At 40.4% G+C, this 288,358-nt stretch overlaps 1 protein-coding gene across 9 annotated transcripts; it reads right to left on the bottom strand.

Annotated features, from left to right (window-relative positions):
- Positions 1-60,248: 60,248 nt before the first annotated feature.
- Positions 60,249-266,707, bottom strand: COBL (cordon-bleu WH2 repeat protein). 9 transcript variants are annotated; one of them, XM_037379292.1, is made up of 17 exons: positions 266,584-266,707; positions 227,863-228,107; positions 177,476-177,682; positions 169,050-169,260; positions 168,079-168,307; positions 165,958-166,002; positions 163,476-163,570; positions 160,070-160,150; positions 136,322-136,516; positions 112,197-112,335; positions 109,102-109,272; positions 85,766-86,078; positions 73,326-73,429; positions 70,070-72,087; positions 69,359-69,478; positions 66,974-67,225; positions 60,249-61,569 (listed from the first exon to the last, which is right to left on the bottom strand). In XM_037379292.1, exons 3-17 carry the CDS (start codon positions 177,673-177,675, stop codon positions 61,552-61,554), a joined length of 4,191 nt encoding a protein of 1,396 aa, XP_037235189.1. In that variant the 5' UTR covers positions 177,676-177,682; positions 227,863-228,107; positions 266,584-266,707; the 3' UTR covers positions 60,249-61,551. The 9 variants fall into 9 exon arrangements, with proteins under 9 accessions (XP_037235189.1, XP_037235187.1, XP_037235186.1 ...); XM_037379290.1 differs by lacking the exons at positions 227,863-228,107; positions 266,584-266,707 and adding exons at positions 220,114-220,212; positions 220,433-221,840 and having other exon boundaries at positions 73,326-73,426; XM_037379289.1 differs by lacking the exons at positions 227,863-228,107; positions 266,584-266,707 and adding exons at positions 220,114-220,212; positions 220,433-221,839.
- Between the last annotated feature and the right edge of the window lie 21,651 nt (positions 266,708-288,358).

Below are 288,358 nucleotides of genomic sequence, written 5' to 3'. Positions count from 1 at the left end.
AGGATGAAAACTCAGATGGAAAGAAAAGCTGGAAAAGTAAGAGAGCTATAGGATCTTAAGCTAGCACATGATTTTTACTTGTCTTTTAAACATTCTGGAGATGTTACCTTGAAATGGCTGCAATTCTGAGCAGTACTGAAATAAAATATAACTACAGGAAAACAAAATTTAGCTTAGGACATCTTGAGATGTTCACAAATCCAGGATCTTCCAGAAACCAATACCATGTGGGAAAAGACAGCAAGCTTAAATTTTAAAAATAAAGGATATCTAGATTGAAGTAAGAAGACTTGTGTCTCATAGTTTTATTTGTGGATTTAGTATGTGTTTTGGAACATTTCTTCCTGAGAAGACAACCAATTTGTTACTTAATTTTGTATGATGGAAATGGGTGTGAAGAAAGTGAGACTAACCGTGTCAAACAGCGTTTTATTTAAAAAAGACCATTCTTATTCCTTCATCTTCCCTCATATCTTTAAATTAAGTCTACCTTCATTGCTGTGTAAAATTCCTGTTTCAGAGTTACTGTTCAAGTCATGTATCTTTTCTCTCTCTCCCCTCAAATAAAAGTCCTTGAAATATTTCATTACCTGCAAGAAGTCAGCTCTTTGGTATATCACATCATGATTTTAGAGACACTTATAAAATGAAAAGATTTTAAAATCAAGCTGAAATGGGAACTCTGGTATAAACTTTACTATACTAACACTTGACCATAGTAGAGGATTCTGCCAATTGAAGTGGTGAATAAACTCCTGTTAATATAAGTGGAAATGAAATCAGATGCATAACTGAGCAAACTAAAGGAGATTGAATGGATTCTACTCAAATAAGCAAATAAATTCAAAATCTTTGCACTTTTAGACCTATCTAGTCATCTGCTCTAAGAATCCTCATGTTCAAACCACATTCATGCGGGTTTTTTTCTATACTTGCAGAGCAAAGAGAACTTGAAAACAAAAATAAAGAACCCAATCCTGGATTTGTTATAGAATAGTTTAAGAAAGTGGCAGCTAGGTATATAATTTATATTGAAGAAATGAAATACATAGCCAGATCAGTCTATCAGATTGCTTCTGAAGGTTTAACATCAGATCTGATGGAGCAAAGGTCACCATACCAGTTTAGCCAGCGTATAGATACCTATGTCAAGGTGAACAAAGTCCTAGAACCTCACATCACCTTCTTAAAAGGCGTGTGTGACAGTTAGAAATAAAAATAAAAGAGGATGAAGGGAGCAAATGTGTAGTTAAATAAAACAAACCTCAACAGGGAACTGAGGCCTACTAAATAAATATATTAATTCAGTCATACATTTTTCCTATGAGTCTGATGTTTCTTCATGCAGTAGTGTGAATTTTTAAGTAGTGTGAATTGATTCTCTGAAGGTCCCATTGAAATCAATCATGTAAAATCCACTGAAGGAAAATAGTTTTCCTTCCTTGTGCCCATTAGCTTCAGGAACCATCAGGTACAGGTACAACCGCCAAAAACCTAAAGCAACATCTCATAGTTCAGGTATCACACAACCTTTGCCAATTCAAACATGCTGAATTGGGATTAATATGGCTTCTGTTTTGTGTAACATATCCAGGACCAGGTAGCTGAAGCAAGAGACTTTGGGGAGTGGAAGAAACACAACATTGGTGCCCTAACTGTAAATACACTGCTGCTGCTCCACTGAGCAATCCCTGCGCCTGGAATAGCTCTGAAAGGTAAGAGGTGTTACGGCCACTTGCCAAGGGAGAGTCTGATGTGAGGAGGGGTGACAGGATCCAGAATCTGCATATGCTGTCCCATTTTCCTATAAATGTTCATAATCAGTTTGTGGTGATGGATGATCTGTTCCACTGTTAAACGCTATCAGGCCCTAAATCCTGAATTAATATGTTCACATGTTCAATATTAATATATTCCTTCACTGACACCAGGGCGTTCAGAGCACGAGACGTTTATTCCAGACAGATAGCAGTGAGATATTTTCAATTATTTCTAACAAGCAGACTTGACATCATGACATAGATTGTATAATTTAGAAGAAACCATGAGTAGCAAGCCGTGGCGTCTGCTCTGCATTTGTTAAAAAGAAATCCTAGGTGCTTGTAAGGCAGAACCCTGGAAGCTTTGCTAATTATAAAAACCTGGACACACTACTAGCATGGCCTTTAAATGTTAAATATTACTCATATCCCTAAGATCCTGAGAAGCCTGAACGGCACCCTGTCAGTATTGCGGTGTCATGTGCTGTGACATAACAGCTAACCCAAATAAAGCAACTCATTTGGTGATAAAGCATCCCTGACTGAGAGCCCAGGGTCTTCCTCAGGTCGCCACATGTAACATCTCGCCAAGTGTCAGTCAATATGGGATTACCATTTACCAGCCTGCAACAAACCCAAGGTACTGCAGCAGCTTGAAATGCCTCCACAAGACAACAGACACATGTTCTAGGTCAGGATTTCTGGGTTCTGTTGTGGTAATGGTGGAAGAGAAATAATGTGGCATTGGAAGTAAACAGTGTGGTCATTCATGGATCAGCATCCACTCCTGAACACAGCGAGCATGTGTCCTTTGTCCGTAACAACACAACCCTTCTGAATTGCTAATGAAAAAAGATTGTCTTTGGAGTTTTGCCACAAAACACATGTTCGGTGCTGGTTTTCAAAATGCCTTCTTTTCCTCACCTGTGATGCTTTTCCATGACTGCAGTCGTGAGGAATATCAGCACACGATGAGCCCAAAGGAAGCAAACAAAGAATGATTGGTGTACATCTCTAGGACCTGCAGTGTATCCATCTTCCCACTGAATTCAGTATGTATAAGGACACTCTCTCATACTAAATATGCATCAACTAGATGCATTTTTGTAGGTAAATGTGGTAAGTATTTATCATGGGCTTTGATTTTCTTCTACCTGGAAGGAAAATGCCTTCAGCCTTTCTGGACAGAGTATCTGGAATTGCCAATTCCATGGCAGAATTTGGTCTTGTTAGAAAGTTGATCTAGTCTGGTGTTTTCAGAGTTCCTGAAGAGAACAGTGCTGCAGGTCTGGTGGAACATAGCACCTGAACAACTGGGCCTTTGAACATTGCAGCGTTGGTACTGAGTCAGAGCAAGGCCCACCAGCCCCGTGTCTACCCGTGAAGATGGCCAGTATGTAGGTGTTTATGGGAGAGCGTAGCAGCAGGGTAAACACAAAGTGGTGTTTCTTTCGGTAGTTCCCTTTTCTCCAGGTTTTGTGCTTCAGGCTTTCCCTGCATCAGAATTATTTTCTTTTAATTTAGTGTATTTGCAAATCACTTTTTGAACCCATGGAAGTTTCTGGTCTTCATGAAATTCTGGCATTAAACTGGGGAACTACTTATTATGAGTTGCATAACATAGTATTTCTGTCTATTTTAAACCTGTTGCCTGCTGTGCTTTTTTTATATCCTCTGGTTACTATATCAGAAAAGAAATCAGGCACCATCCCCTGTCCACCCGTTGTTTGCCCTGTTAGTCATCTGTTTGAAAGAAGGTGGCCTTCGTGGGGTGGATCCCGAGATGTTAGCTCTGCGGTGTACCTCCCTTGTTCAGGCCTTTCCTGCACTGCTTGAAACATTTTGCACGGGGCTACCCATGGTGAGAGAAGCATCTTACCTCTGCTTTTTCCTCACAGATCCTTCTTCATTTCACATGCTGGTAGAAGAGTGTCTTTCTAACTAGACAGAGCCAGAGCAGGTATCAGGGGAAAAGAGAAGAGGACATGAGGGAAGAAAAGAGCAAATTTCAGAATGTATGCCAGAGACAGGAAAATCTTAGCACAGACTCCCTCTTAGGGGCTTTCTGTGTGCCAAAGGGAAGATGGAGGAAATGCAGCAGCTCCTTTTCCCTAACTCAGACCCACAGCAGTGGAAGGAGGCATTGCCAATGCATCACAGTTTATCAGCTCCCAGCATGGACTGTCTCTGCTGATGGGTACCTAAACAGGGAGTCTGGAATAGGTATCCAAGGAAAACACTGTCAGGTCTCTGCCTTGCAGGGAATTATAGGAAGCCCACCCCAGGGATGCAAATGGGGACAGGAGTATCCACATGGATTGCCTTGAGGTCTGCACTGTGCAAGGACCTGTGAATTAAAGAAGGATGTGGGTTAAGCCATATCTCTGAATGAGTTTGCTCTCTTTGTGGAAGTTACCATCACTCAGCAGAAAGGGGCCTTTCACTGCAGGGCCTGCTAGGTCTACGCTAACCTGCTTCCATGCCAAAGCAAACATTATTCCCGCAGGCCCCACTGTGGTACGTGAGGAGTACAGTTTCAAACCTCCCTTGCTCCAACCACTTTGGGCACCAAACGCGAGACTTCAGGCCAACTTCTCAGCTGGTTCAGGCTGGCTCAGCTCCTTCAAAATCAGTGGAGCTCCACTGCTGCCATCTAATTGGGGTTTTGGCCCAATATGCAGCCTTCAGCTCTTTAAGAAGGCAAGCTGTGGATGTGTTTACCCATTACAGATGCCCCTTTTTTCCTCCTTCTGTTCTCCCCCCACTTCCTTCTCCCTGCTGCAGCCATCTCCCCCTTGTCCCCTCAGCTACTAGAGCTCACATAGAGGCCATTGTTAGTTACACTTTACAGGGGGTGGAAAGCACTAAATCATGGGTTAGGAAAATAAAGCTCTTACCATGCAGCGGTCAGAGGCAAGCAATACTTCACCACCGAAACACAGCATGTGCAACGGCGCATTTTAACTGGATTCCAGGGCACAGAAATATTTGCAGCTCTCGATCCTAAATTATACCCACATCCAATATCTCGGATTTTCATATTATTCAAACATAAAACTGTCGTCATGTACATTTGGGGCTTAAGTTATGTAGAGATGATATTTTATTGCATAGGATTTGTTTGCATCTCTGTGGAAACCTGGCAGCTGCCCTGCTGCTGAGGTCCAAAGGGGCAGTGACAATTTAGGAAAAAGCTGAGAAACAATCCAAGTAAACAAGCTACATATGCTTTGTTATCTAATTGCTTTTTTAATATTGGAGGGAAAAAATCATGGAAGGAAGGATGTTTAAATAAAAACTGACCTTGAGTAATTTGAACGATACAACAAGCAGCAGCATAGGATATTTTCACAGGAATTGACCTTCACCCTGGTTAGGTTCCTGTTTGGGGTAGAGCTAATTTACGTATGGAATTGCATAAGCTACCTGTAAGTGGTAGCACGTCAGGCTGGGGGAAAACAACTATTTGTCACTTTTGGTGAACAGGGAAAGGGCTGCAAAAGCTTAGGACTTCGCCATGCCAGCTGCAGAGGTGTGTGCACCTGGATGTGCAGTCACAATGTCTCCTTAGACCACTTGGGTTGGAAGGAGCAGTGCTGGGGGGAAGGTCAGGTGAGAGGTGGTGGGGACAGGCCCTTTCTGACCTCTCCATGTGGCACAACAGCAACCAGAAGAAGGTGTGAGCTCAAGCACCTCTCCCTTAGCATAAAGGACAGGTAGAGAATGAACTGTGTCCCCAAAATGTGGCCCACCTCACCTCCATGAGCAGCACAGCTGTTCTTCTGCATATGGCAGAACTCAATCAGTGAAGATATTCTCAAGCCATCCAGGGGGCAAGCTTGCTGTTTGCACCTGGGAGCTGTGTGCCAGACCATGTGGCTTTCGTTTCTGTATTTTATCTGAGCTGGCATATCATGCCCAGTGTGAAATTTGATGGGAAATGACCCTGCATGAAGGATCTTGTGGGTTTTTTTTGTTGTGGTATGTGTGTATGTCAGTCTCTGGGAGGGGAGGAAGAATTAAATCATGCCTTAAAATAAATAAATAAATAAAATCCAGGAATTTAATGGTGACTGAACTTTGATAAAGTAAAAAAAAAGCAAATCAGACAAATAATGTATAAACACCTCTCAACAACATTTCCTCCAAAGCAATAGAAAATTTTGTTAGCTGATGTTAATTTGCATGCTTCTGTGGGAGAAGTGAAAAAGGCATGCTGAAAGTGATATTTTTGAGATGCCACTAATAAAAATGCAGCATAAAAGTAGCACCTTAATTCTGTGTTCCTGCTGGAGAACACACTTTTTTGGCTCAGGTTTTCCCTGTCTCTGCATTCTGTGCACACAGCTATCACCAAATCCACACTCCAAATTTCTGAGGTTAGCATAGCTAGCCTTTATCAAGACCAGTTCGTTTCCCAGACTGCACTTCATACAAACAAGTTGTGCTAGCAGAGATCCAGTTTCTTTTTCTTGCCCTCACTTTTAGTTTTGGGTGGACCCTACCACCGATGAGCAACTGTCTTGCTGGCATCCTCATGGGTCATGAAGGGACAGGATACCCAACTGGCCAGATGCTACAACCTGCCTGGAAACTCTGTATTGTGCTGTATTGTGCTGAACAAGGCACCCATTAGTCTTCACTGGAAAAGGCTGTGTGAAATGGAAGTCCACCCCAGCTGACTATTCTCCTATCTCCCCTCTTGTCCATTTGGGAGAAGCCGTTTAGACAGGGCACTGCCTGCCAGCAATTGTCCATGTCTTGCATGGTGCTTATCTCAGTCAGTTCCTATTTTTGCACATGTTGTGTCTGGAAAGGGATAGGCAGGAATGCATGCCCTGGGCAGCTACGGTAAAGCACAGGGGAGGTAGCTGGTAGTAATGGATGCCCCCAAAATGCAGGCAGAGTATTTTGAGCATGTGGTTACCAAGCCTGCTTCATATGCTCTGTGTAACTCATTCTTTCTGAGGGTGACTGCAGGCGTTTGTCCTGTTATCAGCTGCCCATACTTCTGTGTTCAGCCATAGCCTCCTCAGATGCCACCTTTCTGAAGAACTTCTCTTCCTCTTCCCACTAACTTCCCACCCTGCCAAGCATTGCTGCTTAGCGTGTACTTGCTCCCCACAATTTCTGTTTTGAGAGTGGAAGGCTCCATGCTCAACCCCCCCATCTCCCATGCTGAAGTTGGGGTTTTGAGGGGACAGGAGATTACCCGAGCCTTCCTCTGTCTCTGCTGCACGCTGCACGACCAGCACTGGGCACAGCAGGTTCACTTGCCTCCTGCTACTAACCTATACCTTCTCCTGGTGGAAAACCCTATTCTCATTGCAGAACAAGAGCGTTTCCATGCCTGCTGCTCTGCGCTTGCCTTTGCTGCTCCCCAGAGTGAGTGTAACTGTGGGGGAGGGAGGCACAGAAAAAGCACTCCCTTCCACACAGAGGATTTGCAGGCACTTTGTGCTTTTGTTATATAAAATTTTAAGAGTGGATTTGCAAATATTCAGCACTGATGCCACATTTACAAAGGTGGAAAGGCTCTGAAAGAAGAGCCCTGGGCCAAACATATGTCAGGGTAAGAGAGGAAGTGAGAAGGAATGTGTGTAAATCTATCAAGCATCCTGTGTTATCTTCCATTGATATTTGTATGTAGAGCACATATATTTGTGAAGTGTAAAAGCCCAGTAAAGGAACAGCCTCAGAAGGATGTCTCTAAACACATATTTACTTTTTTAAAGAGAGTACATAGCTATAAAACTTTCCAGCCAAATTTTTATTATTGTTTTGTTAGACTGCCTGTGCATTTCTTTGCAGAACGAGGTAATAAAGCTAAGAAAACTGATGACACTGGTGCTTGGACAGCTATCAGAGGAAAAGAATAAAGTATTAGTGTAGGGAGAGAACTGAAACATTTCCAGAACTCCATTAACAGAATGAGAAGTGGTTTCAGAGATGAGCTTCTATATTAGGAAAGCTTTACTTATTTCCTCTGAGATTCTGCCAGTCCCACGGGAGAAAGAAAAGGCAGTGGTGGCGGTAGGAAAAGAAGAGCAGCAAAGAGGCAGGAATTGAGAGGATGATGTGGAGAAAAATACTTTGCTACTGTTTATGCAGGATAAAAAGGGGATCCTGTCTGAGCATGAGAAGAGCTCTCTTTAAGTAGCACTTGCCACATGGTTCTTCTGTGGCCACCTAGAATTGGGACCAGATGGGAGATAACAGTTTTTGTCCCTCGAGTGAGCAGTGCAGTCTGAGCACAGAGGGATTACACCACCCACCTACACACACCCCCACCACGGTGCAGGCATGGCAGCAGGGATGTGAAGCTGCAAAGAAAGCACGCACACCCCGCCCCGAGACGGAGGCAGGATAGCAAAGCTATAAGAAGTTAGTGGAGAAGTGTCCTTTGAATGACTGAGCCGTAGCAGCAGGAACCGCTAGAAGCTAAAGTGACAGCAGCAATTAAAGACAAGAACAGCCAACATCTATCGATAAGATGTGCTCTTACAAGTGAGATGTGTTTACAATAGCTGAAAGATTAGAAGAAAATTTCTACTCCTCCCCACTTACTCACTGTGTTTGACAGGTCTCTTGATATTTTACATTTCAGTGTATTTACTCTTCAGTTAGTCAGTTCTCCTTGTTCATGCAAGTCTTATTCATGACAGTGTTTAAAGGAAAACAAAATTTAGACACAGGCAAAGATGATTGTATCCCCCCCCAAATGGATGGAGTTGCAGGTGGTCTTATTTCTAGTTCACTCTTTGAAGAAAAAAAATGCAAGAACCGTGGGGTGAGAGGTGGAAACTATTTATAACATAAACAGAAAAAGAAATCATAATTTTCTGTGCAATCAAAGCCCAACACCACAATTAATACCTGTGCCACATTGTCCTCTGTAAGGTCTTTCCAGTCCCATTCACTGCTTTCCTCTGCCTCGGTTACTCATGCTCACCAATGCGTTCATCAGACGCGGATAAATTTATGGCAGCCTGGTTTGCTGGGATTTTATGCCTCATTTACATGGATATAAACCACCAGACAAGCTACAATGGTAGCTTTGCAATCAACACATCAGTGCATGGGGCAGGGGCAGGAAAGATGTGAGATGTGATCTAAATACAGTATGAAGTGTAGCAGATCAGCATACAAAAAGCCTTCCCCTTACACTGCAAAACAGCACATGCTCTTGCAAACCCAGAACAGAGAATCTCTCTGTGGTCACCATGAGGGACTGGACATCCAATGGGGACCTCCTACAGTGACTGGAACAGCAGAACCCAAGAATGAAACTGTTGTTGCCTGAAACCTATGAGGTCCCAGGCTTCTGATGAAGCATCTCCCACCGAGTCCTTACAATACCTCAGCTGAATCTTTGTAACGGCCCTGCTTTTCAGCTACATGTTTCTACCTTCCAATAATAAGAGTATTAATTAATGAGCTCTCCCGCCTGCCTAGGAAAGAGAACAAAGACAAATGAGGGAGGATGCTGTGAAGGAATGCAAATACAATAATAAAAGATTCAGTGCAAGGAAGGTGGTATTTAATCTGTGGATTTAAGTCTGTCCTTGTTAAAGACAATGAGGAGAAATGTATTGCTACAGATGTGTAAAGGAGCCCATCAGAGTAAAGGCAGAACTACACATCAGGCAGAGGGGAAAAAGGGAAATTCTGACTGAGTTTTTGCTTGAATGGCTGCTTGAACACAGTGCACATTTTTCAGTCCTGGTTCAGTACAGATGGACTGAATTTGACATCTTCTGGAAAGAATCTGCGTATCTTCCTCAATTATTCAACTCCTGGATGACCATGAAGTTCTGGTCTGATGTGGCCTTGTGTTGCTCATCACTATATATCCTCATAATTTCTGAAATTATTTACAGATGTCAACAACCCTAATGTCTTCCAGCCATCACTGAGTTGCCCCAGAATGAGAGGCTTCATTCTCCACCCAAATCCGGAGCTGGACAGCGTGACTTTAAACATGAGGGATGGAAGAGTCCCAGCTTTCCCAGGCTCATTCCCAGTTCAGTGGCAGATGACCCAAAAAAGCTAAACAGGGGAAATAGAAAACAATTTTCTTCCTTGTATGATGACTAGTTCTTAGACCCTGCAGATATTTGTGCTGTGTCGTGGTTAAATCGTCAAACAACCTCAGTAGTCAGTCATCTAGATTCTGTAGCAATTTTTAGGAACTTCCCACTAAAGGGCTTTAGGTGGAAGGGCATTACCTCAAAAGCCTCATCCGTTTGTATCTGCTGGAGAACTCTCCCTAACCTCCTCTATTAAATCTTCTTTAAAAGAACAGGCTTTGTTCCTTCTTCTCATTATAGGAGTTAGAAGGGGGAGCAAACTGCAGGCTTTTTCGTACATTGCATAGGAAAGAGCAGGTTGAGGATATTTTGGTTCTAGGCAGACATAATTGTAAAGGCTTTATTTCAACAGCTATTTATTTTTATTCCCAGCTCACAATTAGCGGAAGCCTTCATGTACAAAACCAATGGTCCAGCAGAGACACTAGCCATAGCTAGGAGTATTTCCCGCCCTACGTTTCTAAAAGGCAGTTTGAATCTACCTGAGCAGAAAAGAAAACGCTCATAATAGGAGATTCGAGATTGTATTAAGACTCTGAGCATAGAACCTTACCAGTCCCTCTAGACAACTAAGGGGAAGTCTTTTTTCTTTATTCCTGATAACACATGCTTATATCAGACAATCTCCTTCCACTGGATCATATAATTTTGACAGTAGGAGAATAAAGGGTAAATGCAAGGCAGTGGAAGGATAATTCAGGCAAAACCAAAGTGGTGAGTTTTTCAGTCCTTTGTTTATCATTACACAGCTGAATGCTACCTACACCTAAAAGAAACTTTAGTATTCAGCTCAAAAGGCAAGTCCCTATGCTTCTTGTATCCTTGTGCTTTTTAATGCTGCTGACCCTATTTTAATGGAAGTGCATAAATAACTTTTCTTCGCTTTCAGTGGAAGCAACACCAACCCCCCTGTAATTTACAGAATTATATCTAGGCTTCCTCATGTTCAAGTACAATTTCTGAGCAGATAGTTGACCTCATTTCCCTAGGCAGTTTTCTGACAGATAGGGAGCAATGTACCTGTACGTTCCTCAGGCTTCTTTTCATTAGTGTGTCTTGCAGTTTAATATTACATGGTCCAGTGGGTTCACTGGGAATGAAAGTGCAACCAACATATAGGAGAGCTCTGTCATATCACGTAGGCCAGGTTGTAATGAATCATACATTTACAACCTAGTAAAACCCTCACACTATCTATTTTAAAGCTTAGGTTTGAGGCATCTATGCTTCGCATTGTCCTTTAGGAGGAGTAAAAATTGATTGCTTTTTTTATTAGCCTTGCAAAGCTGCTCTGACACCAGGTTTCTGGACCGGGATGGGCTGAGCAGTGCTAGGCACGGCTGGGAGGCAGCAATACAGAAATAACTTCAAAGTCTATTTTCCTTCCATCTTGGGACCATTTCACAGAGGTCTTCAGAATAATACTGTAGTAACCTACACTGGCAGTTATCAGCTCTAATGGGTGGTGGATTTCAGGACTGTGCATATTGTCAGGCCACAGCCAAACTTCGTGGTGCCCCAGACAGACAGTGCATGTAAAATGAGCTAAATCATTACCATGAGTAGTTATCTCATTGCTGTCCAGCTTTCTTTAGGAAAACAGTTAGGTGTGACTTTTGGTCAAGGTGCAATACATGGCATCTGTTGCAACACATGCAAAAGTGCACGTGAAGTTTCATGAAAGGACTAACAAGACAAAATATCCCGCTGATTTACAATGGAAGCATTTTTACACTGCTTTGCACACAGATGAACAGAGAAGTGGGGAGAAGAGGTGGAATGATGGGGAGGCGAGCCAAAAGAAAAGTGGATCAGCTTGTGAACTGTGATCTGAAAGACTCCAATTTATTTCAGGAACATAAAATGGTCACGAGTAGACTTCTCTGGTTGCTAAAACCACAAGGCAATGTATTAAATATACTTAGGGTTTCTTCAGTATAATTTCTCAATTGTTTTTCATAGAATCATTTAGGTTTGAAAAGACCTTTAAGATCATCAAGCCCAACCGTTAACCCAGGACTCCCAGGTCTGTCACTAAACCACGTCCCTACGCACCGCATCTACGCTTTTTTTAAAACCTCCAGCAGGGATGGTGATTCCACCTCCCTGGGCAGCCTGTTCCAATGCTTGACCATTCTTTCAGTGAAGAAATTTTTCCTGATTATCAAATCTAAACCTCTCCTGGCGCAACTTGAGGCTGTTTCCTCTTGTCCTGTTGCTTGTTACCTGGGAGAAGAGACCTACCCCCACCTTGCTACAACCTCCTTTCAGGTAGTTGTAGAGAGCAACAAGATTCCCCCTCCCTCCCACGAGCCTCCTCCTCTCCAGGTTTTTCTTGAAGGTTGTTTTGAATTTCAGGAAATAAACCATTTTTCAAAACATGGATGGCCAAATACACAGGGAAAATGAGTAAGTTTTGAAATAATTCACTTAAGAAGGAGTATTTAAATTTTTTCTTTCTCAGTACATTACTTACAACAGGCATACAGTTCATGGAGATGATGTGATTAGGAGTACCAAATCATCTCCATTGAATTCAACTGAAATAGACATCCTGCTGGCTGTATTCCTGTGCTTAGACATTTACAGGGTTGGGCTGTTGCCTAGGGAATTGGCCTCATTAGGAAACTATATCATATATAACTGTGACTATGAAGTAATTTATACAAACCATGACTGGCTATTTTCTACATTGCAGAACAAAAAAGAATCATACTTGTGCCAATTCTTACTTAACTTTGGTGTTAGAACATTGGCTGGGCACCAGAGAAAGAATGTGTCACATCACTTACAACAGTATCAATGATAAGGAATTGTTAAACATTCCATATTTCACGGAGGAAAGCACTTCATTCTTGAAATACTAGGATTATATGAGAGTGTCTTAGATAACACATGATTCTCTTCATTTTATTCAGTGAAAGTGCCTCTAAGCAGATCAGGACATCTAAATAAAAGCATTACTTACACCAACAGAAGATGTGTATATATATATATGTGTGTGTATATATATGTGTATATATGCTTTTATATATACACACACACACTTATATCAATCATTTTTTTTTAATTTAACATTAATTTAAAATGCCTAGAGACATTTTCATTTCTTGAAAACAAACAAAAAAGAAACCTCAAAGCAAAAACCTTCATCTGAGTCCAAGACTGGAAATTGTACAACAATCCAATTTCTATCCAAGTCAGAACCTGGATGGTCTTTGTTTCTGCAGAGATTTTATACTTGCATGCAATATTTTATATAAACACATATTTTTCAAAAGAATCTATTTAAACTACTTTGAACTGAAACACTCATAAACTAAACGACATTTTTAAAAAATCAATGTAAGAACAACTTTGTTGTGTAGGCAAGCCCTTAAGAAGTGTCAAATGTGGGAAGCAGAGATTGTAGATGTATTTATCTGATAGTGCTAGCAGAGAGGTCTTCAACACTGCTATTAGTTTAGAGCAGTAACTTGTCAGCACGTCTAAGTTTTGGAAGGGGTAAGTCTCTACTCAAAGTTAGCGATTCCACCAGGCAGAAAAATCAGGCTTTATACATTTTTAAACTTGTTAAGATTCCCTTAGTCTATTATGTAGGCATAGATAAATAAGCATAACTATCACATACTTACCTTACTGCCTGGCTTTTACATCAACCAAAAACATATGTACCTGCTGCGTCAAAGAGCACAGCAGTTCCATTTAAATCTACAGTTACTGGGTGCCAGCCTCATTGCCAACTGTTGGACGGGAAAGCTGGTTAAAGAAAACAGGACTAATACATAAACATTATGTATATGCATCTATAATATAAATACCACAATACTGAGAGCAGACCTGCAAACAAACCTGGAGAGCCTGCCCTGTCAACATTATAGAATAAGATCGCTGAATGAAAGACCGCTGTATATATGCTTCGTTTTGCCAGCTGTGCCACACAGCATGGGCTTCTGGGGTTGTATAACTCATGTACAATATTCCAGGATTTTGGGAAGCAGCTCCTGTAGCCTGATATATGCACAGTGCATGGGCAGACATAAGTATTAGGGAAATGTACACATTTATATAATTGTGATTCTTCCTGTGGGCATTCAATGCTGAGCTGTCAGAGGAGTTTTTGATGCAGCAGGTGCAGAGATAAAGGACTTTCTCTTGCAGCATCTGCTCAGTGTGATTGCCAGTTGGTGGCTTTCTCTCCTCCATGCACAGTCATATTGTGGCTGATTGGGGGATGGACTTCTCCTGCCATTTACTCTCCGCTGTGTCCAAAATCCTGCAGCTTTACTCTTTTTGATATTTAGCAAGACCTGCCTTCCTGTGTATGCCTGCCATATGTGGTAGAAGTGCTTTTCCCCTCCCCAAATAGCAACTTCCAGATTAGGTTTTTCTTTCCCATATTCTTTAGTCAATCATCTTCTGCTGGAGGAAATCCAGACACGATACCAAGGCCTTTGCTTTGGGGCAAAGAGATCTTCAGTGAACAGCACTTGGAAAGCCTCTGCAGCAGGAGAAAGCTGTGATGTGGATTTTTGTGCCCTATTCATAGTTCTGCCCATAAGATCCTGAGATAATCTATCTTCCCTAAGAACGATAGGCTGTCAGTGAGAATATTTGAATTCCGCCTATTAAAAAAGTCCATGACACATGGGCTAAAGCTGTGGGGAACTTCGCAGGGAGGATAAGCTGATGAACAGTAGCTTTGTGAAGTAGAAGGGAGGCTAGAAGCAGGAAAAGATCTAAATGGAGTGGCACTAATAAAAACCAAAGATTTGTTTTAAGGGTTGAGTGGGCTATGGAGAGCTGGCCTTACAAATCACCTTACTTTGAGAGTTAGGCATGATTCACAGCATTAACATGTATTGAACTAAAAGATCCTAAATTATACAGCTGTTTATCATTAATAGGATTACACTAGTGAATTTGCATTATGATGTGACTAAAACTAATGCCACTAATAACAATGTCAGCACTTCCACCATCTCATTTCATCTTGTTTGACATGAAGAGGAGCAAGAAGACTCTGAGCCTCTGGTTAATTTCTCATACACTTCCTAACCACTTTCAAGATGCATCTCCTGCAAATGGGAACTGATTGCCCTGCTCTTCACCGCTTATTTCCATGTAACTGTCACCTGTAACAGGCCCACTTGGAAGAAAAAGAAGAAAAAAACCCAAACCCCAGAAGCACAGTACTTGGACTGCCCTCTTGCTTTTTTTCCACCCTTCCAGTCAGGCATGTTTTTAACAGGTTCTATCTTGAGAAGTACTAAATCCAGAAACCAGTATTTTATGCCATCTGGAAGCCTGATATCCTTGTTTTTCAAATGGCTTACAAAAATATATCTAATTCTAAATATTCACAAATTATGGGCTGCTAAAATCCAATTAGAGCAGAATAAAAACTAATTGAACAAGGTAAACAGCAAAGCTAATCTATCACAGTGTGACTGGGGTGGCTGGGGGAATCAACAAAAAAGAGGTGTCTGAGACCTGCTGATGGACTGGAAGAGAAAGCATTCTCTCTAAACAGAAACACAACATGAAAACATAGAATTGGTTATGTGGCATCTGGAAAGAGTAAGGAGAGTGGGGCAGGGTGTAAGACACAGGGCAGCCAGCAAGGGTGTTTTGCAGCAGCATTGGGGAGCAGGCACTAGCATCTAGCAGAGTGGGGGAGCCAGCCAAAAAGCTCAGGGTAGGAGATGGTAGCATTTTATGGCAAAACGCAGAGCAGATTTAGATAGAGGAAGAGGTGAGAGCCATGGAGACTGGAAAGAGAAGCTCAGTAGTCATACCAGAGGAAGAAAAGCAGACAGATGAAGCAAGCTTTTGCCCAACCTCCTCTCCCAAGTGCAGGGGCTGCAAGGGTGCCCTGCTGCTGCTCTGCAGACAAAGGTAGGCGAGTTCTTTGCCTTGGGTGCTAGGAAAGACTCCAGTACAAAAAACCAGCTTTTCAACCTTGGCACTGGGTTTAAAGCTTCAGTGAATATTTATCTTTAGTGTGTGTGTGTATATAATACATATATACACATACACACACTTTTTGTTCTCTTTCTTTTCAGAGTTGCAGTAAAAATAATCAACAGCATTGCCAGTATTTTTGAGCTTACTGCCTTCTCAAAGATGTGCATGGGTGGTTGCATGGCATATCCACAACAGGTATAGAAGGCAAAGGAAAGGCAAAAAAATATGCAGTAGAAATAAATTTAAAAAAAAAAATCAAATGAAGGAAGAACTCATCTTCTTTACCCTTGTAATTCTTGGGTGTAATACAAGAATTAAACTTCTGTTCCTAATAAAAATCTTTGTAATACAACTTCTGAAAAATAAGGTAAATCAAAGACTATTAATGATTACATAATGGACAAAAAAAATTCTGTCTGCAATTGTGAGGAGTTTTCAAAAACTTTGTAAGAGAAGGGAATTTTCCGCTGTCTGATGTCTTAGGGAGTCATTGTGGAAGTGTAGGAGATTTGGGTCGAGAACGTCTCTTGGTATTGTAACCAATAACAACTTGTAGTTAACCTAATCCAAAGAGAGCTGTATGCAGCTCTTTTGCAAAGTTTGAATCTGCTATACTAATTAAGTATTTTCAAAGAAATACATTAGACACACGCAGATTGAGGGAAAGGACCCTGCCTTCTATGAATGGGCTAATCTTGCTCCCTGCAAAGGAAAGGGATTTTTCCCACTGCTTCGTCTGGAAGGAGAAATCTCCACCCTTACAGCTGCAGCAGACTTTCCAAACCTGATCAAATATTATTTAAAAAAATTGAATCATTGATCCATGAATGCATCCCCAGATGTTCATATTGAATTTGCAGTATTCATCATGCTGAGCTTAATTGTCCATTCAAATCACCCTAACTGAGGAGTGCTCTGCTTAAGGGAGTCACCATATGCCAATATAAAACCTGTGTTAAGTGACTGGAGAATCAAGCCTACGCTGTTTTACTTTACATGGCTATGCATTGCTCTAATCTGAGGGAGAAATAATTGCAAACGTTTTAACCATGAAAGAATAAGGAGTAATAAAACCTTCAATCATATTTTAATACGCAGTCACACTCTACTTTCATAAATAGGAATTGGAATAATTATAAAGACATCATTTTTAATTGTCACTCATCATTCAGTTCACTCCTTAAGTAGAACACACATTTAATTAATGCCTTGGATTTTAGCGTCAATTGCCACATTAAATGTTCTCCCATATTCATTCCATCTGCTGCAAGTAAATACATTACCACTGCACAGTTATACACCTATATATATATATATATGTATATGAACCTGATCACAAAATTTTCTGCCTTCTTGTGACCTATTATACAGTGAGTGGAAAAATGTGCAAAACATAGGCACAAAAAATAAGTTTTGGCTTGAAATTAGAGATATTTTCTTATAAGCATAGGGAATTTGCCTAGCTCACAGGTATTGTTTTAGCTAAGAATGTGTTACACTTACTGAAGATGCAGAGCATGTTGAGGCTCTGAGATACCAATATAAACATCTCTGGATTACACAGCACACAGGGCATAAGACATCGTTTTGTTATTTCATCGTTTCAAGTTCTCTTTCAGCTCTTTCATAGTTTTGATAGCCAGCTTGATTTAAAGTCATCAGGTGATTTCAATGTGACCGTGTTCTTCAGTAAATTGCACCAATAATTAGTTAAATTCACTGTTAAATAGTGAGATGGGTCAGCATCTTTATGTCATTTACTATAAAACAAAGTCTTCCCAGCTATTCTTCTTGCCCTTTTCTGACCTTTTCCAACTTTTCCATGCCCTCTTTCTAGTATAAATGCTCAGTCTTTCAGCTGCAGTCTTTGTACTGCCTCAGGCATTCACAGAAATCTCTCTTCCCTGCTCCAGCTCAGTGTCCCCCAGATCACTCATCCAACTAAGGACTCTCATGTACCTTCTTAACAGCAACACCACCCTCAGAGACCTGGTCAGGTTAGCTGAGTGCCACTGCTCCTAGTCTTTGTTCAGGTCACAGTGCTCCTGAATACATCCTCTGTGTGATCTGTCTGCTTTATTCCTGTGATATACAGGAGTAATCCCATGGCAGTGGGAGCAGGCATGACTAACCAGCCTGCCTTACCTGGTGAGGAGTCCTACACAGGGCTAAGGCTAAGGCAGTCCCCAGTCTGTTACATACAGGCACCATGCGTCAACCCCAGAGGCAATGGTCATGACACTGCTGCTGGGAAATGCTTACAGCAGCTTGAACGGGGAGAAAAAAATAGTCAAAGGAGGGAGAGTACACAGGTAACCCTAATTTGGTCTGGTCCAAGAGATAGGCAAGAGGAAGAGAGAAGTATCCTGGGTGGAGGAGGATGTCTGAACATGCTGATATCACTCAACAAAACCTACTGTCTGAGGAGTGTTTCATTTCAATATGCTGACCACTGACTGCTCTTGCACTGGGGCCCTACTTCATGAAAAAGATCAGTTTTACCAACCAGTGTCTCTGTGGCAGAACTTGGAGGCCTTTTGCTTCCAATTCCAACTTTCTCACACCCCACTGAGAGCACCGTGCTGACCTCTCAGACTCTCCAGCATGGACTGGGGGGGTACCCAAGGTGTTCAGCTAACTGAGAATCTGCCTGAAGCTATCCTGCTGGACTGCTCGCAAGCGTTTTCTGGGCCATTTACTGCTGCTTTGAAGTTTTTCAAGCATCCATAGGCTTTTGGTGCTATGGTTGGTACATCCTAGGGACGCTTCTCCAGGGAGCAGGTAAATGATGGTCTTTGCCCCTGTGATTACAGGGTGTCAGGAGGGAAAGGAATGTGAGCCCAGATGGCTCCCCCAAGGTGCCAGAGGCACACTGGCAATTACCTCCCCAAACACTACACCAAATACTTGTGTTCATTGTAGTTAGCTTCTCCTCTCCTCTCAAATGTAGTTATTTCCTCTAGCAAAGAGTACAGACAAGTGAAAACCCCATACTTACCCTTGGCTGCCTGTTGAAGGGGCATCCCCAAACTGATAATTTCTATTATGACTTCCCCAGCATCTGCCCATTGGGTGGAATGACCTGAAAATCGGGAAGAACAATGCGCCCCAGGATCCCAGTCAGTGCTGGCACTCCTAATTGCTGCCCTGCACAATGGGCTGCTGTGTTACCCCTGCTAGAGACTACCCTGGGAACACTTTTGCCTTCTGAGTAGTCATCTCAGTCTTTTAAAGTCACCTTAAATAACTAAAGAGTATGACTTAAGCATTTGCTCACTCACCTGGCAATTTCCTACATTAAGACAGACTGCCCATGTTGCAAAGATAATGTCTAGTTCTTTAGCTGTAACTTACTTCATCAGTCATATAATTTTAAAATAATAGGACAGATTTGGACACTCATTTAAAAAGTGGATGGCCAAAACTTTAAAAATAAATCTCTATCAAGGTGATATTTCATAGTGATGATGAATTCAGAAGTTTTTTGTGGGGTTAAAAGAATATTATAGGCTTGACGTGGTGGTCCTATAAATGAAAATAATGTGTAGAGTAAGTACTTTATGGGAGAATGCTCAAAATGGGCATGAACTGTGGGTATAAGCAACTTACTGACTTGATGAGCTGTGTAACAAATGATTAAGTATTAACTGAATTAATTTAATAAATCTTTATAAATAACAAGTTCAGCCTTATTTGAAAACACAATTTACTTTAGAGGAGTTTTATGAGCAACTTAATAACACAGACTACAATTCAAGATGAAAAGCTATGAAAATGAATGTCTCTTAAGGAATTCTGAAAGACCATTGCTCCTGAATATTTAGTTTTGCTGTTTTGTGTTGACTGGTTCAAGTGCCAAAACCCATTCATCGACGTTCAAGACACTGTGCCTCAAACTGCTGTATATCTAATAAGCATAAACCTCTAGACTTTGGAGGCAATTTGATCACATTTCACATCCAGTCTAAGCCAGGCCTTTCAGCTAACCTGCCTCCACTGTGTTTGGCCTTTTCTGTTCAGTAGTAGTGAAAAATACCAATTTCTTTCAGATTTTCTATATCGTTCATCAAAAACCTAAGCAACCCCTCTGACCCTGAAACACAAGAACTTACAGTAGACCTCAGCTGCATAGCTGCCAGTTTTGGTAACCCAAAATGATATTTTTGTTTTGTTGTTCCTATGCAATCGGTTCTTTCAGTCACTGAATGAACCAGAGTCTTTTGTTCTTAATACATATAAACAGCAAACATAAAGCTTTTGTGGGAAATGGAACTGAAGAGCAGTAAGAAGCATCCACTGAGTATTATGCCAAACTACTGTTTGCTCTGGCAGAAAGGAGAGACGGAGCTGCTGAAGGAGGAGCCCTGATGCGTAGGGGTGTTGCTCCGTTTTAGTATGCAGTCATTGACCACATCCACCAAAAGTTCATTTTGGAACAGACTGGCAACTAATGTGTCTTCATTTAAATGTTTCTGAGTTGATAAAAACAGAACAACCCCCGCAGACAGACAGTCTGAAGTACAGGTACAGACAAAGCTGATGTTTCCCTATTTCCCTCATGTGAGTTTGGAAGAAGACTTGTTCTGATGTTCCCTTTTCCCTTTCGCACATCGCCATTGCCTTTTCCTCCCAAATTATGCTGGCATTGTGATCTGTGTGCTCATCTAACTCCTTCTTCTAGCCTGTAACAGGCTGAGCAGAAATGGCACGGGAACAAAAGATAGAGTTAGAAAGCATGAGATGCTATCCAAAAACCAGGAGTAGGGCTTTTCTCCACTGTTTCTGAGACTCATTATTCTTTCTGTCCACTACATTTATTGCCATGGTGTTTAGGAATTTCAGCCCTGGATTCCCATAATGAGCTATTTCTATGAAGTGCTGTGTAAAGGCAGAACAAAGAGATGGTCCTTCCTTTAAGATCATACCACGGACAACAGCAGATGGTGATGAGCAGACAGAGGGGGAGTACAGGAAAACAACAAGACAACTGTGAAACTAATTAGGATTGTAAAACTCTGGACAAGTCTGGTCACAATAGAAATATTAGTGGGTTTGGAGGGTGCATTATTTCAGCTTCAGAGCCAATGAAGCAGCAATCAGAATAACTCTACAGGAAATGTTTTATATGTCCTTGTTTCTGAGAAGGGAAAATCTAGTAGAAAACACCTCAGATCAGTATGGATGCAAACAAAATATGGAACCTCTGTATAAAATCAACACTTTCCTTCTTTTTGGTTGCCTTGCATTATTGCAGACAAGCCAAAATACAACTCTATTTTATTCCATACTTAAGGACAGTTAACTATAATTTTCTTGTGTTCAGATGTCCTACAAAGGACAAATTAATGCTCTGATTTTTCCTTTTTTCCTACATGGAAATTGTGCTTTTTTGTAGGGATGCAGCTCACACGTAATACCAGTTTTTGCCACTTCCAGGAGAGTACCGGCTTCTGAAACTCAGCAATGTCCCTGTGTTAATGGTGCTTAATTTAAAAAAAAAAAAAAAAAAAGAAAAAAACTCTGCTGTCTTTCAGTTTAGAAATTGCAAACTTTACTTCTCCTCCCAGCACCATTTTCTTTCTCCCTGAGACATCCACATGCTGTCATTGTCTCCGCATTAGTCACGTCTCAGAGATGGCAGAATCAGCTCAGAATTTATAAACTGCCTTTATATCTTTGGCTGCTTGTGCTTCAGATTCCTCCCCGGTTGTCCTATGCTCTGTCTTCTGCTTGTGCCATCCGTCACTCATGCTCCTCGCAGTTATCTTTGACAGATAGCTGTTCATTAGAAATATCCCTTCCTACGGCTTTCTTTGCGTTCCTGACTTGCTTGAAGTTATTAGTCTATATAAAGTAATGTGGCGCTTCTCTCTGGTTTATCTCAGTAGGCCTTGTAACCACGCTAATCGCCAAGTTATGACTGTCTGTGTATCGGGCGAAGGAATGTGTGGGTAGCATTTGTCTCCATGAGGAGGGAGTCCAAGAGCCAGCCACAAGGATATTCTTAACATTGTGTCTTAGGTTAAAATATTAGCATGTCTCCTCAGTGCACTGAAAAAAACACGCCTGAAGATTTTACCTAATATTTTAGGCTTCAACAACAACAAAAAATCCTACAACCCAATCTCCAGCCTGATTCTACAGTCCCCGAGGCAGTCACTGGCATGCCAAAGCAGCCGTGAAGTAAAAGTGTGTTTCTAACGTAAAATACCCCTGAAGTGTGTTTCCTTTCAGATGCTCCTTCCATTCAAGCTGGTGTCCCAGACATCATGAAGAGAAGTCTGGGTAACACAGGTGCAAAAACAAAAGTAAAAACCCATCCAGGGAGAGCCACCTTCCCCGCACTGCACGGGGGAGAGGGGCACAGTGACCTTCCTGCCTGTGTAGCTCATGGCTTATGGCTTTGTAGCCCTTTGCAAAGCTGGTCAGCACTAGTTAACTTTCTGTTTTATTTTATATTTTATTTATTCTTTTCATTCTAAGTACCAGTTAACTTTCTGTAGATGAAAATAAGAATCAGAAAAAAAGAAGTGGAACACCATTAAATGTGTTTTTTCAAGTAGTATACTGCGTGGGAAATAGCTCGTTATATGGATTTCAGTAAATGCTGAAATATATATATATATAAATATATATATAACACAAATACATAGAACAGATACATATAGTGAGAGTAAGAGTGTGTGTGTGTCCACTCACAGGTTAGTCAATGAGGACCTTAGCATGGGATGACCTGCCCAACAGACTAGACAGGAGTAGGTTTCTTACTTTTAGACAGCTTGGTTGACGGGCAGCTAGTACCATCTGATATGTACAAACAAAATATATAAAATGGATTATTCCAGAGGAATTCATATATTACTATACTTTCTCATATGAGGTTCTAACGTCTTTATACAGGATCAGATCTCAGATCAGCTGCACTGGTCAATATTGCACTGGGAAATCCTCACCAAAATTAGTTCTCAGAAACCACCCTGCATTTCTACCAAAAAAGATCAAAGGCAAATTAGACAATGGTTCAAAGCAGTGCCAGGGGAGGTTTACACTGGACATTACACTGATATTTCTTTGCCAAGAGGGTGGTCAAGCTCTGGAACGGGCTTCCTGGTGAGGTGGTCAGTGCCCCAAGCCTGTCAGTGTTTAAGAGGCATTTGGACAAATCCCTTAATAACATGCTTTAACTGGGTCAGCCCTGAGTTGGTCAGGCAGTTGGACTAGATGATTGTTGTGGGTCCTTTCCAACTGAAATAGTCTATTCTATTTCATTTGAGACGGTGGAACTTAGCTTGAGAGGGATTCCATTGCTCCTGCCATTTTCTCCAGCACTCTGTTTCCTGATGGTGTGAGCTGGCGTTGGGTTAACCTGTTCAGTATTTCTGAAAGTGTGCCTCCTGCTCTCGACTTGATTGCCTTCAGCAGGAGTGAACCAGACGCTTTATCATGAATTAGCATATACTGATGGCTTTTCCCCCACCTGCCTGTAGAAGTGTATTATTTTGCAGTCAAAAAAGAGCTGAACAAAAGTCACCCACAACAGAACTTATGGGAAACTGTTGGAACATCAACTTCCAATGTCTTTTAAGTTACCTTTGGAAACACCAGGAGGGGTAGTAAACACAGCACTGTGTGCAGCTGCTTTCCTTTTACATGGATATTTTTCATGTATCTTTGCAACAGCGAGCTGCAAGTTTCCAGTAAACAGTAATGAGTATTGCTGTAGATTACTTCCTGAATATTTTTGGTAAATGATTTTCTGGCCTTGAAGGACCTGAAGGGGGAATGTTTTTAGCAATGACTAAAAGGAAGTACTCTGCTCCTAATTTTTTCTTCAAGGGAGGTGGATTTTCCCTGCCCTTTTTTACAAGATACTGTTTTTATGGGCAATTACTTGCCTTAGTGCAGCATATAACACTATTGTACACAAAGCATTACTGTCTGACCTCCTCATTAATTATGTTAAGCAGTACAGCTGCTTTCCACTAACTGATGAAATAAACCATAATAGCTTGCTCGCCTGAGGACATTGGCCATCCAAGTCAAAAAAAGGCAAAAGCAAAGTCTGACCTTTAATCTAGTCTCAAGTTTAGATGTGTGCCAGGGGTTGCTGAAGATCGGACTCCCACACGTGCTGTGACACTCTGCTGACCCCAGCGCCTGCGCAGCTGCGCAGCACATTGGTAACCAGAGCTGGAGATGCAGCCCTTCTTTCTCCTTCACCAAACTGTAAGGTAAGTGCATGTGATGTAAGGAAGTAAAAATATGGTTCGAGTGTTAATGACAGCTCCCGTGAAGGTTGATAGGCTGCTCTGCTCTGAATGCTGCTTCCCAGGCACTTGAGGAATTTGAGTGGGGAGCATACATTTGTAGGTGATACCTCACAGAAGAGAGTTTCACCACAGCCTGAAATAAGCACTTTTTTGGCTAAGTAAAGCTAAAAAAGGCACCTCCACTGATGCCAGCTGGTCCTGCCCATTAGTCAGACAACTATTCTCTTCTAATCAGGGACTAGCCCAGGTACTCCTTGTTATGTCAGTAGCACCACAGATACAGAGAGCTCTTTATGTTCTTAATTCCAACTTTGGCCTCTACTACCCAATAATTTAAAAAGAGAGTTAGTATTCCACAGGGCTGTTAAGTGATTTCAAACATCTGTGGCTGTTACCCTTACTCCTCAGGTAGGCTTCAGTAAAATAAAATCCTTTTCTGTAGCAGTAAGCTCAGCACTGGACATTATAGCTACAAGGTCACATTACAAAACAGTGGGAGGATTTGCTTTCCATGTTTACATGTGGTGAATCCGAGACATGAAGGAACTGTGTTCAAAAAATTCATAGTGATTGGAACTGAGTGCCCCAAGTTCTGCTTTTTAGTGTCTAAAAATGTGTTGCTGAAGAGCATCCCTACCTCTGGTGAGGAATGGGGACAAATCTTTCTTTCCCTCATAAATTAAGAGGGAAGAAGGAAAAAAAAAAGTAATCCTTGTGGCCATCATGATTACTTGGGAGTATCTCATCACCTAGAAACAACTGCTTTGTTATTCTGGGGGCTTTACTTTATCATTGTGGTGCCAGAGGTCTTCCAGCAGAGTGAGGGAAAGACCCTCCCTGGGTCCGTTTTCCAGATGCCTCTCAGACGAAGAGGACGATTTTCCTTCTTGGCCCTCTGCCACTCTGTTAGCTGGGCTGCAGTGAGCCGTGTTTATAATTCACTTGGCTGAAGATAATCTCAACAATACGCACAGTATGAGGAGGGTACAGCTGGACTGCTGGGAAAATAAAACATTGGAGGATGAAAAAGCAGCGGAGGTGGGGGTTTGGGAGCTCCAAGCTTTCCCCCCTTCAGCCAGGGTAATCAACACAGTCATAAATTAAAAATTTATTCCAAGACAGCACATAAGTTACTCAGAAGTCATCATCATCACAAGGCTTTTGTTCACAGAGTCAGCACACAGGGGAGGGGAAAAAGTGAGTCTGTGAAGGGAATTGTTATTTTTATCAGTAGTTAGTCATTATTTGTGGTCTTTCCAGATAAGGAGGCAGAACATATTACAGTACTTATCACCAACATTATCTGCCATTAGACACAACTGAACTGGATTATTGCTTCTTTTTTGTTGTTTTGTTTACATTTTTCAGCCTCAGAGCAGTTATGTAGAACTCAGCTCCATAGTCTCCCTTTTTTGTCTTCCTAAATATGTATAAATAACTTACTAAGCAACAGCTTTTCAGAAATAAAAGAAGTTCATTTTTGACAAGTATGTGAGGCCTTTATGGCATTATATGTGACACTGATCTTGTGCAGAAAGAAAATCCTTTTAAATTTGTCTGTTCAAGTATAGTATAACATTGATACATGCTCCTCATTAATCCAGAATTGAACTTTATGATCTGAAACACTGTAGTATCCATTAATACTGTTTTTTAACGACAGAATATAAATTCTGTAAGGTACAGAATGTACTTGATGGGTTCTTGTTCTACTTTAAGACCAAGTTCAATAAATGGTGTATAAATAACATATATTGGAAGAAAAGTTACTAAGATTGTAGAAACCATCATTGCATACATTTCTGTGACATTCTGTCTTTTCTCTGGACTATACACCAGCCATGAAACCTTTCCTGCTTTTGCCTGTAAATGTCATTTGTTGCAAAAATGTACTAGCTGATTTGGGTGAGTGGTATGTCTGCAAGTAGTTACTTTGCAAGTTGCTTGCTCTGGTTATTTACTGGCTTTATCATTATATGGCATAATTGTTGCACCTGGACTAGATGACTGAAAAAGTGTAACAGATAACGTTCAAGAGCAATTAGAAAAAAAAAAGAGAGAGAGAAAAAAAAAAGAGACCAGTAAACCAACCACCTCTTACTGTTTCAGGTCAGATAAATATTTTAAAGGAACAAATACCGTGACCCTACAGACATCTCTAGTGACGAAAGCTGCTACACTACAAGCAGCTGTAGGGTTATTTATTCATAAATACCTTTATAAATCTCCTCATCATTATTCAGCCAGCTCCTGGGATATTCCCAAACAACGTTTATCACAGCTTATAATTGTAAAAATCTTTGATTGTCTGTCCTGGAACTGAGTCTGACAAGCCCCTGATCAGCTTCAAACACCAAGTGTGGTTAAGTCCCTCTCTCAAATGTCTACAGAACATGTCCTTCCTTAACAGTGAAATTCCCTCTTTCCCTCCAGTTCCCACTCAGTGTTTAATCAGGGACATAAATTCTAGCAAGGCAAGGAATAGAAATTAGACAGTTGCATATTCCTTCTAATATTCCTTCCCTTTAAGGATTGTTATGATGTATGGAAAACTTACTGCAGTCAGTTTTTGTCTTCCCTGAACTTACCATAATTTTTCTTTTCCCCTCAAAGCCTGTATGGTAGATGCACAGTATGACAAAAGTCTGAAAGTGTTACAGACTAAGTCACATGAGAAATAGCACCAATATTAAATAAAGACTTCCCTGTATTATTTTTTAAAGTGGAGCCTTTTTTGCTTTTTTAGGAAATAACATACAGAGAGTGTATGAAGGTACTTTATAGGTAAGATTTTATTGGCACTTATTTGGGGTAATTTGGAATGTATTGACTGTCTCATGAACTTACAAATTTTGATTGAAGTCACCATTTCCCAGCTCAATCTTTACTGTATTCCAGGCTGCACCATTTGGATACCACTGGAGTGAGCAGAGCACATTCAGGGCGGTTTAACCTGGCCCAGGATTTCTCTCCCTACTCCAGCCTGAAAGCTTTCCTTTCTGGAATTGTTTGAGAAACATGAAGAAACCCCCAAACTGAGTCTTCAGTGGTTTTCTGTCTTTCACGCCTATGGCATTAATTACTGATTTGGGTCCACAAAATTAACACAAACCATTTATTTGCTTGGGTGTTTTAAATAAATTACTGTACAAAAGACTAAAATGGGGTGGAAAGGCAATGGCTGGCTTTTCAGCATAAAGCGCCTGTGCCTAGGCAAGGGCCCATGAGCTAGAAATGTGCAGAAGTTGTGACAGGAACCAAATTTGACCTTTTTATTCATTCCAGGAAAATCTTATTCATCTGCAACACCAAAAAAGTTGCCCGTGCCTCTTTTGTTTCAGCAAGGCTGGGAAACAGGAATAAAGCAGCGGTAGGACAAAAGCTATTCTTGCAGATTTCCCAGCTCAGCGAAACCCGGGACCAACTGGAAAGCCCCCAAGAAAGCCTAGAGACTCTCAGCCTAACCCAGCAGCTTCTGGAGCCTTATCCACAAGGAACAGGGATGTGAGGGTCAGGCTTGGGAAGTGGCAGGAATAGCCTTTGAGGTGGTATTTCTGTACTGCTGCTTCCTGCCTGGGCTGAAGTGAGAAAGAGTAAAGTCCATGGCTTTTTTAAGCAAGGTTCTCAGAGCCCCAGTTTGGTACTCTGATGACAAGGGTCAGGAGCCAGGCAGCAGAGCTAATGAGATTGTGTGGGATATAAGTCGCTGGTAGACGTGGCATGCTGTCCCTTATATAGCAAGCACTGTTAAGTGGATAAAAGAGGGTGTCAGGGAGCGGGCGTCAGGGTGCCGGGCCTATTTCTGCAGTGCTTTTCTTGTGGCTGATGCAACCGGCTCCAGGTGCTGTCTATGCCTTGGCTTCCCCTGCTACAGAAGCATGCTGCACAGGCCTTTTGCAATCCTAGACAAATGGCTCAATACCTACTGATAGGAAAGATACTTCAGAAGCAATAAGCATTATCATTTCTATAGTGCAGCACTGAAGGGTGAAGGAGCACTCGACGCTGTTACCTATGCCAGAAGGATGCAGTAGTGTCTAAATCATGTCAGTTTGCAATTTTGGAATAAAATTCCTGGTTTTGTGCTTTATTTCTGTTTGTTGACATCCACACTACAGTGTAATGAGATTTACCCAGGATATTACTGTAATAAAGCTATTACAGTTCAGTTCTGTGGTGCTGCTGTTAATATTTAATGGACAATGAGACAGGTGTCCCATTTTATAAGGCAGCAATACATTTCCTGCCTGAATAAAGTGTGAATGCTGAAGGGCTGAATAGTTTTGCTGCTACATGGGAACGTGATTATTGCTAAGGGAAATAGGATGTCTATTGTATTCTCCAGTGTTGTCCCAGTTTAGGAAAGGACAAAGTCTCCCTAGCCGCCTGCCACTCCAGTCTGCTGTGTTCGGCTCCCGGCTTCTGTGTCTCAGAAACCATCCCATGAGACTTCAGCTGCTTAGCACAGAAGCAAAGAGTGGCTACCAGATCTAGAGCAAGAAGAAAATGGTGCTATTTACCCTTGTTCAAAAGTGCCATGCTTTAGTTTTGTTCAGTTCAGAGGAGGCTGCTGGACTGCAGGGTCAGAGCATCATCTACGTCTGACACAAGTCAGTAGAGCTCCAGTGCTGGGGTGTGATGGGTAAGTTTGCCTAATTGCACGGTACACTCAGAGCCTCCTGAAATGAAGCCAATATGAGCATCTGTGCTAGAAATCCAACCCCATGATCAGGGTCGTCTTTGTTCTGCCTCTTGCAGAATCTGAGCTTTTATTTTAGGCTTTAAGTAAAAAGCTTTTGCGCTTGTTCTAGGATGTTGCAGATGGTCTAAAAGGAAATGGATAATCTTTGAACATTTTGGAGCTGAACATCTATGACGTAGAAATGCAGAGAAACTCAATGACCCACGTTGTCCTGTGTACTCATATCTGTGTCTGCCAGAGCTATAAAACAGAAAGCCATAATAATTTATGGTGACATAATCCTATGTCACATGTGAACATAAGACTCGCAGTAGGTCCTGCTGCTTTGTGTAGTCTTACAGTATGCGTGTGTGCAGCCTGGCCAGTATGTCATGCACGGGCACTGCTACCCTGTTTCTGTCTTTCCATGTCAGACAGAGCCAATCAGCCTGACTTGTTATCCTCAGGTGCTGAGGTGTTTCAGTGAACAAGTCCCTCCTGGAAGGACCTCATTACAAGCTCTGTTTCTGAAGTCAGGAGGAGCCTAAAGAAGCTATACATCCTCCAAGCAAGCCCAGAGGTGCAAGAGGCCAGATTTTCTCTCACCAAATTGGTTCCTATCTGCCTGTTATGATACTGGTCATGATGAGTCCAAGACTCTTCACCTTCCAATGAAAAAAAAAATGAATAGCCAAACCTCAGCAAGCTCACCTGGTCCTATCTAAAATGGAGCCTGAAGAAAGAGACAAGCTAGATCTGATGGCGACTGACCTAGTCACACTCCGAGGGGCAATGTGGCTGAGCACCAAAGAGTCCTTGTATTAGGGTACAGTAATACGGTAGTGGCTCTGCCAGAATTCTCCTTATTTTGAGGAATCCTTGTGGGTGGTTGTAGCAGGAAAGGAGGGAGCCAGGTCTCAGCACCTCCAGGCGTGTCTGCTCTGCACGCCAAGGGTCTTGAGTCTGCTCACCCAGACCCCAACTGGGGCTGGTAGGGGAGATGTGTCGTGCACCAGCGGGGATAGGGAAAGGGTATGAGACTAGCAAATAAGACAGAAAAGTGGACTGAGTAAATGAAAACAAGGGTGAAATAAAATCCTCTGCAAAGTGCCAGCATGGCTGGACCCTGGGGTTTTTGCTCCATGCCTTTCCCTAAATATTATTAAATCTCACAGTTCTATCATTGCTTGAATGTATGCAGTGATTTCAGATTTTCTAGTAGGCAAATTGAGACACAGAAAGGGTGAACTCAAAGTTATTGACCATACCAAACATAAGACAAGGTGCCATACTCTTTGAGCAGCAGCGAACTGAACAATTCCTTTGCAGCAGACAGTGCTAAGGTAGTCACATCCAGGAAAAACAGGCAGATGCTCCTGTTAATTTGAATGGCTCGATTTTTCCTGATTTATACTTGATTTCCACACGTATAAATAACTTTACATATCACAAGTGATACAGCCCTTTGGTACATATAATACTAAGGTGTGGGGCTTCCCACTTAAAAATATTTTTAAATTTACTTTTGTGTTTAACAGTCATGTTTTAAATGAACTATGGATGTAAGCATTTTCACTGAAATTAAATTCTTCTTTCAGGATACTCAGTTATGCTTAATAGTTCTTATGTCATTTTGAAATGGGGATTTGGTTTATTTTCTCAGGAAGTTTTTACTGGCTGCCAATCGTACGGTCTAGGTGCGGGGGGCGGGGGGGGAGGGAGGGGGGGGGAGTACTTCATATGGTTAGGCAATGGGCCCAGGAGAAGTCAGATGACAGGGCACATGTGAAAGGGGGCACATCATTGAGCACAGCCTTTAGATTTTAGACAGGTCATAAACTGAATAATCATCCCTTCGATGATCTCTATCCAGCACATTTTGACCATTTTGTTTTTTCTAAGCAGCAAGTTACTGCCTGTGTCAGTATTTTGCAGCCTGCCCTGTCATTTTCTTTACTTTACAGGGACACAGAGTTGCCTTGTCTGTTTAACTCATCCTTAGCTCTGAGAGGTGATCTCGGAGTGTAGAGGAGCTATTAATTTATTTCACAATGGGGAGAAGGAGGGAAGCTGCTGTGTGATGTCTTCCCTAAATTCCCTGACCTCATTTCTTTTCTGGTTCCTCTCTGAACAGAGTTATCTTCCACCCAAAATGAAAATTAAAAAGAATAACCACAAACCCTCAGCTCAGAGAAGCACAGTAGTAAAGATAGGAGAATGTACTCTGAGCAGCATTGGTTTATAATTAAACCATTTGTCTTTTATGAAAGGTGTCTAGGCTATTCCGGTAGGATTTTTTTTTTTTTATATAAGCTGTATTTTATGCAGATTTCGTTTCTGTTGGAGAACCAAGTATTTAAACACAGTCAGTCCCAGCAAATCATCTTCTTTTACTACCATTTTTATCAGGTGCATTTGGGACTATGGTAGACTACGGTGTTCTTTCAGCTAGCGGTTAAGATCATCACTACATGCAAATGTTCCTCATAAACAGCCACAGGATCTGCCTCCATGAGGTGCTGAGCAGCTTCAGTCCTTACCAATACAAAATAGGAGTCTGGCCATCATCCCAGCTCTTGGGATCAAAGGCAGAAAGAGCTGATACTAAGCTGTGGGCACAATTTATTTTTCTTGCAACTGAAATATTCTTCAAGATACAAGACAGTTCTTGCCACATTCGTAGTTTGAGTCGTGTCCATTTGAAATCAGCGTTCACCACATTTTCGTTTGTCCTAAGTTCCAATGTCTTGACAATCGAAGTCACTAGACCATCCACCACATTAGAGATGATGGGACACTCCAGCAGGCATGTTACACTATCTGGCACTTTGCCTGGCTGCAGCAGGGTGCCAGTCTCCCATTCTTCTCTTAGCTGTTGTAAGTGCTAAGAGATTATCTCACACACCTTCTCAGCCAACCTGACCCCATGGGTCAGGGCCTTCGGGTGCTGTAAATCAGTGTAGCCCCATCAAATCCACCCAGAGAAGACACGGGCAGTGGTTTGAAGATAGCTCAACACAACAGTGTTTTCTGCCCTCCAAACAATTTTATTCCATCCGCCGTATCTCTTGCCATGTCTTGTATCAATTGTCTCCCTGACGTCTCAACTCACAAGTTATGAAAAATGTTTTGCCATGTTCTCTTCCCTTCTATAGCCAGTATTTCCTAATCGTCTAAGTGCCTCGCATTCTCCACAGCTGGCCTCTAAGACAGTTGCAGCCCCGGATGCAGGGCTGGGTATATCGGCTATGATCACGATTTATTTTTGGGATGCAGGAGTATGCCCACATCTCAGCAGCTGTGAATGCTGGCATGTGCTGGGGACAGGAAAGGTTTACATTGCCTGGATTCCAGGGGACTGATTTAGAGCAACTTGTTTTGAGGCAGTTGGCCAGATAAAACCCATGCCGACTCCCTCTGGAAAGCTAGCATCTAAAAACAATATGGTCTCATCTTCAGCTTTTGGGCAGTGCCCTCAAGAAAACTGGCCTTTTCTTTGGGTCCTCTTTCTGTTGCACCCCCAGTCCCCGGTGGGCAGAGGACAAGGGGCACACATTGGGATCATGTGTTTATCGGTCTTTTCCAGGTGGAGGACTCCCCTAGTAATGCCTAGTGGTGTCAGGCCCACTTCTACCAGCGCATGGAGAATCAGCCGTACAGCTCAGTAGCTTTGTGTGTTGATAGAGAGGTGATTTGTGGTTTGTTTTCCTTAAGGCCAACGTCCCCAGACCACAGTGAGACAGCAGATGATTAATTTCTGACACTTTTTGGAAACGCAACCAGCCCGTAAAGCATTTTGTCCTAACCCAAACAAGATATGATGCAATGATTAGGGGAACAATTAAAACTCCAGCCATTTTATTTAACGGCTGTAGTAATGACAGCAGCAGCAGGAGAGCTCACCCTTTCTGAGCATGCTTTTCTTAGTGACATAATACATTTCAGGCTTTAAAGCACCCTTGTGGTTGTCATAAATGAAACAATTCAATAAATTAAACATTGTTCGAAGAGAGAGATAGCTGGTGAGTGCCGGCTGATCCTTGGCTCATGTAAGAATAAAGCAGCAGCGGTCCTGAAGCTTTGCTTCATGCACAGCTCTCCGCTTGTGATCAGGCTTGCTCATGGTGTAGCGTGAGGTACCATCACCTGTTTAAGCCACCTTGCAGGAATCATCTCTGTCTCATCTGTTTCTGATTTGATGCATGACAAATGCTATCTCCCCTGCACAGCTGGTAACAGAGACATGGCCTGAGATCACAGCTCATGAAAAATCTGGGTGGGACAGCATTTATTTTAGAAATGCCCAATACAAGTAAATTGCTAAAGCAATGCCTTTTTGCATAATGCTTTAGTTAATGACTCCCATGTAACTCTGTTTTATACAGTTCACTGTGCTTATCAGGAGACTCCTTTTCTGAGGCAGGGACCATCCCTTCCCCTCACGGTTTACACAGGTTTTTCCTCAGTGATGTGAGGAGGGGAGAAGGTCACTCGCCTCGCTCCTGAGCAGGCCAGTTCCTGCACTCCAACATGCAAGGACCAGACACGAGGTGTATTGCAACCAAAATCACCCTTGTCCAGTTCTGGAGCCTATGAGCAAGAGAGTGAGAGTGCCTGAAGTCATCAGATAGAGTGGAAGGTAACACCATGTAACACTGCTGTCTACAATAGGGACTTTGGGCAAAAGGTGCACAGTCAGCTTGCTAGCAGTGGAAAAAAATTCTAGAAACCAGTGAGATCCTTTACATTTCAAAAGGCCGTTTGTGTCTTCAGCTTTTAAGCTGTGAGGGACCATGCCTCTATCTAGACTGTAAATAATTTGTGGCAAGAGCTGTTTTTATCGCTGTGCTTCAAACAACACTCAGCATATTGCTGGAACCAATTATATAAATAAATTATATAATATGTCTTTGGGTAACTTAAATACCATTCTGAGTAGTTGGTAGTTGAAAGTTGAAAGATGCCAAAGCCAAATTTGAAAATAGAAGGAGATAAGACATTAGATAATTCAGTCATATTTATTACAGTTTTTTGTTTTCTGTAGTAGGCATGTAATGTAGAAAGATATTTGTGTTTAAATATCATTGTTCTACAGAACAGATGTTTTTATATTACTTTATTGTGTTTAATAGCAATTATATGACACGTTGTAGTTATAACACAATGTTAAAAATCTTCTACAGAAACAGCATTTACTTTTGATTAAACAAGTGTGCTGGGACTTCAGTGTATCCCAGTGTAATTAAATGTTGTTATTCTGCTATTTTGGAGCAGTTAGCCGAATCGCACAATGGGCTACTTTAAGAAAATATGAAGACTATCTTTCTTTGTTTCTGAAACTTAGGGTAAACAAATTCAGTCTTAAACAGTTCAGTCCTGAATATCCCATACTGCTGAAGGTCAAAATAAACCATATTTCCCTATTGAAGCGTAGTTTCTTAATAGCGGCAAGGTGTTAGTTCTCAAAATGCGTAACACAAAGCAAGGATCACAATGAGCAAAGTCTCTCTCTCTCTCAACACGTAGCAGATAATGTTGTGCTGGTGACCCCGCTAGTATAAACAGATTTAAATCCATGGAGCTAGAGAAATGGAAGGTCAAGCTTTTTAAATCTTTCTTATTCAATGATTGTCTCCTGAGCATAAAAGAGAAGTGCTCTGTACTAGAAGGCTGCATTTACAAGGAAACAAACAAATAAAACCAGACCAACACCCCCCCCCCAAAAAAAAAAAAAACCAAACCAAACCAACAACAAAAAGCATAGAGGGTAACAGTGAGATCAATTGGTTTCAAAGGACATTATGGCAGTGGGGGAGAGTGGGGAGAAGCGAATGGGAAATTATTGTGGGTAAAGAAGGGAAAGCAATGGCTCTCTTGACAAAAGGACATCAGTGGCTGAGAAAGGCACCACTTCTTTCTTACCATTGATTTTGGAACACATGGATGAAGATGTCTCTGTATTGAAGATATCACTGAAGTCAGTCTCTGTTACATTTTAGCAGGATGCTGATTTTTGATGCACATTCTGCATGCTTTGAATCCTGATATCCTGAAGGCATTTGACTGAGTGGCGTGTAATGACCAAGATTGTGCCTGGGGAAGATGAGGAGAAATAGCAATCTCTGGGCAAAGCACTGCTTTAAGGTTATTAGGAACTGGCATGTGAACACAGCCCTCTGCATCCCACCCACGGCAAAAGGGAAGCCGTTTCTATTAAGGTTACCAGGTCAAGGTGTCCTTGGTGTGGATAACTTGATCATTAGCTTCCTAGCACAAAGTTTGAACTTTAGTATGTATGACTTAGCTGCATATCATATAGCTTCAGTGTGTCTGTGTGGCAGGGTATCCTTATCTGAATGATTAACGATAGATCATGAGTGGTTGCTAAAAAAAGGTGCAGGAAAGATCAAAACAGTACCCTAATTAAGCAGCATCCCCTTAAACAGATTTACAGCTTCAAGGTGACCCCTCAGTCCATGCTCCTCAGCCCAGCTGCAGGGTTGTTTGCCGAAGAGGGGAGAAGGGAAATTGTCATTTGCAAAAGCTGGCATGCAGAGAGCCTGAGCCCAAAAGCATAACCAGGTTCTCCAGGGAAGGGGCTGTTTGAGTTATGCCTACCTAAAGCGAGAGTTGAATTCCAGGCTGAGATCTCACAGCGTTTAAAGGGCAAGCATCATGCTCAGCTCGCATGAAGGTATAGCCTGGAGATGGAAGTAAGGAGATCATTAGCTCATAACTGAGAAAGAAGTGAAGGGCCCTGCCCTACTTCTTGGAAAGAGTGCCCTTAGGGAGCTGAGCGAGAGAGGTCTCAGGAGAGGTGAGATGGGTGCCAGATGGGGTCAGGGAAACATGAACTGCCTCCACACCTCATTCGAGGAACATAAGGTCACATTTATAGTATTTGCTGATGAAAAGCAAGATTTTACTGCACATCCCGGGCAGCCTACCCTGCGCTGTTAGAAATCGTAAAGTAATTCAGTACGCGATAAAGGTGTAACTTGATGCTCATCAAGTCTGAAATCTCAGTTTCTGCAAAAAGTCACATCCTTCTGCTTAGATGAACTGTTGGATAATAAAAGCATTTGGACTTGGCATTCCATGAAATGTGAAATCAAGGTTAAATGTCAGTTCTTCAGTCCAGACAGTTGGGGCTGGTGGAGGTGAGGCCGCTGGTCACTGCCAGGCGGTAGGGCATGCCTCACAGAGCCAACGGTTTCTTCCCTGTTTGTTGAACCAACTTAAAGGATTTTTAGCCAGATGGAAAGCTAAAAACACCTACTTGGGTAGAAACTTCTTGTCTCCCCTATTTTGTTTACTTCACTAAAAAACCTTGATTTGCACTTTAAAATAGTTGACAATGTGTAACCTTAGGAAACCACATTCCCAGTGTTCGAACATATTTTGGGGCTTTGCTAATATGATATTAAAGTGTATGAGACACACTGGCTACCATTTGGTCTGAAGGAAACAACAGATGCCAGGTAAAATAAGAATCCAGTGCTGCCAGTTGCAGGGCCTGGAGGAAATACCAGAGATGTCAATGGACTAGAGGATGGTGATAATTCTAGGCTATGTCTACACAACTTGTCAAGCACAAATAGGGAAAGTCTGGTGGACCCCCTGACCCCACACTCCGTATTTGTGCCACCGACTCTACAATATTTCTGTCAGCCTATTGGTATGAACATTGCATAAGAAACTCTGAGCTATAAAGTGTGTTTGCTTCTAGGTGAAGCAACATCAGGAGCCATGTAAGAAGGATTGCTTAGACATGATTTGTGGCCACAAGGGCAGATGGGATAGATGGTAGTTGCCAAGGCAGTAAAATTCCACCTGCCCTGTCTGCACCATAGTGACAAAAATGTCTCCACACCTTCCTTCACCCACCTGCCTCCAATTCTCCCTTAGAGTCTCATCTGAGCACAAATGTCAGAGGGTTGTTGGTGAATGTGGACTGCATTGTACACCTGGCCCACGCTAGATAGAAAATATTAGACCCTGGGTATTCAGAGAACATCTCCAGAGGATTCTGTCTGGTGAGACTTCACATGGAGAACTTGAATTTCAGAACATATTTCTCTCCTGGTCCTGGTAGGAAGCAAGTTCCAGTGATGTCCTCCACCAGCAGGAAAGCACACACAAGAATGCTGTACATGTTTTCCCCCATCTGTAAGATTTCCCAGTTGATGGCACTTTATAGATAGTTGTCTGACTGCTGAGCTTTTCCACCTCCACTGCATTTTATTTTTTGGCCTTTCCTCTATTTTTCCACTAATTATTTCTTGCAGAGGAAGGCTTTTACTACTCCTTCCTCAGGGTTTCTTCACTGTCCCTTCTGTGAATTCTTAATTTCGAAGGTTTTCTTCAAATATTTTTTGTCCCCCTCCTGTATCTAAGAGAAGTTTAAATGTCCTCAGATAAAGGTCCTTACTATTTCTCAAGAGGTGAATGAAACACAAACTCCCGAAGCCTTAAATGCAAGATACACATGAATACAAAAATTATGGACGAACTGTTTCAGATGCTGGAACAGGAAGGCTGTTCAGAACTCCTGCTTTATGGAAAAAATAGCCAGAACTGGGGTAGCTATAGCAACGTGCGTATCACCACATTTAAGGGAAATCTAGTCCTCATATGCGTAATCCAATGAAACAAACAAAGCAGATACCTAAGTAAATCTAATAAAGTTACCAAAATTAATTTTAAGATTAAGATAATAATATAAAAATGCTTTGCACAGCATGTGACAATTCCAACTCATCAGCCTCAGCTTCAGGCTTATCCCATCACCAAACTGTGTCAGAAACAAACTGTTTCTTAGAAACCAACTTCAATTGTCAATCTGATGCTTTATACACGCACGCGCACACATGTGCACCCACATTCCATAGGCACATCTTATCTGCTACTTATATGTGCGGTGCTCGTGCATGTGCACACATTCTGAAACACTTTTTAAAAGTCATGCTCCTCCTTAATCTCCATCATAATATAGGCAATTAAATCCTTGCAGGCCATGCTGGTGCAGAATCTGTGTCCTTCTGCTCAAGAAGCAAAGTCCCTCGGGCTTGCACCAGAGCCCTACCTTGGCCCGCCAGCAGCACAGGGCTTCAGGCACAGCCCTGCATTGCCTGAATCCAGGGATGAAGAGGCGGTACATACTCAGGTTGGAGCTTCCCCCTTTATGATATTAATCATCTTCCCACCAAACTCACAAACTTCCCGTCTCCCAGAGCTGGGGACACACTACCCAGCAAGCAGAGGATAAGCGGTTCCTTTTGTCTGAAAAGTTGCGAACATTTCCTAAAAGCACAAATTTACATTTTATGATTTTGGCCCTTTTTCCACACTGTTTCTCATTCTTGGAACTCCTTCCCTCTTTTATGATCCAAGCAGCCACCTATTTTCATTTAAATCATTCCTTGAAACATACTTTCTCTGCGAAGCCTCCGGCTACAGATGACTGGATATGGCAGAAACAGTGTTTGAATTCAGAACAAGGGTTTTGTTTGAGCAAATTGTTTGGGGAATAGCTACTTTTTATACTGCACCTGATATTCAACAGAGTATTAGCATGCAAACAAGGATTTATTATTCACTAGTCATTATTTCATTATTCTTCTGCTTAGAAGAGATCCAGTCATCTAATCACAGCACCAAGGGAATGGAAACATATCACGTCATTTAGGGTATCAATTACAGGCCTTAAATGAGGGTGAGCAAATAGTCATTGTGAGTGGTTTGCCAGTTTAGCTATTCTCTAGAGGCGGAAAGGATCTGTCTGCAAGCAAACAAACAAGCAAGCATTTTTGAGTAATCTGTTTGCAATCAATAGCTGAAGCAACCCTTTTCCCAACAAAACTCTCTCATGGAGAAAAACTCATATAAAAACAGTTAGGAGAAAAAATATTTAATTGTGTCATTTTAAGCTATCCCCTTCACTTGATTTGTGGACGGTGTTTTGTCTCTATGTGTTCTCTAAGTTAGCTTGCAGTGCCATATGGGAAAGGTTTCTTTTCACAGCAATTGTCAATGCTACAATATTCCCAGTAACTTTCAGCCAACAGTGAAAAGGCAGACTTTCTTGAGCTGTGATGAAAAGCAGTGGCAGAGGAGGGAAGAACGTCCAGGAAGCGTTTGGGACAGAGCCTCTGTACTCTCTGCACATGCCCTTTCCCACGCGCCTGTGCTCGCACATGCAGGCACGTGGGCGCTCCGCGGTTCCGCACGCTCCACAGCCCCGCTGAGAGCTGAGGACGTCGGGAAAGGAGGAGCAGGCTAGGGAAGTGACAGCCACAAGCCTTTATGGTCCCGTGTGGGATTCCTTGCATGGAAAACCAGCAGTGGATTTACATGCTATACACAACAAGGCAGATAATACAGCCGTGGGAGGAATGCCCAGTTGTCTGTGTGGGCACAGATTCTCATCCCTCAGTACCATAAATTCCTCCTGTGAGCTGTCAAAATCGTGTCGATTCAATCCAAGACATCATTAACCTCGATAATCGTCTTGTCCCGTTGGTCTCAAGGGTCTATTATTTTTCATCTACTTTCTCACTATCTGGAGGCCCAGAAAAAAGGCTGGATCATGCTCTGTCAAGGACTCCATGGATGGGAACAGCCGTCCTTCCCTGAGAAGGCCCCAGCTGAATAAAGTTAGCAGAACCATTTGACACTGAACAATCAGGTAAATGCTGATAAGTGCCCTGTTCTGAGACAGAAACATTACGTAAAACAAACCAAAGCCTCTTGCTTAACATTTATATTCACAGGTAAATACTACGTGGGCACTTGCTGTCCATTCATAAGGTGGCCCCGGGAGGTCACTGTGCGGAGCACAGCCATCCCTCTTTGCGTCCCCTTCTCACCGAGACTTCAGGAGCCAGCTGCTGACTTTGGCCAGGGCTACACTAGGAGAGTACCGTACTGCCCTGGCCAAAAAGCCATGAAAGGATCGTGACTATCCCACCTTTCCAAACAGTAAATATATGTGTGTTTGTGTATGAAAAATAGGGCAGGTATGAAAAATACTACGGAAAACCTGAAAATCTTGTCCTTGGTACAGCATTAAGATGCAGGCTGCCTTTAGCGTAAATGCACCTTTTCTGTTTTCTTTGCTGTCTGCATCTAAATCCATCAGCTTGTTCACTTTTTTCCCTTCAAGAAGACAAATGTTGCCGCCCGTTTTGCTTGTGCAGTATGAACGATACCTGCGCTCTGTTGAGCATCTCCTTATTAGCACATCCTGAAAAATGATAATTGGTGGTGTAAAGTCCTTGCCTAACATTTATAAACACTTCAGAAGAAGAAGCACCAGGCACTCCAATGCATTTAATTTTAGGAAAGCAGCTGGTCCAAAACAGTAGAGTCTGCATTATTAGTCTCTCTCTAGGGCAGGACTGATCATGTTTTCCCATGAAGAGAATGGGCAAATGCGGTTTAGGAGCAGCTTTGGTGTCATGCAGGAGTCTGGTTTTCACCATACCAACCATGTGGCTGCCCAGTGAAAGGAAAATGACCAAGACTGGTTTCAGCTGGCTGTGCTCTGCCCTGGTGGCAAGTTGAGCTTGAAGGAATGGTTAGAGATACTCAGAAGGGTGAAGTGTTGCATTGCAGGGGGTCCTAGGGTAGGGGGAGACAGAAAAGTAATGTGATTGCCTTTTCTTCAGAATAAGATGAAGGAGTAGTGAATTGTTAGGGGAAAAAGCCTATTAATATGAAGGACTCTGGTCTATGTATGCTGAAAGGCCAAAACCCCCTTAGAGATGCCCCACAGAGCTGAGCGGTACCAGAGTAGTCACTGGTCTATACAGATAGACCCAAGCTACAAAACCTCTGACCCAAGCACATGTTCCTCATCCCAAGGGCAGCAAGGTGGTGCCACCTGAGCCCCCCTTAATTACTGAGTATGGAGAAAGCATATGGAAAACCTCAGGATGGGGAAGCAGCACAAAATGTCTTTGTAGAGTGCCGGTAACATTGCCCTGCATCCTGCTAGGAAGCAAGCCAGGGAGCAATGCTTCAGCAAGAGGAGCTCTGAAAGCCTTGATTCAATTTGTACCCAGCTCAGCTCCACAACTGTCTCTTAGCTGCTTCAAATTACTTTCTTTTTGGCAGCCCAGAAATTAAATGTTAACTCAGAGAACTGTATTAATCTCCATTAGCAAGGAGCTGGAATCTCAGTAGCTTGAACCTAGGCTTTCTGGTGTGTCAACTGAAGCAACATGCATTTATCCAATCTATAAATCAGCTTGTCTGACAGAGCAGCCAAAAGTAGGTGCCACAACAACACAATAGTCTAAGCACAGTGTTTATCTTGAAACTGTTTTATAACTTTAAAAAGCCCAAACCAAATAAAATTATGACAAAAACTAGGAACTAACCTGAGAAGGCTAAAAATACTTAAATAATTCAAAATTTATTTATTTTAAGTTTTTTCCAACATTACAGATTACAATAGCATGCTGCAGGTTTTCAGCTGCTATTGTACTGTTTCTGTAAGGGAAACTCCCTCTTAAATAGTTCTTGTCTAAGAGAAGATTCTTCACTACAGTACACTGCACAGAAAATGCCTGCTTGCCACCTAAACCCATTTCTATTGTTGAGGCAGTAGTCAGCAGCACAGGCTCAGAGAAAAAAAAAGGACAAGAAATGCTAAAATGAGCAATTACTAAGGAACCTGGCCCCTAGCAAAAGTTGCCTTCTAATCACCGGGCAATTTATTGCTATTTATGATCTAAAGCATGGTGATTTATATCCCTTGTAATTTGTTATTCTACTAAGTGCAACAATTGATGTTTTTTATTATTCATGGACCTTTTTAAATCTTATTTCTTAGCTGACCTCAATAATAGCAGCTGGTTATAAGTTCCACAAATTAATTATTGGTTGTGTATAAAGCACCTTCCTTAAAAGAATCACGTTTTACTTACAATTGCCTCCTAATTTGCTTGAGTCTCTCCCGTTCCTGCACTCTGAGTATGGCTACTTCCTCTGTAAGGTTCCTTACTCTGTTTAAAATACATCTTCAAAAACCTTTGCTTGTTTGCCTCCTTTGCCAGCTCGGAGCCTGCGCACCCCTTTGTGTGCAGGCTGTGTGTGACCATGTGTACCACGGATACTTTCTCCACCAGCTTTCCTCTGGCAGGTTTTTACCAAAGGTCTCCAGGTTGCAGAATTGCTTTGCCCTAGCAAGGTGAGGACCAGGGTGTTGGTAAACAACAAAAATTCAGAAACTCTTCCTAATTAGGAAGTGAGCCCTTGCGCAGGGCTTCGGACCAGCCACGCTTGCACCCTCTGCCAGAGCTGTCACGATGGGGAAATATATTGTCCCTGCACAAATCCTGCCTGACAGTACGGACTGAAAATAGTGCTTTGCTGGGGCTTGCCTCCCTCCCGTGGCCCTCCGCAGAGCCTCTCCCCTCCCACCACTTTTCCCTGGCTCTCCCACTACCCCCTCGGGCCGAGGGTCCTGTCTGCTGCCCTTCATGGTACAGCTGCCAAGGACAGAGGGCTGGTGCTGCACAGATCCAGTGCCAAAGCTGCCTGTCCCTTCCCTGTCCCCTCCCTGCACCTCCCCAGGGGAGAGATGGGGGGCTTGCTCAGGGCTGGGGCACAACCCGTGACTTCCCAGTCCTGTCTCAGCCCAGCTTTGCTCCGCTCCTCCTCAGCTCACATGGGGGTTTGATTTCTCAATCAACTGTCTTGGAGGGGGTGGGTGAAAAACCTTCTTCCTACTTCATTTGGCCCCCGGGCTTGACCAAAGCCCTCTCCCACACCGCATGCCCAATCCCAGCCCGTGCTTCCAACATCCTTCTGATGCAGAAATGCCTCACCTACCCCAGAACATCTCCCTGCTCCTTGTGGACTTGAAGAAGGGGCAGTAGGGCAGAGCTGGGTTTAAAACCAAGCAGATGTGAATGCCGCAGAGCACTGTGTTTCTTGTGTGGTGACTTTTTCCATTGCTGCTTACAAACTGTGTGGTCCCACCATGAGGAGTAAGTGTGGGCAGATGCTCCATGCAAGACAACTCCACACAGCCACCATTCCTTGTCCCTGTGCACAGGCTACACACCCAGCACCAAGGCCTACCAACATGCTTTAGCACAGGAGTGCTGCAAAAAGTTCAGCCACATAGTTAACTGGTTACCAAAGATGTGAGAAGTGCCAGTGAAAGATGATGGGAACAATATTTCCGGACTCCCATTGTGCTCCCTGGTGGCTTCTCTGTTGAGAGCCAACAAAGAGAAAGGGATTCCTACCCCCATCCCCAACCCTCACCACACAGTATGCCTGCCTGCAGTTACTACTCTCTCCACCTTGCTTCAGAAACAGTGATTAAACAGCTCCGTGAGTTTGTGATGGTATGCAGTAAATCAAATATCCATTTGGACTAGACATGTCTGGTCTTCTAATTAGCTTGAAGTATTTGATACTGGCAGCTCGGGATGTCATCACAAGTTTTGTGTTATGGGTTTTTTTCTTCTTTTTCTGTTCTCAGCCCATTGCCTGGGTGTAGTGATATCACCTGAAGACCAAATTTCATTTCTGAAATGGTAGTTCTGAGTCTTCCTGATTGCACTGAAAGGATTCCAAAACTAGAAAAGAAAGAGAGAACCTCAAACACATGCTTTTAAAGTAGTAGAGGTTTAAATTAAGCTCATTAACTTGGGAGAATAACTCCCAATGTACTTTTTATTGGCTTGGGCTGATGAGATGAAGCATACCTCTCAATCTTGTTTCAGAAGCTCAAGTATTTTTCTGATGTGATTGAATCCTGCAAGAAATGCCAGTATTGATCCAGGGTCACTGGAAACCCTGTTCCAGCAATTCTGGGGAGAGTGGGATGGTAAGAGTCAGGGCACGTAAGTGAGATGAGAGGTGACCCAGCCACCAGCGCAGCCGCAAGCAGGAGCAGTGACACGGGTGGACTCGAGGACAGACCCCTGTGTCAAGCCCTGAGGTTTGTACTGAGGAGGGGCGACAGTGTGCCAAGGGTGGCTCTGCAGGGGCATGGCATGTACGTTTGCATGTGCATGTGTGTGTGTGTGTGGCAGGAGTTGGGGATTTGCAAGACAGCATGTCCCTGAGTGCTGGAGGTCACACGGGGGAAGCACTTTTCCTTGAGTATTGGGGGAAGGAAAGTGGCAAAAGCCCCTTTCATTGCAGCCAAGTGCTAGAGACTCCAGGAAAAAGGCAGGAGGTTTTATTGTGCTTCTTTAAACAAGGAGGGTTTATTGATGCATGGGACAGGCATCCCTGCTGGCTTGGCTGGCAGGGGTGGACCAGTGCAAGGTTTTACAGAAGGAGCAGACACAGGCTGCTGAGGTGGGAAGGATAGGAGGGTGGGGGACACTGTCTGAAGGTGGTAGAAGAGAGAGTCAGTGTACCCTAGACCAAACTGTGGCACAGCTGTAAGAAGTGGTGTGGTGTCTGGAGGCAGGGACAGGAGAAGAGGCAGACCAGTCACCCAGCTCTTCCTTCATAGGGTCACATCTCCTAGGATCCACCTATGCTGAAAGTTTGTGTCAGGTTGGGCAAAACCCTTTTGGGACCGTGTGATCTCCCCAGAGCGATGGCACTGACAGGGCATCCTGCAGTGCTGACCCAGGCTGGAAAGGGCACAGCAAGCCATGGCAATCCTGGCAGTGCTGCCCAGCTGGCTGGCCCTGAAAGCAGCATCTGAAAAGCCTTCAGCCACTTTATAGCTTGTTTGAACAAACACCTGACAGTCATTTGGGGTGCATCTAAGCCACTTTGGAAGTGGACACTAAGGCACCTGGGAGTAGGAGAGCAACCTGCGCTCGTCAGTGGGACTGTAGGGTAAAAGAGGTGATGTCCTTCCCAGCATAGTGATTGCAGAACTTGGGGAGACGCTGGTGGAAGACCTGTGTCAGGTCCCTGTCCTACAAGCAGCTGGGCACACCAGGCCTCCCACCTGTAGTGCTGGCATCCAGGATGTCACAGATAGTGACCAGCTGAGGGTGGCTTAGAAGATGTAAGGCCACAGAGGCTTTCAATGACGATCATGTCCAGAATGGTTTGGCTGACACCATGGCTTGGCATCACAGATACAGAGTGATCTGGTGGGGTCAAAGTGCTCATCCACTTCTGGCCCAGAATGTGCTTTCTCCCCAGACCGGGGTGTAAGCTCCTGGCCAAGGTCCTTATGGCTACAAAGGCTGACTCAGCAGGGGCTGTCTTTACTTTAGAAGAAGATTTGCCCACAGCCAGAAGTTTAAGATTTAATCTCTACTTAATACAGCAGTCACATCTGCAAATGTTCTACAGAGAAGTTTTCATCTACAAATGGACCTCAGTCCTATTAACGCAACTATGAGAAGTTTCTCTAATATTCAGTGTAAGACAGAACCTGAACAGCATGGAGCGTGACAGCACCGAGCCTTATCCCATCTAAGGGAATAGCCAGAAAGCTAAAAGAAATGCTATACCATGTCAGCAAGCCTCACCTTTTTCCAGACCTGAAAAAAAGAGAGAGAAGCAGTCCCTCTAAGAAGGAAAGTGAGCTCTGGAAACTGAGTAATATAACGTCCTTTAATGTCTCCAGCCGAGCTTCATATCACTTGGAGCAGTAAGAAAAAAAAAAAAAAGAAAAAGAAAAAAAGAATCAAACCACCTTTAATTCCCATGAGGAGGTCACAGAGTTTATCATGTCCAAGGGCTTACAGCCTGGTGCAGGGGCTACAAAAATCAGCAGGGAGCATTCCCTGAGAAAGTGATACATCTTTTTCCCTTCTGTCAGTATTTTGCTTCTTTAATCAGATAAACCCACTTATTATATTCAGTATACTTAGGAAAGAAAGAAAGATATAAGACTGTGTCTTTTATTCAACTCCTTTACTGCCTTAAAGAGAACCATAACAAAAAATCCAGTCTACCTGCCTGCCTGCTTCTCTCGTCTCATAAAAGACAGGAAAGCTGTTTATGAATTTTCTTTAAAATGTAGCTCAGAAATTCAGGTTCTTTCTTTTATTTCTTTCAGCTCAGGCTTCCAGGCATGCTTCTTGCTGTCTTGATGTGAGCACTGAGGACTTGGGGAAAGCCAACCCTGTAGCAGAAGAATCTGTGGAGCACCTTCACCACTACCAAAGCAATCACATAGGTGAACCCAAATGTGCCCAGCTCTTTGGCTATACGCACTTTGTTTATACCCAGCAGTTGAGAGAGAAGCTTTCTTAAAAATATATGACCTTGCCTCTTTAGGAAATGGTAGAGAAATCTCCCAATCCACTTCATTAGTCCTCTCAGCAGGCATGAACAAGGCTATCATAAAAATACCTTACAGGTGAAAAAAATCAAGCAAGCCTTTTAGTGGACATTTTCATGCACTTTTAGAACAGTAACAGAGGGGAAAAAACCCTGTCTTGAGCACAAGTTTCTATCACAGAGACATCAAAGCTTTTAACCCTGGACTATTGTAGTACAAGATGATCCTAAAAATTGCTCCAAAACAACAGCTTGTTAAGCAGGCAGGTACTTACCTGTAAGGCTGAGCAGACTACGGAGCCCATTACTCCACAATAGCTACCAGCTATTCTGCTGCGCAAATACACTCTTCAGCTACATGGCTGCAAGTGAGCTCAGACTCGCCATGAGGGAGAAAACACCCCTTCAGTCCTGCGGCAGCAGCTGCCTGCCATGGGTATAAGGTTTGAATTTGCAGAGGAGAGGCAGGGCCCCACCTGGGAGCTCATTGTGGTTGAAGATGAAGTCAAGGAAAGTCAATGTTTAGCCCTTTTTTTCAGCTCGCAAGTTTTACAGCATTTCTCCAACATTTCCAAAGGGTAGAAGAGATATAAGCTGCCCTTGAACACGTGATGACCAGGTTTAAACAAGGGAAGGCAGGACAGAAACAGCTTTTCAGCTGCTATTAAGGCTCTGAACCTTAGTGCTGGGAAAGTGATGATCTGTGAACGGAATAACAGTACGTGTGTCTTGCAGCAGCAGAGCAAAAAGACCCTTTCCAGCTCCATGTCCCCACGGGAAATTCTGCTTTAGGAAGCTCACAAGCTAGTGACAAACAAATAGGCAAGACCTGGCCAAAGGGAATGAAAGCTCATAAACCATCCGTACGCAGCTGGAGCAAAATGCAAGCTGTGTCACTGGCACTTTTGTCTATCATCTGATGGCAAGATTTATACTCTCAGGGGTGTCCATCTCTGAGATGAACCAGTCACGGTGGGGTTTTAACTAATCAGCCTGTGGCAAGGTAGGAGAAGGGAGGCCCCAGGCTGTGGGGAGCACCTGTGGTCATTCCCCCACTAACCCCCAGCTACTGGGACTGTGCTCTGAGGAGACAAAGTATGAGCAGGTCCTTGCTGTGCCCCTTTGACTGCCTTCTGTCAAATGACCCCTTAGGACCACAATTACTCCAGAAACTAGGCCAGATCCCAGCTGGCTCTAGGACTGCATGTGTAAAAAGGGCTTAAGGCCACCACCAGTGAATCTGCTCACTGAGGGACAGTGAGAGCATCTCTGAGGGCAACCCGAAAGGGCCTGCCACCCCTCAGGAGGCACACTGCATGGGGATGTTTTTGCCAAGCGGCTCCTTGCCCTTGTTCTGTTTGTGGCTCCTCCTTCCCTCTGTAAGATTTGCTTGAGCATCAGAAAAATGCCTCTAGGAAGCCTGAGCCATCCAGGCAGCTGGAAAGACCTGCCACCTCCAGGAGGAAGAAAGCCAGGCTCATTTGGTTGTTTTCTAGGAGGAGCCAGGGTTATCCTGGCAGCTGAGCTGGTTGCTTGCCAGGAAGAGCAGGGGAAGCTAGGGAGGGGTTTCTACGGAAAACTTTAGTCTTTTACTTAAAATGTGTGGTGGAAGACCCAGGCATGAAGTTGGGCTGGGAGTCAAGACCTGAAGACAAGAAAATACTTATTGATTCTTGAGCGGTATTCGCAGAGGGGAGAGAGGAGCTGTGGCCTCTCCCCGGTTATGGAGGGGGCACCTGGCAGTGGCAAGGCACAGAGAAGCAGCACACCGCACTGGTTTGGACATTGTCAATGTTTCTGGGGGAGCCTGGGGGAGCTGGGGACAGCAGGGTTTCAGCTAGCATGGGGCTGGGTGCATGTTCTGGAGATTTTCAAATGAGGCTTTAATAGGTCTGTCTGGCTTATCAATGCCGCTAAGAGCTCAGCGTTCAGATAAACACTGCAGAAGATGTATACTTAAATAAATGTAGAGAGGACTCACTTTTTTTCATCCATCACTTTACAGGTTTCTTTTTTAACCTCCTCAGGAGGTATGACTCCTGCTTGTGTGTGTGCGTGAGTGTCTAACATCTTCCCCATTCCATCTGGGTTGTGATTAATTTAGATATAAGGCAGTCAATATAACTCATTCTATGTATTTATTTCCATTTCTAGATATGTCATGTATGAAGGGTTGTTCAGGAACTGTTAGTTAGTCTGTCAGCCTAACTTCTTTCAGCAGCTTAATGAAGAGAGAAAAAGCAGTAGGAAAGAATATGTGGTGTTTGAATAGTCATAATTCTTCACTTTGTCTTCTACAGACATATTTTTCTTAAGCCTGCTCGTTTATCTTGAACCCATGGACTTGAAATAAACATATCATTAAAGGATTTTTGTTCCTTTTTTGCTTTCAGCAATAAAAAGATAATTGGAGGGGAAAACAACCTATTCCTCTCATGGATAATCTTCAGCATGGGCCAGTGACTGCTCTGTGGTCAGCAGTCTGTTGACCACTGCGGTCTGGCTGTGCTGGCTGTGAGGAGACATGAAATTCTGAAAATCTCTGACCTCTTCCCCAAGCAGTGATGCCATGAGCTCCATCCCAGCTGCCAAGGTCTGCTCTTGCCTGCAGCATCACAGCTGGAAATGGGGCTGCTGCCTGTGAGATGGTGGGAGCGAAGCACATCGTGCCACAGCTCAGCACTGCACCAGCAGGTGCCTACAGTATCTTGACATGGTGGAAGGGACAAGCAATCTGCCCAAAAGACCAGAAATAGCTCGAACTGGACTGCTACTGAACGACCTGACTTGGGTTAAAGTTGTCTTGCGGTTGCAGTTGGTAGTTTTCCACGACAGCCTAGTTAGCACCCCTTAAAAGTCCTCTATTTATGATCTCCTCTCTTCTTCCTGAAAGGTCCTGTAAGGGGCATCACCAAAGAGGGACAGCAGCTTTGGGTGTCACAGAAGACTTAACTAACTGGGCAAAATTTACCATGGGTATAACTAGGAGGAAAGGCAATACACTTCTCCTAGTTTACCCATTCTACATGCTTCAGTCATGCACTTCTGCAGCTATTCTGTGCCTAAGCTGTCACTGCCGAAATTGGTCCTGGTATTACCCAAGTTCTTGTGGTCCAAAGTAACATTTTTATCCATTTTTATTTTCATCCCAGACCATGTGGGTTTTGGAAACCTTTTCTGTAAACTAGCTTTGAAGTTCAGTTGTCTGGGCCTATCTGGATTTATACATGACCTTTTTTGGCTAAATGGTTATATAAAGACGGCATGAGAATATATTGTACTTTGCTTGCCAAATTTCTGTCTCCCTCTTTTTTGGATTGTGATTGAGGTCCCGCTTTTGCTCATGCTAAAGCTAATAAGAGTTGTAGCGTTTACTTGATATTCCTGTGCCCAATGCATTTATATGAGTGCTTGCTAAGTCCTTTTGGCAGTAAAGACAACTTAGCACCTTTAATCAACAAAGTGCCTCACAAACATTACCCACAACATTTTTATGAGTCAGCATACCACAATGAATATCTGCAATTTCACATCCAGGGAAGCTAGCATAGATGGGTTAAATTAATTGCCTTATTACAATAGTGATACACTAGGAAAATCTCAACTGCTGCCCAAGACTTGGGCTTCCCCAGTGCTTAACAAATGCACAGCAGTTCAGCAATTCAGATACCTCCTCACTCTCTGCCAGGTTCCTTTTGAAAGAGACGGGACAGAGGAGGCCAGCAAAGGGGATATCCTGTACAAACAAAGGACTGGAAACCAGGGTATGCAAGAACGAAGTGACTTGCTCAGGGTCACAGAGGAAGTCTATGAGGAGACAAAAATGTAACCATCTCAGGACCACCATCTGTTCCAAAGAGGGAATTGTGGCCAGAAACTGCTCAGAAACCAGGAGGTTTTAGCTCATACTGAGATCGTAAAATTTTGTTTCCCTTGGGTGATTGTTCCAGTTTTCTAAAAATTGCCACATGCATTTTGGAAGTCGGACTGCTACCCTTCCAGCAAAACAGATCAAAACCCAGGAAAAGGATGACAGAGGAGCTGGGGGCTTAGTACTGCGGGATGCTGTACCACCGACGAGGTGCACCTCACCACGGTCTGAAACCACTGATTTACAGCTCCCTCACATACCTCTGGCAAGTGTTTACCCTCTATGGGTCACCTATTTCCTCTTCAACATGAACCAGTTACATTTGTTCTGCTGATAAAGTCTTTATCTTCTTTTCTTTTTTTTGACTGCGCTGGCCACCCTGACCTTGCAAAAACAAGATGAAACGCCACACAGGGGCCTAATGATTTAAATATGAGACTACACATTTCATCTTGAAATTCAGATGATCTTATTAAAGTGTGGAGGGAAAGCAGACAGAAGTACAGCCTTTTGTGTTTGGTTGGGTACATGTATTATTTATGATGTAGAATGAATGACTGATTGCCTTGAATTTTGATATGTGAGGCAAACGAAGAAATGTTACCTCTTCATATGCAATGCTACAGGAAAGTGATTTTTTTCAAGCCTCTGATGTGGGGAAAGCTGGATTATGGCACATTTTGTATGTTTAAGCTGCAGCTGAAAGGTAAATAGGCAGAGCTGATTTAACAATGAGGACCTGCAGTCATCTGTGGGGCAAATTCCATTATATTTAACAGTACGGTACCAAAGCTATATTTGTCCAGTATTTGCTGATTAAAACTTCATGTAACGACAATGTGATTACTGGCAGAGCAGTGACCTTAACCCCTGCAACTTGGCTTCAAGGGCCACAGAGCTCTGAAGCTGAATAATAGATTCATGCCTGCAGAAGACTTCAGTCATAAAAACCAAGCCACTGCTCTGACTTTGTGATTTTCTCATAATGACCATCAGGACAGCAGGTGAATTAATCTCCTTTTCACACTGCCAAAATGACCTCTAAATTATTAAAGGCAAAGGGAGGAAAACTGTGAATTTGTATATAGTGGGAAAGGACTTGTGTCACCAACTTGCATACTCCATCAATAATGCCATAAGTAATCACACTGTCAGCAGGTATTTAAAGATCATTTCCACCCCATTCTTCAAGTTACCTTTCTTAGCACATAATGGAGAGGCCGACTCCATTTTTTAGTGCAACTAAAGGCTGTGAGACAATGTCCTTCCTTCCCCTCCCACAGGAGTCCTGACGGCAGGAGCTCGACGGTTTTCCAGCCAATGCTATGCACAGTTCGCTCATTTTCCTGTTAACAAATACTGACCTGCTGAGTGTTGTCTATCTTCCTTGTGTATTTATGTAGAGCATATAAAAAAGGACAGAGCACCCACACAGACAGACTCGCACATACGTCCTCTAGCGATATGTGTTTAAATATAACTAGCTCGCGAGGCATTTTAAGGTGAAAAGCTTCGCATAACTGCTGACTACCCTTAAAAGTTGTATTTCTCCGTTTTTTTGCTTAGCGCATACTGTCTGTAAGTGATGATGACAACTGAATAGGCTATTCTCTTACAGGATAATGGCCTTCTGCTTCTACATCGTGCTGAGGTGATACCCACGCGCGAGCAATGGAAGGATGCTCATTGCCAAAGCAGAGAGACGCTCAGTGACAGCCTTCTGCTTACCAAAGCTTTATTCTTCTTCTGTAAAACGAACTTAGGCAGACACTGTAAGAGTAACTCTTCCTATTATAGTGTATTACAAAAAATTGACTCCCATTTTATCTGCCCGGTGCCTCTAGATACCAGCAAAAGCATTGCCCGTCAATGCAAGACACGTGGACCGTTTTACCAGTCAACAAAAGTAAATTAAAGCACCCCTCCTCCTCTGCCAGATTTTGATAGCCCGATCCAGTGGAGTAACTAATACCTGAATAATCTCATTGACTTTCTGCAGCTTTTTGGCACAGTGAGGCACTGGCCACCATGAGGGCTTTTCTACAGAGAACGTGTACCACTGCGAAGGCTTGGCCGCACGCAAAATTGTAACTATGCTGGTACAGTAGAAATGGTATAATTTCCCTGGGGTAGAAACAGTTATACCAGTATAAAGATGCTTATTTATGCTGAAATTTCTGTTTCCATACAAGCAGGCAAATAAGCTGTACTGGCATAAAGCACCTTTGTGCCAGTACAACAGTGTCCCCAACTAGTGGTTATATTGGTTTATCTATTTCAGTAAAAAAAATCACACCTCTAATGGAAATAGTTGTACCAGTACAAAACCTGTGAGCCGACCAGGCCTGAGCAAAAACTTTAAAGACAGGCTCCTTTTTTTCCCCTCAATACTATAAAAAAACCCCATCTTAATAAGTAAGCTGGCTGGATATTTTTTGAGCCCTGGCTTGGACCACCTTTCAGTGCTCACTGGCAAATGTGGGTCAAGCATTCAGTAGCCAGACAGGCAGGGAGGCTTCCCAGCATGGTGACAGTGCTCACAGGGAATATTGTATTTTAATCCTTCTTGTTCTGGTTCTTCTCCCTTTTGGGCAGCAATTAATAGCCTGTGTGGAGACACCAGCATGGACAGGGGCCAAGCAAGAAGCTGTGCTGACTGGGGCTGGCTGGGCGCTGCAGTGACACGACACCCCTCCTCCTGGTCCCACCGCCCCTGGGCCGGTTTGGGTCTCCCTGTCTCACCCTGCAGCACAGCTGGGGGGGTGAGGCAGGAGAGGATGGCGCTGACAGTCGTACCCACATCCCATGGACAGACAAAGCAGCTTCAGAAATCAGGCAGCCCAAACCACACGGCAGAAGCTCTCCCCTTAAAAACAGAAAAACGCAACCCTCATGATAGTGGAGATGGGCCTCACAGCTTTGTGGCTCTGACTCATGGTTCTTCATCTCTGATAATTCTGCCTCAGACACCAAAAAACAAAATCTGCTCCTAGGGACAGGTCAGGTAGAGCTAGGGTGTATTTCTTACAAAACCAGGTTTATGCCTTCCATTTGGCAGTCTCCAGCGCTGGAGTGGTTTGCTGCTGTGGAGAGCAACGTTACCTGCTCTTGGGAGGAACCTCCCCTGGGAAGCTGACCTATTTGTTTCAATGCAACTTTGATTGTTGGTGATCATTTAGCATCCTGGCCGTGTGAGGCAAATGCGCATTTTCCCCATTTTTGGTAATGGTGGAAAACTTTCTTCCAGTTAAAGGTACATGAGGGGACCTGGTTGAAACCAGTTTTGAAATCTCATTTGCATTGCACCCTCTGTAATGTAACATGAGATCAGCATCCCAGGGAAGACAAGAAATCCTCACTTTTTGTTCCCAGTTTTGGGAACAGGCGGCACGTTACTCCCCTGGGTTGGGCTTGGTGTGGTCTGTTAGCGCCAGGAAAAAGAGTCTCGAAGTGAGGTACCGCATCTTGCCGGAGACCACACAAACCCAAGAACAGCTCTTCCAATTCAATGCAAAAAAATAGAAAAGGGGGGAGGAAAAAAAAAGTACAGGCCGTCCCCAAGCCCTTTATTTGCTTGTGCAACTACTGTGCTCAAGTTTTAACTTGTTTTAGTATCGGGATTAACATCCCCAGTCTTTCCACTGTGAAAAGAAGGACGAGTTGTGAGCCTGTGCTGATGTAAGGCTTTTTCTTGAGAACAGGACTTCTCCTGTGCTGGGTCACTTGTTGGGAATGTTATTAGCTTGAAATAGTCTCCATTGCCTCCCAAGTGCAGCATGTAACACAAGAACTACTCTTTGCAGATTGCACCCAATGATTTAGAACGTGCAAATGATTTAAAATGATCCGTGCTCCCTCCACCCGGAGCTGCCTGCACGGGCTGCCGTCCTGTGCTTATACAGAGGCTAATAGAAAGATCCTTGTTAAAGTGCCTGGGCGCTGTTGAAGCGGCAATATCAGGAGCTTTTTCCTCTGGGTCTTCCCTTGGGGATAGCGGGCAATATAGCTACAGGTGGGCAGGAAGCTGTAACGGAGATGGAGGCCATTTAATGATCATGGAACTTTCACCATGAAGAAAATCTCTTTTAAATTTAGCAGCTGGGTTCCAACTCCCTCTTGTATTATGTGTTTGTTGGAGATGTGTCTAGTTATAGATACAAGTGCTTAGGAATATTATCTAATATTTCATACCTTACACCTTTGGGAGAACAAATAAAAACACAAGGGTACATTAAAGTGTCTGGTATGAACGCCAGCTGAACAGCTGCTTTCCTTACCTCTCTGAAGCTTGAACTATACCATGAGAGGCTGAGTTTGCTTCTTACTTGATCTGTACTTACCGTATTTAGTATATAGGCCAGGAAGCTGCATGACTCGGAGAACAGGGCCAAAGTATGACACAGGAGTTCCAAGATCCAGTTTTGTCTCTGCCACTAACATCTTGGGTGACCTCAGACAAGTCACCCGACTGCTTTGCTCCCACCCTCCTCTTCTTCTGACTTTTCTAGTTTGTAAAGGTCTTTGGGGCTGGGACAGTCGCTCACATTGTGTTTGCACAGTACCAAACACAGCAGGGCTCAGGAGCTCAATTAAAGTTTGTATTTACAAATATAAGTAAATAGTAATATAAATAGAAGACATTCTGCTGGCTCAGCATACTGCTACTGCAAAGGATTAACCCATTCCAGAAGTCCAATGTCTTCTTGACCGCTTTGATGCCAGGACAAGATGAATAAAACATGCTACTCATTACTTTTAAAAAGCATTTGCATAAAATATATTGCTATATTTTACTACATTTTCCTGTTATGCAAGCCCACCTTTATGTGGTAAGATCTATTGCAAGCTAAGATTTATTGACTTATTTCAGCATGGAAATGACTATTAAGATTGACCTGTCAGCAGTTTTTAATTTAATTGCTCTTTGATCCTTCAGCCTTGAACGTATTTGCATTTTCAACTAAGCATCTCTTGGCAACACTGGTAGAATACAGCAGAAGCAGGAGCTGAGATGCAGAATCCCAAGGAAACCTGTGAGTTTCTCCATTTCTGGATGTGTCCTGGTGTTGAATCACCGCAGCTTTTCAATTCCACCTTACCCTTACAAACATGCTTTCGAGTGGCAATAATATTGCTCTTTGTTTTCAGTCCCTAACCTTTTAATCCCAGTCCGAGTACAGAAGAGGTAGAATCTGAAAGGAACAATTTCCGACCTGAAACCCAACCAAGGTATGTCGGTATCCGTCCATGTTCTGTGCTCCCTGTCCATGTGAGTGCACAGGCTTCATCCACAGGGTAGGGAGATGAAACCTGTGGCCACTCTGCATGGAAATGTGTCTTAGCTTGCTCCTTAATGTAAAGAAAAGGTCTATGAGGATGGATGATTTCCACAGCGTTTATACAGAAAACACACTGCATCCTCCTCTGTGGAGAAAATAAGCACTAATATGTAACAGTGCAAAACTGACTATTTGGAAAATAGGTAGGACAATCGGGACTGTGAGAAAGAGGAAGGGGAATGGCCCTCTCCTGGAATGGAAGACCTGCTCTCATTCCCAGTTTGAACCTGGAAAAATTCTCTCTAATGACAGATGCATAGAATAAACCCAGCAAGCTTTAACTTGTGTAACTGGGCTTAGAAAACCACTTTGTATGAACACTGGCCCCAGCAGCAGTAAAGCAGTAATTTTACGTAACACAGAATTATTTCTAAATTATTCATCGACCTATAAATATGTAACTCTTTGCACTTCAGCAGCACTGGCTATCTGCAAATCACCTCTGACAGTTCCTTCCATAAGCTGGAAAGTCTGGAACACAAGCAGCGAGGCTCAGGAATAAGGGGGCAGGCAATGCGCAGGCAGCCAAACCATTGCTCTGCGCTCGGCGTTGGCTGGTGAGGGAACACGCCTGGTACACCCACCACCACGGCTGACTGAAGGACCCAGGGCTGGATTTCATCAGCAAAGGGTCTACAGCGGGGACAGCTGAATCTGGGCTTGAGCACATTAACTGACCATGTAGCTGTATCAGCAGAGATACTTGCAATGTCAGGATCTCTTCGATGACTTACAAAATGCAGATGTATCGGTAGTTTTGGCAGACCTACTGCTTACCAGGGTGCCTCCCGTACATCGTTTGTGCTGTGGAAGGGAGGGCTGCAGTTCCTAGGTTTTGTCAGAGGGCAAACACACTCATTGCCTGCTCCCTTTACCATTACCTCTGGTTTAAGAAAGAGATGAAACTGCATGGGGTACTGGTTACTGGGATCCTGGTACTGTAGTTGTGCAAAGGCTGAATCATGAAATCTCTCTCCACCTCAACTGCCATCCACCTGCGGAGCTTTGCTCATTGCCGTAGTGGAAGCATTTGGTTTGCCAACCCGAGTACTGGCTAAATCAAACCACATTTTGGTTTATCAGAAGTAAAAAAAAAAAAAAATAATAATAATAAAAAAGACACCACCAATCAGTGGTGCCACCCAAACCAGAACCCTCAAGTTGTGACCCACTTCCCCGTGCCAAGCACGACAAGGGACAGATCCCAGTGCTTCTGACAGAAACTCCTCTGTTGAATGCATCAAATGAGACAAAGGAAACCCACGCATGTTGGCACTGTGTTTGCTTTGTTCCTATTGCAGTAAACACAGGTTACAATGTAGAAGACAATGATGTTCCACAGTCTTGTTTTTTCAATAAGGTTTCCTTTTTCAACTCCTGCATTGCAAACTGGACAGTGGTGTTTGTGTATGAATAATGTCCTCTTTCAGTCTGATGTGCAACTGGAACACCACTATGCTTTGTTCAGGGGGAAACCTTTAGGGCTTCAAGCACAATAATGACCTCAGAAAAGAGACATGGCACGTCCATGTTTTTATCAGTCTATAGACAAAGAAGTAAAGAAGAAAAAAAGCAAAAGGAAAAGAAATTGGCTGAAGACAACATTATCTGGAGCCGTATTTGACATTGCTTTCAGCAGTAGCTGCGTATATTTGTCATGACTGCATCAAAACTTACTCTCTGACTTTCTGGAAGTTCCTATTTTGCAGAACAAGAAAGACTAGTGCTAAAAATGGGAAAGGATCCTGTGGTAAAGATGCTTTTTAAACTATTCCCAACTTCCTGAAACGATGAAGGAGACAGTGTGCGTGTGCTTCTCGACACATGGAGTGAGGGATGGGAGAGAACAGCCAATGGAAGTCAGCTTGTCCTTAAACTCCTTAAGTGTGAATAATACAATATTCATGTTAAGTAGTTCTGTTTTCTCTCTCTTTTTAAAGAGTCTTCAATATTGCAACAAATCAGAAAACTGTTTAAACAAGAACAAAAAAAATCCTCAAATTAGTGGACTAATATGGCAAACTGACTTTTTTATCTGGTGCAGCATCATGTAGCCTGTTAGTACTTAACCAAATTACATTTGCTTAACGAACACTTAATAATATTTAGTAACAATACCAAAAAAAACCCAACCCAAAACCCAAACCTTTTTGCTCTTAGAAAGGTTCATCCATCTTAGCATACTTTGATGAACAACCCTGGGAATTCAACTACATGGAAACTTTCTCCCGCCAAGTGAAGAGATCAGCAATGCATCAAACTCCACACCCTACTCAGCAAAAAAAAAGCAAAGCCCATTGGAACAATGCTGCACCAAATCCAGGTGAACATTACTGAAAAAATGAGGAAATGCTGTGTTTCATTTTATCTTCAAAAAAGGAACCCTGTCATTGTAAAGTTAATTTTCTGTGAGCGGGGAAATGCAACCATTATGGCAGCTATAGCTGTGGCAGGGGCAAAGCGTATTTTATTGTGTGTGCTCAACAGCAACAAATGGCGTAAGAATAGGAATAGTCTCATAAATCCTAACAGAACTCTCAGAGGCGAAGCATGTTGGTACACATAATGCACATGTAACTCAACAGAGGATTAGAGATGAATAGAGAAACAGTATACAAATAAATACCCTAAATATGTAAAAGTTGCTAATGAACTGTGCTAGAAGACAACCATTTTCCTTATTGCACCAACAAAGGACCAATTAATGAACATTTCAATCAGCCAAACTGACTCAAATCAAGATTTGTGCAGATCTTTGCATTCAAATTAAACCACATGCTTAACGCTAAGCTGCACCGAACAACAGAACTGCTTCTTTCTTTTCTGGAGAGGTCAGAGGGAAAAAATGGCACAGTATCTCAGGGTGGCATTTTCCATTGCTTCATAAACGCACCTCTTGTTCTCCTTTTTCCTACACACTGATGAAGTGCTAATTTTTGGCTACGGTAAATGTAGCATAAATTGTGCAACTCTCTTGTACAAGCTGGGGAAGCTGAATACTGATACGTTCAAAATCCTGTAGGTTAATTTGTACGTCAAAAGGTCTTTTGGTCCAACACTCTGCACAACCAATGTTAGCAGGCTGTCTGTACAAGAAATAACCTATAATGAAGTCACATAAGTCACATAGCTCACGCAGACAGCCAGTATTATTTAAAGTCAAATATCTAATCAGAGCGATTTAATGCTGGCTTTATAGTTGAGTAATGCTCTGAACTCAGTTAAAAGAAAAATTTAATAAAAATACGTTAAAAAGGGGAGGGGAGACCTACAAATTTTGAGACACGAGACTAGATTTCTCAAAGCCCTGAACATTGATTTATACTTGTACAAGGAATAAAGATACCAAATCCAAATTCTCCATTCAATTTCCCTGGTGATACCATTTTTCACCTCATTGAAGTGTCTTACTCAAAAAGACAATATAAAGGACCAGATGAATCAGGCATGTATCAGACTCTTTCCTCTGGATGAGTGAGCTAAGAGTGCACGGGGGAAATCTATGCCGAGAGATGCACTGAGGAGAACGGGAGCTCACTGCCCTTTCTTCAGTCCTTCGAGAAAGAAACCAGCCTGCGGACGGTAAGCTACAGGAGCCATGGAAGGATGTCAGGGACTGACCCAAATGGCATATATACCTCTAGACACAGGCTGTGTCTGCACTAGCAAACAGTGTGGGCCAGTAACAGCAGCTGTATAGGTGAAAATACTTGGTGCTGAGGACACAGTGGTTTTACCAGACACATTTCAGGGTTTTTCTTTTATGATGAGCTCCAGCCTGGTTCCAGGGACTGAATGCCAATTTGTGCTGGAGCGTGTCTCCTGAATCCATTTCATCCAACAGGAACACAGTTTCCAAGCCCTGAAGCAGGATAAACGAAGGGATGAGGGGATGAAGAGCTTCAAAAGTGCTTGCCTGATACGAACTAAAACACTGGCACGTGATTACTTCCCAAATGAAGACCTCTAAAAGCAGTAATAGGAAGTTATTATACAGAAGGGTCAGACCTGTAACTAGACTTCATTATAGATGGGTTTACAGTAAGATTTCCATTCACTTAGTGTTAAATTAAGCTGCTGCTAGGAATTCAACAGCACCTGGATGACAGGGTAAGAGCATACACAGCTCCCATCAACAGCAGAAGGGAATGAACACCCAGTCTAGCTTCTGAGTGTAGGCAGCTGAACAACCCCCCCACTTTTAGCGTGAGCTGTGACTGAGCCAGCAGAATTTTTCACCATTTTTTTTGGTCATGGTAAAGGTTACATCTCACCTTGCAGCTGTTCTTATAGTTTTTTTACCCATAGGAATTCAATATTCGGAAGTCTATCCATGAATAACTCTCTTATAAACTTCAGTTCTATGCAGTGCCAGCACTCAGCACCACAAGATTTTCCTTGCAAAGCCTGGAGGATCTTATTTTCTCAAAATCCAGCTTTGGATCCCTTAAGTAAGTACCCATACAACTTCTCACACTACAGTGTGTTAGTAAGGAGGTGCTACAGACCCAGGGCCTTTAGGCAACACTAAAACCAAAGAAGAGACCTGCACTGAATTTTGTCTTATAGCACCTAACAAAGGAAGCTGTATTTGCTGCCGATGGAACTATCTACAGCATCCAAGCTCACGAGTGACCTAATCCTTTCCTGCGACAGCATTTTTAGCATGTTAAAATTTCTGATGTAAAGCATATTGAGAAGACATTGAAGGCAAATAAAAGGCTAACCAGTCAACAGAAGTGATCTTATTTATCCTAGGGTGTGACACAGCACCTTAATTCTGAACATATTACCCTCTCTAATGAGGAAATGGATCATTATCAGCACCGCATTACAAAGATGTACATAACTGACATCTTGATTCTAGTTGGTGATTTCTACTGTGTTCCTAGCTTACTAGTTGTGAGCCCTTTCCTGGGTTGAGACATTTTATATTAGACCTGAGATATCAAACACAGGATACTGGTTTGCTTAAGTCCATCTCTAGTTCTAATTTCTTTTTGTAAATGGAAAATATTTGGCAAAAAGAGTCTTTCAAGCCATGTCAGGTTTTGATTTTGTTTTTATTCGTGGCACTAACAGACATCAATATTTTACAATATATAATATATAGTAATATTAGATGCAGATGGCTAAATATTCTCATGCTTTCAACATTACATAGCTATACATTTTAAAGTTCAGCTCCAAAAAAAAAAAAGAATCTGCCACCACTCTGGTCTGTGATTATAAAAATGTAAATATACAAACTTCCGCTTCATCAGTTTCATTACAATATAGGAAATGTGAAAAAGCATTTTCATTTGTCCTTTTTAAGTTAATCAATTTAACAAAAATTTTCAACATATGTACAACAACAACAACTACCAAAGTAGTTAACATTTGAAAAAGATGTTGCTATAAATACTTGTGAGACAACATACAACAGCCACACGAACTGGAAACAAAGGGCCAACTTACTCATGACGTCAAGAAGAGACGACAAAAGTCCTGGTTACTGATACAAACCAGCTTCACTTCATTTTGCAGTGCAGGAATGAATCCTAAATCTTGGATCTCTATGCAGTACTCTGAATCTTATTTATAACCTTCACAGTCTGTTGCAAACAGAGATCCCTTAAGGTGTCTTAATGTTTTTAAAGTGCCATGAATGTTACTAGGATTCAGTGTATCTCTGTATTAGCATTCTATACATCATATCCCGTAAGTAACTTTTCAATAGACACTGTCTCACATTCACTATTGATTGCCTGCTTTCTCAGAGCTCCAACAGAGATAAAAAGTTCACCTAATTTTAAAAACCAACAACTGCAGCATATGACAAATTAGGTCCTTCATAATGTACCGTTAAGTTTTTCTTGTGATTGTTTTTTATAGATCTTTATTCTGATTTTCACTCTAATTGCTTACAGCCTTTTTCCAAATCAAGTAAGAAGCAGGTAAATAGTCTGAAATAGTTACGTATTTTTAACAACTTGAAATGAGTATTACTTTTCGGAGAGCTAGCAAAGTCTTAATTTTGCCCATAAACACAATTAAGTATTAACACAGGATTGCACAGTGTTTATATTATATTAACCTGCCAACAAGAATAGTATATTGGCAACCTTAAATATTCAGAGGCAAAACACAGTTCCTTGGCACAGAAACTTTACAGCAGAGCAACATATTTTCCCCTTAGAACCATTATGCAGGAACACACAGAAAATTAACTACAACTTATTTTGGCTTGTAGACAAGAGAATAAACTAAACTTCTTGATTTTTTTTTGCCACTTCAGACCTTGAATGATGGTTATGGGTGCACACGGGTTTAGGTTTTCCAATTACCTGTTCTTTATACATGATTCAAACGAGCAGAGGGACCTATAACAAAGAAAAGCACTTGATCATTCAAGATATTTTTAAACCTCCAACTGTTGACATTGTTAATCAAACATTCTCCTGTGGGGCTGTTTTCAGGCTTGGTCTCTTCATCAGCTCCGTGAGACTACTTAAAGCTTATCTGCTTTTTTCTAGCTGAATCAGTTGGTCTAATGAAAGGTGTTATCCTTCCCTAAAAACTGACACCTCATACATCCTTAGGTGTTACAGCTGTCACTACATGATTACTGGAACATAGGTGACATATTTTTCTGTGAACTTCCTTCATTTTGTGAAATGAACAGAAACCCAGGCTGCGAGTACGCAATGTCTGACAGTCAAAATCTGTTCAGTATTGGTTAGCTGTCACTGGTCATAAAAATCAATTGATGGGTAGGTACTTTGCTTCCTGACCGAATGAAGGAAACTCCCAAAGACTGCAGTTCAGGAAAACAAACAAAAACTTACCTTCTCTCTTAGTCCTCAGGTCGCCTAAGCATATGCTTAATTTTAAGTAAGTATGCTAGGCTGCTCTTCCAAAATGAAAGTTACTGAGCTTTGATTCTATCAGAGAGATATACATTAAGGTCACCACAAAAGCTAAACAGGAATAATGTATTTGGTCAAGTATAAATCTGCCATTTCGGCCTTAGTATCTCTGGCAGAAGCTTTATTCTTGAGGAGAAAAATAGGTCACAGTATAAATTATTAGCAAGGTGAAGAGTTCAAATTAAATTTTATCATTCAATTCAAATAGAGTAATAGCATGCAAACAACTGCCTCCCACTGTGCATGGGAACTAGAATCACTTTGCAGACTCATTTGACTACCTGTATATCAAGCTCAGCCAAGCTTTTAGTGGGGCCTCCTGCCCCATTTCCAGCATACCAAAGCCAACATCAGCTGTGGCTTTGAGTCTGTAATCTCTGTCACTGCAACTACAGCAACTGTATTTCTTCATTCACAATTATGTATCTTTGATTAGGTGAGAAGGTGAGGTGTCTACTGCTTGACATAGAGGTATGTAACTAGGCCACGCTTCCTAGAAGATACTCAACGTGCCATAATGCAAATCGATGCATCACTTGTTGGCAACCAACTTCAAATTATGCCAGTGTATACCAAGGATTCATTGTTATGGGTGCAGTAACTTCCTTACCTGGCTCCTTTGATTGCCAACAGAATGATACACTGCACGTATCAAGAGTTCATGTGACTAAGTGCTGATGCCGAACATTGGCATGAACACTTGTGGATACTGTGACGGAGCCAAATTAATTTTTTAAATTGCAGTGAGCAAACAGAAAAGGCTGCTTAGATGCAGCTCCAATCTCTATTAGAAAATATGTGAAACCTGTAGAATCCGTCTTGCATGTACCATTAAAAAGTGGTCTACAACAATCATTTTAACATTAGCAAAATCCTGTTCTTCAGATACACAGCTTGCCTTCCCCACCCTGTGCAGGCACATGCCCCCGCAATATTTTTAGCAAATCCTTGGGTACAACTCTATCTAAAATGAGTAGATGGTACATAAGCAAAGGCAACTTTTATAGCTTCTGTTTGTTGGGTAAGATTTTTAATCCTGCATGGGCTTGTGCTGCAACTATACCTACAGCTAGACATCTAACGTATTATTTGCATGCGTAGTTAATAGTTTTCTCCACAGATAATCATGGTAAATCCCAAGGCAAGTTACACAGACACAAAAATACACATGCAATGATACATAGAATTTCAGAAATCTAGCTGGCTTATTTTTCATTTTCTGAGACAGAGAGTTAAAAATTAAGACATAAAGATCTGAAGTATGTGAAATTGTGACAAAATCACTTGGTACAATTTAAGGAAAACACTAGTCCACTTTTAACACCAGAAGCTCAAATGGCACAGCTCTATGACCTGAGTTTTCATCACCAGAATTAGCCAAAATTCAGTCTCAGATCAGCTGTTTCTTTCCTAGATCAACTGATCAACTGCACAGCTGGGAAGCAGGCTCCTTGCTAGTGAGATATGTTCATTTCTCAAGACAATTAAACACCAAAGGCACTAGGTCAGCCACCCTGCTTGGTGGTTTTAGTTGATGCCATCTCCCTGACTTGCTGTTATGCTTTGGATGTGTTAAAACACCTGCCAGGCTCCTTGACAGACCATTTTGAAAACTGGAGAGAAAGGTCACTTCCCGCATATTGTTAGGTCTTTTCCAGTTTGGTAAGTTCAGCCCAGTAAGCTCCAGTAACATGTCTCCATCTCCGTTCCCTTTGGGTAGGACCAGTAGGGTAACCACTTTCTTGCAGGTCCCTGAACTGCACTGCACTGGAGATGACCCATTTTATGGAGCAGGCCCAGCTGGGCTTGGCACCCACAAGAATTTTCCTTTGGGAGTCTGTGGACAGCAACAGAGTGCAATAAAACAGAAGCCATTTCTTCAAAACACAGTGTGATTTATTTGCCAAAACAGGCACAGTACTCCAAGAAATGGATTAAGTAACAGCCAGGAGAGCTATGCGCATACTGTTTTACCTGCACTTGGCATCTCCCTCAAGCACCTGTTTTTGCTCTGGTTTGTTTTGGCTGACCCCATTACAGCCTGTGTCGTGCAGACCCTGGCTCTCAGCAAGACAAGGTCAGCCTGCAGCAGCTTCTCTCCTTCCTTCATGCACAGTGCATCTTTTAACCTTAAAGTTCATCACTTTCACAAACAGCTGTGTAATCAGGGGTGGAGTGGAGGAGTTGCCTTTTCACAGCTATTACTAGAGCTCAAATGTTTGTTGGGATGCTCCTTATCTAGGCAATGAGTTGCTTTTTACATTTAATGACCCCGACAGCTCCATTTGACTTACTTCCATTGCAAATAACTCCTCTTAAATAAGACACAGTCATACATAAGCAAGCCATACAGATTCTCCCCAGTTCCCCACAATATTAGCTAAATAAATGACTTCCCCATCAGAAGCCCTTGTCCCAGAAAACTTGAAGACAATGGAAGAGAAGCAGATGCAATCACCGAACTGAACTACCTACTCTGCTGTCTAGTTGCTGCCACCAGAATCTTCGAGAAAGCAAGGCCAAACATGGCTCTGTGCTCATGTATCCAAATCATAACATCATAGATCTTTGACAGAGGAGGCAAAATAAAGAAAAAAGTTTGCCTCAGCCCTGGCACAAAACCACTGCCAGTCACTGTCTTCAAAACCCCTCAGTGTTCTTTGGAGACATGTTCTTCAGCTCTAAAGGAAGAAAACCCTGATATGCAGCCATCATGTATTCTCTCTCCTCTATGGGTTCAACTTTTGCTGTCATAAGTTGTCCAATGGCAGGGAAGGCATCAGAATTCTGTTCTTAATTTAATGCAGCAAGCTAGAAGAGGTATTAATATGCACTAGATAGAAAATCTGAGAGATCTGACAACATTTTAACTTCTATCAGTTATCAAGGGCATGAGATCTCAGATGTCAAAGTGATACAATGTCTTTGGCATATACAAGACTTAGCTTATATATCCAGTATCTGAAAGAACAGCACAGTAGTGAGAAAAATCATGCTGTCTTGGACAAAACACTACTGCCTTTATTTCCATGAAAGACCTATATAATAAGGGACGTACTCCTCCGTCATTTCAAAGTCAAACCTACCAAAAACTACTGTCTTGAAAATGGAAGAAGACAGGCACAGTATATCCAGTTTACTTTCACTGCCTGCAATTGCTATCCAACTGTTTTGAAACAAATACCCAAGGATATGATAAAGAACTGTTTTAATGAGTAGAGCTATGGGTCCCCTCAGAGACTTTTGCAAGAGGAATGTATTTGGAAGAACAAGGAATTTGGAAACATCTAGAAAACAACTGCAGTAATTATTCTTGAATGCCCAAATCCTGTTTATTCTGTAAATTGGCAAAGTGGGGGAAGGCCTGATCTGGAGTATTATTTCTTCATAATCTGTAGTCTTAGAATCATAGAATATCTCGAGTTGTAGGGGACCTGTAAGAATCATTGAGTCCAACTCTCTGCTCCTTGCAGGATGATCTAAAACTAAACCATATGACTATGAGTGTTGTCTGGATGCTTGCTGAACTCCAACAAGCTTGGTGCCACGACCACTTGCTTGGGGAGCCTGCTCCTGTGACCAACCACCCTCTCAGTGAACAACTTTTTCCTGATCTCCGATCTGAACTTCCCTGATGCAGCTTCATTTCATTTTCTTGTCTCCTATCACTGGTCAGCAGAGTAAAGAGATCAGCATCTCCCCCTCCACTGCCCTCCTTCAGGAAGTTGTAGACTGTGATGAGATCACCCCTTAGCCTTCTCTAAGCTGAACAAACCAAGTGACTTCAGCCACTCCCCATAACAGTACGTGTAGTATAGATGTAATTTTTAACATGACAAGTAACTGCAAATCCAGATTTCTGTTTGCATGCTAATGTAAAGTTCCCTGAAACACTGATTCGTTTGAATCTGTGCGATTCTGTGGAATTTCTGGTTTACCAGAAACAAGATTTTTTTGGCTACTTTTTAACATTAAAATTTGATTGCATTTTTAAATTATTTTAAAGAGGAGAAGTAAAAAAGGTTAAAACTTTTTACACATTTATGGTTGGCATCAGCTAAGTCATGTGTTGGGAAAACTGCATCTGCTTTTGTACACACCCTGCAGTCCTCAGATCAAAGCCGATTCTTGGATACTGCAGCTCAGTATTGGGATGATTCCACAAAGGCCAATTGATTTGCTTCCCTTTACCAAGAAAATGCAGTGTAACTTGAGGTTAGGAAGACATTCGATCAAAGAGGTAAGTGAATTTACTCCAAAAATCACACCTGGGGAACTGAGCATTTAACCATATGGGAGCTGACTGACAGCAGCAGTGAAACATCCATCATCCAATAAATGAAGCTCAGGTACACATTAAAACAACACCACAATTTTACCGAGAGTTCTCGGCATGTGCGACCAAGGTGTAAGTGTTGGGAATCAAAGTCTAGGACACGGTACTGAAAGTAGGAGAGAACACTTAGTTCTAATTTGCTTCAGGGTCTCATAACTGATCTTTCTTAGATTCACCTTGTCTAAAGGACACTCAGTATTATCTCAGATTCACAAGAATGAAAATGGCATGAAAATGCTTTCTGAAATGATGTTCACACTCTTGATGTTGTCTTTAAAAAGTATTGACTATTCATACAGTTGCATCTATGCACAGGCATGTTTTAGTCTTAACAGTATGTTTTAGTAGCTGTTCAAAGGTTTGAAATACACTCCTGATCTTTGATTCAGTCAGAGAGAACAGTGCATGTACCTTCCTCTGATGGAAGAAAGAAATGTGTGGCTAGAACAGTTTATAAATGGCTCTCGAAGCACAGCAAGCATAGGTTGCTTCATCCACAATAAAATATAAAAGTACATTTACCTTTCTTAACTTTGCTGCTCCAGCACCAGAGCGAATGGCTTCCATTAGGGCTTGCCTGGCCTCCCCGGGGTTACCTGTAGCTGTGGCAGAGGATTTAGGAGCTGCAGCTGCCAGCTGAGTGGGAGGTGGTGGTGGTGGCAGGGCAGGGGCTGGTGGAATACAAAGCTGCTCTTCCTGAGGGTCTTCTGCCTTCTGCAAGGACAGTTCTGCGTTCCTAAGACTCTGCAGCTCTTTGGAGGCCAGTGAAGAGATCTGCTCATGATGCAGTTGAAAGGAGATGATTAACATTAAGCATGACTGAACTGTAATTATATGATATTTGACGCACTTTCAGTACCCCAATTTCACTTTGCTTGAATGATGTAAACCACATAGAACTTTTGTTTGCTCATAGGGTTGAACATCTGTTACTACTCAATCACATCACTCAGTTGGGCTGATTACCAGCATCAAGGGTTTGGCATTGACTCTGTCTCAGAAACTCAATCTTTATTTACTGTGAGCTCCAGCATCCTGTAAGTCTTCTTGGCGTGTAAGGTAAAAGAGAAAGCTGGACTTGGTATTCATTTGGAAACAACCACATGGGTTTGGGAATCGGGAAGATTTTAAAGCTGCAATAGCCACCCAAGAATCTCATTACTTTTTGCAGTCTGGCTGCACAGAAATAATCTCAGATGACAGGGAGGTTCTTCTAGAACTGAGCTCTCAGACATGGCTTCATTGAAAAAAATGCTGTCAAACCTGAAGTTTCCAGCCATACTAAAAAACCATAAAGTAAAATAGGACCAGAGAGAACTAAGTGAAAGCACTGAGAACAAAAGAATTTGATTACTCTTCCAAGCGTGTTTCTGTGGAATTTCTGAAACTAAAATTTCTTCCCGAATTGCCAGCTTGGAAAATCATCCTACTTTAAATGAATGCAGGGGGAGGAGGCAATCTTTCAGACTAAGCCAGCTTTTCTGTCAACTGTCTCAACAAATATTTTTGCTGTTAACAACATCACTGGTAGTAATCATGATAAATTGTTAGTAATTACAACGATTTGGTGATTATTAGGCAATTCAATATCATGTGCCAAATGTGAGGTTTTCAAGCAGATGCATTAGCATTCCTTTCTCAGAGAAACTGAGGCACAAAACTTCTCTAGTGAAAAATGGAAGGATTCATCTCCATCAAATAATCTACATTCAGGGAGCTCCTATATTCTATTTCTTCATTGCACACACAAACACGACATATGGGAATGACATGTCAGATAAAATTTGAACACTTGAGATAACATGAAAGGTACAGCCCTTTCATCACAGGGTATCTGTATCTTGCCCTGTACACATACAAACATAATGCTTTAACTAGCACAGGTGATGTGGTGTGATAAAGAAGTGTTCGGTTTCCAGGCAACTTCCTTTAAAATGATGGCAAAAGCTTCTCTGCTGGAGCAGAGTATTCCAAAAAGTCTCTGTGATAATACACCACCACTTCACTGTCAGAGCCTCTTCCACACAAATTCACATTAATTCCAAATAAACGCAGAATGCAGTTAAGCATGTCAAGAAGGCTGCTGCCTAGTATGTCCCGCTCTCAGGCTCAGAGGAAGTGGTACCCTACCTGCAGCAAGGGCAGTAAGATATTTGATTTGAGAAACAAAGTAATTCCCTAACACAAGCAAGAGATTCTTTCTATCTATTGCCAGCTATCTTGATGTGTGCTAATGGACTGAGTCATTGCATGAGGGAAATCAAAACCTCCTTGCCGAATACACATCCTTGGCTGACACAGTGAACTGAGTGAAAATTAAGGCTAGAACAATGCAGGTTTTGGCTACTAGGAGTAAGAGATGCTGTAATAATTAGGTAAATCTTTCAGACAGAAGGAATCATCCTGCTGTGGTGAAAGTTGATGTTCCATCAACATCAATTACTTGCATACAACTTGCATGCACCAGCTCATGTTAACAGATGAACAGCATGCATGAAGAAGCCCTAGAGTTTCTTTTCGGATAACTGGGATTGGATGCATATAGCAGGTAATGCAAATACATCAATCTAACTGCAAACTTCTAAAGTGCAAAACCCCCCACCTAAATGTGAAAACTATGAATATTGGATGTCTTTTATGTATACTCCCTGTAATTAATTTGGATTTCTACCTGCTTCTTTCTCAGTTAAAAGCACACCATTTGAAAGTTAAATTTTATAGCAGATGATAGGACCAGACCCGCTATGCTATCTGTGTAAGTCAGATCTGGTCTTGTGTCATGTTAGCTCCCCATCAACTTTTCTCTTTGCAGCACAAAGTTTAGTTTGTGACATTTCTGGGTTCATTCAAAACACCCAGCAGTAACAGACTGCATTTGAAAGATCACTTACCATCTTTATTTCTTACCTTTTTCAGCTTTGAGATGCCACTGTGGCCTCTAATCGCTGCTAGTAGAGCTGCGCGCTCATTCTCCGGCTCAGTATATGAGGGTTTCCTGTGATTGCCATTTAGTGCACTGTCTGAAACCTAGAATACAAAAAGAATAAACCTCACACTGTTATTAGGCATTTACTTAAAGGTAGTTTGGAAACACTATTAAAAATATTTTTGGCGCTTGTACCAGAATGCAAGCTATGGAGACTAGTCAGTCTGTCTTCTTTTGGCCTTTTATAACCCTTACTGAACGGTGAGGATATGCGTACTTCCAGATGCAGTCTCATATCTCCCGAGCATGAAGTCAGTGGCAAACTAGTATCACCTAGTAATGTTTTTTTCTTTCATTGCAGGTGTTTTCTCTACGCTGTGTGTTCCTGTTCTGACATAACACATTGCCATGCAGGTTTGGCTCTTAGGCTAGCCTCAGTTACGTTTCATTTATGCTGTATCTCTGAACCCTCTGCCTCCTCTAGCTAGTGGAGCAGCAATGGCATTGCGTAATATAAGGGACGTGCAGAATAAGCAGTGGCTTGGTCTGTATTTTGCCAATATAAATTTTTCAAATGCCTTGTGTACTCGAGCTCATCAGCAACTCTACCAGTTATAAAACCTCTGGTGTCTGACGGGGTGAATACAGGGCTCTGCAGTCTGAACAGGCTAAAAAAAAAGTCTCCACTTTACCTTTCTCAGTTTTTCTTTCCCCCCTCCTGTCTGAATGGCTTCCATTAGGGCACTGTGCAGTGACGTGTCTTTTGGAATTGGTTTTTGGATGACAGGTTTGAACTTCTTCTTTGGTCCGAAGATATTGGTCTGAACATTAATGTCCAGTTCACCGCTAGCATTAATATCCGAATCATCAGGTTTCTCCTCCTGTTCTGACTCGGCGTTTGCTGCTGCACCGTTCAGCTCAGGTGAAGCTTTACGTGAACTGACTTGTACACTGTTAGCAGGAGGCCATTTAGTGACTCGCAAAGGCGAGCTGAAAGAGGATGGGACTCCTTGGAGATCAGGAGACTTGAGAGATGAGGCTGCATAAGTATTTGTCAGAGTCTCACATTTCTGGTCAAACAAAAGATGTGTCTTTTTCTCTGCTATACTTTGCTTGCTGTTTAAACCATGATCATCTTCTGCACTGTTGTTATCCTTTGAAGAGGATTTAGTAAGTGGGCCACTGGCATTCTTTTTATACCAACTCAGAGGAGTTGCCTGATTTGGTGCCCTGATGTTAACTACTTTGTTTTCCATGCCAGAATTATCAGCAGGTGTAAACCTGTGGGATGCTTTTTGACTGCAAGTAAAAATACTTGAAAGTGTTTCTCCTGATTCTGCTGATTCTGTTCCCACGGGGCTGTATTTAGCCACAATAATACACCTTTTTGGTGAAACTTCTCCTTCAGTTTTAACCTCTCCTGCCCCTTGCTTATTTTCGTCTTTCTCATGATATTCCACAGGGTCAGATTTAAAAGTAGTTATGTTGATGTGTCTTGCAATAGCAGAGGCAACATACTGACTTGAAGTTCTCCTATGTGGCTTTACAAATGGAAGCTCCAGCCTGTCCTTATTAATGGTTGTGGTCACTAATGGTGTTACCTGAGACTGTGTAACTGGAAGAGGTGGTTTGGTCCTTTCATTCTCAGACTGTCTTTCAGCTACCTGGGTATTAACAGTTTGTGGTGCTACAGGTTTTGGAGCTGCAAGACAGACAGGTTTGTGTTCGTGTTTCATAGTAAAGGGCTTAGAGTTTGCGGTGACTGCTGACTTTTTAGGAAGATGCTCAGCCAAGTCATCACTTTGCTTTTCCATAGAACTTGACCTCCAGAATGCCTTCACTTTCCCAAGATGAATTTCCTCACTTTCGTCAGTAGAGGTACCCGGTATGTGCTTACAGGCACTGGCATTTGCGCCTATAAGGTTGCCCAGTTCATCTATCTTAATGGCACCAGCGGAAAGCGAAACTCCTCTATCAAAATGTTTTACTTCAGGTTTGGGAGGGACAACTTTAAAGGTTGTCAAACCCATTTTAGGTTCGTAGTTTGTTCCTGAATTCTGGGCACGATGATACCATGTGGGTGTTGATGTGACTTCTTCTACTTCAACTTTTTTTGCTGGTGGCCATTTGATTTCTAATTCTGATCTACTTTTTTTCAGAACTCTTTCCCTATTACTACATTCATTAAATGAATTTATCTTCTCTTTTGCTGTACTGATTTCAGCGGTGGCCTTGGAGTGAGACGGAGTCAGCTTAGATTTACAGTCCTCAGACTTCCCACCATGTTTGTTGGGGGGGTCCAGTCTTAAGTTCTTTTCACTTCTTTTTTCGAAGGAGGATGTGAGAGATTCAAATATATCTCTCCTCTGTTCCACAGGCAAGTGACTGAATTCACTTTCTGATGGTTGCTGATGTATTAGGTCCTTGGATATGCATACAGCTCCCTCATCTGTGTGTCCCTTATCAAAGGAACCTGCATTGTTGTTTTTATTGGTAAAGTTTCCTGTATTAACAGCTGAGATATTTTGTGAAACCCTTGTCTCTGTCTCTTGATTTCCAGCGGAGTTAGAGGTGCTAACTTCTGGAGCATCATCTATGACTGTTACTGGAATAGAAACAGTAAGATCTTGGGCAGCCTCAACTTTTCTTCTATGTGGGCTCAACACTTCATTGATATGCTTGGAGTCAGAGACACTTATACCATCCACTGCTGCAAAATACACATACAACATTATATGTAGGCAGTATTTAGGCAATATGACTTTAAATTACACAAGAAGCCAGTACAAGCTTAAGCGGATCAGGTATTTTAGTTACACTGAAAGCAACAGGAATATATTTATGCCTGTATTACAAAAAAGGAGAGATCTGGGTCTTTTTTATTGTCTCGTTGCTGATTAGGATCAGCCATATATTCCTGCAGTCCTCCTGCTTCAGCCAGTGGGAAACATACAAATGCAGCTGAAAGCAGAATTTAATCTATTGTTCAGACCTTATCTTTGACTAACTTCTCTCAGTGATAAACATTTCACCACATGACTCCAAAGGAGAAACATTTCTGAGAAACAGCGAGCAACTCCAAATTATGTTTCCCAGACCTGGTTAGTAATAACAGCCCAGCTGAAGGATTTCCTTGAGCAAGCAAACAAAGAAACAGTACTTGCATTTTTTCTCCATTCTTCTCACCCTTCATTACCAGTCACTCCAGAAGCCTCATTGTGCAAGAAGCTTAACTCTCCTCTCAAATTTGCTGGTATAAATCAAGGGTTACAACACAGAAGCTAAGAAACTGCAGTGTTAGAGAGCTCACAGGCATTAAATCAGAATCAAGTCCACTGCAGAAATACTGAAATAAAGATGGGAAGTTTAAGTTTTCAACATCATTTGGTGACAAACCATTAATAGAGGAATACTTCTATTCACAGTAGGAAAAAGAGGAGCACAATATGACATTTTATCTCTTCCCACTGTTTCTTTTCATGTTTTTCAATTCTTAACTTTAAAATATGCATGCTAATGCAGAGGAGGCACTGGATACAAAAATGTCCCCCCATTCTCCACGTTGTCACAATAAAATACAAAACAGAGACATTGTTCCTTAAACACAGAGCTACATTCACAACTGATTTAGCTTCACTGAAGTCAATGAAATTATACCAAATTTGGCCCATAAAATGTGTCCATAAACTGCTGTTCATCTCTTTTTGGTAGCAGACATGGAAATACAATGACAATCTCATAAGCAGCTTGAAAAACATTCAGTGTGAGTCTATGAAGAGTGGCTGCCCCAGAAGTAAATAGAGAGCAGACACTGGGTAGACCACATTCTGCCTCAGACCTGTGAGTTGTTCCCAGCAACCTTAGTGAAAAATATGCAGATGTCTCTTCGACTGCATCTACTGGCTCTGCCTCTCTTTTTTGTACTTGAGAGGAAACGTATTTACTTACCTTCTAAATCTTCATCCAAGCCAGTCAAAGTCTGCTGGAGTTTTGCAGAAATTAATATATCCTCATTTTCATGCTTAGTCAAAGCCATTTCTTCATCTCTCCTGCTAAATGAGAGAGGAGAAAAAGGTTAGGTTTCCCCTTTTTTTGCTTTGCACCACTGCTCTGAAATACACTATCATTTCAGCACCTTTGGTTCCACTGGCGTTCTGAAACTCACTTCCCGAAGCATGAAAAATACGCAGCCTTAGCGACACACACACCACCATACTGACACATCCACGTCTAGGAAGGATCTCAGTAGTGCCTGAGCATATTCAGTGTGCTGGCAATCAAAAGACTAGGATTAATAAAGCCTGTCGCAAAGAAACAGTCTGGCTTCACTGTGAAGTACACATTTCAACCGCGCTGCAGAAAGGCAGCATATGCCAAGGTAAAGGTTTTGCATATCCATACAATTTTAAAGCAGACCACTAGCCATCCTGTGCACACACTGTGCAGATATATCTGCATCTTAATTAAATATAAATTACATGGTAATGAAAAATAAATAAAGCTAAGTACTGTTAGACAACCACTCTGCATCTTGAGGGGAGGAGGAAAGAGAAACTAATCCCTTCAGAGCTGTTTCTAATGAAACATATCAAGGGGCCTGATTTTGCCAGAAAATAACTACATGGGTTTTGATGAAGTTGTACAATATCTGTAACAAGTCTGAAATCAGAATGAGTGCCAAGTGTTGTCTTGGCTTATTAAAAGAAAAAAGAAAACGCAGATGAAACTAAGAAAAATCCTAACAAAAAATAACTAAAATTAAAAAATTATGTATGGCAACCTGTTACACAACAGACCTTCTGTTTCTTAGGAAGAAAAATTTTGACCACCAGAGCTTTTCTATCTAAATCACTGAGACTGGGACTTCACATTGGACAATTCATGTTTTCCAGCTACCCATCCCTTGCCTGAATTTAAATATTGTTATCTGTGACTCTCTAAGTTTTGCCCTTGCCTATTGAAAAAAATCCCAACTTTCCCTTGTAGCCACACTTAAACTAACTCTGGTCAGGCAAAGCAGATTTTTTTTTTTGGTAGTTTACCAAACACTACCTGAAAAATGCCATTTTTCTGCTGCCCTTTAAGATAATAATCTGCATAAAATAAATAACATCTAATTATGAGCTTCCTTTTTGCTATTTTATTGTTTAATTTTTCCCTTGCTCATACCAGGAGCAACTGAACACACATGTTGAAGCATCAGGTATTTTATTTTATTTTATTTTACTTTATTATTTATTTATGTAGCATTCACCTCTCCTTTCTTTATGTCTTTTGTAGTAGCCTTGGAGCCCGATTCTTCCACTTGCACCTAAACTCCCTTGCACTTACAAAGCTGAGTCTGTGCACGTGGGATCAATGAAAACAGCAAAAGACACCCCCAAGGAAGCCTTCCAGAACTTTTTTCACATATACACATTCCTTGTGTATCTGAACAGACAAGACAGGCTGCATTCAAGATGGCAAGGCTTATATATGTGCCTAAGTGGTTTCCTAAACTGGAATCTAAGACAGGAATCTGTATTGTTCTTTTAAATACCGAGGAAGAGCACAGTGCTCTGTGACTGCAATACAATTTTTTCCAACATTTGCCACTGACCTGAGCTTTGACAGCCTCTGAACATCCCCAGAAGCCAATGTGAACTGATGATGCTCAGGCTCAGCACCTACACTGCAAGACACACCAGTGAGATTACTCATCTGAGCAATCTGACAAAAAGATTTAAACCTACTGCAGCATTTGTATTGGGAGAAAAGACTGGCAAACAAAACTCTCAACCTGAAGGTGGCAGAAAGAATGAACCGACTGAATTTCATACTGGTTTTGCAGTGGAAAGTTTTATAAAATTAATAAAAAATACAGGCTTTCCTCTGAGTGCATTTTAGAACAATTTATTTGCAAACTCAGAAAGCATTTTCAATGGGAGAATCAAACTGTGCACCAGCTAAGCAACAGGTCTATCCAACACAGAAGACAAATATTGCTTTCTTCTTTACAAAGCTGGTATTGCAGGATAGGTGTACACTGCTGGAAGCAAATCACTGACACATGTTGAGATTCTTTCTCTAAGCTACTGTGAAGAAGTTGTTTCCAAAATATTGGAAGAAAAATGTGTAAACCCATATCTATCAGACAATGAGACCTAATTCTATGAAGGTCGTGCCAGCTCACTACCTTTTTGGTACCTGATCATATCTTAATGTCTATTGCCTGACTGTTCTACATTACAGCCAAAATCTGTATTACTAAGGTTTTCTTCTGTTTTCTCCTGCTGGGTTTTCTCCAGGAAATAACAGGAACTATCGTCTTGAGAATTTTATGGGCAATTTATCTGGGAAAACATATTTGGGACTGGAACAAGGATTTCTGGGCTCCAAATACACAGCGTAGGTTCACTGCACTGACCAGCCCTTTTCTGACGTCAATCTATCCAAACTTTTCAATGACTCCTTACAGCAAAATTACCTTCTCCTTGATGGGCACAATAGTCAGCAGAGGACTCTTTCATTATCCTCTGTGCACTTATGCAGTGACTATACATCATTTGCCTCCCAATCTCTGTTTCAATCTCCTTATCTAGACAACGAGGATAATGAATATTCAATTCACAGAATTTTTCTGAAGGAAAGAGAACAATGCAGTGAAAATGAAAGGATTCCTATTTGCTCTTACAGAGGGAGCTTCAGAAGAAACAGCCTTTTTCTTTTGCATTTCCAAATTCCTAAAAGAGCTATTGTTCAATTCATCTCCAAACTCACCTATAAAGCAAGCCAGAAGGTATAGATTAATCACAAGGTTTTTAAAAAAATTCTTAGTATCAGGAATATAAAATGTGATATGTGTTTTGTAAGGCGATGGTCTGGTAGTTTCCAGTAGCTCACATGATTTATAAATATGCCTAAGATGACTCTTTCTCACAACAGTATTTGGGAAAGGAAAACAAAAGGGCCTTCTGATTTCTTTTGCATAGCCTTCCTCCCTTCTAACCCTATACACTTTTCTTTTGTTGACAGCTCTGTTTTGGCCAGAATCCAAGAAAAATATGACATATTCCAATACCATGTTTTACATTCTGGATAAACATTACCAGTGGTATTTTCTCACACACGCTTTTTTTGACTTAAGAGAAGAACTTGATAACCTTTATGCTGCCTTTCTGGTGAAATGTGAGGCACTAAAAATACAGCACTGGTGAGCATTTAGCCCAAGCTCAAAATGGAAAACGTGCATGGTTCCTGGAAGCCTGCACACCTATTACTTATGTAGATTAGCAGAGATTTGTGCAAGAGCACAGAATGGAGCAAAGAGACTGCTAAACTACAGCCTTTAGTGTTCCACTGAGCTCAGGATACCACACATAATTACTCCTCAGAAGTCATTTGCGCAGTTGGAGACAAAATGAAACTTAGAGCAGCATTTCATCAAATTAATGTCATGGGAGATGGACATTTATGAGAAAGTTTACATTCTAAGAAAGAGAGAAAATTCTCTGATAAACCTAGCAGGAAATGCTGCATAAAAAAGAAACCCAAACCAGTGTTAAGGCAATGGATTTGCCGTTTTGTTATAGTTTGAGCAACTTCACCTGGGGGTCTGCACATGATAAAACTTAGCCGAGTCTCTGAGCACTTCCCAGGACTTCTGGTGAGCCTCATGTATGGCACCAGAGGTAGAGACCACAAATCCCACTTTTAACTGCTTAAATACAACACAGACCTATGTAAACTGCAAAGAAGGGACTGAGGAAGACAATTGGTTGTCTAAACTTGGGCACCTGGTGCCATTTGAAATACTGTAGGATATTTAAAACATCTGTTTGGGGCTGGTAGACATAATATGGAAGATGGGGAGACCCCTATCCTGCCAGAGTGGCAGCAGGCAAGAAGAAATGGGAGCAGACATCTCTCAGGTTAACTGAATGCCACCCGAAAGTCTCACTCATTTTGCACTACACTTGCTATATCCAAAGACTTAAGAACACGGCTCCTGTGAATTTCTTACTAGCTGGGGAAGGAAGACAAAGCCATTGCAAATAACAGAGTCAAATCCAGACAGGCACACTGTGCAGCAGCACACACAGGGACGGAGTGACTGCTAAGACACAGTTCAATGGACACAGAGAACATTCAGCTTCTCACACGTGTCTTAGGCAGCTAGCAGGGACTGACTGACACGGAAAGCTGATATGCTTACAACAGGCTGAGCTTTGGAGCACCTGGGCTCCTTTCCCAGCTCTGATAGTCTTCTCAGTCTGATACTGGGAAATGACATTAACCCGTCTGTATGTATCCAAATTTGTCCTCTTCACAATGAAGCCACAATATTCTCTTACACAAATGCTGGGAAGAGAAATGCTTCTACCCTGGGTACATATCAAGGCGGGTGTTAAAGAAGAGATTGATGCTGAACGATTTCAAGTTGTAGAAAGTATGGGTGAAGCTTTATAAATACAACTTTCTATTCAACCAAGCTAGAAAAATGGCATTAAGTAAACTCAAGGTGTTTATATATTTGTTTTTGTGACTGATGCAGCAAAGTACTCTTCAGAAGTGGAGGTAACTGTTTTCTAGATAAAACAATAGTTTACACAATCTTAAGGATCGCTTTTCTATTATTTGCATTTCTTAGGCTAGATGACTTTTTTCTATTTTCTGTTTCCTTCCAGTGAAGGAATATAACAGCAGCAGAAGAGCAGATAGTGTAAGTGGTGGACCTCCTGGTCACCTAAGCTATGACCTGAACAGTGGTATCTTCCATTTCCTCCACCTCTTGTGATCTTGAGCATAAAGTTTTAATGTTTGAATGACCAAAGCCTGTTAAAATGCAAAATCTGTAGACCGAGCAACCAACTTAGGACTGGTTAGATAGCAAAGTTATCACCTGACTTTGACGCAAGACTTCTGAAAGTGGCAGGCAACTCTGAAAAGGAAAAAGCACATCGCCATGTTCTGCCGAATGCCAGATAACCTTGCTTTTTATGTTCTTCAATGAGTGATAAAAAAACCCCTGCACATACTTTTTGAGAGCAAGGTACAGGTATAATTTCCATTCTAAGTTTTTTAGTTTTGTTCTGTTTCTGTTCCTGTGAGATTGCATCAAACTTACAAAGGTCTTTAGCCTGCACTTATATCTGTGCTGAGTAACAATCATCAGAGATTGAATTAAACTATTTTCCAATCCTAGAATACGCAGGTCCAGTAGTGCCTTCAGATATAATACTACCCAATTAAAAACAAGAACTTGTAAATACAGATGAGGAGGAAAATAAAGTAATTTTTCCGCAGCAGCTGGGTTTATCATACTTTTAAAGTCCTCCTCCATGGTTACTGGTCAAAAATCTAAACAGAAAGGAAATGAAAATGCTTTTGCTTGGTATAATTTTGTGTTTTAATGCTAGAAATCTCTAAGCTTGTTACATACCAGGGTGATTTAAGCTTCCAGAGTCCCTTGACATATGTTGGTTCCAGGGTCCTGCTGCATAAGCAGCAGCTTGTAGTTGCTATACAGCTGGAAGCATGCCCCTGCTCCCTCCTCCTTGCACAGGCCTCTGGCAACAGCTTCTTAACGGGAAAGTCCGCAGGCAGACAGCATTGCCAGAAATAGTCAGGAAAAGTGGACTAGCATGACTTAAATCTTAATACAGCCACATCACCTGTGCAAGTTAGAAGATGGCACATAAGGTTAAATAACTTCTCTTGGTTTACACAGAAAAATAAGAAACAGAGCAAGGATCAGAGCCTTTCTCTCCCAGAAGCCAGCACTACACCTTTAGCAACCCAGACTGCTTCCTAACATGTAAAATACTCTACAGCTCCAAAGGACACATAATTTTACCAGTGGATGACTTTAACAGAGAGACTAATCTGGAATCTTGCTCTATAACAACTGTGAATATCTATTACTTAACCATAGTATCATTAGTATCTTCCCTCCTTGAAGATCTGCCAGCAAAAAAAGTGCATGCAAGTATCCAAATTTAAAGAGTTTTCTGGAACAAGGGGAAAGGGAAAGCCAGAGATAAGGAAGGAAATTAGCAAAACTATGTAAGAAGCAGAGGCTTGCAAATCTGTCAGACATCTGGGTCTTAATTAAGTAATTTTTCATCCCTGAAGTTCTCCCTGTCACTTTAACCCTTTCTTTACCTTCCTCCCCTTAAAACTACATTTCTGTTTTCAAAACAGTAAAACACATGCCTACACAGCTAAAATAAAACCTATCCTACAGAGAAATAACAGAATAACACTTTCCCATATTTCTCAGAGATAGTTACAAGTGACATGTAATTACATAGAACATGTTTGTCCACAGAGATATATATATAATACATACATACGCTGCTATTTTTCATTACAGTTTTCCTCTTTCCTTCCTGCCTGCCTTCTGCCACTCACTATGACATTTTTTATTTCCTCCGACCAGCTTCAATGCTGAATTCTCTCCAGCTAGTGACTTCTCCTTCCTAAGTGAAAAACAAAATCTTGTAACATTTGAATTGGCATACACTGAAAATTAAGCAGAACAAGTTCACCCACCCCCTATCCTTTCAAGCTTTTGTTTTAAGCCAACTCATCAAAACCCTAACGGTTTTGTAGCAAACAGCAAGTATTTCTCAGGCTGATAATGAAGAGGACTCTTCTGCTTCCAATAGCTTCAACTACCCCAACCAGAGCCAAAGGTAACAAATTCTTCCGAGAGAAAGGGAGGAAATGGGATTATCCCTGTCCAGACCCACAGCTTGAACTGATCTGAGAAAGGTTCCCCCACCCCCACCCTATCTCTTCCACTAGCTGTACGTGAAAAAATATTCCTCTCTCATGGCTACTGAAACAGAAACTCTAGGAAGAAGAAAATCCGTTTCAGACCTTTGGAAGGTATTTTATCTTTCTGTCTCAGACAAGTCTGCATTTATTTAGCTTTATAACTGCCAAGTTCCCTTTACATTTAAAATACTTCTATTTTCAAAATATTTTAATACATTTAAAAACTTTTCAGAATTAAAAAGAAGTTTTGTGTTTTAGTCTTTTTCCTGGTCTGAGAGAGGCTGGTGGAACCACTCACTCTTAAGACTCTTTCTAAAACCCTGATTTCAATTGCTTATAGCTTTGAGAAGTTACACATCTTTGGTAGGTAGCAGTCCAAATGCAACAATTTATATCATGCCCATAACTATTATTTTATTTCAGTCAAAATTGTTAAATGTGTTCCAAGAACAGAGTTCGGATGAGAAGGAGAGCTGCATTTTGATACATGAAATACTATTTAATGCTTAGTCCTCTGAAAAAAAGGGGTCCTGTGTGGTCTAACTGGTCACTAGTCTGCCCTGACTCTGCGCATCAGCTCTCCTTCTCTAAAATAGGATAATGTCACCTTTTCATCTCACGTGAGTACTGTACAGAGAAATGAATTTAAGGCTGCATGGCACACGGATACTAGTGTGATGAGCAAGATAAAAAGAGCAAAAGGAAATTAAATAGTCCTGTCTCCAGAAAAGAATTTGAACTGAGAGTGAACGGTGGTATACCTGCTTTATTAACTGAGCTCTGCAAGTTAGAAAGAAAGTAACACAAAACAGACTATAATCACTTTAACTAGAGACCTTAACATAGTGCACAAAAGGGGGGGGGGGGGGGGGATTAAGGTTAAAGGGGGCAATCTAAGGTTACACAGACAGCCTTAATATTAATGTTACCTAACTTTGAGCGCATGACCTAGCATCCCTCATAATATTATTTTAACATAATTTTTAATGTGTAATTATTTATAAAGCTCCAGACAGTAGGTGTGCATGATGCTTTATAGGCATATAAAATTGTCTGATCCTTGCCCCTAGGAGCTTGCGTGATGACACCACACAAGGGATGGGAAAGAAGGGGGTATGGGAGGACAGAGTTGCAACACAGTGAGATCATGAGATGTACTTACTGCTACCTAAGCAACATTTCAGCTTCTCTGTGGTTTTCTTGTTACTCATTTAACACTATATATTAAAATTTGGTGAACAGATACATAACACAAAGAAATCAACTGTAAGGAAGGATATGAAGAAAGAGAACTATGTAGTACAATGTTGAGAGTCAGCAGTTAATATTAAAACATTCACAGCCAAACATTGCATGTAGTCAATTATTTATATGGGGTTAGCCCCTGGCGCCTCCAGCTGAGGTCTGGATTCTGCTCCACCAGGCACTGTACAAACGTATCGTGAGATACAAAGCTGCGTTATGTTTTCTACCATAAAAAAACGTCAGTGGCTGAAGGGGTATCAGAGGTGGAGAGACATAGTTGGTTTAACAGGTTAGAGGCAGAGCCACGGGTAGAACTAGGCTGTTTTGACATTTGATTTTATATTCTACATGCTAATTAACATGTGTATTTGGATTAAGATTGCTTGAACAAAAATCTCAAAACAAAACCAAACCATGGAGGAAAGATCACAGCTTGGAAACCCTGGATTCCAGGGACCTTCTTTTAAAAATTTCTGTTTGTGTGCTCTGGAAACTGCATTAGATTTAAGTTCTGCATGGTTGTCATTACCGTGTGTGCAAAGCCCACGGTACATCCATTTCTGACCCAGCTGTATTATTATGCCGCTATGTACAGACAAACCTATTGCATGTCAAGACCGTATCCTTGAATGCTCACAACTTTCTTTGACTTCAGCAGCAGATGAGGTGCAGACCCTGCTGGGATATTCAATGCTATCAGGCGTTTCAGCTACACATAGACCACCCAGGTCACCCAGTAAACAATTCCAGAAAGTCTAAGGAAAATTAACTTAAACTAAACATACAATTATCCAAAGTAAGCAACATGGCAAAATACCCTTGATCTCTTGGAGCACAAGCTAAGCCTCTGGACCAAACCTAAGAACTGTGGACTTGATTCTGCTCTTCACTGCAGTTCTTCACAGTGCACGTGCAAAATATCACTTCAGACTTTATAGCCCTTCATGCTCCAAATGTAATTTGCTTCCACTTTTTTTCACAGCCCACAGAGTACAAAATGATTTTAGTATACAGCATTATGAATTCCTAGGAATTATTTATTTCACTGGGTGAAAAGCTCAAGTTTTAGTCAGCTTTACAATTTAACATGGCAGGCTAAATATTTCCATTATTCTTATTAACCTTTTTTTCCCAAGCCTTGTCCAAATTAGTCACTAAATAAAATCTCTGGCTTCAGTGGAGCTCAGACTCAAGGAAGACTCCAATTCACTGCTGCTAACCACTGCTACTTTACAGTAGTGACATGTTTTCCCAATTTCTTTGTTTTGATCTTCCTTTTAGAATTGAGTTCAATCTTGGTACACAGACTAGAATAAGACAGAGAGGAATTAATAACATCCATGTGAAATTTTCTTTTAAGTTTTGTAGCTTATGAAACATACTTCAAACTCTGTATAGCTTGGTATCAATTATTCACATGAACTGTATTTTGACATGTCTGGGGATTTAGGAGGCTGGTTTGGTCCTCAAAGTAGCCCGTTCATCACAAGACCTGCAGGGCTCCCAACAGACTTTCAGTGGGATGGCAGCTGTTCTGACAGTGGAAGCAGAAACTGATGGTGCTCTCCAAATCTGGCTGTACTTAAAATTGTACTCATAACTGATTTACATCCTGCTAAAACAAGAATTTCATTCAAATAGGTTTAAAAAAACTCCTTATTTTTTTCCTTCCCTCTGCACTTAGGAAGTGGCTTTTGAAAACTTAGCAAGTTGACCTCAGAAGGATTTAGATGAGCACAATTTTCAAAGCCGGTTTGTTTATAAACGAAAGTTAGGAGTGGAACTGGATTTACCTTCAAATTCTACTGGCATATTTAGAGCATGGAAGTTTAAAAGATAATTACTATCAGCACTGCTGCTGTGGCAGTCTAAGCGGCTGCTGACATAAGATTAAAATAAATAATAAACATTAATTTTCTGCTGGACCCTAAAGTTGATGTGAAGTGACTTTGCTGTCCCGGAGCCTAAAAAATAAATAGAATTTATGCAAAATACTGAAGTCCCCAAACAACAATTGTCTCCTATTTCAGTCTAAAGGTACTCTTTCTAAATTAGGGACATATTAGATAGATACAGAATATTTAGTATGCCAAAATCACAGAAAAGATTAAGTTGGAAGCCTAGCCCAACCTCCTGCTCCAAGCAGCGCTAATTTCAAAGCCAGCCCAGGCTGCCCAAGGCTTTGCCTGGCTGAGTTCTGAGAACCTCCAGGCATGGAGATTCCTTGACCTCTCTGGGAAACCTCTTCCATTGCTTAACCACTCCCATTTCTAGGAATTTCCTCCTCATAGGCAATTTTTATTTCCTTTAAAAGCAGCTGGTGACGGCTGCCTCTTGTCCTTTCACTACGTATCCCTAAAAAGCCTCAATAGTCCTTCTTTTGTTCAGGGAAAGACTGCGGTCAGTCCCTCTTGATGTGCATCACTTTTGCAAGGTCAACAATCCAGCTGCCTCCTCTCCCCCTTGCACTTCATGTACTCCAGTGCCCCAGCCCTCTTAGTGGCTCTCCTCTGGACCCTCTCCAGTTTGCCAATCTCTCTCTTGAATTGGGGACCCAAGACTGGACATGGTACTACCGCACTAGCCTCCCAGCAGCTGAGCAGGGGGGAACGGTCACCTGCCTGACCGTGCTGGGCAGTACATCACGCTGTCCTTCCAGCTTCAACTCCTTTGGCTCAGGAAGACCCCTGAGCAGCAGTGCTGCCAGCCAGCTTGTGAAATGTCCTGTTGTTTCTTCTATGTGCACGCTTTCCAACTACTGAAAACTTTGTGTGTTTGTGTGGCAAAGGTAAATCTCAGTGTAACACACAGAATATGTATCTTTGGCTGAAGTGACCGAAGGAGAGAATACTGACTTCCAAGCGGGAGTGTGCTACAATGACCTGTGGTCAATCTTCCATTTGATTGAAAGAGCAGAAAAGGTCCAAAGTATTTTTCATTGATTAGTATTGTTCTTACAGGGCTTTACTTTTATGTCTTTGCTCAACATCAGGGTAAATTTTCCCCTGGCCGCACACCCCCCCACCCCCCACTAATGTGCATGTGTGCTTTCCTCACCAGGTTAGATCCTGCATTTTGAGGAAAGTAGGGATTGCTTAGTTATCTTACAAGGCCCAATCTAAGTCCATTTAAATTAATGGGTTGCTTTTCTGGATCAGGTCTGGAATGTTAATTGCAGTTCCTACACTAGCCTATCTAATTCTCCAAACAGACACTGCATCAGGACCTAAGAAACTGTTAAAGGACAAACCACAAGAAAAATGTATTGTTGAGCAAGTACCTAAGTGAGGCTTGACCTTGTCCCCATTGATATTGATGGATAAAGAAAAACCCTGAGATCATTCCATTAGATTAAAATATTAACGCTGGCCTAATTTATCACCCAATGCATGATCCAAGATGGAGTTCTCCCTCAGAAATGTGTGGAAGGAAATAACTAGGTCATGATACATGCTCTTATGAAGGGGCTACAGATTAGCAGCTGAATGGAGAGAGACCAGAAAGCACAGACTTTGTGTCAACTGAGAATTCAGAGGAATTTCTGGCCCCTGTCCCATGACTCTGCAGCATCACACAGAGCGGATCCCTGTCAGTATTACCAGGCCACCCTCCTTGCTGGAGGCACAGTTTCCTATTTGGCCAGTTTGTATTTGCAAAGTCCTATAAATTTTGGGTTCCCTTTGCAGCCCTGCCACCAACTATGTGAGTTTTGGCAAACAAACAGTGTCAGAGTCACTTGTGCTTGAAGGCAGTTTCTAGTTAAATTCCAGGTTCTCATATTTTCTTGCAAAAACTGCAGGAAAATGTTTGTTTATGCAAAAAAAGAAAAAAAAAAAAGAAGGAAATATGCTGAAAAAGACCCCCAAGGTATAACGCCAGTGGAGGTTAGCATTAGGTGAACATATGTATGCATGCACACACCCACAAACCAGTCCCTGAAGTTCATTGAATACAATCCTTTTCCACCTGGCTTTTGGTGGCTTGAATTTTTCCATTTCATAATTTTTCCATTTTACAACTTGTATGTAATTTTTCTAGATCAATGTAACATTGTAAGCACTTCATATGCTATCAGAACTAGAAAATAAACCAAACTGTAACAAAATTATTTCAGACTTCTTGGAGAAATCAACTGTGGCAGGCAGAGGTCTTTTGCAAGAAATGTAACTACAAGTTCAAACAAAAAAGTGACCTTTGCCTGTTGCTACAAGTATGTCACTGGAGGGGATTTGGCAGTGAGCTTTTCACTGGGAGGAGTCACTTGGCATTGGTACTGGTTTATGAAAGAGCACAAGAAAGCAGAAGTTGGTTTTCTTAAATGATTCCCTACAAGGAGGACATGCAAGATATTTTCCAAGAGCTGGCTGCAAATAAATTTTTACCTCTGTGGAGCACTGTTGGATTCCACACTATTGCAGTAGACATTCTTTGCAGAGTACATCTCTGTGCCATACATTGCATCTGTCTCAGCTGAGTCCATGTAGCCATTGATAAGCTTGATGTCTCTTGGCTTCATACTGTCATTTTGTGAATCCAAAGACACAATGTCAGATGGGGAGCTCACAACACCCGAGTCTTCTGTCGTATCTTCAGATGCAAAACAGCTGCTTTCTGATGCTGTTTCTTCCACCTCTGACAGCTCCAGAACCGTGTCATCCACTACATAAACATTATCATGTGCAGGCAGCAGGCTCTCTAAATGAAATATAGCAAGGAAAGTTAGCTGAAAGTCATCAGTATATAAATCAAACACAGAGAGCTATTCCTTTGTAACTGGAAAAAAACACATGAAATGCATTAAAAATAGCAGGATGGAGCTCGATATTTGTATATAGGATAAAGATGATTTGAAAAAGGACAAAAATTTTGTCCTCTGCTTTTAGAAAGGCGGTTTGCTATGCCTGTCCTGGGGAGTTTGGGTTTTGTGACTTTCATAGCAAATTACTTCTGTGTTACTTCTATGAAGAAACAACTTTCCAGGGACAGTTTCTTGGGGACTTTGACCAAAGTTTAAATGATGAGTTGCAAGACATTACTCCTGTTACTGCTTCTGACAACATAATCTCACTATCCCTTTTCCATGCTGCCAAACAGATCATGACATTTCCAGTAAGAATTCTACGCACAAGTAAAAATGGGCAGCATTTCTCCGTCAGGACACTGTACTGGTACACTAGGTTTAATGCTGGCCCACTAGATGTCACTTTATTTTACTACCTTTCAATTTCCTGTGTTAAGTGCGAGAATAACAAACGTCTCTTTTTCAAAGCATCATATCAAATCCACTCGGAAGTGCAGAGAAAAGTAGACACTACCATGATTAAAGCAGAACCTTTTCCAATATTTAGCCATTTATAAAGGAGATCAAGAGATATGCCCTGTGCATGTTTAACCCCGTTAGACTTGCAAATTTTCAGAGAAGATCAGACACAGTACAATTTTTTGTACTCTTTTAATTTGATTCCTATAAACTACTTGGGGGTTTGTTTGTTTGGGGTTCTTTTGGGGGTGAAAAATACAATTTTGTTCTTTCCCTTAAGAAACGTACAACTCTAGACTCCATCCTGCAATTATGCCATTACTGGGGAACTCCCAACAAGGTCAATAATTTCAGTAACTGAAATTATTGGGTGACTAAAGACAGAATCAAGCCTAATCACACTTCTTTTGATCAAAGGAATGAATAAAGACTAATCTAAATGTTTTATTTGGAATTGTAAGTGTGCCGCATTCTCTTCGTCAACCTCAGTAAGCAAAAGGAAGATTAAGTAATAGTTTATGGTCTGATCCTGCAGACACTTGCAGTGGATGTTAATTATACGAGAAGTCCCAGGTCTACAAGCATGACTAAGATTAAGCATACACTTTTCTTTTTTTTTTAGGGTCAGAATCTACAACTTTTTGAAGCATACATAAAGCTACAGCTCAATAAAAATGATCAACAAAGAGAAATGCTACTGTATTATGTTGTATACATGGAAGTATTTTCTTTACAGTCAGAGAACCGAAAACAACTTTGTCAAAAAGTATCATAATTTTGTATGGGTGTAGCTTAGCAGTGAAGCTTTGAGTAAAGCTAAAATAAAAATCAACCCAACATTCTCCTTGACTGAGGTTACAAGATGCCATTAAGTACTGAAATTGATTTCTGACAGCAGAAGCAATAAAATTCAGAGGGTTACAAATCATGATTAAAGTTCTAAGTGCTGTCAAGCATCTATATTTATGATGGAAGATGATCCAAAGACTCCATTGCAACTTTGGAAGTAATATTACTTGATTTCTTTGACCTTATTTTCTACAACATTAGCTCTAGGTTCCAGATTTAATCCAAGAGATCATTCTGTCTAGAAATGGCAATTACAGGAACTAAGTATGTGTCACTGAATGCATTAGACTATGCTCATGACAGAAACTACATTTAGGAAAACACCAACATCAATGAGAAATATGAGTAATTTGATGTTAAACAGCAAATAATAAAGCCCCACAAAAACAGACCATAAACAAACAGGTAAATGTATATGGCCTGCCTGGCTTTCAAACTAACAAAAACCCCAGTAACCACCCACTACTAAAGCATCAGTGAAAGTTACAGTATGTAAAAAAACAGAACAATGTCGGATGGCAAAGAAATCAACTTAAAGAGTGGAAGTTTAAGAGTGGAAGCACACGGGAAGATTTTGAAGTAATGCACAATGCAGTATACTTTGATGCAAAGAGACCTCTATATAACACAGGCCACATCTGTTGTCACCAGGATGCCATAAATGACCTCCACCCTATAGCTGGCACAGCAATTTATAACAAAGTACCCACTTCCAGTTCCTGACATGAGGATGGCAGGCTTTTCCTCCCTAGCCGTCTCTCTCATTTCCTCATCCTCTTCTTGCCTGCCTGCAACTGTTTCCTGCATCTTTCTGCTCAGGGATTTATACCCTTTTTACACACAGCTTTACCTATCTACTGTAGTAACAACACCTGAGTCTCTCCCTGATGTGATTCAGCAAGCTACTTTATGGGAGGATCTCCATCCCCCAGCCCATTCTTCCCACATACTGACAACAAAACAACACCCAGTTCTCTTATTATCAGGGTCCACGTGTGAATTGATCCATTACATCTGCATCTCAGAAGCTGAATCATCCAGTCCAGCCTAAGAACCTCCTCATTCAACAGCAGTTTTGTCCTGAAGCATGGTACTACAGAAGATGGTAGTACTAGCTTTCTATTCAATGACTAAATTCCCTTTGCTCAAGCAAAACCAAAATGTCACCCTTTCTTCAAGCCTATCAAGGCCTTTGTCAAAGCACTTCTCTAATCTTTTATCTTCACTGAGAAGATCCATTAATTTTAAACACAGTTAACACACACGGCACTGAACAAAGTTGCTGGCTGAAGCAAACCATTTTGATTGCCACTACTACTTGTCTGAACATGAAAGCACACACATAAAACATGACTGCTACGGTTCTGTGTCATGTTAACAACCTTGTTTCAGCTAAAGGCAGCACTAAACCACCCCTGTTTTAAAGCTGAACCATCCTCGGATGGATGAAGTAAGTAAGAATCTATTCTTCCTTCTACACGCTTGATTAAGTCCCCACTGGTGCAAACTGAAGATGGATGGGCATTACTGGGTAATGATAGGTGACATAAAAGAAGCCTACCTCAACTTTACTGAGTGGTCTTAACTCCAGGAGTCAGAAAATACCTTTTAAAATGTCCTAGTTGACACAAAGAACTGAGTAATGCACAAGAGTAGATGTGATACTGCCCTGTGATTTTTGCATGTTTTTTCTCAGGGGGAATGCACACGCAGAAAACTGCTACACACCAAGCACAGTGTGCTCACAATGATGGCAGCTACTGAGGTTATTTGTTGGTTGAATAAAGAAAAATCTCAACATCTGTTTCTCTCTTCTCTGTCATGACACTAAGACAACTTCAGTATGGGCTCTGATCTTCAAGGCCTCACGCAGACGTACACAGGTTAAGCCAGAACGTTCAGCAATTACTTCAAGATTCGACATACAAATAACAATTGCCAGAGATAATGTATTACTGAAGCACTTCTGTACCTCAGAAGACTGTCTGTGCTTCCAAACACGTAACAACGCCAAGATGTTTTTTTCAGTAACATGTGACCCCGTTCACTGGCTTCAGGTGGGGTGTGATATTGGAAAGGGTGTAGAACTTGGCCCGTGGTCTCCGAGTCATACTGAAATCTCTGTGGGACATCTCACCCACAAGTGAGATTGGAAACTGTCCCTCAGTGCCCTGCACTGCTGGTTACCCGTGTCCTGCTCCAGGCTGCAGACCGTGCAAAGCCCAAAGGAGTGCCATACCGAGGACCTCCCCTGCTTCACAGCAGCAGTGCTGTCGCTGCACAATTAGGTCAACCACAAGTTACAAAGGCTCTCTTTCGGGGGTGGGGGACGGGGAGCAGGGGGGTGGACTGGACTGGGATGTCTGTTTGCAAGAATGTTGCCCCTGATCATCAAGAGGGAAAGAGGAGAGTAGCTCATCAGTAAAGAATGTGAGCTTCTTGTTTAACACAAAAGAGATCTTGTCACTTTAATCTCAATAGGCTGTAAGTAATTAGGAAAACACTGAACTCTGAGTTTGGAGGAGCCATATCTGCACTTGTGCAGTTTGATATCACATATATGTATACATTACTCATACAGAATGCCAATGATGAAGAGAGATAAACCTCACCTGGTTTAAATGCTAATCAGCACTTTCAGAAATGAAGATTTAATTCAGTAGGTGAAGACTACCATGGGTAAAATACTCACTTTGATTACTACTATGAAAATAACCACCACTGACTTTGAATGAGATTAGAATCATACCTAAGAGTTCAAAAGATATCCTACCAAGACTTAGAAAGTCCATCACCGACGCCCAAGCCATGATTCTCTCCCAGTCCGATGGTCATTGGGCGTTAAGTCTTCTCAGACTGTAATTGTTTGCTAAGTGCTGTGACCTTCTGCTTTTACAGCACTGCTGGTGGTTTACTGTCACATTCAATAATGACAGAAGCAGTATATACAAAAGCATTTTTAAAGAGGTGACAGTTGATTTAACCTCTACGTGGTGAATAATCTGAACTTTGTAATGGTTTCAGAGATGCTGAGTTCCTCTGATTCTTGTGAGTTCTTGCTAAGAGGTTGGTAATTATTTTCCAATTTCTTTCATTACTTGTTCCACTGCCAGAAAACTTTCTTTTCATGGACTGCAATTGCCTTGCTGTAGTTCAAATGGTCTATTACAATGCAGTTGTAAAAAATATTACAAGCTTCATGATGTTAAAAAATATTCATTATTATGATCCCCGAATTACAACATAATTATTTCACTGACAGTACTTAAAATGTCTAGCAAGAGAAAGAAACTGTGCTCTAATTATTTGTACTGGCAGTAAAAAGTGAGACCATCACAAAAGACCAGAATTTAAGAAGTGTACATTTTTTTATACGCTTGGAAGAAGGCTGGTGGAAAAAAATGGGAAAAGAAAACATTTCTTATGGCAATGACTAACACAGATAAGGAAAACGAACAACACAGGATTAGGTTAAGAGTTTTCACACAGGTATGATGTGTTCTGGTTACATTTTACTCATTTTGCTCATTGATAAAAAACTTGTATATAGAAATAGGTGTTAAAAAACATTCAGTGAGCAGTTAAAGCACAAGACAGAATGGGCAGACTTCTATTTATAACATTTTAATCCAATATGCTTCTTAGCATACATGCACACTTTCTTTTTAATTAAAAGAAACAAGAGACAATAAATGACCACTGTTATACATTAACAATAACATGGGGGGAGTGGGGTAATGGATTGAGCTCCAAGGATTCTCTCCCAACTCCTGTTACAGCGTTGCAGAAACTAAGGTGAGGCCAGGAAATGCTGAGGTGAGGAATCATGCTGTGCAGCTCCAGCCCTCCTCCAAAATGAGGATGTAGAGCAGCTTAATGTTGGCTCAGCTCATTTAGGTCATAGAATCACAGAATAATTTAATTTGGAAAGAACCTCTGGAGGTCACCTAGTTCAACGTCCTCCTCAAAGCAAGACTAACTTCCAGCTTATATGAGGTTGCTCAGGTCCTTGAGCAGCTGAGTTTTGAAAATCTGCAAGCATGGAGACTCCACAGCCACTCTGGGAAATCATCAATCATTCCCTGGGCAATGTTTAATGCAATGCTTCTCCCCATAAAGAACATTTTTTTATGCTAAATTGAAAATTTTCTAGCTATAACTTGTCACTGTTGCAGTCTTATCCTTTTGCAGTGTATCTCAGAGAAGAGTCTGGCTCGCTCTTCCTTTTCCTTCAGAGGCAAGACAGCATTCAAATTCTCCTTACCCTTCCCTTCTGCAGGCTGAACAAACCCTCTTGTCTCAGCACCTTCACATGCATCTTCGATGCCTTCTGCCAGACTCTGCTGCCCCTGCTCTGTTTTTTCAGTGTCTTGTTCCACAGAACTCAAAACTGAACCCAGTTTTGGACAATGGAAACAGATGTGGCTTCATGGCAGCCAAGTAAAGAGGACTAATCACTTCCTTTGATCTGCTGGTTATGTTCTTGCTAGTGCGTCCTAGTCTGTGGTTAGTGCTTCATCACCATTAGGGCATGCTGCTGACTCATGCAGTCCTGCATGTGACTGCCACTTCTCACCTAAAGAGCTGCTCTCAGTCTTTCCTAGTCTTATGCCCAATGCTCATGTTTTCCAACAAGTTCTTTAATTGCAGTCATTCTTATTGCACAAAACCTGCAAACAGAAGTAAATCCACTCCTTTACATGCCAGCCAATAACAAAAATTACAAGACATCTCACTAGACATATCATCAGAAAGGTACGTATTATTAGAAGTACCCTGTGATCCTTCAGCATTTCCACATTTGATCCCAATCTAATCACAGTTAATTTAAGTTAACCTAGATCGACCTCTCCTACGATTGAAAAATAAATACAATGTGGACTCATTTAACCTGCCTCACAAATTTGAGGTAGTTAAGCTCTTCCCTTGAGGTTAAACCTGTCTGCTGTTAGTTGGTATCGCAACACGAAAGTATTGTAACTTTTACAAAAGCTTTTTTGGCAAAGGCAGTACAAGATAGGATCAAGCCAGGGAGTGAGAACTGAAGAGTAAATATTCCAGTCCCTCCATTGTATTTTCCATGTACAAGCAACTGTGAAGGTCTGTGCACTAATGTTTGATCTTCCTTTCAAACCTATGCTGAAAGTTACTGTGAAGTCTCTCTCTCTAAACAGCACTAGATCAGACTGCTGGCTCTTCAAAGACTCATCAGAGGAAACTACCACTTCAAGTAAACGTTTGCCACCCTCTCCCATTTCAGACCTTATTTTTACCACCTGCCAAAAAAGCAAAGAAAAATTTCTGAACTAATGCCACACAGATTTTCAGACAGGGAAGATTAACATATTGGACTTTATTATCCCCATTTCTTTCCCACAATCCTTTCTTCAATGACTGAAAAAGCCTCTCTGACCTCTTCAAAGTCCATTTGACCTAGAATGCTGCTGCTATTGCTAAACTGCTTTTCATCCTCTCCTCTCTGGCACTCTCTTGAACCTACTGGTTCCCTGCTTTTACAGAAGCCTTGTTTGGATGCTCTGACAACTCTACACCATAGTCAGTAACCTGCCTTCCTTATTCGAAAGGATCAGATGTCACAAAAGTGACATGAAAAGCAAAACGCTCTTTGACAGGAAAAGGCTCATGTGTCAAAGTAGATCTTCCCTTGATTAACTGGAGAACATTGCCACTTGGCTTAGAGAAGGATAGATTTTAAAAATGAGTCAGTAGAGTGAGATGTTAATTTCCTTTCATACATAATGATGTCTGATGGGGAGACTTTGACAACAGTTCCTGGTGCTCACTATCTGGGGTTAACAGCAAGTTAGAACAACTCACAAGGTGCTTTCCTGGCTCTAGTTGGTCCTTTACTTAGGTGTGAGGAGAGGGGCAGTGTGCCTAATCTGTGCAGTTCAAAAAGACTATGAACAAGCAGACAATGTAGGTTAAAGGAGCAGGATATCACGGAAATATATTTAAAAGCATATAATAAGATAGCTTCAGACTTGCACTTCGTAAATCACCATGTGTAACACTGGTAACACGTTGTTATCAGTAACGGGGCTCCTTGGAGGCCTTTGTGGGCAAGGAAAATCTACAGCTAAAACCAGAGATTGCCCAATATAATGAGCTTGGTGAAGAAGAAATAAACCACTCTCCACATTTTGCTGGGAATTATTAGACTTAAGTGATAGATTTTGGCAATCCGCATCCTCTACAGAGGTGGTCAGCTTCCATTCAAGTCCACTGCCAAATTTAAACAAATGGACTGTGAAGGTGATTTTCATGAGCCACCTTAGAGAACACACTCTATAAAATTGCCTGAAAAGCAAATGCAGGGTAACAATTAAACGCAGAAATTATTAGTGCACCTATGCAATAAAACAGTGTTTTATTAGGTGATTTTTAAGTCCACAGAAAAAATGCCATTTGCTCAACTCTTCTTTTTAAACCTCACCATCCTCCCTGCATGCACTCTGTTCTATCAATTCATTCTCTTCCTCAGTTTGCCTGTTAATGACTCCATAAAATCTCTACTACAGTTTTGTATTTCTAACATAATCCAGAGGAGAAAAGCATAAAACACTTTCACATTGTAATTACACTTTCCTTCCCCAGAGACTAGCTGCCAGCAAGCTCAGCAAAGAGACAAAAAATCCAACCCTAAACCAAACACACATACACACAACTTGTGGGATTCAAGAGCTCTTTTCATAGTACAGCAACCCCATTCCACTCACAGTTGTGTACTTATTTCTGATTAGAAGTGATTTAAAAGTTAGGAAGTGTGGAAGAGAATCGGGTCAATCTGTAATAAGCTACTTATTACTGAAACCATTAGGTATTACACACATAAAAATAAAACATTCTGAACAGTCGCTTTCTGTTTGTGGGGACAAAGTACACTTGCCTTGGGCATATAAGTACTTCTAAGAACTGCTGCACAAATAAGAAACAATAGTTTTAGTATCTCCCTAACAATGCAGACCTGCTAGGCAGTAATGGCAACAAGTACTGGGTTTGCTTAATACCAAAAACTAAGAGTGAGCTCCAAGCTGGAGTGTGGTTAACAAAATGGGACTTCATCACTCTTGCAGATTTTTTTCTTACCCACCCTCACAGCACCTCAGTCCATTCAGATCTGTGATGTCACCCTTCAGCTCCCCCACCAGTGCATCCATCATTTTTCCTTACATCACCTTCTATCTTTGTATAGGACAGTATCTATAGTACCATCTGAAGTCAGACAGAGCCCTGAGAAAATGAAACGTTTCATGCACAACCACCTGTCTAACTTACAATTAGGACAGCACAAAATAACTCCATTTAATTGGCCAAAACATGCTTCAGCCAAACCACCAATAACGTAAAGACCTTCACAGAAGATTTTCAACAGCTAGCTCCAAATTTAGGTACGAAAACATTTACATACACCTCTGTGCTCTGAAGACACAAAGCTCTACTCTGACCTCTTTTGATGTACATTAACTGACTCCTCTTGGACCTCCTGATCAATGGAATACCTGCTTCCCTCCCCAAAGTTCAAACAACAGGCTTTTCAATATACTTTGGTTGGTGGTTTACTTTGGCAATTACATATCCAGAAATATTTTAACTTCAAAGACCATGTTGCTTTTCTGAGTTTAGTTAATACACATCTTACTGCACATTCACACTTGATTACTCTGCTATCGTATTTCTCATAGCTGTAAGATGTCCAGTGACATCAACAAATGTATGTACCTGGAGAAACGCTTCTTGGAGTACCTGAACACTTCTCATCACTAAGACATTTTGCCTTCTGAAACTGCCCAGTGAAGAAAGAATTATTCTTGCAGAGAACAAAACTGAGAACCAGAGCATTTTAAGATCTCCCTAAAGATCTTGTGCGATACCCTACACAGGGGCATCATATCATTTCCAAAGGACATTTTCTGGGCGCTCAGAAGACCAGACTCTCACGCTGGGATGAGGGCAAATCGAGGGCAGTGAGGCCAGGACAGTGTATGCCAAGCATGCTCACCACCTAAAACACTGCCAGGCACCCTGGGGCTACACTAGCTGCAAAGAGTCACAGACGCGCTGCAGAACCCATAAAGGCAATTGGTTCTATGGAAGGATGGCAAGAGACAGACTTCCAGTAACACAGACATAGCCAAGAAAACACTGCATGGGGCAAGAATCAAATGCAGGGTATCATGAAAGCCACTTCAGGCTCCAGCAATGAGGTTATCTTTTTCAGCAGTGCACACTGAAGATCTCCCTGGGAGCCTACTAACAAGCGGAATATTGGATAGGTAGAGAACAAAGCGCTCACAGAACAGCTCTGCTGTTATGCCACCACTCCTCTGACAGCAGATGGACTAGATCAGATTATCTCAGACATAAGCAGAGATGGAATACTTAAGTCAGAGCTGAATTTGGCCCACTCTTTCATAGTCCTCTTGTGAAGTCAATTATCTCATCAATTGTGCTTTGCCCTGGGGCTCTTTCCCTATAAACCTGAAAAAATGCAAACATGCAACAGTGGTAACTGGATGTTACGCACTGTATGATTTCTGGATAGTAAAATGTTAATGGCAGTGTCATCTCTGGTAGCATGGTGAACAGCAGCCTGCAAGAAATGGGTCATCATTCAGACACCCACTTGGAATAAATTCTCCCCTTTCGTATTTTGCACTGATCCTGCTTCCACTTCAGCAGTTGGGTTTTGCCACTGACTTCAATGTGAGCAGGACAGAAACACTCACTGATTAAAATGCAAAGCTGCAGATATCTCCTGCATGGGATGAATCCCCACAGGGAAAAATCGTCTGCATTTTTATTCATGCAAAGCATTTTAAAGCTTTCATTTACACAGTTCATTCAGTAATAATGTGCATGCTGTATAATGGGGTACCTGATCAAGCATGCTCAAGTGCTTTGCTGGAGCAGGGCCATTTCTAGAATTTGAAGGTTCACTACGATCATACCCTCAAAACAGACAAGCTAGTTAGAAGAATTTTTCACCTGAGTTAATGGTCTTAATTAGGATCAGCATAAAAGGTAATTTTTCCTACGGGAAATTTGGAAATGTCTTTGAGTTTCTTTTTTTTTCAGCTTCAGTTCCTGCAGAAATTGGGTTAAGAAGGTCACACTGTTGTAGGATTATAGGTCTGTCTATGAAATCCTCCAGTAACTTTTAAACTGTCTGCCAACTCCTGAATTAGTCAGGAAGGATAACAGTCTGAAGTTCAGTTCCAAAAGTTTCATAAAGAGGTAGAAGGACAGAGCAAGGAGACTTTCTTCATGTATGTGCTGACCTAAAAGCTCATTCTCTATTATCTACCAGGGATGTCTGAGGGAAGGATGCTGTGAACAATACAAAGCTTCAACCCAAAGTGCGCTGGGGTTTAGATACCAGAGAATTGAATCATTAACTCAGAAGTCCAAAAGAAATGCTTAATAAATTAGTTGATGGGGTCTGGGGAAGGAGAAGATGAAAACAAAGAAGAAGAAAAAAAGGAAAAATTCCCAAATCCTAACATCCATTTTGGTTCCGAAAAGCAAGAAGTTGAAACTTCTGGGATTTTTTACTCCATCTATTATTTCCCTTTTATCCATTATTATCCCTTTATTATCCTCTTTCTTTCCCCTACTTATCCCTAACTAAAAAGAAAAGAAAAAGAAAAAAAGCACCTCCTCTTTTAAGCTATGAAGAACCAGATAATTTTTTTTCCTAAAAACACTACACAAGGATCGTGTTCAGCATTTTTTTAGCAGGTGTGACTGGCCACTGTTCCACTTTATACAGTACTATCTGTACAGTAATGCTCAAACATTATCTTCATTCTTCTGATTGCTCATTTCAGGACAAGATTATAAAACTCTCCTCTCACCTTAGAGTGGCCCCTATCAGATCAGCACAGAATCAAGCTGGTGGTATGTTTGTTATTCCTCTTCACATTACGCATGTAAATTTAAAGACTTTGATCTTCATTGTTTTCAGTCTGCTAATTGTCTCACAGACACTAACTCAACTCCACGAAAAAAATGCAAGTAGGTTCCCTGTGCAAGGATTTTTTGTGTAAAAAAGTGCCATTGATACATTGCTGAAGTCTCGTATTATGAACAGTGGCATATACTTCATGTACTCGAAAATTGAGGAAAAGCCTTTTTACTTCAATCTGTGTTCTTGCAAGAGCAGGCTGAAGCCAAATGATTTTATTTGAGGAACATCTGAATCCCATTGATTAGCCTGAATGAATAGAGAACAGGAAAACTGCCAGGTACAGAGGAAGTTGGGCATGTCCACAAGGGAGTGGAGCAAACAAGCAAATTACAGTATATGCATGCCTTTTTTTTTCTTTTTTTTTTTAATTTTTTCTTTTTTTTTTTCTTTTTTTTTTTTTTACCAAATGTTTTCATTTGGAAAACTTGGACACTTCAACCTCTAAGTTTCTTTTACTGACTGGTTGGTTAATCACCAAATCGTTCTCATTTTCTGAAGGCAAACAGAGAAGATTTTTAAAAGTAAAAAAATGTATTTTAAAATCATAGTAGTTAATAAACTATTTGCATACGTTGTGTTTAATTAAAATACTATTTCTTCTGAAAAAAAAATGTCTTTCCTCTTTTGGGGCAGAAAGTGGGATAAGTTTTACCTGGTAAAAAAGCATCATATCACTCCTGAGCATTGAGTTAATGTGTCTGAGAAACTGGTAGCACTCAAAAACGGTTTCAGAATAAAACCTAATTCCAATGCATTCATGCAACAGTCCCCAAAGTACTACTTTATCTGCTTCCAGCAACGCCAAGAAGTGATACAGGCTGGCTCTTGTACAGCCCTCTACAGTCCACCTTGAGGCTTTCTGTAGAGCAAGTCAAATACAAGAATCTGTTCAGCTTCTAAAATGCTGTCTCTTACCAGTAAATGTTAAATAAAGTTTTTATTTTGAACTTAAAGCCAATTAGTTTTTCTTACAGTCTCTGTAATTCTAATTTTTATAATTTAAGAAGTGTAACAATTCTTGACTTTCAAGTCTTGACTGTTACACCTAGACACACCTTATAAATAGACCTGTTGCATGTTTTCACTTGAGAAAAAAATGTTGAAAATATTTCTCCATTAATGTTCATGGTTTTATGAATTGAAAAAAATATTTCCCCCTTCAGTTTTAAGCTTCTTGTCAAGTGAAAAAATAGAGGAAACAATCATGGGAGAGAAAAGAAGAAAAATGCTAACCTCATGTGTTTTAAAAATCAGAGATCAATAATAATTTTCATTAGATGACGGAAGTGAAAGAATTAGTAGTTTTGTCTGTTTGCTCTAACAAGTTAACTAGGTATTCCCCTACTAGTCCTTCACTATTCATGGGAGGTTACCACATATTTAGCAACTTTACTTTCACCTTCTAATTATAATAGTGTTAAAAGAAAAAAAAAAGTCTGTCATAGTCCTTCTTTCTCGTTACTTCCTCAGTCTTCTTTTGTTTTAGGTCTTTGTCCTCCATTACACCCCACCTCTGCTTATGGTACAGTAGGTTGGAAAGTAATTGTTTTATCCAGGCCAGGAACCAATTATGGAATCCACAAAAGGAGCTGACAAAAGAGACTCTGTCTCTGCTCTCAGCCTTTTGCTCCCTCAGGCCCTAAAACTCAGAAGTGAATGTGCATGGCCAGAATTCTCAACTTCTTAGAAGAAAGCAGGCAGGCATTTTAGTCAAGTGTTTACTGACTTAAAAGTGGTAATATGAAAAGCTGAGTATGAGCATCTTTAAGGATGGACCAGCACTTTGGTATGGGTATTGTCACCTACCTGGAAGAGAGAATACAAAGATTTTCAACAGTTTGCTTTCTGTAGCTCCATGTGCATTGCCTGCATTTGAATCAGTAGGATCTTGCACTACAAATTTCAACGCCAATTCAAACACCAACCTTCCAGTTTGATTTGGTCCATACATAATGTGTAAATCAAGCATTACTTCAAACTCATACCCAGAATTAAAGGTCTCATACACACTCACACCCACACCACACGCATGTATTTGGCTGGACAGAGATGTTTAGTCCAGCTTGTTACTGATCACAGGCTCACAGAGTCATAGAATTGTTTAGGTTAGAAAAGACCTTCAAGATCATCGAGTCCAGCCATTAACCTAGCACTGCTAAGTCCACCACTAAACCAATAAAGTGTAAGTCTCTCTATTTGTACGGTGCTGCAATTTCTTCATATTCCACTGTTCAAGCACAACAGAGCATGTTTAAGGCACTACTCAGTTATTAAAGATACAGCTCACATAAACTGCTCTTATAAAGAGGAGGAAAATGGAGAATTTTGTTTCTCTTAAAATAAACATGCACAGTTCACAGACCACTTGCACTGCAGAGCTGTGCTCAAGGGAATTAGAAGAGAAATGTCTTTAGATTTAGTCAGGATGGGAAATGTGTAGCTAAGGTTTGTTACACACTCTAGGAAATAAAAACATAAATTATCAGGAAATGAGGCTAGAAAGAGTATTTCATTCACTGGAGTCCAGTCCCATACTTAATGTAACCAGAAAATACTTTGTTATAGTCAAAGGAATTGTGCTCCCCTTACATTAGGACTGACTTGCTGCTCAGCATTTGCAAAATCACAGGTATTATTTCCAACACAGGCAGGCAGTTGAGTGCACATGTAAGGGAATACAAAATATCCCCTTTCCACCTGGTGTTACCTTTACCCAGGACCGAGTCTCCTCCTTCAGACCTTTGTCAAGGCATGAGACAATGAAGCAGATCTGGTGACCCAAATTTACAATTTTCTTATTAGAACTGGACAAGAAAGAAAAAGTATCTTTCATGTTCAAGGAACATTCAAGGCACATTAATGAAGGCCTCAGTAGCTGATAACTATTTAATATGTTATCATCTGAAGTATTTCATTCTTGCTACTGGACTTGATCCTTTTAGCAGTCATTCACCACTTGAAGTCAAAGCATCACAGAAGAATATGCAATAAACAAGGAATAAAGCAGCTGATTCTTGCACAGAAAAATATAAGATCACCCTCCTCCTCCACCTCAGCAAAAATCAGCAGGGTTTACTACATGTAAGCTCTTCCGGATAAACGAAGAATTAATCATGTCACTTTTTATTCTGTTAACTTCTGATTTTTAACAGTGGACTTCTCTAGCCATACAGGTGCTATAGCGAAGCTTATCTGCATACTATACATGAGAGAACCTGAATAAGAAGTGTGTAAACAGTGACTGCAAGTTTGTCTCGCTGTCCTTGAGGGGGGAGTTCATAGCTTTGCAATGACATTAGGAAACAAAATGGCTGTAATTTTCGAGGGATGGAATAAGTTATTCTGTCTTCTAAAATAACATGTATTTTAGTACGGAAAGTTAAATGGTGCCTACTGCATGTACTAAATATATGTTGAGAGTCATGGTAGTGACTGGAAGCCAACTTAGAAGACAGAAGTGCTGTCTTATATACACACACATGGCCCAACTCACACGAAAAGGCACTTTTACACTGGGATGAACAATAAAGAGGGCTTAAAGTGGCTGTAAACATCAATGATGAGTGCATGAGAATCATGACCACAGAGCTGAGTTTACAAATGCAGAATACACGGACAGATGATGGGCATATGATAGATTGCATGGCCGTATGTTTAATCAATAAATGCATCACAGGCCTTTGCAATTCATCACTCAATTTGGACTGGACAATTTCTCTGTCAATCACTTTCCCTTGGCACTTATTTGAACATACTTGATGCCATGAACAGCTTTAAATAGTTTCAGTTAAAAATGAACAAGAAGTGAAATACTCCCTTTTTCCATTCATATATTTAGAATATTCTCTCCTTTTTTTACCTGCCCACAATAAGTTTCAGTTCTGGACCAGCAGCACGTTTTCTAAAGATAAAAATGGAATGAGTTCAAAGTTTAGTATTCTACAGCCCTATCACCAGTAAAGAAAAAATCCAGCTGCTCAGTGAGAAAGGCAACATTCATTTCAGTCCTCAAAGTTTTCAATCCTAAGGAAAAAAAAGAAAGCATTAAGTGCAGAAAAGACATTTAAGAATGTTTGGAGAGTCTCTAACTTCCTAGATTTTAGTCCCTGAATGACTGCATTGCTGGTCACAAAGCATTTGTCTGTGAAAGAGGATGGATGCTAAAACAATCTGTTCATACTTTTAGAACTCAAGCTGATAAACTTTTCTAGCAGAACGTGTCTTTCTACACTGGCACTAAACCTGACCTGCTCCTATGCACTTGTTCTTAGGCACATGCATCAGCCATATGCACTGATTTCCAAACCCTGGACACAGCTGCCATAAATATGCACGTTAATATCTATGCAATATAATAGCCAACCCAGCATGCCACCACCCTCTGCAAGAATGCCTCGATTAAAAATTTGAGCTTATATCTGTAAGATGCTATCACAGTGGCATCACCTGCAAATATGATTTTATCTTCATCTTCCTATTTGTAATGAAACTGATTTAAAAAATACCTAGAAAATTTTGGTTTTTTATTTTTAGTTGCTGAAAAAAACAACTCAATGAACTCAGTTTAATTTTATGGCATTCTTCAAGAACTGAAAATCTTTGTGTAAGTGTGGCAGCTATTAGCTTAAAATTCACCTTTAGCATTACTCTTACTTGCTACCTATTGCATATATGTGACAACATCGGCTCCCCCTGGCGGTATCCACAAAAAGGTTTTATATATGGCCATTCAGTAAAATCTGTCCACCTCGAAGCTTAATCTGTTTCTAATTCACTGGGTTTCATAAGGGTTGAGCACATTCTTCAAGTATCAGAATGGGTTTAATCATACATTATCCATCTGTCCTTATTTCCTAAGAGCGGAGCCGTAATACTAGAATTTGTTTTGATTTATAAGCTATCTATGCATTTACTTTTCCTCCTGAAAGGGCTTAATAATATTGTCCAGTGTTGGGGCTTTTTTTTGTTTATTTGTTTTTTGCCCCAGATCATCTTACCATGAAGGACAGTAGTTGAGCAATGCTGCCTGGTAGTGCAGATAAATCCTGAATATATTAAATTTGTTTCTTACAACTCTGGTAAGAGCATTTTGGTAAAACATTTTAGTATAGTAATCAAATTGTTATCAATTTCTGTATGTTGTTCTCATTACACTTCTGATGTCTCCATAGTTAAAATACAAGGAGTAAAACCAAGCCAATATCCTTTCATATCACTGTTAAATTAAGAATCCATCAAATTGACCTAAACTGACATGTCTTTCTCTCATTGAAAATGACAAGAAAACTCTCATTCTCTTCCAGAAGTCAAATTAAGGTGATGTTAGAAATCGTGGGTCAACACCTGGTACAAGCAGGGCTTCCCCATCTGTACCTCAGCACTAAGCTGGTGCTCACAAACCAAACTTCCAGGGAGTTCACGTTCCTATAATCACACTTTGCTTAAACAATTTACCTCCTTGCACACACAATATTAATGAATTAACAGTTGTGAAACAGGTAACATGGATCCAATGACTGTCACTGAAAGTTATTTCCCACACTGTGTATAGTAATGGGAGATTTTAAATATGCTAATATTATAGTGGAATTTCTTATAATTAAGATGACTTCTTGTGAAGATGCAGCAATTTTTCTTCTTTTTTTTCAAGTTTTGTTTAATCCTATCTACGTACCCGACATTTATGAAGTTGTAAGAATAAAAGGATACGAGCTAGCATAAGCAAGGCATTTTTTTTTAAATTCAGAAAGGCAGAGCTGGCTAGGATAAACCAGTCATTAAAATATTTTACACAGGAATTACACAGAAAACGTTAATTCCCACAAACATATTTTAGAGGCAAATCTTGCATTTTAATTGAAAAAAAAGTAAACTTAAGGATGAGTAATGAACTTCTTGAGTTTTCATCTAGAGCTTTTAAGAGTTTGAGCAGACCATCTGAAGAGAGACAGCTTTTCAGAGCAAACTTGTCAGCTACATGGAGAGAAGTCACAGCTATATTCCTTCAAAGCAAGGAAATTTTTTCAGCAAAAATGTAGTTTTGTTGGAAACTCGAGCCTCCTGGAAGATAAACTGGTGTCAATGCTAGGAACTGCTTTAACAATACACTGTACTTCTATATCGTACTCAATATAAAAAACTTTGTTCGGCCACTTCATTATTCCATTTTTATACTAGTCTGAACTGCACATGGCATGTAACTCCATGGAGTTACAAACAGGATGTAAATAGAGTAATGAGAATGGGTAAATTACGTTCTTAATCTTCACATTGTGAACACCTACTAGTTTTTTAAGAGAAGACTTACAATTAAACCATTGTCCTGTCTTAAGAAGTTATTACAAAGTATATGGCAGCACAGACAGTTCAGTTCTACTCCACTTTTATTAGAAGACCCTGAGGGTATTAAGTATACTTATTGAAGCATTACTTAAAACTTATTAACTACATGTCATATTTGTATTAAAAACTGTCAAAACCCTTTTCAGTCATGTTTCACATTATCTGCAGGAATGCTTTTCTTTCTTATTCTCCACTTTGTGGACCTGGAAAGGATTCAAGATACACATTATTTGCTTGAGGGTAGAACAATAATTTTTCATCATTTAAATTAGTTATGTATTGCACTCACTCATTTAAATAACATAAATGACCTAAATCACAGTAACAGTGAGTTCAGAATAGTTCTGGGTGTGTGCACCATTGCAACTCATAAAACCTGTGTTTGTAGTTAAGAATGATTAAAAATACATGTCTTATGGGCTGTTCACATGAAGAACTTTCTTCAGTGCGAAAAAGTTTTTGGTAAGTACAGTTCTACAGCTGCTATTTTAATTATAACTCACTGACTATTCCAACTGTGAAAAGGAGACTTGCAGAACAAGATTTATCTCGAGCAAACAGCGTTTGCATCTTTTGTTACAGAAATAGAACACACACGTTGATTTCCATAGGATGTCTCTAGCATCAAGATAAAATTACTCATACTAAGCATCAGGATGAAAGCTGAAGTAAAGCCTTATGAATCAGTGCATTTTGTACCGGTTCTCAGTATTCCTTCTAGGCCCCTTATAGATCCAACAGATCCTTTCTGTTTCTTTTTTTCTTCAGCAGCCTGACTGATAGCCAAGATATAGAAAGAATCTTGTATTTCAACTTGGCTAGGCCATGCCCAGTTCCAGCTTAGTTCCAAAGGAACGAAATATATGCAATGAAGGAAGACTAGAATGTATTAGAGAATGTAAAATGTTATACCTAGGCTAACAGGGAAAAAGGAAGTTTTTAAGAAGTTTTCATTAAATCTTCAGATAGTGTTGAAAGACACCCCCCCAAAAAACTCTTTGAAACACCAAATCAAATTAAACCACGCTCAAAATAAAGATAAACTTTTCAAAAAGAACAGAAAAATGTACGGATAAACTTTCTGAGGCTGATATATAGATTTTTATAACACAGCATTCAGTTCTGGAGCATACATCTCACAAATGAGTATGAATCACAGCCAAAAATAATCAATAGTAATTAAAAGAAAATGTGCAAGTTCAAAAAGAAAGGAAGCCAAAATCTCAGTCAGAAAAAAAGGTTCTTTTCCAGCAGGGGAGGAAGGAAGGCAACAGAAGAATCAGGGTAGCAGAGGCAACAGGAGGTTCAGAGGTATGAAGGTCATAGGAAGAGGCAAGGTCTGTCAGACGCGCTTGGTGTATGAAGGGAATGATGCACAACAGTAAACTGTTGGGGGAAAAGAGTAAAAGGACAAAATTAAAAATATTGTGTAGGTAAGACAGCAGAATGGCTAGCATGTTCAGTAATGTTAAAGAATCAGAAGCCGAAAGGAGGTGTAGGTGTGTGGGCATGTGTACTAAAATTCAGAATCCCACAGATGCTCTGAGACTACCTACCTGGGTTCATGTATCAACTAACTCAATCCCAACAGCACAACACCTACAGATATTCAGCATGTCTATGAATACTGCTTTACTTGACCTGAATTTTCATTCTCCAGAAAGTAAAGACAGATGCTGTTGGTGATTCAACTTCATTCTTTAGCCTCACATCAGACTGGATGAGTACAAGGAGTGAGGCAGTATAAGCCTCCTAAGTCACACTTGCAGGTTTTCTCACTTTAAAGACCATCTCTAAGAAAGAAAAGGCTGGGTCACTTGGTAGATGCCTTCTGAGGCAGTGCATTATGACAGGCCAGCAAAATTCCCTACTCAGCAGCCTGCAGTTCTCAGTTAATTTAGAACCACATGTAAAAACATGTAATTTCCTTTCTGTGAGTTTCTCTACCTATTTTTGCTTCAAATTAACAAAATCCAACCCTTACAGATTATCGCTAATGACTGTGAAAGTCTAGATAGATATCTAAGGTGACTTAAGAAATATGACTAAAGTCCTTGTGAAAACTGTCACAGCTTTTGTCCAGTGGCTGGTAACACCTGTTAATGTAACGATGATACAAAGAAAAACTACAAAAACTAGATACAGTGACAAGGCTGCTTTCTGCTCTCCTTGTTCCTTAAAATTAACCTTGTATTATCCATCAACTAGTAGTATACATGTCATCCATACAAAGTAACTGGGAAATGCTTATACCCACTTCTTCATCCCTTTCAAACTTTCTGGTTAGGTAATGATTGATTTTTTTTGATCTATAGTTAAAAACAAAGACACATTCAAATCATGATTTAACTTCTTTAATGACAGAACACTTTCCAAAATTTAAAAATCCATCAGTTGTTGAGCCCTTCCACAGTGTGAACCCTGAGTTCACTAGTACTTTATCCAGAGTCAGAGTGAAGAATTTCAGGATCTCACTCTATATGAAGAAGAATTGTTTATTCTTTTTCAAACAGCTTTTAATTTCTTACTGCATTTCTTAATGATAGCATAACAAGCCAAATAAAAGGTTAATCATGGAGGTTCACAGGAATATTGCATTTATTCTAATGAACTAGCAGAAAACATTTCAAGGCAGCATGTTTTAGTTGCTCGTCTAGGTGCAGCGGTCTCCCAGTATATGCATTCTTTACCTGAGGTAAGTAGCACAGAGCTCACTATTGGCTCATTTATTGGAAACTTCACAGGTTTTGTGACATAATCAAACACCATGCAACAGAGGTGACAATCTCCGTTTCTGCATTCCCAAAGTGCAGTCAATCTTAGAATCACAGGCCATGAACAATCTGATTAGTAAGATAAGGAAGGAGAAAGGATCCCATAAACATATCATTTTAGACATGCACACAACAAGCAGCTAAAGGCCTACCAGACCAAAAGTTAAGAGGAAAGGTCATGTAATGAGAATAAAAAGATTAAAGAGCAAAAACTGTGAGGAACAATTGCACTCTTGTTTGTGGAAGAGATTCTTACCATTAAGAGTCAGAAAAGCCCAAGTATCTTACTAAAGGCCCTATTCATGAATGACTTACACTCCACATAAGTTTGGAAAACTCCGTGAAGAGTGATTACCACTGTCCTCTATGAAATGAAAATTCCTCAACATGGGTTTCCCAGAGCACAATGGGAGAACTGTGTGTTTGCTGGGAAGGAATGAGGGGTGAGACACAGTGCCCCACAGACAGTGGCGGATCGTAAGGAACAAGAATTTAAACTCCATATGATCACCATATTTTAATTTCTGAATGGGAATCTCATCTTGTGAAAGACTTAACTGCTGCCAGCAGTCATCCACTCAGCAAAGACGACCACAATCCTCATCAGAGAAAGCTGTTTTGAGAGTGATTTCAGAACAAACATGACTTTCATCAACAGCTAGCATCAGTAGCTTATCCTCCTTCCCACCTTGTTCCATGAGAAAACACATTGACTGAGGTTACTTAGGAAGACTGAAAATTTTGTCCTTCTTTGAATCTACCGCCGAAGACCTATTTGCACTGCTGGAGGCATTCTCAGGCAATAAAAAACATCATTGCAAAACCCTGTTCTTATACCACTAATCACTACGGTATCTAAGCGCCTTTCAGAATGGCATTAGTCAATATAATTAGCATCTGTCGTATGTGCTGCTTTCTCTCATGGGTATGTCTATACACATTTCTGTTGTGTAAATCTATACATCTATCTTTCTCTAAGTAGAACACAGCATAATTATAAAGCTAAACTTGTCCCTCTTCAACACTGATGCTTTTAAGTTTAAAATTAGTACCCACTAAACACTATTCTTTTGCTCTCAGTAAACTGAGGATAACAAAAGGTCACTTTATGTTTCCATGTACAAGCTTAATCAAAATCTTTTGGCTGGGATATTGTTTATTTAAGAGCAAATGATCAGGCTGATAAAATCAAGAGCTGCATTGATTAAAGGGTACTTGATCACCAAGGTAGATCTGGAAAGCATTGCAAAATAACAGTGGTAGAAACTCAAATGAAACAGAAATATTAATGCAAAGAAGGCCACAAGAGATTTTTATTAAAGAAAACACTGTATGCAAGCTGATGGTATCTAGCAAAAAAGAAAAAAAAGATTTAAAGTATGATATGATATGATGCATATGCCAGCAAAAATGAATTAGGGTTAATCCTCACTAAGATTCTGTTTTCTGTTAGTATGAACCCCTTTATTTCCTTCTCTTCCCCCCAGTAAAACTTGTCAGTCTGTATTTCCTCAGCACAGATTTTGAAAATAATGCTTTAGATTTAGCTGGCATCCAACAGCAAACACACCAACATTGAGGTATCAGAGTAATTGCTACCTGCAGAATAATTCTGGTAAAGAAAATGTCCCAGAAAAAGATATTTTGTCAAATTAGCAGCTAATAGAGACGTTTCTCTATCCCATGGTTAGGAGACACCCTCCTAACTTTCAAAGGAAGCGTGTCCATGAGATGCCATAGCGTGCAGAGCTTTGCTGGTTTCACGGGATCTACATTGGTGTGCAGGGCAAGCCCACGGGGAACACAATAACCGATCAAAGGCTTGGACTATATACAAAGACTTAAAGACAGTCGATGGGTAAGCATGAAAAAGTAGCATGAAAACATGCTTTTCACAAATGCACAAGGATGTGGAAAATGCCCTATTTCTTTGTCTGATAACTGTTACACCCCAAGGGGAAGAGCACACAAAGGACTATCCAGAGATGGCAAGGAAGATGTACCCATTAGGACAGGAAGGCCTTTGAACAGTATACAGCTCCTGTAAATGGCTTAGTTTTCCTAAGGCAGACCCTGTAGTTTTCAACCTAGACTGACAGACCTACTGACTCTCAAAGGAACTCTGTCTCTGACTCTCAAAGGAACTCTGTCTCTGGAGAGACAGAAAAAATGTTAGTATAGAAAACCAAACATGGAGAATTAATACAATTAAATCAGATATTTGCTTCCAGCTGCACAAAGTCACACGGTTTAATGGTTGTTTTTAAATGCTTCCACACAACGGCCAGGTGTTATCTGCAAAACTGTCTTCAAACAAGTGGGGTTTTTTTCTTTATATTAATTAGTTACACTGCATTGGACATTTTAAAAGACAACAGGCTGGAAAAATGGGAAAAAACAGACATGTATGTCTAGAAAGCAGAGAAGAAAGTCTGGAAAAGCTAACCCTGAGAGTAACCATCAAAAGAGCGGAAAGGCAAATACATGTATTTTCAAACATACGTTTAGGTACCAGCTCTGTTGGTGTTGCAACATCTGCTTCTCTGTAACACACTGTTGGATCCACAATGTCTCTGTCAGGAGGAGGGTAAGGTGGGGGTGGGGGGATCACTAACTGGGGTGGACCACGAGCGGTGCCTCTAGGAGGCTTTTGTGGCACCTGCCGTCCATCACCTACAGGGGGATCAATTGACTAGTTACTTCATTGCAAGATAATGATTGGTTTGTTTATTGTTATTTTTGAAACACACATTAATTTCCCCTTACATCCGAAGTCTCTCTGGATCCAATTCTGCTCTTATTTACCCCCAAATAATTAAGGGAGAAGGAAAAGCTTCGTCTCTCTTAAACCAACAGCAATGGGACCAGAATAGAGCCCAGCACATACATGTACATCATTACTAACAGTTAAAATCACCAGTTTTGGCAGACAAAAGGAAGGAGGAAAAATAGAAATTTAATTGAAAAATGCTATGTAAGAAAATGTGAAAAATGTGGGGGGGGGTTATCTTCTTAAGCGCCCAACTGCCTGAATTTTTGACCTCTAGGATACTTTATGTGACTGTTTTCCTGACTCTTTGATAGAAAGATGAAGATGCCTCAGGTCAGTATTTTTGAAGTAGGTATCTTGACAGTTTTTTCTTTTCTTTCTCTGAGTAGGTTTTCTTTCTTATTTGGACATTGTGGAAAAGCAGATGATTAAGTTGGTTTTTGCAAAACAGTGTTTAAAGCTATCAAAAGAAATGCTCATAACTTTGGCTGGGGGCTTACATCAATACTATGTGCAATAACTAAATAAATACATGCACCTTTGCACTATATTAAGCATTTGCAATGTTAAAAAGCTGATGTCAGTCTGAAGTGTACAGACCTAGAGCTACTGCAGTTTGGAAAGTCCTTAAGAGGCTGAAAATTCATTGAGGAACTGTGACTACCTGCCTGTTCTGCTCTCATACCCTACCTTCAGCATCTCCTGTGGTCATTGCTGAAGACAGATGCTGGCAGAGATGGACCTCTAGTCTGATCCACTTCTGATCATTCCCACACTCAGGGTCATGCTTTGGTGCTGCTGAGAAGGGAAGTGGTGCCAAGAGGGAGGAAAAAAGTGTAAACTATTACGATTTTCTATTTAGGAGTCACTAGCTTCCAGAGATTCAAGACAATTTAATGCTGGCAAACGTGCAGACCCCTTTTTACTGCTTTGAGAAAACTGGGCACAATACTTTGGGGTCACATTAAGTGATTCAGTATTGAATACTGAAGTGAATTTGCTACTCTGAGAATATTTCTGATAGGATCTTCTGCTGTGAGTCATGTGGCTAGCATGGGAGCTTTAATCCTTTTTCCATCATGTGGCTGCCTATTTCTTGCAGCACGTTTTTCCCCTCACTACAGTCTTGCTTTTTTCACAGCTTTTCTCTCTTGCTTTCAGAGCCATCTGTGCTTTCTCATTGTTTTCTTGCAAGGGCCCCAAAGAGAGGCTGTTTTACCAACCTTCCCTTGCTGTAACATTTGTGTTAATGAACGCATGATTCAAGCAGGTAGCAGAAAATGAAAAGCACTGAAGACAAGGCTACTGTGCGACAAGTTCTTTGTCGGTATAAAATAATAAGGCTCCATTAAAGTAAATGATACTACAGAATCCTACATGGGCAGTCTGGCCAGCAAGCACTCACGTACACACTACTGAAAAGACTAGAAATGGCTCTGCTCTGCTCTGCTTTATTTCATCTGTAACATTTTGAGCACCGATACAAAATAAAACAAATACTTACAAAAAGTTAAAGCACCAAATGTCATCAATAAGTGACCAGCAATAGGGCAAATCATGAGGAGTGACAGACTGTGACATCTGAAATGGTTAAAGGTAAGCCAATTTGCTGAAAACTCCTGTGTTATATGGCACAGCGAAAACGTTACTGTTAGAGGTTTTAAATAAGAGATGTCAATGGAGTTGAACATGTCACAAGATAATGGACTCCTGCTGCTACATAAATGCTGATGCATTAAATGTGAAGCATTTACTGAAAATAAATGTTGGACCAAAGCCAAGAGGTTTCTTTCTAAACTGTGAGGCATTTGTAATGTAAGCAATTATGTATGACAGGATGTCATATCTGTATGTCTTAGGCACTTTATGAAACATGAGGTCAAAGGCACGGACTGAAGTGCACTGAGTGCATTATGGCACTTGAAGAATTATTCTCTTAATGTACTGAAAAATGAGTTCAAAATATGTGGGGTTATTATCTCATATCTTCACCCATCATAAAATCACTTTGTTTGCTAAAAGCATAATTTTGGGGTCCTCACTCGGGCACAGATCCCACTGATCTGAATAAGCCAGGAGTCAGATAAAAACACAGGTCTGGGAGAACGTTTTCCACTCTTCCTGTATAAGAATAAATGTGGTGTCACATACAGCTGAAGTTTCTTTTGTTGTCTCCATATATGTAATGGCATTCCTTTGAGAGTACCAGTTCTTTTCTGCTACTGATTAACTAAAGGCTCAGCAGAAATTGATTTATAATAAAATTAAAAACTAAATTAAGAAGAAAAACTTCATTGAATATGGTCAGTTCATATCAAACTGTTGGAGGACTACAGGAAAAGAAAATGTCTTCAGGCTTTAGGAACATGAGAAGATATTGAACCAGCCTGACTGTACTTCAGTTCTAGTAGAACCCCATGGCTTCAGATGCATTCAGTATTGTCTGGCCTACCTCCATCTAGTAGCATTTCCATTTACTACTTCTGTATTTCCATTTACTAGCAAAACCACCGTGACCTTAAAGATGCAGAATAGGCACAGGGCTGTGGATATCCAGCTTATATCCAACATTCAAATCATCTGATGAGCGTTATGTACCTTTTACTCCTCTATGGTACTCTGAATGGTAGCTTAATTTTTTTTTAAAAAAAAAAGACGTAATCCACAAGCACTTGTTTCCAGACTTTCATTCTGCAGAGCAATGTGTTTTTTTCCCCAGGTTACAGATGTTTCTGAATTCGCAGCATAACAGAATCAAGGAAACTTTGAACACTGAGTATTGAAAGCAGATGCATAGGATTATACAGAAGAAAAGAACACCTCTCACCCATTGTGCTCTTCCTCTTGTCTTCCCTCTCTTCTGTCCTGTTTGGCATGGCAGGAGTGGGTGGTGCAGATGCAGTTGGTGGAAGAGGGGCACGCCTCTTCTTTCTCTGTAAATCGTTTAGGGATGTTCCTTGTGAAATCTGGCAAAGTTGAAAAACAGGCACAGTAAAGCATAATTTTTGTTGATGTAAATTATCAGTAACAACAAAGAAATGTATTTGTTATATGACCTAATTTCTCAGCATAGTATATTTATAATGAGCATTTATAGTGACAACAGGAGATTAAAAAGACAGATCAGGAGAAGTATAATAACATTGCACTCAAAGAAGGAAAGGGACAAGAACTGCAGATGAACATCACAGCGGAAATATCAGTTTGGTAGACATTTGATGTTTTTGGTAAAAGAGAACTAGAGAGCCCAACACTTGGCAACACACAGTATGACGCTACATGTGCTGTTACGTTTGAGCCACAGCATGATCTTGTTTTTCCATTGTTTTTTTCAGATCTTTAATTATGGTTAAATACTCCAATCGGTACATGTAGGGAGTAAACTCTCACTTCTTTCATTTTCCTCTCAAATTCTTGTTTGAGGACTTCAGAGAGCCTAGTAAGAATTGAAAGTTTGTTTGCGTGATGATATGAGATCATACTGTACTCTGTCTACTGAACTTCAGAGACAAACTCCTGTAACGCCTCGGCTTCCAATACTTGTAACATGCTGGCTGGGAAGCCAAGACTTCATTACCGTTTACACTGCTTTTAAAAATACGAAAAAAATTATTACAACTGACGTGGGTTTCACTGAGTTGCATAACTTTTTCTGTAGCTTGTTGGAACTCAGCCTTTTCTGGAAAAATAATACTAATACTAATAATAATAAAAACAGAAACATGTAGGAAAATCTGTTGAATTTTTGTATTTGAAAAGTCCTGACAACACTAGACAGAACCAGGCTTAGCTGAGGCAGAGGGTAATGGGAGCCGCCCGCACATGGTGTGTTGTTGGCATTCGTCAGTCTCCGCTTGCATGACTTCTCTGCTCTGCCTGTCCTGATACTCCCCATAGCTGAAGATATCTAATATACAGAACCGTCTAGTGGTTTTCTAGTATTTCAAAAGCCTAAATAATAATAATAGTCTTTCCTTTAATCCAGAGTATTAATGAAGCCTTAAAATACATTTGTTGTGGGAGAGTTCACTGAACAAACAGTAGCTTCATACTGCTCAAAGCCATCATCAGAGTTCAGAGGAAAGGCAGTCATCTATCTGCATCCTTTCCTATGTTGAGTGAAAACTCTGAGAACAGGACATGAATAGAGCCTCCCTCATTTAGCCTTCCTTTTTTAAAGCACTCAGGAAGGTCTTAGGTTATAAACACAAATGCTTAGGTCCCATCTTTCAGAATAATGCTTTAACCACTGTGTCACATGACAACTGGACACTCTCCACCCCTCCTTGGTGAGCCTGCATCCTGCATATGGAGAAACTCCGTAGCAACTGCACTGGACATAGAGCACATTAACAAGGATGAGCTGCAGTTTCATAGCAAACAATTCTAAAATGTGGAGGGGATGGAAGGTAGGAAAGAGAGGTATCCTCGCCTTACTTCCTACTACCATGGACTATTTCTGCATTTTACACTGAATGTCCGCTGGATACAGTGCATGACTAAAGCCAGTGAGGCCAATCTAGATAAAGTTAAGCACAGTAAATGTGCAATAATAATAATAATAATAATAATAATAATCAGTGATTTTGCAGACTTCAGTTTTGGTCACCAAGCTTCACGGGATTTTAAAAAATTATTTATACCCAGAGAACAGCACCAGGCCCAATGTTGAGGAATGGATACAGCAAAATTTTAGAGCTCTTCTGAAAAAATTTTGCCTCAAGTTATGGTGTTGCTCCATATCAGGATGGGTCACCTCTCCTGACGAAGAAACTGCCTGCCAGTGGTTAGGAACAGAGGGCAATTGACTGAAGTTGAAGTTATATGTTGAAGTTGGGAGTTATATGCCCAACTCCCAGTTATTACAGAACCAGAATGTCTGATACTGAGCTGAACATGGGAAACTGTTGAGTGGAACAGACCCATCAGGCTTTGTTTTGCATAGGAGGAATTACACGGAGGACAGCTACCCAGTGCTGCATTCTTCTCCATGTCTATTTGGGGCAACTGGCAGTTAGGCAGTTGGAAAAAAACCTACATTCTTCTGAGCTGCATTTTAAATAACTGAACACATCTAACCATTCAGTACTGCATCTTGATTCTTCTGGATACACCTTACAAAAAAAAAAATAATATCCAAGTGGGGACTGGTATTGATCCAGCTACAAAGATTCCAAAGTTCAGTAGCCACAGAGAACTTGAATCATTTGAGAGACAAGACAGCATCTGAACTTTGCCAACACTTCACAAGCACAACCATGACTTTTGTGGTTGTTTAATGGCATTTTGCAGCTTCCACATTCACTCCTGTCTCTTCAGCCTTAAAGGTCATTTTACTTGAGGACAAAAAATGGGTGGACTGGTGATTTAAAAGTGATTTTCCAAGTCTAGGAAATCTTGTGAATAAAGACAGAAAGTAAGGAAATCTAATCACCCTTCCCCAGGTACCACATGACTGAAGGATGTTAGTTTGGTATAGCCAAATTCTTCAATGAAAGGAAAAAAAAAATCTACATTACTGCTTTACTAAGAAGAAAGAGTCCTTAGATGACGGCCGATCTTTTTCAGCTCTATGAATTGTTATTCAGCTGAATTTTCTGAGGAATATTAGATAGATATATGGATGAACACGCTGCTACACCTGAAGAAAAGGCTAGAAAATAGCTCTTGCACAATGCAATAATTCAAGCTTGGTCAAATACACGCAGAAGAATGCTTTTATTATTCTGTCAGCTAAGTGCCGTATACTTCACAAACACCATAAAGAGGATGAAAAGCTTGTTTAAAGCTAGCCACACTACAATGTATATAAGAAGTGTCTAGTCCACGAACAGGTCATAAAAATCGTTAAAAATACTTCTTTAATGCTGATTTTGGTAAATCTATGAGGCTAAACATAAATGGAAAAACCAGAACATTCTGGTTCTTTCTTGCAATTGTATATACCAAAACAATAGAATTTGAAAATAATTTCTTATGACTGCCTGCTTCTTCTATAAAGAAATTGAGCCTTAACGATACCATCTGAAGTAATTTTCCATCCAACCTTTCTTACATGAGCCACACTCTGAGCATAAGAGAGTATTTCCTAGTCTTAGCACTTGTGCTTCTCCTATGCAGCATTTTTAACTAGAAGAAATTATTAGGACAGCTTCTGTTACACAATATGTAATTTTTAAAGATGTTAATAAGTGTTTCCTGACTATAATTAACACAAACAGCTAAGCTTAAGATTAATAAAGTGGGCCAAAAGGGCCTAAGTCTGACAAACAGTGTCACTTCTGTTCTGATATTGATAAGACCACACATGATGCAAAAAACATTTTCCCCATTAAATGCATGTCATGGCTCACATGACATTTGAAAAATACTACCAATATTGCAGACTAAATATCTGAGGTATGTGCTGAATGTGTTTTCCATCTATGAAACCTCAACACCTTTATTAAAATTCGAAGGCTTCAGAGAAGATTGCACAATATATTTAGAGCATAACAACAATGTCATGGGGAGGTTGTGTGTCAAAATTGTGTGGAAAGAATCCTACAAGGCTAGTGCTTGAAATTTTCAGTCAGTAGCATCTGACACAGTCACCTTACTTTCCAAAGGTATGTGGATACTGTAAGAATGGATGTGTAAAGTGAGTTAGTTTCCTCATGCATAGGAATCCTGTATTTTCTTTGGGTTAGGTTGCACCAAGTATGAATTGATGAAAAATATTAACGGGGGTCCAAGGAAACAAAAGCCACCACCACCAAAAATTCATCAAGCATTCAAAGACAAATAAATTCAGATAAATTTCCAATGTGAGCTCCACTCCTTTGCTTTGCCTGTCCTCTGCTTACAGGTCAGACACTGGTTTTGTATTTATCAACCCTTTCTAACAGCCGTGTTATCTTTGTTTGTACTTGCCAATTCATCTAGCAAACGCCACCTTTCTTTTATTCACAGGTCAAACTGGGCCTTATTTACTGCAGTTTTACTGCTCCAAAACTGAGCCTCCTTTGGTAAGCCAGGAACTGTATCATTAATTTGTGGTCCTCTGTCCCTCCAGTATCTACTAACACTCGCAACCCACTTGATGACACCGACTAAATATATATCAGTTGTCTCGAATCCCTACTTTGACCAAGAAAGAAATCTCACTCTGTTCTCTCCAATAGCATACTCAGAGTGCGACACATTCCCAAGTCTGTTCTATTAAGGACAACCCACACACTCCTGCTGTAAAAGGTAGAGAAAAAGGGACCGCATTTAATGCAGTCTTGGAAAGTGCACATAGTACACCCTTGTTAAATAACAAGGTATCGTAATGTTGTAATTACTGCAGTTATATCTTGACTAGTAAAGAACTTGACAACTACCAAAGTGTTCCAAAATAGTGATACAGACAGGCAAAAATCCTTAAGCTAACACTAGAAGCTGGATTTTTGTAGACGTGAGGGAAAAATACCATGTAACTTCTAAACTAGACATTGAAGGCCAGTTGGTGCCCTCTGGGAACTACTGCTTTTCAAGCAACACGTTTTGACCATTTATCGAATAGCTGAGGGGGGCTTGATACTCTCCAAGGACTACTGTATCAGGACACAGAGAATAGCAGAATGAGCCATGTTTTCTTCCTTCTTCCAGGACTGATGTCTGGGGAGAAGAATGGACATACAAGGCACAAGTACTTTCTGCAGGACTGAGAAAGATCTTGGAAAAAAGCTGATCTCAGCTGAGAAGCACAGCTAAGAATACAAGTAAGAAACAACAACTTAGAAATTGCCATGAAAAGACCTTCTTGGACTTGCACAAAGCAAACAGCACCTTCTTGAGTTAGCTGGAACAGGTTTTCCCTGAGCCTCTGCAGGTATTTGTGTTGGAGCTGGTGCCAACACTTACTGGAGAAAGCCTGAATGACTGACAGACAGATCTAATCAGTTCTAACTGTGCCTTAACAGAAAACCCCTCAGTGGATGCAGTCACTACGTGATTGAGATGTTACAAAAGTGCATAGATGGTGTATCAACATTCAAACCAGTCTTCCCAATATCTTCATAAACTTTACAGGAAACATTTGTTGTATGGCAACACATTCTTCCTTTTACTCTCACAGCTATCATTTTGCCACAGAAAAGAAAAAATGGAAACTTGAAAATCTATTAATTTTCCAGGTTCACTATTTAACAGAATCTCCCTTAAAGCAATTTTCTTCCTCCTCAAACATCATAGATACAGGTGATACACACATTTTAGCAGCAATAGGTTTGTGTCTGGAATAAGGATTGGTTTTAATGGATGTTCCATGATGGGTTAGCATATACAAATATAAAAATGTATAGCATATGATATAAACTGTGGGATAAAGGCTCATAGATTTTCTTACTACTTCCTCCTTTTTTACGCAACATTACATGTCAGGATCTTTTATTGTTTTATAGAACCAGTTCTGTCTAATTTGTATACAAGTTCAGGGAAACTGAGTGATGGTAGAAATTATTTTTAGAAGGAAATAAAAAGTACTGGAAAAAGAACACATGGATTCAATCACTGGCATGCCCTGACTGCAAACTGGTTTCCATCATCCAACACTGACTAGACACACACTCTGACTTAAGCAAGCCAGATTCTGATACACCTGCTGGTGATGGTATTGTGTGGAGTCAGAATGCCTATCAAATTACAAGAGTGTTTAAATATGACCCACAGAAAAATTTAGACCTAACTTGTAACTGAACCAACAACAGCAGCCCCCCAAACTATGATTGGGAGCATCCCAACCCTTCTCCTTGCACAAAGAATTTTAAAGACATCTTCACACAATTAAGAGCCATTTTACAAGAAGCTCTAGAAGTAAAAAGAAAAGATACAGGTTTTATTAATCAGTTTTAAACTACTGATATAACCATAACTGCACCGAACCTTTACAGTATTGTGTGATAGACAAGTGGTAGGTTGGTAAAATCGATCTATGGTTTCAGAGTTTAAAAAAATATTTTGCCACAATTTTGTACATAACTTAAAGCAGCTGAGAATAAAATATTTTGATCCAAAAGGAGCTGTTCTAGGAAAATCAGAGAGATAAATCTGTCAGCTGCAGAATGGAGACATAAATCTGCCCACCAAACTTGATGATATAAAAGCTATTCTATCCAGCTGATTCTGCATTTTCACAGGGCAACAGATGTTTCACAATGCCTAGCACTAGAAACCACAAGAAGTCCCAACTGAACATTAATGTGTCTTAAACAATATTTACTTATATGTCTAATATTCCCTGGACAGGTCATACATTACTAGGCTTTTCACTAGCATACACCAAGAAAGGAAAATTCAGGGAGTTCTCAAAGAAACCGGGCTTATGATCAATTCTTGAGGCTGACCACTAAGTTACATTGTATTAAAGTGTCTATTCAGCACTGAACCTCTCTACCTTGTTTCTTTATTGGGCAGCATTCCATTTCATTTGATTAATAACTGTACGTTTAATCCACAAGTACGTTACAAACAGCATTCAAAGACAGCAGTCTGATGTTTCCCAAACGTGCATCCTTATATTGCAGAATGCATCTGTGTGGGTTATTTAAAATGCTTACTAGGATTCCATGCAATGCATCAACATATTGCAAAAACAACATATATCGATACTAAAAAATCCGGGAAAACAGTTTTAAAGGACATTATTTCAAAAACTTGTCACTTCGATAAAATGCAGAGAAATAACTACACTTTAGAAACTAGCAAGCAATTTCTCTGGATCTGTCTTTTAGTTCTGTACATCTTTATTTCTCAGTGTTGGATCTCGGAAACCTGACAATAAAATGAATAATAAGAAACTTAAAGGTAGATTTTTACATAGCCATACGAATAGGTGTGCTGTGATAGAAAGACTGACATTTGGACTGACTGGACCCAACATCTTGTGTCACTCTGGATACACTCCTCTCACATGGAACAAGTTCAGGTGTGAGATTCCCAAGCTACTGCCAACATGAGTTCAAGTCCACAATGTAACATCAACTAACCCTAAGCAGGACAACCATGCTTGTGTCCTGACACAACACTGCTCTGTACCAGAGTGCTTCCTCCTGACTTCGAAGCTCTGCACCATGCTTCCTTGTACTGTCTTTGGCCCATGTGATGGCTGCACCGCAACCATACTCATGGCCCCAGCTTCTGAGCTGCTTTGCTGCTGGGAGCGTTCAGGTGCTGTGTTAAGTGGCACGTCTGGCTTGTAACTACAGTACAAACAACACTGCTGTTCTGAAAATACCCTTACCATTAATATTTTAATCAGAGGCCACAAAATACTGTATCATTTTGCCTACTTCTATGCTGCTTAATTTCAAATTGATTTTTTCTCATGAGGTAATTCTGGTATTAAACAGGGTTTGGTAATGAAACTTAGTATTCATTATCAAAATACAAGCTGTGACTGCAAAAACATCTCCATCTTAATAACAGACAAAAAGCTTAGCATTGGTGGATTTTACAGAAATTGCAATGCTCTTGTCCTATTTTATTCATAAAATGAAGAAGACGAAAGCCAAGGATGTCCTTGAATACTCAGCTGATTGTCGACAGAAAGCTAAATCAGTTGACACAAGAAAGCCACTACAAGGTGAAGGGGCAAGCTCATTTTTCCATCTGTTTTTGTTGAACACACCCTTTCTGAAATGTCATGGTCAAGGGCAGTTAAAAATTAATGTCACTCTAATCTTCTTTAAACACTTTAACTTGTTCAGTTAAATGTGTCAGACAGGAAACTATCCATAAACAAATTTGAGATGTTAAATTACTAAGATAGCTGTGATTTCCTTCTTTTGCAAAATCTCATTACTAGCTGCAATATTATTTCCACTCAAGGAAGTCACTCTGCAACACCAAATATTTTCACATGCATTGAAACATGTAGACTACACAAGTCTGCGGATGTTTGCTTTGGCAAAGAATTGAACTTCCTCTGTTTCTGTGAATACAATGTAATCCTCCTCATTTATGTCTTCATTTGGGGGGGGGGGGGGGGAAACAACAAAACCTCCTCAGACACTGCTAAGATTAATTTCTCCTCTAGAGAAGTTAAATAAAAAAGGCAAAAATGACCTTCACATTTTCAATTCATATTTGTGCTTATCTTTTTGGTTAGAGAAATACAATGAACAGAACAAATGAACATTAGCAGTAGTTTAAAATACATAGTAGGACTGCAGCTCGGATTTCTTCTGACAACTTTGTCAATGAGTTTGGCATGATCAGTGTTCTCTCCCTGAATCACTGCCTCTGGGAAAGGCACTGGCCTAAGGATTTACACATCACCTTTTCTTCCTCAGTCTCCCATCCAGGATTACAGGCTGGTTGATTTGTTGGTCTGCTTGTCTGTCCTTAAAAATCTGAGAGATGTTATGAGCCAACTGAAGATCTGCAAAATTTATTTTGCATCTTTGTCCCATTTTCTGCCAAAAGCATGGACTGTAGCCTAAAATCTGGTAGGCCTAGAAAGTGCCAGGCAATCACACAAGCATTTGACCAGGAACAAGGAGAACCATAGGTGACATACCTCCCAGGAGCTTATGTTTTCCTCTACACTTAACATTTTCTTCTGTAAAGATACTCAAGTTGAATTCCTAATGCTTAGTGCTAAGTCCTAGACAATCACCCTAGAAGTCTTCTCAATTTAGAGAAAAACATACCATACACTTCCAGTGTTTGCCCCCCCTTGTATCAGCCCTTCCCATCTGCAGGCACATAGAATGTCTGGGAAAGCTGCTTTGGGCAGTAAGTCAAGTGATAGTTTCCCATTTCATAGAATGATAGAATGGTTTGGGTTAGAACGGACCTCTAAAAATCATCTAGTCCATGGCGTCCCATTCCACTGCCCCCTGCAAATTTCCAGTCAAGTCTAGTTCCTTCCAGCAATTATGAAGGGCAGCCAGAAGCCCCCACTTCCACAATCTTCAGAAGCCAAGAAGAGGGGGGGAATAGCAAAGTGGTACCACAGTGTCAATGACATGCAGGATTAGGGACTATAATTTAACATGGCTCTACGTCAAGCCACCCGTCCCACCCCTCTCCCCAAGTATAAGACTTTTATCATCCAAAATTACAAACATACTCTGCTGTGAAGACTTGTTAGGGAGAGCCACCCTGGCACTCTGCTTGCTATGCACAGCTGGCAGTGTCAGCAATGTAGAGCTAAGCAGGGCTCAAGGGTTGTCTGTTGAGCTATGATATTCTGAATGAGCACACTGTGAACAAAATGAGGTGCCTATTTCTCCCAGTAACCTGCACCATCCATTCTCTAAACAGGTGAAAAACTGAAGTCATATGCAATCAGAGGAACTGGATTTGCATTCCCCTCTCCTCAATTCTATTACTTTTGGGAGATGACTGTGAATGTAACTCAAGAAATAGCTTCAAGTATCAGAGAACAGTTTTTACTAGATTATACTTCTGATGTTTTTCCTTGCTTTCTTATTTGGCTAAACACTGGCCAGAATGCAATACTATTAAGCCATTAAATTAAACCTGATTCACACAGCACATATTTACTTAGTTTTTCTATTAAATAATTTTTTACATTTTCCGTTTAGGATCTAAGAAAGGTAGAGTTACAAGCAAAATCTGAAAAGCAACACAAAGCCTGTTTCTAATTAAAGCATGGTGTTAGGGTCATTTTTCATTGCTTACTGAATGTCAGTTCTTCAGACGCCTCACTGCCTAAAATGATCTTTGTCTTATTAACTTCCCCTAAATACCTTGCCCAACAAAGCCTAATAATTACCTGACACATACTTTCTCCTTAATGAGAGTTAAAGCTTACAATGACATGAGCCTGTCCTATTTGTCTGTGACCTGGCAAGCCATATGAAGTTTACTTACTAAATCACAGATTCATAGAATTACTTAGGTTGGAAAAGTCCTTTAAGATCATCGAGTCCAACTGTCAACCTAGCACTTCCAAGCCCATCATTAAACCATGTCGCTAAAAGCCACATCTACAAGTCTTTTAAATCCATCCAGGGATGGTGTCTCAACCACTTCTCTGGGTAGCCTGTTCCAGTGCTTGACAACCATTTTGGTGAAGATTTTTTTTTCTAATACCCAATCTAAACCTCCCCTGGTGCAACTTGAAGCCATTTCCTCTCGTTCTATTGCTTGTTACCTGGAAAAGAGACCAACACCCACCTGTCTGCAACTTCCTTTCAGGTAGTAGTAGACAGTGATAAGGTCTCCCCCGAAGCTTCTCTTCAAGCTAAACAATCCCCATTCCCTCAGCTGCTCCTCATAGAACTTGTGCTCTAAACCTTTCACCAGCTTTGTTGCTCTTCTCTGAACACACTCCAGCACCTCAGTGTCTTTCTTATAATGCGGAAAACTGAAAGCAGTATTGAAGGTGTAGCCTCACCAGTGCCAATTACAGGGGGAAAATCACTTCCCTAGTCCTGTTGGCCACGCTGTTTCTGACACAAGCCAGGGTGCTGTCGGTCTCCTTGGCCAGCCCCCACCTCCAGATCCTTTTCCTCCAGGCAGCTTTCCAGCCACTCTTCCCCAAGCCTGTAGCGTTGCGTGGGGTTGTTGTGACCCAAGTGCAGGACCCGGCACTTCTTGCTGAGCATCATACAGCTGGCCTTGGCCCATCAATCCAGCCTGTTCAGACCCCTCTGCAGAGCCTTCCTACCCTCAAGCAGATCAACACTCCAGCCCAACCTGGTGTTCTCTGCAAACTTACTGAGGGTGCACTCAATCCCCTCATCCAGATCATTGATAAAGATATTAAAAAGGACTGGCCCCAGTACCGAGCCCTGGGGTACACCACTTGTGACTGGCCGCCATGCTGCAACCCTGCCAAATGTTGCAACCCTGCCAAAATTCAGGGCTGCGTAGAACAGTATGTTCCAGCCCTGATGTCTTGCCAGTTTTCAGTGAAGTGCTTGACAGAGACCACATGTGGAGGTCAAATGATACCATCATGATCTCACCAGATAGTAAGTTGTGGTATTATTCCCAAGGCAGGTAGTATAGTCTGTTTAGAAACAGTTGGCAGGTGATCCACGAACTCACAGCCAGAACTAACTGGATTATTGCAAAAGACAAGAACACTATTGATGTTGGCAAAAAGACTATTCCAATAATTCTTCTTGTATGTAATTCGAAGACTCAGTGCTTCAAAAATATGTTTTCTTGCAAAAAAAAAAAGAAAGAAAAGATCCATTTTATTGACGCTATCTTAAATCAGAAGCTCTCGTGTCAAACAGATGTCGTATTTTTGCATGATTATCATGTGATGTATGTTAAATGGTAAAATAAAGACACTAAAAGCTCATCTTGCTTGGGTTCTTGTACACATATTAAGAATCACCAGGTGAGTATGACTTCAATGTCAATTCAGTGGTTGTATCTACCCAGGTTAGAGTGCAGGACTGGACTACTTTGCAGAGAAAAGAAGAAAGCAGACCATGGCGGAATCTTACAAAACTTTGCAAATACATCCTCCCACCCATCTGCAGTAACAGCCTATCCAAATCAAAGTGTGAGACACTCAGGACTTCATGCACTCCAGCCTTCAGTTAAAGCAGGTAAGCAATTTAAATCACTACTGAACTGACATTGCTACTATTTTCTGGACAAAGTTGCAAAAAAATTCTTTCTAAACATGCAATAAAGCCACACAGTGGACTCCTCTTATGAAGCAGCAGTTTTTTTCCCCACGCTAAAGAAGCGGTATTCTCCTTTCACAAAACAACACAATTTTAAAGAAGAATAACATTTTAAGTTCTTCTGGAGCAAAACTTATTAATTGACCATGAACTTTATCAGAGTAGGAACAGATTCTCAACGGGCCATTGTAAAAGCAGTCTTACTTCCCCTTGTGCTTCTGGGAGGCTGCACCTTCTGGCTAACTTAAAAACTTCTACTGAAATTTTGCACTAACATCCTCGTTCATACTGGCCAACCTTCAAAAAAAAAATATAACTGACAGCACTTAATCACTTCATGACTGAGAAGCTAAGATTCCCTTCAATTAATTCATCACACTGGGACACTTTATTTAAAGTTATGGGACAAAAGAGTTGTAAAATAATTATATTAAATACAAATTAAAAAAAAAGGGGGAGAGCAGACAAAAACTCTTGGGAAGTAAGCTGGTTGCCTAAAAAATGAAAAAAAAAAAAAAAGTTGCCTACAGTTATTACAGTGCTTCCTGAAATTTCATTTTTAAAATGGGACACATACTGCTAGTAAATAAATGTGCAGCAACACAAAGTTGAGCATTAGGAGCTATAAAGAGGATGGGTTCTTCAGATGTACAGAGAAGAAAATCCTGTAATATAATATTAAAATATAACATACTCTTAACTAATACTCTGAAGATATTGAGGAAGTAGTTACTGTGGTGCATGTATAATCTAGCTGTAGCCTTCAGTAACTACTTAAAAAAAATTAACATTTAAGTGTGCATATACCATAATTAATTTTTACAGCTGTTTTTCTCATAAAAAGAAGTACCAGTTACTCCCTTTCACTAGCAGCTTTTTTTCAGCCTTCCTAAATTTGATGCTTTATGTGACAGCATTCAGCCTTCAGCCACCACTGCACTTTTCTCTTTTCTTTTAATTTGGGCCTGCATCATTTATCCAAACTAGAGTGTATTTGTTCAGCTAAACTAAGCATCCAGACCGCACAGCAAACATCATCTGATGTTCTGTTGGCTGGTTTCATGTTTGTCATCTGAGCATTGTTTTGTCAGACATGAGTAAGTCTGGATACTTCTCATTCAGCTAACTTAATGTGATGTTTAAAGCTCTTTAGGGAAAAAGCACCTTCAAATTGGAAATTAATTGTTTTAAATTGGAAATTAATTGTTCTGTGTTCTAATTTCTTAGTCATTTACTGTGGCATAGAGCATTATAAGGACGACAGACCTCTTTTACTACTCACTTTTCTTTCTGTTAATTGGTTCCAGTACATCTTGATAATGGACTCCGCAATAGGATAGCATTAGCCAGGTTCTGCTTCAGTGGAAATATTAAATAGATAAAACTTTTCAGGTTTATGACCACTTACAAAGACAAATGCTTCTATAATGTGTATCATCACAGAATTTCATGTCTGTGAAGGGCATCACTTTGTACATGGCTTTTTCAACACAAGGCAATTAACTGAAAGTCATTAAAAAAAGCTCCACTCTAATGCACTCTTCCTAAAGAAATATTGCCTGATTCTTTGAGCAAGATCCAGGATAGCAGCACGCCTTGAAAGATAAATTTTACTATATCCTGAAAGGTAGAAATATCATAATCTGCTAAGCAAACAGCCCCATCACTACAGAAGACAGTAGTGTCCCAACAGTTCCTGTCTACAGGATATCTGGCATGCACCTGGATCTGATACAGATTTAAAATGGAATGGGATCAAGTCTTTCATGCTGCTTTTTATTTTGCCAGTGAAAGACACATGTCAGTGAAGCGCACTGGACATCATCCATACAGCTCCCAGCTACTTGTAATTTGGGTTGCATACCTGCATCCCAGTATTTTGAGATACAGCCCACTGGGGGCTGCAAATATGACCTTCAGAGTCCTGTAGGGCTCTTAGATACTACAGTTACAGTACTAAGTTGTAACAGGTATACCAGGAAAGTTGTAGGGCTCATGCTGGAAAATTCTTTGCTCATATGCTTTACTGGCAAAACTTATGGCCTCATTCTACAAGCGTAAAGTTTTGCACTTATGCGCACAAACCAAAGACAGTGATGACTGCGAATAGCAATTGAAGACAGGTGTTTCTGTTTTGAACGAGAGACCTAGTGAAGTCATTGAGAACGCTGCCAGTGACTTTCCTGGAGTGGTATCAGATCATGAGACAAACATTTAGGTACAAATCTCTTCAGTATTCTCCAAAAATAGCTGTACTGGGTTAGATCAAGTGTTCTGCTCAGGCTCCTGTATCAGACTGTGGCAAGCACCTAGAGGACAGCAGAAGAAAAGGGAAGGTATGTTCAATATTACCTTCTCCCTAATACTTTTGCAGCCACCAACCATCTTCATGTCAGGGACTCCCTCTCATGCTTTGCATTCAAAAATTTGCAACAGATTTGTCATCCTTGCAACATTTGCTCAGTCTTCTCTTGAGCCCATGTAAACTTTCAGCGCCTTTGGCAAGGAGTTCCACAGATTACTGCTTGCATGAAGAAACACATGCTTTCATTTTGTGTGGTTTGCCCATTTCGTACTAGCTTCAAATGCTGTTGTAATGGCTGGTTGAACAGTCATTGAACTACCCATAGTCTTCATGCCACTTTTTCAGGATGAAGAATGATGGTTTATGTAAGTTGTACAGTTGTCTGTGTATTAAGTTACTCCACAGCTTTGATCACCCTCAGTGCCCTTCAAAGCATGAGTCTCTTCCCATTCTGTAATATTCTTCTGAAATAAGCAGAACACTACTGTAGTATTTAAGATGGCATAATAAAGTTCACAATACAGTGGTGTAATAAAGTTCTCTTTTCACCCTCTCTTCCTTTCCTAAAATGCTCTGCATCCAATTTGCTTTTTTGATTGCTGTTGAGCTTTGAGCTGACATTTTTTCAAAGCACGTCTTGTGATCCTAAGATCTTCCTGGTTACTGCCAGTTGAGAGTCCAGTATTTTACAAGTTGTTAGGGAAAATTCAGAGTGTTCTTTTCTCATGTGTATCACTTTACACCTACATACACAGAATTTTACTTGCTTTCACCTGCAAGCCTTGCCAGCACTAAATCTCATGAGGTCTTTCAACAGTTGCTCTTCACAGTCAGTCTTCGTCTTTACTATCTGTGTAACTCAAGTACCAGCAAGAAACCTGGTCACTTTACTGATTTTTTCCAGGTCGCTTTTTAATATGATGAACGTGGATCCTCAAACACTCTAAAGCTGTTGCCACATTCAACCACTAGTTGAAGAGATCATTTACTCCTAACCCGTGATTCCTCTTTTCTTTACTGTGAAAGTAAGATGACATTCCTCCCTATGGAATGAAGACTTGGTTTCCTTAAGAAATTCCTGATGAGGGAACTCAGTAGAAGTTTTGAGGTAACAGAGCTGTATCAACCAGATCACACATATCCACCTGTTTGCTGAGTGCATCAAGAGCATTCTATGAGACTTGTAAGGTAGGGTTCTTGTTTTAGTAAAGCTACATTTACCCTATTCATTATCTTCACAGAGATGCCAACTAATTAAATTCTCTATTATATTTCCAGTGATTTTTTTCTAGTACATAAATCACATTAGCAGACTTATAGTTTTCTTGGCTTCCCTCATACTTTGCAAACACCAACTCTACTTGCACTTTTTCCTCTGAATTTATGAAAACTCAAATGTGGCTTCAGTAGCATTCAGCAATACTATTAAGCAATATTTTCTCTACTTCTTTGCTCCACACTTAATAGACTCTCACAGAAGAGACTTAGTACAGATACAGTCACTTTATATAATCTTTTCCATTTCAGACTGCACTGCAGTCTCTGTGTATCATCTTGGTAATACTTTGCACAGCTGCTGCTCCAACAAAGGATCTAGAGCGCACTCCTTAGACAAAGGACCTAAAGTGCATTCCTTAGCTATGTTATTGGACAAGCTTCATGTTCATTATCTGCCTATGTGGGCAACTTTAACCTGTGAAAAATGTAAAGCATGGTTGAACTGTTTTACCATCCTAGGAGAAGAGTAGGCAGCTCTCTGGCCAAAAAGTAAGGCAGTGTTTATGTCATGTGTAGCAAAACAAATGATTTTTTTATGTCTTTAGGAGCAAAGGAAAAAGACCCCATCATACCCACAAACTCTCAACTATAGAAATGCATAAATGAAGCAAATAACTTTCTAAAAACAATTTCAGACAAAATGACTGGAATAAAAGCCCCAAAGAGAGAGATGCATACTACAAGCCTAATGGAAAGTTTCATAATTACTATGCAGTATTTATAGCCTAGTATATCCAAAATAAGCAATCACTACATGAATTTGATGTGAAATACAGAGAAATAGATACAATCTCCATTTTGAATGCATTTATCTATTAATTATTTATCTATCTACCTGTATTAACACACCTTATCAAAAGGTAAAATGGCCTCATGCCAATTGTGTAAGAAATCCCCAGTCTCTTAATCTGGCATTGTACAGCAGTACAGTGTGCACTATAGCACCTAATATCCAAACTCTAATACAAAAACTAGGAAGAGAGTATGACTTAACTTTTCTTAGCAGCTGTACTACCTATCTACCATCTCAAGAACTCTGGGTATTAGTATTAGGCTTATTCTTAAACCATGAAAGGCCATCTCACAGATTCTTGACTACCTACTAACTTTCTGCAAAAAAACCCAAAAAACAAACCATGTTTCTTCTTTAAAGCTTACATAACTTGGGCACCTGAACAACATTCTGCACAAAAGCATCTTTAATAACGATTCAATATCCCTGGCCCTCATCACAAAAACGCTATCAAAAGATACCATACATTGCTTGAGAATTCTGACAAGTCTGCCACCAAAACTGGAGAAAATCACAGCTAACCCTCATGAAATCTTCAGTTAACAAAAACTATTAAAAATAATAGCACCATTCACATTTCAGGCCTTCTTCATGCACAAAAAGGAAACCAAACCAGAACAAACCCAAAAAGTGTACAAACACAGTCATTTAATAGCTTTTAATTAATATTTTTTAAAAATTAAGAATTCAGTCAAGTGTTCTCCCTCTCCCTTCAGAACAAGTCCTGCTTTCATATCCTCTGGGAACTCACAAAACCTAAGAAGTGACCTAGAAGATGCAGTATTTTGTAGAAGTAAAAGACACATTTTGAAAAACAGCATTTTCCTACAGCAGAAACTGATTCAATGCATCCTTCCTCAGAATGTGAAAAAAGTATCTGTTATTCTCAAAGGAGACTTCTGGAGGCTTCACAGAAAAAAAAAAAACACAAAACAAAGCAAAACAAAAATAACATTCACAGAACACTTAAGGGAGAAAGGAAATGTGTCATAAGAGAAAGGTTGAGAAGACCTCACCCAGAAGACCTCTGAGTCAAAAGAAACCTCCCTTCCTCTCTGAAAGATGATTAAAAAAAACATGCACTCATATCTTGTTGACTTCTAGAAGACATTTCTGGCTTAGGTGTAACCTATGAAAGGGAGATAACTAATCTGAGTCCATCCACCCTTTGTGCTGAATTCTGGGCTCCTTATTAAAACAAAATACAACTGTCAGATGGTCTCCACCATGAACTGCTTTACCTTTCACTTTATAGAGAAATTACAGAAAAAAAGATTAAGGTAAAAGGGAAGAAAATACCTACAGCTTAAGGGTATTCTGCTGCAGTATGAAAAACGAAGAACCTTTCTTCCAAGTATGACTACAGTAATTTCTACAAAAGTAGGATCAACCAAGTAGGTAAAACGAAAGCAATTTGAAACTTTTCCTCTTGGGACACAGGTCTCTGACCAGAGCGGAGTGTTCACAATAATGAATTACAGCAGATGCATAAAGGAAGGGGTAGAAGACAGTAAGCTGGTAAGAGTACACTGCTTCTAAAGATGATTACAGCAGATGTTAATCAAGCAGGTTTTAGACACCTACACATGATAAATCTCAGTTCTGTAGGTAACTGTGGTAGATGTTCTCATCTAGCTGTGATTCTTCGGTCCCTCAACGTTCCTACAATTGCAGTGCCTGCTGGTACCATGCATCTCTGAAAAAATGATGCTTCTGACAGTCCAAGAAAATTTGCGAGGAAAAAAGGCTGTCAGCCTCACAAACACAGGTTTTTTTCTAAGCACTGAACTGCTTCTCAGAAAGAAAGCCAACTGCAGGAGTATTATTTGAAATGCCAGACTTATCCAAAACACCCAGGGACAAAGCAGATTCAAGTAACTTTAACTCACAGGACACACAAATGGAGAGCTCTACTGATGGCATGCTTACTGACACAGCTGTACATCCTAGGAACCTATCTTATGCTACACTGTTCTACAGGGTCTGTATTCATTCCTTTAGTGCTTAATTTGGAGCCACAGGGATATAAGTCATTTTGAAAACCTGAGAACAGCAGTAACAGTGTGATTTCACACCAATCAAGATCACCCTTGCAGTCAGCTAACCACAAACCTGTGGCATTAGATTATGAAGAAATAAGGTGGAAGAGTGGTAATCACTTTGTGCAAACATGCCAGACAGACGTCTGTTGATAAAAACCTGCTGTGCTGGGGGGACTTTAGTGGAAGAAATACTTGCTTTGCTTGAATTTTTATATTATGTCTCAATTTAAACTCCTTTTGCAACAGAAGGTGGCATACTGAAAAATAATATATTAAAATCACAGTGGCCAGATACTGAGTTGCTGAGCAACCAGACGTAGCTTCTGACATTTTAGAAGTTCAGAAGACATCCAGCTACAAACCCAGCTTCCTAATTACAGACAGCTGAGCTCTTTCCAAAAATCTTGGCCTCTTGTTTTAAAATATATTTTACTTCTAAGGAAGATAATGAGTCATATTACCAAGTGGCTTCCAAGTCCATGCCTGTAGCATACACATATACACATGGGAAATTTCAGGACTGCAAATTCAGTGACTTATTCTGTACATTTGGGTGATTCTATGCTTTAATAACACTTTGAACAAATTTAGTATGTTAATTATGGTTTCAATATAATTTTATTCATACACTTCCTTCACTGCCTGTCCTTTATTTTTACTACTTGAACATTATTCTTTGGTTCTTGCTGGTTGAATGAATTTCAGGTACGTTTTCACTATATGCTGTGCTCACTTGCAATGTCATTTGAAGTATTTCAGGGCTGCCAGCAGATGGGCACAAATTCAATGGCTTTCAGCAGGACATCTCATGACAGTATTTCCTCCTTTTGACATACTCTTAATATGCTGGATCAGCCAGAGGAGACTTAAGCTTTCAGTCACTGGTGTGTTCTATGTATATTGGTTTATGTATAAAAGGACAATGAATAGTACCGTAACACAAATTCTGCTGCGAGAAAGGCATCCCTACCAAAGGCATGAAAATTCTAGGATTGCCTAATGGCTAGGATGCCTAATCCAGCGTCCTGTCAGCTCCACAGCACTCCTACCAATGGATAGCCAGCAGAACTGTAACTCTTTCAAGTGCAGTATGTACTGGAACAGGGGAACATACGTCGCAGGAAGCTGCTGTCTCCAAGAGGAGTACAGAAACACTTGCAAAGGGAAAAAAAGGAAAAAAGGAGAAAACGCTACGTGGTGGTCAGTATTAGAAAATCATCAACTAAGATGGCAAAAATTACACTTCCTCTCCATTTCCACATCTCTAATTTCCTTCCATTCAATAAGACATACAGAAAATACTGAAAGTATCTCCTATATATAAACAAGAAATTTGGCAAATATTTAGTGTGAGTAACTTATTTTCTCCAGGAAAGGTATGAAAGTCTCATTTATATTTGTTCATGTTAAAATGACTCTCTTAAAATTGAACTTATCATTTAGGCATAAAAATGGTCAAAAATAAACTGGAGGTAGGGAGAAAAAAACCTGCCAGCAATGAATTTTGTAAGCCTGTGACTCTGCTGCAATATTCCTTTTTATTCATGTGAGCAAGCCTCTACAATGACTATTATTCTTGGTGAGAAAACATCAGCCTTGCTAAAACACTGGGGGCAAGTAGTCTGCTCTAAAGGTATGGCCTTGACCAAGAATGGGGAGTCAACAACTGTCCTTGGCAACCCAAGTTTGAGATCTAAATGGAGAGGAATGTAAGAAGCACAGAAAAACCCACAGTATGCCATACATTAGTTTGTTTACAGTAACCTCCAGAAAACTATATAAACATGGAAATAAACCTGAAAATTGTGCTGGTTTATAATGGAACCTTCTGAAAGTGTGAGGCCAGTTCCTCACCTGTGCTAAAAGCAATGATACAATTTTTATTTAAACACACAGTCTTGCCATATGACGACTAAGATTAAAATCTATGAAACAAATGTTATAATATTGTCTCTTATATCGCCCTGTTCTTCTATTAGTACAGGAATTTGAGCGGCTAATAACAAATCCCAGATGGTTACGCCTACATCTTGTATGAAAGTGCTGCTGATCTGAAAATCACAGCAGCTGAAACAGTCCACAGCTCCTTATCACAGTCTGCAAGTTGCATTCCTAGCTTCTGGAGTTTACATCAGAGCTATTACACAGATGAAGGCACTGAAGAGCCCTCTTCTGATGTTGTCTCCAAATGATGATGTTGTCTCCAAAAAGCCTCATGATTTTATTCTGAATAAACCACTCCATCTCACAGACAAGGCTCTTACAGAAAGTCCCTGGGGCCTTCACTATCATCCCCCTTCATTCCAATTTCTGTATTTCTGCATACATGCTAAAAAAAATGCCAACAACAACAACAAAAATTAATTATTCCCATAAACTAATTTGCCAGTGCACAATACTCTTGACCTCCAGAAGACTCAAATACTCAGTTTGACTGTTCTGCCAGGAAATGATCCAAACACACTTCTTTTTCTTTTAAAGAGGTCACAGAAGAAGCCTCTGAGGAGATACGCTTAATTCTGTCAGACTTCAGCTGTGGCTTTTCTCTGCGTGCTCTATCTACAATACATGCTCATACAGGTTTTCTCATATATGTGCATGCCTTTTGGGGCAGGCACCTAGTTTACGCTATGACTACTGTAAGGTGGCCCCAAATTCTGCTAGCGCATCATCTGAACTGCTGTGACAGAGAACAGGGATTGTCTGCAAAGAGGTTTCAGCTGTTGCTCACCCCTACACTGTTCTGCTCTACTCTCTGGCTGCTGTAGGCTTCATGTTGCAAATTAAGAAAGGCGGGGACCTCCTTGCTTCTAAAGCGTCCTGTATTTCTAATTAAAACATTCTGTATTTCACACTGGAAATGTTACCATACCATAGTCTTTTGAAGAATATTTTTTTCAAGTGACTTCTCATTATTCTAAGTAGCGTCACTTGGAAGATGTTTAAAAAAAGAGGGGGGAACTCTCCAGGGAAGATGTCTGTAGACACTTTTCTTTGACTCTGCTTTCCTTTGCGAACTTAGTGCATGTTCAGCACACTCTGAAACATTGCTCAATTGTCCTCTGAACAGAAATTAGTATTTTCTATAGGATATTTAAAACAGTTACAGAGGGAACTTCAAATAGACATGGAAAACAAATGATGCTGCATGAAAAAGTAATTAAAAGTTACTGCAAGAACCTTACCCTGAAGGAGGTAAATTGCTGTCAAACCCCACAGAAACAAAAGCTGCAATATGGTAAAATTATATTGCACTAATCAACCTATCCAGAAAAGCAAGTGGAGAAAATCTAAATTTAAAGCATAAATTAAAACACTCCAGTCTTCATAGACATGGAAATTTCTGATTGCAACCACCAGGCAGGGAGATGATATATGTGTATATATATACATTTCTAAAGAATCATCTGTGCTGTAAAAGAAAATTGAATGCCCTGGAGCTTAACAATGGGTTAAAAATATCGGGCTTATTGGGTTGGAAAATCAAACTACATGTATTCATAAACGCTACAGTATTTGCTTTTCTACACAACTTCACGGAACCAGATAGTTAAATAAAAAACCTTCTGAAAGCTCAGAATACCACCTTTCTCATTTTCTATTAATGTGTTAGCTTCACTGGAAATAAACATGTTCCCCTTTTGCAGGATCTTCCTGTTAGTAACAGTTGCACATAAATAAAGTTTTCTAAACAAACATCTTATCTTTTTATGGAAGGAAGTCCATTAATAAGGAATTGACGTCCTTCCCTGAAAAAAAAAGATCAGTGTTAATTCTTTCCCATAAACTAAAGAAATAAACTTACACTGAGATTTTTTACTTTATTTTCACAGCAAACTGGACAGTCTGCATGCAGATGAAACAGAACTGTTTGGGTTTTCTTATAAACAGTATCTTTGTTGCTACCTTGCCACGTAATACTGAGTAATTAATCTCTTCCCTCAGTTTTTGACTGTTTCATGAAACCTGTGCTTCATTTCAACTGTACTCCACACATTCTTGTTCGAACTACAGGGCAGCCTGTTAGCAACCTTCAGACCAGGAGCTCCAGAAGCACACCATAACTGTTTTATATATTACGAGCTATGCAACCCCATTGTCAGAAAGATGTCCTTTACCCAACAAATGCAGCCAGACTCTAGCAACTGTGCTCTTAATCTGCTGTGCCCTTCATTGGCTTTGTCAGCTACACAAGACATTTCTATTGCCCCAAAATTAACTTCATCATGGAAAATCCTCCGATGCAATTTTCATCAGATGAGAATTCTTCAAAATAGCATTTCCTTTAAACTAAGAGAATTTGTAAATTGACACTGTACCGTATGCTACTTGTGATAAATAAAATAAATGCTTTTCTCCCAATGGCTTCAGAAAACCAGCACTTTAATCTATTTGAACAATGCTGAAAATAGAAATGTTAACATGTTTAAAGAACGTTTAGTTTTTCAGTAGTTTTGTGTAGAACAATTTAAAATCTCAGCGCCACACTGCAGGGACATAAGCCTAAGAGAATGGCAGAATAATATAGCCTGTCATTACCCTACTTGTATAAACTTAAGGGTTATAATGCCATAGTATTTTTGTATGAAAAGATCTATTTATCTTAAACACATTAAATGTTTAACTTTGGAGAACTCATCATTACAGTAGGGGAATTTCAAAAGGAAATTTTAAAAAATAAAGTGTACCAAATGTTGCAAGAAAACATTGTTTCTCTTCAGCTGTGTCTACGAATGACTGCTATTTCAAAAGGCACCTATTCCGATTTTGAAAGATGACAGACCACCACATTCCAGCAATCACACTTTTAGATATCCTAAGAATGGGAAAATAAGATTCCATAATCCTTTACCAAGAACATGCATCAACTTTGCTTACACTATGCTTTGATGGAGAAGGTGCTGGAGTGACATAGACTGAGCACTAGACTGATGACTCTGACTCCTCCTCCACTATACTGAACTCAAAGATTCCCACTCTGCACTAATACAGTTTGCTTTCCAAAGTTCAGTTTGATGTAGAGGTGACAAGCCCTAAGTAGGTAAGAGTCAGTCCACATGACACAACTTTGAAGATACCAGTTCCTTGCATTCTTATGTGGTGTCCATGTACAGGTTTACACACTGACTTTTACAGTTTACGTTTAGAATGTAATACTTTTTGTTGATGGTGGAACCAGAAGCCTTAATGTGTTTGTGCATGTTTATTAACATACATACCTGAATGTCACTATAAAAACAAAAACAATTTCCTTTCTCCTTTATTCTTTTCAATGGGTTAGGTCCTCAGGTTCCCCCCCGCCCCCCCCCCCCCCCCCCCCCCTTTCTAATTCTTGATAACCATACTGCAGAACAGCAACCTTTTCTAAAAGCAAAGACACAGCAGTGCTCTAAAATGTCACATGGCACAACTCAGAAAGCAGAGTAGGCCTTTTGGTATCCCACAGCAGCACTGGAAATAGGGATGTAGACGACAGTCTGACAAGTATCTGGGCAAAACAGCACACCAAAGATTTAGTCAATCACTAGAACTATCTCTCGTTCTCCAGGACTGCCCTAGCAACAAGGATACCTAGTTACCCTATACAATTTCCAGCTTTTCTGCCTTACTTTTACTTCACCATCCTTCTTTTAGCATAATGCCTCACAAAACTTTTCTGATTTAGAACGATTTCTTGACATGGGAGAAAGCTTGAGGCAGACTGAAGAAAGCTCAGTAAATATGTAGAAAACTACAAGACAGTTGATACTTTTATTTTGTAAGATCAAGAGTTTTGGTGAGCTGTAGTTAATGGCTAACCAAAGTATAAGTAAATGACTTTAGCTCTGATGAATGAATTGATGGTAGCCAGTAAATTAAGCAAAGAAGATTATTCTGTGGTGTCACCGTTACCTGTGCTGCTGTCTTTTCTTGTCCACTCATCTCCACGTTCTGCAACACAGGTGTCACAACTGGTGGAGGAGGTGCTCTGCGCTTTTTCACTTCTGGGTTTGCTGTCATTCCTGAGATGTTACCAAGGGACAGTGATGGACCCAGGCTACTGGAACGAGAATTCACCGAAGGGGAATTTGGTGCTGTGGAAAACCCCTGTAAATGGATAAACATCTTGGATTAACATAACTTTTAAAAAACAATGGGAAAGAAAGAAGAAAAACAACACACATCTGGTTACCATTTAAACAATGATATGAATAATCTTGCATGTTCCTCTGCCAAACTTGTTGAATTGCAAACTGTAACTTTTGGAAACTTCTAAAGGTCAACTGAAACAAAGCTTGAAGAGCACCTACTACAGTTTAACAGTAGTATTGATGGTAACACTACTGCTGCTTGCTATTTAAAATACAAGTTTCATCAAGACACGTAATTACAGTTACCCAAATGCATTTACAGTTCGATATAAATTACAAGTAATACGCATTTCTGAAAGCAAGACTTACTCTCAAATGAGAACACTACCTTAAACACATGATGTCTGTGTCCCAGGTTTACCTACTTTACTATCAATCTGCCTGACTTACCTGATTCTTCTCTGCAGATTCACATAAAAGAAACTCCAGTACCACCAAACTATTTCCAGTTTACATGCATAATGAAGCATAATTTACAATCTACTCAGAACAAACATTTAACCTTGTCAAAAGAAGTCCTACTGACAGGCACGACTCTGGATTTTAACAGGCCCAGATGAAAGCAGAAGCTGAAGCAAACTATTTCGTAATTGCTTAATGTTAAAAATTACTTTATTTCTCATTGAAAACTTAATAAAATCAATGGAAAAATTTCACTTATTTCAGATCAAGGCTTTAATACATTTTTGTATTAATATACAAACAAAAATATACGCAGTCATATAGTAGTAAATCTACAAATAGAAAAGACTAGGAAACAGGATTGCTTGAAATGTGCATTTTTAATTCAGTTTTGACACTTAATTTCAACATAATTTGTTATTTGAAGCTGTTAATAAAGATCTTGCAAAAACTTTTCCTTCAAAACCTGTGAGCCACCTTTTTCTATTTTTAAGAGAAGTTTCCATATCAAATTGGAAGATTTTACTTTTTAATTAAGTTATAAGATGGTCACTTCTCAGAAACAGCTTCTGTGAAATCACCACTGATACAAATTCACCATGAGTTGGAGCATGATACCTGTTCTGGAAGCACAGGCTGATGACCATGATTCAAAATACTGTTCTTACCACAACAGAACATGCTACTGCACTTGCAAAACTCACCCATCGAAGACATCAAGCTCTCAGGCAGGATTTTGTCCAAAACTTACAGAATATGTACTGTCAGGAAACTAGAGTTTACCAAAAATCTCATCACTTTCCAAATAAAAGAAGGAGTTCTTTGAACCTGAGTTCTCCAGTCTGCAAAGGGCTGGAAAATGCTTTGCCTTAACTGTATGGCTGCCTCCTCATTGTAGCGAATATCTGGATTTCCATAGGAGTGTAACTTGCAATGAATTTCAATCATGACGTGGCGTGGTAATTCCTTTCCATAAGTGCCAGGTACAATCATCAGTAAAAATTAAAAACATGGGGCAGCAAGCTCAAAATCACAATTCATTTGATTTTAGGACTTTTGAAGAAGCACTGATAAAGCATAAAGAGCTAAAAAATACAGCTATGCAAAAAGATGCATGTCCCTGAGTGCCTGGTAAAGCTCAGTTACTATAGATTCCTGTGAGAGCAACTGAAAATGCTAAATGTAGATAGCAAAGAGACTTTGTCTTGTCCTGCATTTACTATGCATGTGATAACTATTGGTGACTTAAAACTACAAGCTAGATGCTTTTGTCATCTTTCATGTTGTACACTACACAGCAGACTTTATCTTAGAATAGTATATTTAGCCCAAAAAGAGCATGGTCTACAGTCTTCTCTAATTGTCTGGAGTTTTACTGAAGGATTAAAGCAGTATTTGCCACATCTTTTTCATCGCCAATTTCTCTGAACTGAATAGCATCAATAGCTTTTTCATGTTTTTAGCAAATAAAGAAAACTTGAAGTGGAAGGTGGGGTTAAAAGATTAGGCCTGATCTTATAAAGAAATACACTCTTTTCTTGGCCCTGTATCTTGGGCAGTGGAAAAAAATAACGATCTCATGTGTGACTTACAAATTTTAAGTAATTCTCAGTGCATATTGTACCTGGTTCTATCAAGTAAAATTTGTTTACTCCTAAAGAAATGACACAGTTCACAGCATGAAATAGTTTCCTCTTTTCACACACTTATAAAACAACTGAACAAAATAATTTGAAAGTGTACTCTACAGGTATGATTTTGTGACTTTTAATTCTTTCACTTTCCTTACTATTTTAAAAAGGTTGAGAAACTTTGTTAAGATATTTAAAGATGTAAACAAATCATGAAAAATGCCCAAGATTTCCCTCCCAGCATTACAAACACAGGGTATCAGTAAGAAAATTGAATGTATCCAGTTTTACATTAATAACCTATTCAATTCTACCTCAAGGTTTTGTAGCTGAAGAGCTAACAGAATCCTCTTCCAGGCAACAGATAACTGTGAAGAAATACAGTGATGAACAACTGAAAATCTTAAAGCTTTTCTTTTTTTTTTTTTAATATTGGATTTCCTAACAGAAGATACAGGGGAAAAAAAGTAATACTTATATGACAGTATAGTTTATAATAACAATTCTTTAATGAAAGAAAAATAAAAACCTTGGAAAGTCATCTATATTTCCTTTCCAAGTCCAACCTTCATATCAAGCCCCATTATTTACTGAGTGAGCATTTCAAGAATCTCATGTTAAGACTCTTCCCCTAAAATAAAAACTCACTAAGGCTTACAGTGGAATGGAATGAGGACAACTTCAATGTATTTTGAAAGACCCATCATTCAGCAATGAGACCTTTGTCTAACTGGAGACAGACCTTCAAGCTCTCCCTGTGTGTAGCCCTTTCCAGTAGCTTTAAGAGAAGAAAAAAAAATGTTGGGCACAAATCACTGACACAAGGATTTTTGGCATGACTCATCTTTTGTTGTAAAACTAATCTAGACAGACAACGCCTTACCCTGCTTTTATATTTTTGTTGTGTTAGATGCAGTACAGCTTCTTTCCAAATTAATGGATTTTGGAGGTTTGGTTTCTAGGCAGGTTAGTAAAGCCACTATAAACATACGTTAATTAAGCAAACTTTCCAGGGACCTGATATGTACATGCCACTTACCCAAACCACCATCCATTTCTTGTTGTTTTAATTTATTGTCAATGGATTGATTTCAGTGGAATTACTCAAGTTACAGCAGCATAAGTGACAGGAAAGCCAAGCTCAAGTATTGCAGCCAATGTAACTGGCTAAAATAGTCAAACCTTATCATCTGTTTCAAACAGGTTAGATGAACGTTCTGCTCAGAATCAAAATCAGTTCCTACAATTCATGCACTTTGTAACTGCATTGACAAAAACCAGAAGGGGTGGGGGAAGAAAAACCATGGCAGAAAAAGAAAATTCATGGCAATGTATTATATAAAGAGCTTTTAAAAATGTCTCCCAACTTGCACTTTTTAACTACTGTTTAAGCACTTGCTAGCAGTTCAAACAGCAATTAAGTAACGCAAACTAGCAAGAAAAAAGAAAGTTTTCTCCCCCCTCGCCCCCCATACTAAACCAAAGCAAACCCAGCATGAACACAGATACACCAGCATGTATCAGCAGTCAAGACAGTCAAGTTACACTCCAGTTGAGCAAGGGTCTTGAACACGTATTGAACCACAACCATGGACTACAGTCCATTTTAAGTCCATGAAGTAGATGTTGGAAGGAGGCAGGAAACAGCTGCAGTACCTACATATGGTGCCATCAAGTTTCATGGATACATTGTTTCATGTTATGCTTGCCAGCTAGTTTTTTTCCCTCCCATTAAACTTCTGAAATCTAAGGAACTTTCTTTTTTCCTAATGTGACAAGATGCTTTCTTAAGCAGTTTAATTTTAGGATTTTTTCCTACTAGTCCTTCTGGCTGAAATTTACGTTTCTAAATCTTTTTGGAAGGGCAAAGAGGGGCTGTTAAAAACACAGAAGTATGGCCAGCTCAGAGTAACCTGGTGACTCAAGCATACTAGTCCCGTTTTCAAAAGACACTGGGAACTCAACTTGCTACAAGCCTACCAAAGTCCATAGCCTGCTTAAATCAACACAAGCTAGATTAAGAAGAGCCTAAAGCAGAGGCCAGTCTGTGTTCCAAAGTCATCAACCCAGAATGCAATTACCTATCTTTTGTAAACTACTCCCTTTTCAAGAATGAAAAGAAGCTCTGGTATCTCATGGACACTCCTGAAAAATCTACTGTTAATATTAATAAAATAATGCATGACTAATCTATTAAAAAATATAACTGTGCTGTGAGAATTCCATTTTACAAAAATAGATGTGCATAAAAATGGAAGTCAGCTTGTTTGTTCTCAAAAGACATCCCTCATATATAACTCTCTTACCCAAAGCTCTGTTATTAGCATTTCCTTGATTTTCTGATGACATTAAGTGGCATTTAAAGGTCAGCAAGGAAGACACTGCAGCTTGCCTGTGAGAGTGATTTGACTTCCTGTTCCCTGTCGACACCGGTCAATAAAAATTTTTCAAAATGTCAAGTTCTTTTCTTGTAGGGTTGCTACAGCCAGGCCTTTCTTCCGCAGCTCTTTGCCAAAACGCACATATTTGAGCTCCCAGTCTTGTTATGCAATTTCCTTCTGAGAAGTTTTTAGATCAGAAGTAATCAATTGAGCTGTTTTTAAGCACTCAAAGTACCAGGTGTATCAGCAAAAAGGGTTTTTATTTTTCCCAAAACAGAGACACAAAAATAAGAGTGTAAATATCATAAAGAAATTAATAGTTTTTTGCAAGTGTACCGCAGGTAAATATGAAAAGTAGGATTTAAAGCAGGCCGACTACTCTGTGACAGCAAGAATGTTTATGTCTGTTGGACATTTAAACTCCATTAATGCAAACTTTTATTGATTTGCTGAGTGACACCACAACTGATTACAATTAGCCATTTAAAACATCAGACGTTATGTCACACCTACTGCACAGGCTGAAGTCGGAGGCTGCTTTCCTTGACATGACACTGAAATACTAGCACTAAATTTGACATCACTGAAACAGAACTAATCCAAGTTCCTGCTTCAAAACCAAAGCATGATACTGTGGTCATGAGATTGCTTGGAGACACAGTTTGAAAAAAAACACAACCAAATTGTGACTACTCAGATTTTCCTTTCTAACCAGCCACACTGAACAGTTTGTTTTTTGTACTCCCTGAAGCACTTGTGATTCTGGTACTTGCATACAGTCTGCAGTCAGAAAGGACAAAAAAGTTAACCTTTTCTTGCTCTGAACTAAAAAAAACACAACACATTTTTATGCAATTTACTTTATGTTGTTTTATTATCTCATTGCATTTTGCTATTAGCTGGTCACCCATCACAATATGAAAAGAGAAGCCACTATTTCATTTCCACAACAGTAACTTGTACAGGCAGTACCATGTTGATTTTATATGTCTGGCAAGCGGGTTTTCATGGGTTTACTGTAAAAAAAATAAAGTTATAATTTGAAGTCTGTGCAACTACAGTGCTATCCTATGCTTGTACAAGTCTGTTATGGTATCTACCTAGCAATTCCAGATCCTGTGGTCAGGGCCCACTTGTCGGGCACCAGAACTTATACATCCAGAAAGTGCCTGAGAACATTCTCTCTCCTGTGCCCCTGCCAGTTCTCCCTCATCATGGCCAACCACATTCCTCTTATTTTAGGACAAATTTGTCCATCAGAAATCCTCTCAATGCCAGGTGCAAGGAGGTCACCTCCTTTACAAAATCATCTACTTTATCTCCCAGCACTGAAGTAGCACAACCAATCTGTCACTGCAGAGGTTACTAAAACCCTCCTGTGACACAGGTCCACACCACTTGCAATTATGCTGGTTTATTGCTTAACTATCCTTGCCATTGATTTTTTTTTTCCACGTGTACTTTACCTATCATTTCCCTCCTTGGAAGTCTATCTGATTACTTCTTGTTCTCACTTTAGGTAAGGTCGTGTGATGTAAAATGTCTCTACTGCTAAGAGCACAACCCTGGTTTCCACCTTCAGCTGATTAAAGTTCACTTTGCACATCCTGTGGTGTCCTACCTCTTTTCCAGCAGAAAAGCTGAAAGAACAACCAAACAAGGGAGGAAACTAGAAAAGTGGAAGCCTCCAGGAGAAAAGCATTCCAAAACAGACCAAGGGGCTTAGATTCACTGTTTGCAAATTTCTAAACAGGGAACAAGTGTGGGTATTAACTCAAGCCCTGTGCACTACACTGAGGACAAAGAGGGTGCCTAACCAGAGAGTGTTCCCAAGAACCTTCTTTAGTTTTTGTTACACTTCTGGTGTGTGAAGAAATATTGAAAACCCCTTTTCCATTTGAAAATCAGATGGATACTGAATGAATATGGCAAAAATCACAAATAAGCGGATTACTTTTTTTATGAACATAGATTTTACTTTGATGTTGAAGACTATAAACTTCTTACTCCAATCATTAGTAGGTTAGAAAACATGGACTGGGAATTCATGCATTTCAGCTAAACATGAACATGCTTGTAAATTCCTGCAAACATAAAGAAACAGATTCAGTAAAACCAAGCCTAACTGTTAATATCAGTATCACACACTACTACCAACACTTCCCTCAGTATTCAGCCAGATCACAAATTTCTGAGTTCTCCAGAAGTGACTAAATTACTATGGCATATATAAAGCAGTGGAATGCAGGTCTATGAATTTAACAATGTATATATATAAACATTCAAGCAACTCAGAGGTTGTCAAATAACTTATACTTTCTCAGGATTTTATGATAGATGTGACTTGTCAATTCTTTGAGAATAGAAGCTTTTAAATCACTTCTGGTGATTTCTAATTCAGTGTATTTCCTCCAAATAATTTCTCCTGTTTCCGTGTTTCACTCTTCAGATTTTCACAAGTCACACTACTCTTCATGCTTAAAATCTTTGTCTGTTACTGCTACCCAAAACCACTCATGTCAATCGGAAGTCTACCTGGTAGAATGAAGAAGACAGTCATAGTATCAAGGGAAATGGATGCAATGATGTTTTCCCATCACAGCAATACATGCAGAAAAGGGAAGACAAGCCAACTTGGTTACATTTGTGTGCATGGGTCACCTCTTCTGTTTAAATGACTATGTTTCAAAGAAATTCCTAGGTTTAAAAAAAGAAGTAGCATCCCAACAGAATTAGCAAAAATAACCTTTCTTGACAAGAGAGGGTAGACACTACCCTTTTCTGAATGCTGAGACAGAAGGAAAGAAGGCAGAGACATACCTCAGCTCAGAAGACGGGAGCAGGCAGCACACTGCCTGGTGCTATTGCGAAGACCAAAGTCCACAAGTCAGTGTTTGGAAGGCACATGTAAATCATTTGTGTCCTCTCCTATCAACCTAGACACTGAAGTCATTGCAGTAACCAACAAGCACATACCCTGTGGACCTTGTGAATCAGAGCTGAGGAACTTTTTAGTAAAAAGAAAAACCTAATAACCTCCTTTGATTCAGAGCTGTTGGCACTAACAAGACAGCCTCAACTCCATGCAGTGAAAAAACACTTGCTACAAATCTTTCTAATGCATAAGTTGTTTAATTTCTGTCACTGTGTGTCCTATGAAAGATGAAAACTTGTTTTGCTGAAATCTGAAGCTATTTAGCCACAAATGAAAGAAACTTAGGTTGCTAAACAGTCTTTTCTGAACAAACATGATAGGCAAAGCAAGTAGGTATATGTTCAAGAGAGTAAATTTCAGCTCACAACCACACAAGCCGATATATTTTCCACTTAAGAGTCCACTTTCCACCAGATTCTCAGTTTCCAGAGTTAAAAAGCCATGAAACATAAAATTATTGGAAGGTATTTCAACACTGGTCTATAATCTAATGACATCCATGAAATAGCCACACACTTCAGCACATATGCATTACAGGTATCTTTGTAAGTGGATATACTAAAACCACCATGTTTTTTAAAAAACACATGCACGTTCAGTCCCTTAAAATGCCACATTAAGGTGACAGACACATCACAGAGAATTCATAGACACATATGCATAAGCTCCTTGAACACTTCCTTTATGCCTGTCTTGTGCTATGCAGCTGATACTATCAGACTAAGTAACATCACACAAAATATGGGGGGAGGTTGTTTTTTATTACCTTCTGGATGACTGATGCATTTTAAATACCCCTAAAATGTAAAAAATCTTGCTTTTATTTTTTATACATAAACCTTAGTTAGACAAACCCATCATTAACACAGCATAGAAAACATTTCTGCATTGGGTATTTTCTATGCTACTTGGTAGTTTAATGGAAACATTGCTGCCTGTCACTTGGGTTGGACACGTGGGTGGGTAGGAGTGCAGGCTGGAAACACAATCTGAAGTGAATTCTGAAGTCAAGCTGAACCATGGGTGACAGTTTGGGATGTGGGCAGATGCTTAGAATAAGGTTTGTTTGCATTTAATACAAGTGTAAAGTGATTTATCTTGACTTTCAGAAGTGTGTGGACAACTTCGTGTATCATTCGATAGAATGCTTTTCTTTTTATAATATTGTTTTGAGAAAATACCAACATTGATCAATATATAAAATGCACCCTCTCAGGACTGATTTACATCCTTTTGGTTAGACTGCTAAAAACTTACCTTGCAGAAGTCCAACACTTATTGTCACAGTGCACTGTGAAAATGTATTAGCCTATAAAAAAAATTTTCTGTATTTTGAAAACAGATTTTTCAGAACCGTCAAAAATATGAATATGTAAAGTCAATATGGGGAGAAAGATTAAATTAAAAATACTCCCCAAAGAGACTGGCTAACAAAAAACAGGCAGTCAGCAAATTCAGCTAACAACACTTACAGTTTTTCGATAGCTATGACCATATATGTTAAGTAAGTGTATCATTGCCTGATAGTGCAATAGATAACAAGAGGTTTTGCCACATAATATGCCAGACCAAAAACACCCAGAAGAGCTAGTCTATAAAGAAAAGGAAAGGGTTATCTATTCAAGATTAAATGTCTCATCAAATGGGGACAGAAGATAGGCTTGTAACAAGAGACGTGCAGGGAGTTTGGTGAATTATAAAAATAAATGGGAAAAAATGTGAAAAGCACCACAAGTGTCTTTTGGATATTCTTCCAAGTGGTATGAAAACACTCGTGAAAAAAGTAGGAAAGAACATGGGAAGAAGTGAGGAGAGAAACACAAACAGTCATTACATCACAAAATGAAGTGAATATGTTCACCAGATTTGACCAGAGAGGAAGTCCTCACAGAAACTGAAAGACAAAAATGTGGGAAAGGAGAGGAGCAAAGCAAAAAGCAGAAGACTTCAGTGAATGTGATGACACAGTACTGGCTCATATCCCAAGGAAGGAACAATGAACTAAGGCGTCCGCACAGGACAGAAAACATATTCTGCAAGAAAATGCAATGAGTGCTTATATGTTAGCCCAGAGTATGGTGATGTTAACGCTCACTTGTTGATGTGAAGAAGTAGGGGAAAAGTCACATGAACAGAACTCAAACTGGTAAAGATTTAGGACTGAAAAGATAGTAGATTAATACATAGATTTGTGAATGTGTAATTAACATTTCTGTGGTAGGGATTTAATGCATACTAAGACACGGAAAGAGGCTGAATGGAAGAGAATAACCAAAGAAACATTTTAAAACCTACCAAGAGAGATCTAAAAGCCAATGACAAACCCTAATGGAAAAACACATTTTGAAGAAACTTGAAGAAGAAAGAGTTAGAGAGGAACATTCACATAGACTCTAGAATTTAATTCAACCCCAGTATAGAAAGATGACAGAAAAATGTGAAGCCAGAAGGAAAACAAGGTAAGAACATTTGAAAATAAGCTACTTACGCTTGGCCTTGGAAGGCCATTAGTAGATCTAGTGAGAGCAATCTTGGAAGAGTGAAGGTGGAAAAAGCCAAATTTTTGTAAATGTGAAAAGTCTGGTTTCTCCTTTAACTTACACTTTTGCACTATGTGAAAATAGATTAGTACAAACAAATAGTGTTGAAAAACCAAGATGAAAATCAAAATCTGTGTTTATTAATGGTCTGGCAACAGACTTCAGGAAACAGAGTTCAAAAGTCCAAAGACCAACAACAGCAAAAAAGACATTTTCATCATTTCTACTGGTGTTAAGCACTCATAAATCATAAATAACTACAAAAAGGATCAGAGGTTTTGAGCAAAATTAATTCATCACTGCAGTAAGTTTATTTCCTCTAGGCTTACCGATTCTTTTAAATCAATCAGCCAATGCGTTTGGTCCATGGAAGATCAGAGTTATTGTATTTGCAGTATATGTCCTTCTGAAATTTAAAATAATTGGAAAACTACTGAAAGAACTTGCTCCCCAATAAGTTCTTCTAACATACAGGAACTATCAAACCACTACAGTTGATCATCTTCAATATGTTTTCATTGTAGGTATGCCAATTTATACTGAAGGAGGAGACAGAAACTTTAAATCAAACATACAGTTTAAAAATACCTGCTCTAAAATCTGCATAGCCAATTTTTATGGGGACCAGAGTTATGAATGGAATAGTTCCTGGCATGAATTTTTTGGGTGTGTCTTTGTTTGGTTTTGAAAAAGTAATTCCTGTTTTTTACTGAAAGTAGTTTTATTCCAGTTAAATTAAAAAGTTTCCCCACCATTTTAATGAAAGTGTTGTCCTTATGCAAGTTTTTCAGAAACAACAAATATTTATGATCAATTCTCATCATCTTTCACTGTCTGCTGAAATTCTGCAGGACTTCTGGCCTCTGAAAATCTCTACTTATTATAGCAGTTGATGAACAGAGAAAATCTGCACTGAAATTCAAAGGCAAATTTTCACCAAGATCTGCAGAACCTCTCTGAAGTCAAAGGAATTGCTCTGATTTATTCAAGCTCAGGGAACTGACTTCTAGCTGCAATCCCTATAATCAAATTCCGACACAAATACTTTGTTAATTTAGAATGAAGTTGTGCAACTACTTTTGCCTTTGAAGTCTATGGTAACTGTAGGTGTTTAGCTAGAGGGAGACAAATAAAATCATCCAACTATCAAAGCACATTTTCAAAAAGGAAGCTTTAGACTTCTTAATGATAAAACACTGCCAAAAATATTACTGAAAACAATGCAACCTCTGAAGATCTTAAAACATAAATTAAAAGAACAAATCAGCTTTTGAACTCTGAAATTAGTGCAAATCTTAACACAAATCCTAATTACAGAGTCAATAAGAGGGTTAGAGCAACGTGACTCAGAAGTCAACAGCCACAGATTTTAGTGTTTCAATTCGCTCTTTCAGATGTCTGGATGTGCACATGTGTGTACATAACCTGTGTCTGTACATACACGTAACTACACAGAAACACAGGTATGCATATACATACAAAATTTATCACTTCGATTAGCAATTTCAGATGCCTGTATGCACATTTGTGCATGTATGTACACATACTAAACACACTGAGTACAAGAGACTGTAGAACACCCTAATGGGTGGCCTAAGCAAGCCCCCAACTCTATCTGTAGCTTTCATGCTGAGAATTTCTGTCCACAAATAGCAGCACTGAAGCTGATCAACACTTGATACGACAACTTTCTGCAGAAGACTAAACCAAAAGATCAATACATCATGCTCGCAGCTTGATGCTCTGGTATGGATGGCAACAAACCATTCTAAGAGATGAATATTTATAGACTCAGATCAACATCAGTGGTCAGGACTACAGGGGTGAAGAGAAGAAATCAGGAGGAGAGGGTACAGGAGTACAGGGAAGGTTTAAAGACAACACTCTCCTGCTGGACAATGGATAGAGCACAACCATGTGTCATAAACATCCATCTTTAGTTTCATAATACCTACAGAAATTAAGCTTGTCCCATTAAAGGAGATGAACAATTTGGATAGAAAATACATATGTTTATATGCTGAAGAAGTCACAAGTAAATTCATTTCAGGATCTGAATCTTTTAAGAGCATGAAATTCAGATCCAAGCTTCCTTTCCATCCTGGAGAATTATCCAAAGGCTATCGTCTTTGAGGAACAGTCAATATCCTGAACATGCCGGCAAAAATCACTGAAGTTCAGTAACCGAGCACAGAGTAACAACTTAAGAATAGAGAAGCAGACCTCCTATTTGAATTTTCTTAGAATTCTCTTCAAACATTACTTCAAACATCCCTGGCCTTTTATTTTTTTCCCCTATTGTAAGCAGTTATTATTATCCTTTCGACTCTATCTAGGTCATCCCACCTTCTAAATAAAATGAAGTGAGAATATAGAATACTGCAAAGTGACTCGAAGTACAGCTGTGCTGGAGCCCAAGCTACTTCAGCCTTTTACCACTTTTTATATATTTTTTTTCCTATTTTTATCTTTCTTTGCATATATTATAGACAGCTAAGTCTCTCCAAGTCTAAAAATTCAGCACTATATCCTTAGGACACCAGAGCTCAACTTGTAAATGTTTGTTATTCCTAAGAAACTAATTTTCCCACTGTTTATTGCCTTGCTTCCTTTGTGAATTTTGTGTTAAATACTAAGAAATCACAGCTCTCTGATCTATTTATTCCTGCTGCCTGGAGTATTCTAATCCACTGGTGTGCAACCCCCACTGAGGAACTGCGGCAGAAACTTTTCAAGAACAGTCCCACATTTAACTGACATGGAAGTTAAAAACTATGGCAATACAGATACAACATATACCTACACTTGGACTACCACTGGCACAATTACATCTTAAACAGGGCAAGCAGTGCTGAGAATTCTGCTTGCTTCCCTGGGCATGCACTGCTTCAGATAACAAAGAAAAACCTGCTTTTGCAACAAATTATTGGTCGGTGAAAGCCACTCCCTTGCTTTGACATTGTTGGCAATTCATCTTCTACAAGACTTAACACGTTTATTTTGGGGTTTTCTCCTTCCCCAGTGAGAAAATGCTCTATAAATTAAGCAACCTCATAGGGTTTATCTGTGTCAACTGTCCATTAAAAAAGAACAAAGGTCTTACATTCCCAAAGATGATAGTGAAAGTGCCAGAAGATATTTGTCCATGTAAAAACAAACCTGAAGTAGCACCAGAAAGAATGATTTTAGAATGGTCTAGTGTATGTAATGGCTAATGACTCATACAGGACATGGTCCAAAGCCAGCTGAAACCAGAAGGAATTTTTCCACTGACTCTAGTGAGTTCTGCATCAATTCTCTGATGGTCACTCTAACTTTACGATGCCAAAAGACAGTAATGCTCTGAACTATGCTGCCACTGTCATTTCTCCAGGAAATCTTTTTCTGGAGTATACTTTCAAATGCAATGGAAATCATAACAAAGCCAGCACAGAAAGCATGTTTTTTAAACATTAAAATTGGCTCCAGACACCCATACTTTAGTTTCTATTGCTAAAGAATATTAATAAAGTAAAGCACCTCCAATAAAACACGTGTGAATCGGATCACAAACCACTAGGCAAGGAGTTGTTTTAAAAGCGTGATCAAAATGCAAGTTAAATAACAAAATCCAAAGAACCCAACATATGACCAGACACCCTGATGTACAACGATGTTGTGAAACTATTGGGCAAGGTTTTATAAAAAACAAAACATAACCCCCACAGATGATGTTAAACAGCATTATGAACACATGTCTACAAAGCTAACAGGTCCTACAACACTTTCACCCTCAGCATGATGCTTTCTTTTGATATAATATTCAGCCACAGGAAATTAAAAGTAGAACAATATATTAAGACCGTTCACAATCCAAAGCAAAAACATTAAGAAGCCTCAAAGTGCTGCCTTTCCATAGAGAGATAAAGTGGGTTTTTTTCCTTAACTGAAACAGGTTGCATAGAATTTTTTTTTCAAAACTTTTTTTTTTCTTTTGGGGGGCAGGGAGGAAGGTGTCACAACTTTGGATAGTGATTTGCTTTTAATTAAATACTAGTTAATGACTTTGACTGACTTGTAAAATTCCCAGTATTTTTAGTTGATATTGTCTTTCTGACCTGTAACCCTTAACCTAGAACAAGGACCTTGTTTAACGTTTGTTAAATTTAGACAGCGCCACTATCCACTATTACCCTCCTTCCACCAATGCTACACTAATCTCCCATGCCAGCTGCTCAAATGTTTACACTTGAAGGGCTTTCTCTCTTTGTGCAGAAACAGTCTCTGCACAGTATCTCTCAGCTGTACATTTGCCAGAATCAAGGCAAGAAAAGCCTCGCTGCTGGAATTCTTGCTTAATAAATAGTTTAAAATGTTTCTTCTTCCCTTCCCCTTTCTGCCAAATCCATTGCCATTAGGTTTTTACAAGGCAAACCTCCACAGTGCACTTTACTGGCCTTACTCTTGTCCTATGCAAACAACTGTAAATCAGAACAAGCTCTATTTAGAGTCAATGAAATCACACCATCTCTGTGCTGAAACTGGGAGAAATCAAAATCAAGATGTATACTTAAGCATTTTCTGGGATGTAAAGAAGAATATATTATAACCAGAGGAGGGGGAGTGTGGGGGAACCAAACACTAACAATCATAAATCTGCTTGTAATCTCTCCATCTTGCTATGTCAGTATACTTCAGAGACAGCCTACACAGCTCATGTCCTAGGCACTGGTCACACCTGGCTCTCTTGCCAGGTCACTGAGGTACTGAACCAGCAAAACACTTAAACAGGCGCTTGGTATGACACTGAAAAAGTCAGTTGGTCCAATGCATACAGTTACCTATTTAAGACCTCTGCAGGGCTACCTCTTGCTATTTGCCTTCATCCGCCTTCTCTTTTCTAGCCTTCCAGCTGAACATTTATAAAACAAGGAATACCCTCCTTCATCTCCCCGAGTATTTTGAGATCTACTCAAAAGCATAAATGATATTAAAAAAATAACTCAAGAAAATGGATCTGACTGAAGGTATTACTACTTCATGCTGTTGTAAATGTCTTTAAAAAAAGACTGACCGCTATTTGTCACATTCTTTCCCCTCTTCAGCTTGTCTCCCAAAATGCTGCTGAGAATTCAAATGAAATATTTACACATTGGAGAGTATGAGAAAAAGTGATGTCTGAAATTATTTGTAATCATTTCTGCTAAGCTCAAAGGAGAATATCAGTTTGGGAACTCTGCACGTAGAAGACCAATAAAACCTAATTTATAACAGTTGTTTAGTAAGAAAGAAAAAATGTGAAACAGCTACACACACTGCAAGCATTAGAAGGTCCCTGTACTGATGAACAACTGAGCAGCAGACACAGTAGTTAGCGCTATACGATCTTTGCTTCATACACACAACTCCTGAGTTACAGGGAGACCTGTAAGACCCGCTACGCCTCATGTAGGTTTGACTTTGCATGAGAGAACTAAGCCATAAAGTTCACTCAGGAAAACTTCGCCATCAAAGTAAAATGCATTGTGTCCTGTCAGCAAATGTTGTTTTGCAAATCCTCCCTCACCTGCCATAAGATGTTATTGAGACATATGGTTTCACACGCTACCAAGCAGCTCGGTTTATGCCAACGAACAACAATGCATAGAACAAATATGTGTGGAAATCATGAGATCATCTAATTAAAAGAAATGTTATTGTTTGCCACTACTTTTAATGAAATCAAGTCTTCAGTGTCCACACAAGAGGCTGGAAAAGAACCAAATCCTATTAGCGCTCAAGCCTCAGAAATTGTTTGCAAAAGAAAAGAAATTATACCTTAACTGGTGTTGAAAATCTTCACTGTATCTCAAATCTACATATGCTAATAAGGTATTTTAGACTAATATAATAAATCTATGGTTACATGTGATTCAGATTATGCCACTACAAAAACAGGTGTTACTGTCTGAAATTTTTTTTCCCATTGTTTATTACAAATATGGAGCCAATGATATAAAATTAGACATTTTTTTATTTCATCTAGCAAAGGGCACTGGCATAAATACACACTAATTCGTTCACTACAGTAGTTACATTTGGAAAGCTTTCAAGAAATATTTGGATATCCATCATTAAATCAAAGAGAAATGTACTTTGCAGTGGAATTAATAATTCCCTGACTCACTCCCAGACCATCCCAAACTTAAGCACAAAAAGCATTTTATGTTCACAGAAATATGTGGAAGACTTTTTGAAGGAACTACATCTCTCCTTATCCAACTGCAGAAAAGCCTGATCCTGGGATAAACTTTTCTTTAAAGGTGGTATTTTCCACACCACTACATGCTTGCCAGTTACATTAAGAACAATATGCTGAATGAATTACGACCAAATATGAATTACAAGGCTATTATACACTATTAAGGGGCTCTGGTAATATTAAATACCAAGGGAGCAAAGCGTGAGTGGTTGAGATGTCACTAGAAAAATCTCAAATGGAATTTAAGTTTGTCTTTGGGTTTTTTTAATGTCCTTTTATTAATGCAAATTAAAAGCCATTGGCCTTATTAGCTGCTGGTTTATTCTATTTTTTCCAGCGAGTTAACTTCAGAACTTTTCAGTGAAATCAGTAACAAAAGATGAATCAGACATAAAAGGATTTGGGTGGTTAAGGGTGTGCCACCAGGTCTTAATTAAACATCCGAGGGAGATATCTGAGCCAACTTAAGCCAGACCGACAGGGTACATCCACAGTATAGAGAATGATGCCATGCAGCCCAAGTCTGGAAGCTGAATTGCCTCATGGTAGCCGAACTTAGCATGCTCCTGTTAGGTTGGGCCTCCCTAACTCACCCCACTTTGTGCTTTCTCTTCAATAAGCCTGACACATACTCTTCTGATGTGCTTACTCCCATTATGGTGCCTAAATTCTGCTTCTGGGCATGCTAAGCTGAGAACTTATGAAACTGCTGAGAAAATATGCTTCTAACCTCCTGCCTAAACTCCTTCAAGATCCATAAAATGGGCATATCTCTCCATCTTCATCAGCCAAGGGGCTTGATCCAACAGGTGCACTTAAAGCACAACTAAGAAACCCAGCTCCACAAAAAACATAACTGGTAGAAGAGGCTGCTATGGTATTTCTCTCCTGCCTTGCCCTCCCCCCTGCCCCAAGTTCAACGACTCGGTAACAATATGGCATATCCCAGTTCAAAATGTTCTTCTGGTTGAGAAAACACCTTCTCCCCTCTCATGAGCAGACAGATTATTCTGTTCAAGGACATGAATATGAGTTTAGCTAGAAAGAGACTGTGATTAGGGCACTCATCTGGGCAGACAGCACAAGCCACTTGCCTCCGCCAGTTCTAGCTGCAGTGACTACTTATTTGCTGGATCTTACATATGCTTAGCATAAAACACAGAAACACATCCCTGGCGCTGGCACTGGAACCCAGAGCTGCCACCCCACTTATTTCGTTACTGGTCTGAATAGTTAGGCTTGCTCGTGCTCTCTCTTTCTGAGTCACTGAATATTTGGGTATTTTTACAAAAGGATGCTTCCCACATCAAGAATACCTCACAGCTTTGTTCCAGGCAGTCTCCAGCCCAGCAAGTATTTTGGTTTTCTTTGCAAAGGAGGAAATAATTCTCTCAATAATGGTCCTGAGAGAGATAGAAGATTGGCTGGTATCTCTAAAGACAGAGAAGAGAACTGAACTTAGTGCACTCACATTTTGGTTAACAATGATGTGGTAAACAGTAAACTTTTAGAGTAAAAGCTTTAAATAACTAAATCTAGCAGCTGACTCAAAGTTCAGCCTTGAGCTGAGGCAGGCAGCAGACACAGAGGATGGGCAGAGTTTAATGTGCAACTCCTGCTGTGCAGATTTCAGTGGCTTCAAAACTTGGGAAATCTGACTCTGGGATGCTTAGATCCAGTGCCCAAAATAAGCCCATGCTGCCGGGTATTTAAAACAGGCCCTGCCAGCCACAGCTATGCCCAGTTCATTTTGTTGGTATGGCCCTACTCAAGCCCTTTTGATTCAACTTGATCCATTTCTCTCTGTCCATCTCAGAATGTTTCTTGAAAATGTTTCCTTCAAAACACCCTCCCAAAACCACTGCAGGAACTAAAGTTTCCAAGTTGTCTTTTTGAATGCAATGTGTTGCGATGATTTTATCCTGAACCACACAGTTTTATGTGACGATGCAGGTTCTGGCAACCAAGAACTATGAGATAATATTTTGTTTTTAATAAAACCTTCATGGTCGCAAAAAAAATGTTTATAGATATGTGACCTCTACAAACCTAATGCTCAGAAGCCAAATGGGGGGAAGGAAAGTCCATCCTAAATGACTTGTTTTCAAACCTCACGATCTTAAGTCACTTTTGTGTGGTGAGGGGAAGAGCTGACAAGTGATTTTTGAATGCATTAAGCTGGCAATACTGTGGTATACAAGCTAAGCAGCACAGACAGAACAGGGGTCAGCCAACATGTCTCTTCACCAGATACTGCTTTTAATAGCTTGTAACTTTACCATGCTTTAACCATAGATGCTGAGACTTTCCATTCCAGGTGTCTGCCTCAGGCTTTTTTTTTTTTTTTGAGCCAGAGTAGTTCAGCTGGTTCTGAGATTATATTTTACACTAACTCCAAGGACCTTTTCTTTGAAGAGGTCTAGTAACACCATGCTTTGAAGCAAGAATTTGAAGTCTGGTGGCAGGCAGCCACTGTTTCAAGGTCTTGCCTCCTGCCATCACATACCATAAGAAAAATATAAAGATACTGTATTATGCAAAATTATCTATGATTCACATGAAGGAAAACAGTTAATAACCTGTAAGTGCACATCATAGAAGGGGTGGGTACAGCTACATCTCTTCAGCAGCCACAATCTGGCTGAAGAGCACCTCCATGGCCCACCTATCTATCCCTCTGCTCCAAGACAGATTCAAATATGTATAGCTTATCCTCTAGACATTTTTGGAGGTTTTACAGATTAGGTGATGATAAGGATTTTACAGTCTCTTTAATAACCTGCTCCCTCGTGAAACCTCCATGCAGTCAGATTTTTTTCCAATTTAAAATTTCATTGCTATATATAAAGCACATTACTTCTTGTCCTGCCCTCAGCAGACAAGGAGAAAGAAAGCTGATCACTGTCATCTTTGCTACCTATTGGAATTCTTTGAGTGCCAGTCACAAACCCCTCGCAACCCCCAAAAAAAGCTCTGGCAAACCTTTCTTGTTACTAAGGTAAGTTAACAATTAAATATTATTTTTTTTCCGGAGTGTATCACAGGGTATCAAAATAAAACTACCTCTACTGCAATAGTGAAACCTATCCTGAGATATCTGGTATTTAATAAATCTATTTTTCTTCTAATCATGTCAACAGTTGCACAAATGAAAACATTTTTAACTACACTGTATCTTCCCCAGTGTCATCCTCTGGCACCTACTTGGCTTACAGGCACTCTGTAACAGAAGACTGGGCAGAACAGACCAGTCTGCTGTAGTATTTAGACAACTCTCCATACTCAGTTTGTTGAGTTTTACATTTTGCAACAAAACCACACCAAGCAAAACTGTTTCAAGGCAGGATCGCAACTTATGCCTTTGACAGTGTACATAGATAGCTCTAACTGTATAAAATGCAACACAACTATCCCAGGATTTGACCCTGATAGTACAAATAAACACACACAACCAACATCATTCGAAGCATTGCCAAAAGACCAAGCAGCAAGAACATGAAAATAGGAATTTAAAGTGAATGTGATTATCAGACACAAGCAAATATGACAAGTAGATGGCTGTTAACTTCCATTTAGATGACATGGGCAATAGTCGCATTCCTACTGTCCTAAACAGTACCTGGCCACATGAGGTGAAATCCTTGACAGTAGATGGCACTAACTGAGCACCTGAGACCTGACATGGCTGAAGAGAAATCACATTTCCAATCACTTTCATGTAACTGTACTTGATCCTTCTTTCCAACCACTTCTGAACTGGTAAAGTGTATCATGAATGATGTAACTCCTGCCATCAATGAGGGCATAAAAGAGTACATTAAGAGAAATCAGGGCCCTGAAAAGGTAAATAATATATTTTTTAAAAGCCTTTATAGGGAAAATAGCTGTTCCCATAATTTAAGAGGTGACTGCCAAGGTTACTCATGCACTAGGACTCCTGATGATTTTTTTCAAATACTAGCACAGTATTTTTCTTCTGAACACAATCTTGCAATTATACAGGTACTATGAAATAAATAAAACAACACACCATACACATATCCTAAACATATCTGATAAATTTTTGGTATTTAAAATGACATTTTTTTCCCTGATAAATTTTGTTCATAAACATATATAATAATAACCATAACAGATTAATTAAGCAGGGAACTACTGCTTCCTTTAGGCTCACTGATTCTGTTCTAACAGCTATATTCAGACATACACTGAAGACCAGATTTTTTAAAAACAGTACCAGTGAAAATCCTCTAACATTGCTCTGCTGAATTCTTATGTGAACTACAGAAACTCTGTGTGATAAGACTTTGTGCTGAAGTTTCAAATCCTCTGCTAAGTGTCCCTGGCTGTACTTCTAAACATTTTTTTCCCCAAGTTGATTTATTACACAAACAAAGTCCACATCATAGCTACACGTCGTTCAGCACTTGGGATGTGTTTTTTCGCTCTTGATTTATGAAAATACGAAGGCCCCAAAAATAAACCCAGCTAATTTTAGTACTGCACTCCAAATATTGGGTTTCATCTTGATCAACTGTTTGAGAAGAGTGACACCAAGTGGCAGAGATTAAAGTCCCTTTTTTTTTCTCCAGCTGCTCTAAATTCCAGCTCTGACCCTCTGGCATACAGAATGTGAAATACAGCTAATTGTGCTGCAACTTCCAACTGATCTATTTGTATGTCGTATTTATACATCAGTGTACTTCAATAGCATTTGACTTGTGAAAAGTTAACCTGGATGTAAAGCTCATCTGCTTAGCACAAAACTGAACAGATTCAGGGAGATTTCTGCTTTGATTTCAGGTTCTTTACTGATGTGTGTGGTACTGAACTGCTGCATTCCGAGGATTGCCATGGAGAGTTCTTTTCCTGCATTTTTACACTCTCTAAGGTGTTAACAAATCTTTTTTCACCTGTATTTTTCCTGATACTGTGAACAAATGTCCCTTCACCTCAAGAATAAGTTTTTTCACATGTTGACTTTGAAAATCTGCTTCCTCATCAACAATCCAAGGTATTTTTAGGGGTATTAAAAATTCTAATAATTAGATAAATATGGCATTGAGAAAGGTTTGTTGGTTACAAAAAAAAATATAATTTGTGCTTGAACCAATACTAAGGACCTTTTATTTCTTACACCTTTATTCCATTCCTTTATATTGCCAACTTTTTTTAAAAAATACCAATCAATACCCAGAACAGAACCATTACTTTTTCTACAATTCAGTACACGTTGCCACGATGTAGTAAGTGAGAAAAGGATTTAAACTAAACATACTGAAGTTCATGCCCTTACTTCAGTAGTATTTAATGAGTTGCCTATTTCTTTATAGTCAAAAAAAATTTTCCTGATCCAGCCATGTATCTCATGGCACTATGCTGAAGGCAACAGCAAACTATTTTCCTTCCAGAAATAAATCTGAAACTTTGGCTTTGATTCCCACACAGAAAATGCAAAATACTTTCAGATGACCCAAAACAGTAACAGAAAGTAAACCTGATGAAATTGCAAGAGGAAGCCTCTCTTAGATTACATTTTGCCAAAAGTCCTATCTTACTAGCTCAATGAAATTTCTATACAGTGAGTTCTAAACGTGTATTTCATATATATGGCTATGTAACATACCACTTATTTTGAATACTCAAAATTCCAATTTTTTTATTTCATTGGAACTCAGTTTCAATGAAATCAATAAAGAGGATATCTTTTGACCAAATGGAATAAAAAATTACGCAGAATGATCAAGGGTCTCAAAGTCTAGTCTATGTAAAGAACTGCTAAGCTGAATTTTTAAAGTGTTTTCATTGGCATTTCCACTGGAATATTATCCTATGTTAATACAAGTTATCTATGCCAACTATCTATGAAAATTTTACAGTATTTTAGAATTTTTCACCAACACATCACAACTGCTGACCTGCTTCCTGAAGCCCATCTAGCCCATTCAAAGGATGGACCTTCTGTGCTGCTGAGCAGATCTGTTAAGTTACTTCATAAATCTTCTGCAAGTTTAGTAGAATAGTACCAAATCAAATGGACCACACGCTAGTGTAAAAGACAGTTCAGAGTATCCGAGTGACCTTCATATCATCACTTGGAATCCCACCTCTTCCTCCTCCTCCTCCTTCACTAGTACTTTGGGTTTCAAGATACTGAGATTAATTTATAATGGCAGTGAATACAAACCACAAGATTATTTTATTCTGTCAGAGCTTGTGATGTTTTTTCTGTACTTCTACCTAGTGTACTTCAATTACCCACGTCACTCTCTACTAGGACTTTATGCTAATAAGAGCTCTCACACAAACATTCATCATAGTGTCATAGTATGACACTAAAAATCTGGGTAACAAGCACCTAGAGTTTCAGTACTCTATCCTTATGAAGTCTTCACAGATTTGCAGTTCGGAGTTTTTTAACTTCACAGCCAATCACTTCTCCATCTATTTCTCCCTTTTGACTTCTTTCACACTATCCTTTTTATCTAGAATTTGTTCTCTCCTCTTTTTTCAACAATTTCCTGTCACCTGTTTCTGTGGCTAATGAGCTGCGCGTATTGTGGATTAGCACTCCTTTTCCAAATACTTGTTTGTGAAAGGGGGATTCAGAGCTGAACCTCACATTTCAGGCATCTATCATGTCATCAACAGAGTCTTCTCCAGGTTTTGAAAATATGGTAACAAAAAGCCAAATAACCAAAAAACAAATAAATAAACAACAACAAGGCACACTACTTATTATGATTACTAATCCACCAGAACAGACTTACAAAAAAATTTAGGATTCACTTTCTAAATTAGATACCTAAATCCTCAAAATTTAGCAGTCTGTTAGGCACTTAAAAACTTCTCAAAATGTGGTTCACAGGATTTTAGCACCCTAAAACCTACTGAAGTACTAACAAAAATCCTTTCTGTTATTTCCAGTGTTTAAAACAAAAGTACTTTCCACCCCCAAGCTACTTATGAACAAACTGAATGCTGCCATGCTGCAAAAGACATGTGAAAGGATAAAAATGAGAAGTGTAGTTTTATAAGAAAAAAGCCCCCTCTAGATGTATGGATAAAGCAAACATATTCTTGCATTATGTAGTACAGTCACAGTCTTACAACATTTGTGTCCTTGGTTAAAAAGCCTTCTTCTCACAACTGCTTAGAATTTAACATTGAAAGAAACTTAGACTTACGGTGATGCTAGCAAGTTTTACTTGAAGACAGTGCATTGCATTTACCTTCATCAAGATACACAAACTGTGCGCTCACATAACTAAGCCTGCTAAATAGTAACCTATTTCTAATTCTACTTGGCTAAGCATCAGGAATAGCAGTGGTTTCTGGTTATTCAAAATGCAGGATCTAATAGGAATGCAGTAGCGTCTACAAGCCGTGTTAGTACTTACATCCAAGCTTCCTTCACTTGTAGATGCAGAACTAAAAACATCCTCCTCACCACAATTTCTGTTCATCATGTGTTCTTCTGTCTGCAACACAAACAAGTATCCTACACAGCAGCAGCAACGGAAACAAAACAGCAAAAACATGCCAGAGCAAAACATCAAACCTTATCACTGAATGAAGGCAAACTGTCTGTCTCAGTAGTGCTGGACCCGATTGCTGAGAAACTCCGTATGTAGTATGCAAAATTTCTCTGATGGAGGCAAGGCCCTAAGAAATCCATCAGCAGAAAGAATTAAGAATATAAAGAAACAGAACAATTCTTGGGCTAGGAGGAAAACGGGTAGTAATCAACTCCTGTAGCACCAGGGACCGGACTGTAAGTCTCTGCTACACCCACAGACACAGGGAAACACACAGAAACCTCTTCCCTGCCACTTGTCAATGACGGGACTGTTTTTGTGCACTAGCATATTACCCCCTACTTAAGCCTAGATTCCATAATTATCTGCTCAGGACCTCTGCTCTACTGGATTGCTTAGCAGTGCCAATTTGATCTGGATTTAGCCTCAGGCACATGACTACATTTCACATCAAAAAGATACAGAGTTCATGCCACCTTTATGTTTTTTATGCCAGCTGCAGAAGAACAGAGGGTAACTGATCCAGCATAAAATTAGAATGGAGAGAACAAGATGATACCTGATCTGGCATTAAGCCTGCCAGTACAAAGTTAACCAAAGAAAAACGTTCGACAAATTTGTATTAACCATAAGAAGAGGACTCTGCTTTCATTCTATGTCATGGTGTTTTTAATATAGAAGGAATTTTTTTTCAAATAGTCAGATCTAATGTATTGTCACACCACGATTATTGCTCTCAGTGAGCTAGCTGAGAAAGAAAGCATGTGTGTGGGCATGGAAATCTGAGCGTAGGCCTGTAGCACACAGTGACACCTGATCCAGGACAGTTTGCAACACAGGCTAATACTCTTCCTTCCCTGCAAAAAAAACGGCCTTCCCCTTCAGCTCTGCAGCACTACTACTGTGCAAGACTTTGGAGAACTCTTGCTATCAGATAGTTCTAAAATACAGATCATGTCTGATCACATACATAAACACACACACACACACACAGAGCATCACTGCAAATTACAATGCGAACCAAAAGAAAAAAATAAAACAACTAAGCAGAACCAACTTAAGTCTCGTCGAGAAGTAAAAATGTAAAAATAATCATGAACAGCAGAGTTTAGGAAATCTGGCCCTTTGATTCCAGTGCCCTGAAAATCACAGGGCATCCCATCATGTAATATCTTCAAAAAATCCTTCCTTAAAAGAACTCACTTTTTGCCCTCATTCTACTAAGTCTGTTCAGCACTTTCATTGCTGTTTTGGTTAGAAATCTTCCACAGTATCAAGCCAGATGTATTATGCTTAGTTAACACCTGCTTGCCCCTGTGTGTTGCACTATTCTTCAGTTTTCAATAATGCTTTCACCTATTTGGGTTCAAACTCCTAAAGCTTTGTATTGAAAAGGCAACAATGACTTCCTTGCTGGACTAGACAAAGTGGATGATTCAGTTTCTTTTCCTACAGAGTATTTGTCATTTGAAAATAAGAATCTAATAAAGAAATGACCAACTCAATTAACTTGTCAGAACTAGTAGCAAGAAAGACGTACACATTTATCTCAGATCTAGAAGCTGTTTCTTGTACTTGTTTGTACAGTTCCTACTTTTTCCCAGGTCAAATACTACTTGTAACTTGCTAATTGATTCCAAATATCCTTAGCATCTATTAAAAGTTGTATTTCAAAAACCCTTTCACCTCCTTTGTTGTTGATTAACAAGTATGAGGAAGAGAACAGAAAAAAAATTGAGGTGTTTGCAGTCTTGGGACACTCATCTCAGGACACTCGGCTGACAGAAACCCACTGCAGTAACCACAGAATTGGGATGCTTCATAGCAACTTTTTCTAAGGTTGCAAGTGTAAATATTTTACAGGTTTAATCTGAGCTGATTCAGGATTTAGAACTCTACGAGTACACACTTCATACCAAACTCAGGAAAACTGAGTAAGAGGACAAACTGTAATGCAGAAACTGCATGCTGTAATATATTTGGTTCTTCCAAAGGAACTACAGCCCCACAATATGCTCTAGAGGCTCAAGCTGAGCTCCCTTGTTTACTTGATTCTGCCAAGCAGATACAGCATTATTGTTTCAGTTACTGTTCCGTTCTAAATGGGAAATATTTTCTTAAAGAGGATAAACACTCTGAAAGTGAGTGACTTCCTATCTCATAAAATACAGTTTCCACATGTCCTTTGTAAGATGTTAAGAACAGCTCAGCATCTGTGACAGATCAGAGTTTTCAACACAGTAATTCCCAGTGTCCTTAAAGGAAGCTATTCCCCAGCAAAAATACTCCAAATTTGACCATAATCAAAAGGGCAGAGAACTAATGAAGATTTCTGAAAGCTTCCACAGTTTTTAAGATATGACGGAGAAGACTGGAAGGGGAAGTGAAACACCGGTCCGTTCTTAGTACCAGTTCATCAGACAACCATTTTACTATTTCATGGCAGAATTCTGGGAGGGCTTTTTAAATTAGAAAACATAAAATTTCTTTTTTACTCTGACATCTCTAGTATGCATTAAATACACTCAAAAGCAGTTGACACTGATATTTGTAGCAAAGGATGCAAAAAATACGTAGTTACAAGCCCAGTAATGAATGTTCTTGAGTTAGAAAGTTTTTCTGTATTTAATTTTTGTGATGAATGACAAATTTTTCACAAAGGCATCTCAACAGAAGAAAAAAAATTTATATGAATTTTTAAAATTTTCCAACTCAAGATTAAAAACAAAGTTAAAAATGCACCCCAGCAGATACTGATCCTTCAGTTTAGTACTGCAAGTTATTTCTTCTACACCTGATTCATTGGTTTTACAGACTTGGAGATGGCAACAGCATGACCACATAGAGCTTCCTAAAGAAACAAAAGCTTTAGAACAGATTATCACTCATGCACAGAAGAGTCAATATGATACTTTACTTGATATCTTAATTGTTCTATATTACATCAGTTCTTTCAGAAATGCATTTTGTAATCCGAGCACTACTAAGTGGACATAAGTTGCTTGAAACTGCTGCCCTTTGTCAACAACTACTGAACTCACAGCTTTTTAAGAAAAAAAAAAGTATACATGGTGAATGTGCCCGACTCCTTCAATAAGCAGCTGCTATGCCTCAGGCTGCACTGACTGAACATAGTTTATGCACTTGCTAAAACATTACTCCTTGGAAGACAGAAAGACAGAAAAAACAAATGACATCACCCACAGATATATGTATGTGGAAAGAAAACAATTCTCTTCAGTGAGGTTGTACACTACTGAACACTTACCTTGCTGCTTCTTCTATCGGTTTTAAACAATCCCAGAAGTCTTGTTTTTTCTTTTTCTATTGCATCATTGCTTACTGAAGCCTTTCGACTTGGTTCTGAAACAATTATAATGGAATATTTTTTACATTTCTGAAATAAAGATTCAGAAGATCAGTATTATAAAACATCCTGGATTAATGCTGGATTTTTATGAAATGGAGATGTTATGAACTGAATTATCTAAGTAATTACCAGAACCTCCACTTCCTTTTTTCATCAAACTTTTATTTGTTCCAAGTTTGTTTCAAACTCTAACAGAAGCAAATGGAATAATTTTATAAACTGCAGTAAGGTTTCAATCACAATTTTGTAATTTTATTAAAAGGCAAACCATGAGCAAGTTGCTTAGTCTTCAGAAATGCTTGTTACTTGTCTCACTTAAAACTCATGAAGTACTAGGGGGAAAAAAAAAATTAAAAAGATGATGGTGAGTACCTTCAACAATTCACAGGCCTGACTTAACACAGTGAAGTTAATGGAAAGACTCTCAATGTGGATGCAGATAAAGCTCCATGAAGAGAAGAGAGGCCTTCCCCTTAGAGAAAGGTCTCTCCTTAGAACTTCAACAAGCTGGTTGTGCTCATCTTTTCTCATTTTGGTGCTTTTACTTCAGGTGGAAGAAGAGGCAAGTTTATACACATTTCAGGCTGTTAAGAGCTCACACATACATGTCCTCCTTGAACCAGCTAAGGAACTGTATGAACTCTCAAACTGCTTAGTTTCCCCTTCAGTTTCCCCAACAGGACCCAAGCTGGATGAGCAAAATGATAACGTCATGCATTACAGGGAAAAACCACTGGTTTGATGTTTAATATACAGATGGTAAAGCTCTTCCAGGTTTTTTTTTAATGGGCATTGCATAATGCTATAAAGATTTCTCCCTGGTTCCAAGCACATCCAAATACCCCACTACCACACAGAAAGTTTAATGTGCAGAGAAAAATGGCTTTCTCTTGTAAATATTTCTTTGTTTAGTAACAATTAAGAAGCAAACAAAAATGACTTATTTGTTGACACAAAATAAAGGTTTCCTTCACAAAAAAAGAGTCATCCCAGAACTCCTGTAAACTGATTTGCATTTCACACAAAATACATGTTGTTCACACAGATCATTTTTGCATCTCAACATGTCAGGTGTTAGAAGGTGTTAGGCACACACAGTAGTTCAAAGCACAGCAGAAAAGTAAAGATGAACCCAGAGGAAAACAGGGAGAAACTATCCTTAAGAACGTCTGCAACTCCACTGCAGAAAAACACAGTAATGATTTAATACTCTTCTCAAATACTAAGCGCTGCCTATGCTCATTCACCAGAAACTGCTCTTTGGGGCTGGGCTGAAATTGGATGTGGATCATGATTCCCTTACATAGCCTTTAACTATGAACAATAATGATGAAAGCCTAGCATAAGCTATGTCAGTAACAGCTGATGATCAACACTACCGTTACACGTTGTGTAATACCAATAAACTGGGATTTTAAACACAGCATATCATCTCAAAACAACAAGGAATCTTTATAAATCTTTATCATTTTTTTCTTAAATAAATACAGTAGATACTCTCTCTAGTATTCTGCTTTGCATAGGAGGAAGCCACAGCAAGTAATGACAGACCATTAGGGGAAGAAGTACTGGCATTAGTGAAGCCAGGAGGCAACAGGCCATGAGCTGATTTGCTCGATGACTGTCACTTACTGGAGGCGGACTTCCTGAAAATTTAAAGTAAAGTTATCCACAGTTTTATTTTGGTGATAGTGTGTTCATTAGTAATGCAAAGGAGTATAGCCAGTTAGAAATCAACAACCATACCTTTCTTGAGGATAATTAATATAAGTAATGTTTTATAACAGACTCAGTGGAGGAAAAGGATATATTAAACATACACATTTTCTATTTAACTAGAAGCAGAAGCAGTGATGTAATCTAATCAAACCCCATCTACTGTAGCAATTCAGAAGTCATCATCTATTCAGAGTTAACCAATGTATACGTGTTTTTGATATTAAAATGCTTAGTTGCATGTACATTGAAATCAGTGGAAGATCTCTTAGATCTCAAAATATTCTTTTTGCTATTAAATAAAATCTGAATCCAAGAGACGCTGAAATGTTAGTATTTCTGAAATTCAACTAATCACTCTTTAGGTAACCTGAAAAGACTTGGAATCTGTATAGAAATATAGTGCAGAACAGTTAAATGACAGGACTTGTTAATTGCTGGCATTTCAATGGCAATTACTGAAGAAGCGGCAGGCACAGAAGGGTTTGTTCCAGCCAAAAGCACAGACACAGAAACAACACTTTGCAGAAGACAACACAGATTGAAGATAGCTTGTTTCTCTACAGCACTTTTATGGAACACTCTTAAAGATCCATCTACCAAACACACATTAAATATAGTGTGAAGGGAAAGACTCTTTTCCCTCAGCAGCATTGTACAGTACCTCTGTAGTTCAGAGAAGGTTCAGACTGAGTTTTTGATGGAGGAACTGGAAAGGGCAGGCAATGAAAGGACAAGAGAAGACATATTAAAGTTCTAATATTGCCTCATAAGCCACAATATTAATTCACTACTCCTAGTACTTATTTTCTTAAGCATTAAAAGAAAAAATATTGACTGACAACAGACATACAGAGCTACTACCAGCAGAAGTTTAGCTTTGTATTAATAACCGATTCACTTGTGAAGCTACTTCAGCTGCTAAATCAAATAAAGTAAGCAGGTGGCAGCAGAGCTTGTCTTTCAATAATCTTTCAGCACTTGGTATTTCTGTTTCAGGGAAGGAGAGAAAGATGACCGGAAAGTTTTTCTAGAATCTGCTCTCACAAGCACAGCCTATACTTTCAACACCTCTGATGCCCTACTTGTTAGTGAGAATGTGTTTTAAAAATCTGTCCCGATTACTAAACAGACCAGACATCTACTCAATGCACAATTCAGAGACCGACTGATACTGAAACTAATGGGATTATTCCTCTTGGAGATTACAAACGAGAACATGGCAAGAAGGAATTTGCTGAAAGAAAGAAAATCTTCTATTTAATGTGTATTTACCAGTTTCCTCATCAGACACCATGGTGCAGAGTAAGAGGAAGGCAGAAAAGGCTGAAATACACTCAGGATCAGGGAGATTTTATCAAAATGAAAAGTATACTGAAAGGTTAAAAAAAGAATAAAATATTAAAAAAAACCAACACTCTGATGCAGAGAGCAGCACACTATGAAGTGTTATATAATCTGCTGCTATAAACACAGCCCCGAAGTAGTCTTGGTTTTAACTGTACATGCAACAACCAGATTCGAAGACCAATACTGCACTAGTATACACCCCATCACTTCCATTTTAAAGGAAAAGAGTTTAAGGAACGCTTAGGCTAACTACTCGGTAAATTGTCCCTGAAGTATGCTGAATGAATCCTGTTGAATACTCTGCATGTTCAATATGTTGCTCCAAAATGATTAGCTTATGTTTACCAGTAAACAGCCTTAAAAACCCAAACAAACATGCAATTGAGTTATGACATGTTGTCAGCCACTTTTTTGAGCGTCCTAATAATTAAAAAGGAAAAGGAGACATTTAGTTTATTTCAAAGGCTAAACTCATTGGAATTGGACTCACACAAAGGTAGAACCGTCACTTACCACAGGAGTTTGAAAGAAGAGACAGAACATCAACATAAATAAATAACTATATAAATAAAAAATAAGCCTGCTGCTCAGCACCTACCAGACTGATGTTACCTAAACAATAAATAAGGATATTCACTGTACTGGAAGCGATACCAATTGAGACAAACTGCAGGAGACAATTTTAATGAATATCCCTTTCTGACCTCAAAGGAAGTAGTGCTTGGCAATGTGTATTTTTAAACCAGGTATATTTTAAAGCACATTGCATAATTACGCTATTTGAATACACAATCGGGCTGATAAATCTCAAGTCCAAGAAACTGCTGCTACAATATCATCTACAAGAACAGAAAATGAGAGTGAATAAACAAGAGAACAGAATTTTAAATACAAATACCTCTTAGCATATCTTCACTAAACTGTCAATATCTTGATCTTTGGAGGAACCGTCTCTGAACCTATCCACAGTCTGTTTCTCATAAGCCCTGGTCTGTCGCCTCTGCCTCTCAGCTTTCACAGCTGCCATAACTATGGCATCTCTCTTCTTTCTTTCTCTCCAACCCACAGCACAGGTAGGTGACAGGCTCTGCCTGGACGAGGCCCCAGTGTTATGCATACCTGTACTGACAGCAGCTCCAGGAGGTAGCAAAGCTCCTCCTTTTGCCCTGCCCCAGGCCGACCTGCGCCCTGCCAGGGGCCAGCCCAGCTTGGCAAAGGGCCCGAGAGCAGCCTGGGACAGCTGGGCACACTGCTGTCCTGGCTGCCACTCTGGGCATGGCTCACTGAACAAACCCATGCTGCTCTCTGGACTGAGCTTTCACTCCACTGCTTCAGCTGGCCACAAAGGAACAAGAGTACAAACGCCTTTAAGTTGCCCGTAATATTGTTGGCATGTCATCTAACCCTGCAGCAACCACCTTCAGTATCAGCTCACCTCTTTTTCTGTCCCAGGCGTACAGCTCCTTTATCCCCAGCTCCTCCAATGACTTGGTAAGTTCCAGCTCCTCTCCAGTGATGCCATCTCGCAGAAGAACAATGTGCTCTTGACTGACTTCACACTTCTCACAAATAGCTGGGATGATGTTGTGGAGAGGCACCTCTGGACTAACTCGAACCACAGCCTTCTGCGTCTTCAGGTAGTTCACTACCAGCCTCACAGATTTCTGCAGAACAAACCCAAACTCTCAGCCCTCCCTCTGTGATGGCAAGAAAGGCAGTGGGGACTTCTGTGGTGTCTTGACTCCTCTTAGACAAACTTATCCCACATGCACACTATTGCAAAAAATACTATTAGAAAAAAATAATAAAAAAAATATCTCGGAACTCCCCTGTCACTAACGAGACATTCACAAGAACAGGCAAACAAAGAAAAGGAATCAGAGGCAGACATAATTTGTGAATGTTTACAAGTACTACTCTGAAAGGCATGACAGTGTAATCAGCTATTCTGATTCAGAATAATAATAATTTCAGCAAACACATTTGGAAAATGGCTACTGCTTAATCTTCACATTACCGTGAAACACATTTATTAACAAATAGTCTTCTTGCATATCTTCAATAAGGATGGCAAACAAAATAACCACCAAAACCCTGTCTATCTCCACACAACCCCATAACCCTAATTTCAGCCACTACTGCAATTTTCAGTCACCCTCGTCTTCAATCAAGGGTCTTTATAAGACCAGATTTCCATCTGTCCAACCACAGGCAACGTAACATTTTGTCTAAATGCAGGAGTTCAGACTGCACCTACCAGTCTGAATGTAAATCAGTTAAGCAGGTTATAGTCAATCTCAAGCCTTTCCCATCTGGTTTGAAGATGCCAAGACTGAATGAACTGCTTGAAAGCATAGGAATGAAATGATGTTTCATCACACCATTTTAGCCCTACAGCATACCAACCTCAGGGACCCTTGGCAGGGGACGTTTTGTCTTCTCTTCAGGAACCTTCTCCTTCAGAAGTACTGTCTGTACATCCAGTGCTCCTATCAAAGTGTTTGGCTTGTAACTCAGAGGTTGTTGAGTTCCTGATGACTTCAGTTCAAGACTATGTTGGGATGGATTTAAACGATACTGGCTGCATAAATCAACCAACAGATCCATCACAGCTTTACTGCAGGGAAGAAGACATTCACCATTAGCTAAAAATGTACCTCAGTTTTCATATGGGAGAAAAAGACAATGGAAACTGTGGATGTGTCACTAGTTAACTATCTTTGGGAGGGAACAGCGCTAATGCTTTGAAATGCTAAACAGATCAGATAAAGTGTTAGGAATTACATATATTTGCACTTCAGTATGTTTATGAGCTGGCAATTAACTGTTCATCATAAGGCAGACAACAGTGCCAATAATAGCACTAACAAACATGATGCACTTTATCCGCTCTTGGCTTATCTGCTAAATCCATACATTAGATTCTCCAATTCAAACCCTGTTCCTTAACACGAAGACAAGATATAAATAAATGATGCACTCATAGTAAGATAAAACTATACCTAGACCTGAACCATCATATAATGCAACTCAAAAAGGAGCATGTAAATCTGCAATGAAAGGTAGACAATATTTTTGTTTCCAGCTTACAACTTTCCCTGAACCCATCTGATACCAGCAATATTTCCAAGTACAAGAGATCCCTTCCATATTTATTTTAGTCAGGATAGTAACCCTATATAAAAACATCTGGTTTCAAGTATTTGCATTATCAATAACTATTATTGCAGATGTGATACTTAAACCATGAGGTTAAAAAGAAACAGTCACCACCCCTCTCTTATGCCATGCCTCTGCATGGAGGTACTCCATTTTGTGTCAATAACTCAACACTCACTGGAGCTTGATAGTGCCTCACACAGCAGATACAAACTATGTTCCTCCACACCCCAGAAATTTCCTTATACCAAGGCACTGAAGGGTTCCTTTTATTCAACCTTCCTCCTTAAAATTCCATCCAGAATCAGAGAAAACATGGGTTTTAAAACTAGTTGTTTCTGAAAAGTTCTGGTTTCATAAACTAGTTTCTGTCATCAACAAAACAACGTAACGTGAAAAAAATTACCATTTGTACCTGAAGCCTGTCATACATATGGGATATTTTTCTTCTAGCAGAAGTGAAAATAAGTGCACAGGCAGCACATTTGCCAAAGGAATTGGCATCTCTTCTAATGTGTAAACTAGAAAAACTGTATTCAAAAACCGATTCAAAATGCAAGCAAATTCAAAGAAAATTAAATCCTTCACAGGTTATTAGCTACCACCATTACATCTGTAGCTCAAGAATTGCACTTCAACTGCAAGCTGTCGGCATCTAAGAAGCTACTTGGGGCAGGGGCGGGGAGGGGGGGGGCTGCCCATCTTCTTTCTAAGTTTATGGTTTTTGCCAACAACTGCTCAAGAACTTGAAGAACCCTGGAGAGCTAATAGCAAAGACAAGAACGGAAAACAAGAACAATCCCTTGATTAACAGGCAAAAGACTAATATGTAGGTGACAGATCTTCCCACACAAGAGATGAGAAAGGACTTGCTTTACAGTAACCTATTTCAAGTTCAACTGAGTTACACAGTGTGAGCTGAAAAAGTGGCAAGCGTGGAAAATTTATAGAAGTGATCACACTGAAAGAACAGACTGAAAAGATGATGACTGAAGATCAAACAAGGAAAACAGAAGTTGTTCATATGTAAAGGAGGCTTCAGAAAAATAGAGCACTGTGGTAACTGCTAACACAGAGAGCATCTAAATAGAACCATGTAGCATCTAAATTTAAACTGTATCAGGTCATTTCATGATGACTTATTCTGGCACTTTCCTCAAGCTGCAAACATCTGTATTTCACAGCCATGTTCAATTCAACTGTAATATACCACAAACCAACAGAAACATTTATACCTACTTCATCCAAACTATAGAACCCCACCTATACCTACATTTGAATATGAATATTGAAAATACATTAACATTCATTAAACTGTGCTGCAGTGAGAATTTTAAAAAGTGTCGGTCTGCCTGATACAGATCTCAGTTTGTCTGTTTACAGACATATTTCTTCTAAACTAGAATTTGCATGTGTTTTTTCCCTCCTCAGCCTTATTACTATTGTTTAAGAGAAAAGCAAATAACCTGGCAGAACCGCAATACCTGGTGTTCTATATGCTAGACATGTCTATTTAAAGTGGAACACTAATATACTGATGTAGTGCATAATATTGTGATAATTCATTCAAATTTGGACAGTTACCTTGCCTCATATCAACTATTTCATTAAAAACACTTTAAAAAAACCCCAACCACAGCACATGAAAAGGGATTTTAAAAGAAATACATAGTTTATCAAGAGAACAGGTTTTGATTCTGTGCACCTTCCACAGAAATTACGAAATATGTTCAGCAGAAACAGTATCACAATTGCAACAAGGTTAGAATCCACACCATCCATCTGAGAAAATAAGTTGTAATCATGCAAGTTGAACACACTTGTCCAGACAATGACCAATTTAAAAATCCAGCGAAATTTGAGGTTTCATCTTACTGCTGATTACAGAGCAGGTGTGTGTTAAGTATCACATTTAAGGAACAACCCATCTGGAGCCATGCTGCTCAGAATACACAACTGTTCCATGAAAAGCATCCCCAGGCTTCATCTGTACCATTTAGAGGTATAAATTGAGCAGTATCTGTGGAGCTTTTGAAATAACTTCAAAGTGAATAGCATGCACTTCCCAAAATGTACATTTGGGAAAATAATTTCCAAAATAGTTCAAAAGGAACAAAACCAAAAGAAAACAAAAAAGAAAACAAACAACAAGAAAAAAGGAAAGAATACATCAGAGGAATTCTACACACAAAATGCAAAATTAATGTGTTTCCAGAGAAGTATGGGAGCTGGGAAGTCTGTGGAATGAAGTTATTCTTGTATCAGATTGCTCTTTCACCAACCTGAAGAATTTTTCTTCTAAACTGTAATACAGTTCAGCTTGATTTTAAATGAGAGTTCTGTTTCAAGTAACTCCATGTATATGCCACACACAGAAGAGAGCCACAAAAACAAAGCAAGGGAATGGTACTGAGCCATCTCCTAATTGAGATTAACTTTGCTTTCTAACCTTGAGCTGAATACGGCTCTTGGAAGATGCAGAGTGAGTCTTCGCTTCTATCTTGTTCCAGACATATGTGCACTTTATGTTAACCTACTTCTAAGACCTGATAGAAAGCATACTCTATTTTGAAATTCAGGTGGTTCTAATCATAAATTAAATCTAAAGCTGAAATGAAGAAGTTAAATGTCTCCTGCTCTCTCAACTACTCAGCTAACAAACAAAATACTTTATTTTAATAAGATGTTGCTGAAATTTTGCGTGGAGAGACCAAACACTGTGACAGACACCACGTATCAATGACTGATAAGCAAATACCAGAGCACAGAAATAAAACCGGAGCATCAACCCAATTTAAGATTCAGGTAAGATCGTCCAGAAAACTATTCTTAGCAAAAGACAGTACTTTGTCCTGATACTCTGCTACTAAGCTGTTTGATGTTTAACACCAATTCTGAACAGTAAAGAATAACTACTACATCAGCACTACTATTTATCAGACTGAAGTCCTGATCAAATTTGAGCGTGTCAGACCACTTGTGTCCTGTTGTTCACCAGCAAAATGCAGCAAAGGCATCTACAGTTTAAGAGGCAGAAACCACCAGAGTTGTTTTGGCTGTGGTTTAGCCTAACCTCCTTGGATCACAAAGAGAAATCCATTCTAAAATACAGTCTTGTACATCTAGGAAATAAAATGTGTACGATAATCAATCAAATTGTACTCTATCAAATGACATTCACTTTCCTATTACCTTCTACTTTTATGCTACAAATGCCCATTAAAAAATATCTCAAACAGAAGGAAGGAATCTTCTTTATTTAGGTCAATGCCAAACACACTAATGTGAGTCTCTGAAGTGACAACTGATTGGAAAAGAAAAACAGTAGTGAAAGGGGGTGACCTGAAGTCTCTGACACTTTCACTATCTGCATTTTAAAACAGAAAATAGAGTTGGTTATTATTTTCTCACGCTCCAACACACTTTATGAAAGGATCAGAAACTTTCCGACACAACCAGAAATGTAAACACTAAATAGCAAGCTGCATCAGAAGTAGTACAGGAAGCATGACAAACATATACCCACGAATGCTTACTACTTCTTTTCTTATTTTGCTCATGTGTATTTGGGTCTTATTTTCCATAAATGAGCAAGTTCACCAAAGGAACATCAAGATGACACAAGAAGAAGCAGAGGACTGGGTTTGTTGAGCCTTCAGATGAGAAGGTGAAGGGAGATCTCGTTGCTGTCTGTAAGTACTAACTGGTAGGCTTACAGAGCCAGACTTTTCTTGGTGGTGAAAAGCAAGAGGGCAAGAGGCAATAGACACATGCTAAGACAGGAAATTCTATTTAGGTGCAAGGAAACATTTTTTCACGGGGATTGTCAAGCTCTGCAACAGGGGTACAGAGAGGTTCAGAAACCTCCTCCCTGGAGTTGTTCAAACTTGCCTGGAGGAACCTGCTTGTGTGAGACCTGAACTGAGCAGGGAGTTAGAGCAGTTAAGTTCCAGTGGCCTCTTCCAACATCAATTATTCTGCACATTTTTCTACTAAGATTTTTTTTTTTTAAAGCCTACATTGAACTACTGTAGTTTTGACCTGACCCCTATTTAGTATTTAGTTAAGCTCCTTTTTAATCCTTTGCTGTGTGAGCCCTGTTCATCTTCTTCTAACAGCACCTCTTTCATGTTTTACCAACCTGGGCTGATTTCGCACCTTCAGTCCTTCTTGAGACACCATTCTATATACTGAGCTATAAATCCACAATTAATATCACTATAGAAGTCTTTCACCAAGAATTGTGTCAGCACAGAAATATTCTCACATTACTTTTATGCTCCATATAACATACTGTGCACTGAGCTCTGAGTTTGGGGCTACACCTTCAGCTAATTTATTATTTGCTCTAGTATCCTGCTCTGCGTGACAACTTTTGTAACATTTAAGATAACAGCAGAAGCAACAACCGTCCAATCTACTGTTCCACTTATTGGTCATCCATGTGCTGACAACTCCAAACAAAACATCATTTAGCTTCATCATCTTTCTGCAGTGTTATTTCAAATACTACTGACTTCTCAAGCTGCTGACAATAAATGTCTATATCTGTGTTAATCAGGAAGTCCTCCTCAGTGTCAGTGTGAATGGAGACAGACACAGGATCTCTTTATTTATAGGTTACCCATTGAAAGTATTACCTGTGAGAATCACAAACAAAAAGTTTCTGGCAACTCTTGTGAGTTTTTCCATTTATTTTCTTTCTCTCTAAAGCCACTTTCTTTCTTTCTAGCCATTGCCTCTGTCAGACCTGCTAACAGTTTGTGTGGATCTACTACAGATCTATACACATCGTGTGTAAATGGCCAACACTCTGCCTACCCTTTCAGCACATCAGTTAATCTATATTTGTACTGTTGCATGAGCACTAATTGGTGGGTATTTTATAACCTTTTTCAAGGGGGAAGAAGGCTAACAGTTTTTCATGAATACTTTTACATGTTTTACAGTAGAGTTCACAGGGACCAATTATTTCAAAAAAGAAAACAGTTTTTTAATACTTCTATTGCTGCACACACTCCTTAAGGACTTAACTTTGTCCTAAAATCTGCACTACGTATTTCCAAAATCTGGAATAAATTATGCACTATAAGACGGCAATAAACTCTTAAAGAAAGACTGTCACTTTGAGTTAACTTTTATAAATACAACTATTTAAATGTTCCAGATTCCAATATAATATCTTTAAATAGCACATCCTTTCTTTTTTTCTTAAACTATCTTTCAAGAAAATTTCATGAGAATCTTCTGCCCTCTTGCTCATATTTATAGGAACTTTCTGTAACAAAGTAAAATTAACAAGTTGCTTTGCTTACATACAAATGAACAAACTGAAAGAGGTAATTTTGACTTTTAACTTGGTTCATTTATAATAACCTTAAGTTATACTAATTAACTACAGTAGTTATATTGTCAAACACCCTCTAGTGTATTCATTGCTCTGTGAACTGCTTTCTTGAAATTACAGAATGATTTTTCATTATGATGATGCCCAGGGCAAGGTTTTGCAAATTTTTCTGCAACAGAAAAGCTATTTCCCCAGGGTACTCAAAAACAGATTTTGCAGAATTCAGTTTTAATGATGGCAATGAAAATACTGAAGATTTATAGCAGTACAAACAACAGCAGAATTTGTCTGAAATGTCCTTCCTTGACAACACTGTAGATAAAAAGAGTGAACAGGGAAAATAATTTATTACCTGCACTGGCTCCCACACTTGTTTCAAACTACATGAAACATTTTTTTACTTTAGTATCTTCATCATTAAATATCTATCTCTGAGTATCGTTGCACTTTGTAGCTGTCCAGTTCCCAACATCAAACCAATGCAAAAAAGACAAAAGCGCCTGGGCTTTCACCCAAACCTGGAGACTAAAGACAGTTCATCCCCTAAAAAATTCAGATGCTCCTGACATTTCTTGTTTGTGTTCCACAACCCTAAAAACATAACCAGTGCTCACATACAGAAATAAATCAGGGGCCTAGGCCTGTCATGCATACAATGGAGAGAAGCACCTTGACAGAACAATGAAGAGAACGTTTTGGTTGCTTAGAGTGCTTAATGTAGATGGCATAAATAACCCCACAGAAACATCTAAGGTTTAATTTTTGACATTTCAGGTTTTAGTCCACAAACTAAAGATTCTGATAATTAAAATGCTCCGTCTCAGTGTAATTAATAGCAATGGTAGTGATAATAATCACCTGTGCGAGAGACAAAATATTTATTCTACAGCCATTTTCCATTTGTTCTCTGCTGCTTGTAGCTTTTATGTTCTTCAAAAGGTCACATTAAAACACCACACTTGTAGTACTCTTAGAGTGTCTGCTTTAGGATTGGGTTATTTTTGAGGGAAAAGAAAATCGTTTCTAACCATACGGCAGTTCTGTATCTGTCTATACAAAATGCTGCATGTCTCTTGTTAGCTCCCAGGTGGCTTGCATTTGCCAATGAAATACCACCTTTCTTTGGGATCTAACGGCCAGTGAGTTTCATGCCCTGCTCTACTTTCCAGGCCTCTTCTTTCTTTCATTAAGTCCAAATTGCCTCATAAAAACTTGATCACTAAATGTATAATTTGAGAACTCTGATAAGCACTGCTTTCCCTTAAAATCTTTAACATCACTCTGGCTTTGGGGCTGACTCACACAAGCTGCACTGGTCTCCTGGAAGCAGCTAAGCAAACACTAATTTCTACAAGAAAAGTAGGGGGAAGAATGAAGTACCAGACACTACATGCTGCTGGACACATTCTCAGCCATCAAAGTAAGTACTAGACAAACAGTCAAAATGGGCTAATAGAGCAGACCAAGAATAGTTTTACAGGAATGAAGAATAACTATTGCAAACCCCAAATGTAAAATAAGCACAGACATTGAATTATCAACAGGCATCTACATAACCTCCCAACCTAGTATTATCACTCTCTACAGTTTCTTGACCACTGCTGATCACACCATTGTTTGCCACAGTTTCATCACAGTATTTAATATATTTTTAAAACTCTTCCAAATTCTTTCTTAAAGCTAAGTCTCCCTCTTTTGGAAAGTTTCACTGAGAAGATGAGGAAAAGGAAGAGCTCCCATGGTGAAGAAAATGATCTCAAAAATGCCTTTCCTATACAATTAGTGCTTGACTGAACTCAGTGACAAGGAGAACCTCTCTCTCTTTTATATAGAAAAGGCTTCCTAAATACCAGATGTTTTGGCTGTCTACACAACTGCAATGTATTTGTGAAGGCAGGATCTCTGAATGTGATGCATCATTCATCTTCTGAGTTTGCTTCTTGCCACGACTCCAGACAGGCATACTGTCTGGATTTTGCTGTTTGGCAGCAGCACCTACTTCCACTGCACCAAAGCCCCTCTGTTTTATGAGATGTGATACAACCTAAGACTAGACCAGTGGCACTACATGGAAGAGACGGACTCATACATGTGCTGAGAGTGACCATGGGGAAAACGGACAAAACAGTTGCTAAATCCTTCCTGCCCCAGCAGAGATGGTCCATTCTACATGGCGCTCAGGACTATCTGGTACAACAACTGCCTAAAATGCACAGGTAAGCATGGCGGAGAAATCCCATCAACTCAGAAAGGCAGGCATTAATATGAGCAACTACCCTACTGGGAACAGAGGGCCCAAGAAACCATGAACTAATCAAAGTCTTACCTTCCTTGTACTGTGCTCTTCTGCTCCACCCCACTGGGCAAAATGACTGTGAAGTCCACTGATCTGTTTATCATGTTCTCCTTCATGCTCACAAGGTTCTGATCAGAAATTACAGCTGTCTCTGCAGGTGACTTATGCTCACTGTGAGTTCTACTTGCTGCAGAAGGTTGATTTGGTGGAGGAGGAGCACGAGCTTTCATTCTTCTCCTTGAGAAATAAAGGCAAGAAAAAAATTAATTACACTTTGTTTGCAAGAAATTAACACATTAATATGAAAATATGTTCTTTCAGCCATAATCTTAGATTGTTTAAAAAGTTTCTCTAATGCAAGCCATTTTTCTTTTATCACAAAACTTTTCAATGGAGTTGCATTTTATATTTACCTCCTATCTTAAAATTATGCTAGTTTTTTAATTATGCACACTCCTACTGTTTGCTTTCCATGCCCCAGAGGATGAATCAGTTCCATAATTAGGATATGAAATAATCATTATTCTGTTGAGTATGAAGCATGCTCCTATGAAGAGAGAAACAGAAATGCTGGGTCCAGTCCAGACTTGACTCAAGAAAGAGTTGTATTTACATAAATGAATGTTTCCTCCAAGTCAGAATGGCAGGAGTAGAAGCAGGGTGAGGTTTCATTCAGCTATGTTTGGGTTCCACAGTATTACTCTACTTGAAATACGGTCTCTTCCTCTGCTCTGAGTAAGTAGTATTAAATCTGGCTCGACATACTTCATAGGGAAGCACTATGAAAAGGTCAACCATGAACGATATCACTTCTTACCATGCAACGCTGTAGAGATTATAGCTCTTTGAAAGCACCCTGAAGAGAACCCATTCTTCAATAGCAGGTTATGCACCATGTGCAGTGTACAGAAAAGCTGCATGAACTTGCACCAAACAAGCAGTGTACTTTACAGAGAGATAAAACCATCACAAACTCAGTTTACTTCACTGGCAAGCTGCCAGACAGATAAGAAACATATGTGTGCTGTTAAACTTCTGAATAGCTGGCCTCATACCAAGCACATGTCTAAGAGGATTCTGATGATTAATATCCCAGTGGCCTTTTCTGACTAGATTTATGCCTAGTTTAAGTCACATTTTAGTGTAACAGATGGAAAAGCAGTAAAATATTTACTGAGAAATTATTACCCAGGCTTAATGCCTGCATTTTTAAATCTGCCTGGTTTTAGGCTGCAGGAAGAGAAGAGATGATGATTCTGCACATCGTTTTCACCCTGCGAACAACATTAAAGAGAGACCCAGAAAAGAAAAGTAGAGAAAAAGCACTCTAACCCTTAAAAGTCTGCAAAGCTTAGTGTATGAATCAGCCAAGGCCAAAACTGTGTTCAAAGGCGGGGAATTAAAAACTTAACGGGATTAATACTAGACCAAAATCTTCTTTCATTAGAGACAACCTGTATTCTCACAGATAAAAAGATTATACATACAGTTTGGATGACCAATGTAAACTCCTGGCAGAGCAAAAAGTAAAAGCTGCATCACACCACAAAAAAAATTTATACACTTTTTAATCAGAATTTGCATTTGACAAACAATTTCTATGACATGTCTCAACTTGCAGGAAATCACTACACTGCTCTCTGAAAATGAAATTTCACTGAGACCTCAGCAGGACACTGTAAATTTAGCAGTGATGCAGATACTTCCTTTCATTTCTCATGTGCTAACAAACAGCATTCTCTACAAATATGCAAGGAGAGCTTCTGCCATATTTACTACCATACAGCAATTCCTCTTTCATGGGGAACTTCCCCTGAACATTCACTTTTTATCCTATATACACCCAATGAGTCATGCAGGATCAGTCATTAACTTGCAGCTCCTACACTCCTCTGCATGGAGGTGATAATAAAAAGTTCAAGGCTTTATTGTTTGTCAAAGTACCTTGACTTTCTATATGTCTGAACTAAACTCTTACTTTATTTACTTGTCTATTAAAAAAATTTAAAAAAATGGGATTAATCTTCTGCTCACATCCCTTTACATTTGGCTACATTGTTATTTGGAAGGAGGTAGTGAGAAACATGTGAGTTTTGCATAAATCTAGATCATACTTATGTAGCTTTACAATCATACAGTGCCACATAGAAGGAGTTCAGATTAATTTACAAATTATGTAGTTCTTGCCCCTCATAACATCAACTGCATAAATATAAATAGCTACAGAGATTCACATCAACTTGTTTCTTAAAACAAGCTTTTCTTTTTTGTCCTTAAAGCTTGTTCTATAATGTGGGGGATAATTCCAATACAGTGCTCCTGACAAAGTACCAAAGAGGGTGGGAAGAAAGGAAGCAGACAAGTGTCCTGAGCCTGGCAGAACTAGTTTTGTTTAATTATGATTTACCTGGACTTGTAAATTCCAGATCTCACTGTGAACTGAGATAGAGGAAATGAAGCAATGTTAACAAAATAAACATGAAACTGAAAGTAGCTAAAACTGGAGAGACTTTAAACTTCAGGGAGAAGTGAGCAACTGAACTCTGAAGCTGATGAAGAAGCGTGAAGCAAATAGGGAGTATGCTACCCATGTTATTTGTTCCCTAGTAATAACATAATGCTGCATCTGGTTTTCTGAAGGAACAAACGAACAAGGTCAGACACCTTAATACCAATTTACAGCTCTGAAATGGGAGCACAATTTTTATTTGGCCGCTTTTTAAGTACTCTCTACAGCCAATTCTGCTGTAATAGACCTTGTACAACACTGCTTGGGGTCAGGAGTGTGTGTCAGGAAATCAGTCATCATACCATCAAAAGCATCAGCTATACATTGACCAATGATGTTCACATTACCTCCACAAAACACGTAACAATGCGTGTTCTTTTTGGCATTACATGGTCATGGCCTTTTAGATACTACAATCCTTTCTGTAGAAAGGACAGTGCAGGTCTGGTTTTTTCAGAGACATCAGAGAAAGTAAAAGGGAAAACATTCCCACGATGAGTCTCTCCAACCTAGCAACAGTTCAGGTGACCTCATACGAACTTTTCCACAATAGTGACTATGTATTCTCTTGAAAATGCTGCAACTGCTTTAAATGCCTGATTTTCAACATTTTCCAAATGACAGATCTCAAGCTATTTCAGTGGAAGCGGAGCCCTCTAAAGTTCACATTTGCAGAGCGATACGTGGCACAGATTTGCATTCCCTAGCCAACTTTCTGAAACATCCCAGTAGTAGCTCCACAGACTGAAATCCACATTTCTAGCTGTACCTTGGATCCACACAAGCAGCTGTTTTCTGACAGACTCCAGCAACTGCAGTGAGAAAGTGCCGAGAAACCTGTTAATACTATTGAATGCAAGGCAGAAAACTAAGTCAGCTTTCTCTGACAGAGCTACGATGGTTATAAAGGATAATACAAAAGCACTCCACAATAAAAGCCTTTTTGTTCCCCCACTAAAATAATACACAGTGTGTGATTTAAAAGGCTGTTTTAAGCATGGGTACTTTTCACACTATAAACATAACATACTATAAAAAAGTTGCATACCATTCTTCAGTGTAAGCTAAATTCAAGCTAAATTGAGCTCAACAGCTATTTTTTTTTCCCACAAACATCTTTCAGTAAAGCTACCTGTTAAGCCTCCCTGCCTGCCATTAGTCCACAGATGAAGTTACAAGCGGGAACACTTCAAACCCATGATTTGCTCACAGTTCCATGAATGCTTCAGTCCAGCCCCTGATAAGGAGATAGAGTCAAAACAAGCAGCTCATTCTAATACACAGATGCATAGTGTCTTTTACTGAGGCCTGAAATAGTTAATCCTAGTTTACTGTAAGCTGAAAAAATGTATATAGCCATGAAATAATTAGGCAGAATACATAAATAACCTACCATCACTGTTCTCAGTAACAGCATCAGGCTTCCCAAAATGGGTAAGGAAAAACAAGCAGCCAACTGAAGAAGATGAGTGTTTCTGTAGTACAGCACATTGAAGAAATGCAACAGAAACTAAGAACTTCAAGACAAGGTAACACAAGCCCTTTGGACCTAGGCTTTATTAATATATAACCACCAAGCAATAGGATGCAACCTGGACTTTACAATCCATGCTGAATATAACATGATTTCAAACAGAAGTGGTCCTGGGACTTCCACTTTCATGGTAATGCTATGCAGATTGTCTTTCTTCAGAAAAGGTCTAACACCGGGGGGGGGGGGGGGGGGGGAGGGGGCGGGCGGTGGAGGGGGTGATCCCACACACTTCCAATATGCTCAAAAAATCTGGAATTTTTTCCAGAGGTAACTTAACAGGTACAGGGTAGACTTCATCCTATGGATGTCAGGATGTTAGCAGGAGTTTGGCAAGAGCTGTGTATTATACCAGTTTGTAGAATCTGATTCTTTCTATGCCAATTCCCCCTCTAACCATTTATTTGAAACAACAAAAAAAAAAACCAACCGAACAAAACCAAAAAAAACCTCAAACCAAACCAAAAACCAATCCTCAACACAGCAGAATTATTGGCAACATTAATTTTTGATATAGTGATTAACTAGCACAGGACCTCCAACCCAGTCAAGTCAATTTGCAATCTTGTCAATGCACAAGGCTGGAATAGCTGCAGTTTCTCTGTGACACTCATGTACACCCTGTCTCATAATTAGGAGGAATAAATCAACATGAGAGAGCTCAGTGATGAGTCAGTACACAAACACGGTGTCCCCTGGGTGAAAAACAGGAAACACTGAAGCAAATGTTCTCGCCTTTCAGGTGATTGCAATCCTACAGGCTTTTGAGGGGAAATCCATCCACGCTGCCATTTGAGAAGAAAAAGCAGATGAGTACCTTCACTCACACCCTCTACCAACCTGCACAGCAAAGCTAGAAACGCAGCCCTGAGACACACCTTGTACCCCAAACCATCACGGCACAAACAGCATGGTAGAAGTTGCTCCTGCCTAGTGATCTAGCCTGCGAAGCAGACACCCTTCAGAAAACATTTCTTTTTCACTCTTTGTTGCTCATGGCAAAGCAAAGCAAACCCAGAACACAGGCTGGGGAAAACACACCTACTATACTGAAATTAACAGTATTCCATGCCAAGTTCCCTCCTTCATTCGTAAAATCCTTTCAGCTTCTAGACACTGTAGCTCAGAAAAATGATAACACAACACAAATGTAAAGAAAATACAAACATTAGCACCAAAATAAAGCCACCTCAAAAATTTTGAAAATGCAAACCAAAAGTTATATAAATCCCAGAGATGGACAACTGAAACCAGGAGAGCACAATAATGCCCATAACTACTAAAGAGGCAGGAATACATCCAGATAGCCCTACATTCACTTTGCCATCTAGAACACTTAAATAAACCAATTAAACTGAGGTTTTGGTTTGCTCTTTAGTGGGGGGGGGGGATAAAAAAAAATAAAATCAAATAACATTCGCAAGTTTACTTAATCTATCATAGGCAAAATATGCTGATTCATTACAAGTATGTGTAACACAGGTAATCTACAACTTTAAATGTCCAATACATAAGTAAATTACAGGTCTAAAATACATTGCTCTTATGGTAACTAAGTTTCCATATGGTTTCCAGTATCGTTTTATAACACTTATAGTATTACAAAAATATTACACTTCCTAAACCAGCTGAAATCTTCAGCAGACACTAAGATCTAATAAAATGGATTACTCTCATGTTGATATGTCTCAGGGAAAAATTAGGGTTCCCTACATTACTTTATCTTTTTAAATTATTTTTTTTTCAACAGGGAATTACCCTGAATTCCCTGAATATTATGGTATACAATTATTTCACACTTTTCTCTTTTCAAACTTTTACTTTCATTTCGTATTACTTTTAAAAGATCATTCAATTTCTAAGGTAGGATCACACTGACAGACATGAAGAAAATTATTCCCTTGTGGGTATGATAAAGTCACCCAAAATAGACAAGAAAAAATAATTTGTTTTTGGCAAAGAAATGAAAGTTATTTAATTATATTTTCATTTGATTCTACTGATGAGAAACCCTACAGCCTTATGTATTTTAAAAATAAAGTCTTAATGCCAGAAAAAAAAAAAAAAGACCAGAAGCAAACAGAATGAGAGTATTTGTAGAAGAGGAAGCAGGGATGGAAGTACATGACCATGCTTGCCCAAGGGTGGAATTAAAAAAAAAATAAACAAAAGTCAAGGTGAGATGATACAATCTAATGGAAGTAGTTCCTAACCTTGTATCTCTAATTTCAAACCTTTCACAAACTTAACCAATCAAGCATTAAAAAGCATTGTGCTGCAGTTTCCCGGTCTCAAATGTGTAAGTGAATAATCCCACTGTTACAAAATTTGCTACCAGGGACATGTCCCCAGACCTGACCCATTTCATGAGAGGCCGAGATGTGTCCCAACACACTGCAGAGACCTGGCTGCTCTGCTTGTGAAGCACTGTACAGCTGCCAAACAAGAGAAAAACAGCTTCCAACTAGCCGAGACTCAGGCTCCTGCACCGACACTACATAGCTAAACTATCAAGAGCTCATCCTCTGGCTGGAACACCAAACGTTTTGTTAGCCTACGGGTGATACGCTCCAATACACTTTTATATACATCACTCACACTTCCGATTAAGAGTGCATTACCTTGCAATAAAAGTCTAATTCTCCTTCCAGTCACTGGGGCACTCCCTCAAGATCCAGTACAAAGCAGTTCACGTATCAGTTTCATGATACAGCCATTTTTTAGGGCCAGAAGAAGCCATAAGCACACTAACCTGACCTCCTGTAGTGCACAGGCCATGCAATTCACCCTGCTGCTGCTACTTTAGAGAGCCCTCGCTTAAGAGTAAAAGCAAGGACAGAGCTTCAACTGATCAAGGAATAACACTGCAGCCTACAAATCCTATTACGCTTATTAACTGCAGTCACACTAGAGAGCCTAAAAGATCTACCTGTATCAGTTCCCAAAACACAACAGAATGCAAGCCCTGGAGAAAAAAAATGTATAAGGCAGCCAAATCCCAGGATTTGGGTAGATGCCCACTGCAGTTAATGAAAACACTGCTGGAATAAACACTGCAAGGTCTGGCCTAATAGTTGTATCACAGGACTTATGAGATACCACCCACTTGTTCAGTGTGTGGCAAAGACCACCCTATGAGCTGGTGCCATCATGTGCAACTCCATCAGGTTGCACATCAGTAAAGAGGAATGAAATGGGAGAGCAGCTAACATTAAGTAATTATTTGCCTCATCTGCTGAAATGCATGCTAAAGAAAAACAGAAGTCATTTCTGGTCAAAGGTAATAAAGCACAGATGAGTTACCCCATTTTGGAATGTTAATTTCCTGTGATCTAAACTGCAGTACTACCCCATCTCTGAGCCAGAAATACACCAATAGTTTTAACTCTTTAGCTTGGGAGATGTGATCAAAACAAAACCCCACTAACAATTCATACTGGAGGTTGGGTAACAAGCCTCACCTTCAAAAACATTTGGTCTAGAAAAGCCAAAACAGAAAAATAGCACACTAGGTAGGGATGGTGAAACCTTGTTCTTTTAACAATGACCATCCGCCACAGGAGAAGACTCTGATGAACAAAAACATGGATAAAGGTAATACACAGACTTTAGGTTGCAAATATGTTTAGTCATCAGCATCTGAGCTAAAAACACCTGACAATTTCACACTGACCAAAATCAAGATTGCCAAGCAACGGCTGTTAATGTGACTTGCAAGGGAACCAGCAACACATTAGTGCAAAGCATTCAGTGACCAGCCATCCAATCCTACTCCTACCAGTGTATTTGAATTCTTCCTCCCATTACCCCCAGATTCACAGGGTTTCTTCCCCACTTACCAAGTACTGAGCTATCAGTCTCATTCCATTTCAAACAATAATAATAAAGAAAACACTAAGGGAAACAACATGTTGCTCATGCTCACTTGAAATGTAATCTGGTTCTCTCACCTGTGACCAGATCAGGCTGCTTTGCATAGTATGCTTAAATAGGAAAAAAGAATGATGCTATTTTATGCTTAAGCATAATGGCACTGGTTAGCAAATAACAAAAAAGGGCATGCTAACAGCACAAACGCACTTAGAGAGACATCCAGAATACTGCCACTTACACTGTAAAATGCCCAAGCCCTGCTGCCAGGGCACTCTGTTCTGTTTTCAGTGCTCTCAAACCTTCACTGAGCTGTTTTAAGGATGCCTACATTAGCAGACAGGAAGCTACAACCATGCAGACGACCCTGCACGCTGAGTTCCCTGTAGATGGCAGATCCTGTGGTTGAACTGTGAAAGCCATAAGGTTAAAATAGTGAGATTTCTCAGCATTATTCATAAAGTTATAGTCAGGTTAATCTTGGCTAACTAGATTCTTACTAACCATGCTCACCTGTAGAAAAACACCGACATGAAAACAAAGCCAAGAGTACTTCTAAGCAGGCTGGAATCACTGCTGGCATACTATTGTCCCCTGCATGTTGTGGGCAAACACATTCCTCAGATGCACTGACTCCACTACCCATCAGTTGTGGTTTTGTGAGGACGCTACGGCTCTCACCTGTGTGCCTGGTGCCACAAATCCATGCTGAGCTCTCTAGTAACACTCTTAGGTCTGGAAAGGTAACTTTATTAGTTGGAATACATTTTATTAACACTCAATAATTATATTAGTCTTCATCCTGTTTATTAATAGCAAACCATGAAAGCAATGAGAAGATAATTTATTTCTAGAGGGGTCAAAGACTAAAGATATGATTACGCAAACCTGGGGCTAGGTCAGAAATACTTGCGATATATGGTATGTCCCCTGAAGTTATAGGTGCTGTACAGATTTCAGTGTGGTTGCTCTTTCTTAATCCCTTATCAACAATCACTTTCAATAGGGCTATTTATATAAACAAATACAAAAATTCACTGCTTAGCAACACGGATTTATAAACTCGCCTGTGGCGATCTGCACTGTTAATTAAGAAGCAACTTCCAGGTTCATTTGCACTGTTTCACTGAGCAAATGTATCCCAGTCTGTGCAATATTTTTGTGCCCACATACTTTTTAACCTCACTACCACCTACTGACAATCACCCCCTAGAAGCTTCAAGATTCTGTAGATCAGGGCCCTATTACAGTATAGTGCTTTCTTTATGGTCTGTTTACATGGGACACAGAAGATGGTACAGTTTTGAAAGAATCAAAGAAAACCAACATATATTACTAGTGAAATGCTGATGTGATTTACTGTGCTGGCTAATTCCTAGTTTTATAATATGCTTACAAACTAGTGGGCACTTCAGTGGAAAACTGCTGGTATTACTACAGAATAATATTTCCACCATTACCCATTTCAACTAGAAACAGCCTTAATACAGTGTCCATCTGATGTACAGATGGAGAAGAATTATGCTTAGAACGATCACCTGCTTAAGTAAGTACACCTATGGCAAAAATGAACACATGTAACTGTGAGCTGACAGATCATAATTTCCCATTTAATGAGAATGTTCTAGGAGCATGCTACCAAAGTTCATTTCACCCATTCATCCTTATGCAAAGAGATCCCACAAAAGCAGACAGGCAATGGTAGCCGAGGGATAATCTGCAGAATTAAATGTATGTTATTCTACCTACCTCCACTGAAAGATTTTAATTCATCCGTCTACAAATGGTGGCAAGATCACAGTTACTTCAGAAAACCTACGTACCCTAATATACCAAAGAAGAGGGACAGACAGAAAGTTAAAGGGTGTGGACGAGAGTAAAGAGAAATCTTGGCTTAGTTCCAGAGCATCCCTTAGATTCTAAAGGGCTTCCCAAAACATTAGATATACATATTTCTAGGCAGAAATTAAATTAATCAATAGCAACTAACTCTATGTCTTTACAGCCTGCAGGCCAGAAGGAATCTGCTTTTTCTGAAGCCTGATCTCTTAAGCTATAAAGTCCCAGGCAGGAGAGACACAAAGCACAGCAGGCAGGCCTACTGAAGCCATTTATTTTCCAGCAGCACTGAGATCTCCTGCAAGGGGCAATGCCTCTGTGCTTCCCCTCAAGTCTACTTGCCCTTGGAGAAGCACTCATAATCTTGTAATGGCTGACCTTACATCAGATTTTTTGGGGCAGGGAGAGCAAGGTCACATCCAAGTCCAATGCCCACTGTTCTAACGTATTCGGAAATCCAGATCTGCTCACACACTGGAGGATAAACAAGGAGACACAATTTACTTACGTTGGATTACCTGATCTAGAACACCAAGAGCATGAATCTACCCTGTTTTTTCATCTACAGTTACTCTGTAAATTCTAACTCTGTAGAAAACAACATGTCATAGAAGAAGCCAGCACCGAAACTACAGGGCTGGCAACCTTCTCTTTAGAGCCAGGAAAAATTCCCCTAGAAGATCTAATAATGTATTTTTATGAGATACAGTTTACCTTCACTTGTAGAGACATAGAATCAGAGATGCCAGGACATTCCTTAGTCTCTTAATCATCTTCTTAATTAGCATTTATAATTCTGTCTTAATTCATACTCCAACACAGAGTAAGAAATCATGTATATCAGTATGTTAAAAAAGGTTAATGAAGCAACTAGGCAGTGTCAATGAGATAAAGAAATATCCAACTTAAACACAACAGTCTTTACTTATGGAATGCCACAAGTGCTTTTATCAGGAAATCCCATTGGTTCAGATTATTTTCTGTGTATTTTTCTGGTGCTGATTTGCGTAATAAAGTTTCGTATAAGAGCCACATATATTTTTCTTTCACTTCTAAGATATTATCTTCTTCCTAAATGACAGAGGAATCAAGAACTTCTTGGTTAAAATTGAAAATTGCATATTTTGAATTATTAAAAGCAAGTCATAAACTTAATTGTAAAGTAATAAACCCTACTCCAACCCTACACAGGAGTTAGAGACCAAAGTTAATGAAAAACCAGAAAGCCTGATGAAAAAGAGAACTGCAGATGTTAACACAGATAAATACACTTACAACACCAAACAGCTGATTAACAGGACTCTGAAGTTTGATCTTGATTTATCAAGTAAGAACAGAAACATTTTAATGATTTTTAAATGTCAGCAAAACCCCATTTGTTTAGTCAGTTTCCATTTAAAATTCTGTTTAATGTATCCTGTAGGCACATGTGGTACTAAACAGATTTTAAATCTCATAAAATAAAGAAGGATGTGGTAGCAACTGAGCACTTAAGAGCCTCATGCAGTGCAAACTACAGCACATTATGAAGAATATCTTGATATATCAGGCATGGCAACACACCTAAACAGTATCAAATGAGACAGGAAGCTGCCAAACGCCCTCCCTCTTTATCACACATTCAAATCAGGGATGATTATTCTGGGCATTTTATGGCACTGTCTCAGGACACAGGAGACACACAAGAGTCAGAACCATTATGGACTTCACAGGGTAAAACCAAGAGCTTTTGTCATCCTCGTCAGGGGACTAGAAGGCATAGAAATGGTGTTACCTGTTAAAAATGAGAAAATACTACCAAGAGAGCAAAGGTATCTACTGTTCAGAAGCTTTAAATGCTACTCAGAGATAACCCAATGCAAACATGCTTAAGGCTGCTCTGTAAGTACTGATGGGGCATCACAGCAGTGACAGCAAGATTGTGCAGACATGCCCAAGCTAGCTGCAAACTCAGCAGAGTCTACAAAACCCACACAAGAAGCAGGGTATATTAGACTACCTTGTAATATGAGCTGCCATAGTTACACTAGAAATGGCAAGAGGTGCACGTACATCAAATGCAAGCACCAAAAAACATGGTAATTTAGAGATGGTCTTTTAACAAAGAGAAAAGATTTCCATGCCCTTGTCAAAAAAAAAAAAAGAAAATAAAGAAACAGAAATAATAATGACGTCTGATTTCCTTCAGCTTCCTTGTCTTGTCAGGACTGCTTTTGATATCGAAAAAGGTGAGAAGTCTCCCTGAAGCTCTTCTCAGTTCTGGAGCACATGACAACCGTCAACTCTGCACCCTATCTTGCAGCTATCACCTGAGTATCACAAGGCCTCTCGTCTCTACCATACACCAACTTTCCAGAGACTTAGAAAAAGTTACTGTATTAGGCTTATCTTGCTCTCTGTCAATTAAACTGAAATCAAACCAATGGTTGAAAAAACAAGTATTTTTCAAGAAAATACAGGCAAAGAACATCATTAAATAAACTTCATCTTATATGAAAATCACATTAAAATCTGGCATTGCATGGCTACACAAGCTGTTGGCAGACTATGCTGAAAGGGTGTCTGTCCCATCTGAAAGCTGGGACACAACTTTAAAGCACCAGGACAAAGCCAAGCACCAGAAGCATGGCACCTTGAGAGCAACTGCACGGTACTGCCCTAGGCATCCCACCAGCTGCCCTTTAGACCTGCAAAGGCACAGTCCTCTTATATGTTCTTACCACATCTTATCAAAAACAAGAAGTGTCAAATGTAACTAATGTATTTTAAAAAAAGGACAAAAAAGCAATTAAAAACCAAGCAAGCCTATCTTCATGTATTACCACCCTGATTTTGTATCATTTCCGATTCTAAAATGAGTCAGGGAGGTCACGGAAATCTGAGGACACAAGATAAAAGTCAGAGCCACCACACCACAACCTCTTTGGTCACCTCCTCTGAAATAGGAAAGTCAGTGGCATAGTGATAATTAGTGAAATTACCAGCATACAGAGAGCACTCCCTGAGCCAGGGCCTAACAGTTGCTCACTTGACACATGCTGGCACCGTTCTTCCCAAAGAGAAAACACTGAACCACTAGCAGACCTAGCATCCCCTCACATGCTTACTAGACTTTCCTGCCCAGAAAAATCCTGGATGTAGCTTACAGAGCAAGGTTCCTCCAAATACTTCTCTTCCACTGAATCCAACACAAACAGCACCCAAGCAAAGCAGCAAGGTAGGAGAAACAGAGTGACATCTACCAAAACAAAAGTGAAAGGGACTTGCCCTCCTAGATGAGTCACAGGTTTTCCACACTGAATACGAAAGCACAGATGGTGAAAAGGGAGCTGCAAGATTTAAAGACAGCATTTCATTTCCAAAAGTCGTAGCTGGCCCCTCAAGAATTAATACAGAGTTCCAGGATTTCTGAGAGATCCTCCAGAAAGAGTGCCACCTTCCATTTTGGAGCTAAACAAACAAACAAAAAAAGAGCATATTTTCCCCCATTTCCTGAAGCAAAAGTAATAACCTCCAGTATAAGACCTTGTTTATAATGTTGAGTGCCACGCTTAAAATATAGGCGATAGCAAAAGCATGTATACGAGCTTCTTCCCCTTTCACACCCCCTTTTACAGTACAAATTGCAGCGAAAAATATTTACTGATTTATATAAATAAAACATACTTTTTTCCCAAAAATTCTACCTTCAAAAGGTGGACTTCTCAAGAGGTCAGATTTGTAATGAGATTGCTTTTAACCAAAGTGCTATTTCAAGATTTTGGCAGCCCTCTTTATCTTACTACAACAGACGATGTAAAATTTTTCACTTAATGGGCTATCACAGGCTCATGACATATCCCAAAACAGTACTGCTGTGTGGCTCATGTACTGGCAGAACTAAACAAAATCACTGGTAACATTCATCACACAAACCTAAATTTTATTTTCAGTTTCTTACCAGCACCAAACCCCAAAACCTCCTCCTCTGCAGGCTACCCAGTTAACTAAGGTATGCCAGAATGCATGTGTTAATCGCATGCACATCTGCCTACAATGAATCATTAACCTAATCCTGGAGCAGGAAGGTAGGCAGCAACCAGCCTTAGCTTCATGGTTCATTCATCAGCCTAAGCTGCCAAATGAATGCTGAACCCAATGGAAAAGCAGGGAGTAACCACAACCAGACTGGGCTGGAGGAGCCGAGAGGAATTTTGACTACCACAGGCATGAGGGCCACCAGGCTTCTTCCTACAGGCCACCACCTACTGCTGACTGAACCTTGTATCCTAATTCTAATTCTCATCCTGTAGAAGCAATAGTGATGTCCAAGTTACTCTTGTGAGATTACCCAGCCCCTGCCCTCCAGGATAAATGCCACTGAACAAGCATGGGCTACTCACACCAGTGTAGGATGGGTGCAGTGTTTTATTGCACTTGCAGGAAAACAGAAGCATCCCGCAGACGTGGCTGCTGCACACTGTAAATGAGAAGAGCACAGGCCTGCTTCCCACCTTCACGGGACACGCAGCATGTAAATGCTGCTTTCCCCTTACCTAAATAATACCATGCATATATATTTGATGTAGTAAAATGCTACCAGGCTGTATGCCATTGTTTCAGCTTCCGAGTCAGAAGTAATATATGAGAAGTAGGAATAAATACTATATAATTGCATTCATTATTTAGATTCACCTGCTTCTGTGCAGCATTGCTTCCACCTTCTATGCAACTTCGGATACAATACTCCTCTACTGTACTTTGAATAAGGACGTTATTAGAGACATGTACGGACACAGGCATGAGCAAAGCACTGTTGCCTTATGGAAGGGCGTCACCAAATGCCGCTGGCAAAGAAAGGATGCTTCCAATACAGACTGCAGCCACCCCAGGCCTCCTAGCAGGCTAGGTTCTGTCTCACAGCATTAGGGAATGGGATCAGCCAGCAAAGGATGGATGTGTTCAGGAAACTGCTAAACCAAACTTTTTTCTCCCATCCTGATTGAGTAGGCCATCATATGTCAAAAATACTACCATTCAATAACGGATGACATGAGAGATCTGTAAGCATCTGTGTGTCATCACTGCCCACGTTCAAAGCTAGGGAAAAGACACCGGAGGAATTTATGTACTATGGAGTCATCTGTTGGCCATACTTTCAATATCAAATCCTTACAAGAGGATGCACTGGTTTTGACAGAGCAGTCTGCTAGGTCCACAAGCATGGTAACACACTACGCTAAAGCTTTTGCCTGGCCTGTGAGTATCAAAAACCATGTTCCCTGCTGTCAAACATCATGTATTCTTTGTGATTTGTATGAGGCGGCAAATAGATACCTGGAAGCAGATGCCTCCTAACATAGGCCTGACATAAGCACCACACCAAGCGAATCAAGCACATACAGGCATGCACATGCACACCTACAAAGATTAGCCAAAACACTATTTGCACGTAGTCCTGTTTCCCTGTAAGTATCCAAGGACTTACTAAGGCATCAACCTTATTCCAATTACCCTGACCAAGCTGCCATTAAAAGCAAGCTATGCTCTACCCCAGATCTCCTTGGCCACTGGCCTAGGTCCAGAAAGATGGGGTAGGATGAGAAGAGTTAGAATTTCATTTCACCACTGCTTCTTCTCTCAAAGCAAATAATGAATCAAAAGTTTAATCTTTCACTGAATACCTGGCATGTTGCCAGTCTTGGCAAATGACAACTAAATTAAACATACACGAACGGTGTCACATAACAAATCTAACCATTGATTTTTAAAATTCGAAGAGTCTGAACAATTGAAAATATCTGGGTTGGGCTTACAAAGTAATTCCACACACCCTTTTCACACACGCTGTATGCACCACTGGTAGTAGTAGATGACACTGCAAACAGAGAAGAAATCTGAAACACAAAGACAAAAGAGGAAAACCTTCCTATATTCATTATCTTAATGAGAAATTATTATGCAGCATAGTATTTTAATTTCTGCTGAAAAAAAGGATGGGACAGGCTTAGGATGGGAAAAAACCTCTATGTATAATACCAATATTAAAGAACCAGTTTTTAAAAAACACTTCATAAAAATACAATAGCCTAACCTTAACCTCACTTAGAAGTCTCTCCTTTGAACTGACAAACCTATACCACAAGGAACTGGTGTCAAGTAGACAAGCAGTGTGCTTTTGCATTTTAATTATCCATATACATACAAAAAGGGAATTTCTGACAATCCTTAAACATCTTCACTGTTGACAGAAGAAAAAAAAATAACAGAAATCTTACTCTGGCTGTATTTGGTATTATTTAACACTTAATGTGTAACTGTAGAATAATACTTAACTGTATTATTCTACAGTTACTTAATTCAACCACTTTGCAGTTCCTATTTCAGCCAGTCTGAAGAAAAGCCACAGACATATGCAGCCCAAACATGGCTACATGTTTCCAACTATTTCCTAAATGTTTTCTTGATATAAACTGGGAGGGAGGTAGGGAAGATTATTTAAAGGACACACATCTAACTAGAAAGGTGAATCTTCCTCCCAGTGCATGGCCGACACCAGCCACCTGGGTTCATGCTGGTCCCGCAGCTGAGGCACAGGCAGCGCAGGGGTTGGGTGCAGCCATTTCTTCCCACCACCCCTTCCTCCTCACTCCTGTATTCCGCCTCACCTGCCTCCTCCACGGGCTGCAGTCCCTTCAGGGTGCCACCAGCTCAGCCACAGTGCCTCCTGTGCGCTGGCCCCACTGCTCCCTCGTCTCACCTTCTCCTCTGCCCTTTCTTACCCAGGCTTTCCCTGAGGCGCCCGCCCGTGTCAGCCGAGCCCTGTGGTGGGGCCACTGGAGCTGGCTGGAACCAGCTGGAACCGGCTGTGCACCGGGCGGCCCCGGCCACGCCTCACAGCGGCTGCCCTGCAGGCCCTGCCCAAATGCCTTGTCCAGTTACGCAGAGAACAGTTAGTAATTAGTACCACTGGCCAAAATGAAGAAGCAATGAAGCTTCAGTTTCCACGTAGCTTCTCCAGTCAAGGGAAGTTGCCTGACAATCCGCAGCCGAGGCACAAGCAGAGGCTGTGGGGTGGTAAGGTCCCATCCATTTCTCTGCTGCAGGCAGAATCACCCACAACCCAGGCAGATTCTTCCACTTCTTCAAACTTGCCCAGTTTCTCCTTCTCTAGCAATACACATACTACAGCAAAGTTCTCAGACACGGTGGAAGTGGAGAGGTTTCTTGGTGACATTTCCAGTGATCTACTAACAGGCCAGTCTGCAGCACCTAAACCGCTGGAGGGTCTCGGGCAGCTCAAGTGTCAGGCTGTGTGCAAGAAGCCTTGTGCGAAGCAATATGGTCTCTGGCTATAGAGAAACACAAACCAGCAGAGGCAGTTGAACCAAACATCAGCAAATCCACTAAAACCCAGGTTCATGTCAAGCCCAAGGCGGCTACGCAGTAAAAACAACACAAAACTCTTAGGCCCAGTTCATCTCTCCCCCTCAGCCAAGCAGTTCACCTTCACTCCATGTCAAATGCAGTTATGTGCTTTGTGAAACCACAGAAGAAAACTGTGAAGGCCAATGAGAAGCTTCACCTGTGGTACAGAGATGGCAGAATTCCTCATCCTAAGACCACCACCACGGAATCACACATTGCCTCAGGATTTTGGCAAAAGGACTTCAGTCTTACCTGTGTCCTGCAGCTTTGGCTGGCAGTCCACCTACAGAGGCACTATCAACACTGAATCTCCAATTACTTAAAGAAGATGAAGTTACATTTTTGCCCTCATTTTGTCCCCCACTCATGCAAATCTAGCATGTTAGCAATACAGAAACATGTTACTCGTAAGTGATCGGTTATGAATACTTTTAGACAAACTTTTGTCAGACTTTGAAAGTCTACCATTCAAACAAGCTAGACCCCTTCTTTCATTAAAATGAACTTAGAACATCCATAAACAGAGAGAGAAAATAAACTACCCAAGCATCCAGTAAAATCAAATACATGAAGTATAAAACCAGCAGTTTCTTAAAGCCAACTCAGGGGATGCTACTTCAGTGCCAAATGCTGAAGCAAGGCGGCTGCAGCTTCCTCTTACAGTAACACAGCAAAGGGATGCAGCAACACATCTGGATAGTGGCAGACAGGCTCTATATAATGTCCGAACTACAAAAACCTATCCCAGCATTCAGGTTTTCAATGTTACTGAATACATGCCAGTAAACTGAGGACTGCAAGCATTAAAATATTAGCTTCTCATACAGGTTAAATCAGCAGCAATGGTCTTCAAGAGCCAAATTCTCATATTCCTACTAAACTCAGAATCTTCAAAGCCATGACACTATTTAAAATCATGACACAGAGGCACCTGTCACTGTTAGTAAGGCACCTGTACTCCTGCAGATGTCCTTCTACTCACACCCTTGCACCCTTTTTCTGAGTCCAGAGCGCACTACCATGGATTGAACCCAGCTTTCAGTTAAAGAGAGTTTCCTGATCATTTGCTGTGGCCTTCTGTTGGTAAATGGGTGTAAAATGTTATCAAAAAGTATTTTTCTATTTAAATTACTCACTTTTATAGCATTGCTTCTGCCTTCAGAGCTTTAAAACCTGTTATGTTTCCCTTGGGAGGGGAAAAAAAAAAAAAAAAAAAGGCATTTATTCATATTGACACTGCCTTTTGATGCATAAGTATTTTAAGGGAATCAACATTCTGGTCAGGTGTTTGACTGCAGTGTTAAGTGTGCACATCTAGGTGAAGAGACGTAGGAACGGCAAGGCTCAGGCACTGCCCCAGGGAGCTGTGCCACCCATGGGACCATGCCCAGCAAGGCGTCCCTCCACCCGAATTTAAGCCAAAGCTTTAGCAGACTGGCAGGAGCTGATCATAGCCCACACTATTTCAGTGTTTCGGAGGGGACGCTCCAACTCCTGTACTTTTAAACACTATTTTAAGCTAATCTGCGTTCTTACTGTTCATGATTAAAAACAAATGCAAGAGCCAAAAGAGAAATTCCCTTTCCTTTGGCAGAACTGTGCTAATTACACCATCCTTAAAGAATGAACCTACTGGAATCACAAAGGCAAACAGGCATCTCAGTTAACTGTACTGGCCAGGGTAGTAACAACAACAGTTTGGCAGGTTTTGTAACAATCCTTACAGAAATAAAAATTATAAACATTTAACTCCCTTGGTGTGTGATTCACCATAGCTCATTACATTAATGGAATAATCCTAAATTAACTAATGAAATAATCTGCTCCTGTGATCTGTTTAACATACACATCCTATTGCCAAACTTTATTTCTGAGCAAAAAATTTGTGTGTCAAACTAACACTGAAATTGAGAGCTTTCTTTTTTTCACCTTCAAAAAAATAATCTTATAAAATTTACTAAAGGGAACTATGCACAAAGTATGGAAATTTTAAGCTGTTTTCAGCTGTCATTATACCAAAAGAACTAAAAATGTATATGACTAAAAAATGTAAGCCAATATGCAGGAAATATATTTATAGCATTTTAGTATTACTTACAACAATGGGAAACCAGTAGTTGATTTTTTTATGATCATTTCCTGATTGTACAGCAAACCCCAGATACAGTAACAACAATGCTACTCTTCTAAAATCTAGTAGCCTGGGACCAAATAGCAACACATGAACATCTTTGGGATGGAAGGCATCAGGAGAAAAGAAAGAACATGAAACCTGTATTTATACAAACTGGAAAAAAAGGAAAAAAAATAACTTGCAGGAACAAAGACAATAAAAATTAAAGAAACACACAGACAGAAAGAGGAGACAGATATATGGCCTGCCAAGATCAATCTTCTCTTGTCAACCGCTGATAAGAAGGTATGCTTAAAAAGAACAGTCGAGTACTACAGAGCTGAAAAACTGATAAAAGGATGAAAAAGCCTAAATCCAGCTGGGAAACAAGGAAGAGGAAATACGTCTCTTCTTCTGGAAGTGTTCATTATTTTACATTACATGTTATTACTGAACCACTCAGTCTCATCACACTTCACTGCTACTACCTGTGTCCTTAAAATGAGTAACATTTTACAGTTTCAGCAAAATTTGTAGCCATTAATAGCAGGTTCGCAAGCTATCCCTTTCTGCAAGATAGAAGTTAAGAAAAAAGAGTGGACAGCAAGTGTCCCCTCCCTCCAAAAATCAACAGCAGGGCTGCCAGAAGAATTTCATGCATGAACTACTAGATTCTGCTGCTTTGCCCACACACGGGGATTAAGAGTTGGCATTTTACGAACCTAACCTCCTACAAATATTTTCATTGGCTAATACTTAGAAATCTGTTGTTCTGCAACTTGGCCTTCAGTTTAAAACAACTTACTTTTATGTTTGTAATTATTTTTTAAGAATGGAAGTAACACTCTAAACAGCCTTCAGTTACATCTGTATAGAGTGACACGTTTTCCAGCTGAAAAGAGTCTTCAGAGAAACCTAGTACTGCCAGATACTCAGTGTATCTCTTCTTTTTTTCAGTAATCTGCTGACAGCCAATCCTCAGTACCACAAGTAAGCCATTGTGTGCAAAAAACAGACCACTGTCTCTACTCCTGTTGTATACACAGTAACTATTCTACAGTAACCCATTTTGGAGCAAGGAAGAAAAGCGGAAGCAGTTTTTTACAGTCAATATAATGGGATTATGCATCATGGGGCACATCCATTTCATGTTGCTGAGAATAAGAAATTGATGAATTAAAACCAGACTCTTTAAGCGTATTCAACTTCCTGACTGTTTATTAGTATTTTTGTGGAAAGTGCTCACCAACAGAAAAATGCTTGATATTGCATCGGTGATTCCACATTTAGATCCAGATCCTGAAGCAGTGGCTGTCCCTTTTTCCTCACATCAATTTACTCATCTCTGGTTTAATTCTTGACCAGATAACCTGAACTCATTTTCTGTTCTGTCCTAGATAGTGGAATATCCAGGCAGTGCCAATCAGCATCACAATTCATTATTTCTCATGATATTTCCCTCTAATGCCAACTATCACAGAAAAATAACACAATACTCAAGTTTGAACATGAATTTGAAGTGAAAGAAAAAAACATGCATAATAATACTTTCTGCACTTAGGGATACCCTAAAACAAACTGCTCTTTCCCACTTTACTGTTAGATATTGCATGTAACGAAACTTTACAAATTGCACTAGCAGGGGAGCTGAAAGATGGACTAATAAAAGCAAAGAGATCTGACATCTGTCCAAGATTAGAAATACTGTTCTCACCAGCTACACAGCAGCAGTGCAGATCAGTTTCTGATACCCTTAAATGCAAAATTAATTTAGTCTGAGTCACATCCACAATCTGAAAACTAAAGAACCCTGTTGGCATGCTGAAGTATTAGGTCAAAAAGGCAGCACGTGCTTTTTTAATAGTAACAGCCAGACTTCTTTTAGCTATTGGATAGCAAGTTCGCCAAGAAAGCATACAGGTTACAGCACATGCAAGTCCCCAAGAACAACATTTGCTGAAACAAGGATTCCCAGATCACAATGAGGTAATGGGTGAGCTATTACTGAGAATGAAAAATGAATCCCACTGAAGTATGCTTTTAATATATTTTATAACATTATAAATTTAGTCTAGAGAAGCCACTGACATTCTTTTATAGACAGAGCAACCTTGGCCCTTTTAGTCTGATTTAATCCCTGGAAGTGAGCTCCACACTCCCTCCCAACACCAATCTAGTCTCAGACTAAACACAGAACACTATCACTTTAGAAATACTCCCAAAATTTGTGTCTCTATATAAAGTTTACATACCCCAGCTGTCATAATCTTCCAGAAAAGCTGTACTTCTATATTTTATGATGAAAATTAGGCATTAAGAAAGAAAAGTCAACTCAATATCACTGTCACACAAAGCAAAACCACGAGTATTTTGTCTTCTCAAACAGAAAAAAAGCATGCCTAAAAAAGTTAATGAAACAGTATTTATGTTATAAAACCACTAAGTTTTAAGAGCAGTGTCACTGAGAGACACTGGACAAAAATTATACCCTCTGTCTTGTGGTAGTGGATGGTCTCCTGTACTATCTGTGTGCCCTTACCTCTGGTCAAATCAAGACTGGCAAATGACACCACCTGTAAACTACCCTTCCAGTCAAATCAAAACCCCATGTACTTTGCGGATCCAAGACATACAAAGCACGTGTTATTACCGTAAGCAGCAGCCTGCTTTTGAACACCTCCCTTTGTGTGCTCACCACTGTACTTTAGCACAAACCTACAACTCAGCACCTGTACCTACCTGCCTGCTAGGGGAACTCACAAGAAGCAGTATGAATCTGAAGGGTGAAAATTTGAAGGTGAAAAAGTAGGGGACACATTTTCTTCTCTTGTTCTTGCGGGCATATCGTTGTACATGTTTCTTCAAATATAAAATCCAGACAGTTACACCACCTTTCTTTTCTAAAATGACCCATATGAGGTCATATATTTATGTCACTTTCTCTATAATGGTGGTTTTATTTTCAGGTAGATACAGTGCACCATGTGATCGACCTGGGTAGAGTTTTGCCTGAAGTCATTCCAAATAGCAGCTTAATTTGAATTGCTGAGGTATCATGCCTGCTTCATTTGTCCTCCCAGGGCAATGAAAGAGAAACCATTTCCATAGCAGGGACAGAGCCCCACTTTGATTTTCTTGAACTTATATACATAGCTGATCATCAGTGAGTCCTGGTAACAGCTCCTCTGTCTGCAGTCAGCACAGATATGGAAGGGAAAGGACCCCCTTCAAAGGAAAAAAAGAAGAAAAAAGGAATCCTCTCCCAGAGCCAAACCTCAGTTTACACAGCATGAAGCAATCTCTCCATAAGCTGCCTTCTCTTCTGGGCAGGCTTCATGAGATCATAGTGCAACTGAAATGCACAGGATCTGCCTTGTTTATGCCCTATTTCTTTCCAAGCCTGCTCACACCCTCCCTTCTGAAGTGGGTTTACATGTGGCAACACCTGTGTTATCTTAGAAACAGTCTGGCCAAGAATAATCATGCACACAGGAGCAGACTCTTTTTACACCTGCCTGCTGAGAAGAGGGGCACGTAACCCAGCCGAGCGGTTTGGAGTCAGCATCAATGGGCTTTCCTATAAGGCAATGGAGTCAAAGCAGTAACTTGGCATGGTGTGACATGCCAGAAACTCAGCTCAGCAAAAAAGCAGGATGGAGGCTTGAGAGGTAGGTGTGGCTGTCAGGCGAAACACCATGGACAAGGCAGACTTGAAAAGGTATGAAATTTGTTGGGAGCAGCAGGGGAGGAGGAGCAATGCTACATCGTACTGGATCTGTGTTAAAACAAGCAGCAAAATGGGTACACAACTGAAATGCCTTTAAGGAGGGAACATCTGCAGAGGTTCCCTTACCAGTCAGAGGCTTATGACACTTTTTATTGAGAGTTTCTTAATACCCTTCTACCTCACCAAGGCCCATCAGGCCTCCTTGCTCTGTCCTACACTGTGGCGTCCCGGACAGAACTCAAAACAACTCAGAGGTGGCATAAAACCGCCTGGTTTTTACTTTGGAAAAATCCACCATGATTTTCAACTACAAAAAAACATCACTTTTGCTCATCTGTTACAGATGCCTACTGTATGGTCAGGGTCTAGGACAGAACTATAATGAAAGTAATAAATAAACCAAAAGGAACAAAAGTTCCTCCTTTCTGATGGCAGTGGCAGACTGAAGTGAATTTTGCTCATTATTGTTGCATTTTAATTTAGCCTTGCAGTCCCAGAACTGCCTAATAAAACTGCATCATCCATGCCCCATCCACAGCGAGCAAGATTCGACACAGACACAGGAACGTATTCTCTGTGCAGGACCTGTGGTTCCTAGGAACATGAACTGACTCCATTTCTGAGACTAGCCCTTGTATAGCAATTCTAATTTGCAAGGAAGTTTCACAAAAATATGTTAGGCCATATGCTAAGGGAAAATATTTCCCACTGCTAACCCAACGCAATGGGTTTGCTGAAAAAAACATTTGGATGTACAAATAAAAGTTCTTCCAGGGGCTGCTCTGACTTGTACCTGAGGTATTTCAGCTTCTGCAGCAGCTCAGGAACCAGAGTAAGGATAAAGAAGGCATCAAACCACACATTCGCTATGATTTCTGCTCTGCTTCTCTCCCAGAAGATGCAGCACCGAATCAGCCCCCAGGTCTTTACGTAAAAATCCACAGACTTACTTTACTTCAATCAGCCACTTCCAAGGAGCATTCTGTTTTAACTACAATTTCAAAGGATAAAAAATTTGACAAATATGGATGCATACACCTGGGTAAATAGTTTAATCCTAAGTGTTCTTTAAGCTCATGCCTACGTGATCTTAAAAGGTCTCTTTCTACAGACTCCTTAACTGACCTTGCTGGCTCTTGTACACAACCCAAGCTCAGAGTTGAAGACCAAAGCCTCAGACTGAAGAGCCAGATCTTCCAGGCTAGCTCCCACAATCCCCACAGATGTTTAATTATAATAAATTATAAACATTTTATCTGCATCAATAGTGCTTTTTGAAATTTACATTAAAATGCTGTATTAAAGGCTCACATCACTTAAAAAACAGTGACTACCATCTCTCAAATCACCAATTTAGACTGAAATACTTCTGATTTACACCTACATAAATTAGCAGAGCAAAGCTTATGGTTGGTTTCTTCCCTATACATGCAGTGGACAGCCCTCTGCCGCAAAATTACATGGGGGTGATCCAGAGCTTTACAGATCATTCATGATGTTGTTATCCCACATCATCCATGAATTAGGAAGCACTAGAAAATGATGCAAAATGGTACAAACAGTTGAGGAGAACCTGACCAAATAGGTCCTTAATATCTAAGTCCTGTCTATGAAGAAAACATAATTGCTCAAGAAGTTCTAAGGTACAGTGGAGATATGCTGCCTTGAAGAAAGTGAGAAGAATCAAATGAGATTCTGCAATAGAGAGTCTCATGGGCACAAACCATGCAGTGCATTCTCTTATTTAGACCTGACATTCAACACTGGAAATGACAAAAAGACACTACACAAAACTTCAAAACTAACATGCTAGGTACAAGACAGCAGACATAAATCAATGCAGAGATGAGTATTTGAGTGACTACATGATTTTACAGACAGTACTGCAAAGGCTAATTTTTGTTTTGGCTTAAAGCATCGAAGTATATATGTAAGAAAACTGCATGGAACTGTCGTTAAGGAAAATACTGCAAGACAACAGTATACAGAATGAACTGGCTAACTTGTACAACTGTACACAAACAGCCTGACCACTCTCTTGAGCATTAGTGTCACCCTAAAGAACCTTCTTTGCTAGTGACAAAGGCTCACTGTGCACTGCTGTATGAGGGTGACACTCATTTCTTTAAAAAAAAAGTACTACATTAAAAAAAAACACAACGAAACAAAACAAAACCACAAAAAAAAAAATCCCAAACCCCAAACTTGTGGCTGCTCTTGGTCTGGTGATCACAAAAGAACAGCCTCTCTCCCTCCTCCATCCCACCTGCTTCACAACAGACAGCAAACTCATCCAGCACATCAGCTACGCAGCAGAACATTTTGAATCCCCACTAGAATGGGCTCTATTTTCTGGAGGATTTACACCAACTACTCTGTTTCTCCATCACTGCTTAATTACAATCATGTGTGTAAAGATGGAAAAGCAATTACTCGCCAAAAGGAAACTACAGAATCACACACGAATGACACACCTTAACTTCCCCATAAAAAAAAAAACAAACAACTACCAGAGAATAACTTTATTTTTTCCTCTCCCAAAATAAAACCATCCCCATGCATGTACTTGGAACTGAGTAATGCTATATGGTCTTCACACATATGCACTAATCTACCATAGACATTAACATGTTAATTGCATGTACACACATACACACACAAAAACCGAGCAATACCTCTGCCTTTCCCTGACAAGTTACATGAACTCAACATTTTTCCATATTTAGGCCAATATAAATAGCTACTACACAATCCAAAACTGATTATTCTTTTTTTTCTTGGGCTTCTATACTCCCACAGAAGCCCACCGACTTCAGCTCCTTCCATCTCTTTCATGCAGATAATTCTTCAGGGATAAGGAGGGAGACCTACGCTAGTTGCTGGGTTGTTTAGCAGAAAAGGATTCCTAAATGAAAACAGTTGTTTGAAAATTTCTTCTTCATCCTCTCCAGAACAGGAAAGCCTTGAACTGGAGATCCAGCTTCTGCACCCCTCTCTGAAACAGCTGAGAGGCTTACATCTAGAAGGGGGCTCCTGTCAAAGTTATCTTTACAACCTGTGGAGCCCTTCCCAACATCTTAGCCAAAAACATCCCTGCCAACCCCAAAACCTTAACTTTCACCTGACCTTCAGTCAGCTCCTGGCACTGGAGTGGAAATACCAGAGGAGGGTAACTGAACAGGGTACGGCACCTTCACACATTAATTCACTGCTGTGTGGGTGTGCAGACATGAGTTTGGAGGGGGTTCATCTGTAGGGGTTTTTTTGTTGTTTCTTTTTTTGGGGGGGTTAAATCACAGCCACTGTCCCAGAACACTACAAACACTTTGTTGAGTATAATCCTGCCAATGATAGTCACACAAGTCAGCTGGAAGGCTTTTTTCCCTAACAAAGAAATCACAAAACGTTTTGGTGAACACTAGGGCCATGGTATATCTGTACCATTTTTCTACCTGTCTGCATAATTTCTGTACCTCTTTACACTAGAAAATTGAATCATTTTCACCAAATTTATTAGCTTAAAATAACAACAAACGTTCTTCAAGGTGGGGAAATGGTGAATTGCAGATGCATACTTTTACATAATCACTGGCTTAAGAAATGAAGAAATCTATTTGGTTTCGATGTAAAGCCAGACATAACTCAGTCCACAGTACTGCAGTGGGAAAGGTGTGCTGGGGTTGGGGGCATGTAAGAGCAGACTGCAGGCAAATTAAACTAAATATCTGTATAGATATCAAAGCATGTATTAGCAAGAGACTTGCACAAATTAAAGTTTTTGTTTCCCAAATACAGAGCACTTTTCTGACAGCTCTCTTACTTCCCCCCCGCACCCCGATCTTTTACTTATTTGGATTCTCCTGCTTGGCTACCATTTAATACACACTTATTAGTCATCAATTATTCAGTCATGATTTAGGGTCTCATCCAGTCATGATTTCATCTATTTCTGACTTCAGTCAATGGTTGATACCTATTCATGTTACAGGAAGAAATGGAACAAACGCTGGGATTATTAAGTGTCCTTGTAATGTTAGCCACCTTTCCACAGGTCTTCTAGTGTCTTTTACTTAACTCTGTAACTAAAACCACTGCCAGCAATATCCTTGCACTTGCAGTCATTTTCCAATATCATGCCTTAATAAAAAATACTGTACAATAACATCAATTTATAAATGGAGCTTGTACTTTCAATGAAAACAAGTTGCCAGTCACTCCACAAAATAAAAATCCTCACGGCTCCATGACTTTCCTTTGAGTCATGAGTAAAGAGCAACTAGATTCTAGAAACTCTGAATAACCCACACACCCACGCTACATGCATCCAAAAGAAGATCATTTTCCAGCAGACATTTGTGGACTCGTTACTAACGATCCAGCTGCTAATTTAGCATCTGCTCTTGTTCTCAGGTTACCAGCAGGTCCCTCCCTACCCCACGACCCAGCTCTGAATGGGTTGTACTCACGCACAGCTTTGCTTCTTTAAAATACATGGGTATATTTAGCAACAGTAAGCGACTTTACAAGATAAGGAGGAGGCATGGTTCAGATTAAGTAGGTAAATAAAATTCAATCAAATTAATCAAAACCAGGCTTCACAAAACAAAAGTCTTTGATTTGGTCACTTCAGGAAATATCTGAAAGAGGAAAATAAAGCTTTGTATATTAAAACTTAATCTAGAAGAAAAAAAGAGAATAATTTTTCCCCTTCCCTTTCTCTAAAAGGCAACTTGCTGCGGTTTATTTAAACTAGAATTTCATCACTACAAAACCAAAACATGCAAGACACGCCATGTATTTTTTGCTGCATAAAGTGAAAAATCTCCTATTTTCACAAGTTGTTTTATTTTAAACTTGATTCAGACATTAGAACATTACTTTCAGCTTTGCTGGAAAATGAAACAGCCACCAGTAAAGAAAAATCCTGAGCTCTAACTCAAGACTAAGTCAGTTTTGTAGACAAGAAAGTCCCTGCTCTTTGTATATTACATTTAATTTCATTACTAAAACTGAACGTCATGACTTATATAATGGTATCATAAAGTTACACAACAATCACTTGTTTTAATTATTAAGTTTGGGGATGGGGTGAAAAAAGTAAGGTACTGAAGTACTAAACCAATATAACTTCAACTACTATGTCCATACAAATTGAGCCATTTTGTGGCAATTTAATGCAATGAAGTATTAAATGCTATTTAAAAATGAAAATACTTTTCACTGTAAAAATAATAAATGCATTACCACCTACTCAGTTCTCTCATTTAAGTGTTCATTGAAATACTGTTCTATTAGAACAGATTTCTTCATGCAACCTGTAATGAAGACAGTGCATTTAGGATTAGACTGATTTAAGCACAGAGACATACTCAGACATAGTAAATGAACTGATGCCAATATTTAGATCTTTAACCAGAGGTCATATGGCTTGTTTTCAATTTTATGTAATTATAAAGGTGTGTATCAGAATACAGTCATATTGTCTAAGCTTGAAAAGAGCTGGAATCGGACTGAGAAAAAAAGTAATTCTATTCTTACCTAACTCCTACCTGTAAACTTAAATCTAAGGGTTTTAAGTGTTTCTTCTAACATGCTGATTGTAAAATTTACATCTAATAATGTAAAATTTATGAACCTTACTATACCCTGACAAATTAACTTATTTCATTAACACATTTTCGCCCTCAGTTTTCTGCAGCACAGGAACGCTCAGTGAGAGAACAGAGCAGAGAGAACTAAAGGTGTCTGGGGGAAAAGGGGGGGGGGGGGGAAGACAAGCAGCTTGAGGAAAGCAATTTACCTAACTGTGCACTTCTAAACCTTTCCTTTATCATATGCCCAACTGTGTCTACATGCACTGCCTGTGTCTGCTGGGTTCAGGACTCACTGGGCCAATGTCAGCAGTAAGAAGACACCATTAGAGACATCAAAGCACTGCTGAATGAAAGCCACGGCTCCACCGACAGCTATGGGCTTGCAGATGAGGCCTGGAGGGACCAACAGCATGAGACAGAGGACACCATGGCCACCAGACAGCAAGCTATGGCAGAGGGAGCTCCTTCCAATGGTTTTATAATGAACCCCTGAGCAGTGATAACTTTACTCCAGATACAAGTTCAAGTATGCAATTCTCCTCTTGTGACATGCCACAAAATTAGAAGCTTGCAAGAGAAAATAAAAAAAAAAAAAGCCAGGAGTAATAAACTTAACTATCAAGGGACAGTTTCATGTTTTCCCAGCGTTGTCTCCAAGCAAGCATTACTTACTCTGAGCTCCCAGGGATGTACATGTACTTTAAAGCAATTTTAATAAAACCATGAAAACTTGAATTCTACCACTTGTGCCATCACCAGGCACTAGCGCCGAACGACAGAAACACGCTGACCGCGTCTTGTAAGCACTGAGCTATACAAACCAATACAGAATTTCAGGCGATTTTGAGTCTGCATCAGATGTCAACACGGCTGCACCCTACCGTGCAGCAATAAAAATGGATATCCCTCGGCTCTCATCTTCCACATGCATTTTGACGAACACAAGCCACCTTCCAAATTTTGTTTCAACTCACAGTACCACCCCCCCAAATAAGGACTGCTTCATCGGGGAACACTTAAGTTTCCCCATGCACAGTAAATTTTACAATCTATAAGCTTGCATGGTTTGTCAGATCATTATCCTCATAAATTCATCCATGACTGCAACATTTGCTTGATGTAAACAGATTGCAGAACAATTCTCAAAGGAATGGCATAGCTGTACGATACAGTAGACACGCTGGCTCCAAAAGCAAGGTCCCATACGGTAGCATTTATTTCCATTATTACTCCACACACACTGCCCAAAGCACAGCTTTTAATCTCCCATCTGCAACTCTGTGTGAAACACAAACACATTAATGCAGAGATAGGCTGCAGTATTCAGAGAATCCTAAAATAGTCACACATTTGCTTTAAATGCCAAGACAGTCTACCAAACCAGCAGGATGAAAAAAGAATCTATTTCTTTCTATGAGCAGTAAAATGGATCATGCTCATTCTTCTCTGTGCTACCCATTGGTACAAAGGCTTGCTAGTGAGACCACCTGTATGCAAGGCCCTGAGCTGCACATGAAGCATCTGTACCCTAATCCTTCCTCACACTGCTCCTAAGCAATTGCACACGTACAACTCACCAACATCACACAAAGCAGCGTTCAGAACCGCTCCTGTGTGGAAGTCTCTACACCCATATAATTTAATTCTGAAGAACTGAGGCCTTTTCTGTGATAAGCACTATGGAACAAATCGCAGGCACCTCAGAAGGCACAAAAGGAACACAAAGAGCCCAATTCACTTAGTTCCCCGAATTTCATAAGACAACTTACCTGGCTGCTGGAAGATAAGGCAATACTATTTTTATAGTCTCTTAACTGCATCACTATAGTACAATTCAATGCCTCTGAACTTAACTGTTTTTCTTTCTGTACACAGTGACAGTAACCTCAGTAACCGGAAAAAGCAGCATAGAAAAATGAGAAAAGTCTCTCTAAGACTTTTAAGGTTTTAACCTTAAATAATGCTTGGTGAAAGCAGTTTAATGCAGGAAAACACCTGTTGCTGATTTAGGGGTTTGTCTTTTAATAAACAGATTGGGAAGCTTATTGAAGATTTATAAATATTTTAATACTGTTGCACTGGTATAGCCAGGTGCTAAAGGGGGCATGAAGGGGGGGTTTTGTGATCTGAGCTTCCACATTATGTTTTCTCCAAGTAACTCTGCCCAATTCCCAAGCTGGGAAGGAAAATTCAGTCTCCATGCTAGTGTCATGTTTGTTACCATCTGCTTGGGAAGAAAGAAATGGCACGAGCTATAGATAATTTCTCCAAGATTAATCAAAAGGCTAAAGTACAAAAGATACATTCTTGCTTCTCTTTTATAGGGTATCTCCCTTTTGGATCACACACTTGAAGAGCTGATCTGTACCAGAGGCTGACACACATGTCCTCTAGCACACTGACAGAACACGGCTCGGCTCCCAGTCACTGTACGTGGCCTCCTATTCAAATTTGGCATCTAAGTTTTGTACACAGAGACTACTTCAGAAAAGACAGCTTAATATTTTATATACAGCATGATGCTGTTTGTCCTGTAACAATACAGGTAAGTGGGAATTGACATTAAAAAATGACTGAAAACTGTTCATACATACACCACTTTTTAAAAAAGGTTAATTCCCTTCACTCCCAAAAAAATCCAGTGTTGCCAGTTTCTCTTCAGGTAAATTTAAGCTAAACTGTAAAATATTAAGTAGTTTAAGACCTTCCCCCCCCCCCCCCCCCAACACTTCGATACTAAACTGAATTTAAAAATCTGAAATCATTCTCAGGTCGCAAATTAGTATAGAAATAATTGGCAATGCACCGCAAGCAGTATTTCTTTCCAAGTAACTCATTATGAAAATGAAGCAGCATGGGGAATTTACGGTGCTTTTCGTGGCAAGAAACCCACGGTATCTGTATAAACAGGTTTTACACTTCAGGCAGTTTTGTATTTGTAAAATATTTTCCAGCAGACCTGGATCTCAGTTTTAATAGGAGAAAGTATGGTATTTAACCACTTGAATGCAAAGAGATTTCATTCCAAAATAACTATGGCTAATTTGCGAATACACAATAATAAACAATAAACAATTATATAGATGAGCACTATTCTTAATTAAGGCTGGCGTAATGGCATGACAAGTTGTGGGCTTTTCAAAAAAATATTACCACTACTTGGTCTTGCAAAAAGAACAAGTGAAAACAGAAAGAAGTGACCTCCTTACCCTTAATCAGTATGAACAATATATTGTTAGTGTCCAAGAGATCTTTAGCTGTAAAATACTAGTCAAAATATGGCACTTCGAAGTTAACATCGTGTAAATAAAAGAAGTAATCACTTTTTGGTGAGAGTATACAAGGGAATATAGGCACTGAACTCACCTGTCTTTACCTAAACATACAAACCCACACCCTCCTTTTACTTCAACATAAAATAAAAAACAGAACCCCCGTAAAAAGACAAGACCAGTGTGCACCCGCAACTATTTCACCGATCTGCCCAACTGAAGCCCATGCCGGTCCCTCTCTCACCTGTTCAATGCAGCAGCAGACCCAGAGATTTCAGCCAAGCTGCTCGGGATTTGCTCACCTCAGTCTGGCAAGTGAAGCAGAGCAAAAAAAAAAAATCCATGGGCCCTTCGGCTTGAAAGCTGAATATTAAGGCAATGGTCACATAGCCATGCCCACTCTCCTCCATGCTAAACGGGTCATACAAATTCAAGCTGCTTCACAGCACTGACCAAAGCTCCATTTCCAATATTGCATTAAACAATTAACCAGTGTTTTTGCAGTTCTTCATTCTCTGGCAAGTTCAAGCAGACTCTGTTCCAACAGAGTCCAATAAACCATGGGAACAGACAGACTCTGACTCCGCACAGCCCCTACTAGTCATTTTGTACAATACCACACAGCCTTTAAAATAAAAAGGGGGGGGGGGGGAAGGAAATGCATCCCAGGTTTGCTTATATGAGGCTGGAGGAAAACAAACCTTAAAAAAAACAGAAAGAAACAACACAGCTGAGCCAGGAGAGTGAAGACCCTGTATTTTGATCCTGGCATCAAGCGCTAAAACCCACTGAGACACTGTTTATTAATCACCAAACAGAACTACTGAAAGCAAAAAAATAAAATAAAAGCTTACATCCACTAATATTAGATTATTTCAAAAATTCACAATTTTTGTTCTTCAAAAAGAAGAATCCTTCACCAAAAGTATAATCAATATTCTTTAGAAAAGTAACATTTCTGATTACTATGAAGTTGAAAACTGGGTAAATAAGAGTTGCAGAATAACTAACTGCACTTTCAGGAAAGTATTTTCTTGTTTCTTAAAAATCCATGCAAGAGTTTGAAGGGGAATTTAATTAACTGTGTTTGCTTAGAAGTTAAGAAGTAAAGCGATTTTACTTTCATCATGAAATGGTTTAATCATCAACATGCAGTTCTGTGTGACTGTCTCTTTCTAGACAGTTTTATGAAGTTGGTACAATCTACAAGACTTGAAATGATGGGACAAAGTAAGCCATTTAAATTTATGACTTAAAACTACAGAATAACTTTTTTATCCTCCTCCTAATACACAGTAATTCAGAAAATCCACAAATCTCTGAATTTAAGATTACTGTTCTAATTTACCCATGTAAAAACTGAGGCATAGCTGTCATCTTTTTTTTCATTTTCTTTTTTTTTTTTTAATTATTTTTAAGTTTTATCTTGGTCTCTCTGTTCAGCACACATGGATACACCTGTTGTTTGCCTTACAATGGAAAAGCTAGGTTTGATAAGAACAAAGTAATTCCGCATTAACACATTATATTCAGGAATAACAGACTTGATCTTAAGATAGCAATCCTTGACTTACTAGCCTAAGTGTTGGGAGTAAAAACGTCTTCTGGTTTATAAAAGCCCGGATGGAGTTCAAGGATGATCTCCTGGCACACTCTGGTTTCTCCCCAGCATCCTTGTGCTAGGCTGACCTCAGGCAAGGCCACTACGACACACAGCCCAGTGCTGGAGGATCCACAGCTTCCCTGGGTACAGGAAGGGTTCGGGACTCACTGAGGACAGAAACTGGTCCTAGTTTGTCCCTGTCTGGACAAGGCACTGCCCAGGGAATGAAGCTGCACAACAAACATTAAGAAGCCAGAAAACAAGGCAGTAAATAGACTGTGTGTCTCGAAAAGCACAAGGTTATGCACATCTGACATCGTAACGTTATTTTAGCATGCAATGCTGCTCCGTGTTGCTATGAAATGACCAAGTGATTTGCATGGGCAAAGAAAGAGAGATAATTAAAAGCAACCAAGATAAATAATTGCATTAATTACAACATTGGCAGTTTAGCAACATGATCTGACCTATTTGTAGCTGTATTTAATGAATTGGTAGTCAGTGTTAAGAGCACCTGAGGGTGTCACAGTACCAAGATTTTAATCACAGCAGAAGCCAAAGGCTGGTCTCCTTCCCAACGAGAAAGCCTCTTCCTTGCAGGGACTAATCAGAGCGTTTGTCGAGCAACTGCGAGCAACCCCACCAGCCCCATTAGAGCAGAGAAAGCTGTACTGACACTGAAACATGAGCTGTACCCCCAGGGAACCCAGGAGTAATTTATTTGGTATCCATGAAAGTGTAGGCTTGGTACCAAGTACCATGAGAAGTTACTCAAAAAAAAAAAAAAAAAAAGGAACCTGGATTCACACCAAGGATATTTCCTCATCAACACCCAGAACCATTGCTGTGCAGTTCAGAAACAAAGCACTGCCACAGGACGAGAGATTGAATGAAAGCACAGAAAAGAGGGTTTTTTCCCAATTTGGCTGAAATTATTTACTGATTTTGGAGACTCCCCTCATGACACACTGAGACAAAAACAGAAGGCAAAATACACAGTAAGACCAGACATGCCATGCTTGATATATTTACCTAAGTGGTATTTTTGCTGCATATGCAAAAAACCTGACCTCAAACAAAAAAAGAAAAACGCAGAAAGAAAAAGCCATCTAAGCACAGAAGTGAGAATAAGTTTTATTATAAAATAACTTGGATTTTTATGTTTTTGGAACCTGCTAAGCAGGGGAAAAGTAATGATTATTATACCTCAAAATAACTCTACACACAAAAATAAAAGAAAGGTCACTGTTTTAAAGGGTTTTGAACAGAATTCACTGCTTTACTTTCTCTTACATTAGAAAGCTGCTGCCATAGCTCCCAACAGGCCTGCAGGGCAAGCACAGGAGAATGCCCACTGCAGGATGTGGAGGGCAGGAAGGAAGAGATGAGCTTTTGAAACAAACGTCATCTAGGTAATTTAAAACAGAGCTCTTTGCAGCTTTCCTTTTGTGTCCCTAGAGCAATCAGCTTTGACCAAGCTGATTCTGCAACTGGTGGATCTTACACACACCACACAGCACGAGGACTTTCAAACAGCCTCCAAAGGACAAACTCCTGCTCACATCACCATCACACCATCTCCTGGCACCACATAACACAAGTACCCAAGAGAAATCCAGCAGTCTTGCCCCCGAAAATCAAACTGCCTTTTCAGAGGAAATGAGACCAAGCAGACTAACAGGAACAACCATCAAACCTGGGGGATAGTGACAACTGATGATCAATGTTGCATTCGTACTCAAGCGCTTGAATTTTGTTGTTCTCTAGTCTAACTGAACCATCGAAAAATTAACAAAAAGCAGTAACATAAAGCAGTTTAATAATGTCTTAGTACAAACGTTAGCACATGTTTATTAAAAAAACATTTGAAGGTTCAGAAAGCATCTCCACAACTGTCCATGCTACGTGTTTTAAATCTCTACATATTTGTGTGGTCTTAAAAAAAAAAGTCATTAGCCCTCTATTAGTTCTACCCTTTTGGCTCAACTTCACAATGAAATGTCATTAACAGTCGATCAGATCAGCATGCAGTTATATAAATAAAACTCAGCACACAGCAAAGGAAAACAGGTAAGGTAAACATTGAATCGTACTACTTGTTAGTCACCTTTGGTGAAAACATAAAGTAACACTTACTCGATTAAGTACTTCTGGATCAGTACTTGAACTTTACCGTATGGCTATATTTAGAACACTGATAATATAAAATGTAATTTTCTTGCTCAAGCTCCATGCCAGTGGTATCACTTTGCATCTTAGCTGTTTGTTGAGTAACAGAAGTTTTACTGGTACCACCACAAAATGAGAATGGCTCTCAAAGACCTCATTTTCTTCTAGCCTTTGGGTCACACTGCTAGAGCTTGCTACAGAAACATTGGCTGCAACACAACAGCTTCAGGAATACTGAGGCTTAGATCTGACTTCTTGCTCAAAGAAGAAAGGACTCCAGGTTGCCGGGTGGTCCTGGCAATTCGGTGTAGTAAAAGCTACTGCCGGCTTAATCCTCAGCCCTTCCTGTGCCAAGCAGGTCCACGGGGGTTTTCTATAAGCAAGCTCCCTAATTACCTGGCTGCTGATTACTTGAGGTGAGGGACTCTCCACAACACCCTGCTGTGCTGTTCCACTTTGCAAACACCACAGTAACATGGAAAGACAGAGGCAGAGCAACTCACAAACCAACCTTAAAACTTAATGCACAGGTCAATCACCTCTAATAAATATAAGACACTGGAGAATAAAGAACCAAACCCAAAAACACAGTCTGTCTTCTGCACTCTGCAAGCACCTCAGGCCTAGCTTACAGCAAGCTCTCACTTCATTTGCACCTTTCCTACCTGCTTTAATGATGCTCACTGCCTAATTTAAAAAAAAAAAAAGTCAGAAAAAAAAAGTATACCAGCATTGTATTATTTTTTGACTACCACAGAAAACATTTCATCACTGAAACTGCCAGAGGAGACTGCTCTCTTCTCTTCCATACAAGGAACACACAAAACACAGCTTAACATGCAAATTTCAGGTTGCATTTACAGGGTCAGCAGTAAGAAACTAAATTTTTTGTCCTACTGTAGTAAGAACAAAGCAACATAAACACAAAAAACATTCTCAGTGCATTTTCTTTCCCATTTCTCCGATTATGATGATCACTCTGTACAAACACAGAGCACCTTAGGCAGCTCATGAGCTGGAGGATTAGTGAAACCAAAAAGACAACACTTCTGGTGCAAGGGACTAAAGCAGGTATGAGATGCTGTGTGTCAGTGCCATCACAGCACAGCCCTGCCACACAATCTTTGTGACTCACTGCTTGGCATGGGTTAAGTCCCTGGCTCATCGCTAACACTCTCATGCTGAAACTATGACAACAATACACTATTCCCAGCACCATTTATTTAATAAGCAGCCTGGCTCACTGAGCAACTAACAGCTCTGGAAACACTCTATACATTAAGAGGATTAATAAGGGTCGTAATTTCCATTAGCTGGAAATGCAGCTACTTTTAAAGATGCTTAAATCATAATTTCAGTTGGAAACAGATTTTAAGTCTTTTCCCATTCCCAGCTTCTAATGCAGGGGCTGGCTTAACCCACTACAGAAAATTCAATTTCTAAAGACCCCTCAATCTCTTAGAAGCAGCATTAAAGTGTGAAAGCTGTCAGTTTTCATGGAAATCACAATGCCAGAGCAACACAAAAAGCTGCACTATACAGAACTTTGCCGTTGCCAGAAAATCAAGTGTTTGCTGATGCTAACAGAGTAGCTAAAGGCCAGACACAGGGGAATACTTGTTAAGGCACTGAATTGCGATTCAGGAGAAGTGAGGTTCTTCCCCAATTCTGCCACAGGCCTCCTGGCTGCTTTCAGAGCAGCTCATGTAAATGTGTCCACACTTTTGCCTATGTAAATAAAATGGAGTCTCCTACGTGTATTTCTTTAGCCCAAAAGAATATTGTTAGGAAGCCTTCATAAATGCTCGTAAGATAATTCAAGTTTGTGATAACAGGAGTCTTAAGTAAGATGTTTAAGAATAAATACATGTATTCAAGAAACCTTATTCCTTTGAATGCAAAAAAAATCCTTTCATTCTGGCCACAATCATGCACTGTGATCTGAATTACTCAGCAAAGAGCAGCACAGCACTTACCTAGCAAGATTAACTACGCACAAAGCAGCCATGTTTTTACTGAACTGACTTCAAAATAAATACTTAAAAAGTTGTTCTTCCTAAACGGTCAGCATCATCTAAAAGTGCACCTATGACAGTGCTCTAGGTTGTAATTACCCACACACACACACACCACCTTTATCTAGTGCAGCATCCTGAAATTCACTGTAATTAGTGCAACTTGCCCAGATGGGGTGGTAAAGTAAAATCTGTCCCATCAAAACAAAGCAGTAAAGTCCATTCATAAAGGCAAGCAGCTTGACTAAGATGTAAACTTACAGGAGCAAAACCTGCAGAAAAATGAATCTGGAATTACAGTAGAAAGATACGAAGAACAAATGAAACAGGTGACAGCACAAAAGAGAAGGTTCAATTTCATCTAACAGTGGCAGGAGTACCTTAAGAGAGCAAGATGAAAAAATACAAAAGGTACCCATGGCAAAGAAAATAATGAGAGATGACTGGGAGACTGGGAAAGTGAAAACAAATCCTGAATATTCTAGACAGCCCAGAAATGGAAGAGACTTTAAGAAGCCATCTATTTCATCCTCTACTCTGGTACAAGACATCTGAAAGAAAGCAGAAAAAAAAAAAGGGGGGGGGGCGGTGTGGGCAGAGGGGTAGGATAGGAGAAATGGGAAACTGGAATTCAGAAAGGACAGCTGTCAGAAATGGATTGCATTGCGTTTATCTCACCATTTAGCTTATTGTTACAATCAGCTTGCTTATCTTCAGCAATCCTAAAATATTAGTCATGACTGAAAATACAAATGTCTTCCAATGTATTAGCTCAACAGTTATATTCATATAGCAAAAATTGCCTTGTTTCATTTTACACAATAGCAAACACAATTCTTCTGTTACCATTACCGGAGTTTTATTTAATGTGACGTAACTCCACTGACACAGAAAGAAATACTTCAGACCCAAACTACTTGTAAGAGGAAGACAGGGCTAGCATTGCCTACAGTGCCAGAAAAATGTGTTACAGAGAAGCTGGTTGTCTTAGGTGAACACATAAGAAGCACCATCTGAATTCTGCGGGAGCAGTACACATACAAACAGGGACACAACATGAAGGACAACGCCAAAAGCACAAGCGTCAGCCTTGCAAGTGGCCAGGGCAGCAATCTTCAAAGCCGGTACCACACTGCTACTCTACATTTCTAATCACAGTCATCACCCTTTGCCATCCAGTACTCTGCACATCACACAGAAATCTTATATAAATACAAAATAGAGGAAACAAACTGCTCAGTTTTCCAATCTTGATTTAAAAATTAATTACATCATTGTTTCTTTATACTCTAAATCTTCTAACAACTGAAGGTAAGTTAGTATGGCGCAAACCAGTGTTACACAGACATTCACGTAGATGCTCTGTGGACAACAGTGCCCTCCAGGCTTTTCCACACAAGGTTTACAAATAATACCCTAAACACAAGCATAACATTTTTTTTTTTCGTTTTTTTAAAGCTGGACATGCAGTTGCACAAAGTAAACCACTTAACTAAGTGGAATAGGCATAAAATAATAGGAAGAGGTTTCAGCAAGTTGAGATGCACAACTTGCTCTGTACCTGAGGGTTTGCTTTCTGAGGCTCTGCATGTAAATGTTACTGACGTTTCACAGCCTTTACTGGACTTCCAGGGTCACTTCAATCCAGCTGATAAATCCCTCCAAAGTAGGTGTGCTAATATATGCCTGTATTTCTTAGTACTGTAAGGCGCTGTGAGGTAGGGAAGGAAACTGAAGCACAGAAAATAAAGGTCCTACTGAAAGAAAGTGCTCATACATCTTCTTTAATATAGAGGCTTTCCCCACATTTGCCAGGCTCCTGTGGAAGCTTTTCTGCACTTAAGACGTAAAGGCATAGAGAAGGACCCATGAACTGCTGGCTTCCATGGGAGCTGGAGATGCTTTCAGTGGCAAGGGAGGATGGTCTGCACTTTGCCAGGCTCCAAACAGTGCAGAACACCACTGATCCTCCAAGTCCTCATTTCAGGCTTGAGACTGATATGCCACTTAGGACTAACGCACATCTTTTGTCCTTATTATGGTCAAAAAGACACCCAGAGAGGCCTATCTCCGCTCTCCCTAACGAAGTAAGGCCAGATGCGGACTCCAAGGTAGTAGTTTTTAAACAACTGTATTTCTCATTTCTAGCTGTTGCATGATTACATAATAAATGCTAATTTCTCCTGCTGCTACTGATTATCTTAATTTTACCTTTTTAAGCTAAACTAAATTTTAATTAAATAAAGCATTATGGACTTGGTAAAGCTTTACAAAACTCGTGCCTAACAGTAATAATAAAATTCTTGTTGCTGAAGTCTGCAGTTATTTTTGAAGCTGAGAAATAGGAAAAACCCTACAACACCAGCACAAACTGCAGTTTGCCATTTAAAACAAAAAAACCCACAATAGTACTCTACTTTTAAATGTGCAGTCCTCAAGCAGCCATGCTGTGAAACACACATAGTAAATTTATCTGTGTAAAGCACACAGCAGAGCTGCTATACCCTGCACCAAATGATACATAAAATTTGTTCACTGTTTAACGAGGGCAACTTGTAATGTTGCTGTTAATAATTTACACGGAGACAAGCTCTGCCTAAGTTTTGTTAAAAATTGTGAAGATGTGGTCACTTTAATCTCCCTTTCATAACTGTATGATAACCCAATCAATAAGCTGGAAACATGTGCAGCATTTCTTCCACTATCAAAGGAAAGTATTCCTGCCACCACAGGGGCCTTAAAAGCCAGCGTTCCCTGGGCATGCTCCATAAATGCAGCTCACATCTGGATTCATACAGGAACCAACAAGGACAGATGAAGCTGTTCTCTTGCCACACCTTCTTGGCCCTAGCAGACTTCCTCGCTGAGGGAGTAAAACCCAATCAAATGGAACCAAACCTCCACCAGTTTCCCCCGTAGATGTTAGCAACTCAGGGAATTAATGAACCATTTAGTGAAGGCTACGGCCAACAGCACAGGCACCTCCAGGCTGGGAACCTCCAACTTGCAAAAAAAAGGCAACAAGCAGTGTTGCAAGGCTGAAATCAGCTCAGACAGGCAGCTCCCTAACCAACAACGGTGCGCACAACAGCGCTGCCATCATGTTCTACAGGAGTGGATTAGCATCCACATCCTCTGCAGCAGAATACTGCAAAGCACATCTTCACTTTAGGACTGCCCCATATGCCTCCTTGAGCCATGTCAGGAGCAATCTGAGTGAAGTTAACATAATTTAATGTTAACACAGTTACTGTCATTTCTGTTCATACATGTGATAGCTGAGTCTGACCACAGACAGGTTTACGCAGATGAAACTGGCTGCATAGGATTCAAGTTTGCTCAGCAATGCCCTCAGACTCCAGTGCTCATTTCCAAGATGCACTAACAACACACTTTCTCATTGTGAACTCAAACTCTTTAATGAATCTTTGGCTACCAAGCAATCAAGACAAATATTTAAACAGCACTGCTTTGAGAAAGGCTAGTTACTCTTCAAAGGACACGCGTAAATTAGCATCCTAGATCTCTTCGTCAAGATTTTAGAAAGCAGCTCTACTACTGCACCTACTAAATACAGAAAGAGGAGGCACATTATATCTACTGCTTTTCATAGAAGGTTAGCTTAAAAGGTCATAATCAAACAGGCTCATTTTTCACTGGAATTAAGCATTTTATTTACAGAAAGGGAAGCAAGCTATGTCATGCTCTGCAAGTCAAAGAAACATTGCACACATACGATTTCATTACTACAGCACTAGCAACGGCATCTTCACCCGTCACTCCCTGTTCTACTTTCTGAGTTAGGCACTACAAGACTCCCTAGCAAACTAACGACAGAAACAAAGGAAATTAAACCTAACAAAACCGCTGTAGCCCACCAGCACGTCCTTTAAAGCTGTTTTATACTTAGCTGAAAATTAATTTATGGCACAAACATTAGAACTAAAAATGGAAAAGCTGCTGAAGCAGCTACAGCCTTTTCCAGCCCGTGCAGACAGTGTGAAGTAGAGCAGCAAATCGCAGCGCACAGACCGCGCAGCTCTTAGAACTTGCCCAGCTTCTGCTCTGACAAAAGAGATCACTTAGGGCTTCAACTGGCTGCTGCTCGCGCCATTTAATTAACGGACTCGTAAATGCACCTCTGGCATATTCTGTATTTGTCTCTTTCCTCGAAAAAGCCCAGATGCACCTGCCGTTCACGCTAGGGCCGGCTGCTACTCAGCGCGACCGCTGCGAGCGCGGGGCCCGCGGCCCACGGCAGGAGGAAGCGGGCGCAGCGGCTGCAGCCCCGGGCCCGCCGGCACCAACCTCCGCCGCTTCGGTGGGGTTTAGTTCGAGGGCGGCAGCGGTTCTCTTTCCTCTGCCGCGGCTGCACGGCGAGGCTGAGGGACCCACGGCTGCGGCAGCTCCAGAAACCTTCCGAAGGCTTTTGGCAGCTGCGTCCTGGCACGCAGGGCAGCGGGGCGGGCAGGCAAAAAGCGACGCCGGCGGCCGCGGGCTCCCCCGCACCCAGCCGCCAGCCGGGTCCGCCCCGAGACCCGCAGCGACCCCGGCCGCGGCGCCGGCTCCCTCCCGCTCCGCCCGGCGCCCCGGCTCCAAACGGGACGGGAGCAGCGAGCGACGGCGGCGCGGCGCCCCACAGGGCCGGGGCGCGCCCGGCCAGCGCGGCAGCCCCCTGCACGGCACAACGCCCCGCACCGAGCCCCGCCCTCGCCGCCGCAGGGGCAGCGCCGGCAGCAGGGTCGGGGCGCCCCTGCCAACGCGAACGGCGACGCAGCCGCTTTTCCTCCTCACGACCTTTCTGCACCCCCGCTCACTCTGCCGCCCCCGGCCCCGCTGCCCTGCTCCGCGGCCGTGCCGCTCTGCCCGTCCGCCGCCGCCTCAGGCTGCGCCCCGAGAGAGGGAAGGAGGGAGGCGAGGCACCGAGGCCCGCCGGCCAGCACGGCCGCTACCGGCGCCGTCCACAGCCGCTCCGGCCCGCGGCGGCCGGTCCGGCCCGGGTCGCGGCGGGTGGCTTACCCGCTGGGCGGCTTGCTGGCCCCGGGGCGGACGAGGGTCTCCATGGCCGGGCCGACCTCACCACTTCTGAAGGGACGGGACGGTCCGGACGCGGTCCCGCTGCGGGGCAGCGGCGAAGGTCGGCGGCCGGGGGGTTCCAGAGGGAGGGAAAAGAGGAGAGGAGTGAGAGCCGGCCTCGCCCTCCCTCACCCCCGCCTCCCCCGCCCGGCCCCGCTCCCCGCCCCGCCGCCGGGCGGCACTGCCCGGGGCGCCGCCGCCCCCCGCCCCGGGGATGCCCTGCCGAGGTGGCTCACAAGCAGCCCCTCGCCGCCCGTCTTACCGGGCCGGCAGGGAAGCCACGCCGCGCCGCGGGCACTGACAGCTCGGCCTCGCCCGCCGAGGAGGGGGCTGCCGGGCCGGGGTGAGGCGGAGCGGCCCCCGGGGAATGCGGCTCGGCGCGGCTGGCCGCTGCCCGCTCAGCGGCCCGGCAGTGCGGGCGGGGGCGGGGGCGCTGCCAGCCCGTTTCCATGTGACTGGCCGGGACAAATGCAAACACGGCGGCTGCCCCCGCCGCCCACGCCGCCGCGGGGGAGAGGAGGGGATGGGGAAACCCGCGGGAGAGCGAAGGGACAAACGCCGCCGCTGGCAGCAGCTCAGGAAACTCTCCCACCCCCTGTCGCCACGATCTTGGCCAAAGCAAAGCTTGCCGGGCGGCTGTCCCTGGGGCTCAGCCCCGCGGGGACCGAGGGCTTTTCGGCAGCCCGCACGCCTTGCCCAGCCCCTGGCGCTGCCGCCTACGGCTTGAGGCTCCTCACCTTTATCCTTCCAGATTTATTTTTTTTTTCCTTGGAGGCGGCGCAAAGAACTGTTTTAAAATTAGTGGCTTTGGTCGAAGAGGGGTCGAAGGGCCGTGACCCGGCCGGCGCGGCGCCCTTCTCCCGGGACGCTGCAGCCCGGCGGGGCGAGCCCAGCGGCGGGGCGGGCAGCGCGGCTCCACCGCCTCCAGCCGCGCTCCCGGGGCGCTGCGGGGGTCCCCGCCGGCGCAGCCTTCGTGGCAGCGCAGGTGGCGTGTTAGAAGTCTCGGGGTGCTGTGTCGGAAACGCTCCCCTCACGCCGTTTGTTAGGCCCGTGTGGGAGCGCAGCACCAAGCTGGGAAGCCCGGCTTGCTTACGGCAGCGTGTGCCTGCCTCGGGGGAGCCCGGCGCTGGCGCCCCGGCCCCGCCCGGGCGTTTCGGGAGCTTCTCTGTGCCCCTCCGACCCTCTCCGCCAGCTTCACCTTACTTTTCCGGCCATGGCTGAGGTGGCAGACAGGTCAGGCCACCAGCAGTCAGAGGGACCAGGAGACAGGAGTAAGCACTGGAGTGACCGTGAGAAAGCGAGGCGGGGGACCACGAGGGGAAGGGGAGATGCTGCCTGACTTGCCTTCTCACCTGGCTGCCTTGGCCACCGTCCCACAGGTTCTGGTTAATGGTCACCCCTTTCCCCAAACCTTTCCTTACCCACAGGCTCAGGCTTATATCTCTGCATCATCTGCCCATCAGAAAGTGTCTTGCCCGGCTCCGTGACCAGGGTAAATGCCAGCTTCTCTGGCCCTGAAAGTGAGTTTCTTCCTAGCAAGCAAGGCTCAGAAAATCTGGGTCAGAAGTTGCATGTGAGTGATGGCATTACTATCTGCAAGAAACCCCCATCCCAGGCAGATTGCAAATTTTTTGAAACATTCAGACATTGGATTCATTTGCCAGTAACACAAAATGACATGTACTATGTGGATGAAGGTTACCTGTAAATGCCCACCGTTGTCATGCACCCAGGCTTTTGCATTATGATCAAAATTTCTGTTTCTGTACATTTACCCCAATGTATAACAGAACACTTTTTGTACTTTATTTTTGTACTTAATTTTGTCTTCTCTCGCTTTGAAAACCTGGGGTCTCCCCTTAATTCCCATCTCCTCAGCAGAGAGTTATGAATGCTGCTTTCCATTCTCCCCTCTCCATCCCTGACATTACAGAGCTTAAGGGCAAGGGAGGCAGCTGTAGGTAGAGAAACAAAAATACGAATTTACAGAAGCAAAACACTGATCTCTAATTTCCCTGTTACCATGGGTAGAAGTTAACTGAGTCACCACAGTTCAGTAATTACCCTGGTCATCGGAGCCACATGCATGTTCCTAATTTGTGCCCTTATGGAAATATATAGGCTAGCTTGCATGCTTTATTTTGCAAGTGGATTGGTTCAGAGACTGCATGCTGTCAGTTACCATAGCTCCAGGAATGAATGGTGATCTATTAAATCATGGGAACTTGATTTCATTGCCGTGTTGATCATCTATTCAGTCATTTTTCATCTCCCTTTTTACTCCTAAATCTAAGTGAACTCTTCCCGATCCTAGAATAGTTGCTAAAGCTGCATGGGTACAAAACCTTTGCAGAAACCCCCAAATCTTCCACTGTCCGCATCATTAGGAAACTACACCATTCTGTTTATTTTAAGAACCTGAAAGACCTTCCCCTGCCCTAGCTATAACTTCTGCTCTACGGTGATACATCTGAGCGGAGGTGTAAAGCCTAAAACAACAAAACAGCATTTGCTTATTATGTTTGCTTCTTTTTATATAATACAGAAAAAGAATGAAAGCCTTTTAATCACTGAAATTATGATCTTAATACATGTCCAGAGCACCGGTGGCACTGACTGCCCACAGCCCCAGTTCTTAAGTCCTGTTTAGCTGATGAAAAAGCCGGGTGAAATGCGGGGAGCACACTCTGCGATACGACATGGGAATCTGCCTTTCTCCAGGCTTCTTGGCACTGGGCCTGGCTCTCAAAAAAAGGGCAAAGGGGGCATTTCTACTGTGCATTGTAATCCCCACAATCGGGGTGCTATGCTTATTTTTTAGGCAAAGGGCATTAGTTCAGCGAGGGGCTGCATCAGTATTTGCCAATCTCATAAAATGTCTGTCAGACTGAGCATGTTCAGTCCATCACCCTGGACTGTTTTTAACCCTTTCCCTATTGGTATGGCTTCATCTCCATCTAGATGGGCCTCCTCAATATATTTCCTAAGAAAATTACAGGCCGTTTAGATTACAAAATCCTAGATGTAAAAGTTTAGGCCTTGATGTAAAAGTTTTTATAAAAAAATCACCAGTACAATTTCAAATTTCTGCTTTTATACAATCTTCAAATCATTATTCCTATTTTTCCTCACCATCACTGCTAGTAGTATTACTGAATCAAACCTTTAAGGCTACATTTTTCTTCTGCTAAAAGTGGCCTGCAATGTTTCAGGAATTTGAGTTTATAGTATGAGCTTAACTGAACAAACACATAAGGAATCCGGTAATACAAGTCTAATACCAAAGAATTTGTTTCTAATGTAACAAAAAGAGGTTATCATCAACTCAGCATTAGCTAAAATGCACCAGTTAAACAAGCCTTTTCGCTAGTCTGGCACGTATCTTCCTATGATTTAGCAGTCTGAGGGCCATCCTAGAATTGGAAACCAGGTTTGAGCTTTAAATCCAAGGCAAAACCAACAAACCTGAAATTATAGCAGGAAAAGGTTGTGAATAGAAGTTAGTTAATGTGGTTAGGTTTAGTTAATAGCAAATACACGTTTTTAACCACATAAATCCTTTCCCCATTGTAAGTAACCTAGAAATTGCAATTTAAGCATTAGTCCCTGTAAGAGAGCTTGCTTACTGTACAATTGCAAAATTCCTGGCTATGTAATTATAGCAATTGGAGCTGTGTAGCCTCAAGCTCACAAATTCCTTTTATTTTGCCATCCACAGAAAAAAAAGGAAAAAAAAAAAAAGGAAAAAAAAAAGGGAAATGAGATTTTCAGGGCTTGCCAGACCATTTCTTTGAGTCCCAGAGCACCCCTTCTTCAGAAAGTTGTTTTGGGATTTAGCACTATGTGTCCTATTGTTTTTCTTTAGGAATCTGAAATAACTGAGCAAATGATACCAGTGTAGTTGGAATGTGTGAAAATAATGAATAAAAACAATGAGTAGTTTTGAGCAAATATGCCATTTCTGATCCATACAAGACTAACGCAACATTAGCAAATGCCACTGAAGAGGCTGAATTTGCTTCAGAAAGGCAGCATGACTCCATAAGTGGGGCATTTAACAGGGAATGAGGATATTGTGCTTGGATCTGCCCATGGCCACATAGCAAATCACTGACAACTTTCTGGTTCATCTTTTGTTTCTCTTACTTAGCTTGTGTCATGCCGAGGAGCCTCCTCTGTGACTCAGTGCCAAACTGCACTTGTACAGCTTCTACAAGAGAGCAAAGACAGTTCCTGCCCTGGACAACCTGGAATTTTTGGAACAGCAATTTTAGTTTTCTTTGTGTTTTTAGAGACTGACATGTAGGAAGTCTGTGATGTCAATTGAGGCTTGCAAGGAAAGACTGAAAGAAGTTACTAATCATCATGACAAAGAAGCCATCTGAAAGAGCATGTGCATATGGATACAGGTTTATGTAGCTTTAGCTGAGGTAGTTCATATTATTTCTGAGTTATGAAGTAGTGACCTCCCATGTATGTAGAAATACTGAAGCTTGCCCTTTGTCTTGTTATCTTTCAACCCGTTCTGTTCTGAAAGATAGATCCCTTCAGGGATTTTTTTACTTTATCTCCCAAAACTTACTGAAGTCAGAGAATTTGGAGGTTATTTGGCCTTAAGACACCTAGAAAAAGGAATTGGGAGTGTGATGGAGAAAGCTAAACTCTTTCCCGACCTCTGCGTGGAAAAGGCTGTTGAGGAAACCCCTGCTTGACCATTCACTCCTGCCTTCAAACCATGGTGTGGTCTGGAAGGTGGTGTGGAGGAGAGAGGGCCAGTGCAGCACAGCAGACAAGCAGGCGCATGATGCAGCGCTGGCCCAACGCTGACTCTCAGGAGCCGTGGGGCAGATGGAACACTGTCATGCCAGGTAAAAATATTCTGGAAAGGGAGCGTCCTCTTGCCTTAGAGAGAATTTCAGAGCATACGTGCAGGGTGGGGAATATGATGTACATTAACTGAGATGGGGAAATGGTTTAAATCCATCATGTGAATAGAGAAAGAGGAATTTCTGTGAATGACACTGTCATCAGGAAATTAAAATCGGTTTATTTTAAATGTGGCTAAAAGTGGACATGGCAGGCATCAGCATAACCCAGACTGAAGCTGATATGTCTCTATAATATGCTGGCACAGTCTTGAAAGTAAGAACTGTAGAACTCTGGAGATTTTGTTTTAAAGGTTGAGTATTGATTACATGCTTATTCTTCCATTCTTCCTCTTTTTTCCCTCAATAGTTTTGCTTTTCCCTAATATTTCATTCTATATATTTTGGACACGTAGCCTTCTATTTCCTCTCTTCTTTAGCAGTCCTCTTAAGTGAACTTTTTTCAAGATTTGAAACCCCAGGCCTAGTCTGCAATTAAACTGACATTAATAAAGGTATTTACTTGGACAGACCCAGTGGGCCAGAGCTTGTGTTCATGGACTCGGCTGTGGTGCGAACCTTCCCAGGCAAGATGCTAATTAAGATGCTTCCCAAAATCAGAGTTGCATGACTCATAGTCATCTGAGAACAGTGTCAGAGAAGCCAATACTATTATCCAGGGAAAATATAAAATGAGTCTTCAAGACCGTGTCATATTATATGACTGAAAAAAGCATCTGGGCAGGCTTCACCAGCTTACAAACCAAACTTGAATCAAAATGTTAGCTAATTTATGTAAATGTATCTTCATTGTACAGAGCTGGGTGATGTTGCCCAGCATGCTGGTCAGGGTGACCCAGCTACAGCCATTCCTTACTGTGAAGTTTTTGCTTTTTTTTTGTTGGGCCAAGGAGAGTGAAGTTGTAGAAACAGCATTGCAGAGAAGCGACTCACTGCCTCCCAGATGCTGCTGCCACTGAAACTCTCTTCATCCTGCCTCTTTCTCTAATGAAAATAATTTGTACTATACTTAGAATTACCCTCTCTTTCAGCATTTTCATGAAAGAGAAGTAGAGCTCTTGGGCTGCTCAGCCCAGCAGAACTAGCAGAAAGGGAAACTTAATGAGCTTTCTGTGTAAGTAACTTTCCACAGATCTGTAAACATTCATTTAGAAGTGGTGGGAAGGTATAGCAGAGCTCTTGACTTGGTCATGACACTTTTCCAGTCAGTATGGTACAGACAGGCCAGACTTTTGTAAAGGCAGGCAGGACTAACAAGGAGATGGCAGAAGGAACACTCCGTGCTTGATCTAGTGCAGCAATGAAGAAAACAGAACGCTCTCTCTCTGTAAGCTGTGTACATGGCATGTTCCCAGTTTTCCTTATGCAGCATGCGTCATACACAATGCCATGAGGCTTCACCATTGCAACAGCCTGTGCCTCTCCCATGCATTGTACCCAGCTCTTCTCCCAGCACCCACAGCTGGCGCTGCAAGTGATGGCAGCGAGGAGTGCCTGCTGCCTTTGAAACACTGGCTTGCATGTGGAGCTTCAGCTAGTAACTGCTGAAGTTGCTCTTGAATTAAGTTAGTCCCTGCAGTGACCAAAGGTCCTTAGAAAACAACTTTCAAGTGAGTTATGTCTGTCCTGAATACTCAATACCAGGGTTTCTATTTCCAGAAGGCTATTTCTATTTTCATGTATATAATACAGCCAAGCTATAATCAGAAGAATTATATCCACTCACAGTCCTCTCTATAAATACTTAAGACTATATGAGATAAACTTTATTAACAACGTCCACAACTATCTTTTAGCTCACAGACTGAGTTAAACTTCTACCACTTTTAAATAGATTTTTTCAGTATAGCCTTTCACCGAAATTTAGAAAGTTTCCATGGTTAGGAGGCAGTGGTATCTCAAGGTTTCATTTTTAAGAATTTCATAGTTACTTATGTAATTCTCATTTCACATTTGCATCATCTGATGCACCTTTCAGTTAATCCTGATTGATAGCAACATAAATGAAAACAGGATTTGGTTCTGTATTTATATCAAAACTAGTACCCTACAGATAAAGACAAATATGTGTGTACTTATGCAAAAGTAGAAAAGTAGCAGGCTTGGTGCTGCTGCTGTTTCTATTGAGTTATGTAGTTCATGATTGCCTTAGTTGAGCAACATCTCAAAGCACGTGAGGATTTGCATGCGTGTGAAAACTCACTAGTATTACACCTAAATTCCTTAATTCTTTAGAAAAAATAAGACCTTTGACATACAATATCATCTCTAGAATTCTTCGTAAACTGAACAGGGACTTGAACAGCTGCATGCTGTTTACTTACTACATGCACCCTCAGAGGCCTACCTTTTATTCGTTCCCACCCCAAATGTAGACCTCATGAACCTGCTGAAATCACTGAATTACAGTAACATGAGACTCATACCTCTGAGGGCTAGAGTTTTAATGGATGTTATTGTCAGGAAAGCATTTGAAGAAGGCAGATGAAGTCTGAAGACTGATGTATATAAAGCCTTGTATGTAATTCAGACCTAGGTTACAAGTGTGAGGGTGAAAACAATGAAATAACTTACCTTGAGAATTCTCTCTGGGCCTATTTGAATTGACATAATGTACAATACATTTTTGGTAGCCACCACCATGTCACGACACGATCAGTGGTGTGAAGGGTGGCTTCCCCATCACCCACCCCTCTGAGGCCAGCAAAGGCTTCTTAACTCTCCCTTCATGCATTTCAGACGATTTACACCTTGATATCAATAAGTGATGAGGCAGTAATGCTTTTCTCTCGTTTTGCTAACATACCTTGAGACCAGTCCTGCTGCTTATCTCTTTTTCCACAAGATACGGGTTAGCTGGGTACGGCAAAGGAAGAGGAAGGGAGGTCTTCCAAAGATGTCTGGTGGTACTAATCCAGGAGAACTTGGGTTGAGATGAAGTACACAGTTGGTTTACCACGGTGTCATTGGACAGATGCGGTCACATGGGGACAAGACAGGGTAACACTTCTTTCTTTGGAGAGGATTGCGATCACCTTCCTCACCCTGGTCCTGTAAGGAAAACTCTCTTTGAATTAACAAGGAAGGGATTGGATAAACTGCTCAGCAAAGAGAGGTGGAGAAAATATGAGTTATCTGGAGAACATCACTGGCCTGATCCAAAGCCTACATTAATGAGAGGTTTTCTACCAACTCCAACTGGTTTTTCCAAATCATTCACTTCACTTGCAAACATGGGCAATAATTACTGGGTGTTTTACACAACCTTTCTTCTCTCATTTCCTCACCTCTTTCTCTTGAAGGTGAGGTTAATTACATCTTAATGGTACCTCCAGCCACTTGTACAGGTGCTACATGAATCTTCACAGGATCCTGCTGTTTACTGGCCCCTAAAGGACAACATGAAGGTAAAAAATCTGTCATGTGCTTTAAATGCCCTATACCTGACATGAGGTGGTTGATGAATCTTTGAAACCTTTTTATTTCTCTGTCTTCTGGCTTGCCAGCTGTCCTCAGCCTGCAATCTCAGTCTAGGAGAGGGTACAAATTATGATATACTTAAAATGAAACAACACTGCCTTTCTTCAGGTGACTCATCTGCAGGTATCCAGAAAATGCACAGCGTGAAAATTACCTCTGGTTCAGGGCATTAAGAATAATACAAACTAGCTCCTTAGAGTTCCTGTGGAAAAATAAAATGTGGCGTACCTCTGACTTACAAATACAGAAAACTAATTTCCTACTGTTCGCAGTCACAGACTAGAATAACCAGATTACAAAGCTTCCTGTGAATCTACAACACAGGGTGGTGCACTGCCGCGTTGCTTCAGGGACAGCCCAGAAAGCAAACTGTGATGCAAAGGGCTGTGCTTGGTTCCTCCTCTGCCCCCGTGGCAAGAGCTCTCCCCGCAGCAGCCAGCTGCCCAGCCCGCTGGCACAGCGCCCTTCTGCAGCACAGCAGGCAGCAAGCCAGAGCCCCACCTTTTCTCCACCTTCTCGTCTCTCAGCACAGATGGATGACGAGGGAAGAAAACAACAGTTGTGCAGAGACCCAGCTTTTCTCACAATGCAAGTGTCCTTCAAAGGCCTTACTAGCCATGAAGGGTCTAGAACAAGGGTCCTCAAACTACGGCCCGCGGGCTGGATACAGCCCCCCAGGGTCCTCAGTTCGGGCCCCGGTATTTACAGACACCCCCCCCCCGCCGGGGGTTGGGGGGGGAACCAAGCAGCCGCAGATGGCTGCCTGCCACTTCATCCGTGCGCCAGCCCCCTGGTTAAACAGTTTGAGGACCCCTGGGCTAGAATATAGACTGCAATCTCTCCAGTAAATATACACATGTCCATAGAGATTTAAAGGAATACATTGGTTTGTTTGATTTTTATACTTATTCATAATCTGATGAAATATTAAAGGAACCCACAGATTTACATACAATTTTTCCTTTCACTGGAAGATAGCAAATGAAGGTGTAAATCCTCCTAAAATGCATTACCTTAATGTCTGACATAATAATTATTATGGCGGTGCTTTCACAGCACTGGCTGGTGTTTTAAAACTCAGTGTCACAAAAGCCACGTTAAGTTTAGTGATAACAACTGAACTAAAATGCATGTGGAAATCTTTGCAAATTTTCACTCAATACGGCTTTTGAAACCTGTCTACAGTTTCCAAAGGAAAATGAAAAGTCAGAGAGTGATGTTTCAGTTGTTCACACAGTTTGCATTTGCCGTGCCATACTGACCCAGTGGATATGAGGCAAGGGCCCACTTGAGTCAGCCCCTGTAGGTGCCCACAAGCAGCCATGAGTCTTGCAGCAACCTCTGTGGCCTAAGCCATCACTTCTGTGAAGGTTTTCTCAGAAGCCTGTCGTTGTTCTTGCATGTGCAGCAGATGACCTTGGGTCCTGCCCTGATGTGGAAGCATGTTGGGCTCTCCCACAGCAGCCTGTGCTCACCGCTTCAAAACCCTCCTCTGCCGGGTTGCTCAATCCCAGCTGAGCTGCTGCCAAGGTCACCAAGTACCTTAAACAGCTGGAGGGCCTCCAGGGCATGGTCACCCCGCTGCAGGTACAGCATTCCGTTCTGTGAGATGTTTATATCCTAGCATTAGGAGAATATTTGTGCAACTTGAGGTGTGGCATTTGTAACCCTTTGGAAAAGAGCACTATTTGCAAGAGCATCCCTGCAAATCCACAATACCTTGCTACCATGTTTTCAGTTTTAAGGTGGTTCCTTAGAAAATTATAAAATATGGTTCATTTGTACATTACAATTGGATTTCCAAACTGCTGTCTAATACAGATCTTGAAAGTTGTTACCCTACTGCTTTATGAATACCTCGTTCCTTCCTGGTGAATAGAGACTAAGCATGGCTAAACCTGGCATTTTCAGATGGTTGTAACATAAACTGTAAAATATATACATGTATCTATACATATATAATTTTATGACTATAGGGGTTTGTTTTCTTTAGGGTGGAGTATTTTGCATACTGACTTACTTGAAAGCTCAAGATGCCTATGGCTTCTCCTGAGACCTGACCTGGAGCACCACATACAGCTCTGGGGCCCGCAGCACAAGACAGCTGTGGACCTGCTGGAGTGGGTCCAGAGGAGGGCCACGAAAATGGTCAGAGGGCTGCAACACCCTCTGTGAAGAAAGGCTGAGAGAATTGGGGATGTTCAGCCTGGAAAAGAGGAGGCTTCAGGGGGAACCTTTCAATACTGAAAGGGGGCTTTAAGAATGAAGACGGGGAGAGGCTTATTACGAGGGCCCGTAGTAATAACACAAGGGGTCACAGTTTTAAACTACAAGGGGATAGATTTAGATTGAATGTAAGGAATAAATTCTTTACTGTGAGGGTGGTAAGCCACTGGAACAGGTTGCCCAGAGAAGCTGTGAATGCCCCACCCCAAGTGCTTGAGCATGGATGTGTATTTGAGCAACCTGATCTAGTGAAAGATGCCCCTGCCCATGGCAGGGGGGTTGGACGAGATGATCTTTAAAAGCCCCTTCCAACCCAACCCGCTCTGTGATTCTTGAGTGCCCAAGTGAGGATTTGGGTATCTGTGTTAGTGCACTCAGATTCATCAGCAAACTGAGGATATTTGAGGTCAGCTCGTAACTGAACCCCAGGATGCCGGATCCTTCCTTACTCCTTAATGGAAGTTTTTCAAGGGAAACAGAATAGTAGTCCAGCAGGTGAGCCAACAGAATAGGTAGGAGCTACTCCTTTGTTTAAATTTTATCACAGAAGCTCAAAATGAAATCAGTGGTTCTGCAGTTGTCTGGTAAGCAGCAGCATGGTCAGAAAACAGGCTGTGGAAAACTCAGGGAAGGAAATTTTGGTGAGCATGATTTCTTCAACAGTCTTGTGACAGTCTGTAACAAGAAAATGGCCAATGAAAGTCTTAATAACATTTCAATTATTGGATTAAGTCTTGGAAAAGGCTAATGATTGAGAAAGGGAAGAGATAAATCAGCAGGAAAACAAACCCAAAACAAAACAACAAAAAATCTCTAAGGTCTTATTGCAAAACTAGGTTTTAGAACATTTGTATCCAGCACTTTCTCCACTGGGAGGCCTCTGTCACTGCTCCCTGGGGACATGGGGCTGACACTCCCAATATGCTGCTCTGGGATGAGGGGTAAACTCCCTTCCCAAGGTGGCGAAGAAAGCAGGGTGTTACTACATCCTGGAAAAGAGAACAGGCTGGCTTTTTTTAAATCATGATATCTGTGTTTGTAATCCCCAGCTATGCTCTAAGTAAAGCTGAACATCTTTAGCTTCTTACTTAAATGGGAATGAAATGCATGGGCATGAAGAAGATGCCCTGGGGAGGTGGACGATGAAAGATCCTGCTAACACCATCATAAAAATGAAGCTGCAGCAGGAAGCTGAAAGGATGCCGTGGGTAGATTTGTTATTGGAGCTTCCAGTTTTGATGAGAGAGGTGCAAAAATAAGCAAAAGGATTTTGAATTCCTGAGCTCATGGCTGCTTTGATGAGCTGAAGTGACCAGGCTGAACCCACTGGCAGTCAGAGGTTTCACCTGTTATGTCAGTGGCATGAGGATTTCAGCTGCTTGTGAATGACTTGTATTTTTGTCTCTTGCATGCCCAGGCACTCTATGTTTACCAAAAAAAAAAAAAAAAAAAAAAGAAAGAAAGAAAAGAAAACTACCTAGACAGCAGAATGATCCTTAATTTAGTCCCTTTGAGTCCTGAACCTGATGACTGGGCCCAGAAATCAAAGAATAACCTCCCTGCTAGACAACTCTGAGCCGCAGCGAGGAGGGAAGCCCCACCAGATGGGCTCTTTCGCCATCCAGTGGGGGAGGGGGTGGTAGAAAGCCCCAGTAGATGTGCCCTAAATATTTTGTTTTGTACATTGTGTTACTACATTTGAGAGGTGCTGCTGAGAAATGGAGTTTACAAACTGGGGAAAAGTTTACAGCTGTAACAATGATACTTATAGTTTTGTAATCTGGGTAAATGGCTGTCCCAGCCTAAGGCAATAGCTCATGTCCAGCTGCAAGTGCAAGGCTGGTGGTTATGCTTAGCTAGCTTGGGTGGGGGTCACGAGATAAGTTCTGCAGACTGTATGAACATAAGAGGCTGAAAAAACAATTTCTCTGCCTCCTTGAAGATCCATGTCCAGCTCCCTATTCAGTTCAGTTCAGCTGGTGGCTGTGGGTAGTTGTCAGCATTAAAGCACTACAGAAGTCCTGCAGCCCCAGGAGTCACTCAGGTGGCTGTGCTGGGTCGGGAGCAGCCGGCTGAGAGCCGAGGGGCTCTCAGCAGAGCTGCCAGGGCCTGTGGAGCTGGAGCTGGCTGTGCCCACTCTGTGGAGGCATGGCCAGCAGGGAGCTGAGCAGCTAGCAGAGCATCACTTTACCTAGCAGTTGATTGTCCAACAAATCTTAGCTTTCGCCTCCTGCAGATGATGGGAAAAGGTCTAGCCTAGAAATTACTTCCTTAGAGGAGAAGACTATGAACTGTTGTAGTTAAAGAATAACTATGACAGTCAGTTACTATCGCTTTGTTTATCTACCTGGTCAGGTTTTTGTTCTATCAGAAAAAAAAAAAAACCCAACCAAAAAAATCCTTTGTTAAGGGTTTGATTCAGGTTTGCCAATAGGAAAAATCAGATAGTTCAATATAATTTTCCCAGTTGTCCAGGTGTGGCCTCAACTGACTGCTTTCGAAGCAGCTCCCTTCGATTTGAACCTAGACATTGTTGCTGCCAGTTCAGGAGGTTTACCTCTGAACAACAGGAGCAGTGTTTCAATGAAATGACCGTACTCTTCTTTTTCCCTGCTAGCACTGGTATGTAGGATGGACGATATGTATACAGTCTGAGGATATACTAAGGCGCTGTAGTATATGTTGTTAGATAGAAAAGGAAGCAAATAGGGAGATTCTAGGAAGAAGAAAGGGCAATGTACTAAAATAACTAAATACCGTTCCAGACTCCAACAGACTCCTTGGCTGTGAGCAGTTATGAATTATTCTCGGTACATGGGATGAAACTTAATTTAGACTGCAGTTTCATAGTCACTTCAAGGTAATCTAAGTTGGCACGGTTTATGAAAGAAGCAATCTCACTTTCCTGTCTGTCCCCAGCAAATCTATTCCCTCTTTTTTGCCCTCTTTTCCCTCCCCCTTCACGCACATAGCAACTTTATCTCTGTGTGGCATGCCGTGGGGCAGGTAGTTTGCCCAGGGGGACAGCCCCACTACTCCTAAACATACTTACAGCCTACCCGTGCCCCCTTCCAGGTTACAGTCATCCTGATAACAACGTGTGTGTGTGGTGGTGGTGGTGGGGGAGAAACCTTAAACAACAGAGAAGTGTTTTGTTAACCCAGATAGATTTCCTGGTTTGGTTTGAGGTGGGGTTGGAGGATTGTACAGTGCCACCTTCAAGCAGGGATGACAGTTCAGCAGCATACCCCAAGTACTGTGAAACGGCAGCAGTAAAGACACTTGAACTTGAAACATCCTGGAGTCTGCACTAATTCCAGCATTTGCTAGCTTAATGTTGGTTTTGTGTAACACATTAACTTCTAGAGGTCACAGCCCATCAGCCCTGATCCACTGGTGATTTGTCCAAATACAGGCAAGCAAAATGCTATCTATTGTAGACACGGAGAAAAAAAGCGCTTTTTTCATATATGCATTTTAAAATTGTTTGGCCCGTTAAGATATCAACACTCTTCCCTCCCTGTGTTTATTTTTGGATATTTTAATGGGACATTGGTCTCATTTAATGTTTTGGAGCTGTTAATCCTACGTCAGGGAGCCCAAGCTAAACTCAGCAAACATAGGCAAAGTATGTGCCCCTGTGCATACACCTAATTCTACTTTTCCCGAAGTTTGTAAGTATTTTAATGACTGCAACCTCAATCTCACAGCTTAACATCTATGCTTGTTTTAAGGGTAATCGCACAAGACAAAACATTACTATAATGCAGCAGCATTATTTAGGATACTTAAAACCAAACTACAGATGAAGGAGTGGTGAACAAAAAGTCCCCTGGGAACATTTCTGAGGTCATATGCTCATTTTGCAGGAAGCTGGCTTTCTCCTGCATTAGAAGAGTTGAACAACTGGAAGTTTAACTTGGGTGTAAATTTTACTAAGATCTGCTCTTCACTGCCAGAGTTATGCAAAGGGTTCTCATGTAAACAAGCACTGTTTACAGATATCTTCTCAGTAGTAGCACTCTTATTAAACATTAATTATTAGGAATGTGTATGTGGTCCAACCTTTTTACATGCTATTTTCATCTGTTAGCAATTTGTAAGGACACTTTTGATAATTTAGGATCAAAGCATAGATTTGGGAGAAAGTCTGCTACACAAAATGCAAAAACACGTGAAAGAATAAACTTTTTCTTTTAGCTAAAGATGCCCTGAAGTTTGTGGTACAGACATTGAATTATTAGGAAAGCGAAAAGATACTAACAATTGGTCCCAACCGGTATATTTGCATTCTGCCAGTGGAGGTGAACAGACACACAAGGTAAAAACAAGGTGGCAAAAAAGGTTAGGAAAACAACATAAAGATTTGGGACCATTTCTAGGGAGACAAACAAGCAAGTGTACTATTTTTAATGTAGGGTTCCTGTCAAGAGCACCATGAGTGACCTGTCTCTGTTCTACCTGTTGGTCTCAGAGAGCTAGAGTGAACACCCACGTGTGCTGGTGTCTCCCTAGGGAGTGTGCAGCAATAGTTACATGCACGCTGAATTTTCTTTGTGTCTTGCGAGAAGAGGAAGTGAATCAGAAACTCCCAAAGAGACTCAAGGAGGAAAAAAATAAAGGAGTTACCTTCCTGCCAGCAAGCAACCCTGCCTGGCCTACAACTTGAGAGGGACACTTGGACAAATGCACCTCACTGTCCAAACCACACACAGAGTTTGGGTGGGGTTTTTTTGGGGCGGGAGTGATTTTTTGGTTTAGTCAAGGCCTGTTACTTTGGAGTGCTTTCATAAAATCACAGAATAGTTTGGGTTGGAAGGCAACTTTACTAGTCATCTAGTTCAGCCCCCGGCAATGAGCTGAGGCATCTTCAACTAGATCAGGTTACTCACAGCCCTATCCCACCTGACCTTGAATATTTCCAGGGATGGGGCATCTACCACCTCTCTGGGCAACCTGTGCCAGTGTCTTGCCACCCTTATCATAAAAAACACTGTCTGTGAAGCAAGCCCACCAGACTGTCAGCAGGGTATCACATCCTCTAGCAACTGCAAGGACGTACTGCTTGTTATTTACAGTATGTTCTGCTTTTTGCTTACCCTGAGTTGGTCACCACTAAGAAAAATTTCCAATTTTCAGAGTCTTTGGCTATTTATCAGTGTTATCCTGGGCTGATCTGCTCAGTATCTAGAGGCTTCCAGGAAAAGATACCAGTAGAGTTATCTGTCAAGAAGTATTACATCTGATATCGTTACTTATCAGTGAAAGATTTAGTTTCATGATTTTCTGGGAGAATGGGGGTACACTGAGATCTTGTCTGTGGGAAAGCAAATCAGTGACCATGAAAAAAAATGCGCACATGGAGTGCATAAATGACAGCATGTTAAAACATTCACATAAGGAGATTCAGAGTGACCCTAGCAGGCAGAGGTATCTGGGATATACATGCAGAGCGAGTATGTCATTCAGTGAAGCACAACACACACAGGAAAAAGTTCAATGTGGTGTCACAGAGTCAGAGCTGGTCCATAGTTTTTAGGGTCTATAATCTCAGGGTGTGTGTGAGACATGTTGCTACTGCAGTATCTTTTGAGAGCCTGATTCTCACTGGGGACATTTTTCAAAGTGCCCATAGTAGGGAGAAATTGCCCTCCTACATCTGAAGTCCAGAAAAATTCCGCCAGGAGCTGCAGCACCTCAGGAACAACTGAGTTTTGTCTGCCAAACTGGAACAAGTTCAGAGGGAGCACTGCTATGATCAATTCCTTACATAAACCTCAGTTAAGGGAATGGCAAGAAACTGTCCTGCCACCAAACATGAAAAATGCTTAAGGGGAAACAAAGCAGCCACTGCATGAATGTCTAACAATCTACTCATTCTCGGTAGCTTAAGGGTCCCCAAAGGCCTGGTGGGAAATACAGAAGAAATCAAAACCAGAGATCAAGCTGCTGTGCTGAGCCATAGTGTCATTTCTTCTAATATCTGCAGGCACAGACAGCAGCTGCAGTTAAGTAGACAGCTTTACGAAATAACTTCTTAGTACAAGAAAGCATGAGAAAAGTAATTTTCTTTTCTCACATTCTTTTTGCCGTATCTGTTACTCCAGTTACAAAACTGCTGTGAAATGTAATAATAGAAGACAACCCTGTGTAGCAAGGACCAATAGAAGTTTTAAAAATCCTCATAACTAGATCTCAAGCAAGTCCCACATAGGTTGAATTTCTCTGAGCATCAAACCACTGGGCACACGTGTTGGATCCTACCGCCTCAGGGCTGGTAAAGCCTCTGAGCACAAGTCTCGGTAGAAACTAAATGCAAAGCAAAATTTGAAGCTTTGTTTCATACTAAATCTGTCATAATTCAGTACTTGGTCTTGTGTACATGGTGATGTAAATGGCTAGGACCCCCACAACAGTTATTCTACATGCTGTGCAAGAAAATACTGTAAAAATTCGGGGGGATGGGTGGTGTGGAGAGGGGAGGGGAGAAAACAGCTTGTGGTCATGGTTTTAAGCACACCTCTAGTAACATTTCAGCATGTCCTGGAGAATGGCTGGTTGGAGGAATTAGCTAGAAGCATTGATGTGTTCAAATGAGTTCACATTTGGGAAAACTCGGTAGACGACATACCAAAAGGCTCCTAAAAGTTTTAAACAGCCAGGAACATGAGAAAGAGCTAAAAGTGTAACACCTGTCCTGATGAATCTGGGAACAGAGGGCAGAGGAAAAATCAAAATCACAACAATGTCTAAACAGATGCCTTCATAAAACACTTACTTATGCCTCTGCTTTTGAAATACTAGAGTACAAAACTTCCTGAGGATTTAGTGGGAACTTGTGGGATTCATCCAGAATTAAGCTACAGTTGTAAAGCTAACGAAAGGCAATTTGTGTACATTGCCTAAGTCTTAAACCTTCTGAGAAGAAACTTTAGCCTCTTTTAGAAATTAATAGGACAAAAAGGTTGGACAGGATCTATTTGTACCTCTGAGATTGTAATTTTTCATGCCCAGAACAATCAAGAATGTTTTGCTTCTTTTTCTCTAGGGGCTGTGTTGCACAGAGCAATGCACCCAGCTCTGGGCAGGAGAGTTTTCTACGAAGGCTGTGCCCAAAAGCTTCCCAAGAGGCCAGAGCAGCACCACATGAAACCCAGGGCTATCCTGTTTAGCAGCCCAGTAAAAGGAGAATGAAAGCTTTTATAACTATTTGAATAAACCTTAAATGTTATGGGTACCTCTTCTCAGTATGAAAATGTCTTTTATTACTTAAATTCAAGTCTTTTTCTCATGTCTCATGAGATGCATGTTTTGCTAAGCTACATAATAAGCCGCACCCTAAGCTAGACCGGCTTGCACAGTAGAACTGGATGTTCATTCAGTGGCTACACCAAGAAAAATATATTGATCTCACTGCCCTAGCTCATCCTAAGGGAAAAGAAAGTTTGTGTGCAAACAGAAGCTAAAGAGGATCTTCCTAAAGAGTTTGGGTGAGAAACCTGAGTAACGAGTAAAACATTTCTTCATGGACAAAATGTATTATGCGTGTGAGAAATGAACCCCAAGCTATTTCCCATATTATCACGGTGCTTTTCCTTCATGTGTGGCAACATGTCTTTGCAATTCTTTATCACCATCATGTTAGGGGTCAAATGTGGCACTTAAAACCAGCAAAACGTACTAAAGCTTCCTCATAAGTCTCAATTAGGTACAAAATACCTTAAAAAACAAATTCCTTAACCATGGTTCCTCTCTGCAGTTTAAGTTAGAATAAAAGAGTATAAGATTCTCACATGCCCTAGAAATAATAAATCTGGCATTGTCTTTATTCTGCTTTTGCACTTCCCTGACAGCCAGGTTCAGGCCAGGACAACAGACAGGGCTTAGCCTGACACAGAAGAATTCTCCAGCTAAGTGCTCTAAGTCAGATCTGAACCAAAAAAACACCCCAAAAAGCAAACAACCCAAAGACCCAAGCAAAAAGTCCAGCCTCAAATATACTAAAAAAATCGAAAAAACCCGAAAGCCCAAAACTTTATAAGAACAGCCAGATTATTTCAGACCAAAAATCCACCTAGCCTGCTGTCCCCCTCTGAAAGAGGCCACCAACATTGAGCATCTGGGTCAGACAGTAAAATCAGGACAAAAGTAAAATGATAATTTGGGGTGCCTTAATAAACGTTCAGTTAGATAATGTTTCATTTGTTTTTAATTGAAGTCTACACTCTACAGTTTTATGATTTTTCTTAAAGTGAAGGAAGAGGGAGAGAGGAGGAAGTTTAGCAACACCATAATTAACTGCTTAGGTTAAATCCTCCCTTCAGATTCATGAGACAGATTTCAGATAAGCAGCATAAAGAAGGATTATCTTGCTAGCAATGCGGAAATGTTGATCAGCTTGATATTTCCATTCTGCAGACAAGAGTTCACACTGTCTGCTCACTATTTTCTGCAAGGACGTAAATCTCCACAAAGGTAGCAGTTCTGATCCAGAGGGGATTTTGTTTTTAAAACCCCTGGCACATGACCATCTCAAACTTGTTTGTTTTCAGGCAGAAATGCGATCTGAATATAAACGCTGCTCAGCTACCCCATTTTAGAGGGGTTACTAGGCAGATGGATGCCCTGATGGTACGATGGATGGGATGGAGCACATCGCATATGTGCTAATACCGTGTCTTAACACAAACGTTAGCACTTGGGAGCATCACAGAGTACTCAAGCATTCTGGAAATATTAAGTTCAATTAAAAATATAATCTCCTATGATTGATAACACTCTCAGCATATGTTTCATGGCATTTAAAGACAAATGGAACCCATCTAGCCAGTACATTTAAATTTCAGGGAAAAAAGTCCTGTCTATCATCAGGAATATACTGAAAAAAGTATACAAAATTTAAACTGGGGCCTTTTTATATGCATAACAGTCTTTCATACAGCAATCTTGTCTGGCGCCTGGCCAGCCAATGCAACTGAACAAGTGAGGTACTTCCATTCCAAATGGAAAGGAGGGATAATGTTTAGTGGCATCTCACACCTATCTCTTGGCCCACCTGCTTTTCACCATGCCCTTTTTAGTCCTTTTGCTTCATTCAGATGCGGCAGAGGTGGCTTGAACAAAATCCTAATTTCAATTTCAGGATCTAAAAGCAGTTGGCTGGATGGGGTTTACAGGTCTCTATCTCTTTGTTCACTACACAGTAGAAAACCACATACGCACACTTTAGTTATGTTTTTAACAACAAAGAGAGGATCCAGAAGCATCTGGGTGAAAAAAGATAATACAAAAGAGTTGCTATTACTGTACTACAGAAGTAGTACCACTCTCCTGATATTTTGTTATTTGAATATGGACTGCATATTTGACCGAAGTAGATACAAGATATTCTATATTGCCAGGGAATATATTTCCATTTCCAGTGTTTAACTTATGCAAACAGGTTACACATTTTGCCCACAGGTAAAATAAAACGTTGTCCAACATGAGAAAAGAAAAGGTTCTGTAGTCATGCTGCACAATTTACCTATGTCTTAGGTGCCCATAAGACAAGTAGCAATGTTTTTGAACTGGCATCAGAATTCCTCAGAGTGACAGCTGTTCATTTAAAGTACCTTTTGTTAGCTAAATTTCTTTATATTTTGAAATAAGTAGAGTGAGTCTGTTACAACATCAAAAAATCCATCTGAAACTTGGAACCTAGCCCTCTCCCACCCTTCAATAAAATCCCCCCCCCCCAAAAAAAAAAACCCACCCCAATAAAAATATTTTTTGCTGAATGCATGCCTAAGCAGATACGCCTCACAGTAAGATTTCCAAGTAGTATTCAGGAGACTTAGGTATCAAATTCCCATCAATCAAAAAAAAGTTAATTTCTGTCCAAGAGCACCGAGATAAGATCATGTCCAGACATCACATCACATTCAGTTCATGTCTGTGCGTTTAGCTCTGAAGTGCTCATATTTTTTCTGAAATTTGGCTCCCAGGCATATTAGCTGTGTCTGAGAGTCACGCTGTCTTGGCAATTGCCATTTCTGCCTAAATCTTCCTCTACATGGGCAAGCACTCAAGGTACCACAACTGATCTCAAGAACGTCAGTAGTATACCTCACTAATGAGTGGGGAGGATGCCTGTACTGCCTGGACAAAATCACTTCAGGCCCTACAAAGCAAACTCAGTGCTATCATCTCCACACAGGCAGCTCAGGGAGAAACAGCTCCATGTGTTCATAGAGAAGATGGCTATCTTATTTTTTTCTTTTTTGTTTCACTAGCTCTGGTTTCAGAGCTGATAAAAGAATAGCCCCATCTTAGAGATATCTGGAAACACCTTTGTGTGGCAGTAGGGAAACCCATACTGGGGAAAACAACAGAAAAAATAAATCCACTAAGCTCTCTGTAACATGTGCACAGAAACAATGATCGCTTGTATGCTTCCAGCCATATGATTACTTACTGACCGTGGAAGCCAAATGAACAGGTAAACAGTGGATCAACCCTCGAACAGCAGAGTCACTAGATGGGATCATTTGCATTATCACCCTTAACCTCTTTATCAGTAATTAATCCATGTACCTTGTTGATAATGTGCAAACTCATGGTACTCAGCTTTCTTTACTACATGATAAGAAAAGCAGCAACATCTCAAACATACTTCCATCATTCTTCTTGCAGTCTTTCCAACATGCGTAGTTGCTGAAAAGTGGGAGCAGCTGTGCACAAAAGCCTGGGTGCATAAATCCCAAAGACACCCTCTGGACTGCACAAGCAATGCTATCAGGAATGGCCCTGCCTGCATTAGAGGACCACAGCCTCTGTGAACCAAAAGGCAATAGCCAAGAAGGATTTTTGGTAAGCACCCAGTGGCACTATGAAGCCCAATGTAACACTTTCAAACAAGAGTTATTCCTTTAAGAAAGTGCTTTGATCACAGGAATAAATCTCATTTAAGGTTCACTGCAGCTATAAAATACTGTTTTCATTTTCCTGTGCTCACTGCTACTCTTTCAGGTAGCCTGCAAGGCTCAGCTTTATAGCAGCAAAATCGTTGCATATAATACCATTTTACCACCGTTGCTCCTGCAGACAGCTCTTAAGCTGTAAGGAAAAAAAATAATCCTTTAGATGCTTATATGTAAGGTGAAATTTATGGTGGACATTCAGAACAGTTTTAAACTCTGTAGCTCATTTTAAATTCACTAAACTGTATAAGATTCTTGCAAAAAGCCTTTCTTTCCACAATTACTGCATAAGAGAGAGAAGGGAGGAGCAGATGAAAGGAACGCCCTCAGTGACTTTGCCCTCTAACAGTGCTTGCGGCTTGACAGTGACCGCAGAGCTGATATTTGGTTGCATTGGTCGTTGCAGTAAATCTGGCTCAGGTTGGTGTTGTGAAATAAGTTGTACTTCCTGCAGGGAAAAAACCCCACCTGTAAAGTACGAGTGCTCTGAAAGTATGTCTTGTTTGCTGTAGGGTAGTTGCTGGTTATCTCAGTTATTCAATAGGAGATGGAGCTTTCAAAGTTCTGAGTACTTCTTAGGCACTAATTAATACTCTCAACTCTTACTGAAGTCAGTGGGATTATGGGACCATTACATTGCCTCCGGGAGACGGAATTGAGTTCAGAGCACTCCAGTTTCTTGATTTGTAGAAAAAGACAAATTCCTTTTTCTTTCTACATTAGAGCATAAAGGGAGGAACCATTCTGATAGCTGAGGAATTATACATTAGACAGGGTGGAAACCTGCATCAGTACCTCTTGTAGTTGATAAATAAAATTTCGTCCAGATAATACTGATGTAGAGTGAGAAGAGCAGAGAAAAGTTCTTGGCAAGTCACTTGCCTAAAATCTAGCAAAATCTTCTCTAATGCCCTTTGAATTTCAGTCATATGAAATGGCAAGGAAGATAGTCCAAATGAGCTGCAAAATAAATGAAGGCCAAAAGATTATTTTAGGGCGTAAGAAAGGAAAGAAAGTTCATTTAAATCTACAGCTTGAATGTTGCAGTCCTTTACTTCAGCTTCTCATCTTTCAACTCATTCCATTCCTTGCTGTTGTGTTGAGCTTTTCCTTGGCAAAAGTCTTTGTCAGTTTACCTGATATGGAAATAAATCACATTTATAATCATGAAAATAATATTTTTAAAGACTTGAAAAGAAATGAACACATTTATTAACCAAATCTGCTGTTTAGCAAGTACCGGTTCCCTAATGAATTCAAGTGCTGATTCAAGGATGCCTATTGGAAGTTACGGTATAAAAGAAAACCACCCACCCACCCATAACATAAATGTCTACCTCTCCACAAAGTGATTAGATTGCTGCTGGGTGTTTGGATCCACAAAACATCAGACCTGTCCCATTGGGTACCTATTCAAATAATATGGAAGAAGAAACCTCTGTAGAGTAACCACTGAGAACATGAGGAAGTGAGAGGCAGGGGCAGAGAAAAATTAAACTTAGTAAGAACAGCTTCCTAATGCAAGCTTACTCAGGTAGAGCTTCTAGCCAAAAGATATTCACTAACCATAACCCAGATGCACATTTCAGGAAATGGGTCCAAACCCCAAACCCTCCTGCTACTTTTAAGCCAATTCTTACAAAGTTTAGGTATTAAATACATACATAGGACTTGTTACTCACACAATGGAAGTGGATTAATTTCCATCCAGCTGTCAGAACATAATGTTTAGGAGATGGAACACCCATCCTACAGATTTGGGATCCTCAGTTCTGAGGAACAATGGGCATATAATGTACATGCCACATGTTAATGCCGTTCAAATTTTACCTATTGCATGTATGAGGTGAGATGGATGCTTCCAGTTGCACATCTTTCTGATAAAGTGTTAAAACTTCAGCTTTTGATCAAAAGCTAAAGAGCCTTAAAACCTGATGAAATTTGAACAGAATTGTCATTCTAGTCCTGCTCAGAATCAGAATGGACTTAATTTCAATGCACATAACTGCAGATTGATTGGACATTTGCAAGAGTATAAGCAATTCTTTGGTCCTCAGTGCAGACTTAGAGATTAAATACTTCTATCTTATTCCAATTCATATATCAAAATTCCACATTAATTAGAAGCTTAAGCCTTTTCAACTTTGGAGGGAAAACCTCACAGAGGGAGATCTTTCACCACACACTATTAACCAGCCCTTTGCTTAGGACTGAAGTGGTGATGTAGGAAACCTTGATTGCAAGCCCCATTCTGCCTCAGACAAGTGTATTTATTCACTCCCAAATCACTGAAGGATTTGGTTTTTTAACATTCTTTCTGATATTGTCTTTCATGGCATGTTTTGTTCATATAATTCATTCTATAGTGAAGGTTCTCTTTCATTTTCATGTATCAAAACCAGCACCTTTCCATGAAATTTCTCTCCCAGTTAACATTTTCCAGCAGCAGCTGATTTCCAAACAGCTCAAGAATAAGCATTTTGGATAACATTGCACTTCTCTGTAATACAGTTAACCGATTCCATAGCTAATGTAATTTATGTAATAGATGGCGTCAGCATAGTGCGTCTTGCTTAAGTTATTTTCCACAAAATATTGTGTGAACTAAAACATTTGAACTCAAACCCAGGGCGGAATTTACTAATAGCTCTATGATATCCAGATTTTCCTGAAGCTTCACAATCTTTACGTTGCTTTCTTAGCATTCTTAAAGCATAATACTCTTGCTATTAACATTATCAATTCACTTACTGTAAGAGTTTTCTTTGGAGAATTTCAATAAATGTTAGAGATACTTACATGCTATATTATTTATCCAGAGTTTATGTATCATTACTGTCAAGTGGCAAGGAGTTTACAGATGCCCTTGAAAGTGTCTCCTCATTCATATCCCTTTTGTTGGTACTTTCAGTTGCTGAATTAGTCCAGTGGTTTTTTTTGGAGGGGGGGAGGGGGTTGTGTTTTTTGTGTGTTTTGGTTTTAAAGCATAGACCCTGTTTCTATCAGCTAGTTGTATTGAGCAGGATCTCAGTGATTAAGGAAGTCAGTGTGACTAAGGATGTTAGTGGGCCAGATGCCAATATCTTTTTACCCACATTTGATATGAAAAAGATGGGGTTACACATTCAAAGTATCACCCTATTCAATGAATAACCACAGTGTCCTCAAGGACCTCACTGAGCAGGTTTTCTATCCAGAGTAAATGCAATTTACGTCTTGAATGTTTTTTTCCTGAAGGAAAATATTTAAACCACTGTGTCCTGTTAGTCATCAGTATGAGCAGAAAGTAGGTCCTAGCCAAAAAACAGCAAACCCAAGTTTCCTGACTATTTTCAGAATCAGAATAAAAACTTGATACCAATTGCTGTCAAATGCAACAATAACAACAACAACAACAACAACAACAACAACAGCCTGGATTCAAGTACATCTATTAAAGCTAAGGTATTTAAAATTCTGTATAGGATAATAGGATATAATGATGAAGCTGTCAACCAGCCACAATGCAGAGATGTTATTGTCCAGTGCATTCAGGTTCATCTGTTAAAATGTTAAGTACATCACTGTCTCTAATACATCTGCTTACTGTAGTGTGCAGGAGCTTTGGTACTCCCTTTTGTTTCATACCTAAGAATAAAGCCAAAGAAATACACTAGAGTAAGTTACACTACCTGTTTACTAGTTACAACATGAACACACCCTCTTCTCACAGCAAGAGAAGAACTCACAAGCAACACGCAGGAAAGAATTGTTGTTCCCACTTCCATAGCAAATCAATTTAACAGCAAGGAAGCTTCATCTGGATCATGTTTTTATTTTCCACCAATGTGGTTCTTTAAAGAAAGTCACACAAGTTCGTTCCCCATTACTGTCAGTAAAGCACACTGGCATGAAGCATTCATACCGGTAATCTCAGATGCTATATTGTATCAAACTTTGCGAAAACAGATGTATATGAAATTATTTCAGTTTCACAAGAACAGCAATAAACTAGATTTCCAAAAGGCAGGTTCTTTACACTGGGTTCACTCTTTCCTCCCTCTCCCTGATACGAATGCAAATTAAAGTATACGCAGCAGATCAAGCCATCCTCTTACACGGCAAGATTTCAATTTCCAATACAGGAACAGTATTTGCAAGTCAAAGCCTTTCAGAAGAGGCTGCAGCAGCTTGAGATTTCAAAGGGAAAAGGTCTGATACCACTCTAGGTGAAAGTGAGGTCACTTCTACATCAGTTTAGGATTCAATGTGAATTCTCCGCAGGACACTAGAGATTCAGAGACAACCATCAGAAATTCTGTGACACGGAGGCAGTGCAGTGTTTCCACATAGTTCAGAGAAGAGTCTCTTCAAAGTTCAAGGTCCTTGAACTTTAGAAAGTAGTCTGAAATTTATCAAAAGATGAAACTATGAGGCCTTTTTTCCTGGAGAAGAAACACCCCCACTGCTTGATTCTACCTGAAATAGCTCACAATTTTGAGGCTGCTTAACCAACTATTTGTAGTACATGGACTATACTGCTAAAATGGATGCAACTTAGTCAGAAAGACAGTGTGCATTGTTTGAGACCACATAAGAAAAAAACCAACAACAAACCACAAAACCAAAGAGCAACGCTTGCAAAGCAGTCTCCAAAGTTATACCCCTCCATAAACATACTTAGCAGCATAGCATACATAACAGTGTCTTTAGACAGTCTGGTATAATAATCATAACTAAAAATGACATTTGATGAGCACTATTTTTACAGAATAAGTAGAGAAACTGGCTGGAAAATACATTAATTTCTTTTTAAAAGGAAGGGATTGAGTTGTCTGTGTGAAACAGGGAAAACATGCCTATAATAACCCAAAGCTATAGTAATCCAAGGTCAGCTCTGCTACAGTATGAGATTCAGTTTAGACATCATATTGCCATAAATTTCTCTGTTTATTTTTCACATAAGTTGGCACTGTTAAATCTTTTTTTCATGCTTCTGTAACATGTTTTGATTTAGCTAGGGTTTATTCCTTGGAATGGTTTCATGTCAATTCATGACATCAGGTTATCAGGTGTATGAAATACACAGCATATGTGCAAACAAATATTTTGCAATCAATCAGACACACATATTTAAACTGAGGCTTTGCTTTGCTTCTGCTGACATGGAAATCATAGCTTCATAACCAGGTTTAGTGGCAGGCCTGAAGTGTGGGACCAAGCAGGCAGAGTTGTTCGTTATCAGCTATGCAGGCCATGGTTGTGTGTAAATATTTTACCTGGCCTTTGAGTAGCCAAATTGTCAGATGGATAAATGTCCTCCTCTGCTGCTTCCATTCAGCATCAAAGGTTGATTAATTAGATGGCATTAACTAGAACCTGCAACACATGAGGCTGTACTTCTACTGACAGGAGAAGGAAGATGCAGGTGAGTATCGAAAGACCAGATGGAATAAAGAAAGTGTCCTATCACCCTCAGGAGCTGCTGCACTGGATTGTAAATGCAACAAGACCGTGATTTACCTGATTTAGGGCATTCATTTTTGCACCAATAGAAGAAAAAGAGCTTGCTGCTGTTAACAGCTGAAATACTAATCTGGGTAACATCTTGCTTGTCTTTTAATTCACTTTGAGTCAGTCCCTGAGCAGCATGTCGGGACAAAGAAGGGGGAAATGAATGTAGCACACAGCTGCATACCTACCTCACAGGCTGCCAGCCAGCTCACAAAAAGCCTTTTGTCTACATGGGCTGTTTGAAGATGACAAATGCTGGTGGCCCAACAGATTGCTACAGCCGTGCCACTTGCAGCCCAGAATCAGGTTCTAGCTGTTAACACCAAATCAGATTGAGGTTGTACTGGGCATCATGCTTTTGTGCCAGGCCCTCAGTTGCACAGCAAATTTACCAAGGTTAGGTAAGTGTTATGGACCTTCCTCATCTGAAGATGTGGCTCTTGTTTAACTATATGGAATATATACATAATATTAAATTGTGAGCAAGATGCTACAGCCTTTAAAAAGCTGTCTGGTGTGTTGAATGCCTAAGGGAATGTAGATGACTCACTGAAACTTTGTTAAAACACAAGACATCTGCTTAAATATGTTTCCTGTCAGTCCTTCTGCAAGGCTGGAAATAATGGGCTAGAGATGCTCTCCTCCTCCACCAGCCCTGGCACCGAAGGACTGGAAAACTGCTGTAAGCCAGCCTGGGATTCCTCTTTGAGTGATGGGAGCTGCCACTTGGCTCCAGGCAGTAAAAGGATGCTCTTTCTCACAGCCCTGAAGGAGAGGGCACAGCTGAGGGAGTGCAGCAAGGAGCAGCTCCGCAGCACCCCAGCAGCCCCAGCTGCGGCAGCGGTTCATTCCCCCAGTGCTTCAGCCATGCTGAGGCCCATGCTGACTCCCCAGGGGCTATAAACTACCTCAGAGCCTTTGTTATTGCCTCTCCTGCCTCCCAGGAGCTCAGTTCTCATCTTATGCCATCGTACCTACTACCGCTGCGACATCATGGTTTTATGCATAGCAATAGTAGCAATGATTCCAATGACAATGTGATGCCACACGAACATTACGGATATAATTTCCTATTAAAGACACCAAATTTTCTACAACAAGGAGAATGTAAACTAGAATAAGAAACACTTAATGCTGCTGCCCCCCCCCCACCCCCCCCACCCCTGGGCCCTGCCCCCCCAACAGTTTGCCAAAACTTTTGATAAGATTGGGTCCTGAAGATGCAGCTCTCATGACACAACCCAACTTCAAAGAAGGTGTTAGCATATAAGATACATAGATATGCACCACTGCACAAATGTGATGAATAACGAAGCAAACTTACTGGCTTGCCTGTAACAGCTCTACCTTAAAACTGCATATCATATTTTTTCCCCCTTCTCTTGAAGGGTCAGACCTAATTGTGTTGCTTTGAGAAGACTGCATTTCAGCTACAAATGAACACTCATAACTATTCCATGTTAAAAATAACTTTAAAGCAAAGCACCAGATGCTGCTATGGAAAATTCCTTGGAGCTTTCATGTGATACTTGCATCTGTTCAGCTGGAAGAGTGACTTTCAAACAAACTAATGGCTTTTAAGTGGTGAGAAAAGGAGCAAAAAGGCAAAACACTGTAGAAGGCACTGGGAAAAAAAAGTTAACAAAAAGGTCTGCATTGGAATGATGGCAGTCAGATAAAATGTTGGATAGAAACTTGGGCCACAAACAGAAAGAGTTTAAAATGGTCAGAGATACAAACAATTATTTCCTGGTAAAGCAGCAAGAAGGGAACTACTTTTCACAGGCATAAAAAGTTATAGAGGCAAAGATCTATCTCATCTTAAGGTAACTTATTTCCTCCTACAAACTTTGGGAACATTATAATTTTGCTGAAAAGTTAGCCTAACAGAAGGTCTAAGTAGATGTTAGTATCTAGTGAAACACTAGGAAAAAAGAAATTTGGTTTTAGTTGATCTCTTTAGTTGTTCTCTTCCTTCCTGCTGATTTATAGACAAATGCATGTCAATGGGAGCTCTGTCCCTATTTTTTAATCTTCATCTCACTGGCTTGTAATCTTAATAAGCCCAGTAGTCTTCAAAAAGTTAATGTGTCTAGGGTGAATATAATGCTTCTCACTAGTAAATCTTCAAGTTTTAGAACATTCTGATGTGTAGAGGAATGAAGGCCGTGGGTTGATCAGCACTGATAACATGCAGCTGTGGCCTTGCCTCAGAGGCAGTGAGTTGATTGACATGGATGATGTGCAGCTGTAGCTCGTTCCTGCTGAGTGGTTAAATAGTTCTGAGGAGTGTAGGGTTGGGTTGGATGGAGGAGGGGTAGTGTGGTATGGTCTCTGAAGGAAGGAGAAGCAGCACAGAGAGTAGAATTTGATCAATGGTAAAGCCTTGTTGCAGCTTACTAGTTTGTGCTGCAACAACTGGTGCCCTGTGTGAGGCTGGCTGAGTTGGACTCTGGCTACAGCAACTGGTGTCTGATGTAGCTGAGACAAGTGGGAGAACCTGTAACAGACATGGTGAGAGGTGAGCTGTTGCAACTAATCAATATGGGTGTATTGCAATATTTGTTATCCATCTTAACTCAAATTGCAACTTTTGGTACCTAACATAGATGGGGACTAATTGATATGGGTACAGAAGAAGAAAACTCCACAATTGATGAGGGAGGAAGAAGGAAGAAAGGAGAGGGGGGGGCCTGGATGAGGTGAGATGAGTAGAAGGTAGAAGAGGGACTGTATGAAGAGTATGCTGGTATGAGATGGTAAAAGACTTTGTTGCAGCTGGCTAGATTGTTTGTGCTGTGACTGATGGAATAGTACAGGTATTGAGAATTATGCCCACATTACAGAAGAGGAAAGTGACTGAACAAAAATAGGTTGATTACCCTGGGCTACAAGAAATATGGGTAAAAATGGGACCAAGCAACATGAATTCTTAGCTTTTTCTGTTTTTCAGACCAACACTACATGTATCTATTTATCTTGTTATATAGTAGTTAAGCATCCAAAAAAATCACAATGTTTAACTATTTAGTCACTGATGTATAAGTTATGCAGAACATCTACCACATGTACCTATCATGTTTCTCTGTATGGCAAAGAACAGCCCTGTGTATTGTCTATATGCTGATGATAATATCGTGTGTTATCTCAGGTCTTATTAGCTCCAGTGGGCAATAAAGACACCTTCTATACCCAAAGGAAGCTCTTTTCACCTCAAAACAATAAGAAGTATTATGCTGGCCAACAGAATAGTCATTGTACACAACTGAAAGTGGCAGTTTCCCAAAGACAAGTGACGGAAATGGAAAATTTTGCAATTTTAAGAGTGTGGTACTGGGAGTAAAACATCTTATTTCCTGCAATTGAAGTAGAATATGAACTTTTAGCAAGATGGAGGTGGAAAGAAGAAAGCCCAAACATACTGCTCTGCTGCCCTTTTCTTAATCCTGCAATTTTACTTACAGTTCTCTTAGGTACTGGCCAGACATAGTTTGCACTGATCCAATTTTGCTTGCCTATAACATCCATACATTACCTCTGAAAAGCAGTCCCCAGTTTAGATTTTCTGAGCTAGCAGCTCTCAATGAAGGTAATTGATCTTAAATTGGGGTTTAATTTAGTCTGGCATCTAAACTGCTGGGAGCTTTGTAGGCTTGCCAAGTATTGATCCTAATGACTCATGCCCAGCAAAATCTGATTGAGTTTTTAGTGACTAAGAATTTCCTTTCTTTATTGCTTTAATTGTTATCATGATTGACAGTGCCAGCAGAGGAGAACTCGGGTTCTCAAACCAGTAGGAAAACATGTTCAGAGTTTTTTTTGGGGTGGTGGGTTTGGTGTTTTCTGGGGCTGTGTGGTTTTTAAAAAACATTATACACATACCAACATTTAAATTATTTTCTTCAATTATGAAGAAAACATCACCTAGTGAAGATGATGGCTCTTAAAAAGCTCATTATTGTATGGGCTACTTAGCTATGCTATAAGCAAGGAGAAAAATGCTAAGGGTATTTGACATTAAGTGTCTTCTGCCTCCACCAAATAAAAACCATCCTCTCAAACACACCACCATTGCTATTTCATACCTAAAAATAAAAGCTCTTCACCTCAGTTGCAAATAAAAAAATCTCTGAGAGACTAACACACCTCTGGGTCTCAGGAATAATTTTTTTGTATATTTGTAACCAGTCACAGTTGCCAAGACAAAACTCTTGTCTCTTCAATATGCTTTTGTGTAATCTGGCACGGGGCGTAAGTAAATCAGCTGGTGAGCAGTGCCTGGATGAGACTGTGAAACAGTAGCTTCAGTTTTCATATAGTATCTTCCAGCTCTCTCTTTATAATTTAATACCTAGTCACAACAAGAGATAAATCTTTCATGGCACTATACAATTTGGGTAGTGTAGAGAAGGAGTTTATTTCATTAGAAGACTGTATTAAGTGGAGTTTGAGAGCAGCTTTTCATATTGAGTTTTTATCGCTGTTGTCCCATCAGTAGGCTCTTTACCTGGTGTGCAGCACCCATTCACCCACAGAGTCAAGGTATTTCTGTTCCTTTATTCTAGTTTGACAAAGGGAGCTGGGTGGTAACACACAAATGCCTAGCTCTCCCATTGTCGAAATTGTACAAAGTGTGCAGTTCAGCAAGCAAAGACATCAGCTTTCATTGGTTACAAATTGCCCAATTCCTTCAGCACTTAATACTCGGTTTCCTATTTGTCAAGTAATTATCTTGCTTCTCATGTCAATTAACTTGCATGCTCATTCTCAATTTCTTTTTTGGGTCTGGGGGATTTCTTCAGTTGATGGTCAATGAGTTGTGGTTGCAACCTTCCCCTGCTGGAATTACCTTTCCCCTAGTTAGTGCTTGTGGTAAACTTCCAGTGAGCTCATTTATCTTGTGCTTTAAACAAAACTTGCTGGTGCTTAACTAAGTGCTTTGCCAGATGTACAAAAATGCTTATATAGTGAATTAACCATTAACAACTCATTTGTTGTAATTGTTTTAAAGTCAACCCTCTAACAAATTTGATTTTATTAATCAATCCCTTAATCATTTGATGTCATTGCCACTATTCTGTTATTCATTGGCAGAATTTATTAAATTAGTATTCTGTTAATGCAACACATACTTTGAGCAAAATCTGACTGTAGCAGTTGCTCAGACTTAGAATCCACTCTCTCTTCAGGGTTGCGTTTGTCATAGAAGTTAAACTAAAAATATAGAGGGTCAAATGCATGTTTCTGAGCTCTGTCTCAAGGTGACTGATGAATCAGCAATAAAGATAGACCCATGCTTCTCTGAACTAATGTAGAATACTTAAATGTGTTTGTCCCCTTATTTCACCAACTTTTTTTCCTTTTGAACCAAACTTCTTGCCACCAGTAATTGGCAAGAAGTTTTGGCCAGCAATAGGAAATGTTTTATTTTTTGCCTTTCCATGCACATTAGAATTTATTTTTGTGGGAAAAAGATGATTCAGTCTTTTCCATTGTCACAATTTCCACCCTAAGCCTTCCTTATAGCTGTGCTAAAACAAGATCACCTTTTTGGTAATAGCTACTGCCTAGAGAGGGGCTGTTTATGGGACAATTTGTTCAGACTTTATGCACAGAGTCTACCCATTAGATGACCACAGCATTTGCTTTCAATAGCTGCTTTCATACGCTGGCAGGAGCTCTATGTGAAAGATTCAGGGTAGGGATGAATTAATGTGTTGTACTAAAGTGTCTGGTTCAGTCAGAAAGTTCTCATTTTTCTGACTCTCTGTATTGAAGTAACAAGCAGAAGTCTTTTTAAAAAATTTGCAGAGAAATAAATGTACATATTCCTATTTTTCCAAAATAACAGCTCTTCTAACAGATGTTCTTTCATTTCTGCTGGATTCATCAGTATGGATTACAAAGAGACAGTGTAGTTTGGACTGGGAGTAGCCTCTCTGCTTGTAATCTAAAAAACACCCCCTGAGCAAGAACAGTTTGTCCTCTTGCCAAGAAGTGTTCTGTACCTGAGAAGTAGCAGAAGTTTAAGTAGTTTGTTGCTGTACTCTGCTTTTGTATTCATTCCAAGTTAGAATACCTGACAGGAGCTATATTAAGATTGCTAATGCACAGCTCGTTTTTTCCATTGCACCTTTATCACCACATTTAAATACTGATCGGCTAATAGGAGCCAGCTAGTTTCAGATAAGAGCAGACCACTGTTGAGATGGGGATATTATTTGGAGAAATATTTTTGCCATTCAGCAGCGTTGTGCTAAGTGTGATAGAAGTTGTTTTCACTGTGTAAACATCAGGAGGCATTTAGTGAACATACAGCTGGAGCAATTGTGAAACCTTCATTTCAACTTAAAAAAATCTCCCCTGGCATTTTTTTCCCTCGCAATGCATACCTGATTCAGTGTTAGTCAGGTAGGTACTAGAATATGGTGCATTAAGAGAGAACTTCCACCTGCTTGGAAAAAGCTAAGAGGGGAGGTGCCTCACAGTTTGTCATCTAGATCTCAGTCCTCAAAGCTCTGGACTCTTCCCAAAGGTGTTTTTATCATGATGTTCACAACTGCTTTTTTACTGTGTTTATTCAGTGAACAATGACTCACTGTCTAGGTGTAAGAGCAATTGACAATTCCAGGGGATTTCTTGTTGAAAGAAAGGGCATCTCTACATTTAACCCACCCAACTGGTTTAAACAAACTCTGTTTGGCACTGGTAGATTCCGCAGAGAGTCTTTGTTTCCCACTGATTTTTCTCTCCTATTTTACTTCTTGCAGTTTGCAATTACTACTTTTGCTGCATGCAAATAATTAAATTACTAGGAAATGTAAATTGCTACAATTTCACACAGCTCAAAATTTGTTACACACCCTCCTCACCCATTATGTTTACAAGGGTGATACAAATTCTGATTAAAAATAAAGGCTTTTTGCCTGATTCTCTCTTCTTTCCAAGAACCGAAAAGCCATCACTGCTTTTTTTTCAGTCTACTCTAGAGATAATGATACCAGGATCAAGAATTTTAAAAAATATCAGCCTTTTACTGCTTATGGACTGATACATGTTCAATATACTTTTTTATAGAAAGTATTCCTCTTGATCCAAGAGAATCTGTTCAAGAGCCACACTATTGCCAGCAGTGAGGGAGTTCACCAGGCGATTGCCACTATGGAGCATGTCCTATTGTGCCCAATTAAAGCACGTGTGCCTTAGGCATACTGGCAGCATCAGTGCAGGGTTGCACAGCATACCTGTCATCCCAGATGCAGTGGGCATCCCACCACTCATCAGTGGGAAAGGGGGGAGGCAGAGAAGGACTACCCTCCAGTTGCCCTGGGATACCCAGCTCTGCAAGCTGTTCAAGATTCCTCAGATTAAACTTTTCAGATAAATATTGTTTGCTGAAAATGTTGGAAAATGATTGATTTGAAAAGGAACATAATGAAACCATCAAGAGACATCTGTAGGATGTCATTAAAATAACACCTTTAGTCAAGGAAAAGAATCAAACTTGTGGGCTGGTATTTTTACATAAAGCAAAAAATTTTAAAACTAATAAATTATGGTTCTCATAAAAGGAGGGGAAATTATTCTACACTTTTGTTTTTATTTAAAAAGAATCCAGAATAATTTGCTTCTCAACACAATATGGTCTATAGTTTTAACTGTTACTTTTTAAAAGGCCTTATGACTAGGTTAAGCAAAATCAAAACTAATCCAAAAAACAACCAGCCTGTTTTCGTTAGTTTTGTTAGATTCTTTCTGGAGAACTGGAGCCAGGCTCCTCATCTACAGATTTATACAGAAAGGAAAAAAAAATTATGAAAACTTGTAAGAAGCATGGGAAGTCAAGAATCCTTTTGAGATCCAAGGCTATTTTTGACAGATTTGTTCAAAAAAACCTCAACCAAATGACCTGCAGATAAAGGCTAAGACTAACTTCTAAAATCTTTGGAGAGTATGTCCTTTCAGCAAATTCAGTGACTGGAAATTCAAGTAACCTTTTTTTTTTTTAAAAGGTAGAAGCTCTAAAGCAGTGTTCAAAGGAGAAAATTAGCTGAGATCTAGACCAATCTGAACTGCAAACTCACCTTTAATTATTTTTTCATTTCTGTGCCAAGACTGGTCCTGTGCTGGGAGTGTGAATAGAATACACTGTTCATTTGGACTCTTTTCTAAAAAGCCCTGCCTGAATTGAAACATAATTTAATATTTCTCCAATTAGACATGTCTGTCAGCAGTTTCATCAGTTGCTACTGGGACTGCAGGTGGTTCTGAAGTGTAGGTAGGCAGCCTGTGAAAAAATACTCTTTAGGTGCACTGATAATGAAGAAAGATTAATCTCTTCCCAAAAAATGCTGCACTGCCCTGTAGTTTTTGAAATGAAGACTGAGAGGAGGAAAGCCATCCAAACTCCAGCTCCCTGTACAAGCTATGCAACAGTGTTGCCCTTTCGTGGTTTTTGTTGTGCTGATGTCTACGATTCATACTAAAACTATATAAAATCACTACTAATGTCTAAGAGCAGGTTTTTAGCTTCAACTGAAGTAGCTTCACGTTTCAAGATAGCAATTTATTAAACGGTGGATTTCAGAACTACATGGATAATTTAAAATAAGTATATGAAAGAAGAGCAATAATATCCTCTTATGAATTTCTTCTAAGCAGATTTTTTTTGTAATTTTAAACAAATTGCATGTAACAATCATCCAGCAGATAATTCAGGAACCATACACATGCATACAAGCATATGTTTTTCCCATTCAGATTAATCAACCTTTTTTTATGCTGTAAATGCTGCATTTCTGAAATCAAGTCTTGCCTTCTGTGAACTCTTTCCAATGACTGATTAAAAATGGAATGTTCCCAAGTACATTTGTGCAAGTAATACTGCTAGCTTGGGTGTTTGTTGAAAGGAAACACAAACAGGACTAGAGTACAAAGCAAATGTAAATATTCAGATAAATATTTGTGGAAAGATGTGTTTGTCAAGCTATGGTTCCCACCATCAATAAAAGTTCAAGTCGCATCATAAGCCTTAAGGAAGAAGCATTTCTGCACCAGCAGAGCTAAATTCAGGTGTCCAAAGGCAGCACGTTCCTCATTTCTGGATACTCAGAACAGTTTCTCTGTCTTCAAATGTTAAACTGCATTAAGTATGAAGCACTCCCTCCCCCCAGAGAAAGAAGAGCCCCCCCACCCCCAACCAGAGAACTTCTGTTCTTGACCTTTGGAGGGAAGGTCCATTGGAGATGGGAAAAACAGGGGCAGTGGCAAGGGATGGAGGAGTCGCCACTTCCCCTGGCTTTCTGCAACACACCAGCTTGCTCAGGCCTCTGAGCAGCAGCAGCAGCCACAGAGGACTTCTGAGCAATCTGGGGACCTATCTCCTAATTGTGAACTGTGCTAGGCAATGTAGCTTTTTGCTTTAATTGGAACACTACTACTTCAGCTGATAGCATAAATCTTGGAGGGCTGTCAAAGGTAGTCTGTGTTTTCTATCCAGGAGGCATGTTTGTTATGGTTAGTGCCTCACCTACATATATTACTATATTTCTTGCCAAGAAAAAAACAAAAAGTACAAAGTGAGATAGTATAATACACACAGAAGCATGATGTTTCCCCATTTCCCTGCCTCTATATGTATGACTGCTGGTTTATATAAAAAAACACTGAATAAGCCAGATGTAAAAAAATTCAAAGCACACTGAAATACTTGAGTTTGTAAAATATGTATTCCTAATATATCATACCACTTCTTATGCCCCTTCAGAAGTGCTGACTGGTGTCCATAGGAATGCACTGTGATTTTCTTGTGTCCTGTAAAGACAAGGTGTGATAACCTCCCATAGGTGTACAAGTAACACTGAAGATGGGTTATTTGGTGTTATCCTGCATAAACGAGCCTGTTTTAGCCCAACTAATTCACCAGACACATAACTCCAAGCTATAAGTAAACAAGATTTTTTTTTTGTTTCATGTAGGTGATATTTCAGTCTCATCATGTCTGTAAAATTTCATGCATGTCTTGTTCTTAGTTTTGCTTTTTATTCTGATCTGGATCACATCTTTCCTACTGCTGTGCAAACACCCAGCTTTCCAGGTTATTTCAATTTCTCATCGTCTGTTCATGCATAGACATTTCAAGAGCAAGTAGTGATTTGGGGAATTCCTATATTTACTTAAACATTCAGATGCAGGCAGTTTAACATTCCTAGAGTATTTTTCTCATAGTACAGTTTTCCTAAGACTATCTTAGTCTGGGATCAAAATCAAGGCACCCAAAATAGAGAGTTATCCTTTAAAATTTTGACTGCTTTTTCCAACATTTGTTAGCTCCTCCTTCCTAGAAGTCACCTTCATAAGTTTCCCTCACAGCTCTATGATTAGTACAATCTAAAAGTCAGATTTTGTTGTTTTTCTTTGAAATTTGAAAGTTCTAATGAAATAAGATATTCCCTGTTGTTTCAGTGGATATTTACCTTAAGGCTCTAGACAAAGTTTTTCCCAATAACAAGACTGAAACGACAGTCTGTATTTATGCTTTAATAGTTGGTTATTTAAGCATTGTCAGAACAGAATTTGGTTAAATAATGGGGAAAAAATAAGGAACGCCAGGATTAAAGGTGGATGCTTCTTTAGACTCCAACTGGGAGTTTGCCCAGATTGTTAATTCAGTGTCATTGCTTAATGACTATGGAACTTCCAACGTGAGGCTTTTTGACAGCTGATACAGGTAGGCACTGGTCTTCCCTAAATTTCAGTGGTGATATCTAATTTATTGACAAGAATTGTCCATTCACATTTTCAATACTGCTCCTTGCAAACAAATACCAGGCTGTCAACACCACCACTGGCACTCTGCAAGAGCGAGCCCAGAGGGCAGGGACCCAAGGGGCCCCCAGCTGCAGTAGGGATCTCCAGTACGCTCAGGTCCTGACTGAAAAAATCTGGAGTCCAATCTTATCACAACTCTGAGGTTCTCCTCAAACATATATTAAGGTAACTAGGCCACAGTGATACCCTAAAGCAGCATTTTTTTAAAAATTGTTTGCTTGTTTTTAAAATTTATTGGCTGTGGTGTCCATTACAGGTAATTGTCTGTCTTTCTTTAATACATTTCTTCACAACTTGCTTCTGAATCTCTCCCCTGTTTCCTTTTACACTTTGCAGCCAACACCAACTGGTATATGAATTCACATAATATTTTGTCTTCTCTGCTTATAACTTCAGATATCTTAAGGCTTCAACTGGCAGCCAGCACGCTTTGACAAGGATATTGAAAACAGATCTCTGGTCTCTTCTGAAACTACAAGATAAAGTCTTACTTTCAATGAAAATATATGGCACCAGTGCTCAACAGGTAATGTACTTGTTTAAACATCTGTTGAGCAAGGGTGACGGAGAACATGCTCGAGACTTTCACACGTGTTTTATTCCCCATATTTTTGTCTGTGTCTGTTGGCAGGAGAGAAACAATGCCATTTTCTTCCCCTTTCTTCCCCAAGGACTCTCTGACTGAATGTTTGACAGCATCATGTGACCAGGACCTGTCCTGCAAGCCAGGACTGATTAAACACTGTAAGATAATCAAATGACAGACATCAACAAGGACATAAAGCAGCCTTTGTCCCACACTCAGTACCTTGCCCCAAGGCTTACAAAAAGTACAACAGCAGCATATTGCAGCATATTACAGCATACAGCAATTTAGGACGGGAGTTAGGAAACTCGTAGCTGCTAATAAAGTTTGTTGACAAACACCTGCCCAATTATCTACCCATCTGCCTGGACAGCATGCTTGTCATCTTACAATATGTTTTTCCTGGGCTAAGGATGAAAACTCCACTTGCTTTTCCATAGCATATTTAATTCATTAGGTCAAAAAAAGAGTAGAAAACATTAAAACCCAATAATTCAAGATTACAGTCATTTGACAACCTGAAAGGCTATTGGCATAAAAGACTTGTTTCCTAGGAAAGGTGTAATAAAACCCACAGAGACAGTCCCAGGATGTCTTTTACCTTGTGACTTCTGTACACTTCTTTATACAGAAGTAGTGGAGTAACAACTTCATTTATAACTAGCACAGGTATCTGGGTACCTGAAACTGTCCTCACAGCATAGAACAACTAGAAGACGAGCAGGTAATTAGCCAAGATGAAGTTCCAGGCTGTTGTCAGGCCTCAAGCTAGTTCGTTTACTGGTCTGTATACACAGCACAGGCTTATGATGTCAAGTGTACCTGAGAAACTTAAAAAAAAATAATAAGCCATTCCACCCTAAAACACACACAAAGACTATATTGGCTTTTCATAAGACTCAATGTAAACTTTTGGTCACTACTTCCCCAGGACTGTAATAATGATCTCTCAGCTTTCCTACGTGCAGAGACTTTTCAAAACAGCGTGTTATGCTTATCAGAAATACTCCCTACCAAATGATCCCCAAAACAAAGCAAACCAAACTAAATGCTTTCTTAATCAGTATGAACCAAGGAACTTAAAGTTGAAGAGGAGTACAAACAGTGCCTCTCATTTTGTGTTGTGATCATCCTTACTATTATTTTAAAGTGCTAACAAAAAGTCCTTGGCTCACTGTTGACCTGAATGACTATCTGCTATTTGGACGCTCCAGAAAACACAGTGAATGCCTTCTGGTCCCACAACGCCTGGTACTCTCTTGCTTTGTAATAACAGGGCGCACTAACAGAAAGTGAAACTGTGAACCTTGTCAGAGAATCAGTTCTCAGAAAGTCATGAGGCACCAGCACATGAACATTTGGTTCAGGTACGGATGACAATAGTATCTGGACTTGCTGAATAATGGACTTCCAAACAGATTCAGTTCAGCTAAAAAAATCACAATCAGACTTCTGGAGGTGCTATGACAGCTGAGACATAAATATGTATTTATATATAAAAGCATGGTGGTTTTTTTTTAAGTATATACACACATGTACTTTTTCTTTAAAAAGGAGTTAACCCCATAAGTACTGTTTCGCAGTTTGTTTCAGATGTGGACAGCTGCTTCGATGCAGGTATGCTGCTTATAACTTCACAAGGCAAAGGAAAAAGTTATAAAAACGTTACCTATTCCAAATTGTCCTTTTAATTACAATTCTTTATTGAATTCCAGCTTGAGGTTTAATACAAAGGGGCTGCATTACCAGCTAATGGAGTATTATAGCACTTGCTAATTTAGTACTCTGAATCTCACCATAACCATTTACTTTGGCTCTGAAAATCAGAACTTGGATAAGAAAATGAAGTCCTACGTAACCTAATGCACTGTCTTCAGAAAATGCTGTATAAAAAGTTCAGAGCAGCTGTTAGTGGATGCAGTTGGCAAGTGTCCTGTTTCCTGGATGGTAACTAGCCTTTTCCTAAATGCATTTTGATTATTCTAGAAGAGCTTTTATTTTGAGTTCATGACAGTTTGTTCACCAGAAAGTCATATGGGCAGAAAATTAGAGTGTCTTCATTACAAGGCTACCCCTAAGACCACTTTCAGAAATAATTCACTAATATCTTTTCAGAGGATGGGACAGATCTATTATTTTGGTTCAAGCATGAGACACTGCAACAATACAAATAAATAAATAGATGAAGTTAGTGGAAAATAGTTGCTAGTAAATGCTAAGATACAAATTTTCACCTACAAGTATCACTTGCTATTACCTGAAATAAAGATTGACCTTGAAAACATGCACAGCACAGACAGCTTATAGGAATTCAAACGCTAGCTTAGTTCCAGATTGAAATCTTAAGACTTTAAATTACCTGCACATCTTTTCCCTAGACACACGCAATATCTTCTAGGAAGGCTGGGTGTGAGAGTCAAGGCTGAGGATAGCAGAAAGGCTGGAATCAAGCAATGGTGACTGACTCCCAGCATTATGTCTTCCTTTCAGTGAAAAGAGTAGTAGCCATTTCTAACATACTTAAGTGGCACAGGTGCCAGTCAGGAAACAAAAAAAGCAAATAAAAAAAGAGATCTTATTCTGACAAACAAGATGGTGCACAAAGAACTTCAAAGACCCAGGGCTTTTCTGCATGGGTCTAGAGTAGGTCTGGAGGGGAGACATTGTACTCTGGCTACACCTGCAAGAAAGTGGGATAACATGTTCAGCGAGACTGAACAATTTTCCCTCCATTACTTGGTATTACATAAAAAAGGGAAACCAAAATGAACAAGTGAGTACTTTGTTTATATGTCAGAATAAAATGTATGTTTAAAAGAATCTTTCTGCCTCGTGTCTCCTATCAATCATCTTATGGCTTTTCTCACGTATTGCCATGTTGAGCTCATCTTTTCAGTCATGATGTTTTAGCAACTATCATGTTGTTTTGTTATGATTTTTAGAGTTTAGTGACAATTATAACATTATAGAGGGCATTAATAAAAATCACTTTCCCCAAATTTTATTTTCATAGTAAAAAAAGGACTTGCTTCATGGGAAATTAGTTGAAATCAATTAGGGTTGAACAAGATATGAAGACTAGGACTTAAAATCCCCTGTTTGAGAGAAAATCTTCAGTAGACTAAAATATGCTGAGGGTAATGAAAAAAAATTACTGATAACATTTCATTGACAAGATCACTGTTTGAGGCAAAATTTACATAATAAAAATCAATAATTGTCAAACCCCCTAATCCTAAGCAAAGACTTTCTGCCAACATTTTCAGCTGTAGAAATCAGAGATTTGCCTCGATAGTCATTCCTTAACCTCAGTTTATTTCTTCGTTGCCAAATGCGAATACCATCCCAAGCTGCGGAGGTAGTTTGCACATACCCCTCCATCCCAAATCCAAGCCCAAGGGAAAATTTAATTAGCTTCTTCGTGCATGCATTCCTGAGGAAAAGAAGCATCCAAGGAGACAGAGCCTAAACCTCAGCAAATCTGAGCTCCTAGCATGGGACACAGAAAAGCAAGTACCAAAAGCCTGCACACCATGAGTGGCTCCTGCTTTTTCTCCTCCCTGATTAAGTTTTGCCCAAGTGTTCAGACTAAACCGTTAGATCCTTTATAGATGATAATCTCTCCTTAGAGTTCACATTGCAAGAGCAAAGCAAGTTGACTGTTTTCTGAAGCAGTTCTTCAAAGGCAAGTCTTAACCAAGCAGCTGAAACTTTTTCCCCTCCAAGCCATGAGGACACAGGAGGATTTGGTGTGTGGGTCCTATCAAAGATATTCTTGGCACCAAAAATGCATTTATTTTATCTGCAACCTCTTCACTCCATGGTTTAGCTTACTACTTTGCATCAGATCAGGTTTAAATTGGAGTTTCTTTCAGACCAGCTTCTAAACGAAAACTACCATAAGAAAAACTGACTTGCTATCTTAGGGCAAACAGTACGTGTTAAATAGTGCTGGATACAAATACTTGGACCTGTGAGATTTGTTCTGATTCAAGGTCATCATCCAGCTGCTTTGCATGTCACAGACCTAATGGAAACAGGATACAGCAGTCACTGTAAAGCAGCAACTTCAGATTTGGGGCTGAAGGGGAGAAAGTATGTAAATGTCTTCTGGCATTTATTTATTATTTATTGTACACAACAGACATGCAGAATATTAGCCTCTGGAGGTGGGGGGAAGAACCTGTGCCCTATTGAAAAAGTAGCTCTGTTTATTTTGTATTAGAATTAATTAACTGTAAAGTACTTGCCAGTAGAGGAACAGTTTTCTCTCCAGTTCAGACATTCCTGTCAGAGGGACCAGGCAGAAGTAATTGGTGAGTAGGGACACAAGCTGGTCCTTGCTTGGGTGGGCTCTGGGCAGAACCCAGGATGAGGTGGGATGATACATCTTGACATGGTTGCGCCTCAGCAATGGAACAATCCCGCATGACGTTCTCTATTCTCTAGATAAATGCCCATTTCATTTATATACCAAAGGGAAACATATCTATTCTGACTATACTAGAAGCGGTATTTTCCCAAACATGGCTTTCCAGCCAGCTTGAGTCTTTAGAAAAGAACATACCCAAAATGAAAAGAGCTGGAGAACAATCCAGTATTTTGTCTCTAACACCCAGCAGCCATAGCACACCCCAGAGTGGTTCAGTGCAGAGCAGCGAACCTGCTTTCGCGCAGTACAGGACTTTGGGAACCCCACTGCCCCACTCAGCACAAAGCCACCAAACGTCCCAGCTAGTGGTGCAGTGTGGTAGCTTGGGGAGAATACACGCAGCAGCCCCACACTTCCAACCTCACCTCTCTCTGGTAGCGTTTAATCGGTGAGCTCATCACTGCTAGTTTCCTAGCTCAGAAGGCTTCACAACAACTCTTTATGCTAGCACTGAAATAAACTTCCCTGAAAAGCTTTACAGGTCTGAAAGGAATGGGCACAGATTCTCCACACTACTGGAGGGGAGAAGAGGTATCCCTCCTAAGTGAGCATTTGGCATGCCTGTCCTTTCTGTTTCTTGGTTAGGATATTCACAACCCAAGAAATAAAATCCTTACCCGACTTCCTGATGGGTCCTGCGATAGCAGCATGCTCTTATTTCTTAAACGGTGACAAAAGTTCTGAGATAACTGGGTGCCAAAGCCTTACCATTCCCAAATCAGACGCTTCCCTAGGATCTGAGGAGTTAACCTAAAAATGAAAGAAAGACTGCAGCTGTGGCAGCCTGAGTGCCAACATTTCTATCCTTGCAGTATGACAATCAGTTGTTTCCCAAAATATAACTCACCGCAGCCAGTAAGCCATTGCTTTAAATGGTGACAGAAAAGCTATGAAACAACACTGGGGTTTAGATGTTTTTCTAGCTGGATAGTACTTTTTTTTTACAGCATCGTACCTCACAGTCTCACATTTTTCAGATACAATAACTTTTGCTGTAAAGTGCCAATAGGTATTCATAGTAATTAAGTAACAACATTTGCATGGATAGATCATTATGATAAGCATGAGCTATTGCTTTTCCCACCTATTGCATGTTACTAGAAAACCCAGCTGGGTTAGGCATATGCAAAAGTTATTTAAAAGAATTTATGAAAGAAAACTACGAACCTATCTAATTAAAAACATCAACATATTTATGTTTCAGTGACTTACAGAAAAATGAATTTTAAAAAATGGAACCATGCATATCTTAAAAAAAATAAAAAAGACAAAACCCAGAAGATGTTCCACACAGACAAATATTCAAGAAAAGCTCAGCAAGAAAAGAGCTCATAAAAATCACATACAGCATGTCCAGTCAAACTCTAGGCAGAAAAGTCTTCTAGTCATTTCCCCAGAGTCTTATATTTCTTTTATGAAGGTTATCAGACATATCCAGCAACCAATCTGAAAGTACAGAACCAAAAGAGCAACAAATTGCGGTAGAGACACCGCAACCCTGAGTGCTACCTGCCACTTTGGAGGGAAAAAAATTCCTAAAAATCTAGATGTGCAGCACCCTCTAGTGACTGTCACCGGTGCCCACACTTGGCTTTATGGAGTATTAGTGGTATGGTGAGGCGGTGGCCTTAGAGTCAGGAAAAACTTTTCAAAATATGAACGTGAAGCAGAAAGAGCCAGTGAAACGCCAGTCGCTGCACATCAGGTTAAACAAGAGACCAGGGACAGGTGCCAGCTTACAGTTGCCAAAGAGCAAAAAATGCAGCTCATGCATTTAACCATCCAGAGTCTTCTATAAAGTTTAGTGAAAAACTAAATTGGAATTCAGTGCGTGTACTCTACTAAGACTTTATCCTCTTCCTGGATAATTAGGTTTAAGAAATTCTTTTAAAATAAAGTTCTTACTAATCAGACCACCTGGCTTCTGTGAAGTCAGAGATTTTTAGTCTCAGGTATTTTTTTCAGTTTACTGCATTCCATCAAATCACTCAAGAAAATATTACCATTCTGCTTAAAATTTAAATGATAAAACTTATATTTGTTCCTCTAGAAGAAGTTTTTCTAGAAATCAGTATGTTTTAATTTCCACATTTTTGACAAAAAAAGGTTTCCCCTGGGGAAGCACAATATCAGAAACATCTACTGTCTGTGTTCCTAACTCAGGTATTCCAAGACTGATAGAGTAAAAAACCCACACACTTAAATTCACTCCAATTTAACATGGAAAAAGTTAAACACAAAAGATTAATGCCAAATTGAAAAAAGCTGAGAGCCAAACGGGTCTTTGTAGAATACAAACAGATACCTATGTGTGCACTGTTCGTTCACCCCCCGCTCCACACGTAATTTTCCAGGTAGCCTTGCATAAGTCTCACAGCACCTTGACAGGACTGTGCAGGGCTGCACATACATTGACACCCATCTTCAATTAAATAATAAAAATCAGGCTGCTTCCAAAAAGAATTTTTTTAATCTCAAAAACTTGAATGCACTTCAGCCTGAACAGGTAAGTAAAAAGCTTCCCACAAAGCTGGTGCTTTCCTGACTATGTGTTTCTGACTGCCTCTCTTGTGGAAGATGTTCAGAGGGTTACAGCAATCACTATTGCCTCTGCCCATTTGTGCTATCCAATCACTATGCCCTTCAGTTAGAGATGAATAGGTCACTGTATCATTTACCAGCAAAGAATAAGATAATTCCATATAGCTATGGTACTCCTATAGGGCAAGGTGTCCCCAAAAAGTTCAAGTGAAATAAGAAAAACAGTTTTCAACTGAGGTGCCCCAAAGCTGGGTACAGAATTCAGGTCTGCTGGCTTGTTCTGCACTGCGCCAAAGAAAACTTTGGTGAGATTTCACAGCAAGCAATATTAAGTCATGTGCACTCATGTGTGCATAGAGAATGTTTAAACCTTTATAGAGAGACTTCTCAGAAACAGCTAAATAAAGCATAATGAAGTAAATAAAGCACAAAAGACTGTGCTTTCTTAAGGAGCTTTCTCAGAGGTTTTGGTTTTTTTCACTGTTAATCGTGATGAGAAAGCTTTGTGTTCTGTCTTACCACTTTGAATTTCTTGCAGGGATTTGACACTGCAGTTTCACTCTGTTTTAATGATGTTATTTAATGGTGGTTTTGAGAATATTCTTCACTAAATTTTGATGCTTCTTTTGCAAATAGACATCCATCCTTTTGTCCTTAAGAGGCTTTTTTTAAAAGTTGCTTTTGTTTCAAAAATTTACAGCTACCAAAAGCTAAAGTACAAAGATGCACATGGATGTAGCAATTTAAATCAGTTGATCATTGTAGAAACATCATAAATATCTCAAAGATTATTAAGGCAGATGGCAATATATATTACTCAAATCTCATGATCTTTTCCATTGCATTTCAAAGCTACCATTACCTTATGTGACTAAAAACTACAGGAACAAAGATTATTATTTCCATTCCTAAGATATGAACTACAATACTATCTGCTTTTATGTAAGTTTTGCTGAAATAGACATATTCATACATTACCATAAATCAATGAACTAATCTTGAGAGCTTAGGAGCACTTTAGCATTTGATTTGTAGTTTGGACTGCTCTTCTGTATTCCCCAGCAGCACATCATTTGTGTCCATGCCCTAGTAGGATCTAAGTCTTCACAGCTTTAGTGTGCTGCTTTGACTTTCTGACCTTCAATTTTAAATGCAAAGTCACTGGCAAGATCTCTCAACTACACTCACTCCAAAGCTTGTAAGGATTACCTTCAGTCAATGCTGGAGAGCTCAGCAGGAGTGATCAAAGTTTAATCTGTTTCTAATTAAAGGCTGATCTGCTTGACCCTGTGCTCTAAAAATATCAAGCTGTTTATATAAACTGTTTTTTCTTTTTTTTTCTTCTTTAAATCCCTGTGATTTTATAATGCAGCCAATAAAAGAATACAAGGCATTACAGACCTATTTTTTAAAAACTGGTACATGTAGTTACGTTTCAGAATAATAAGTGAAAGAAATTCCAAGAGCAAATAAATGTGAAAAGAATGAAGACACTTACTAATAAGTTAACTCACAGTAGATATACGTGGCCATTTTTCACTAGAAAGAGGAAAGGCAATTACACCACAGCAACAAACAGTATAAACAGCCACTCCTTGTGTGACGTACTTAATCTGAAAGATTTTAGGGTTGGATTTAGCAAAAGCATGAAAAAGGTACACCACCCACAAAAGAGATCATCCAGATAAATGATATTGCTGTCAAGTTTTATTTTGTAGCATTTTCTAGCTAACTATGATTAGGTAACAGCCACCTGAAATTCAGGCTCATGAAGTACATGAGAACAAGGATTCGACACTTGTATAAACTGTTTTTTCTGAACTACTCCCTCATTTTTTTTCCCCAATTAGATTTTTTCCCTCTCCTTTCTATTGAAGTGGAACAAGCAGGCCTTCTAGCTTATTTTGTACTTTTCCAACCAAAACAAAGTTTTTCAAAAAAACCCAAAACCAAGCAGCTTTTTTTTTTTAATCAATATTGTTTTAGATAAAAGATTGAGACTTTTTAACCTCTAAACAATGGCCTTTTCAATCAGTTCACGCTGACTGTGACGCACAACAGCTATGTTGTTTTTTTTTCAAACAAAAGAAGTTTCTCCATTATATCACATTTCTAAGAACTTGCTCACACTTTCTCAAGTATGACACAACTCATGATTTTCGAGATTACTTGGGGGCTCTCACTGTGTGCTATGGTACATAAGCTACAAAACCCATATACAGATTGAAAGGTCTTACTATCAGGTGCTGAGCAGCCCATAATATTTAGTATTTTTCTTTCGGTTTTAATCTATTTACAGCTACATGGCATTTTTTCCAAACTCTGCTGCATTCAGTATCAGGGGCTCTGTGAGAACAAAGCTCCTTTTGACCAACCTTCAAGCACAGCACAAAAGACAATAGAAACTCATTTGAGAGGCTGGTCATAGCAAGGATTAGGGCTTTCGTCTGAAAACTCTTTACAGCTAAAGGCAACGGGGCTCCATTTGGTAACCTCTTTATTTGACAGAAATCAGATGAAATACAGCCATTAAGTAAGTTAATAAAGAAATGCACAATACACAGCTGGTAACATTCAGCAGCAACGCTTCTTGGGACACCTAGGTGGTACAAGGACATGACTTCAATGTAGGAATTCCTGTTGAAGCTTGAAGGGGGAGCAACTGAGATTTGGCTGTGGCTGAGACAAACACTACCATTCACCTGGAGGAACTGGAAAAGATTGCATGGTTAACATCTAATTTCCTTTAGCCAAATCTTTTGTTTTTCCCTCAGTGTGGATTCTTTCTGCTAGAGTTTGGAAAGATAATTGTGGGCACCCTGAAGGTCCAGTAAAACTTTCTCTTTTCAGTTGTTGTATTTGCTCACGGTTTGCTATGTCTGCATGTTTTCAGGTTATGCTTCTGTATCATACTGTATTTGAGGCTATGATTTATTATGACAATGAAAACAATTTAAATGCATGAGCTATTGACTCATTTGTTAATCTACCAACAAACAAACTGGCATCAATGCTTCATAATTCACACTGACACGTGATTGCTGCTCAGAAGGAACTTAAGATCTTGGTCATCTCAGGCAGAGCCAATTATCCTTATTAACAGCATTCACTTTAGGTGTCCATTTAAGCAAAGTTCGATTGCTGCTTACTCCATTCAGCTGAGAATGTCCAGAGATTTGAAGCAATATAATTTTAACTGCCAAAAAAATGTCTTTGCTTATGTTGTGGATGTATCACTCAGTAAACCATATATTCCTGTCCAGCTTTCCTGTTTTGCAGCAAACAAAAACCTTAGTGTTTGAGGAGGAAAAATAAGCTTATACCATAAATACCTTCCCCGTCACCAAATACTCAGTTGTTAATATAATGTATATAAAAAGCCGTGCAGGTTAGAATGAGAGATGGGATTAATCAAATGTATGTATGAAGGTTTTCTCTGAAGCTGGGTGTTCATGAAGATGTAGGCAGAGAGAAATGATGCTTTTCTTGCAAGGTCACAAGAAGTTCTGTCATATTACTGTGGTGGGAGAGCACTCCTGTACATGAGAAAGAGCTTTCACTTCTGCCAAGCCAAACTGATTTTCTCTAAAAACAGTGTTCACATCACACTCCCCACCTTTGTAGGACTAACGCAGGTGAAAATGTAGCTACAGTTATGGAAGTACTTACTTCCCTTTTTGCTTAATGCTCTGTTTGCTCTTCACTCACAGTTCTGCTTTATAGAATGCCATATGGCTTATTACTCCAAATATCTAGTCACTACAGGTAATGATAACAGCAGCGACCTCTGGCATAAAAACAAGTGTCTGTTAAAAAGAGGAGAAACTTCAGTGGAAATAATTGCCCACTTGGACCAACTTTCCACTTTAATAAGTCTCATAACAGTGGGTTTGGCATGGGTTTTGGAACATAAGGAACAGCTGGCACCTCAGTATAAAACAAGCCATATCAGGCATCTGTTTTCCAAAGCAAATACTCCACTGCGTTTTTCAAAGAACAGAAATAAGAAGAGGGAGTCAGCTGTCCTGGGAAATACCTCAACAATGTATGTTTTTATTTTCAGACCTCCAGGTTGGAAGTTGTAATGAATTTCTAAGTTGATGCAGCTACTCCTTCCCATTGCTACCAGAGTTCCACCAGAATTGCTGATGGGCTCACAGGCCAGTGGTGGGTCTGTCTTGGAGCAGCAACATTGGGGCAGCTCCTGGTGTCTTCTCACAGAAGCCAACTCTGCAGCCCCACCCCCTTCCCCCAACTACCAAAACCCTGCCATACAAACACAATTCAGTCTCTTCTGCTGCTTAGAAAAGTGAAAAGTAGGAAGGTGGTCAGCATATGGTTTGCAAAAAGAAGCCTGAGACATCCCTGATCTTGAAACTGTTCTCTGACAAGCCCATGAGCAAGCCAGGGCCTGTTCCCATTGCAATTTTTCTCTCCAGTGCTGTCCTGTGATTTTCATCTATCTCTCTGTAAATAGCTATAGTAGTTTTTAATATATTTTAAAAATTCCTTTGGTGATGAGTTTGCAAAGATGCATACTGCTTGAACTTTAAGCGGTGTTGTGATAAGAACAGCTTTCCAGCCTATTTTGAGCAAAATACTGGCTGGCTGGCTCTTACTGTCACAATACTTCAGACGTTCAATTTGCCCTTGAATAATGGAAGAAAAAAGAAGAAAAAGATACAGCTATTGTGACATTGCAACAGGTTTGAAGAAGTTGAAGGGAAACCAAGAGTTACCTACTGCAGCCTATGGGGTGAAATGCTTTCCCTGCCTTTGAAAGGAAATCTATCTGCCCAAGCCAGCAGCAGCTATCAAGTGGTGGGAGCCAGCAGGCATTCACCAAGGGCAAGTTATGCTAGGCTTGACCTAAAAGCTTGCTTGGCCGGACCAGTGGGACATGGGTAGAGCAGTGAATGTCATTTACCCTGTCTTCAGCAATCTCTCACAGTATCCTGATAGCTAATGGATGAGGCATGTGCAGGGGGAGACTATAAAGCGGGAGGACCACTGCCTTGTAATCAGCAAAGCCCACCCATGTGGCAGTTTCTGGAGGATATGTGGTGGGCCAGTCACCTGTTGTCCCAGATGGAGTGATGCACTTCACAAGAAATAGCAATATGTTTATTGATATAAAAAAGTGACTTAACAAAGTTTGATGGTAAATGCAACAGTAGTTTCAACAAGATTTGGTGGCAAAGTACACTTGATTTTTTACTGCACAGACGACAGGGTCAGAGAGAACTGTGGGGGAGACCCTCCCCTTGAGTCATGAGGTTCAGAAAGGATGTCCTTGCATTCTCAGCCTCTTCTCAGAGGGGAGTTCAGGTGTGGCTGGATCCAGACTTAGTCCCAGACTTGGTCAAGGGTTTATATCGAAAGGATTGTATATGCACAATCAATCCTTTGTATCACTTAGCTAAGATTTCAAACTTTAGCGTGCTATTTAATCATTTACTGAGAATCTGTTGTGGCAAGGAATCTCTCAGCCTCGAGAAGTAACCTTGAGAGGCGTCCCTACTCAAGGGGAGATACTGGCATGCAGCCTGCATGTCCACTGTGTATGGAGTAAGATAATTGACTCCTATCTGCATACCGACTAGAGAAGTTAGTTTCTTCCAAACTTGGAGTCAGACCTTGACCAGCACTGTTAAGTGGGTGCATTGCTCAGATCAGCCCTTGGCTATCGTGTCATGTGTCTGCCTTGAATCCACTTTGAGTCAGATGCAGCTGTCACAACCAGACACATTCATTAACAGCTGCCACTGGTGGTTATCACTTGAGCAGCGTTATGGGAAATAAAGGTCATGTTAGGGTAAGGGGGGGAAGCACACCATCACACCCATGCTGGTGATTGTCTGAAGTGAGGGCCTGGGTGGTGGTGGGACAGAGGCCACCTTCCACAAGGTTGTGGGTGGCTCCAATTTGGGTAAGGCAGAAAGGCTGACATGCAAAGAACCACAGAAGCACAGAAGTTGGGAGAGACCCTTGGAGGTCTACAGTCCAAATTCCTGCTCAGAGCAGCCCCAGTCAGGTCAGGTTGCTAAGGGCACCCTCAAGGACAGAGACTGCAGCTTCCCTGGGCACCTGTTCCGTGTCTGAGCATCCTTGTGGTGACACTTTTTATCTAACTGTGATTTCTCCATCTGCCAGAGTGGGCCTGGTGCCGCTCACCCTTCCATATGGAGCACCTCTGAGAAGAGTCAGGATTCATCTTCTCTACACCCTCCCAGTAGGCAGCTGTAGTCACCAGTCAGGTCTACTGATGATCTCTTCTTGATGCTGACCAAAGTGTCAAAGACTCATAGACTCACAGAATGGCTTAGGTTGGTCAGGACCATAAAGATCATCTAGTCCAGCTCCCCTGCCATGGGCACGGACATCTTTCACTAGATGAGGTTGCTGAAAGCTCCAGCCAACCTGACCTTGAACATCTCCAGGGATGGGGCATCCACAACTTCTCTGGGCAACCTACTCCGGTGTCTCATGACCAGAGGCAGCTCCCTCAGCCTGCCCTTGTGTGCCATGTGCCCCGGCCCCTCACCATCTCAAAGGCCCTGAGCTGGGCCCATGCCCCACACATCGGTGTCCTTCCTGGGCTGGGGAGACCAGGAGGGGACAGAGGGGTCCAGGTGCAGTCACTAGAGGACCAAATAAGAGAGGAGGAAAGAATATTTACTGGCGTTTTTTCTCGGTTTATTGTATTTAGAATTGTTTCTTGCCTAACTTTGAAAAGCACTCCTAATGGGAGCAGCTAGGAGGGACCTCCATGCTGAAGGCCATCACTTCTTCCTGGTAGAACTGCAGTCTTCTGCTACTCCAGAGGAACAGCTGTCTCTCTAACTTCTGTGCTTATCTGTTGCTACTCTTTGTGCACTACCATTAATGTCTGGCTTCATCTTGAGCCACTCATTGGGCACCCTTCTCATCCCCAGACTGAAGAAGCCCCACCTGCAGGCCCCAGGGACCTCGGTGGCCATCAGAGGGGTGACTCCTGTTGCCCCAGTGCAGCAGCTTGGTGGAAGCCAGGTTGTTCCATCCCCTTTTCTTGGGGCTCAGGGCAGAATGGATGGCACCCCATTCTGGAGGGGTGGGGGTGCGGGATGGGAAAGAAAGGCTCACACCACCTGGGGCAAACAGGAAAATAATTGTTGATGGCCAGGAGATGTTACAGGTGTGCTCTCAGGGTGGTCAGGTGCAGAGGCTGGGCCTCCCGGCTGGTGCCGGCTGTGGAGGCTGGGCTGATGGCAGGGGCACTGGCCGGGCGCTCCTGTTACACCACTGCCATGGCGTCATGGAGGGGAGCCCTGGCACAGTGTAGTGGTGCCAGGTGAGCCATGCTGGAGGTGGAGCCTCTTCCACTGGCTCTTCCTGACCTTCAGGTGGATCCACCTCCATGGGCTGCACACCATCAGCCACGTGAGCAATGGCCATTGCTACCATGTGGTTGATGGTGCCCCCTCCCCCCAGTGCTGCTCCTCTTCCCTCTGCGGTTCCTGCAGCCATGTCTCTGCTTTCCTGTGCAAAGGTGGGCAGCCACCTGCCTTGCTGCTCTGGGACCTCTTGCTACCAAGCATCCTTGGAATCCAAGGGCCTCGAAGCTCAGCAAATTGTGGGTCAGCTGCTGAGGTCCCTGTATTTATAGGGCCTGGGACAGAGAGCAGTGAGGTGGCTTGTGACATTAGGAGGCCACTGTGATGATGGTGCATGTGGCCAAATATGTCTGTTCTGGGAGATGGGGGTTCTGTGGTCTGAACGATGACCTACTGCGGGAGAAGGAGGCTCAGGGAGGCTGAGGGCCTCTTTTCTGGGGATCACTCCCCTGTGCCCTTCTGCTGCCCCTTGGGCACAGGGACTGCCCTCCACCTCCCCTCATGTGCCTGGGCTACAGCCCCCTCCTCATCCCATGCCTGGGCTACCCTGGACGGGATGTGGCAATAGTGACCCCCCACCGACCCGGCCCCCTGCAAGTGGCGCATCCCCTTGTGCTCTGCAGTGGCTGCGAGGGGGCGAAGCATCCAGACACCCCGCTGGCGGGAAAGGGAGGCCCAGCCGGCCTGCGCAAGGTCTGCCAGCGCTCCCTAAGAGAGCTGGCAATTTCCAGGTGTTGTGTGAGCCCTTCTTCCCTGTCCCCTGGCCCTGCCCCTGGACCATGGAGAGGTGCCAACTGTGCTGGAGGACTCTTTTGAAGGCCACCAAGGGAGGTCCCTGGGGTGTGGAGGTGGTGGGGGTTCTTTTCAGTCCGAGGTGCACCCTTGCTCTACCCTTTTCACTGTTTTATTTATTTATTTATTTATTTTTAATAAGGAGAGGGACACACCTGTCCTGGGACATACCTTAATAGGTATTTATTACCTTGGCTTGGAAGTTATGAATTTCTAAGTAGATGCAACTACTCTCTCACATTTCTGTGGGAGTACAGACTATGGTTCATGACTGCTGTTCACAAAATTTCCTCTCAAATAGGCATGCATTGACATTTTCAGGAATGGCATGGTACACGTCTGTCTTGCATCATTTTCTGCAGTGGGCAGTCAACAAAAATCTGAGAGAATGCTGAGATGTGTGAGTGTAATGGACATGGGCTTCCTTATCTTTTTCCTGAGGTCAGTTAGTAAAACTTATATTAGAACATATGGTCTATATGCTGAAATAGGTATACTGGAGCTCCACACTCCATTTCCACACACCTGTCTGGTTCCACTGAACCAGTAGAGAAGCATCTCTGCAAAACAAAGAAGTTGTCTTCAAAGATTCCTCTTCTGCAACTTCTACAGGGTATAAATGTTTCATACAATTTCTAGGCAGAGACATACCCTGAGGACGGCTACTGGACTATATTTTGAAAGGCTGGTTGATCCAATAGTTTGTTCTTACAGTCACCACTACTGTGTGACTAAGATGCTTTGCTTGTTTTGATAAAGCAAGGCTATTGATTTAAAAAAAAACAAATGTCATATTTGTTTATCTCCAAGACACAGCAACTGCAAAATGAGACTTCTTATATTTGCTTCTTTTGTTAGGCAGACAATTTATTTTCAAGGTACATCTCTGTGGAAATTATAGTTCAGTCAGGTTTGATAGGAAAACTTGGCAGAATTTTGGTTTACTTTGCAGTTTAAGTTCCAGATGACTTCGGGAATGTCAAGCTGTCATCATAACTGCCAGTACTAATATCACTGCTTATTTATTTTTACTGGTATCATGAATATTAATAGAATTTTGCATCTACATTGTGTTTTCAATCCATGAATTTCAAAGGCTTTAAAAATGGTTAACAATTCTCTCTCTCTCTGACAGATACAGGATCTTAAGCACAGATTTTGTACCCTTGGTTGTTCAAAGGCTAAATTAAATACTTATTTGCAGAGTGTATTTCCATGTATTTCTTGAATTACTCCCTGAATGCATGGAGTTGATTAGTATCCATATTCACAGTAGTTAACTCATTTAATCTACAGTCACCTAGTCAGGCAGAGAAGTCAAGATTACTATGTATAACTACTGGATTCTGACTACCTCTTTAACAGGAAATTATTTACCCATTTTGAGTAACACTGGATTTGAAACCAGGAGATAAACCCAATATTTTTCTGTGATAGAAACTGAAGAGAGAATTCTGAAGCCACTGGGTGTCACTGCTTGACTGTCTTTTGGCATAATAAATATACAAAGGTCTGTGAGGACTAAAAATAATCTGCAACAGCTCTGAGTAGTTCCTCACTGGGAAAATATTTAATTGCCTGTTCAACAAACAGCATTTGTTATTAGTATCACAAGTTCCAAAAAACTTTCTAATTTGCTTGCAAAATGGTGTCTTTGAAATATCTAATTTATTTAGACTGGCTTATTTTTCTGGCAGCTTTTAACATACAGAATATTATTTTGTAATAAGTAATCAGGAGAGCTTTTTAATACAGTGACACTGAAGCAAGAAAAAAAAAGAGAATGTTTATATAAACTAAAATAATTTGCACTTCCTTGTTTTTAACCATCTTCAGATGATCAGTTTACTAGGGCACAAGGGTTTTGAAAAAAGGACAGAAGTTCTGAATAAAAAAAATATGGAAATATGAAAGTGTTAAAGATATGTGGCATTTACTATTTCCATTTATGGGCTCTCATTTTTAAGGTAGCGTACACATATTTTGTAGACTGTTGCCAGGGCACAGGGGCTGATCCTGCAACCTGAAAGCAAAATCTGCCATTAGGGTGGTAGTTTGAGGTAAGCCAGACTGTAGTTATAGCTTCACCCAAATTGTCAATAAACTGATTGTACATAACGTACATGATAGAAATGACATACAGAGAAAAATGTTAATTGTCAATTTAAAGTGCTGTGCACCAATGCCTTATACAGCATTGCTTCATGATGTTGGGGTATATGAAGCCCCTGGAAAGATGGCATAGATATAATTCAGGAAAAGTTCCATAGGCTGCCTCCCCCCCTTTTGTGAGTTTTTCGCTGGCCTAGATCCTTACTTTTCTCTTTTGTTTGAAAATTTCAAATTTCAAATTTCATTGCAATAAAACTGCATTTAAAAAAATTGAAATCCTGTACAAAAGAAAGGACTTTCTTCTCATATTGGTAGTCTTCCTAAAATCCCAGTTAATACACAAGGCAATAGCCCCTCTTCTTGACACTTCCAGTTCCCGCTTTGTGGCAAGCAAGGTTTTAGGTTCCTTCTTTGAGGGGTGGAGGGCATGTATCTGCCTGATTTCTTCTAGCTTTTCCTCTTTTTTTTTTTTTCCCTGATCCAGGTCTAATTAGCATTTGCTTTGGGAAAGAGCCCCAAACCCTGCTTTCCTTGGATAAGAAAAAGATCAAGGTATACACCAATGGAACATTTTAAACTTAAGGTCAATCTTCAGCTGGAAAGTTAATTCCTTGCCTGACTTGGAAGATGGTTATAGTCTCCCATACTTGTGGACTTCATAATTTTTAGGTGTTCCATTATGTAAGGTTTGGAGCTAACAGTATTGTAACTAGCAGATACAATTCCTTCCTTGTTGGTCTGCATCAGTGAACCAAGCCCATTCAGTTACTGGAGCACCATAGTGCGGTACTGTTGCTCAAGCATTTTTAAAGCTGGGGAATGAGTTTTCTGTCCCATTCTTGTCCTGTCCTATGTTGCAATGTGTCTTGATTCACAGCTAAAGATGGTGTGTTAATTCTAACCTTAGGAGGTGATCTTGCCAATCCCTCCAGAAAAGCCAAATGTGGTTTCTGTGGGCACCCTTCCATTTCAGTTTTCTCTTGTACACATTGCTTATTTCAGTCTTCAACACTGCTGCTTTACTGGAAAAGTTGCAGCCTCTAGCTAACTCACAAACCCCCTAAATCCCCAATGTTATTTCTATCCTGCTCATACATGGTACAGACCTCCTTTCCTGAAGACCTCTCTACCAGCTCATTCTCAGATTCTCAAAAAAGAAGAGGCATAATTCTCTACTTGGATAATAAGCAATTGACAGAGAGCAGCTGTTGTGCCCAGATTCCAGACATCGGTTAGATTCTGTCCCAAATATGTAAAAATGTGGATATTTGCACCTGGCTGACCAGAAAGGGATATGCAGGAAAATCACTGTAGAATATAATTAGACTCCAATATTACTTGGAATATAAATTGCTTTTATAAATTGAACTTGAAACTCACATATAACCAAGATGAACTGTGCAGAAACTAACCTACATTTTCTCCAAAGAGCATCTGGAACTGGGATTAAAATCAAGAGTAAAATCAACGCGCTGCTATTGCTGTGGGTGGGTACCTTGTAGTTTCAATATGGAAGAGAGAAACTATTTCAACATGAAGCAACACTGGCAAGTAAGATGTAGTAGCTATATGTACAACAAATACGGAGTAAGCCTCTGAGCTCTAGCACATAAACTAGGGAGCAGAAAAAAAGGGCTGGGGTTAGCAGAAAGATCAATTTTTAAATTGATCAAATTAATAGATCAATTAATTTTTTTTGACAATCACAGAATCTGCGGAGATGCTATAAGTATCTCTAAAAAAAGCAAAAGGAAAAGGTAAGTGCCAAGCTTTCCATGGTGAAATATGAAACAAAGTACCTCCAAGAAAGGAAAATCCCCACAATAACTACAGACTGAGATTGCGTATGCTGTAGGAAAATATTTGACTGCATCGAGGACTGAAAATCCTACTCCTTACAATTTGACTTCCCTCCATTAATCCTTGAAAATAAAATAAATATTGCTGAGGATATATCACAAATGAATTAGAAGAGCACCTGTTAAGAAAGACAGATGCAGTGTCATAAAGATGTAGGTATAGCACAAACATAGGTGAAATTACTCTTTCAAGTGTTAGAGCACCAATAAATAGAGTAAACGCAAATAGAGAAGTATACATTCTTTGAATACATAGTGGGTGACTGTTTCACTGTGCTGTGGTTCTAAAAGTCTATGCTTTTCAAAATGTCTTCAGTATACAGCTTTTAAAGGAGATTTCATTCAAAGGGCTTATCAAAAAGAGGGAAACCAACACTTCATTTTCACATAAGATTTAAAAGCTTCAGCAATTTTTCTTTGCAAATGCAAAGAATGCAAATCAAGAACATGGAGATCTCTTGAAAAACATTTACTATGGAAACAGTCCACTTTAAATGCTTTCTGTCAGTTCAGCCTTTTTGACACTGACATATATTTAAAGAACAATATTCTAAAGAACAGATACCACAAAGAGCCAGAGGTCACTGTATGAAGCAGAACATAAGTTACAGTAAAACTTTTAGTCTTAATGGAAAAAACTGCCAGTGAAAGAATCTTAGCAATATTTAGTTTAAGATTAACTGTTACAGTCTAGATGTTTATCTAGCTTCACTACATATGGTCTTGCTTCTTTATATTGTTAAATTTGTAAACCAGAAAAACCCTTTGAGTTACCACTTTCATGTTTCCCATTTGGGCTCTGATCATTTCACTCCTTAAGTTTTCCCACATTCATCTGATATTTGACCACTTGAATTTGTCAGTATAGAGCAAACTACCAATTTATAAAGCATTTTCATATTTTTTTTTCTCAAAATCTTTGCTTAAGCTTCTTGAACTGTGAACTCCAGAATGGGATACAAGATTTCTGCCATAGTCACCATGAAATATCTTACAGACATAGTGTAAGCTTTCCTCATCCCTTTTGTGCTCCTATTTCAAGGAATATATTCACTTCTTTTCCCTATTATCATATTCATCCTCAGTGAATATGTAAAGATTTGTGTGTATCAGATTTGAAGAGTTCTTAGGCATTTCAATGACAAAATTACTTTCTCAAAGGAAAAATACTTTGACATAACCCCGTAAAGTCCTTGACTACCTTTTATAGTAAAAATGTGCTCACTTATTGAAATATAAATAATTGTATATGTTTACAAAATTTATGGATTTTCTTGCGATATTCAAATAGCATGATATATCTTAATAAAACAATTAATTTCAGAACTACAAGTTTAAAAAGCAAGAGGCATTCAAAGACTGAATTTGTTTTTTCTTTTTAATCGACAAATAAAGAAAAAAAACAAAGAAGGAAGGATTCTTGATTCTTTTTCAGAGTAATTCAGGATGAGAATGAGTTAAAGACTGGCCCATTGAAAATTAGAGCAAAGCACACATACATAGTGAGGAAAGCATAGTCATTGGAGCAAAATGCTGAAAGAACTGAAGACTGGAAGATATGCAGAAGCCAAACACAAGCTAGTGCACTCTGAGTGAGCACTGAGGAAATTCAGGCCACTGAAAAGCACACGGTTCTCAAGTCTGTCCTTCCTGACACTCCCATGAGAATTACCTTGCTCCACATAAATATGGCTCAGCATCAGTGAGAATGTCATGAAGTGGAAATTATTGTTAGCAACAGCTACTTTGCCAACTATAGTTTGAAAAATAAGTTTTTTATAGCTTATTTAGAGCTGGTACCCTTCTTCCTTTTAAAAAACTATTTTGTTTACGGCATGCTTTGAAACATAGTAGAAAGATACCTTTTTTTCTTCCTAAGCCTGCTAAGACCCAAGGTTTTCTATCTAATTTTTACTACTTGAAACAAAGTAAACAAGTCAGAAGTCTTCCTATTTGTGGGGGCTAGTATTAACAGGGTTGTCATGATGGCTGAAACCAGGAGGAGCTGCCATCAAAACACAGGAGTTGGTGTTTTGTCTCAGCACCCCTTCATTACTATGTTGGAGACTCTTTCAAGCAGGCATGTTCTTGCTGTGTTATTTTATTTAATTCAGAAGAATTAGCCAGAGAAATTACATTTGGTTCAAGAATATATGTAAAATATTTGGCATACTGCAGTATATGTCCCTGCTCATACTCTGTCCCTTCAGCTGGGGTCTGCTCTTAAAAGCACCTAAAGCAGTACCATGCAATAATAAGTTCATCACCTCATGCACTTTTTTACTCTATAAAAATGTCTTCATTCTACATGTAAAATTACAAGTATTGCTTCTTCCTCCCTCCCTGCTCACTGCCAGCCCTGCAAATTCGATCTGGCTCCTAAAAATAAAACAGAGTGGTTATTTACATTTCCATAGTCTGCTATAATTTCAAAGGTTGCTTTATATCAAATAAAGCTTCACTTAGACCTTCCCAAATGCATTGCCTTTGGAATTTATGCTAAGTGATGCTTACAGAGTTGTAGTTCTTTCACAGTTTTGTGCCAAAATAACAAAGTAGATTCAGTATTTTTTGGATTCCACTTTGGTATTATTCCAGCAATTTAAAAAGTAGTAGGTCTGATGCGGTACAACAGCTGGTATGAATTTAGTTATAGTTGGATAAAGAGGATGATTCTCTGCTCCTAGGCCAACCTTTTTTAAAAAATTATTTTTTAATAATAGCCTACACATATGCAGAGGCCATTCTGTTTCACACAACATATGTGTACATACATGTAGTCTATTTCACCCATTTCTAAGACTTCTTCCGTTATCATCATTGGCCATGGAAGAGTCAGCTAGCCATTGCTACACAACGCTTACACTGGAATCAGTGTTAACTATCTCTGTATGCTTTTTTTTAAAATGTATCATTACCATTCTGTGCCTGTGCTTACATGAAAGCTTTGTCACACAGGTTCACATCCTGTCCCACCCTGTTCATGGGAGCCGAGGTGCCACTAAAGTACATTTTGCTTGAATATTAATTTTGAAGTCAGCACATGACCCCACATTTGAACGTGGGGAAGAAACAGGCTTTAAAAATGCACACTCAGCTAATTGCAATGGAGACAAGTAAAAGAAATTTAATTGTTTGGGGGAGAAAGATATATGAGGGGAATTTTAGCTGCAGTCTTAATTGGATAAGGGAAATAATTATGGGACAGCAGTGCCAACAGAGCAAGTGTGATTGCTTACAAAGTAGCAAACATGAACAGTAAGTGCCTTCCTTCTTACAACATGAAAAGCGCCACCCTTGTCTGAATTTAAAATTGGTCAGTCAGCTCAGACTCCTCAATCTTTATTAGCCCATTTTCCCTTCTGAGTTCCATTTCTGTAAGGCATTTAAATACATGCTTACCTTTAAGCACAGAAGGGCTGCTATTGAAGGCAATCTGAATTCCAAATTAGCCATGTATATTTTAGTACTCTGCCAAACAGGAGCTTTGAATAACAGTATCAAAGAGTGGGATATTTTATTCCTTTTACATTGATTAACCTGAGATGAGTGTATGTCTTAAAGCTACCGCAGTGGCTGGTCCATTTGTCATATCAACGATTGACCATCCTGTGTTCTTTAGGGATGGCAGCTCAGAATAATATGACATCAGGAAGAGTGATTTATTGTATCATTCTTCTGATTTGTGGAAGCCACAGTCTCTTACATTCAGGCCCAGGATTTGATAAAGCCTCTACTGTAGTGGTTCCTAGTATTTATGGTGCAATATATCCAGAAGGGTTACAGTTGCCATCATGTTGCCTAATGCATTTTTCCTTTTGACTTTGAAATATATTACCCTGCTTGATACAGATGGAAAGGCCACACTTGGTGAAGGCTATCATATAATGCCATAGCTAATGGCATGTTGGTAATTATTTATAAAAACCACTAAGGGAAATGCCGTGCTCAGGAAAGGTGAAGGCTTGAACCCCCTGCACATGGAAGTCCTTTAACCTTTTCCTTGGACAGTTATTTCTGCAGCTATGGAATTAGGCCAAGCGAACTTCCTCCTACTGTCTCTCTACCATCCTTCCTCCCACATGTACCCAGGGCACCTTTGCAAGCAGGTTACCTATTTTTTCCATCTTTAATCCTTGACCTTTTGTTGAGACTGCCACTAATTAAAATAATTTTGGAATTCTTTTTTTAATTTATTTTTTTGAAAGCTGCCTGCAAAGCTGGAGACTGAAACCAGCAACTCTTCACATGTAACAGAAGACACTACAAAGGACCTGTAAGCAGGAAAATGTTCCAAGACTGACAGTCAACACACTTTTTAACTCCCTGGATACCAAGCAGCTTTAAGGTTATCTTCCCTCTCTCACATTCTACTCCAGCCCAGGCTAGCAGACAATCTTTTCATCACTTGAAGTAGCATTACAGACTACAGCATTCTCCCTATGGCTGGGGGCAGGCAGAACTCAGAGACTGCATGGAGAAGCTCTTTGCAGAAATCCCATCTGAATGGCACAGGCAGCTCTGTAAAACACCAGCCTGCACCTGTGGTCCAGCCTGTCCTTACTGCCCCATTAGTATTTCCATGATTACTTTCACAGTGAATACACATTTTCAGCGGTGGTTGCTTTTAAATTTGCTGATACAGAGATTCCACGAAACCAAGGGATATGAAATGCAGTAAAACCTCCTTAGTTTTGTCATGCAGGAAAGAAACAAATTTGGACAACTCAGTAGCTTCTGTGTTCTGGAGGTCACCGACAGATTCAGAATGGCAGCACTGAATGTGCAACTATGTGGACTCGCTGTACTCCTACCAAAAATCCTGTGCTTCCTGGAAGTAGCTTTGGTGAGCTGTACTGTGGCCATGCCTGCTGGTATAACACACTTAAACTCAGCTTTCACAGGAAATTATTTTTCAGGTGTCAGATGAGCTGTATTTACTGCTTACAGACTTTGGACAGGAATTTAACTTTTGACCCTCATGAAACAGATGGAAAAAGAAGGTGGCTGTAATTAACATAGCAAAAAGAGAGTGCGCAGGCAGCAAGACTAATTGATAGCATACTCTTTTTTTTTTTCTTTTTTTTTTTAAATGTTCTTTTACAAATATGAGCTATGTGCCTTTTCCCCAAGAGACATCAAATGTTAAAAATTGTATTGGATTAATATGTACTGCACTTCTGCATACTGAGAAGGGAAGCAATCCATTTCCCTCAAAATACCTTTTAAGGACTTTTATCTACCATGAATACACATTTGCAAAGGTCAACTTTCCATCTTTTAGAGTCTGTAACACAGTTAACTAATATCTAATTTATTTCATTATTCTAGACTTTTTTTCCTAGGTTTTGGTTAAGGATTTTTTCCTCCTTTTAAGCATAATAGTCCTGAGTCCCAAATTAATTTTGTCTACTCATCCCAATAAAGATATAAGGATCAGTCCTTATGTTCTATTTTAATGAGCATTCAGATGATACTCCCTCTGTCTACTGCAGAAACCATAACCCCTCCAGACTTTGCTTCTGAGAAGTGGTGTTTTGAATTTGAATCATATACACTACCTGCTGTGCTTAGTGCATCTCCAAAGTTAATGACTGCTATTTTTGCCCAATTGCTTTCTGCTTGTGTACTGTGTGGAAAGAGCTGCAAAGTGATTTTAAATATTTAAAGAAGCAGGAAGACAGTGTATTATTTAATAAAATTACCTGCTGGAATATCTGCATTTTCGTTATATATGAAGGCTTCCAAATCTTGTTGCATCTTGTTCTTAAAAACAATAATCTATTAACAGATAAACTTTTACTTGGAAGTAAAAATCAGTAAGTTTTGGGCAACCCTTTCCCAAGGTAAGGTTAAAGTCAATGCACTACATATAAAGACCTCTGAGCAGAAGGGAGGAAAGCAGGGAAAATATAAGTTACCATGAGGAGAAAACATTAAAAAACAATGTATGAGACAGAAGGAAATGTGAGAGCATAGGAAACAAGATGTATAAATTGGGGAGTGGTTATGTAATGAAAGGATTAGTTTGCACTGGAGACAAGACAGATCAGAAAGCAAAAGAAAAGAAACAGTAAGATCAAAGAGAAGGATGCTGAATGAACAGGAGAGTGAGAAAATACTAGGCAGTGAAATAGGGAAGACAGGTGACAGCAAAAGGAAACTTCAGCAGGCGGCTAATAATGGAGAGTGAAAAGCAATGTTACAAGTAAAATAACAATCCTAGAAAAAGAAATTGCCAAGTGGGAGAGACTAGATCTGAGGGAGAAACAGTCTATTCATCCCCAGGAAAAAGGGCAACTTTTGCCACACTGTAATGGTGGTAGCAATGACAGAAACTGCTGATAGGGAAGATGAGTGCAGGGATAACATTTTTGGTGTATGGCTGGTTTTTTTTTTTTATATGCCTGCTGTGACTTCATGAAAAACCATTTCTACCAGGTGATGACCTTTGTATTACTTGCTTTTTCCATATTTCTAACCCCCTGTATTTTAGGTTAATGTTATTCTCTTCCTAAGAAGCTTCAGGTGTTGATGTTCTAATTTAATAATTCTCCTTAGATTAAGCGATTGTGATTACCTTCAGCAGCAACCAGACGAACAGTTATTCTGATTAAAATTCACTAATGGACTTCATTTCATAGACAGAGAAGAATTAGACAATCTAGGTGCTGAACTAAAGACACTGCCACTTTCCTTTACACTGAATTGCAGTCACCTTCAGTTACTTTAATTTCTAGAGAAATATCTTCTCTGCACCCAGGAAGGACCTTAGTTCAGCCACTCCTGATACTTTTCATCAGCAAGAATCTCATGCTGGACTCATGTCTTTGTAAGTGACCCTGAGAAGCTGGGGATGTTCCTTGGCTCCTTCTCTATTTCACAGATCTTCTGTTCAGCAGGACCATTTATTTATCCAAGTCCTTAAAGAGATTATATGCCATTTACATACCAGTTCTTATCAAGGAACAAAATTTACCTTCCAGACTCCACTAGGAGGATATCAGTCTGCAATACTGCAACCACTTTAAAGTCAGCCAATGTAGTAAACATTTTGGAAGCAGCAGCTAAGATTTCCACTCACTGTTCCCTGCGTTAACACCAGAATGTGCCACCTGAAGGACAGAAATGAGTCACTGGAAACAACCTTACACTGGGCACATATTTCTCATATGTCCAAGATGCTTTGTGCTGATCCATTGCAAAATGAATCCCAGAATGGGCATCTGGACTCAGCTGTTTCCAGTTTTCTGCACCAGGCTTTAGACTACAGCAGGTGGAAGAAACAGCTGGAAACCTTCTGGAGTGTCTTTAATAAAAAATTCCACCAGGCTCAGCTGCACAGACCCTCTCTGGCTGCTAAATTCCTTTCACTTGAAATTTATACAAAGGATTAGCAGCTGCTAAATAAGCGTAAGACAACTGCAACAGGTGATGAGCCTTTCATTTTTTGCAAGGAAATCCTAATCAGTCTGTTCCTGAGATAAAGACTCACCACAATTCACTTCTAATACTAGAACAAGACATGTGGATTATGTCCGAGATCTGCAATTACTTTCTGAGTGCTATTTAGCATTTGCAGAACATAAGTATGCTGAAACCTCTCCTTTCTAGTGTTGGTTTGCATATTTTAGTCCCTTCTTTGTTAACACTCTGTTGGAATATGCTAATGCCTTGATTAACGAGCTTCAGGATTCTGCTGCTGATAAGTCTGCAGTTAGCTTGAAATCTCACAGGTATGAAAGGCCAAGCTGAAGCTGAACTATGTCTCTTCACAAGACTTTAGTTTGAGTGCCCCTAAAACTCTTCACTGGTTACAGAACTGTATGAAGGATTTAGTTAAACGTGTTTTGTACCAACTCCAACTTTTTCTTATGGAGCTTTTACAATTACTTTTACTAGGTATTTACATTCCAGTTGGATTCCATGCCTCAAGTGGGAATCAGGTCCTATAAAGAGCTAGTTCTAGCTTTTAAAGTCCAGGCAAACACGTACAGCAAGAGGGGTTGAGGGGCACACAGCTTTGCTCTCAAGTTTTACTATCCCCTGGAGCAATCAGTATGGTTTTAAGCTGTCATACAGCAGAAGCTGCAGAGCTGGCTAGCTCCTCCTTTGCATCGCTGCTGCTGCTCTGTACTCACAGCTGTTCCTGGGCTTTGGCATACCATGGTGCAGTACAGGAGCCTGTTGGAGAAAAAGAGGCTCCCATTTGTCTGTCAGGTATATCACTGTCAGCCTGAAGCAGCTACCATGGAAATAACTGGTAACGCTGGCATAACAGGGGGGTCAGGCCTGTGGTTTGCAATAAGGAGTCTGCAGTCATAATAAACTACTGGCTGAAGTGGGCATTCTGTAGTTGCTTTGCTGAAACTGTATCATAAATACATCGCATGCTGCTGTAACAGTACTGACAGCACTTATAGGAAAGTAACTTCGTCCTACTTTATACATATTTATGTTTCTCTATATATGCAATGTAGGTACAAATATCTAATCTAAAAAGTAGACTTTCATGAGCATGGTTACTTACTAATAAGTATTTGATTGCTGTAGATATGGTATTTTTGCCTCTAATTATAGCTGTAGTGAAAATGATTACCCTCTTTATTTACTGAGATGCTGACAATGTGTAAGGCTGGTCTACAAAGCAGTTTATAAAGGACAGCAGATCTGCTCCTCTTAAACACTTGGCAAAGCAATTATACTGATTTTTTTTCTTGTTGGAAGCAGCAAAGAAGAAAAAAAGGAACACAGAATTAGCCTGGGCAGACACACACTGCAACAGCATAGACAGGGAACAAGTGAAATATTCTGAAAACTGGTGCAGTCATTCATTCTTCGGTCAGTATGACTACCCAAAGTCAAACTCAAAACCTTACATTCTCTTTCCCTACCTCATGTCTTGATGTTGCGGAGTTTCATACTAGCATTTAAAGGTGCACTGGAGCACACCTCTCCAGTTGCTCAGGAAGTGCTTGCTCTTATAACAAGATGTAATTGCTTATCCTAATCACATACTTCTGCTATGTATTTTCTGGCATTGTTGGAAAAATATGACAAATGTTACAGAAGAAGTTTGAGCTGAGCCTTCCTGCTACTGTCCTTCAACTCCTCCTGCATTCCTTGCTGTTCCTCCACCATTGAACACAATCACCAAGCCTCTTTGGGTTTTTTACACATTTCTTCCTCAGCCAGCTTTCTATGAAAGAATATCCTTTCCAAGCTGAAAATATTCAACAAATTCAGTGTAAATTCACAGATAGTTTTAGAATATTTAAGGTATTCTTTTCCAGAGAATTTACTATTAGTATGGAAATGTTTGCTAGCCTCTATTTGTGAAAACACAATATTCAAAGAATAATTTACATAACCATTCACATTCATATTTGAGGAGCAAGTATTTCTTCTAGTAAATGTATGGGCCATAAACATGTATTTGAAAACAAAGCTGAGATTTTTAGAGAACCTGTGGATATCTAGGCTCTGTTCATTTCAATGATATGAAAATCTGTGGAATGTAAGCATTTTCAAATTAGCACAACAGTGGATTCTATTTGCAACACTACTGCAAGTAAGATATTTGTGTTGTAATTAATGCATTATTCCTGATAGCCTGCACTTCCAATACTGCCACAAAATACCACCATGAATTTAATGTTATCCACAAATCCTTTTATGTTTTAATACTTTCAGGTGTATACCCAAACATAATGTGCAGAAACGGATAAGTAGCAGTTTTCTTAAAACAGACTCCTAGTCTGTTTAATAAGCACTTACAGAATATTGAAGACAGAGGAACATGAACAATAGCATAAAATCCATTGTAGTGCAGGTGTTTTGTTATGGATGCTCCACTTCCCCTTGGCCCTGGGCATATCATCATCTGCTTGCAATCATGTAACATCCTCATAGCAATTACAGGTACTACTTAATGGATAAATTCATAATGGGCAAACACACATATGAACTCTATAGATATTCTTGCTTGCCTCCTGGTCTTCTGTGTCACCTGATGTCCTTTGTTATTGTGTTGCTGCTCAGCTGAATTTATACAGTTATCAGTGCAATCTCAGTGTATTTGTTAGTAGACCAAAAGTATGGAAAATGAACAAAAGCTTTTTGAAATAACGGACTAGATCCTCAGTTCAGCTGCTTCGATTTATGTTGGCTGAAGTCTTATTCCAATATAATCAATGTTTTCAATCAATCAATCAATCTTTGTTACTACAATGTTTGTCACAGCAACTAGATAAAAGCACTATCCATATGCTCACTGAAAAGGCACTGTACTTATGTGAGCCTCTGAATGGAGGTGTTGTTCTGTTATTGGTCTGTATATAAGCATATATTGGTCTGTTACAACCATCCAAAATTCAAAGTCTGTGCTTAGTCTTACATTACAAAAAAAACCCCAAAAACAAAACAAAAAAACCAACAAAAAACCAAACCCAAAACCAACAAAAAAACCCCCCACAATGTCTGTGGTATAGATTCTGAAAATAATCTCTTGGTATCATTGCCATTTTGGCAGCAGAATTAGTATTTTAGAAGTGAACTTTTGAGCTCAGACAAGTTTCAGAAACATTTAGATCTATCATTTATTTGAGGGTTGGTTTT

Source organism: Falco rusticolus, chromosome 3 (assembly GCF_015220075.1).
Source record: "Falco rusticolus isolate bFalRus1 chromosome 3, bFalRus1.pri, whole genome shotgun sequence".
Classification (NCBI taxonomy): Eukaryota; Metazoa; Chordata; class Aves; order Falconiformes; family Falconidae; genus Falco; species Falco rusticolus.
This window is presented reverse-complemented; position numbering and strand designations above follow the sequence as displayed.

Excerpts from the sequence above, each read along its gene's own strand:
- COBL (XM_037379289.1), bottom strand. The coding sequence starts at position 220,157 with ATGGAGACCCTCGTCCGCCCCGGGGCCAGCAAGCCGCCCAGCGG. Across the intron at positions 163,571-165,957 it reads ACCTTCTCTGAACTACAGAG|AACCAAGTCGAAAGGCTTCA; the intron begins GTACTGTACAAT and ends TAATTGTTTCAG. Across the intron at positions 109,273-112,196 it reads CAAGAGGAAGAGCACAATGG|GTGATGGACGGCAGGTGCCA; the intron begins GTGAGAGGTGTT and ends ATCCCCCTGTAG.